The sequence below is a fragment of the Spermophilus citellus genome (assembly GCF_964194105.1).
Source record: "Spermophilus citellus genome assembly, chromosome: 2".
Taxonomy (NCBI): Eukaryota; Metazoa; Chordata; class Mammalia; order Rodentia; family Sciuridae; genus Spermophilus; species Spermophilus citellus.
This window is the reverse complement of record NC_138183.1, coordinates 252789740-253072250: the sequence shown is the minus strand read 5'-3', so window position 1 is coordinate 253072250 and position 282511 is coordinate 252789740. Positions and strand designations below refer to the sequence as shown.

At 50.3% G+C, this 282511-nt stretch overlaps 3 protein-coding genes and 1 long non-coding RNA gene across 32 annotated transcripts; all 4 read right to left on the bottom strand.

Annotated features, from left to right (window-relative positions):
* Nucleotides 1-1745: 1745 nt before the first annotated feature.
* GAL (galanin and GMAP prepropeptide) lies at nucleotides 1746-5804 on the bottom strand. 3 transcript variants are annotated; one of them, XM_081278968.1, is made up of 6 exons: nucleotides 5397-5804; nucleotides 5238-5318; nucleotides 4764-4818; nucleotides 3783-3935; nucleotides 3477-3554; nucleotides 1746-1941 (listed from the first exon to the last, which is right to left on the bottom strand). In XM_081278968.1, exons 2-6 carry the CDS (start codon nucleotides 5316-5318, stop codon nucleotides 1871-1873), a joined length of 438 nt encoding a protein of 145 aa, XP_081135094.1. In that variant the 5' UTR covers nucleotides 5397-5804; the 3' UTR covers nucleotides 1746-1870. The 3 variants fall into 3 exon arrangements, with proteins under 3 accessions (XP_081135094.1, XP_081135095.1, XP_081135096.1); XM_081278969.1 differs by having other exon boundaries at nucleotides 3783-3872; XM_081278970.1 differs by having other exon boundaries at nucleotides 3783-3869.
* A 35498-nt stretch (nucleotides 5805-41302) lies between these two features.
* PPP6R3 (protein phosphatase 6 regulatory subunit 3) lies at nucleotides 41303-175805 on the bottom strand. 27 transcript variants are annotated; one of them, XM_081280759.1, is made up of 27 exons: nucleotides 162715-162801; nucleotides 153473-153526; nucleotides 152265-152349; nucleotides 147118-147214; nucleotides 135473-135625; nucleotides 116298-116530; nucleotides 110824-111010; nucleotides 106955-107092; nucleotides 104297-104362; nucleotides 102034-102146; nucleotides 98406-98519; nucleotides 87730-87859; nucleotides 85265-85417; nucleotides 83648-83797; nucleotides 82050-82114; nucleotides 78606-78721; nucleotides 77364-77449; nucleotides 71145-71231; nucleotides 66291-66388; nucleotides 64624-64678; nucleotides 63482-63612; nucleotides 58454-58575; nucleotides 55117-55270; nucleotides 53690-53796; nucleotides 51535-51685; nucleotides 45822-45941; nucleotides 42958-45250 (listed from the first exon to the last, which is right to left on the bottom strand). In XM_081280759.1, the coding sequence occupies exons 6-27, from the start codon at nucleotides 116522-116524 to the stop codon at nucleotides 45097-45099; spliced, it is 2724 nt and encodes a 907-aa protein (XP_081136885.1). In that variant the 5' UTR covers nucleotides 116525-116530; nucleotides 135473-135625; nucleotides 147118-147214; nucleotides 152265-152349; nucleotides 153473-153526; nucleotides 162715-162801; the 3' UTR covers nucleotides 42958-45096. The 27 variants fall into 27 exon arrangements, with proteins under 27 accessions (XP_081136892.1, XP_081136895.1, XP_081136890.1 ...); XM_081280762.1 differs by lacking the exon at nucleotides 135473-135625 and having other exon boundaries at nucleotides 162715-162802; XM_081280757.1 differs by lacking the exon at nucleotides 147118-147214.
* LOC308642157 lies at nucleotides 92894-98392 on the bottom strand. Its single transcript, XR_014020488.1, has 2 exons — nucleotides 94426-98392; nucleotides 92894-94218 (listed from the first exon to the last, which is right to left on the bottom strand). It is a non-coding gene; the product is annotated as an uncharacterized lncRNA (long non-coding RNA).
* A 6804-nt stretch (nucleotides 175806-182609) lies between the features above and the next one.
* On the bottom strand, nucleotides 182610-279225 carry LRP5 (LDL receptor related protein 5). Its single transcript, XM_081263152.1, has 23 exons — nucleotides 279094-279225; nucleotides 248643-249039; nucleotides 244256-244453; nucleotides 242727-242923; nucleotides 241400-241531; nucleotides 227717-228113; nucleotides 226248-226419; nucleotides 219231-219447; nucleotides 217065-217354; nucleotides 215302-215528; nucleotides 214304-214488; nucleotides 210259-210582; nucleotides 208245-208444; nucleotides 203732-203946; nucleotides 202102-202292; nucleotides 201265-201474; nucleotides 197999-198124; nucleotides 194184-194420; nucleotides 192387-192497; nucleotides 190804-191040; nucleotides 189715-189854; nucleotides 184817-184914; nucleotides 182610-182977 (listed from the first exon to the last, which is right to left on the bottom strand). The coding sequence occupies exons 1-23, from the start codon at nucleotides 279170-279172 to the stop codon at nucleotides 182716-182718; spliced, it is 4842 nt and encodes a 1613-aa protein (XP_081119278.1). The 5' UTR covers nucleotides 279173-279225; the 3' UTR covers nucleotides 182610-182715.
* Nucleotides 279226-282511: the final 3286 nt, after the last annotated feature.

The following is a 282511-nucleotide window of genomic DNA, read 5'->3' as shown; positions in this document are numbered from 1 at the left end:
TCACACACAACCTGCACCTCAGTCCTCTAGGTCACTCCTAGCACAAGATGCAGCTTTGTCAACAGTTGTTGGTAGAGTGTAGTTTTTATTTGCATTTTTAATTTTTTAGACTATGTTCAGTGTGCGTTGGTTGGGTCTGAGGTGCAGAAACAGAGTTCAGCACAGGGGACTGTCCCAAGGGCTGCAGCTGGCTCTCGGGTGTTTTCCCCAGGAAGTAAAGAAGTCACCTTCTGTGGCTCCTTTGAGAACTGTCACCTCACCCATCTCTTTGCCACCACGCCCCCACCAACCCTGGCCCCCCTCCCCTTGGCTCCCTCGTTCTGATTCCTAAAAGGAAGGAAGGGTCTGGAAGGGGAGAGGGAGGCCTCTGGACAGTGGGCACTACCAGTCCACCGCCCACCATCTGCCAGAGGCCTGCGCTGGGGCTGGCAGGAGCAGGGCTGTGCAGGAACCCAGGCTGGGTACCGTCGGGCCAGTGGCTGACTCCCCAGGGAGCCAATGTGGTGAGGCAACAACCAGCCAACAGAGGTGGGTGACACCTACTGGGGACCTGGAGCAGGAAGGGTGTCCTTAACAAGGGGACTCTGGCTCAGAATCCTGGGGGTCCTCAAGGAGTTGGCCAGGCATCGAGGGCTGTGGGCACTGGCCTCCAGCAGGTGAGGCGGGGTAGCAGCTGCAGTGGGTCCTGGCCTGAGGGCTGAGCCAGGAGGCTGGGGGCAGCTCTGGGGTGACAGGCCCCTGCATGGGCGTGGCAAGATACCAGACAGCACAGGCTCCAGCTCGGTGCTGAGAGGGCCAGCCCATGCTGTCCTGGACCAGCAGGGCAACAGTGGCAGGCGTCCCCAGTAGCTGCTCAAGTTGGAGAGAATGAAATGTGAAGGAGAAGAAATGAGGCCCCACGTCCCTGTCCAGGCCTGGGTGTTGGGAGTGGACACCTGGTTGAAGTGCAGGAGCCTGGAGGTCGAAGGGTGGAGAGGTCCAGGAGCACAGAGCAAGTGGGGGTGGGGAGCAGCTGGGGTGGGATGAGCGGGGGGAGGGAGCGGGGGAGGGCGAGGGCAGGTCTGGAGCCCACAGGCTCGCTCCTGAGCCCACAGCAGCACGCTGAGCGGCCCTCCACGCAGGTCAGGTAGAGTCCACCCTCACATGTGGCCGCCCAAGGCCATCACGTTGGGGAGTCCCCAGGATGAATGCAGCGGTGGTGAGCCACCAGGCCCTGGGGCTCCTCAGTCCCCTCCCACCCACAGGGCTACTAGGGCCTGCGTCCAGGGAAAGGCCCCTCCCAGTCCCCCAGCCTGCACGTTTGTCCTCCGAGGGTTCCTGGCCCTTTCTCTAGGCCTGTTTCCTTCCAGGACCTTCTGACAGGCTCCAGCTCTCCCCAGAGGCCCATCCCGCCTCCCACATGACAATGAGCCAGGCAGGGCAGAGCTGACACCCCTCACCCCTGCTGGCCGGCTGTCACCACACAGCACTGACAGCCACCCTGTCACCCTCATCCAACCTGGCCTGTCCCTAAATAGCAGCTCTTCAGGACGGAGGTTTGTGGGCTTGTGTTTGGTTCACCTCAGTAACAGACTTGCCTCCATCATCACGTCTGACTCAGTCCTAGGACATGCAATAGGGGGTGACGCAGAGATGTCTCCACACGGTGTCTGGGCTCTGGGGTTGTATCTGCTGCGCAGTGTGGGTAAAACAGAGACCAAAGCCCGCAAGAACCAGACGAGTGCAGTTGCTGTTTTTTATTTTGTCGCTCAGAACAATTACCTAAACCAAATCATCTTAAATGATAGCAGCACAGCACAGAAGCGGAGCACAGAGTGGGTCACTCTGCACAAAAGGGCAGAGTTTCCTCATCTTCCAGGGTGACGGCGCCTCAGGACTGCTCTGTGTCTTCTGAGGAGACCTCCGGTGGGAGGCCGGCCAGGCTGTGGAGGGCTCCGGCCTCTGGAAAGGGAAGAAACACGCTCAGGCAGCGGGCAAGAGAGAACCGGCCTTGGCACACGGCAGGAAGGGCAGGAAGCCCTCTGTCTCCCACTCTTAACGCCCGTGCTCAGAATGCATCTGAAACTGTCCGGCTCTTAATTCAGGCTATAAAGAAGTATAATTCCTATCGGGTAATGGAAATCGATATCTCCTAACAAAGGACTTTCCATGTTACAAAATTAAAAGCAAAACACACCAGAACAACAACATGCAGACCCCGCCTGCTCCCCAAGTCCCCTGGGCCCTACAGCGGAGCCGGCTGATGGCTTGGAGCCTGCAAACACCACACACCACCGAGTCCTCCTCCGCACCCTCCCTGTGCCTGGATGGTGCTAGGGAATGAGCAGCAGCCTAAATCCCCCAGCCCCAACTTCTCCCTCTCCCCAGGCCTGCTGGAAGTCCTTCAGCCAAACAGGGCGCAGAGAGAGCCCCCCGCACTGCATCCACAGCAGAACAACTGCAGAAGTCAGCCACCAAACGTCTCTGTTGGAGAGACAAAGTGGTCCATCCTCGTCCCCCACCAGGTCCCATGCTGGCCTCCCTGTGTTGGTGCTCAGAGCCTCGGGCCTCTTCCTGGGCTCCTCCCACCACTGCAGTGTGTTCTGACCAGTGATTGTCCCATTAAGGCCAGACAGGGTCAAGAGCCTTTTCTCTGAGATCTGAATATGACCCTAGACGGCCTCTAGAGCACCTGGCTTGAGGCTTGCTGTTGCTCTAAGGACAGGTCAGTTGTCACCATGTCAAAGACTATGATGGATCCAGTGGAGCAAACTAAACCCAAAGGCCCCTCTCTTCCAGGTAGCAATGTTGGTCTGGTGACGCTTTGAGGGGCAGTGTTGTGACTGTGCTGCAGTCCTAGCATCAGTGTCTTGTCCCTGTAACCCTAATACACACCAGGAAAGGGCTTTGCATAAATGCACGAGACCCTTTCTCTTTTTCCTTTTTGTTTTCCTTTCTTTTTTTTTTTTTTTTTGTGGTGCTGGGGCTGAACCCCGGGCCTTGTGAATGCTAGGCAGGCACTCTACCAACAGAGCTACAACCCAGCCCTCCTTTTTCTTTTTAAAATGGTCTCCCTGTGTTGCCCAGGCTGACTTCAAGCTCCTGGGTTCAAGTGATTCTCTGCCTCAGCTCCCAGTAGCAGGGATACCACAACACCTGGCGGGTGGAGCCCTTTCTTGATCAACTTTGTGTGTTGGGTGCTCTAAGAGAGAGCATGTGTGTGCGTGGCTGGAGATGGAACCCGGAGCCTTGCGCATGCCAGGAAGGTGCTCCACCACCGAGCCACACCCCCAGCCAAAAATGGCGTTTTAAAATTGTGACATTTCTAGGCTGGGGATGTGGCTCAAGTGGTAGCGTGCTCGCCTGGCATGTGTGGGGCGCTGGGTTCCATCCTCAGCACCACATAAAAATAAAATAAAGATGTTGTGTCCACCGAAAACTAAAAAATAAATATTAAAAAATTCTCTTTCTAAAAAAAATTGTGATATTTCACATACCTTTGAGATGCAAGAAAGTCAGAAACTCAATTAGTGTGCGCACTATATTGCTCTCAGGCAGCGACCTGTCAAGGCTTCCTAGAAAACAGAAAGGGTCACCTGTACCCTCTGTCACCCATTGTTAGGGATCTGGGCACCGAAAGGGCAGTGAGCAACCCAGGGCTAGAGGGCACCCCTGTGCTTTCTCTGGAGCCATGGAAGGGCTGGGCCTAGAAGACCCCTCGGCCCAGCCCCCTGGTCCCTGCAGCTGCTCCTGACCACACTCTGCGCCCCTGGGAGGGTGGGCGTGGGGGTCGCTCCTCTCACCTGGCTTTGCTTCCTCCTCGGGCTGGAGCTCCCGCTTCCCAGCCAGGCCGTGCTTGTCACTAAGGGATCTGTGGGTGTCGATGGCATCTGCTTGCAGAGGAGAGAGCACTGACCGATCACCGATCATGCCCTCCCCCCAAAGGGACAGCCAGACTGAAAGTAAGGCAAAGTGTGGAAACGCAGAAGAGGGAGGCCTGGTGACAGGGGCCATCTGCCCACTCTCATACAGGTGCTACCCAAAAGAAGGGGACATGCAACGAGCCGGCCACGCAGGACAGCCTGGTGTACAGCCGGTACCTTCCATGAAGACAACAAAAGACCTCTCTGGCAGCGTGTGGAGATGAGTGGAGCCAGAGAGAGGAAGGCGGCAGGGAGGGAGACTGGGTGTTGGGGCTGACATGGGGGACTGTGATGGCAAGAAGAGTGCTTCCGATGCTGTCACAGGAGTCCAGGAGAGAAGCTCCCTGGAGCTGAGCCAGTGGGAGGGGCTGGGTGTGGCTGTTCAGGAGGGGACGAGGTCCTGGCTACACAACCAGGTGGGCTGTGCGTCTGCAGGGCGCGTTGAGGGGAGACTGATTCACTGTCCTGGAGGCAGGGTTCCTGGCACGAGCTACAGAGGCCTGACCCTGGAGGTGTCCTCGCAGCAGTCCGACCCCGCCGAGGCCCTGAGCTCTGACAGAGGGCTTGCCAGGCTGCCTCTCCTAAGCTGGCCTTAGCACGAGTGAGCCCCAGAGGTCATGGGGTGCCCGGGAAACAGCTCAGGTCTGGGGCTGCCTTCCTGGGAGTGGGAGAGGGTATCCGTGGAACTAAGGAGCTGGCTAAGCTGATGGGGGGCTCAGTCCCCTCACAGTGTCCTGTAAATGTCCTCCTTGTATGTGGCCCAAACTGGACATCCATGTATTAAAATGATCACCGGCTAGCAGGTTCCAGGGAGCGGGATTAACCGACCACCCCATAGCCCGAGGGCTGTCCCTCACTTACGCGGGCCCAGGAGGTAGCCGGCGCTGTTCAGGGTCCAGCCTCTCTTCTCCTTTGCCTTAACCGGGAGAAAGGAGGGTCAGGGGGGCTGGACCACGGAGCTAAGGTGACCGGGGCGCAGCGGGGCGCTCCAGGCCAATGGAACAAAAGGCTGGGAGCCCTTTGTCTGACGCTGACCCAGGGCGACTCAGCCTCCTGGCCTCCCAGCCGGCGCCGGCTGTGGCGCTCATCTCAGCTGAGCCGGACGAACCCTCTTCTAAGCCCGCGCTGTCCGGGAAGCGGGGCCGCCGGGCGCCCACCCAGAGCTCGCACCGGGCGCCCACCCAGCGCGCTCCGCTCACCTGCGCAGCTGCGGGTCCCTTCCGCTGGGACGCGCACCTCCAGGCGGGCGGGCAGGGGACGCACCAGCCTCCACCCCGGGCTGGAGCTGATGCGGTTGCCCCTTCCCGCCCGGGGGGCCCTGTCCCCTACACTTACCGGCGGCCCGAGCCCCAGCGTGGCCGGCAGCGCGGCGGCGAGCAGGAGCGCGGCGAGCAGCAGGGCGCTGCCTCTGGCCATCTGCAGCGGGGCGAAGCGGGGCGGATTGGCGCACGTCGGGGCGGGGACGCGGGGCCCGAGCGGACCGAGCGCGGGTACCTTGAGCGGCGGAGGGTCGGGAAGGGCGGCGGGGCGGTCCGGCAGCGCTCCCAGGCGGCGGGGTCGGTCCGGGCGTCGCGTGTCCGGGACTGGGCGCGGGCTGGCGCTCACCGCATGGCGAGTCCGGCTCCCCGACGTGATGCAGTCCGAGCCCCGCCGCTATTTATGCCGCGCGAGCGGGAGCCGCAGCCACCACGTCACCGCCCAGCGCCGCCCCCGCCCCCGGGGAGCCGCGGGGACCGCAGTGACCGCAACTCCGCTGCTCTCAGTGCTGTGAGCCCGCACCACAAGAGGGGGCGGAAGAGCCCCTTTGTCCGCAGGAACGAACCCCCGAATCCGTGGGAGACACCCCCAGACACGCGGCCCGACGGGTGGCTGAGCCCGCCCCTGTCGTCCCACCTCGGCCCGCTGCCCCTGCCCCACATCCTAGGACCCCGGACTCTGGCTGCAGCCTCCCAGCCTCCCTTGGGAGAGACCTCCAGAGGCCTGGGGACTGCTGGGGCGACCCCTCTGCCCAAGCTTGGCCCATCTGCACTGTACTTGGGGTGCTGTGAAGCACGCAGGGCCTGTTCCCGCTCTGTCCCCACCCGGATGGCGGGGAGCGCAAGCTCTGTCCCCCTAAATGCAAGCCCACTGTTCTGCTAACAGTGCTGCCTGGACACCTGGAGCTGCGGTAGGCCCTTCCTGGGGCAGGGCACAACCGGCCTGGACAGCCCATCGCCCTGTAGAGCAGCCACTGCTGGTTCTGGGTCCATTTGAAAGATCCGAGGGTTTAGTGGTGCTTGAGAACCTGTGGAGCCAAGAGCCGGGGCTCACACTTCCAGACCCCTGGTGGGTGTGGGCCTAGCAGCCGGAAGAAGCCTCAGGAACAAGCCCTGCCTCTTACCCACAAAAACTTCCTGAGTGGGGGCTCAGGGGACCACGGTGCCACAGGGAAGCCCAGCCGCCCTCCCCATTCAGACACCAGGAGAGTCAGGTGCCACCTCAGGTGTCTAGAGACGGGGGACACGCTACAAACACGCCCCACACTCCCCTTGGCTGGCTGGATACCCCCCCACCACTGGGGGCAAGGGGACGCCCTCTCCCACACCAGGCCAAATTTCAGAGTGGTCATCTGGAAACCCACGGTCACTGGGTTACAAGACAAATGGTAATGGTGACGAGGCCGTTCATCAGTGCCTCCCACTTTCTGGTCTCAAGAACCTTGTGCCCACGGCTGGGGCACCCCCTGGCGAGACCCGCCGGCCTCCACATGGGCAAAAAAGGACGTTGTGTGCCCCAGGATCTGGTCAAGGCACAGGGCTCAAAGGCACAGGGCTCTGGCCTGGGGTGCCAAGTGCCCACTCTGGGCCATGCTGGTTGGCGAGGGTCTCGGGTTGGGGCAGGATGACCTCGAGGTGTGCGGTGACTCCCAGTCCTCTTCCCACAGCCTGGGGCGGCAGGGGAGGGGCCAGGCCTTGGCCTCCACCCACAGGCTGGGTCTGAAGCCATAGTTAACCCCACGGTGGCTTCCTGCCAGGGAGGGAAGAGGAAGTGAGGGTGTGGCCCTGGCAGTGGAGGGCAGAGGGGCAGCTGAGATGTGGACGGACGACAGGGTGGCTCCCTGTGACCTGCAGAGAGGTGGCCCTGTGTGTCCCTGATTGAAGGGGTATTGGGAGCTGGCAGGGGCTCGGGCCACAGGTATCCCCCTCTACCTGACGGTGAGTCCTGCTGTCCCTCTGTCCTGGTGTCCCAGAGCTCAGGACACCGTCCTTCTGTCAGGTCCCTCTTCCAGGCTGCCAGATCTTGAGGACACATTTTTATCAGCTTCCCTTGAACAGGAGGCTCTGAGCTGTCTGGAAAGGCCGAGGTTCTAAGCCTGTCCTCGGGGTGGACCCTGTCCAGCTCTCCTCGGCTTCCCTGGCTTTTCTCCCAGGGCCGAGGTCGGAGCTCAGGGCCTTGCGTGCGGGGCAGGTGCCGTCCCTGGGCTGAGTCCCGGCCCTCCGCTGCCTTCCTTCAGGAGTTGGACTCTTTTTGTTTCCTTTTCGCTTTAAAAGAAACCCCGGGGTCTGTCTGGTGAGTGCCTTCCTGTTAGTAAGATGCGTGGCTCTTGAGCCAACGTCGCTAAGAAGAGAGGGAGAGCATTTATAAGAAGAACCAAAGCGGGGTGCAGTGGTGGCACAGCCTGCAGCCCCAGCTTCTCAGAGGCTGAGTCAGGAAGGTCGCATGAGCCCCGAATTGGGGGCTGGCTTTGTATAGAGAGAACCTGTCTTAAGAATAAGTAAGTGACTGACCAGTAAGGACCACCCTCAGCCACCTGTCCCCCGTTTCTCATGGAAAGTCCTATGCGGTCCTAGGCAGATCCTCTCTCGTCCCCAGAAGCCACTTCAAGGCCCGTGCTGTGCCGCCAGGCAGCATGATCAGGACAGACTGCCCAGGCCACCACCTCCTGCATGCCGGCCTCTCCCACGGCCTGGGGTGGCAGCTCGGTCCCCAGGCCTCCCTGGGTGGTGGGGGATTCTGGGCAGATCTGGAAGGTGGCCGGGAGCTGGGCTGCAAGGCCCGAGCGCAGTGGGCACAGACACGAGGCGGAGCTGGGAGGCGAGCTGGGACCCCGCGGAGGGCAGATCTGCTTGGGTGAGCGAGGACAGCACTTCTGGGATGACAGCTCCCGGCGCAGTGTTCTAATGGGCTCCTCGCTCCGCAGTGACCCAATGGGAGTCATTGTCAACCTGTCATCTTCAAGACAGCCCAGTGTGTGGCAGACAAAATGGGTCACCATTAGCGTAATAGGATTCGAGCAGAAAGCATGGGCCCCCACCTTGTGAGCTGGATCAGCCTCCCCCAGACGCCTGCTCACCACCACTAGGAAAAACAGTCTGCCTCTGACGGCCAGAAAGAGCACAGGCCGCAAGGGTGCCTGGCTGTGTCCCCACATGGGAGGGCACCCTCGCATGACCCTAGCCCTGGGTGAAAGCAGCCGCAGAAACCCCAATATGCACCAATTATATGAACGTCCACCTGGTTATCATCAGAAGGTGGTACATGGGGTCAGGAAGCTGGGCCTGACAGGGGAGCAGCAGCGGCCAGTTGAAGAGTAGAGCCCCACACATTCCAAGTTGAGGGGGTCACGTGGTGGGTCTCTTTTTGGTCCTTCTCCTTTCCTGCTTCCTGCTTCCTGGAATGTGGATATGAGGGCTGGAGTCAAGCAACTGTTTTGGACCTCAAAGTGATGGCTTCAGATGACAGACAGCAAGACCAAGAAAGCCAGGTCTTAGGTAACCCTGAGCCCAGGTCCCTGGGCTGCTGACCTCCAGGCTTATTTCCTGACAGAGGAACGCTCTTCCCTTTTAGGTAAGCCAGTGTCAGCTGGGCTTTCCCCCATACACATAATAATAGATATGCTGACCAGCGCCTCACACAAATCCCTCCACAAATCTTCTCTGAACCAGTGAGTGACACAGGCCAACACTGGTGTCACCCCCAGTGCTGGTAAGGAGCTGGCCTGGGGAAGATGGGCTCATCAAGGGTGAGGCCTGCAGGGGACGTGACAAATGTGCACCACCTGCCGGTTGCACTGATGTCATCACTACTGGGAAAGGGAGGGTGGCTGGCTGAGCCAATCCCGCTCCCCCGGGACCCCGGCCTTCCCTTCCCATAGTCTCCAGCTCACCCCACTGCACCCAGCCTCACTCCGGGAACACAGTGGTCACAGATAAAAGCCCCCGGAACTACCCCTAGAGACTGGCACTTGTGACTGAAGTTCAAGTCACGTAACTGTCCGTCCGTGTGTTTCTGCGTGTGTATTCCACGGTTCACTGTGACCTGGGTAGATGGGTTCACAGAAATGCCTGCCTCGATAAGTTGCTTAGGGCCTCACTGAGTTACTGAGGCTGGCTTTGAACTCGCCATCCTCCTGTCTCAGCCTCCTGAGCCGCTGGGATTACAGGCTGCACCACCGCACCTGGCTGGATTGGGTACTTTTATGGAGGGGCTAAGGTTGTAGGAACTGGGGTTTGGGATGCAAGCTGAGAAGAGGGGGGTGGGGACCGCGAGGTCCAGAGGGTTGGGGATGGTTGGCAAGAGAACCCCACCTTTCCTGCAAGCCGCTTTGGGGAAGAAGTCCCCTCACTTAGCTCTGCATAGTCTTGCTGTCCGGGGACAGCCGCGGCCACACAGGAGGCTCTGAAATGGGGTCTTCCACTGTGGACTGCGATGTGCTCAGCTGGGCTGTGAGGCTGGAGAGGAGGGCAGATGGGAGGCCCAGGTGGGCTCTACCTCAGGGAGGCCCTAGAGGCCACCTGCTTCATGGTGGCCAGTCTTTGTAAAATCTGAAAGCAGGGCCATGACCAGGATCAGCTGACCTCTCTCTTCCACACCTCCCCGGGTCTCCCTGGCAAAGAGGCTGTGGGTACTGGCCTTCAAGGGAAAGCCCAGCTGGGCCTTGGTTTAGGTCAGCGGGTGTACTCTATGGGTACATGTCTCATGTGTATAGGTGAGTGGCCACAGCCATCCCAGCATACACCCAGTCTCGATCCTGACCCTGAAATAGGCCACAGGCCACAGAGCTGGGGTACAGAGCCTCTCCCCGAAGCCGTAGCCTCCCAGGGAGATGGGCTCAGGCACGATGAAGGCAGAGTCCCCATCACCCAAAGGTGCTTGGTCTGTTTTGGGCTAGCAGACACTCCCCACCACGCTTTAGGCCCCTCCTGGACACAGCTGCAGGGTGCTCAGCTCTTCTCCTGAGCAAGGTGGGAGCTCAGGAGGCAGCCCCTTGCAAGTCCTGGGCTCCCTGGCTCGAGCCATCCTTGCCTTACAGGGCAATGCCCCCCTCCCCAGCCCCAGCCCCCTCCGCCCCCCTCAGCAAGCCACCCCAGCCCAGCGCCTGCTGCCCTTGGGCTCTGGGGCAGGGAAACCACTACTCCCAGGGCCGCCCCACATGCTCCGCCCACCAGGCCCGGCCCAAGCAGACACGTTGCTGCCCCTCCCCCCCAGGCCATGGGACTGCTGTGGCCTGCTCCAGGGGTGGGCTCATGGCAATGAGCTTCCCCAGGACTGTCCCTGATGGCCAGGAGTCTGGGACTCCACTGCACCCTCGGGTGGCTCACCCAGCAGGGTGTTCTCTGGCCCCAAGGGAAGGGGCGACGCTGGCAGCTCTGCCCGGCCCATTGCCTGTGGTGGGGGCAGGGGCCATCAGTGAGTCATGCCGGCCCTGGGCAGCTACACCTGTTTCCTGGCCCAGAGTCGGGCCCTGGGCAGCTCCCCAGGCCATATGTGAGTCCATCTGGCTGATGGGATGTGGGCGCCTCCAGAGAGGGCCAGTGGCCAGCGGTCCAAGGCTGGAGGGGCAGTGTTAGAGGCCCTGGGGGCATTTCCACCCAGGGGCCTGAGCCCTGCAGAGAGGCTGGCCAGTCCCTCCTGCCATTCCCTGGGACCTGATACATTTTAGGGACCACAAAAAGTATCAGCACTTAAAAATCCTTTGTTGAAATATAATCTACACATAGACGGCACAGGAGCTGAGCTCCCTCCATGCGTGGAACCACGACTCTGTCAATACCAGCACCTCCACCCATCACTCAGTCGGTCAATGTGAAAGAACTATCTGCCTGTCCCCCAGCCTCACCTCTCTCTGTGTCCCTCCGACACGCTGTGGGCCCCATTTCACCCTGGACAGCCTCCCAGCTGACTGAGGTGCAGGCAGACAGATGCAAACAGAACTCGGGGGAAGCTGAATTTTACGCAAACAAGGAGCAGTTTCTGAGTCCGAGAATGTCCTGAGCCATGCTGGTGCTCTTTTTGTTTATCTGCAACTCAAATTAAGCCCAGAGCCCTGCACTGCTGGGCAGCCCTCGGTGCTGGGGCAGGTGGAAGTGGGAGGCCCATGCTCTAGGACCAAGGCACTCAGCTGTGCGGGCCACAGGAAATGGAGAAGCCTGTGTGGTCCGTATATATTTTTAAAGATGTAGATCTGATATAAAAATGGAAGTAAACACTAATTAAGAAAAAATCCCATCAACAGGTCCTTAGTGGCAAGAGATCTCTCCTCTGCCCCTCTCCCTGGGATACGCGCACAACAGAACGAATCGTGACCCTGGGGGAAAAAATTAAATTCTCAAACCCTGTTATTATATTTGGACAGTGAGGCTAACTTCCTGAAGGAAGGACATTGCCAATTACGGTCGCCAGGGACAGTCTTTTCCGGGAGCTCAGCTACCCTGCAAGCAGCCCAGACGGCAGCCCCCTACCGACAGCTGGCCCCCTAAACTCAGCTGCGTCACCAGGGAAACTGCAAAGTGCAGGCTGTGGGGTGGAGTGGCCAGGAGATCCCTGGGATTTGTGCAGGGAACAAGCCTTGGGAACAGCTATCAAACCTGGTTCCCCTGGCCACCGCCCTGGCCCCCACTCAGGCCCACCAGGGCTCTCCCCCATGATGAGAGCAGCAGTGTTTATTTGCTCATGATCTCGAGTTTGGTCAGGGATGGCTTGTCTGCTCCGTGCAGTGTCACCTGGGAAGCTCAACTTGGGTTGCCAGATCCCCGTTGGAGGAAGTCGACTGGATGGCCGGCAAGGTGGTGCTGGCTGGAGGCCACTGCAAGCCGTGGCCAGGGCCCTTCTCCTTCCTGTGGCTGCTTGGGCTTCCTCACTACATGGCTACTGAGCTCCAAGCAGAAGGAAAGGGACAGTCTCTTAAAGGACAAGCCAGGAAACGGGTGTCACCTCTGCCATGTTCTACTGATCAAAGCAGCGGCAGGCTCAGCCTGGACGTGACGGTATTAAGAAACATACCCACCCCTCAGTGGGCAGAGCCCCAGTCCAGGCAGGCGCGGCCAAGTTGAGCTTTCCAAACACAGACCTGACTATGAAAGGCAGCCTCTCTGGCTCCATTATTCTCCAAGGATCACATTCAAAGGTTTTATCCTGGTCTTCAGGTTTTCCAAGGCTGACTGGCCCCCATCTTTCCGTCTCTCCTCGGCCCTCTCACAGATGGTCCATGGTTGGGTCATTGGGTTGAACTGAGTCACGTGCCCCTTTCTGAGTCAGTCAGAGTGAGAAGATGTGGACTGGCCAGGCCCAGGGTAGGGGCCCTCAGTCCTGACCAAACCTCGTGAGGACAGCTCAGGAGGGACAGAACCGTAAGATGTCCCCTGGAAGGGTCCAGGTGGTCACTCCAGCCTCCAGGTGTGAGGACAGAAGAGGACATGGGCAGAGACGAGGCCTTTTCCTCTCCTACATCGGGAACCTGCCGAGTCAGGGGGGGGCTGGGGAACATGCTGTGGGCACACAGAAAGGGGTCCCCACGGGCTGGGTCCCCGAGGCCCCTGGGAGGGGTTTCACCGGAAGGGGCAGAGCCTGGTGGCACCCATGCCCCAGCTGACACATCTCAGGTGGCCAAGGCCTGGTGGAGAGAGGCCGTCAGGGGGCGTGGTGCCACTCAGAGCCCCAGACGAGCTGATTCTGCCCAGATGAAAGGAAAGAGAAGGAGGCTGCAGACTCGGCCAGACTCAAAGGACAGTGGCTTCCACGTTCCCCGCGGAGCCGTGACGCTGGCAGATGCAGGTCTCCAGCCAGCGTCTCTGCTTCAGCTGGGGGTCGGAATTGCGCCAGGAAGTGGGTGCAGGGGCAAGTTCCACCCGCGCTGACCTCAGGCCCTGGACCTGGGAGGCCCTGCTGTCCTCTCTGACCTTGGCCCTTCCTGAGCCCCATTCGCAGAAGGGTCTGCAGGGTTTCTAGTCCACCCTTCAGTGCCCCTCGACACATGGAAAACTTTGAGCACCACCTCACCCTCCAGGCGCACGGAGCCTGGGCAGGAAGGTGGTTCCTGGCTGGTCAGGCCAACCCACACCCAGGTGGCTCTCCTCCTGCCGAGGAGGAGGACAGCCTGGCCTCCCGTCGACAATACCCTGGAGGCCACACCAGCCACTCTCCCCAGCTGAGGTGTCTCTTTGCAAGTGAGACCCTGGGGTGCCAGCTGTCTGGGGGCCCCATTTGGGAAAGAGGGTCAGCTGGAAGTGGGAGCAGGAAGGCGTCTGGTGTGGAGGAGGAGGGGAGGAGGGGAGGAGGGCCCCAAGATCCAGAGAGACCCGGGCCTGGCCTCTCCGTGCCTGGCCCTTGGCCCCTTGTGTCCTTCAGCCTGCATCAAAGGTGAGTCAGAGGAAGACTGGTGTCGCTTTGCATGAGCTCTGGGGAAGGGGGAGGGTCCAGCACTCTCTTCATGGTGCAGGGGACTGAGTTCCAGGCAAGAAGCCAGAGCGGGGCCAGCTGTGGGCATCTCAGGAGGGAATCACAAGCCAGGCTCCAGGGCGGCCCTCCCAGGCCCTAGGAAGCTCCACTGTCCCCCCACAGCAGTGTCAGAGCAGGCTGGGCCAGTCCCCAACCAGAGGGACCCCGCCTGGGGGCATCTCCCCTCTCTGCTTCGAGGGGTTCGTAACTGTCAGCCCTGTCACGCAGGCCCACGCGGCCCAGGGGGACATGGAAACAGGCTCTTGGGAAGGGCCTGAAAGCCAGCCAGATCCACGTTCTGGGACCATCACGATGAGGGTGGTCTCCTGTGTCTCTGAGCTCATATCATCCCGACGGGGATTTTCATGCAATTTGGGGTATTTACGCTCAATTTACAATTTCAGTTTGATAAACGAGCTCGTCAGAACCGCAGTGAGTTTCACAATGAAGAAGATCACAAAGTCTTTGCTGTGACAAGGGAAAAAGCAGATATGTTTATGTTCTCCTGGTGGAAATAACTCATCTACAGGGCTGGCTGTTCGCATCGCTGCCTGTTCCCCGAGAGACTTCAAAATCACCTTCGAATGTTCCCTTCCCAAGAAACGATGTGTGGCAATGAAGACATGTTTTCAGCAAGAAGAAAATGTCCAGAAAGAAAGTTCTTGAAGATAGAGGGGTGGGGGGTTCCCCAGAGCAGAAGAAGGCAGTGAGCCGGGCTGCCTTGGGCTCTGAGGGCCAGGCCCCCTAGGTCCAGGCAGCCCCGAGACCTCAGCACCTGAAGAACATGGCTTCACGGCCTTATTCTGGAAGGCGGGATGAGGACAGGCTGGTGGACGAGGGAGCGGACCTCGCAGCGGGCAACAGGCCAGCGGCTGTCCAGGCCGCTCCCCCAGGCCCGACAGCACCATGGTCAGGGGAGAAGGCCAGGGGTCAGCGTTGTCTGCAGGGCACTCATCACGGAAGGCAGCTCAGCCTCCTAACGCAGCGAGTTCAGAGCCTGGAGGCCATGCTGTCACCACAGTGGCAGGAAATGGCTGGTGCTAGAGGACCCGCCATGCTCCCGTCTTGACTGCAGGGGCGGCCAAGTGAGCAGGGGCCTCGTGCCTGCCGGCAATTGCCCAGCAGGTGGGAGCTGCTGGCACAAGCACCCCAGGGCCACAGCACAAGGACCCACAGGGCCACAGGCCACTGCCACCCTCTGGGGAGAAGTGTCCCTCTGGCTTGGCCTCCTTGCTACCTTTATCCATCCATAAAGAAGAAAGTGACATCAGGTTTCCTTTAACGAGCATTAGGTGATAGAAAGGACATTTTGTTTCGACAGAAGAGCTGCATCCTCACGGGATGTGTGACATCCTCGCTGCCTCAGAGGCTTGGAGGGTGGGATTTGTGTTCTGGGCAGTTTTAACCCTTTTGGGGTTTTGTGATATTTTGAGAACTGAACCCAAGGCCTGGTACATTTTAGGCAAATATGCTACCACAGAGCTACAAACCCCTTTTTAAATTTTTATTTGAGACAGAGTTTCACTAATTATTGAGGCTGACCTTGAACTTGTGATCCTCCTGCCTCAGCCTCCTAAGTGGCTGCAATTACAGGCATCCACCTCTGGGCCTGGCTTGTTTGATATTGTTTTTTAAATACCACTGAGAGACCTGGTCAGGCTTTGAGGCCAGTTTCCTGACTTATAGCTAGTCAGGGATTCATTTTATAAGGAAGTGAGAGAGGGAGGGAGGGAGGGAGGGACTGAGGCAGATATCAGAATGGCGAAGTGGCCATGCTCCCTTGTCCGAGTGGGCTGTCCCCTGGATGTGGTGGGTGGATCCGGCCCCGACTCTGCTCCTATGTGCTGGCCTCCAAGGTGCCTGCATTGGGAGTTCAAACGTGTTTCTTCCCTTCAGCGTCCGGTGACCGGGCCTCCGAGTCTTTGTGTGGCCTGTCACCCCCAGGGTCCTCAGCACAGAGTCCTGCTTCAGGCAAATGTGGTTCAATGTCAGAGACGGTTTAGGTTTAGCAGGAGTGTCGGGCTTTTGTTGCACACTGCTTTTGTTTTGGTCTGGTTCCTGCAGTGCTGGGGCCTCCTGTGTGCCAGGCAGCCGCTGCATCCTGAGCCTCAGCCTGACCCACTGGTTCCGGTGATACAAAGCCATTTGGAGAAAGTACTCTAGAGCAGATAGGACCCAGGAACTGTGATCTAATCCAGGCTCTGGACAGCCTCTGAATGACAGGCTGTTCTCCTTAGAAATGCAGAACCTGTGAGGTATACAGCAAGTGCTTTATGTGGGATTTAATGTGCCCTGGGAGCAGTTTCACTGTTCTTCAGGGTAATTTGGATCTCAAAAGTTTTGGTTTAGATCCAAACAGAAAAGCGTTCTGTTTCACACGATGCCGCCCACAGGCGCCTGGCGGGCTGTCATAGCAGTGCCCAGCCATGAAGAGTGGTTTTTCCAGTGTGCATCTCCCCAGAGGTGAGCCAGGGCGGTTGGTGTGCACACTGCCAGAACTTCCAACTACCTGAAAACAGGTGCAGAGGTGTGTAAACTCCTCCTGATTTTTGTAAAACTCAACAACTTCAGAAAATAAATGGCTCACGACGGCCGGCCCCAGGCCACCTGTCTTAGGTGCGGTTCTCGGCTCCTCCAGTCAGCTTGGGTGGGTTTCCCTTTGTCCACCTTCCCACAGGTGTGCCCTGGTCCACTGCTGGGACTCCTGTCTGTCCTCTCTTTCTGAGGCCCAGCCCGGCCCTGGGTGCATGCTGTGCTCCAGTCGGTGGGTCCTGGGGGAGGGAGGGCAGTGAGCCGTGTGAACCACCAGGCCGTTCCGGGCGGCTCAGGAGCTGCTGGTGGGCACCTGCTTCCCAGGTGCCTGCTGAATCAGACTCCGCCGTGGACTGGAGTTCATCCCGCTGCAGAAACTTCCTGCCAGGTGGAGGGTTTGGTTTTGTTTTAAGAAACTACTTTTGGGTGACAAAGTGGGTATAGGTGGGAGGCTGGGGACTGTCACCAGTCTCTTACTGGACCTTGTTGCCCAGTGGTGGGGGCCTTAGGGGATGGACGGGGTGCTGCAGGGACCACTTGGGGGAGGCCTCTGGTCCTCGTGGAACCCCAGGGAGGAAGTCACAGGTGCAGTTGCGAGGCAGCCCCCCGAGGAGTTGGGGGCACAAACCCAGACCAGGGGGGGGGCTCGGGGAGGCCCCTCACCCTCCCCAGCCCTGCGGCAGCTCTCACCTGCCCCTCCTCCTGAGGCTGCGGGAAGCACTCTTCTCCTAGGCGGAGAGTTCCAGCAACTTGCTTTAATTCTGAGTGTTTTCAGTGTTTTTGGTTCATGAACAGCTGTGTGGTCTCAAGAGCACTTGGGGAGCGACCCGACTCACACCCCAACGTGCCTGTGCAGAAGGAATGCTGTTCCCCGGGTCAGCCGCACCTGAGGACGCATCTCGGTCCCCAAGCCTTTGCCTCTGAGGGTCGGCAGCCAAGTTCACCCACAAGCCAACGGCCGGCAGGTCAGCGGGGGAGGCCTGCGGTACTGTCGCGCGCAGAGTCACGGGAGCCATGTGCGAGTGGAACTCAAGGAAGAGCCCAAGAGGGGAGGCCCAAACCCCCCCTCCAAGGGGACAGCTGTGCTGGGGCCGTGGGGCCGGTTGCCAAGAAACCAAAGACCGCCCTGGAGATGGGATGTGAGATAGTGGTGGTCAGGCAGCGCCTGCAAGGCAGCCCCCCGGCCCTCCCGGCGCCCTCTCCAGTGGCCTCTGGCTGGACCAGCCTGAGCTTCTCCGTGGTGCTCTGCTCCGCACCAGTCACACCTGGAGAGAAGTCTCCCAGACTAGGTCACAGAAGCAGTGACGTCACCAGCTCAGCTTGCTTTGTCCCAGTGTCTGACCAGCATGCCAAGGAACTTGGCAGCTTCCTAAGACAGCGTGACCTGCCCTAAGTCCCAGCACCCTGAGAGAAACCGTGTCCTTCATCCTTGGAGATACTTATCTGGACATTCTGGCCCGGACTTGCTCTCATTGTCCCTTAACTTGGCAGGTTTCTTGGAGCCGAAAGTGGGCATTTCAGGCACTTGTGGCTTGTGCCCTCCTCTTCTCCAGTGACCACACGACACTTTAGGGGACCAGTGAGTGGTTTCAGGGGAGGTGAAGGGGCTGGGGCGACAGAGTTAGCTTGTAAAAGACTCCCTTGGGGATTTGAATGAACCAGAGACAGACGATGTCTTGTGACAAAGTCCATCCCCGTGTGGCTACAGTCCCCCTACAGTCCTCCCTCAGGGGGACAGAAGGTGGTCAGTTCTCCTCAGTGGGGTGGTCTTAAGCTCAGAAGGGACACCAGAGTCTGCTGGTCTCCAAGGGCCTTTAAAACAATCAGACACCAGGTGCCATCTTTTTGGGGTCCTTCACCTCTGGTTCTTGCTGTATAAACTCCCAACAGTGGAAGTGTTGCTCAAAGACCATGAACATCTTGAAGACTCTCAAAATCGTGGCTCAATGTCTTCATCCAACCGGTCCTGAGACAAGCCTGCCCTGCTGCGGGCTGCCGCCGTCCCCTGAAGCCCAGCCCTGCAGAGCGGAGCCTCAGCCCCCGGGGAACCTGGGACTTCCAACTTCTGAGTCCAGCACCTTGCATCACCACAAACGCCTGGAGGTGCCCCACCATGTCCTCAAAGCACTGTTGATGACACCCGAGAGGTGGCGTCGACCCTAGTGTCCATGGACAGGGTGTAGGCACAGGATGGAATATTATTCTGCCTTGACCAGGAAGGACGCTCTGACACCTGTGACCTGGAGGCGTCCTGAGGACATGGTGCTAAGTGAGAGAGTCACAGATCTTTCATGATTCCACCTAAACGAGGAGTCTCACAGGCAGACCCACAGAGGCAGACAGAGCAGCTGCCAGGAGAGGGAGGGAGAGTGGGAGTTAGGGATTAACGGGGAGCCGTGTTTTGGGAACAATGAGAGAGTTCTGGGAACGACTGGTGGTGCTGTTTGCACCGCACTGTGAGTGTGTTCAGTGCACTTAAAAACGTAGAAAGCAATATATTTTATGTTATGTAGTTTGTTTTCCTATTTTGAAGTGCAAATAGCCAGAAAGAATGATTATCCAGAATATTATGATTCTTTAGAGTCCACAAAGAAAAATAATTTCCCCCAAAAAATATCTTTTGATAAATTTCAAAATCCAGCTTCTAAATTCTCTTGTTTTCCAGGCGAGCTGGGAACACTGATGACAGGGACCGCGGGCTGCGCCGCGACGGGCGTGAGTAACGCCAGCGTCACCCGCAATGACCTCGGCAGGCTGCCGGGCCACTTAATATCAAAAATGCTTTCTGATTATTATACATATTTGTGCCTGTCAAGAGAAGCATGAGGGCATCGCGACCCTGTTGATGACATTATCCGGCTCTTTTGAGTCGCATTTCTAGGTCACTATGATGGACGGGTTCTTAAATGAACAGTGTAGTTTAGATTTGAAAATCCCAGTGCAGATGCCTGCTTAGTGTCGCTGAGAGGCCCGAGTGCGGCGGGTCCTGCGCTCGCACGGGGCCACAGCCTGGTTCCTGGGTCTTTATCTTTTGGGGGTGTTTTTTCTTGAGGCTGGTTAGGTTTGATTTTATTTTTCAATGTCCCCTGTCCTTAAGGACGCAGGGACCATGTTGAGCTGGGGGGACACGGACGTGGACACGGGAAGGACAACCCCAAGCCTGGGTGACCGCCTGGTCCCATCTCCTCCTCCTTTCCAGTTGGGAGGGATCCATCTGAGGAGCCCAGAGTGATGGCAGTGGGCGTCCTCGTACCCGCTCAGTCACCTTCCCAGGTCCGTGTGCCCAGCACCCAGCTGCTCCCTGCCCGCATTTCTGCAGAGTTGTCTTGGCTCAGGACCCCCAGGGCCACACCTCCTTCTGCACAGCCCCCAGGGACTCCCTCCTCAGGACGGTCCTCCTGCGAGGCCCCTGGGCTCCTCGCTTCTTCTCCTGCCCAGCCAGCCTCCCTTGCTACTCCTCAGGCCTTTCCGTCCCTCTCCACCTGTCCCTCCCTGCCTGACGGTATCCACCTGTCCCTCCCTGCCTGTCCCTCCCGCCTGTCCCTCTCCGCCTGTCCTTCGCTGCAGCCTCCACCGCTGGGCGGGTCCCTGAGAGGCGCCAGCAGGGCCCAGACGCCCCTGTGCGGCTGTGCAGGGACGCGTGTTCAAGACCGTGTGTGAGCGTGCGTGGGTTGTGTGTGCCCGGGAAGTGTGCCAGCGTGTCTGCTGTCGGTGCACAGGCACACCTCAGTGCGCACACCTGCGAGTGCGCAGTGATGCGTGCCATGGGAGTGCGTGGGGGTGTCAGCCGTGAGCGCGAGCGAGAGCCTGTGGAGTCGTGGGTGTGCATGCGAGTGTGCGGTGGTGCGTGCCCCTGAGGGGCCTCTGCTGTGCTTCCTCAGGGCTCCCTCTGCTCCTGGGGTGGACCCGCCTCCTGCCCACCCTGCCAGGCCGCTGAGTGTCCTCAGAAGGGCGAGCTCTGGGGCCAGGGAGCTCAGAGCCTGAGCTCTGCTGCATGGAGATGTGAGGACGTGGGGACGTGGTGACGTGGGGACATGGAGACGTGGGGACGTGGGTCAGAGGTGGCTCGCTCTTCTCCCCAAGGGTGGGCACCGTCCAGCACTGCCCTGGGGCACCTCCTGCCCAGCCCAGTCTGACCCTGAAGCCTCCGTCCTGTCCTGGCCCCTGGTGACCCTCCGTGGACACCCCTCCTCCCTGGCTCAGCCACGTCAGCCCTTCAACACAGACTCCAGCGACCAAATCAAATTTGACTTATTAGGTTATTTCTGCCCTTTTAAAAAAGCGTCACCACGCCTGGCAGATTTCCTGATTGAATGATCTATCACAAATGAACTTTCCTAAAACAAACAGAAAAGCCCCGTCCCCTCCGCGTGGCTTCTGTCCGTCCCCTCCTTTTCTTAGTGAAGTCCTTCTCAACAGAAGAATTACCTGCGGCACATCCAAGCCAAGGCCACCACCTCCTCCTCACAGTGGGGGGCCCCCACCAGGGCTCATGGCTCTTTGCAGGGTGGTGGGGGGCCCTGAGGTCCCCGGCAGGAGCAGCCCTGGGTCTCAGGACTGGGCCACATGCAAGGTCCTCTCTCTGGACCGCCAGCTGGAAGGCAGGCGTTGTCCCTCTGCCCCCAGCCTGCCCAGGTCCCCAAGCCCCCCAGCTGCAGGACACTGGGGGGCTGCTCACCTGGAACCCCCAGCTTTCCAAAGGGGGCCCTTCTTGGATTGGGGTCACGAATAGGCTTGGGAGACTGGACCATCCCACAGTGCCCGGGCCTGTTCCCACCCCAACCATCGTCACCTGTGTCCACGTGCTGGGTGGGGAACCCAGGCCTGGGGGTTCATCAGATCCCTGCACCTCGGCCCTCAGGGTGGTCCCAGGCCCCCCCCCCCGGGGCTCTCTTCCCTCCTCTGCTCCCTCCCCCCACTCCCGCCCCCTGTCCTCTCCCTGGTGCCTTCCAGACCCTGGCCTTGGCCTGGAGGCCCCAGGACCTTGGTCCCCAGTGTTTTAACCCCTGGCTGCTATGACAAAATACCAACGACCCAGCGGCCTGGGTGGGCCTGCCTGGGCCTGCCTCGCACTTTTGGAAGCTGGAAGTTCAAGGTCAAAGTGCTGCAGGTGGGTTTTACTCTGAAGCCTCTTCTGTTGGCTTATGGGGTCACATCTCACTGCAGGCTCCTGTGGGGAGAGGGAGGCACAGAGGGAGGGGACAGCTCTGGCATTTCTCTTGTAAGGACACTAATCCCACCTGACCAGAGTCCCTCCCTCATGACCTCATGCAACCTACTTGCTCCCAAAGTCCCCTCCCAACCCACCCCACAGTGGAGTTGGTGGGGACCCTCATCTGTCCCTTGTGCTCAGCTAAGCCTCCTGCCCCGGTCCCTGTACTTCTGCCTCCCACCCTGGTCACACAAGGCTAAGACTGGGGGCTGGTCACCCCTGCCCCAGGGAACCCCCAGGCAGTGCTGGGCCCTCTGTGAGCTGGAGCCTCAGGGTGGCCTCCAGTGCTCCGAGGCTGAGCAGGGACCCCTCCTCTAGGAGCTGCCTGGGGAAGCAGCCCCTGGAACAGCCCATCCCCCCAGGAGTGGGCCAGGCTCGGCAGGAGGCCCCCCTTGGCCTCCTTGGTCTGCAGGAGACAATGGGACTCCGCTTGCTTTGTGGCCACCGCACACAGTGGCCTAATTTGAGCTGAAATTATCAGTAATTTGGGTCATTGGAACTTGGGCTGGTGGCTTGTTTTCCTGGGCTCAAGAGGAAGGAGCCTGGTTGAGCAGCTGCTGTGGGCGACCGGCTACTGCTGCGTCTCCCTCTCCCCAGGTGTCTGCACCTGGGGCAGGCTCCTTCCCCTGACCATGAGCTCATCCCTCTGCCCAGCGCTGTCAGGGTGGCCGTCCCAGCAAGGGGTCCCCACTGCCCACGGCCTGAGGCGTCTCTACCCAGCTCAGCTGGACTCTTATTGACTTCGTGGGTGACTTTGGTATTTGGAAACGCTGAAGGGCTGGAGCAGAGATTTACATGTGGACGTGCCCTGGCGTCACCTAATAGGATCTGTGCTCCGCTCGAAGCCATCAAAAACACATTTCATGATGATTTGCTGGAATTAGGACCTCAAGTGGGAACATGCTAGAGAATTGACCTCTGAGTGACGGCTCACAAAGCCCACAAAAGGCTTCATAGCTTTATTACTATACACAGATGGCGCTCAGGGTGCTGAGGGGGCTCAGGCCACCAAGGTCAGCCCACAGGGGACCCTCAGGCACCCGCCTCCCATCCTTTGGCGGGATCTAGTGAAGGACAGAGTCTCAGGTGCCTGGTGAGGCCTCGGGATGAGCAGTCCTCTAAATCAGCGGTTCCCCAGGGCTTCCTGCAAAGGGCTGGAGCGCGGACATTCTGGAGTCTGGGCCACACCATGTCCAGCATTGCCATGCAGCTCTCCTGTGGTGGCGGGAACCCAGCCACAGGTGGCATGGAAATGCGTGAGCAGAACCGTATACCAATAAAACTTTTTCTAGGAGAGCAAGCCGGGGGCCCCCAGGCCCCTCGGCAGCTGCACTCGCTGGTGGATCTCAGCTCAGGATGGACATCAGGGCTCTTCCCCAGGTCCCCTTAGGGCAGCCTCCGTCTCTGCCCCCCCCCCAGCTTCCTGCCCTTGCCTTCCACAGGGGGCTCCCTCCTCTGGCTCTTCCTCCTCGTCCCTCCTCCCTCCGTCCCCCGCCCTCCCAGCCACACACCCACAGCTTCTGCCCCTGGCTCTTCTGCTGCGGCTCTGACTCCAACTGTCCGTCCAGGGTGCGCCTCGCTGTATTTCCAGGATCTACTTGAAGATCTCTGGCTCTTTCTTCTGCTCGGGCCCTGCCCACCTGGTGCCTCCAGCTGGGTGGAGCTGTGGCCAGAGGCCAGCCAGACACTGGGGGCCTCTGATGGTCCCTGAGGTGTGGTGTGGTCTGGCTCAGGGCTGCTCTGGCCCAGAAGCCAGCCTGGCAGGGGTGCCTGCGCTGTGTCCACTCTGTGCTGAGGGCCCCTGTGGCCCTTCCTCCTGGAAACCCCACCTCTCGGGGGAGGGTTTCCATGCACAGTCCTCCCCTGGCTCAGGCTTCCTGGGGCCTGCCAGGAGAGTCTGGAGACCCTGCCTGGACGTTGTGGGGGAGGGAGCGTGTCTGTGTCTGAGGCTGCCCGTGTCCTACCATGACCACCGCCGGCCGGGTGCTGCATCATCAGGAAGCCAGGGGAAGCCCGGCTGCAGGCTGGGGAGGCTGGGGAGACGTGCAGCAGCTCCAAGAGGGACCTGGAGGGCTGGGCCGGGCACCCTGGGGAGGGGCCCAGCCCCAAAGCCAGGTAGCTCAGCACAAGTCACCGGCCCTCGGGAGTGTAGCAGTGTGTTCACACAGTCACTTGAAGTTGGCAAAAATCAGACATCTCCAGTGTAATCAGTGAGGACGAGGGCTCAAGCCACCCGCATGGCTGTCCCCATCCCTGTGACACTGCTGGGGGCTGCAGGCATGGGGGCTCTGGCTGCTGTGACAGATGGCCACAAGCCATGTGGCTTAAAGCAACAGACGTGGTTCTGGCCTCCCACAGTCGGAGGCCAGAAGCTGAAACTCAGTTGTCCCCTGCAGGCCCCAGGGTCCCCTCCCTGCCTCCTCCAGCTTCTGGGGCAGCTGGCCACCCTCTTCTGGCCTGGGCTGTGGCCGTCACTCCCAGCCACCTGTCTGTGAGTGTCTGTCCCTGTTTACAATCGAAACTCCCCCACGTGACCTAGGGCCCATCTAACCCAATGTGACCTCATCTGAACTAACGACACGGTCAGGACCGTCTTCCAATTAATGTCCCGTTCGCAGGTTCAGAGGGTACTCGGTCAGGGGCCCAGTCCAGGCCCGAGATGTCGTTGGACTCGGACCTATCACTGTGGGGCCTACCTCCGAGCCACCCTGACCCAGGTCTGTTTACAGGCTCAAGTCACTTCTGGAGTAGGCTGCAGCTGGCTGTCCCCCATGGAGATGCCCCTGTCCGGGGACAACGTGCCGCCCGCTGGCTTGGTGCAGGGAGACGGGACAGGAAGTGGAGCCAGGAGGACCTGGGGGAACATCTCCCAGGGCCAGGGGAGGGGAGCCTCGGGCAGAGCTTCCCGCCCCCTCAGAGCCGAGCCAGAAGTTCTTCCCCCGCCAGGAGGGGGGGCAGCGCAGGAGCCTGGGGCAGACCGAGTTCTTTTCTTTTTGATGGGAATTGAGTCACATAAAATGAGTCAGGATCCCTGGTGGCTCCTGCCACAAACTTGAGTCTTTGTCCTGTGGTGAGAGCTCACAGGAGGGAGACCGGGAGGGTTTCCCCCAAGGACCTCAGGCCTGAGGATGTCCCTCTCCACACCTGTCACGACGCAGGCCTTCCCAGGTCACAGGGAAGGAAAGAGCTCCCTCCCTCTGTCCCCCGCAGAGAGGCTGACACATAGCTTGTGACAGGAGACAGGAGTGGCCAGGGCGCGTCAGGAAGTGTGAGTCGGGCACCGACTCACATTTTGACGACTCACATTTCTCTTCGTTTTGACGAGCTGGTAGTCATGACCGATTCTAAAACTTTGCAGTTTGCCCTTTCATTTCTCATTCTAAGTGGTACCCAATTCCAGGTCAGGGTGTCTTGCAGCTGGTCACCCTTTGCTGTGGGGACTGTCCTGGGTGTGGTAGGATGTTCACCCTGGTCTCCACCCACTTGATAAACCATCACCCTCTGGCTCCCCAAGGGTCACCCAAAAATGTCTCCAGACATTGCCGCAGGTCCCCCCTGGATAGATTCTTACTCCAGCCCAAGTCATGAGGGGACAGACGACGTGGATCTAAGAGTCCTCACGAAGCCCTGCCTCAGCCTCTCACTCCACAAGGGCCAGGATGTCCCTCGGGGACTGGTGCAGAGGACACCTTGGCTCTCTCTCTCCCACCTGTGGACGCCAGGGGCAGGAGCATCCTCACAGTGACCAGCTCCCAGGGACCAGCAGGCCTCAGACTCTCACCATCCTTCTCTGGGGAGATGAGAGAGAGACCATCTGCCTTCAGAGCCAGGCCCGGGGGATGTCCCCCTGAGGGTCAGCTTCACTGCCCCTCTCTGGGGAGACACACCTTAGGCCAGTTAGTGCTGGCAGAGGCCCCTGAGGACATGGCTGTGATGGGGTCCTGAGCTTCTCTCCCAAGGTGACCCTGGCTGGCAGGGCTCCTGTCCAGCACAGCGTCCCTCTCCTGGGCAGTGCCTCATGCAGAGACACCCTCCTGCCATCACCAGCCCCTCCAAGGACTCCGAGCAGCCTGTTTTCTGCACGTTCCCCCAGAGATGTTGGGCGAGGCGAGAACCCAGAGGGAACAGCGCTAATTGTTCTGGGACTGGGTGTCCCCAGCAGGAGCAGCAGCAGGACCGTGAGGCCCCCACCGAGCACTTTGGTTATTGCAGGGCAAAGCAGGGACTCCACAGTGAGGAGGGGTCAGTCTGCCCAGAGACCACCTCCACCTCCAGGACCCTGCCTGCCAGGTCAGGCCGATGGGGCTTCATGGCCTCCCAGAAGACCCGGAGGCCAGGGAGGGAGGGCACTTGGGGCAGCCCCAGCCTGGCTTGGAGAGGCCAGGGAGGGAAGGCACTTGGGGCAGGAGGGTCCTCCCTTGTGCTTCTGGAGCAGAATTCAGCCCAATCCTGTCCTCAGGGACGCCCACCTGGCCAGCATGGGGCCAGCCCAGGGGAAGCAGCACAGCTGCCTCAGGCTGGAGGGGACTTGAGCGGGGACCGGGAGGTGAGGCTCCACTCTACTGCCCCTGAGGGGTCAGCCCTGGGCAGCTGCTGGACGGCAGCAGCGGTGTCCCCAGGACGTCCACTGGACACGTGTAGCCATTTGATCTGTGGGAGGCAGGAGGTGACACGTAGACCTGAGCCCACACTGACCTGAGCCCTCGCTGGGATGTCCCAAAGTCCCCCCTGCCCTCCGAGCACACAGCCCTGGCCCTTGAGCAGCCTCCAGGGCCAGGAGGGACAGAGAGGGAGGCAGGGGGGCAGGCAGGAGCAGGCGAGAGCCCACCCAGCCCAGGTGAGGGCGGGGCTGCAGGCTGTGACTGGGGGCTGCCATCAGTGAAACCGTCACATCAGGCTGGAGTGCCCAGGAGCCACCTAAGTGAGCCACGTGGACGGAAATACAGTTTTTTCCCTGCAATTCACATATCCACGCCCACCTCGATGGCAAAGTCACTGTGGCCATGTGTGTTCTGTGGAACTCTGTGAAGACCAGCAGAAACAGGCCACTGTAGCCCCAGGCTGTTAGAGATGGGGTGCTGCTGGCACCCACCCGTGCTGGGGGGTTGCTCGCAAGGCAGACTTGACTTCTGCAGGGGCAGCCGCTCCAGAACCCCGAGAAGCACAGCTGCCTGTGCACCCTGATGAGGCACCGCCCCCTGCGGGCAGGAGCAGCTCGGTCACGATCCACACAACTGGCTGAGTTTAAAACTGGGGTGTGCCGAGGGAAGGGCGGTGGTAGAATGGCCACAGTGGGGTCTCACACCCCGGTAGGGCGAAAGGCTGCGTTCTGAAAGTTGACCATCGCAGGGAGCCGCCTCAGAACGCACTCTGCGTCCCAATTCACCAAAGAGCTGCATTTACCTGGCCAGGGACTGTCACCCACTCCTAGAGACTGAAACTCCATGGAGAACAGCAGCCCCTGGCCTGTGTCTTGGGAATATAGGGACGAAACCACGACTCAGTGGCTTGCTTACGTCGTGTGAGCAAGCCGGTCACAGAAGCAAAACAGGACTGGCATTTCCCAGGGAGCAAGCAAGCTACAGACGCTGAGAAAAGCAGTTAGCTTAGCAGCATCTCCATCCCAACAAGTGGCATCCGCGGGGGCGACAATCTACTTTAAAGTCATGTAGACCCATGAACACTCTCAAGCTCACCGGGGACCGCCATGTCCTGGGTTGGGTACATTCTGTGGGGTGCAATAACAGAAAAATAAACAAGAAAACAGCTTTCATTTCAGTTTCTCAGAAACAGCTCTTGTAACAGTTTTTTTTTTTTTAATAGAAGGCAGCAAAATGCAGTCCTAGGCCTGTCTATGGCCCGTATTGCTTTATAATTGTCTTATCTCACTTATCAAAATCTTATATTTATAACCTGTATTTATACTAATCTATAACTTACACTCTTACTGATTTTACTGATGAGTTCACACCACAACATTGGCCACGGAACTTTCTCACCAGGTGCCCCTCACAGGCGGGACCCCAGCAGAGCCCAGGGTGCTCCCCTCCAGGGAACCCAGGAGAGCCGGGCAGCATCTGAACTGGGTCAGTCCACACTCCGGACAGTGTTGGCCGGAAGGGAATGGATGGGGTGGGGGCTCCAGGGACCCCAGATGTTCCGTGTGTGCCCCCAGGAAACTCACTGAGAGACCCTTAGGAAACGCACCCTGGGGTCCAGGTCAGGCTGTAGTCGTGGTTCTGGGCTGCTGACAAGCACACGTGTCTTTGCCACGTGGAGTGGGGGACGCCAGGTAGGGTCTTGTCTTGAAAATTCAGAGAATGAGATCCCTGGACGCAGGTGAGAGCAAAGTAACAGGATTGGTTAGAATGTGGAGGGGAGGCGCGGCTCCTGCCCAGGAAGGGGCCTGCTTTCCGGGGTTGAGCGGAGCTGTGCCCTTGCGTGCCTGGCGGGGTGATTTCTGATCTTAATTGGAACAGGAGTGGGGGTGAGGGTCTGTGGTGTCAGAGGAAGTCCCTGTGGGTGCTTGTGTCTAGGGGCTGTTCATCAGCTGTCCTTGTGGCCAGGTCAGAAGTTTGGTTTCCCGATTCCCTTCCTCCTCTGCTCCTCTGAGCCCTTTTCCTGGATGCCGACGGGAGGTCCATCTCTTTGTCTCGCCCTTATTTTCCCTGTGTGTGTTTAGTGTCCGCTGCCCGCTCTGGAACATCAGCTCTGTGGAGTCATGGTCCATGATGTCCCCAGGGCCGTCCTGGAGCAGGAGCCAGCTGCAGTTTGGGGATGTGAGGTCAAGGTTGTGCCCATCACACTGGCCCCTGTGTGTGGGCCAGTCACCTCCACAAGGAGAGGCACCGGCAGAAATGAGGGACTGTTTGGCAGGAATCTGACAGGGGCGGGAGGTACTGCCAGGAGCAGGCCACCACCCAAGGCCCTGGAGTGGCCAGAGCGGCGGGGAGGTGCCTCGCCCCCCTCGGGGCCCTGTTGCAGCCCTGAGCTGCCGTCTGGACCGGCAGTGCGCACTGGACCCCTGTGAGCCTCAGCCGGGAGGACACAACTTTGCCACCTGGGTTGGGGACCCAGGGGATGTGGAATGGGGCAGCAGCATGCAGCAACCTGCTCTCTGGAAGGAGCACCCTGGCTAGAGCATGGTGCCAAGGGACTGGGGGGACCTTGGAGCTGGGGGCCTGGTGGAGAGGCAGCTGCCCGCTGTGCTAAGGCTGCTCCTCCAGAGCCCCGGGAAGAACAAAAGCTGAGCTGAGGGCCGCCTCTGCGCGCCGCCCTAATGGACCTAATGTCTCGGCTGAGCTCTAATGTGGGTAATTTCGCCTCCTCTGCATGGATTTCAGAAAAAGCGCACAATGGCCCTGGTCCAGCTCAGCAGAGAAAATAAAATAGTGGAGAGATAATAGTAGAGCCCACCAGCCACTTCCTCACCTCTGTTTTTTTGTGTGCCGTCCCCATCTTTCCCGAGATGGCTGACGAGGCAGGAGGTCAGGATTAATTTCTGGGCCACGTAGCCCTTCAGAAAGCAGCCCTTCCACATGGGGAGTCATTAACGTAATGCCGTCCTGGGCCCCGTCGCCAGTGCTAATGAGGCTAATTGGCAGAGCACACATTAGTCGCGATTAGTCAGAGCATGTACTAGCCTGGCGGCTGGCGCTCGTGGGTGGCCCGGGGTCACATCTGTTTGCAGCCACTGTTGCTCTCAGGATCCCACCTGGGCTGGGCTTTTCTCACAAAAGGATCCCTGTTTTCTGGCACTCGGTAACCGGGTTCTTTTCTCAAAGTGAGAACAGGGAATGAAGAATGACGACCCAGGCCAGTGGTGTGCACGAGGGGTTGGCATCTGTCAGCACCGGATGAGCCCTGGGGGACCAGGCTTAAGATTTGGAGGAAGGATTCACACACACACACACACACACACACACAATCACAGTAAAGAAAGAAAGGGCCTGACAGCCAATATGATGTTTAAATCAGCAACACAGTCACAGGTGTGCATTTCTGACACCCCGGGAAAGCCTGCGGAAATGAAGTTTAGATAATAGTTTAGATAAAGCCCTTTGTCAGGGACCTGGCCCTGGGGTGGTCTCTGCCTTTCCTCTCCCCCCAGAGCTCAGGACACCCTGGGGACGGGTGAGGTCCGGCTGGATCCTGTGAAACTGAAGGTGGGCACTGCCTTCTGGTCCTGCAAACGGAGTTCAGGGCCATTGGAGGCTGGAGTCAGATCCCTGGGGGTGGTTTCCTGGGGTGCGGCCAGCAGCCCCAGGGACCGAGAAGCGCCTTCGAGGCTCCTCGGAGAGAAAGAGGGGCTTCCCTTTCCTCCGGTTGGAGGGAGACAGGCAGGGAGGAGGGGCAGGGCAGGCTGGCCCCTGTCCGGGGTGCCTTCGGAATGGGCCCTTTCTCGCCCCGGGGGGGGGGGGTGCCGCTGGTGCTGCCCTGATCTGCTCTCCAGGCTGGGCCTGCCGTCCCTGGCCACTGGGGACACTGGCTGGTTCCTCTCACCACTACCCCTCCTGGAGACAGGCCCTCCACCAATGACCGACCGGGGTGACAGCCCCCTTCCCTGAGTCCTTCATTGGCCACTTCCCACCAAGAGAAGCTAAAAAGGAAGGCCTGGGGCTGAGATGAAGGGCCGCAGGCAGGTCCGCAGCAGCCATGAGGAGTGTGGGAGGCAGAAGGCCCGTGCTGTCCTGCTCTGCCTGGTGCCCCCCCCCCCCCCCGTTTCTTCACGCTTGCCGTGGCCTTGCTCACAACAGCTACGCGGTGAGGAAACAACCCACGTGTCCACACAAATGGAGTCACCAGGAGGACGTCCTTGCAGTGGAGCCCGGCTCAGCTGGAGAAAGGAACGTGGCACCGATGGCCACACACTGCAGCGGGGGGGGGGGGGGGGGGGCAGGTGTGCCCGACTCCTGGGCATAGCAAATCCTCAGGAAGCAAATGGGGGGGGGCGCGGCCAGGGAGGAAGGGCAGGGAGCCCACGATGGTCAATGGTCATTGTGAGGATGGCCTGAGGCTGAGCCTAAGCAACTCCATTTTGAAGCCCCAGTGTGAACTGCAGTGTCCCCTGGCACCGACGGAGCCTCCCGTGTGGCCCTCAGGCACAGCCTGACAGACAAGTCACTTCTCCCCACCTGACGGCTCAGAGTGGAGTCTTGTCATGTGCAGAGGGAACGTCTGTCAGGAGCCTGTCCGCAGTGCTCAGAATCAACCTAGAACTGTGGGCTGCAGATTGATCATGTCCACTGCAGTGCCCAGCACAAGGACTGTCATTCTCTTGATGTAGAGTGGATCGAGGTGAGGGACCTGGTGAATAGAGCGTGGAGATGGGCAGACAGCGTGGGCCTTCTGTATTCTCCCCGTGGGTGCCTACCCCGCACCTCTGCCCACGGCCAGGCATCTCCTCTGGGGTCGTGGAAATGGGGAAGCAGACGGTGGTGACAGGACACCACAGACCCAAGCACGCGCTGCCACTGAGCTGCGTCTCTTAGTGGTTGCCTTCGTATGATGCGTTTTCCCCCCAATGAAAAATAAATAAAATGAAATAAATGACCTCTGCCTCCCCTTGAGAAGAGATAGGTGACTTTTAAGGCAAAAGGGATTCCCGCTTGGTCAGGTTTGTGACATACACAGCCCTTGTGACATCGATGACAACAGGAGAGGATGGCGGCGGAACTGGGCCCTCGCGGGGTGCATGCGGCCCACCTGGGGGTTCACTTTCTGATTTGGTAAGTTGAAGATTCATATCGTAGTCTCAGGGAAGTCACCAAAGGTCACTTAACGGCCAATACAAGTTCTAAAATGGAAACGAAAACATACTCTGCTCACACCAAAGAGCAAGCGAGTCGGGTGAGCAGTGAAATCCAAACGAGGCCACAGCCCCAGGACCTAGAATCAGTGTGACAGTAGCTATCTCCCAGGTAAAGGGATTACCCCGAAGCTCACTGGTCCCCTCCGGGCCACCTCCACCTGCTGCGGCTTTCCTGTTCAGTGGTGGGATTGAGTAATCGTGGCAGAAAAGCTGAAAATACTGACCATCCTGCCTTTTGCAGAAAAATGAGACCAGAAACCCAGCCCACTCCCGGGCAGGTGCCCAATCCAGGGCAGACGCATCAGCCAGACAGAAGGGACAAGTGGGCGCCACCCTGCACACCAGGGAGCGACTCGGAGCTGGACACACGGGGCAAGCAAGACGATGGGAAAGGACTTGTCATGTCATCAGAAAAGCTACGTGGAGCCCTGACCCCGGGGGTCTCTTCCGTGAAGCAGGTCCCCAGCCCTGGGACAGGGGGTTCATCCTGAGCTTTGGGGCCAGCAGGTGGACAGCCATCAGTGAGGACCTCCGAGGACCGGCCTGAGGACATGTCATGGTAACAGAGAGCTACTGCCGGGACCTACGCTGATGGACCAGGAGAGGGGAAGCCAGGCACCGTGGAGCTGGACAGCGCCGTCCACACCAGCCCTGGTGAACACAGCCCCTCCCGCAGGGCTGGTGGCCAGTCGCCCGCTGCCTTGTTTTGCAGAGCAGGCCGTCACCTGGTGTTCCCATCAGGGTCAGGGAAGCACTGGGACCAGTGACTGCAGGTCCGGTCTTATGTCCCAGGGGCATTCTGGGGTCTGTTTCAGGGGACTTCAGTCCCGGGGATGGTCAGGCCAGAGGGCACACACCATGCGGAGCAGAACCCAGCAGGCTGGCCCGGGCTTGGCAGCTACGTCCAGAATATCCCCAGACCACACAGGCGGGCGGCCGCTGGGGGGAACGTGAACATGGACATGAATGTGACGGCGTGGGGGCCGGGGAAACAGGGCCACTTGGAAGAGCTGGAGGAGTGAATCCCCAAACCACCCCACCCCGGCTCTGCAGGTAGACTCTGGAGCAGCAGAACCCACATCAGAGGAGAGGGATCTTGTGGGCGGATGGGCTCTAAATCAGGCGCTCGGAGGCGGAGGAAAGAGGAAGACACCCTGAACGAAGAGACCCCTTCCTGGGGGCCACCCTCTTAAAGCCGTGAAACACCTGTATCTTGCTCTGGAAATCCTGCCCTTGAATTTGCTTGGCCCTAGAGCAGTGTGGCTGCGGGAGCTGCCTGCGGCTCTGTTTGCACAGGGCTCCCTCGAATTTGCTGGTCTCCTGTAACAACCTGTGATTGCACGTGGCATTTTATTTAGTCTCACCATGTTTTTAGTGGCAGGACTTAGTCCACGTATATTTAACTAATTAGACATGTGGGTTCAAATCTACCACCCACTGCTGAGCCCTGGCTGTGTCCTTCTTTAATATGACATCCCAGTTCCCGAGAGTGCGCCAGGAATGCGAAAAGGTTCAAGGAGCAAGACTGTGAGAGGACGGGGAGGACACTGCCCCCTGAGAACCTCCCTCCAGACGGAGCGTCTCCCCAGTGCGGCCAGGAGCAGCGCACAGTGCCAAGGGCAGCCACCTGGCCAGGCCAGCCTGGTCCACGTGCTCCGCCCAGCTCATCTCAGGGCTGGGTGCACCCCGACAAGAGTGGCCTGGGCTCTACTGCCTTGCCTGACCCCGGGCTGCACAGAGAAGCTGGAGGTGGCCTGAGCGGCCAAGGACGGGAAGCTTTCCCCTGGCCACACTTCTCTTGGCTCTTGGGGGCAGTCTGAGTCACAGGTGTCGGTCACTGTTCGTCCCATGCAGCTAGATCCTCCTTCCAGACAGATGCAGCAGGCAGCTGCTCCAGGCCCCACAGAGATGCCCAGGACCAGCCAGAGCCCCTGCCACACAGCAGTGTGGGAACACAGGTCCCTCTCACCTCCCCTGCACTGGCCAGTTTCCGTGTCCCCACCTCTCAGCTGTCATCTGCTGGCACTGGGCTCACCTCGTGGCTTGACACAAACCCTCATCCCTGAGGACGAGGACTCCAGTGACCACACTCTTCTTGGGCCCAGGGTGCTGCCCAGCTCTGCTCCTAGGTGTGATTGGACACAGGCTGCGGCTGGTGGTCCAGAGAAAACTTTGTCCTGCCCCTGGCAGGCAACCCCTGTCTGGGGACTGAAAACCCTGGCTGGCAGGGCCTGGAGTGGGCATCTCTGATTTGCATTTCCCTGGGGACAAGTCGCAGGAGCATCTTTCGGGTGCTCGCTGGCTGCTTGGGTATCTTCCTAGGAAGAGTCTGTGCAGAGCCTTTGCTTGCTTTGGAACCGGGCAGTGCTCCTGTTGTTGGGCTGGGAGGTCTCGGCACCGGCTGGCTTCAGTCCCTGGTTTGACAGATGACTGGTGAGTGTTTTCCGCCATTCTAAGTTGCCTTCTTCCACTGCTGATCCGTGTCTCTCTGACGCCGCCATTTAAAAATGCTCCCAAAGTCCAACTTGTCTGTATCTGCCCTGGCCACCTGTGCCTCTGGTGTCAAGTGCAGGAAGTCAGTGCTGCAAGGCTGTCGCCCCCGTTTCCTCCTGAGGAGCTTCATTGCTTTAGATTTTACATTTAGGACTCTGATCCATTCAGATTTTTGTAGGAAAGGGCGCAGCTTTATTCTTTGGCATGTGGATATCTAGTCTTCCCCGCACAGTTTGTTGAAGACAACCCGTCTTAGCACCCTTGTTAAAAATCATTTCTCCATGGCCAGGGTCTCAAAAACCGATAGGCTGTCCTCATCCAGAACCGTGCAGTGTGGATTAAAGTAGCTTTGTGGTGGGTTTTGGTGTCAGGACATCTGATCTCACCACTTTTTGCTCTTCTTTTCCCAAGACTGTCCTGGCTCTCCAGGGTCCCTGGGAGAGTCCATACAACTTTAGGATGGGTTTTCCTGTTTCTGCAAACAACATCATTGGGGTTGTGTTCAGTAGTATTGACATTTTACTGTTATTGTTGTCCAATCCATGAACATAGGATGCATTATCATTTGTCTTTCTTTGACTTTTTGGTTAAGTAGTTCCTCAGTATTTTATAAAAGGTGTTATTATAATTTCTGTTCAGATTATTCATTTTTAGCATAAGGAAATTCCACCGATTTTGTGTGTGTGTTGAGTTTGTATCTTACTAATTTGCTGAATTCATTTATTAGTTCTGATAGATTAAGGAGGGAATCTTAAGGGTTTTCTATATATGAACCATATTGTCTGGAAACAGATGATGTTACTTACTTACTTCCCAAACTGGGCGCTTCCTATTTCTTTCTCTTGCCTAAACTCCTCTGGCTAGAACTTTCAGCGCTCTGGTGAATAGAAGCAGTGGAAAAGGGAATTCTTGACTTGTTCCTAATCTTTGAGGAAAATCTTTTCATCTTTCACCACTAAATGTGATATTTTTATATGTGGCTTTTATTATAGACATGTAGTTTCCTTCTATTCTGTTTATCAAGTGTCTCTAACATGAAACTGTGTCGACTTTTGTAAAATGCCTTTTCTGTATCAATTGAGATGCCTGTCACCCTCCCTTCTATTAATATTATTAATATGGTGCATTATTGTTAGGGTCTGTAAACAAGTCAAGATGGCGCCTGGCAAAATGCCAGAGGGAGTGGTTTGTGAAGTAACGCCAGCGAACCATTAAGTGTGGAGATTCCTAATTGGTTGACTGCTGTATCTAGTTTATGTTAATTAAGATAAGCTGTGTGGAATGTATATATACCCCTCCTGTCCTACAATAAACGGCTCCCACTCCTGCTGTATCAAGGTACACAAGTTCCTCGTCATGCCCCCGGTTATTTTGCTGCAGCCGGACTGCGGCACATGATATTTGATCAATCTTCATACATTTTCATTTTTCATACATTTGATATCATACATTGAATATGATACACTTATTCCAGGGATAAATCCCATTTCGTGGTATAGAATCCTTTTCATATGCTGTCAAATTCTGTTTGCCAGTATTTTGTTGAGTTTTTTGGCATTGATGCTCATGAGGAAATGTTGGCCTGTGGCTTTCTATTCTTATCATGTCTTGCCTGGCTTCAATGCCTGGGTATTGTTGACCTCATAGAATGAGTTAGAAAATGTTCCCTTCTTCTAAGATTTTTTTAAAAGTTTGAGAAAGATTGGCATTATTTTTTCTTTAAATGTTGGCAGAATTCATCCATGATGCCACCAGGTCCAGGGTTTGTATCTGTTGGGAGGCCATTTTTTTAAATTACTGATTTTATTTCCTTGCTAGTTATTGATCTACTCGGATTTTCCTCTTTGTGCTTTGGTTTTGTCTTGTTTCTAGGAATTTGTAACAATCCCTCCCACCTTTGGTTTCTCTGGGCATTCCATTTCCCTCTCATTTTTTTGAAGGACAGTTCTGCTGCATACAGAACTCTTGGTTAAATTTTTCTTTCAGCACTTTTAATATTTTGGCACACTGCCTTGTGACCTTCAATGTTTCTGATAAGAAATATGCTAGCGATCTCATTGAGGATCTTGCGCGGGACAGATGGCTTTTCTCTTCGGGCTTTTGACCATTCCCACAGCCCCTTCCTGTCACTGTGAGTCATTGTGACTTTTCAGTTGTTATGGTAATTTCGATTCCTTGGCTCCTGAGGGCTGGCGTGGCCGCTCAGCCCCCACTACTCTGGGGCTCCCAGGCCCCGTTAGTATCACCCAGCCAAGTTCTAAGCTAGCCATCTTACAGTCATCCCAGGCCTGCAGAGGAGGTCCTCACTAGATTTCTTAGTCTTTGAATCTGCAGGTTCTTTGGTATTCAGTATGTTCACATAACCAGACAGTTCCAGGGGCTGGCGGGAGGTTTTACTCCATGGCCTGTGAGTGGAGAAGGGGCTCACTGCTCCCTGAGCAGGGCAGGGTTCTGCTCTCCCAGGGTTGGGGCTGAGGGTGTGGTGTTTATCCTTAAAATGAGATTACAATAGCCCAGAATCATCTGGAGGGTCACAGGGCTCTGGACCAGACTCAGCTGGTCTGCAGCCCCCCTGGCAGTTGGGAGCCTGTGGTGACTCAGTGCTGGGAAGCACGTGGTCCAGGCTTCAATTTCTGCAAGCCAGTGGCATGGCTGACAGGGCAACAGGCTACCAGAGATTTGGGGTTTCTGATGGTGACAATGCTGATGAGCTCCTCACCAGAGCACTCCTGACAGCCCTCTGGACCTTCCGGAACACAGTGCTCAGGTGGGTGCTCCGGTCTCACATACTGTGTGACGGGCCTGTGGCCATGAGCCATCTCTGCCCCGCCTGTGGCCATGCAGGACTTTCTCAGCATTGACTACTGCTTTCCAGAGCTTTTCTGAGAGCAAGTTGGAACCATCCCCTGGAGTTCTTAACAGGGCATCAAGTGCCCCACGCCATTCTCAGGTTCTGAGCAGCCCCCTGACGGAGCACCCTCAGCATCCAGTCCCTGGGATATTTCCCAGCGCTTGTCAATCATCCTCGCAGGCCCAAGAGGTCCTCACAGAGTCACGCTGCGACCTAACCTAATTTCACACTTCAAAGCCAAGAAAAGGAGTTGGGGGAGATATGTCCCTGAGCAGGGCAACTGTGGTCTTATGGGAGAGACTTCTAGTTGTCTTCTCATGCATAGGAGAGGCAGACCCCTTATACAGACACAGAGAAGTCCAAGAAGTCACAATTTTCCCCAGGAAGTCGGGAGGCAATGACCTCCCAAGTCATTGGGTTACAGGTAGGACAACACTCCTGACTTAGGTAGTGTCCTTTAAACCCTAGCATATGGTGGCTCCATCCCGGCCAGGCAATGAGTGGGCCAGTCCCTAAACTCATCTCGCCACCTGCTCTCCTGGATCATCTCTCCGCCAGCTGAGCCAGCGGGCACTGGACAGAGTTAGAAATACAAAAGATTGATTGGGGAGCAAGTTCTATGATTGAAAGGGAAAAAAATATGAGGGTTGGAGCTAGAGATGATGATGTGGACCTGGTGCGTCTTCCGGCACCACAGACGGCTGGAGCTCTGGGACAAACACGGGTGCTCAGAGAAGTCCCATATTTGGCAGAAATGGCTGTGTCCTTAAATCACTTCTTGCTGTCATTGGCTCAGGGCCAGTAGAGCATGACTAAGGCTAGAAAGGGGGCAGACCTTGAAGGAGGTGCTAGCTGGGGCCCGCCAACTACACCGAGTCCTTTCTTCAAAGGCAGTATGCGCAGCCCACCTCTGCATCTGCCACAGCCAGGCGTGATTCTGTCCCACTCTCCATCAACCTGCCAGCCACACGTTCTCCCAGGGGTTACCCCAGAGAGTCCCGCATGTCCCCCACCAGGTTGTCTGACTACTGGATGATGCCGGGACCTGCAGGGGCAAAGGGCTCACCCCTTTCTGCCCCTCGTGCCCTTGTCTTAATTCAACCCTATTTTCACCCCCACCACACACTGTTTGGCCCGGTCCTCACTGACTTCTTTTACCTCGGTGCTTGCTGGTTCCGGTTGACAGGATTTCCTTTGGCTGGGAAACTCTCTTTAATGGAGGTCTGCTGGTGTTGGAGTCAGTTCTCACTTTTCTGAAAGCATTTTTGTTTTGAAAGCTCGTCTGCTGAATACATTGTCGAGTACTCCAGGTCTACTGCAAACTACTCGTTCTCTGGTCATCCTGTGAAGGGAACGTGTTCATCTTAACAATATTTTTGTTTTAATTTTTAGTTATAGATGGACATGATATTTTTATTTTGCTTATTTACTTTTATGTGGTGCTGAGGATGGAACCCAGCGCCGCACACGTACGAGGCAAGCGCTCTGCCTCTGAGCACAGCCCCAGACCCCGTATTTGTTTTTCTCTTGGCCACATCTGCCTCCTAAAGAAATTAAGGTGTAAATCTCATCTAGTAAAGCACATGCATTTTAGGTATAGAGCAAGACATGCAGACTTCCTCCTCCACTTCCCACGGCCCTCACCGACCCCACCTGTGGTGTGAACAGGGTGCTGACCCCCAGAGCGAGGAGGAGGAGGGCAGGATGAACCCATGGCGGTGGGAGGTGACTCAGGGTGACTAAAATCAGATTAGGTCACCAGGGTTGATCCACCACAATGGAATCCAATGGTCTCTGGAGAGACCGGAAAACAAACACACACACACACACACACACACGCACACGCGCTCCTGGCCTCTGCCCACGTGATGCACCGAGCGGTGGAGGCGTGGCCAGGGCACAGTGCTCGTGGTCTACCGCAAACTACTCTCCAAGTGGCTGAGAAAGCAAAGGTGTAAAAACTCAGCAGAAGCAAAGGAGCTAATGAGAAACACGTCAAGAGAAGGACTCGCAGGACCAACTTGCAACACTGCGGGTGACATGGAGCTAGGGATGACGGCTGTAGTGTCTCCACTTGTCTAGGAGGAAAGGGTCCTTCAGTAGCACAGGGGCTCTAAGGTCACTCTGTTGACCCCAGTGCCCACATTAGCATGGGATTGACTTATAGATGAAGCCCCCCTAAATAGGATGGCACCATGACAGTTCCAGAGGGGACCAGCTAGGGTCAAAACTCCTCCTCCCAACATGAAGGAGTTGAACACCTGATGGGCAGAGTACACAAGGTGGTCCCAGCTCTCCAGCTAAGCATCGAACGGTCACCAAGTTGGACACAGCGTCGTCTCCTCTGTCCTTCTATGAGTGGAGACGGCCCACCCTGCAAGAAGTCTCACTTTTCTTTTACTTTACTTTCACTCATAATAAAGTTTTTCTTGCATGGCTTTTGGTGTCTGACTTTAGGTTTTCTTTCACTGGAACAAGAACAGAGGTTTCAGCTCCCCACTTTCCCGTGTGTGACATTGGGACTCTGCCAGCAAGACCATCCTGGTCAGATGTGGCCCTCCACATCTTGGATCTGAACTGGGAGCCCAAATAAACCTGTTCTTTGTAACTCGGTCAGTAACAATGTTATTCACAACAGAAAACCAAGAAGTCACCTCCTTCTTCCCCTCCAGAAGACACTTCTCATTTCTGCCCTGAGATTCCCCCGGCCATCCCAAAGCCCTTTGTACAGACAGAGGTGTCCTATGTGTCCTTCGTCTCTCACAAACACTGAGATGTACAAACCAGACATGTGCGCACACTGCTGCCTCCGTCAGTTCATTCCCACTTACTCCCTAGTACAATTCCAGCATGTGCCTAACCTGTGATCCATTTTCTAGCTGAATAGTTTATTTTTTTAATGAATAAAGCAAATATAAATACACTTGTACAAAGGGTATCAGTGGAGCTACTTTATTATGTGAATGTCCAGAGTTGCCGAGTTACAATGCAGCAACACGCCTAATTCAAGAGGCCAGAAAACCAACAGGAAACTGACTTGCTCAACAGCTCCCCCAGGTGGCAGGCCACATCACAGGGGGTGAGGTACATCCTGATGGCTGCAGGTTCTCATCAGTGTTGGTGTCAGTGCTTTAGGCAGAGCCACTTAGCCAGAGGGGGTGGCACCTGCATAGGCTTCTAAGTGGCACTGTCTAGGGACGGGCTGAAAGCCCTGATGTTCTTACTGGCCACTCAGGTTGCCTGCTCTTCATGGACCGTGTGCCCTGTCTCTCGCAATGTGAGGTGGGGTTCTGCTTTCTCTATACTCAGAACGAGTCCTCTGTCAGGAACACGCGCTTCTACCTGCATAGCCTGCCTGTTTTGAAGGCCAGAGTCCTCACTTCAGTGGAGGCCAAACGCCTCCCTTCTGAGGCTTGTTATCCGTGTCCTGAGAAAGCTTTGCCCTTCCAAAGGGTAGGTGTTTTCCTCTTGAAGCTTGTCCCAGGTGCTTGTTTGGATTAACTTTTGTAGGTGGCATGCAGTAAGAGCCAGATTCATCTTTCCACCCCAGGTGGAGGGCCAGATACGGCACGTGGGATACAGGTGACCCCAAAGCAAGACAGCCATCAAATCCTTGACCGGAGTGAAAGCACCCGATTTTTCTGGAGGTGGAGGTTTGAAATAAAACGACAGGATCAACGTGGGTATTCAGAACAACAGGTGACGTTTGGGGGCTGGGGCGTTAACAGTGAACTTCTATTGTACATTCCCTCTTAGAACTACTCTGAGTCCATGGCACAGAAAGCAACAGCTAACCTGCCCAGGTCCCTGCCTGAGGCAGGCTGCAGTGTCCAGGTGTGCAGGGCAATGTGCCCAGGGGGTGGCAGTGCAGGGGACCGGCCAAGGCCAACGCCAGCCAGGGGAGACACTTTCCTCTGCACATGGGGAAGGATGAGGAACAAGGAGCTCCAACAGCACAGCATTTCAAACCAGGATGGGACGTGAGCCCAGAGTCACCACAGCGCTCTTCATGGGCCTGAGAGCGCCCTGAGCACCTGTGGGTCACAGCTGCAGCAGTACCGCTCCTCCCCCATGGGAGCTTAGGAGCATGGGGAGGGTGGTGGCAACCCACTGAAGCCCAGCAGGGTTCTCTCCCTGCAGCCCACACCGTCTGGTCATAAAGCCCACACAAGGCACAAGAGCTCTAGAAAAAGAATCAGGCTTTATTTTTGTCATTTTTAACACAGGTAATGTAGACACGTTAGTCTCGCAGTCCCTATGGCCAACACACAGAACCCAGGGAAAAACTGAAGGAGCGGGAGCTCGCTGCCGCCCTGGGCTGGCTGCCAGGACCCCACAGGCCCGGCTCCTCTGGCCTACCCCTTCCCTGCACCTAAGATGAGCAGACCCGACCACCATCCCGTGCTCCTTCCCTAGCAGGAAGTGGAATGGAACTGACACTGTGTGACCTCGGGAGGCATGGAGAAGCCAACTAAACCCAGCTGTGGGGCCAAAGTCTGGCTGGGACAATCCCGAGGTCCTGGGCTACATCAGCAAGGCATCCCTGAGGTAAGCGGAAGGAGCCCCGTCCGCTGCTGGTGCCGGGCTCCAGAGAACACAGGAGGGCAGTCTCCCCCAAGAGCAGCTCCCAGAGAAAGAGGGTCCTGGGGTGGAGAGCCCGGGCCACGCCAGCCGCCCCTACACCCCCATGACCAGCCCAGGGCTTCCTGCTGACCCCGTCCTTGGTGTGCTAGGCATGCCTTGGAAACCTCAGGAGGAGTTTCCACACTATTGAAAATGAAAAGCAAATAAGGAATAAGGCATCAGACATTTGATTCTTTTATTTCCATATGCAATGTAATGTTTAGGCACGCTGCTTGGGATGCTGTTTCTAAAAAATCTGTTGGCCATTTTTCAGAATATCCTTTTGGTTTTAAATACTGGTCAGGAAAAACAAATGATGTAAAAATACGTGAATAATTTTCTATTACAGAAATGAAAAACTGATTTGCATCTAAAAGTGCAAGAGGTGAAGTGATTTAACCCTTTCACCAGACGATATGGCAATATACAGTATATTGCTTCAGCTGTTGGAGAAGGCTGTGACGTATTTTTATATTGACATAGAAAATTATAAATTACATTGAATTAGTATCCATAATCACTATATATATACACAAACCAGTTCTAAAAAAATACACTGGTTTAGAATTTTACGAGTGAAAACCTCACAAGGTACAGTAAAACAGGTAACATGCGCAGGTGCCAGATTGAGTTCTACTTTTAAAACACTAGCCTGTGAAATGACGCACTCGAACTCCATTAGCAGCACGAGCATTTTCAACGGACTCGCCTAATATGACTTAAGTGTGTTAAATATGCAGATTGCTCTGAAATGGTCATTGGTGATGCTTGTTAACAAGGTCAATTTTGGTGAATGGGTTAAAAGGCAGATGAACTACCAAACAAAACAAAAACAAACAAACAAAAAAAAAACCCCTCCCCCCCAAAAAAAACCAAACCACAGCCATGTACACTCCAAGGACTCTAGTGCTTTTCCTGTAGGAGATCATCTCAAGCAACAAGACTTCAACAGAACATATGGCTTCACAAGAACATCGGTTTATCAACTAAGTCGCGGCAATAAATACTTAATCTCTACCAATAGACTTACATTTTTGATCCATTTTAAACAATACAGAAAACAATTACCAATCAAAAACTGGTTATAAAAAGAACACCAAATATTTCTTATTCAAAATCACTTTTGTAAGTTAGAACAACCAAAATAACACCTAGAGGGATTTCAATTCCATAGCTCCTTGCCAACCTGGAAGAAAAGGAATCAGAATTTTGTACAAGGTGAAAAATGTATGAAAACTGCCTAATACTTTGGTCACACTAATAATTGTCAAATAGTTATGTTTCAAATACAATAGATCTGTGTATTCACTTTTATAAAACTATTCTTACAGCCATTTAACTAGAGTAGTACTGCTATCACCACAGGGCAGCAAGGTCTCATCTCACAGGCTACCCATTATTTAGAACAATACAATATAAACATACGCAGACATTCTTGGTATTTGTCAATGTGCAATATTTTTACACTTCTGAATTTCTCTGTACAATGTCTTAGAATCTAGAATATAAAGGTTGCTGGTCCTGATCCCTTGCAGAGTGAGTGCAGCAGTGACGGCTTGGTGGCTCCAGAGGACCCCTCCAGAGCCCCTGGGTGGTGGCAGTCTGCAGTCCTCAGTCAGCAGCAGCAGACGCTACCCATCATACAGGGCCATTGACTGACGTGTCACCTGGCACACTTGGCTGGTCACTCCTGCAGAGTAAGAGACAGGCATCTGAGGCACGTGAAGCAGAAATGGGAGGAAGTAAGCCTGGTTTAGTTCTGAGGGTGGGGAGTGCATCTAAGCAGGGCCTCAAGAGCCCTCCTCCACTTCTCAGGACCGCTGCCCCCAGAGCCCACAGGAGCTCTCTGTTCATTCCTCCTCCAAAAAAGCATTTATCTGTCCCACAGAGTGGAACTCCACAGGGTTCGCAATGGCAAAGAAAAGTAAAAGGAGAGAGGGAAAAAAGTTTGTAAACAGAACAATCTGTTACAACACACGGACAACACATTCCCACAGAGCAAATGTCAGCTTCAAAACTGGGAGGCAAGAGTGGAGGGACAGTGTGTGAAAGTGGTGGCTGAAGATCCGAGTTTGCAAAATCACAAAATGGAGGGGCAGGCTCTCTAGGGCTCTTCCCATGTTAAGGAAATAGACTTGGGAAGGATGCTGAGAGCGGCAAAACTGGTGCGCAGGCACTTCCAGCCAGCCCTGAGGTCTCAGCTGGCAGACTCCAGCCCTGCGGCCTGTGGGCACAGCAGGGAGCTCGGGGCCAGTTCCACACACAGCAACAAATCTACTTACAGCCGTGTCATTGCAGAGCTGTCTCATCGACTTACACGTCGTCTCACTGCACCAGACACTGGGTACGTATCCCTGCCTTCACCACCCACAAGCCACGTGTTCGTAAGTTTATTTCTTAAACTCTCTCAGTTTTGCTTTCTCCCCTGTAAAATGGGACAACAACCCCTACCCCACAGGGCTTCACAGGTAGGGAAGTGTGTGAAGCAGCTGGCACACAGCTGGCACAGACACAGCAGACCTGACAAACAGCAGCCAAGCCAGGTCTGTGGCAACACACCCCCCAGATCCACAGGACCCCAGGACCAGGCTGGGGCAGGGCCCTTCACACATGGGAGGCATCGCCGCACTTACCCTCCACCTGTCCTAACGCTGGTGCCAGTGCCATCTGCTCAGACAGCCCTCTCACCTAGCTGCACTCCTGTCCCCATTCCTGCAGCCAGTGTCCTCCCAGGCACCTGCCCTCTGCCCCAGGCTACTGGTGTCTGTCTGCTCCAGCTTCCCTCCAGCCACCACCATTCCATCTTGTGGTGGATGAAGGATGGATGAATGGACAAACCCAGGGACGCCAGTGTGTCCCCTCCTTCACTAGCTCACCCCAACATTCTCTGCCACCACCTCAGTCCTGTAATTGGAGAGGAGGACTCTTCATACCTGATGTTTCTAGCCAGAGAGAAAAGCAAGCAGGCTGCACTGAAGCCAACATTTCTGTGCACCGTACAGCCAGGAAACGACCCCATAGCCTCCTGGGCCACTCATATCAGAGAACCAGGAACAAACTGTCAGGGCCGACCCTAACTATTCTACCTCCCAGGAATTCCTCAATGTAAAGTAAGTTGACAGGTAGAAATTAGAGAGGTGACCAACCGACTGAGAATTAGACTCATAAAAGACCATAAAGCAGAACAGAACAAAACGAGAAAAAACAAACAAACAAAAAACCAAAAACCCCACTGAACTCTGGGTTTGGTGTCACATGCCAGTAATCCCAGCAGTTTGGGAGGCTGAGGCACGAGGCTTCAAGTTCCAAGCCAGCCTCAGCAAACACCCACTCTCCAAAGAAAAATGAAAAGGTCCGGGGATGTAGCTCAGTGGCAAAGTACCTCCTGGATTCAACCCATAGAACGAAAAAGCGGTGGTGGTGGTGGTGGGGAAGCGAAGGAAGCGAAGGAAGGGAAGGAAGGGAAGGGAAGGAAGGGAAGGAAGGAAAGCAAAGCAAACAAAATCTCCCATAGTCAAAACCCCAGGAAAAAGACTGACGTTCTCTGAACCCTAGAAGAACCTGGGACTGAACCACCCCTAGGGTTGGAGTGTGACCCTGCCTTTTCTTCCCAAAGCCCTCATTAAAGCCATCCTGCTCCAGCAGCTCATGTAATTACCTTTGTATGTAAAAACTTCAGAGGCACAAAAACAAACTTCATTTGGGCTAAAATTTATCCGCGTAGAATAGTAAGAGGGCTTGCCCTGCCCTAAATGCAGAACCGAGGGCGCCCCCTGCTGGCTCCCGCTGGTGTGGTCTTAGAATGCCTAGAAAATTTAGGGGCAGCAGGGCCAGGGGGAAAGTATGACTCCTTAGAAATTGCTTTAAAGGTCACTTTATTCCTTCTGAAAGGAGGAATATACAATCTTAGATATATGAAATCAAAAGGTTAACTCTGGGACGTGCTAGACACAGCTCCTCGTGGTCCAGGGGATCCTCACTCATCTTCTGGCGCGAGCTCCGGTGCGATCCCAGGCCACCTGGCTCTACCTGTGAGGCCGTGCGAATGGGCCGGACGCTGGCCCTTGGTGGCAGATGCTTTGGCTTGGCCTATTCCTTCAGGCCACTGGCTCAGTCTAAGCAAAAGGTGACTAGAAAGAAAGCATCACATTCCAAATCACAAGGCTCTGGCAGTGGGATTTCACACTTAATCAAGATAAGATCACTACTTTGAAAAAGCGAGACCACACAGGGATTCACTTAGGGGTGGAGAATAGTAAGGGAAGTCCCCTGCATGTCACATGGGCACAAATGTGGGAAACAGTCACCCAGAGCTGTTTGCGCCTGGCGGTTCAGTGACTTTACAGGGGCTACTAAAGCTCCCAGAGGGGCCTGTTATTATTCTCAACTTGGTGCCTCGTGAGAAAGCTGTGTAGCCGGAGCAAGCCTTCCATTCCCAGGAGGTGCCCAAGAGCCAGCTACACTGCCAATCTCCGCGCCCAGGCAGCTCTCGGCCTCGGGTGAGGAGACCAAGTATCGTTCCCAGGTTCTCTGCTGGGTCACCTGACTAATGAAGGGATTAGTGCCAAGTACACTGCTGAAGGCCTGGGCCTGGCTGTGATGGCCCTACAGTCCACACCTAGGTGCCAACCCCTTCCCGACTCCCACAGGACAAGAGCAAGGCCAGGGGGCTTGGGAAGAACACAAGGGTGCAGGCAGTACCTCTGCTCTGGGCTACTGCTGGGGGGCCGGGGGGCCGCGCACTTGGCCTCCGCTGGCTCAGGGCTCTCCTCCACTTCTTTACAAGCAGCATCTTGAGAGGTAGACAGTTTTCCTTCCTCACTGCAGGAGAGGAGACACAGGCACATTACACACCTCAGGGACAGCGTCTAGGTGCCAGAGGATGGGGTCACATGCAAATGGCTCTGAAGTCATGACTGCCATGGCGGCAACCCTGGGGCTGAGCATGCTCAGGGTGGGAGGGTCACAGGGACACAGACAGGGGAAGCACAAAAGGAAAGGGCACACAAAGGTGGGAACCAAGAGAGGGACGATGTAATGTGGCTGGTTCTGACAGAGCGGCCCCGCATCACCGTACATACCGGTAGGATTTCAACACTCTGAAGCCCAGTGTGCAAAACAGAAAAAGAAATGTACAAGAGTTTCAGAATACTCCTAGAAATCAGGGACGGGGGACTACGTCCACGCCTGCACTTAACCAAAACCGCAGAGTTGGTGAAGGCTGTCAAGAGAACCTGTTTGAAGGAACGAGTCTTTATTTCAACCTGTGCTCCTGGGCTGAGCCCATCAGTAACAAGCCGCCAGAGGGCGGACCTCCATCTGCTCACTGGCTGGAAACCTTGGTCAGGAGAGGAGGGCACCCTGCTGCCTGAGCCACATTTAAAGACTTCTCAAAGCCTGGCGCAGAGATGCACGCCTGGAATCCCAGCGACACAGGATGCTGAGGCAGGAGGATGGCAAGTTTGAGGCTTGTCTCAGCTACTTAGTGAGACCCTGTCTCAAAATAAAAAATAAAAAAGGTTGGGGGTGTAGCTCAGTGTTATAAAGAGCACCCCTGGTTTCAACCTCCAGTATTGGGGGGGGAGTTGGGAGTTTCCCTCTAACAAAGGTGAAATGTATGAAAACTACGAACGAAAAGCGGGACCCTGAGGAGCTGCTAGTGCAGCTGAAAGCAGACTCCAGGTCCCAGGCTGAGGGGAGTGGGCGGGAGGATAAGGGTCCCCCCTCAGGGTGGAAAATATGCAGCGGGGTGCTCTGTCGGGGATTCCCATTTTGTACACAATTAAAGTGGCAATAGCTAGAGGTCCCCTTAAGGAAGGGCTGTCATTCTTAACAGCCATGATTTGGATTTGCTTCTAAGACACCTAATATTTTAGGATGATTTCTCAGGTAGTTTTCAGATGGTTCCACGTAATTTATAAGTAGAAAAATTAGCTGAAATCTAATGATTTGTAACAATCTGAATTACACGGGTCATCACCTCTCTTTTTCCGTGGTGCTGGGGATGGAACCCAGGCCTCACCCATGTTAAACACCTGCTCTACCACGAGTCCCACCCCCAACCCCTGGTTTCTTCTTCTCAAACCTCCTTCTCCACTCCCCTTTGCCCCTTCCTTCTCTATTCCCTGTCCCAGAAGCAGGATTCTAATGTGATTGTAAAATGCCTCTTCATTACATGTGTGCAGGAGCATATAACCTGCACTGAATCCAACATCTTTTTGTACTTTTCTCTAGACTAAACATGTCTGTAAGTTCCACCTGCTCCTGCCAGGTACAGCCCGGTGCCCACAGTGAGCACCAATCAAAGGGACTGGCTTCCCAGAATAATGAGCCCAAAGTGTCCTCTACCTCCAGGCCTCTGAGCCCAGTGCTGCAGTGCTGTCACTGTCCCTGGCCCCTAGCAGGCCTGCTAGGCATTTCTCAGGACTCTATACCTGGGAATGGAAAACTCTAGTGGAAAAAAAAAAAAAGCCCTTCTATCTAGAGTGGCCCCCAATTTGCTTTCCCATTCAGCTCCTCTAGTAGGAAGTGCCACGAGCTGGGCTCTTCTCACGCACATTCTCTGATAATATGTGGTTTTGAGCATCTCTTCATTTTTTTGTCAGTCTTTTTGTTTACTCATTGTAAACCGACATCTTTTACCCATTTTCTGATTTAAGTTTTTTTTTTTCCTTTTCTTTATTGGCTTGTGGGAATTCCTTGAACACCTAATGTCAGTATCTTGTTGATTCAGGTATACGCCCCTTTCTTCAATTTGCTGTAGCCTCACCATCTAGAGTACTTCATCAACAGAATTCCTTAAGTACTTTGTTAGAGTTTCTTTTCTTCCACTAACTACCAGGCAACTTTGGCCACATTGGCAAGAGGCCCAACCCGGGAGGATCTGGCCCCTCTCCTACCACACTGACCCTTGTCCATGTGCATGATGACATCACACTGTCTGAACAGCTGGCTGCAGCACAACTCAATGTCTGGAAGGGCAGGTCTCCTACTCAACTACTACTCCTGTATCTAAGCAACTCTGGGATGTTATTTTTCCATGAGGTTTTAGAGTATATTTAACAAGTTTCTTCCCCAAACCCCAGAGATATTTTTACTGAGATTCCATTAAACCTTAAGGCTAATCTGGTTGTGGCAGATGACTCTGCGGCCCTACACTTGTCCCACTGCAGTGTGTACACTACTGCCCCCACTTGTCCAAGGAAGCTTCAAGTTTTCTCTACAGAGATCTGGATGAAAATAACTCTTTAAATTATAGATCAATATATTTTGTGGTTATTCTGCTTTTTATTATCCATTCTGGTTGCTTATTACTGATTTAGAAAAAAACAACTGATTTTTAAAACTGACCTTGTAACTAACAGTTCTGCTGAATTAGTAATTACAAAGGTCTGTACTGACTTGGTTGTGGCTCACCATTACGCCTGTAAATAACCACAGTTTACTACTCCTCTCCTAACCCTCATCTATACCTCTGCCTCCTTCCTTTTCCAGGACTGTTTACACCCTGGCAATGATAAGGGACAGCTTATCATTGGTCTTTATCTCAAAGGGAATGCACCTAAAATCTCTTCATTAAATATAGTTGCTGCTGTGACATTTTGGTATTTAATTTTTACACAGGAAATTCACTGCTGTGACTGGATTGCTCAGAGTTTTAATCATGTATAAATATGAAATCTGAGCAAAAAAGTAATATTTTTTTTAAAGTCTAATGAAAGAAGGTTGCAAGGACAGGTTTTTCAGACATGTGATCTTGAACTATCCTTGCCTTCTAGGATAAGCTGCAGCCAATCATTATGAATTATTTGGGATTCAGTCAGTATATCACAACTTTTTTTGCACGGGGGTGATGATGGTGGTGGTACTGGGAACTGAAACCTGGAGTACTTAATTATTGAGTTACACAGCCATATATATCCCCAGCCCTTTTTATTTTTTTTGAGATAGGATCTCACTAAGTTGCTGAGGTTGACCTCAAACTTGTGATTTTCCTTCCTCAGCCTCCTGAGCCACTGGGATTCCAGGTCTGCACCACTGCACCCAGCAATATCTTATACATAATTTCTGCATTTAGTTTGCTTTTAAGTGACATGAGCTGATCATTTTCTGCAATTATCCTTAATTTGGAATGAAGATTTCAATTCTTTGGGCAGGACTCTCACTTCTTCTTTCTGGGGCAACTTGAGAGAGAAACTAAATTCTGGGGCAACTTGAGAGAGAAACTAATGGCCTTGAGTGCCTAACTGGCACTACCTACACTACTACTGTTACTGACTGGCCCCATGTGTTTAGGCATCACACTGGGCTTGCTCTGCCCCTAGTTTTCCTCCAGACAGGTGCTTGTTTGCATCCTCTGTTCATCTTTAAAATCAGTATTTCATTCTTATTGATATGGGTTCTCTTATATCTCGGCTGATTCTTTGTTGGCTGTGACTCATCTCTTCATTTTAGTGTGTCTTTTGTGATATTAGGAATTAAATTTATCACTATTTTCCTTTATGATTTGGCCTTTTATGTTTAAAAACCACCCCATCCCCCAAACTCTTTTATGCTGTCTTCCTCAAGTTTTGCAGTTCCACCTTTCATACTCATGTGGAGAAAGAAACCCAATTCCACTTTTCTCCAGAATCGATAGTCCCTTTCATTTGTGCACTCCAAGGTGCACCACGTCTCTGCAGTGGAGCCTCTGCATGACTGCCAGACTGCGTCATCTCCGTGAGGACAGCCTTTACTAGGAAGCCCTGGAGTCCAACGTGGGGATGCCTTCACCTTTTTCCTTCAGAGTAACCTTGGCTCTTCTCTGCAGGCTTTGTCTTTATGATCACAATTTTCGTGCAACTTTGGGCTGGGATCTTGACACAAATTTTATTAATTCATAATTTGTTGAGAAACGCCAAAGATATTTCCATTAGTGAACATGGCAAATCTCTGTATTGATATTTAGGTCTTCCAATAAACTTTCATTAATTTCTTTTCTCATTACAGTCTTTTTAGTTGTAGATGGACACAAGACCACTATTTTATTTATTTATTTTTATGTGTGCTAAGGATTGACCCCAGTGCCCCACACATGGTAGGCAAGTGCTCTACCACTGAACTACAAGCCCAGCTCTAAGGTCACATTCTTACATATAAGATTTGACATTTTACTAAGGACAAATAGGCAAACCTAGAATACCCCATATTGTTTATAGGACAGAGTGATTCTTCTTTGTAACCAGTAAACGCACTAAACTTCCCTATTAATTCTAATACATGTCTATAGATTCATCTTCTAGGTAGAAAATCATATTCTATAAACAATGATCATTTTGCCTGTTTATGTCCACCCTCACTCCCTCACTCCTTTTGCTTTTTGATGCTGTGTTTGCCAAGACCCCCGGGGCAGCACCGACAAAAGCAGTAACTGTCTGCAAACAGATCACCTCTAATATCCTTCTGTCCAAACAACCCCCCGTGTCACACCCTGGTGGCACAGCCATGGTCAGGTCCTCAGAACACACTTCTGGATTACTGCAGTTCCTCCCTGGGAGCCCCGACCACACGTGCAAATGTGATATCAGGTCAGGACTGAGTCTCCTCCCTCATACGGTTTTGTTTTGCAGCCATGGCAAGCACCAGGAAGCATCCTCTGCAACCTCTCAGCATTGTCGCAGAAAAAGGGCACTCAAGTTCTAGGCACCGGTTTGGCTGCAGTCCATAAAACTTGAAAGACTTTTTTTTTTTTTTTTTTTTTGTGGTACTGGGGATTGAACACAGGGATGCCCTACCACTGAGCTACATCCCCAATCCTTATTTTTTTATTTTGAGACAGGGCCTTACTAAGTTGCTGAGGCTGGCTCCAAACTTGTCATCCTCCTGCCTCTGCCTCCCAAGTAGCCGGTATTACAGGTGTGCTCCACCATGCGTGACTGAAGTTTTTTCATTACTCAGCTTTAAAATTCCATTCTGATTCTTTTTTGGATCCATAAGTTTGAAAGTAAGGTTGCTAATTTCCAATTATAATTTTTTTAAAAAGTTACAATTTTGCTACTGAATTAGAATGACTGCATTACATCTGGAGACAGTGTCCCATGTGTATGACACTGAGCCTTTGGGCCTGAGCTCCACAGCTTCCATACAAGTCAACTTCTACCAGGAGTCAAAATGTGCTAATTTCCGTAACTGCCAATCTGCTAGACTCAAAATACAGTCTTCTGAACGCAAACACACACAGGGAGAAGGGCATTTTAGGAGCCTAAACTTTCCATCTCTTCATTAAGATGAATGAATTTAATGAAGATGTTAGGACGACTTCAAGTCAATGTCTCAACACTCATTTCAATCAAATGAACATTTCCATGTCTGGGGCTTCTCCCCAACCATTTTCCAACCAACTGACGCCGCAGGACGGACCATCTAGCCCAGTTACCTTTTGAAGACTGCGGTCTCCGTCTTGGCATCCACGGTGAGGCTGAGTGTTTCCTTCATGCCGCCATTCATCACCGTCTCAGTTACCTTGTCTGCACTCTCGGCATCCTCCTCTCCATCGGAGCTGGCTTCCATGGCCACACTGCTTGGCGCTGAAAAGAGTACACAGCTGATGGTCACACATACCAAACCCCACCTGGAACATCATCCCTCTGTTAGAGGGCCCCGCCCGTGTCACATCTACTGCTTGCCGATGATGACAGAATGTCTGTCTGGTGCTGCTTGGCTGAATTCTTACAGGCCACTGGGGTCACGAGCCACGGTTTCTTCATTGGAGAACTGGTAAGAAACCTACAGCCTTCACAGCTGTGTCCCCCTCTGACCTGGCTTTCACACAGCAACCCTGGTGCTCCCGATGGTCCCACTCTACAGAATGGGGCAGAGGACACAGTCACCAGTCCTAGCCTTTTCTTGCCTTTTTTACTGTCATTTTCTCGTGCTGTTCTGGTCATCCCTTTGTAAGTTGTAGTGGTAATAAACTTGAGTGAATGGCAGACTGCCCTGGATTCCAACCCTAGTACTGCCACTTCCTGGATGTGAAACCCTTGGGCAAGGAACCTTACCAGTGCCTCAATATCCTCACACATAAAGTGGAACCAGTGAGGCGACTTACAACAGCTGAAGGACTGTGGCTACCTATTCAAATGTTTAGGAGCTTGATAAATAAAACCACACTAGCCCCTGGCTTTAGTCCTCCCCAGGATCCTGCTTCTAGGGGCCTCTTCTTGCATCATCTTTCTTTTCCAAGGACTCATGCTCTGTTCCCTCTACATACTCCCACACTCCTAACTCCCCATCATACCCCCACCTCCCCAAACCCAAGTCATTGGTGGAAAGGTTCAGAAGCTGGCACGATGGCCACACCTGTAATCTCAGCTACTGGAGAGGCTGAGAAAAGGAGATGGCAAGTTCTAGGCCAGCCTGGGCAACTTAGTGAGGCCCTGTCTTGTAATAAAATAAAAATTTTTAAAAAGGGCTGGGGTGTAGCTCAGGGGTAAAATACATGTCTAGCATGTATGAGGCCCTGGGTTCTGTCCCCAGTACTTGGGGGGAAGCCCAAATGGTTCACACCTGCTGCAAGGAACATCTGTGAACATTCTGAGCAGTAAGGCAAACCATGGTGCTGAGGTGGAGCTCAGTGGTAGAACACTTGCTTAGTATGTGTAGGCTGGATCCTCAGCAGCACGTATAAGTAAATGTAATAAAGGTCTATTGACAACTAAAAAAATATTAAAAAAAAAAATAAGGCAAACCATGGGAACTGCAGACACTATGACCATTTTATTTGCTCATAAAGGTGAAAGCAAAATAAACAGTCCTACAGCCTCAAACAGGTCCAGAGATGACTGGGGCCAGGCCTGACGTGTCTGCATCAGTTTCTGGTTTTGTTCGTCCTAGGTGCTGGAGGTCAAGGCAGTCCTGCGCTCTGGGCCTCAGGGGCCTCACCTGTACACTGTCCTCACCTGCACACGGACAGGTCTGACAATCTATAGGCCTCTTACTGCTAGAATCAACAGGCTACGGTTCTGGAACAACATGTTAGGTCGGTGGCGGCGACTTGGTGTCGACTTAGTGGCAACTTAGAACAAAGTAGCCCACGCCGAAGAAGAACATCAATCAGATGCTGGCGGAAACGCCTGTCAATCAGCCAGATCTCCTGACTAACGCCTGTCAATCACCAGGACCCCCTGGCCAATCCTGGAGTTCAGCCAACTCCAAGGGGGCAAGGGACCCCAGAAAAACCTTTTCCTGTCCCAAGCCCTTCCCTTCCTGCTGTAAGCCCCATAAAAGTCCAGTCCAGTAGAGCTTCCACGTGGTTTCTCCTCAGACCCTTCTCCTGTCCCCTCTGTGGGTCTGATCGAGTTCCGCCCGGGAGTGATATCTCAATAAAGCCTGTTCAGCGGTCCTTTTAAATCTGCCTCCTTTGGCCATTGCCTGCCCCGACTGATCTGACAACATACACAATTTCTTTTCCTTGGGTGCCCTGTGGACATCAGGGCCACTCTCTTATTTTCCTGGTCCTGTGAGGTCCAACTCTGAGTCAGGTCTGGGTTGCAAAGCCTGCTATATGCGTGCAGGCCCCGCTGTGCACTCACCCTCTGGCTGTGCTGCCAAGGCAGTGACACTGGGAGTCAGGGGATCCATGGCTTCAGTGCTGGTTTCCATTTCCACTGGAGAATTACTCCTTAAAGAATCTTTAGTGCTTTCAGAAAAGAGAAAATTCAGATGTTAACAGTGGGAACAGTCCTCAGCCACTTCATTATTCACAAAAACCCTCTGAGAACAAGTGTGGAATAAAGTCAAGTCAGCCTCTGTAGGAGGAGCAGGGCTGCACACTCCAGGGACACACAGGTGGCTATCTGGAGGAGCACGAGGGTAGGAGGGCAAAGCTATAGAAGGCCAGGCCCTCGGGGAATTGGAAACAGGCTCAACAGGCCCTAAGGCCTGGGTGATAGATAAATTCTGTGTCTACTGGATCCAGCGTTTTCACAAAACTCCTAACTAAACTCCAGGCAAACTGCCTGGAGGCATGGGCTATCTTAATGCTACTCATTGTTGGAACTATAAAAGCACAGGAAGAAACACCAGGGGACCAAGCCATGGGGCAGAAGGCTAGTGACTCTGCTTCCAATAATCCCAGAGATTGCTGTGCAGGGTTCAAGAGAAGCATTCCTAAGTAACCACAGGCTTTTTCCCCCCAGGCAGGAAGAATTTGGTCCTATGCTGGAGCAGGGCTGATGAAAGAACTCCTACTTTGGAGACATTATCACTTGGAATCTTACTTGGAGCTTGGAAGAGCTCAGTGCTACTACTAGAGGTGCTACGAAACACTGCAGGCTGTCCTTTGCTTTTAGGATGGTGACTGAGTTTGCCTTCCTATCTTCTGCATTATCAGCAAGTGCTTAGGATAGGAAAAGCAATAAAGTCTTTCAAGTGGGGTGATGGAGATTATTCTTTGTTTTTTTCCTAGTAGACGAAGAAAACATTTAGCAAGTCTAATGGGACTTGAAATCCATGGTTGATACTCAAAGGCTGACAATGCTATTCAGGAAAATTATACAATCAGAGGCTTCTGTCTTGCAGAATAATACAAATAACAAGGCTAACACAGGATATAAGTCCCTATTAACTACTGAATTCAAGATACACTTTGCATTTTTATGTAGCAACATTCCACACAAAGGTGCCATCAGGAGCTCATTCTTATTCTCAACCTTGTCAACTGCTCCTTGGAGCTGAAAAAGCCAACAGGGCTGTCATCCCTGGCCATGTCCTGCCAAGGCTCAGAACAAACCTTCCCAGGCCACTTGTTCAAGAGCTCCCCCTTTCCCAATTGGTCCTAGAGTAAAGGAAGATGGTGACTGCTTTGCCTGTGATGGAGCTGTCAGTACCTCCCCCATGTTGGCTTCCAATCTAGCTGATGGCACTATTCAACTCAGAGGTCAGTAAAGGTAAGGAACATAGGTTAGGAGTTAACACTATTATTCCTGTGGAAATGGTCAGACAGCACACACACACTCACCTCAGAGATGACGTAAACTCTGAAAAAGAAGCCCAGCCTGTCTCCTTAGTTGGCATTGGCTCCTCTGTGCTCCAGACATCAGAGCCCACTGAGTCTAACGGAGTGCCATGGGTGGTCTCCATTGGGACATCAAAGTTGGCCGACCAGCTGGGTGCTGAAACCAGGCAAAAAATTTTGTTTGGAGACTATTTCAGTAGGTTGGTGTAACACAAAGTACTTCTTGAGCAGTATCCGTGCCTACGGTCCAGACTACTCTGGAAGTTAGGGAGGAAGACGGCTCAAGCCAAGAAGCCAAGGAGCTCAAGCCTGGACAAAGAGAGATCCCATCTCAAAGAAACAAGAGCAAAGAGGAGGCGAAACAAGAAAGAAAAAGACAAAGATACTTTCCTAACAGATTAGCAATGACAAAGAAAGACGGAGGCCATAGAGAAAGGGAATTCTAGCTGACCACTAAAGGCCTGGGAAGGGCAGTCACCTGGAGGGCACCATGACAACACCGCCTCATTACGGATTCTCCTTTCAGCCAGCAGGTTCATTCCTAAGAGGTTTTTCCAACAGAAATATTACACAAGGATACAAAGCCACACATAAAAGATGTGTTCATGCTAACTTCTGAGTTCTGACAAACGTTCCAAGAATCTATTAATACTGGGAAAAGCAGCTGAAGGGTCTCTGGAACCTTCTGGACTATCTTTGCAACTTTTCTGTAAATAACTTCCAAAGCGATAAGCCTATTTTTAAAAAAGAACATATTAGTTATGCAATTGTAGTAAGTTGGACACACCCAGGATGCTTCCCAGTGCAGGTCCGGCTGCACCTCCCAGGCTCCATGGCTTCGCTGCAGTCCCCTGTGGATAAGCTCACACAGTGGGAAAGCTACCGGCCTGAAGGCTTGGGGTTGCTCTCCAAGACTGGAGCCACAGGGCTACTCAGCTGTGCTCCCTGTGCCTGCTACCCGAGTCTGGGCCTAACCAGAGGTCTGTTCAGTGTCCCTTCAATGAAGTCAGGTAAAGTCAGGTCTCTGCTTGCTCTGCCTGTGCCCAGTGCTTTTCTTCACAGTCTAGAGACCCTCAAACCCTGTGGGAAGCCCTGCTCTCCACCAGGGTGTTTTCTACCACAGTCAGAAGCCTCCAGGCTGTCGGGAAGAAATGCTAGGGGACCTGCTGGCCATCTGGGATGCTTGTCCCAGAAACAGATGATTGAGATGTACCTGTGCCAAATAGAAACATTCCAATTTTAGAGAGAGCCCTTTCTGGGACTTTGTGCAAATGAAAGCTTTCCAAGTTCCTTCCTCACTGTTCAATTCAGACAAAGACTGTCTATACCGCAGAAACTGAGTTGGGGTTTGTTTGGTTATGTCATGTCCTTGAATCTGTGTGAGTATGGCAGAGCTCCGCGACAGCCATGAAGGATAATACCTGAATGTTTCAAAGTCTCACCTCAAATCTCAAAAAAGCAAATCTGACAGGTATTTCTGCCTGCTTAACCTCAGGCCGAGTCAGGAATCCCTCCATTAGAACCAGAGCTCCACTCACGTGCAGCTCACTTGACAGGACTTCTCCACTGTCACCTGGGGGACAGTGCTTCCCAGGTAGCCCAGAGCCAGTCTAACGTGAGAAACTGTTCTCCACAGTTCACAAGCCCCAAAGACATCAGAGGTCAGCCCTCCTTATGCACTCAGAGATCTGATGAAAAGAAGCCTTGCCCAAGCAACAGGGACGCCGGATGGCTGGGGTCCTGTTGTGCTCGCCCAGGGAGTTAGCCCAGGTATTCTCCTCTCTCCCCATCCCCACCCAGTTCTAGAGTCACAGTGCAATAGTGCGTGGTCTCCTCCAAGTCCTTTATCACACTCCAGTCCCTCAAAGCACCAGTTCTGAAATGTTCTTCCTCATCTTACAAGGAAATTCTACACATGCTAGGACATGATGAAGCTTGATACTGCAATGAGTGTAATAAGCCACCCACAAGGGAGAATGTCTGGAGCAGTCGAGTTCACAGCTTCAGAAAGCAGGATGGGGTGCCGGGGTGAGGCAGCGGACAATGGGTTGAGTGCTCTGTGGGCATCAGTTTTCAGTTTGGTCAGACGAAACAGTTCTAGGGATCTGCCACACAGCCCGTGAGTGTACATTAGCAGCCTTCCACTAAACCGACCTTTCTGGACCAGAAGACAAGGGTGTATCTGCCCTGTCACCTCCTTCTGCACCCCTACCAGCTCTCCTATTTCTCACATATATCAGCAGCTCAATGGTGTTCCTGTCCCCAGCATGGATTTTCTAGTCTAGCTCTTACAGTCTGCCACAAATGCCTGTTTAATCCTCAGGGTCCCTAGAACTTTCAAGACAGGATTCTGGACCTGGCTCTTGGCCTTACTGTCTCTCTCCTTCTCATCCTGTTCTTGAAGTACATTAAGCAGCTTGGGTCTCAGTGCCTTCTTGTTAGTTGTTCTGTCTTTCAAACTGGCTAATTCCTAGTTGTTCTTGAGCACCACACCCTCAGGGAGGTCTGTGCAGATGCTGGGCAGCGCTGAGCTTCCCTCTTCCAGCACTCTGCTCTCCCAGCAGGCCCTGCATGTTGGGGGTACAGCCAGAGAGAGGCTGCACCTGGGGCACAGGAAGTCCTGGATAAAGGCAAGCTGACCTGAACTGGGAAAGATGTAGGGGCTGGTGAGCAACCCTCCTCTCTTCCCTGGCTCGAAAGCAGATGTGCTGGATGACAGCTCTGAGGTCCCATAATGGACCAAGGAAATGAAGGCCTTCCTAGCAACAGGAAGGTGGTCAGGCTTGGGGAAAGCCCACTGTCAACCTGAGTGACTCCTTCCCATGAAGGTTTTCCCAAATTTTATAAGTTAGCAGTGTTTGTAAGTCAACTCTTCTTGGTAAGTAGAAGGGTGCAGACTGACTCTTAGTTGAACAAGTTTTATGGCGTAAGTTTCATAAATAACTGTGAAGAACCCATTTAAAGATGCTTAAGCATTATATTGCTTTCTCTGGTCTATTCCATTTATGATTCCACAAAACATGTTTCCTCATCTCTGCCAGCCTGTGGTTTTCCCCTTTTGCTACAGCACAGGTCTGTGGAGGCTGAGGGGGGACTTCCCAAGGTACAAAGTCCTCTGGCCAGACTCACCTGGACAATAACACCCATGGCCAAAGCCTAACCTGTTCGTTCTGGGAGGCCGGGTGCCAGAACTTAAATCTACAAGGGATTCATACCACCAGGTGTGCTTCAACTTGACTATTTATTCAGAAGCCACTTCAGACAACGGACTGATTTTGCCTATTTTTCAAAATACAAATTTAACACATCACAACTAACACATAAGAACTAGGTGACTTACGTTCATTCAGGTCTACCTCCATTTTATCCTCTGTATTGGCGCTACTGGACTCAAACAAGTCCTGCTTTGCTCCATCTTCTTCTTCAGAATCTGTACTTTCTTCGCTGTCTGTACTCCCCGAGCTGCGAAGAAAGAAAAAGGACTGAAATATTTAATGCTGCTTATCAGCCACCAGCTAAATCCAGAACAAGCAAAAGGTCACCTAACAAAATAAGATCAACAGTGCTTCCACCTTGTCACTGCCTACAGGCAGCCTCGCTGGGACATGGGTTGTGCGGGTGGAACTTCACACGTAAGCCAGCAACCGCTCCCCAGCTGGGGTCCCCGAAGGTGCAGACCACCATCTAGATGGCTGCTCCAACAGGCAGGCAGTGTGTCCCACCATGGGGTAAGCTGCACTTTCCTAGTGACCATGGATGATGACCATCCTTCCATATGTGTTATCTTGTCATTTTGTCCTTTCTTAACTTTTTTCACATTTTTTGAGCGTTTAAAAATTTGACATGTATTTTTTTTTAATTGGGTGAAGAGTCTTAACTCTGCGTGCAAATTCTTTATCCAATTCATGACTTGAATTTTCAGTGTGCAGTGTTTTCCTTGAGTGTCTTGTGAAGATTTTGTAAAGCTTTAAAATTTGACATTCAACTTACTAAATCTTTTTCATGTACTATGCTTTAGAGACATATCGAAGATGAACTCAGATCATGTGATTTTCTACATTTTCCTTAGCAGCTTTGATTTCTTGCCTTACGTTGGGGCATAAGATCCACTGTGTTACTGTGAGTCTGTAGTTAAGAAATGGTTTCAACATGGATGTCCAAGTGTCCTAGCACTGCTTGCTGAGACTGCTGCTTCCACAGCAATGCCTCAGCACACCCATCCACAGCCGAACTGGCCTGTTTTCAGGCTCTTCATTCTGTCCACAGACCCACTCCCTATCTCCTTATAAATATCACAATGTCTCCATTACTGCCTCTTGAAATCAAGTGCTAGTGCTCCAATTTTGCTGCTCTTTATGAAAGTCACCTGGCTGTCCTATTCTATATTCTAGGTTCTTTGTACTTCCACAACAATTTAAGAAGGATGTTGCTAGTGATCATGCTTAGATCATGCCGGACCTGGGAGAACCGGCACCTGCACAATACTGAGTCTTCCATTCATCAATATTTGTCTTTGATTTGTTTCAGCTACATTTAATGGATCTCAGTGCACGCTTTACACATGTTGTTAGATTTATCCCAACGTATTTAATATTTTTGATGCCATTATGGAAAGCACTGTTTGGTAATTTCAATTTCAACTGTTACTTTCAGTCATACAATACACAATTATATTGACCTTGTACAACACAACCTTGCTACATGCATTTGAATTATTCCAGTAGTCTTTTCTGCATCAATGGTCATATTGTCTGTGAGCAGTTTATTTCTTGCCTTACAATCTGGATGCCTCTCTTCTTTCCCACTTGGGGCATTAGCTAGCAGTGAAGGATAATACTGAAGCAAAGCTGCACGAGAAGACATTCTTGTCTCATTCCTGCTATTAGGGGAAGTTACTTGGTCTTTACTGCTAGGTGTAATGCCAACAGCAGCTTTCTACATACTTCAATCAGGATGAAGAAATTTCCTTTTGCTTCTAATTGCTGAGTTTCTACCACGAATGGACACTGATCATTTTGTAACACATCCTCGCTGACAGACTTTAATATTCTGGCTGGGGATATAACTCAGTTGGTAGAGTGCTTACCTAGCATGCACAAGGCCCTGGGTTCAATTTCCACCCCCCCCCCCCCACACACACAAAAATTTAAGATGTCGAAGCAATTCCACATTCTGGGAGTTAACCTCAGTCACGACACGTTATTGCATCTGATTTCCTTATGCTCTTAATTTATGTATTTTCAGGAGAACTACTAGCTACTTTCCTCTTCTTATACAAGAATGCCAAATTTTGGTAATCTGCTACACTAATGGGGCTTCAAAGAATTAGATGGGCAAAAATTTCTGTGTAGAACTGGTTTAGCATCTTTCTAAAATGTCTGGTAGAATTCGACAGCAACATCACCTGGAACTGGAATTTCTACTTTCTGGTGGTAAGTTTTAAAACAAACTTTGACACCTTTAATAGACAGGATCATTAAGGTGTTTTTGCTTCAGTTTTAGTACTTTGCATCTTTAAAAGATCACTTGGGTTTTTTGGCAGAGTTGTTCATAATTTCCTTATTATCTTTTACATCTCCCAGGTCTACAGAATGTAGACTAATGTCACCTCTCTCATTCTTGATACTAACATCATCTTTTTTTTCCTGATCATTCTGGCTAGAAGTTTATCAATTTTATTGATTTTCATGAAGAACAACTTTTGGTTTTACTAAGTTTTTCTACTGCTTTTCTGTTTTGTACTTCACTGAACTCCACTCTAATCTCTGTATCAGTTATTTCTGCTTACAAGGGTTTAATTTGCTCTTTTCCTAGTTTCTTTATGTAGAAGCTGAGGCTATTCTTTCTTCATTTCTAATACACCAGTTAGTGCTAAGAATAATTTTCTGTGTAAAGTTTTAGCTTCATCCCCAAATTAAGCACAGTACTGTGGAAATTTTCCCTTTGATTTCTTTTCACCCATGTGTTACTCAGTTTCTAAATATTTGCAGATTTCCCAGGGATCTTTCTGATGCTGATTTCTAATTTGATTCCATGTTGATCAAAAAATGACATGATCTCTTTAGACTTTATTGGGATTTGCTTTATTCTCTGAACATGGTCAATTGTTGCTAAATATTCCACCAACTTGCAGGACTGAGTATTCTGCTGTTGGGCAGACTTCTTTAGAAATGTGCAAGTGGAACATTTCAGGGGACAGTGCTGTGCAACTGTTCCACAGTCTATGGCTTCTGCGTGTTCAACTCTATGTCTGCTCCGTCTTCTTCATGAATTGACCACTTTGTTATTGTATTTTCCCTTTGAAATAATCTTGGAGATTTCCTAGCTTTTTGTTTTACTGGTATTGGTGTGGTTTACCTTTTTCCCTTTGACCTGTTTCTGTCTGCATGTCTGACTATTTCAAAGGCATATGAACTTAGGCTTTGTTTTCTAGTCTAATCTGACGTGTTTACCTTTCATTTATTTTTATTTCCTGGTGCTGGGGGCTGAACCCATGGTCTTGTACCAGCACTCTGCCACAAAGCTAATCCCCAAACCCTTGCTCTCTAGTGGGGGCCTCTGGATTGCTTAGTTAACATGATGAGTACCATCATCTTACTGTTAGTTTGTCTAGCCGCCCTTTGCTCTCTTTTGCTGCCTTCATTTGGAATTTTTTATGATCTTATTTCCTATTTGGCTTGTTAACATTACTCCTGCTCTGTTTTGGTGACTGCTCTAGGGTTTGTAGTATATTCGTCTTGAACTTATTGCAGCCCATCTTAAAGTGACAGAATCCAAAACTAAAACCAAAGCAAATGTCCATCAACAGGAAAAGATACACACTAGTACATCTAATTAATAAATACTACTCATCAATAAAAAATAAAAAGGTATTGATGCATTACTTGGCACAATGGCCCTCCAAATAATTATTCTGAGGGGAAAAAAAGCTAGATAAAAAGTGTGAAATGTATTACTTCATTTATATAGCTCTTGAAAGTGCAAGTTATAATCTAAAGGAAAAGAAAGCAGACAAGGCTCAGAAACAGGAGGGCTACAAAGGGCCTAAGAACATTTGGGGGGCTGGGGCTCAGCGGTTGTGCACTTGCCTGGCATGTGTGAGACACTGGGTTTGATTCTCAGCACCATATAAAATAAATAAAGGACTATCAACAACTAAAAAAAAAAAAAAAAAAGAAAGAAAGAAAAAGAAAAGAAACAAAAAAGAACAGAAACAAAAAAGAAAAGAAAAAAAGAACATTTGTGGATGAAGGACAAGCCTGTGGTCCTAACTGGGGTGATGGTTTCAACAAGGGTCACACTCACAGTTCTTTAGCATGCAGCCTAGTGTGTATCAATTTCACCTCCACAGAGTTGCTGTGTAGACAACCCTGCCCTCTCAGCCTGTGCTCCTCCTGGGGGCCAAGGGCTTTCCCCCAGGCATGTCTCCCACCACATGTCCTTCTGCCCTTTCCACACCTGGTGCTCTTGCAAGGCCACTCAGAGATACCTCTCCACATGAGGACCAAAACCTCATAGTAAATGGCAACGAACAAATCTGACTGAAACTTTGTCTTTAAAAAAAGGTCACCCAAAAAAACACCTGCCTTTTACTGTCTGGCTCTAAAGCTACAGCAGCTATCTTGTGATCAGGGGATAAACCAACATGCGGAAGATAATAGAGCAGAAATAAATGAGACTCCAGGTCAACTCTAGATTATAAGAACAACATACCCTTCCCTGCTTAAGCTATTATAGAATCCTCCATGATCTGTGGCAGTCACTGAGAGATGCAACCTAAGTGCCAGCACACACAGGGACCAGGCACCTCCAACGACACCTGGCAGATGGGGTGGGAGCTTTACTTTCCTTCTATACCCCTTCTGTTCCCTTTGAATTTTAGCCCATGTGAAAAACATTACTTATGAAAAAATAAGTAAATTTTAAAAAGTTCAGCTACTGCTCTTCATCCCCGTCTCAGCTCTATGAAGACCCTGATGATGAGCACTCATATAACTAGAACTGCCAGCACACAGAAGCAGTATCTCTTCAGACTTTTGTGACAAGAGTGATGAAAAAAAGACCCGATGGACCTAGATGGTAACCACTGCCAAGACCCTGTCTTTCAAGATAAACTTTTGGAAATGACTTGAGACAATAATAACTCAGCTGCTGCCATCACTGGGGGAACACTACTTAGTCAAAGGAAGGAAGTGACACACCGATCGGACACTTGCAGCATTTTCCAGTGTGTAGCTGTGACTGCGGCACTACAGAGAGGAGAACCAGCACCAGCTCCCCTGGGTTCACAGGGGCTTCCTCCTCACCATGGCCGCTCGTCTGCTACACGAGCTGCATGCAATCAGGGCTACAGCAAACCCTCCTTCACCTGGATCGCCTCTGGGACTCTGGCGTACATGCAATGTGCTTTTCCTCCCAGATGTCCTCCTCGTCAGAGCCACCATCATCAAACTGTTGTATTCTCTCCTTACAACACGCTTCAAACAGAGCAATATTACCCTAAATAAAACCAAGAGTGAGAAAAAGAAGAAAAATTTAAAATCTTATCGTTTTCTCCCCAAGTAACCAACATGAATTGCGTTTTTTCAATTTGCTTTAAAATACAGTGTCTAGGGGCTGGGGCTATGGATCAGCGGTACAGCGCTTGCCCAGCACAGGCAAGGCCCTGGGTTTGATCCTCAGCACGACATAAAAATAAATAAGTAAAATAAAGGTACTGTGTCCAACTACAAAAAAAAAATAAATAAATAAATTTAAATGTTTTTTAAAAAATACAGTGTCTATCACACCAAAATAAAATGTAAGCATCTAATTTCAACTTCTGTGTAAGTAACAAGAAGCCCTAGAAAGATGTGCAGAGCCTGCTTGCAAGTGGCTTGGCCACACACTTCTCTCAAACCCATTTTCACCTAGTCGAAGCCCCATAGCGGTTAACCTTCCCTCCTGCCCCAGAGAGGCAGTCCCAGATCTTTCCAAAAAGGAAAAATGATTCATGCTCCCTCTGCAGCTCCCAGTCCAGTTCACAGTGATGAGTGGCATGGTCCCAATCAGCTGCTGTTTCTAGCTCATCGCACCAGCAAGGAAACCAGTGGTCTCTCATGCTAATCACCCTAAAATCAAAGCTTTGCTCATTCCAATGGCAGCTGCACCTGGGTTTTCCAAGAAGCCTGGTGATGAGAGGTGAGCCCTGGTCCAACCCAAGTTTCTCTCCTGGTAATATAAAAGAGACAAACTGCAGCCTTCCCTTTGAAGCCAAATGTCTATGCTGCCATCACAAGTGACCCTGGTTTCATGAGCGCAGTCACAACTTAAACCAGGGTTGCAACCTCATACCCGCAGGGCTAGGTAGCCCTCTAGAGTAGGTGACACGTGTGAGACGTCAATCTGACCTGTGAGCTCCAGGAGTATAGAGGGTACTAGTGCAAGTGGCAACCACACCCGGACTCCAACAAAACCCAATTCCACCCTTCATGTGCCCTGTTACTCGCAACAGTAAATTTTTATACTTACACTTTCATTTGTATTGAGAGTAAAGTTGATGTCTGACACCCGATCAAAAGAAACACTGTAAAAAGAATATAAGTATAAAAACTTGTTAATTATCTATAGGCTCCCAGAATCAGTATTCATGAAATTTCCTAAATTCAAAGCATTCACATTACCATCAAACTGAACAAAACAATCTTCTTGTATAAATTATGCACCCCTCTTGGCATTAAGGATGCCAGGGGTGGGATGGAAATCTGAGACATAGCCTCTAGGAAACCTAAAAGCCTTCTGACAAAGAATTTGACATCATGGTAACAACCACAGTTCCATGAACCATACTAATACAATCAAGAAAAAAGATACTCGCAAAGAAAAACTACATTAAAACCTGAAAAAGTAGAGAAATGTTGTCAGGCATCAGGCTTTCTCCAGTTACAGCTAAATCCATACCAATCACAGGCAATCCCCAAAAGCATAGCCAGGAAAAGAGGAGGCAGGAAAACATTCACAGTGAATAAAACTGTAAATGCAATTCTTGAATAGGTGAAGCTTTTAATTCTTAAGAGATCTGTTCTAATCAATTGTTATTCCAAGCAACAAGTTTTAAAGAGATCTGGATTCCTACTAAGTAACACTCCTGGAGTTCAGACAGGTCAAGTAGGGGTCTGAAGGCTCTCAGGTGAGGTGGGGGATACAAGCCTGGGTAAAAGTTCCTGGACTAAACATGTAACTCTCCAGGAGAGTTCTCGCTCTTTATGGATTAAGATAAGCCAATCCTTAAGGCAGCCGACAGCCCTCAAACCCTGCTGTTTACAGTGGAACCTCTGCTCCACTGTGTCAATACTGTGTGTTTATGGCACATAAGAAGCTATAAAAATATTTTAGCTTCTCATATACTGTAAACTGCAATTTGTAACAAACAACAGCCTCCACTGGCTGCAGTTCAACAAATGACTGAGAACCGACTGCCGCCAAGGCCACACAGCAGGCACTGTGTGCTCATGGCACAATCAACACCCCCCAGGATTCAAATCCTACATGCTTCAATTCTGTTCAGTGAGCTCTAAAACATATCTCCAAAATGCTGTTTACAAAGAGCTGTCCTTTCCCAAGGTCAGAGGCTAGAGCACTGATTTGCACCTGTGAGTCACTTATACATGTTCTATTGTCTCATTCTTTCCCATACCTATAATTCTCACTCTCTCTCATCCTGATTACAGAATGAGTGGTGCAACTGTCTGGCTCTTGCCAGGAAGAATCCAAAAGTGCCTTACGATGAGACCCTGAGAGCAGAGAAAACACGCAGGGCAGAGTTGCCCCTGCGAATCCAGCCTTACTGGGAATGTCATACCACCTTGCTCAGCCTGTTCATGAGTACGCCTCCAGATAGGAAATGAGGCACAGGGACTACTTACTTGGGGAATTCTACTTAACACCACCTAGAAGAACAGAATAAGGACATGGGTTCCCAGAAAAATGATAATCTAGCAAAAAAACAAACTTTGTGATAGAGCTCAAGCCCTTGGGATGGTGCATCTTTCCTGGGGTGATATGTTATGCCCTGGGTGTCTGAAGCTTAAAGCTGGATATGCTGGAACTAAAGGGCCACCAGGGAGAGTACCCATCATAATCATAAAAAGGTCTCACAGAGAAAGGCAGTGAACGTGACAAAAGGAAGACATACTCACTTGCCAATGTCATCTTGATCTGCAAACTTCTCATCGTTGAAGCCAAACTGGTCAATAAAATTGGACGTCATTTGTTGCATCTGATAATCAGAAAAGGCCTGGCAACCCCAGGACCAGTGACAGTGATATAATGATTCTAATGACATTCTACATATTATCTGCCCATTTGTGTTTTAGAAATCATTTTATTTACACAGCCATATGGCTTTAAAAGTTGGTGTGTTTTTTTTAATCAAATAATTTCAGACACATTTTGCCAAACATGTAAACATATTTGAAATTTGGTTCACAATTAGTTCTATTGCACAAGTCACTGTGAGAAATGCTGAGTGACCACACTGTCCTCTGTTGTCAATCATCTTTAGGGAGAGGTCTGAAAAGTGATCTGGTGGCTAGTCTGAAATTATAAGGTGCATCAGCCATCTCATGGCACACCAACTTTACCCTAAGACCCAACAGGCACCGACCACCCACCCATCCTCCCTGCCATCCCTGGGGTACCCAATCCACCACAGCAAAAACGACTGAAGAAAAATATCATGATCCTATAAACAAAATGTTCAGGGTCAGTTCATTTTCTAAAAAAACAGACTGAAGTCTCAGAAGCTGGGCAGAGTGTGAGACAGAATTGACTTCTACACTACCTACCTTATGTAGAGGACAGAAAGTTCTCAAGCTCATCTGAAAGCACTCGAGAAAGCCTAAGACGTCAGAGGCCTGTGGAGAAGCGAGTTCTGCCTCCTCACGTCACTACCTAGTGGGTGCCAGGCTCACGTGTGCTTTCTTAATTGAACAATGAGGGAATGCTCTAATGGGCTCCATGGAAAGTGCCTACGCTCTTCACGCACGCCGGAGGAAGCAGACAGAAACAGCGAGTCAGGAACGACGACACACCAAGAAAAGTGCCACCTCCTCATTCTAACCCAGATGACCAACAGGACACATATCAACCAATGTGTGTGCTGCCCAGTGGACAGAGGTGCCGTCCCCCACAGGCCAGCCCCGGGAGGGGTGGCTGGCTGACCTGAGCTTCACCTCTGTGGCCACTTGCTGGAAGGAGGCAGCCATGACTGAGTCAAACTGACTTGTAGGGTCCACAGCTGAGTACAGCCCTGAGTCCACCCTGCAGATGCATCCTACAGAAATGCCCTGACAATTAACTCCAGATGGCTCATTCTGGTGGCAGGGAATTATGGCAGAGATAATCCAGATGGAAGGTAATTAAAAAACAAACCTTATATTTGGCTTTGGAAAGTATCTTTTGCTTAGATCTGAGAAAAAGCTGCATCTTGGGACTGGGGTCGTGGCTCAGTAGTAGAGCGCTTGCCTTGCACATGTGAGGCACTGGGTTCAATCCTCAGTACCACATAAAAAAATAACAAAATAAAGATACTGTGTCCATGTATAACTAAAAAAGTATTTTAAAAAAAGAAAGAAAGAAAGCGCTGCATCTTATTGGCTAGATACAGAGAACCCCAAACCTCACTTGCCTCTCACACAAGACCATCACCCTGTTCACACACACCTCCACACTGTCCCCTTTCTGGCCTATGGAAATGACATTATGTGAGCACATGGGGGCATGGGGCTAGTGGATAGCTGGCTACAGGACAGTCAATCATGGTATATTTGCAGAGGTGGCTTTGTAGCATGGGGTAAAGCATGGAGTGCAAACGAAAACTGAGTCTTGGGAATTTGGTTGAAAGCAGAAGAGGGGGGACAAGTTCTGGATGACAAGCTGAACTTTGGGTATATGAAAGGTAAACATGATAGGCAACATTCACATCCATTAAATCAAAAAGAAAGAAACCAACTCCTCTGAATTATAGCCATTATTTCTTACGCTTGGTACTTTTAAGACATGCTAAAGAACCAGAATGTCATTCTACCAGGAAGGCAGCATTTGGTCATAGAAGGGTGAGGTTCTCTCCCAGTTGTCTTTTTACTCCATCATCAGAATGTAGACAGTAAGTGCATTAAGTGCATAGCAAATGCACTTGCACCTGCACAAAGACGCCCATGTGCACTCTGTAGGTGTGAGTCTGCACTACTCCACCTATGCATCTCAGAGGGCATCTCCATAAGTTCTGGGTCTACTGTGGCTTCTAGGAAGAATCAACCAGCAAAGCACTCCACACTTCAAACCTGATTTTACTGATAAAGCCATCAAAGCTGCAAAATCCACTAAGTGAAAACTGCTACTGTATTCTACTTAAGGGTGTACTGAAAGTACATCGAACTTGGAGAATTCCAAATCTGGAATGCACCACACAGCGGTGCAATTAGTACACTTTCTAGAACTGTCAACCTGGCCAAAGTTGGAACTATCCAAAGACACTAAGAAGTGAGCCATCCATTTCATTACACAAACCTCCTACCAGTAATGCCATCCAGCCACAAAACCAGCTTGTGATCTCACTTGAGCTGACTGCCTACATAGCCCATGATGCAGTGTGAGGTGGAAGAAGTGTCAGACCTTCACCAGAGCCCTTCTGTGGCGTGGGCCTGAATTATCCAAACACTGCAGGGGAAGAGGCCTCACCCTTCACACCTCTGAGAGACAGAACCAGGAGAATGGGCATCAGTTGACATTAGGAAACCCAAAAGGGCTGGGGACAGAACAGTATAGGCAGCAGCATGGACACTGTGAGGCATTCACAAGGTGACATGTGAACATCACCTGTAGGGCAAAACTGCAATCCCCAGGGATTACTAATGAACCACTAAAAAGGTGCAGTTTAAATATAATAACCATTTCACTTGCAAAATGACTTTCATTGGGCTCTCTACACCTGGGGGCTCTGGCTACAAAAGGCTCAACTTCACATGTGAATGAAAATTTTAAGCTGCTACACATGCTAATATTCTGTTTAAAATGATGATGATGATGAAATATCAAATTAACCTAGACTTACACTCTCCCCAACACAAATGACTATATAAATAATGCTTTTGATCCTACTTCTTATTTTCAAATGACCCACAGCTGCCTTATACAAAGAAAAGCTTATGGAAGCCTGTCAGTCTGAAAAGAATGATAATCTTTCTACTTCTAGAGGTTTATGAGGTGTGAATAAAATTCACAAGACTGGGCAGGAACTAGGTGAGGGTTGTTTCAGTCAGTTTTATGATCGGATTATTTTATATACAAGTCAGCATCAGTAAAAACAAAAGTTAGAAAACTCTTCAGAACTGATTATGACTCTGGAATCACATATCATGAGAAATAAGCAAACTCACTTTCTAGTTGCCTAAAATTAATCAATTCTACATTTAATTAGTACCTGGAATTCCAGGGCTGGGGGCATAGCTCAGGGGTAGAATGCATGCTCAGCATGTGCTGGGACCTGGGGGTTTGATCTCCCAGCACCATTAAAACAACAACAGTAGTTCAGGGCATCCTTTTTCTTAATTCTGGAATTTGGGAGTTCCAAATGTACTAGCATATTTTAAAACAGATGTTTCGGGCATCCGACCAAGACAATTTACATTTAGTACCACCAAGCTTCAGTCCAGAGGTACAGCAATGTACAGCACTCATGACTGGTTGACTTATTTTGGTACTCTGCAGGTGCTTCAGTAGAAAGACCACTATCAAAGAGCTTCCTGGGGTAAATACCAGAGAATTCTGGGGACAAGACAGGACTGCTTATAGGCATGAGGCCTCACAACCAGCCACAGTGGGTTAACCTGGCTGATCAGTGCTTCATGAAAGCAAGGTGATACTTTTTGAGAAGGCATGCACTGATGCTCTACAGTGCTCCCTGTAGGCCTGCTGCTCTCTGGCTCTAACTTCAGAAGACAGGCTACCAAAGGGCAGCCGTGTCAAGCAACAGGGAGGCCAACCAAGTGTGGACATGCCACTTGAGATCTATTTGGAAAGGTGAATGCTAAACTACCTTTGTATCAAAATCAAACGATTGCTTAGCCTCAGAAACACTGGAACATGAAAGGCATGCCAAAAGACAAGGGAACTCTCCCCTCATGCTTTTCCAGGCCCTGGTAAGAGACGAAGCCTAGAGACCGAGAAAAAAAGAAGCCAAGCAACATTCAGTGCAGAATGGGGAAGGTGTCTCCTTAACTCTGCTGTCATACCAAAGCAATTTACAGGCCAAGACCATCTAGTCTTAGTTCAGGACAATTTCCCCATAAAACAGTTCATCACTTGCTAACCAGCTTCTTTTTTAGTTCCCAAACTTGATAACCAGCAGGAAAGTAAAATCATTTGTTGCTTTATTAGTTACATCCTGCTTTTCCTCCCAAATTAAAAGCAGCTGATAAATGGAGTCGATTGGGGGGCAGAAGGATAGAGGTGGCAAGGAATTACTTCAAGTAAAACTTAATTTGTATGTTACTATAATATCGCACTTAAAGAAACATACCATTAACAGGGAATTGTTTTAATGAGTCAACTGGTGCAGGGATGTTGGTGAAAGTTCACTCTTACTTAAATTTTTCAAGTCTTATTTCTATTATTCTTATCGACAAGTCTCTACTACATGAATCTATTTAAGCAACAACTCGCTTATTGTGAGGTCTGTGTAATACGCATATGTGATATGACTTGCTAACTATTCAGTTAATGAGAAGGCATGCACTGCTGCTCTACGGTGCATTATTCAACTTTCCTGAAAATTCACTCACTGTTATCAGGTTAAGAAACATTCCCTGGAAATAAATCAGTATAAACCTACCTTTCACGTACCCAACCCCTCACTATTGTAAATGCTTTTGCCTAACTAATAACCCAAATCACATTCTAATACATAATCTGACTCCAAGGTGATTTGCAAATGGCAACTAAACTAAGCATTTAAAATAAAAATAAAGAGCAAAGCTTTAGGCATGACTCACTTGCTGCAAAGAGGAATCCTGTGAGAAACCCGTTTCTTTAAAGTCAATTTCATCATCACTGGATGAATGAATATGGCAGGTTGTAACCTATATGCATAAAAATGTAAAAAACTATTTAACATAGGAAAGTTTTGGACATTTGTATCAGCATTTTTACGGAAAAAAAATCACATTTAGTTTTTCTCTCAATGTGTAACAGAAAAAAAAGTAACAGTTAAGTTGTCAAACCCACCCAACCAGCAAGGGCACGATACGCGGTTTGGCTTCCTGGCTTGCTGTGGCCCACTTCTGGTTCCTTCACTTCTCATCACCAGCATCACCAGGAATTAGATACAAAAAGGAGCCGAGTCACTCCATTTAAGTGGTTACTTTAATAATTATTGCCAATTAAATGTTAATAAGAAAGGCTGAAGTAATGGTGCAGATGAAATACGAAAATAGTTGATGATGTGATAGGCCTATAAGGCAAAACTGCAATCCTCAGGGATTACTAATAAACCACTAAAAAGGTGGGGTTTAAATATAATAACTATTTCACTTAAATTTGAATTTCCTGCCCACACTAAGAAAAGCACTGTCCATAAACACTAACTTTGATTTTGAGTCAACAGTTCCTTGCTCATAAAGACCCCAGAATGCACAATCAACTCTCAGAAATTAAGGAAAAACAAATGTGCTCACCAACTCATGGATAAGTGATTTTTATTAATTCATAAAAGTCATACAAAATTAGGGGAAAATGTATTAACAATTAGAAATAAGATATACAAATGACTAAGTACAGAATTAATAATAATAACTGCTATACAGCAAGTGGTAAATATGAACAGTCTATAAAATTCTAGAAATGATGAGCTATCTCTCCTGTATTTTTTGTAGAAGTGTTTTGGGCAGAGAATGACACTATGCTTAGCAGTAGACACCTGCCAACTCTTAAGACTATGCCTAACAGCCTGGAGTTACAGAGACTGGCCTGGTCTGCTTTCAAAGTTGCTCTCACACTGGTTCAAGAAGCCCAGTATACACTCCCACATAGGTCTGTAGGAAGTAGGGCTTTTGAAATTCTCAGTAAATCAATGCCTAAAGATTACATTATTCTTTTGCTTTGTCTGACCATCTTTGGTAAAAAGACACTAAGCCCAAGTGAAATACAGCTGCAATAAGCTGATATCTGCAGTGACCTGGTCCCCTTCTCCCCAACCCTCTCAAAGGTATAAAACCCTCGCATTCCAACTGTTAGTCTGGCTTGATGAAATGAGAGGCAGAGTTTGCTGTCAATGAAGGGTGCCTGCCTGAGTCCACAGCAACTTTAGTGAACAGCTGGGGAAACAGGACTGGGATGGCCAGGAAAACCCAGCCCATGGTATGGGATGCTGCTTGGTCCAGGCAGCTGTCACCTTACGGGACAATTGCAGTCAAGCAGACTCAGAGGCGCCTTGGGCGCATATCATGCTCAGCCAACGTGCAGTGAGCACAGAAACAGAACAACTCATAGAACAAGCCAGACGCACTGAAGGAGGAAGAACAAGACCACTGGCTGCTCCTAACTGGGTCTTGTCTCAATGCAAGCAGGATGCAATACATCTTCATACTTGTATTTTTTTTTTTAACCAGAAAACCAGAGTTCATCAGCTCACCAATTTAGATGAGGAAAGTTTTGCAGAACAACTACTAAGTGCCAGATCCAGTGACACCCTCACAGTTCTATTCACAAGATCTTCCCCAAGAGCAAACTAGTTTTCCTCAGCAAGTTACAGCAACACTATGAACACACCTTTCTGTCATGTTGAGGGAGGGTGTGAGTCTACCTGAGCCATTCCAGTTTGAATGCACTAACAGAATGACTGGAAAGACCACAGCTTACCTGGGGGAAAGCTTGCTATGCAGAATCCTAAACAGTTCCCCCACTCAGCTGCCACATGACAGAGGTACTCAGCTGCACTGTGGGACCACACCTTCTGAGAAATCTCCATCTTAGCAAGTGCCACCTTTACTCCTCTTTTTGGCTAAAATCTTTGGTCATGGTGTGTCCTGCAGCCACCCACATCTGCCCCCCACCTTCATGACATCTCTCACAATCCCTTCGCTCCTCAGCAAGCCCATTACCGTGAGTGCAAGTCCATTACAGTGAGTCCATTATCAGTGAACCACCATACCCATCCCTTGGATTAATGCTAACAAGCCAGTTGGCCAGTCTCCTGCTCCTAACTCTGTTTTCAACCAGCAATCACAGTGGTCTTTCAAAAATGTACATCAAATTATATCACTTTTTAGTTCAAAACCTAATGGGATTCTCATTTCATTAAGATAGAAAACCCAGGGCTGGGGTTGTGGCTCAAGTGGTAGAGCGATTGCCTAGCACACGTGAGGTGCTGGTTTCAATCCTCAGCCCCACATGAAAAAACTAAACAAAACAAAGGTATTGTAAAAAACTAAATAAACAAAGCAAAGGTATTGTGTCCATCTACAACTAAAATTTTTTTGAAAAGATAAAATCTCAGGTGTTTACTGTGGACAACAGGGTACACACATTCTGGCTATTCAGTGCCTCTCTGGCCTCCTGTCTTCTATCTTCTCCCTTGGTGCTCTGATACCAGCGCATGGGCACTGGGAACCAGCAGTCTCTTGACCATCTATTTTCAACTGCACATCTGTCTAAATGTTCTCTAACTCCCTCCCTGTGTTTGCTCCTGAGCATTTGTCATCTGGAATATGCAGATGACACTGTGCACCTCACTCATTTCTTATCTATGTCTTTCAAAGCAGGGCCCTTGCCAATCTTCTTAGTACTGTTACCCTCCATGCCTGGCATGCAGAAGGCACTCAAACATTTTCTGAAGAACAGATACCAACAACCACTAATGAAAAAAAAAAAAAAAAAAAAAAACCCTAATGAGTGCCCAACACTCAGGCCACACTGATATACTACTGGAAGTGAAGTACCCACTTGCTGCTGCCATGCAAAGAGAGCTTCTGAGGTGTTGCCATCTTTCATGATAAAAATTTTAGCTTTATTAACTGTTAGAAGAAAAATTAAATAGGTGCCTTTCATGGGGACTGCCAAGGAAAACCCCAGCACGATGTGACAATGAAGCTCTGAGACCCATCAGTGAGCAGTGGGAGCTCAGACTCCTCTCCTCACCACTCGAGTAGCCCCACTGCAGGCCCAGCATCTGCCCACCCCAAGGCTGGTGACACCAGCTCCAGTTTCCACTTGAACCTCCTGCCAGGCAAGTCACAGTGTGTGCTCCAATCTGTCTACATCACCTCCACACACTGTCAATGATGGCAAAAAAAGGACTAATACTTTCCCCATTGGAGAGAAGCAGAGTGTGAAACTCAACTTTCTGAAGTTAGTACAAAACTTCCTTCATTATCTATCTAAATCCTTGCCGATTTTTATAGTTTGGGGGCTTAGTAAAAACACTGAAGTCCTTGCATATAATTAAAACACAAAATTTACAGAAACCCCCCAACATAAAAACATAACGACAGTGTACGAATCTACCATGCACACATTTTGGCATGATGGGGTTGAAAGACTAAAGCACTTCAATTATCTCAGGGTTTAATTAAAATATTACAGTCAATCAACCATAGCTGGGGGCTGATACAGCTATATAAGTGAAAAGGTCCTTGGGCCAGGACCCTGCATGACAGATAAGTACGCAGTATATAAATGAGTGCATCCTTTTTGTGAACAGAAAAATAAGAACCAGCCAGGGCAACATACCAATATATGAACTCAAGCTGAAATAAATGCCAGGCAGGTTGGTGAGCCATCCTAAAATCAACTAAGCAAAGGCAGTAGATGTGATCTATCTACTTGGAAAGAGACAGGGATAAGCAATCCACTACCCAACTGCCAAGTCCATGATGAACATGTTAGAAGGGCAAGTGCTTTTTTCACTACTTTCATGTGTGGGCATTCTCCTTGTTATTTTTCCTTGGGCAAGTAAAGCCTCCTGAATTTATCAAGTTGTATTTACAGTCTAATTCACAATACCTTATTTTCCCACAGTGCCCAACCCCACAGAGATAACAGCTGGAAAGCATTTTGAGCAAAAAACATAGTCTGGAGAGGGCAATTACAATGTCCTTAGTGACCTAGGATTAACACCTAGTTATCTTCAAACACTTGGAAGATCAGCAGCCTTGAACAATACAAAGCAAAATTCCCTCCAGGAAGGACTTATGCTCTGGGACCAAAGAATTGAAGAGGTCTGGAGACCAACCTGTCTCAACAGACAGCAAGATAGGAGAGTGGGGCTAACTCATTACAGTGTCAGCAATGTAGCAGGGCTCCACAAATGTGACCCATCTGTTATACAGGCAACTTCTCCCTACTTCATTTTATGTTGAATATCTACATGTAGGCCAAGTATGATGCGCAAAGGAGAACTGCGCTCCAGTTTGAGTGGTGGATGGAGCTCACGGTGACCTGCCATCCTACACAGGTGTAAATCCCTGTGACTGACTGACTCAGAAGGGGCTGAACCTGTCCTGGGTGCTGTGGGTCTGTGCCCTCCATAGGGACATGCACGCATCTATATACTCACACGGCAGATTCACTGGCGACATGAGGGGTCGGAGTGTTGTCTGGACTACAATGAAGTCCTCCTTTACTACAGAACTGCTCACCAGAGGAATCTGCTGAGTCACCCAAGATGGAAGTCTTTTTAAAAAGCCTGATAACAAGTTAACTGGACACTTTTGACTTCTTCTTCTGAAGTAATTCAAAGGATACTTTTAAAAGAAAGAGTTTCCCAAACAAAATCAGAACATTTCTAAATATTCCTTTATCATAAGATAACAAGGAAAAAAAAATCCCCTTAAAGGAGACTCCATTTAGCCTGCATTGTTAATAAGGAATTAATATGGGAACCTCTAAAATTAAATGGTTAATTTCACAGAACTGGAGGATGATTTTAATGTACAAAAAAAAAAAAAAAAAAAACCTGATTACCTAGAATACTCAGGTGATATTTTGATAACTAGTCCAGCTTAAATTATTTGAATCAATTTGATTAGTGAAAGGAACCCAAAACTAAAATGGTAATACAATTACAAAAATGCCTTAACCCTTTCTTGACAACCCACAGAGTATCAGCATGAACGTTCAGTTTCTCTGATGGGATGCAGCTCCCATAGAAACACTAAGCCTTGGGCTCATTTTAATTACATGGTCCCACAAAGCTCTCTTTCTATAGTAAGGTCTACTTCATAACTCTTACAACTTTTCATACTTCCTAATTCTACCACTATATCCACCTTAAAAAGCAATTACCCTACCACTGTCAAGACTGGAAAAGGCTAACCAGATCTGTCAGGCAGTCCACCGAGTCAGAGGCACAGACCCCTGAGGGAGTGTGGCCCCAGATGGGTCAGCTCGTGGCTGCTCAGCTACTTTAAGAGTTGCTTCCCTCTTGTCTTTCAGTTATGTTCTCAACAGACAAGGCTACCAGATACTTGAAAAGCTAACAGTTCAGGTGTTATTATATTCTAGAAATTTAAGAATACACCTGAATTTCAAATGACAAATTAAATGCTGGACAGCACTACTCCTAGGTCAAAGCTGCCACCTCATCAGTTGGCAGACGCTTACAAAAGAAAATGCTTTAGTTATCTTTAAAAGCAAAAACAAAGCAATACTTACCTTAAAAATTAATGCATTAAAAAAACAAAAATACATTCCAAAGTCCAATATAATTTTTAAGAAATTATCAGTGCCATTATTCCCTGGCTATAAAGTACCAATTCTGTTAAGGGTTTTAGTCCTAGAGTTTCAAAGTCATGTACAAAATTTTCCCCCACTGGGAATTAACCAAAAATGAGAGTAAACTCAGTAACGTTAGAAAACACCCACAGGAATATTTAGGATTTCTAAGCACCAAGGTTACCTGAAACAAGACACAAACCCCACAGAATAAAAGGCAGAGGCTGCTATTGAGGTGCCTAGGGAGCAGGGTATGGAAAGAAATGATGAGAAGTAGAAATTGGTGGCTTTTTAGAGCCTTTTTTGTCATCCAAAGCAGGTAATTAGGAGCCAACTAGACAATGAGCAAGAAATACTGACTTCTGTTCCAAAGAAAGAGATATATACTCATCCGTGGCCTGTGCTTACTGGGCCAAATGGAAGATCTTTTACATTTTTCTGAATAAATGGGAAAGACTTAAGAGCACTAAGAACAAATAGAAATGCAACCTTGTAAAACGTACTAGATCTACCGTGTTCCTCTTGTTTGTTTCTCCTAAGGAGCTTGTGCAGAATGTTTCCCATCGCTCCCTGACATCGTCGGGAAGATCTTTGGAGTGAGAAAAGAAGAAAAGCATTATCAGTACAATGACCCATAGGATGGGAGAGGACAGTCATGCCGACTTACCAACCCTGGGACCCGACTAGCTTCTCAAACTGTGCCTAGATAATGTTTCCTAAGACAATGTGTGCCTCTGAGCTAACATGTGAATGCATTTACAATGGAGAAATTCAACCTTCTAGAGAAGTTTTAGAGAAAAGGATATACAACTACTTTTCAGATAAAACAAAACCATGGCTATGATTTGGAGGTCTAACTACACTAAGTGGGTTATCTGACAATTCTGGCTTACCCACCCACCCACAGATGCATACTCACACAGGCACAAGACATATCACTCAGCCACAACTTCCCTGAAAATAATCTAGAACACTTAACTGCATGACATTTCTCCTTGGTGAGGACATAAACTATGAGAAGGAACGGATTCATCACTGGGTGACAACTTTTAGTGCACATGCAATAGGCAACAGCCTCTTGAACAAATATTTGTAAGAGAAAAATAGGATACACTGGGAGGCACAATTTTGCAGCTCACTCTGAAGTAACTGTTTCAGAGACATCACATATCACATATTCAGTGAAGTCTCAAGAGTACTGCTCCTGGGACCGAAGCCCAGAGTCCACAGAGAACTGAGGTTCCCTTTCTGAAGAGGATTCAGGGCCCGGGTTCCCATTAAAAGGCATTTGCAGTTAATTTCAAGTTAATTGCAAGCTGATTAAATTTACATGGTAAGGGGGGGGGGGGAGTGTCCTTTAGGAGCCAAGACCCCTCATTTTAAAGATGGAGATATGGAAGAAATGCTGACAAATGCCTTAGTATCCCAGTTAAAGGAATTTAAGGCATAGGTGAGACAGAGGTCTTCAAAATAAGTTGGGGGGACCTCAAAATACTCTAAAGTTTAAACAATTTAGTGAGCAATGTTTAACCACAACAATGGGTACACTTCCAGCATGCTGAAGCCAGCCAGCACCTACTAGAAGGACGGCAGAAATCTGAACAGAAGAACAGTGAAGACCCACATTCAAATCTCCCAATCTGTAAAACATGAAGAAACTCCACAAACAGCTATTAAAAATGCTACCAAGTACTTCTATTTACCCTTGATCCCATAAAGATGTAACCCAAATTGCGAGAACTCACCTTTGATGAGCTGCTGCACGGCAGCACTATTGGGACCCTTGTCAGCACTGTGCACGATACAGTTGGCTATCCTCGTGAGGTGTCCCATATAACCGTGCCGTCTTCCTCCCTCGGCCCTGACAAGGGGAAGGACAAATGTTCATATTCCACACGTAACAGACACTTGGTGAATACTGTGAATAGGGCACCAAAGAGAATGACAATGGATAGAAAAAGGAGGAGAAACCAAGGAGTGGAGAGTGCAAGAGTGTCCCTGAGCAGCAAGGCCAGGAGGCCTGAACCACTCTCTGGAAGAACAGACGCAACCTCAAGACAGCACAGTCTCCTCAAAATATATAAAACAATCACTAATTATAGTCTCTTAAACGTACTCTCACTGATGTCTAATGTAAGAGTAAAGAATGGAGGGAAGAATTTTGCTGGTTTGTTTTCCTAAAAGACATCAAATTTTAGTCTATCAATTGACATAAATAATTATCTACCAGTAGCACTCCTCAAGGTAAGACCTGGAGATCTGAAGGGTTGGCCAAGACAGGCAGTGAACCTGCACTTGCCAATAAACCACTTTGAACATGGGCATATAAACCTAGTCCTCCTTCCTTTTTATTCCCGGGGGTTCTAATCTTCCCAACCTTGATCCATCTTTACATTTAGACAAACTTTTCACATCACTATAACTTTTCTGCCTCTTTACAAAGTATCAAGACTTTAAACTCTATGAAAGACTTTATTTTTCTTTTTTATTACAAATAGTGGGGTACAAACTGAAGTGATTTTTCTTAAGGGAGAAAAACCTTTTAGAAGCCACTAAAATTCATCCTATGCTTGGAGGCTGGCCTAGGAAAAAAATGTATCTGCTGGAAAATCTTAAATGGCCTGGGGTAACCTAATGCTCACAACCCCTAAGGCTGATCTCAATATGCTAAGAGTTTCTTTTAGTTCCACAATAAGAATCAGACACTCCAACAGGAGCAACTTAGCAAAACCCTGGCTCAAAACAAAAAGGGCTGGGCATGTGGTACAGCACACAGTACAGGGAAAAGAAGATCCAGAAACCCAAGTGCTCTTATGGACAGCCCACAGGTGAGAACAAAGGCCCATCTCTGCAAGGCTTTAGACTGGGGCTTCCAAAGTGTTCCAAGCCTCTGGTGTAAGGCACATCAGGAAATCTGCTTCAGGACACCTTTAAGTGGGGGCAACACTTTCAGATGGTCTTCAGAGGATGGGCTTACAGGGAGAGCGGAGTACACAGGATACTTAGGTGCTTGCAGTGAAGAGGTGAAGAGAGAATGGAAGGTTAGGAAGGGCACGGAGGAGCCAAGATGGGCTCCGAGATGGGGTTGGATGTCAAATGGGCCACACACAGGACTCCCAAAAGGAGCTCTGTTTGGAATAATGTGTCAGACGTTTACCCATACTAGCCCCTTGCCACACAAACTAAATGCCAATCTCCCACACAGAGTCAAATCAAAACCCTGTTAGTGCTTACGAATTCTTAAGTTAATCTTCAAAAATTAAACCTCACAAAGTAAAGCTGACATGTCATGAGGCACCTAGCTCTCCTGGGGATACAGACAAATCTAAGTAGAGATTACGCAGCAAGAAAACTCCCTAGAGAGAATCAACTTTAAAGGGCTACAAGACAGCTTTCTGGGGAGATGGGAACATTCTGTCTTGACCATGGTGGTTGTTACATGACTTCATGCCTCAGTCACAATTTCTAGGACTGTACACCTAAAAAGGATGAAATCTTGCCACATGAAAATTTTACCTAAATAAACCTGACTGAAAAACAAGCACAATCTCTTCAAAAAGTGATGCTGGGAAAACTGGTGATTCACATGCAGAAGAATGAAAGTAGACGCCTCTTAAAATCAACTAAAAATATACCCAAGACCTAAATGCAAGACCTGAAACTAAAACTGCTAGAAAAAAATATAAGGGAAACACTTTGAGACATTGGGCTGGACAAAAGTTTGCGCGCGCGGGGGGATGATCTCAACAGACATCTCTTAATACACACACAAATGGCCAACAGACACAGGGAAAAAACCTCAACATTGCCAGTCATCAGGAAAATGCAAATCAAAACCAGTAGGAGATACTACTATCTCACCCCAGTGAGGGAGTTACCATCAAAAACACACAAATAAACGCCAGCAATCATGAGGAAAAAGGCAAAATGTATTTCTGCAGTTGGTGGGAACATAAAGTAGTGGAACCACTAGCAAAATAGTAGAGAAGGTCCTTGAAAAATGACAAGTAGAAATACCATAGGATTCTGTAATCCCATTACTGGGACTCTACCAAAAACAGATGAAATGAGGCTGTGGAAGAGATGCCTCCACTTCCATATTTCTTGGAGCTCAGTTCACACAGCCAAGATGTCATTCAGCAGATAAATGAATAAAGAAAAGATGATATATACACACACAATGAGAAGATACACACACAATGAGAAGAATCAAATCCTGTCATCTGTGGCAATGTGGATGAAATTGGAGCCATGATCTTAAAAGTGAAATAAGTCAGGCACAGAAAGACAAATACTGTATGTTCTCACACATGTGGGAGCTAAAAAAAAGACGATCTCAAACAAGAGTCAAACAGTGGCCACAAGAGGCCAGGAAAGGGAATAGGAAGAGGGCAGAGAGAGTGAACCCTGGTATGCTACAGCACACAGCAGAGTGACTATAACATACCACGTTTCTCAAAATAACCAGAAGAAATGGAGTTTGAGATTCCCAGCATAAATAAATGCTGATCACCCCTAATTTGATCTCCACACATACATGCAAATTATCACATAGTAATCCATACAACTATTTTAAAACACACACACACACACACACACACACACACACACACACACACACGAAGTGCATCTAAAGAGTGTTTCACAAACCTGCCCTATGCTAGCTGCTTCAGAGGTCCCAGGGCATCAGAGGAATGCCTACTACAGACACGGCTACTATGACAGAGCTGCGTACACATATCAACTAACATTTCACATAGCCTTGTAATTAGCAAAAAATTTTCTAGAAAAAAAGTATTAAGCAATTTCCCCTCTTTAGTTCCATGTACCCAGGAACTGAACTCTACACTGAGAATGGGAACCTGATGTACTCTGAGTTGGTGTAAGACAAACATGCTAAGCTAACCACCATCAACAAGGACTTGACTTCATGACTCTTCATCATTCAATTCCACGTTATTCTAAAAAAAAAAATTAGACTTCCAAAAAGGCCTAGGGGTTCCAAAGGCAACACAAACATTTCTACTAAGGAGGAGGAGAAGGGGGCAGGAGTGGGGGAATAAAAAAATATGTTATCTGTTACAAATGTAAGTTATTTCATGTTTCTTTAAGGAGGGCAGGGTGTGTGTTTATGGCGGGGGTCTTCAAATTCTAAATCAAACAATCCTTTTTGAAAAAAATTTACTTACTGTTTCTTCTCATTCATTTCCCAGGCTTCAAGTATTCGTTCTATTAATTGGCATTTTTGGAAGAGCTAAAAAAAAAAGAAAGAAAAAGAATATTCTAGTTAGCATTTACTTAAATGTCAAAACATAGAAACTTTACAGTAAAATAGATAACTAGTTGGACAGAACAGGGGTGTGTGCATGGGCAGCAAGTTTTACAGGTAACTGGCCAACGCACATACAACCAGGGGACAAGTTTGCCTCAGACCCTCAGAATACTGCAGGAATCAACAGGACCCATGCCCCCAAGAGTGTGTAATGGGAATCACACTGCCACGGGGCTGTCCCAAGTGAGCAAACCCTGTGACCTAAGGCAAAGACAAGATATGGTAGCTGGGAAAATTCGGTCAAAAATACAGAGCCTGACCAAAATTAAAATGAAATTAGAAGTATGGCTTTTAACTCAGAATCTAAACCAATATGTGTACTTTTAAAATTTGAGCTACACTAACTCCATGTGTACAGAAGTTATCGTACTGATATTAAAAACAGGCATGTCTTATCAAAACCTTGCACATCAACGTCAGCTACTGTGAGCTCATCAGTGGATGTGCAAGGCCAGCTTCATTCAGATGGTGCTCCAGCTGCCCAGTACTTGGCTATTTCCAGCTAGTCTTTCCTATCTTCCAGGTTTGAGAGTAACCCAAGGATGAGCTAGAAACCTTCATGAAACCACAGAACTTCAGAAGAAATTTGAGACTAACCAGTAAAATCACCATATATTTTACAGAGCAGAAACCTCAAGAAAAGTCTCACTCAACATCACAGAACTTGCCTTGCCAAACTTTCAGGCCTGTGTTCAGCATCAGAAACCAAACTCTTTTTTTAAAAAAAAGTATATATATATTTTTTTAGTTGTTGACAGACCTTCATCTTATTTATTTATATGTGGTTCTGAGAATCAAACCCATTGCCTCACACATGCCAGGCAAGTGCACTACGGCTGAGCCACAGTCCCAGCCCCAGAAACCAAACTCTTAATGCCAAGAATTTAGAAGTTCTCTGAAGTATTTACATTTCTGTTTTTTTTTTTAATCTCCAAAGGATGGACAATGGATGGATGAAGGGATATAAAACACACACACACACACTTATGTTAAATATTAAAATATAATTAAATATATAATATTTTATTTATTGATTGATTATGGCATCAGGGATTGAATCCGGGGGCATTTAACCACTGAGCCATATCACTAACCCTTTTCTTAATAATATTTTGAGATAGGGTCTCATTAAGTTGCTGAAGCTGGCTTTGAACTCATGATCCTCCTGCTTCAGCCTCTTAAGCCACTGGGATTACAGGTGTGCACCACTGCACCCAGCATCCAAAAGATATATTTTAAAAACTCAATTTTACCAAAAAAAAAAAACAGGCCAACTTAGATATTTTTTCTTTTAAAGTTCATCTAATGACTTTTTATCATTTTTAGAAGTGAATGAACACATGACAATGAAATCTAAATAAAATCTGTTCTTAAATCTCAATATGTTACATACTAAAGTGCTATACTGCAATAAAGAGAAAACAGTGGAAGTTAAAGAAAACCAAATAAGCTCACGTGTTTCAATAACAAACTGTCACCAGTGGAGTCCTGATCAGTAATTGTGCCATCTTCTGTGTTTTCAAAAGGACTGGCAAGAATCAGTGCAATACAAATTTCCACTTGTGTATGCAAGAAGTTATTCCAAGTATATTTGAAGAACATGTCCTACAAAAGAAAAAACAGTGTTTTCTTTAGTTACCGCAATGTTTAAACAACCTCTTTGATATCTTTACAGAATAGTGATTTATTAAAGGAAAAATGGTTTTCAAATGGTTTGAGATAGCATAAACAATAGCATAAACAACGTATTTGTTCATGCCAAAATTTGCATGGAATCTAACACAATTCAACAATAAGCATATGAAGAAAAGATAATAATAAATTTCTCAGAGAATTAAGTACTTTGTATTCAAAGCAACTAATGCAGACATAAGTTCAGAAAATTTTCAAAGAGATTTATAAGAATTTCATTTTGATCCAACAAGTATTTATTGGTGCTTTTGTGCATGACACCATGTCAAGTGCAATAACTCCCAGAACTGTAGCAAAACTATGAGAGGTGGCAGCATGTGATCTTCCCAAAAGCATAAGGGTTTTCCAAATTACCCTTGAATTAGTATTGGAAAAGGCAAAAACATCACAGAAGAAAAGACCATTTCTATAAGCACAAAATGTATTTACAATATAGTTGAATTTAACTATTTCAATATGAAAACATAGGCTTAGTGACACATCCAGAAGACTTTATGTTCTACAGTAATATGTCACTTAATCAGTTTCAAAAACATCTCAGTGGCCCTAGGAAGTACAGTGGCATGGTTGATGGTATGTATTGGCTTGCCACTGGGTGACTTCAGCCTTGGCCTTACCACTCAGTACCCACGGTAGGTATGCCCTCTCTGGGTATGATCTGAAAAACAGATAACTCCCTCATATTCAGGAGCTTTATACCTGGTAGCATATGAAAGTATAAGGTACATGTTATAACGCCAATCTTGTAGTGAGCAAATACCTCATTTGGAACATGCCCCCAAATCTGCTAAATGTATGCTATGACCAGATACCTTGTGAAACCTGCTAAGTGTTAACCCTCATGACTCCTGTGCTGTGTGTGGGTGGCAGAATGGACAGAACAAACACAGGCTCTGGAGCTGGGCTGTGCATTCTAAGCTCAAACCATGGCCTGGGGAAATGCAGAGGCCTGGGAAGCCCAGATCACTCCTGAGGTTTTCCTCCTCCTTTCCACTGATGAGCAGATTAACAGTTGTCTCAGAGGAGATTAACAATTATCTCAAGCTAAAAGACCTTATGGCCTTGGATCCATGAGATATACCCCAATGTAAAGGAGATGAAGGCTCATCCTTTTGCAAATTTTGAACAGAAACCAGTGCTACAATTGGCAGGCATGATTTGTATGAGACCAGGCTGCTGGGGAGGGCCTAGTCATCTTTGGAAGGCTGTATCATACAGTTCTTCACACAGCAACAATAAGTGACTCTTCAACAATCAGCAGCATCCAAAATTTTTTATAAGACTTAGAAAGTCATTGATATATACTATCAATTTGTAATGCTGAGTTACAGATTCATGAACATCAAGGGCAATTCAAATCTCTGTGAGGAAGAATCTTACCAATATGACTCCAATGCTGTTCAATTCCATAAGGTCCCCATTTATACTGCTGGTATTGGTTTGCAGCAGGCTAGATATCAACCTAATCACATTCAGCCGAGTGTTCCCCACGGGAGGATCCAGTACACCCCAGGTAGTCTTCATCACACTTTTCTGAGGAAGAAAAGGTTTCCAATCAAATTCAGTTAAAGAAAAAAACAAAACAAGCAAAAGGTCTACATGCTGAGACACACACAGTTAACCCCACAAACAATTTAAACTAAATTCTATGCTTAGGAGAAAATAAGCCACTGTTCATAGCTTTAACAGATGATGAAATAATCAAGCAATTTCCCTATAAATTTCTAAGAAATCAAGTGTATCCCTACCAATATTCCAATCTGTCATGAGCAGAAAACATAGAACAAAAAAAAACAAAACTAGAATATTTCAAATTCAGACCAGAAATCGAAGAAACTAAAAAGAGTTTACAAGTGCTTTTGGAACATAGTCCTTAGACTATATCAAATCCATGATAAAAATACATGCCTCTGTGTCATAAACCTGAAACATGACTAACCTAAACTTGTCCTTGTCCATCAAGGATATTTCTATAGTTTGAAATTACTAAAGACAGAAGCAATGGGGGCTGGAGCTGTAGATCAGTGGCAGAGTGCTTGCCTAGCATGCATGAGGCCTTGGATTTGATCCTTAGCACCACACAAAAATAAACAAATAAAATAAAGGCATGCTTTCCCCACCTACCACTCCAAAAAAAAAAAAAAAAAAGACAGAAGCAGAATGTTAGAAGTCTGATGGGAAGAGTGACAAATGGCACTCTTGGCAGCCACAATGCCCCTTCTGAAGGTCCATCAACAAGACCAGTAGATGTCTCACTCCCTTCTCCAGAGGGAATTGTAAGGTTAACTAACAAAGCTTCACTGTGGCTGAGTGCAAGTCAGTGGTGGAGCCTTTGCCTAACATGTGTGAGATAGTGGGCGGAGCCATTGCCTAGCACTGTGTGCTCACAGCAATGATGAAAGCAAAACCTCCAAGGCCTGCTCACACTCCTCATGGTTTAACAAAATCAGGTCAGCTGCTCAGTCCTGAAGTAAAAGAGAAGCTGCAACACAATGCACCTCAGTCTTGAATTTGATGGCCAAGAACCATCAAATACCTAGGGAGAAGCTAGGGGCCACCTAGGAAACAGGCCAGGTCCTTCACCACATACCTCTTCTCTCTGCTCCTTCCCCTGCCTCCATCTTCCCTTTGTACGTTCTCCTCTCCTAAACCCTCTTCTTTCTTTACCCTCCTTTTCTTGTTCCTAGGACTGACTTGAGGGATGCCGCTGACTATTAAGCACCAATAGAAGCTCTTTCCACAAGACTGAGTGAGTGCCCACACTATGGTCTACACCCAACACAGGCTGAATGCCTGTGTGTGGCGGTGGCTGCAATGGCTGCAATGGCTGAAACGGCCCAGCAGGATTCCACAAAGTCTAAGTGCCAAGCGGAAACTCCTAATTTTCAATGACGGCACTAGAGAACACCTGAAGAGACAATCCAGATGCTGGACTAGAGAGTATGAACACACCTATTCTGTGCTTCCCCTTTCCCCAAATAGTTAAACCGAAATCATCTTATATAGAACCGAGAAACCAGTATCCTAAAATTGCAATAACCCACATAAAAGACAGCCATGGAGATACACACGGTACAATACAGTGGATCGAAACATACAGGGCAAAAGGAAGGAGGAATGTGGGAGAACTAGTGCAGAAGCAGGACTCTCACAAGACAGAACACTTTATCTGACTTCAGAAGTAAATGCTTCTTACCCTAATCTAAATCTGAGGCACGGTGTGGACAGGAGGAACATCACTTGGCCTGCTGATACCCTACCACAGTTCTCCACTGGGTATTTTAGAAGGCCACATACATACGGCTGATGTCCTCCTTTGCAGGTTTCCACTTGTCCACACTCTTAGACTCGCACACACATGGTCCCTCCTGAAAACTTCACACCCAGGTCCCATGCTTTCCATGCCGCGCACTGAAACTTCAACCCACTATTTCTTAAACAAGTTCATTTGTTCCCAACTGTCTCCACTATTCACAAGAAAATGCAATTTCAAAGATCAGAGCCTGAAAATTTAACTTTACCTCAGGATGTGAAAAGAACACGCTATAAGAAGAAAATTGCTTATTTTATTGGAACATAAGGATCCAAGAATTTATAGACAAAACAAAAATCTTAGTTTCCTAAGCAGACAAGTATTCAGTTCAATTTCTATTTCAATCACCAATTTAGACAATCTATAGAGTAAAAGCCAATTAAAAATGAGTGTGGGAGCAGAAGGACTGGCAACACATCTTTGAACCTATCTTGCACGTGCTGATCACAGCCCGTCCCGGGACTCCCAGGGAGCACACTCTGCAATGACCCAACTGCTGGCTAGCCAGCCAAGCTTCGGACGGATCACCTACCTTGGGTGGCTCAAGCAGGAGTTCATGAAAAGATCTGAGTCTTCCTCTGATGGCTTCTAGAACACTCTTGTTGACTGAACAAGCTGAATGACTCACGCCTGGTGGGCAGATCTCTATATGGCCTTCAAATCTTGAAACAAAGCAAGGTTTCTTTAGTTATTACAATTTCAGGATAGATCCTTTAAGGTGCTCCCCATACCCATATAGGCAAACACTTAATGACTACATAATTACATGATAATGATGACATCAATAGTAAGCTAGAAAGTACAATAAAATGAAAGAGGGTGTATTAAAACTTTGTCGAGGATCAGCCAATGTAACCTGAAACACAAAAAGGGCTACTGATCTAGTGAGAGATGTGATTTCTCCACATTCTCCTAAACCTTGTAACTCCTATGACTTACACTGATAGCATTGTCATTAACTGACAAGAAAATCTGGAAAGCAAACAGCAATCAGATCCCTGAAATATCGAGGACATCATATTGCCCACCAGTTTGAGATGTTTGTTAACAAACAGACCTGTACTTGCTTGGGTAATCAACACTGTGAACTACTTAAAAGATTAAAATTGCTCTTTTACGTGAAAAAAAATCAATTGACAGTCATTATGACCCTCTGGAATTAACTCCAAAATCCCAACTAGTTTAACTAACTTGCCAGAAGTCAAGATTGGGTTGAGCAGGGATGCACCCCCTGGTGGTCCAAGGACAGAGTTCCAGGAGAGGAGGGAAGACAGCAGGAGTAAATGAAAATGGGAGTGTGAAGTTCAAACGAAAAAGTAGACCTGAACTACTGCTGCTCCAGTGTTACCATAACAGTGAAAACAGCAGGTGAACAATGCCACCGCTGCTGCAAGGCGGCCTGTGGCCAAGTTCACCTCTTCACTTACCAGTTATTTTGTGTAATGTGGACAATGGGATCACACTAGAACATCTCTCCCAGGACTGCTATGAGAAGCATGAGAACCCAAGGGCTGAGAGCACTGCCTAGTATAGAGCCAGCACCCCATGTGGATCTGCTATTGCTACTGATGTGGGAAAAGAGTCCGGGGACAGCAATTCTCAGCCAGAGAGCCACATAGAACAGTTTCTGAACTTGAACTACTAGGAAAGGGGGAACAGAGACGCCCTCTGATTTTTATTATAGCTATTTTTTAACATGTCAGAGTCTTAGTAATTTATATAACCAAATATGGCCTTCATTATAGTTTCTACCTAGGGTGATGTCCAAAAGTCCTTTATAACCCCATGATTCTGTGAATAATTTTTTCTTCTAAATTCACTTTTGTATAAAATAATAGGAACAGGTATGTTTGCTTTCCTTCCATTTTCTTAGCCGTATTTCTAGAACAACTGTCCTCTCCTTATTTATGTAAAAGAAATATTAAGCTACACACTATTCCTTAATCATTCATATAAGTTTTATTCATCCAATTAGTAAATATTGAGCATCAATTTATGTACCAGCCCTGACCTGCATGCTATTATAGTCAGTGTCTACGGTGCTCTTACAACACTTAGGCTAGTCTCCTACGGACTTTCCATTGCAACAATGGTTCATTTTTAATGTGGAGTAGGTACTTGGGTGACGTACTGCAATATATCTGTCTATAGGAAATGGGAAATATTTTTACAAACTGGCTGTATCACTCTCTGCAGGCCCAACAATGAGATGTGATACTTCAGCTGCTCCAGTGTTACCAGCATCGAGCACTGTCCACTTCCTTCCAATGGCTACTTTAGCCGCAAAGGGCTGCAAGGTGGCTCCCGAAGTGGAATATCCACATTTTAGTTGTCAGAGCCTGTGAACACCACCTTAGTAGGAAAAGGGCCTTTGAAGAGGTGACCAATGGAGGCTGTTGAGAAGAGAGTACTAGATTATGCAGGGGGGTTAAATATCATCCCAAGCGTCCTTCTAGAGGAGAAGGCAATACTAAGGTAGGTAGTGACCAGAGGCCAAGCAGTGCCAAGAGTCACTAGAAGATGGGAGAGTCAAGGAATGGTCTCTCTCAGCACCACCAGGTGATGCATCCCTGCTCAACCCAATCTTGACTTCTGGCAATCAGAACTGTGACAGAATAAATTATTGTTGTTAAAAGCCACAAAGTGTGAGGGCATTTGTTTACAGCCACAGGAAACATACCTTCTTCAAAGGGTATGCAGTGGTATCTCAATGTGTTTTAACTTGGATCTCATAAATGACAAAGGATGTTGGTCAATTTTCATGTATTTATTTACGTGCATGCATGTGTGTGTGTGTATACAAAGACACAGACCCACACCCACATATATATATATGTATATATGTCTTTTTTTTTCTTCCAATTTTTAGTTGTCAATGGATCTTTTGTTTGTTTATATGTGGTGCTGAGGATTGAACCCAGGGCCTCACACATGCCAGGCAAACAATCTACCACAGGCCATGACTCCAGCGATGCCTTTTATTCTTTAGCTCTCTATTCACGTCTTTTTTATCTTTTGGTGGGGGAACTGGGGATTAAATCCAGGGATGTTCTACCACTGAGTTACATTCTCAGTCCTTTTCTTTGGGGAGAGGATTTTCCTAAATTGCTAGGGCTGGTCTTGAACTTGTGATCCTCCTGCCTTAGTCTCCTGAATCTCTGGATTACATAGGCATAGGCACCACAGAAACTGGCTCTGCTCAATCCTTCTGACCTTAAAATTTGGTTGTTTCCTTGTTATTAAAGACACACACACTGTATATGGTTTTTTATTGTTCTAGATGTAAGTTCTTCCTCACACATCTGCTCTGTAAATATTTTCTGGCAAACTGTCTTACTTTCCAAAGAGCAGAATTACTTTTTTTTTTTTTTTAAAGTAGACTGTTAGAATGAATCAGACATTATCACCCTATCATTCTTATTCCCAGGGCCCCTCCCCTCCCTTTTATTCTGGAACTTTTATAGCTTTAGTATTAATGCTTAGTTCCAGAATCCACTTTAAGTTCATTCTTCATAATCCATAAGGAACCTACAGAGGTCCAACCTTTTTGCACATGGACATCCAATAGTTCTATGAACATCGCTTGAAGATGCTACCTTTTCTTCATTGAACTACCTCCACACCTGTCACAAATCCCACCTGTGCAGGTCTCCCTCTGCACTCTAGGTTCTGTTTCAGTAGTCTGTATGTCTATTCTTTTACCACCAGATCCTAGCTTCATGATAATCCCTGAAGCCACAGAGCATAAGCCTTCCAATGTTGTCTTTCTCATGCAACATTGTTTTGTGTCTATTGTATTTGCTTTGGATCTCCATATAAATTTTAAAATCAGCTTGATTTTAAAAAATCCTCACTTAGATTTGGATTGAAATGGCAACAAATCTACAAATGTATTTGGGGAGAACTGGCACCTTAACAAACACTGAATGCTTTAATACATGAACATAGTATTTCTATTTATGTCAGCTTTGATTTCATCAATGTTGCCATTTTCAGCATTAAACTATATGTACATTTTGTCTGGGTCTATTTTTTGAAATTTCACATTCCAATTATTCATTGCTAGTAACCAGAAATAAAAGTACATTTTTAATATTTACTTTTGTATTCTGCAATATACTTGTTAGATCTAAGAGGATTTTGGGGGCTGGGGTTGTGGCTCAGCGGAAGACAGCTCTCCTAGCATGTGCGGGGCACTGGGATCCTCAGCACCACATAAAAATAAATAAATAAAATAAAGGTATTGTGTCCAACTGTAATAAAAAACAAATATGAAAAATAAAAAAAGATCTAAGAGGATTGTTTGGCTTTGGGACATTCTTCAGGATTTTTACAAAGACAACAGCTGTGACAGTTTTACATTGTCTTTTCCAATCTGGATGAGTTTCCTCTCTGGCCTTCCTCACTGGCTAGAGTCTCCTGTAAGCAGCTGAGCAGACATCCCAGCAGTGAGTATCCTGGCTCTGGCTCCCAATTTGGAGGAAAAGCTTTTCAGTCTCTGACCATTAAGCCAGGCGCAGTGGCACATGCCTGTAATCACAGTGGCCCAGGATATGGATTATGACTTCTCATAATCCATATTATGACAGGAGGACCTCGAGTTCAATACGAGCCTCAGCAACAGCAAGGTGCTAATAAACAAATCAGTGAGACTCTATCTCTAATACAAAATAGAGCTGGGGAAGTGGCTCAGTGGTCAAGTGCCCCTGAGTTCAATCCCCAGTCGCCCCCCCCCCCACCACCACCAAAGGCTACCAATGGAGTTCTCATAGAAGGGCTTTATCAGTTTTATTAGTTTGTTGATGTTTGAAGGACACAAGAACCGTGCATTCCCAAGATACACTGATCTTGAGTATCATACTTCCAGTACATTGTTAGACTGTTAGATTTGACTTGCTGGTATTTCTTGAGGAATTCTGCATCTAAGCTCTTGTGGAATCTTGTTGTACACTTTTCTTTCCTATATTGTTTTTGTTGAGCTTCAGAGTGGGGTGCTGTCTTTATAACCTGAGTTGGAAAGTGTTCCCTCTTCTACTTTCTGTTGAAATCCTTACATCTTTGGTAGAACTCATCAATGGAGCCTTTCTAGTTGAGTAGGAAATTTTCTGTTGAAAGTTTGAACAATGAATTCAGTTTCTAACGGATATGGGACTATTAATACCACCTACTTCTTTTTTGGTGATACATGTAAGAAAAGTCTGACTGTAGGGATTTCCTTCTGTTTCCTCATGGAACTTTTATAATTTTAGGATCATTGTTTAGTTCTACCATCCATTTTGAGTTAATTCTTACATAATGTGCAACACAAAAATGATCTTTTGCATTTGTTTAAGGAAGTTAAATTACTTCTTTCCCTAAATTGTTTGTCATTTATTTGTTATTATTCTTTTAATGTCCATAGGAACAGTCGGCAGCCCTCTTTTGTACTGTTGTGGTTTTTTGTTTTTCTTTTTAATTTGTATCTTTTTTATTTTTTCTTACTCAAGCTAAAGGTTTATCATTGATCTTTTCAAAGAACCAGCTTTTGGTTTCATGGATTTTTCTCTTCTTACTTCTAGAATTACCCACCCCCACTCTCTCTCCAGCCCACAGAGCTGGGGATCAAATCCAGGGATGCTCTATCACTAAAAGCTACATCTCTAGCCCTTTTACTTTTTATCTGAAGACAGGGTCTCACTAAGTTACAAGTTCACTGATTTTTACTCTTAAATTTATTATTTCTTTGTTCTGTGTTTAATTTGTTCTTTAGGGGTTTGTTTTTTGAAGGGGGTACTAAGGATTGAATCCAGGGGCTCTATACCACTGAGATACATTCCCAGTACTTTTCTAAAGGCAGTGTCTCCAAGTTGCTGAGGCTGGCCTCAAACGTGCATTATTCCTGCCTCAACCTCCTGAGTTGCAGGGATTTAGAAGTGTGCACCACTACATCCAGCTTATCATTTAGTGTCTTCAAGGAGAGAGCTTAATTACTGACATATTCTTCCTTTTTATCTAATACAATCACTTAATGTTGTAAAGTTCCCTCTATTGCTTTTACTGTATACTACAAACTCTGGTATGTTTTGTTTCCATATCAAGTATATGATAATATTTTCTTCTCCTTTCTTCTATGACATTGGTTATTTAGCAGTGTGTTCTTTAATTTATAATATTTGACGCTAATTCAGAAATCAGTTTTATATTGATTCATACTTTAAGTGCATTATGATCTAGAGGGTATATATTGCATGATTTTTATTATTTGAAATTTGTCTCATAGCTGAAAACTGGCCTATATCCACAGTATCAACTGAATGCTTGTCTCCTCAAAATTCTTATGTTAAAATTCTAACTTCCAGGATGAAGGTATGAGGAAGGGGCTTTAGGGAGGTAATCAGTTCATAAAGGTGGGTCCCTCATGAAGAGAAACAAGAGTGGGCTGCCCTTCAAAAAAAAAAAAAAACCCAAAGAACAAAAAAGAACAAATTAAACACAAATCAAAGAAATAATAAATTTAAGAGTTAAAAATCAGTGTCTTGATCTTGAACTTCTCAGCCTCCAGACCGGAGAAAGGTCTGGTAAACCCTCCAGGCTATGGTAATTTGTTACAGCAGCCCAAGCTGACTAAGACACTTGGTGAAAGTTCCATATGACTTGAAAAGAATGTGCACTCTGCTCTTGCAGAAAGATTATTCTAGGTGTCAATCAGCCTGAGTTGATTGCTAGTGTCTTCCAAGTCTTCTGTACTCTTAAGATCTTTCTGTCTAAATGTTCCATCAACTTCTATTAGAATAATTTTACCTATACATAAAAAGTATGAACAGTACAGTTCCCACACAACCCACACCCAATTTTCCATATTAACACCTTACATTAGTACTGTATATTTATCACAATTCACAAATCAATATTGATATATAAAACCCATACTTTATCCAGATTTTCTTAAGTTTTCCCTAATGTCTTTTCTCTATTCCAGAATCCCACCAAGGATACCATCTTAAGTTATATGTCTCCTTCACCTCTTCTTGCCTCTGACAGCCTCTTGCTTTTTTTTTTTTTAATTTTTTTTTTTTTTTAAAGAGAGAGTGAGAGAGGGGGAGAGAGAGAGAGAGAGAGAGAGAGATATTTATTTTTTAGTTCTCGGCGGACACAACATCTTTGTTGGTATGTGGTGCTGAGGATCGAACCCGGGCCGCACGCATGCCAGTCGAGCGCGCTACCGCTTGAGCCACATCCCCAGCCCAGCCTCTTGCTTTTTGATTACTTTCACAGCTGTGTACTGGTCAGGTAGTCTGCAGAATGTCTCCACATTAGGATGTTCTGGTAGTTTCTGATGGTTGAGGTCTTTGAGAGGGAGACCACAAGGTAAAGTGCCATCTTCAGCGCACACTACCCGGGACACACACTGCCAACATGACATAACGTGCAGTCGACTGATTATCTGGCTCAGGCAGTCTGTCAGGTTTCTCTAATGAGAAAGTACTTTTTATTCTTCTTTTCCATATTGCATTCTCTTTAAAGAAGTTCCTATATGCAACCCACACTTTACAGAGTTGGAAGTTACATTCTAACTCCTGAGGATGGAGTACCTATAAAACCTATTTGGAAATCTTCTATGAGAGAGAGATTTATCTCCTCTTCTCATTTATTTTATTCAAACATTTATATCATTATGAATTTATGGATAGGTTATTTTATAATTTTGGCTATAATACAATACTATTTTATTTCACAAATTTTTTCAGCTTTGGCTATGAGGAGCTCTTTCTACCCACTCCCTTAGATAGCTGTCGTGTGTGTGTGTGTGTGTGTGTGTGTGTGTGTCTCTCTCAGTACTTCCTTATCTTCTGTGGCTATAGGATGTTCCAGACTCATCTTGTATGTTTCCTGCCCTAGTCACAGCCATTTCTCCAAGGAATCCTGGTTCATCAGAAAATATTAGAACTTGCTGTATTTTGTATTTGTTCCTGACGCCACGTCATTACTTTTGGGCTTGCTCGGGTCACTGTCTTTTTCGTCTCTTTGTATTTCATTATGGATCGTTTCTGGTATCCCGTGCTGATTTTCTCCTCAGTTACATCGAAGTTTATCAGAAAGCTCAGGGCGTTCTTCATTTGTGCTACTCTTCCATTTCCAGCATGTCTGTAGATCCCCGTCTCTTTGCACACTGCCCCTTTACCCACATGCCTTCAATATGCTGATCATGTTTATATGAAATTCTCTTTCTGGCAGTTCTAGCATTTTTGAGTTGAGGTACATTAATACTTTCTCTCAAGACTTTGTTAGGAGTCTTCTCATCTTATAACTTTTCGTTGACAGATGGACATCCAAGTAGGAGAGTGGAAATTGGTGGACACAGCATTTACACAAGAATGGATCCACCTTTTTTCCTAGGAGTCCAGATGAATCAATCTAGTCAGCAGCTGAGCTAGGTTTGGGTTTTATTGTTACTATGATTTCCTTCAGTGCACTAAAGACTTTAATTTTTGTCTCAAATTACTTTGCATTTATGATTAGGGCCAATGTGCCAAGTTTTTCCTCAACGTCTGCTCCACCCTTAGCTTAAGATCTTCCCTTTAAGCTGGCTCCTCCCCACACTAGCCTTTCCTATGGTCTCAAACTATTGTTACTTGTTCCTTAATACTTGGAGGCCTGGAGGAGAAGGACAGGGTAGGGGTGATGCTCTACTGTGTTTTTCTGGTTTGGCCTCAGTCTGAGGGTCCCTAGGCTGTGGAGGTAGGGAATCTCTAATGGTCTAGACCATGTGTTCTACCTCTATGGTCTAGACCAAAATGTGTTCTAGCCTCTCCCACAAGATAGAACCCTCCCCCTACCCCCACCCCAGGTCTCTTCCTTCGATTACAAATGGTCTTCATTGTGTCTTCAGGGTTAAAGGGGCTGTTTCCCTTTCCTCAGGGGCTTAGGAGTCTGGGACAAGAACAGAGAAGGATCCTAGAGAAAAACTGCCTTTCTCCCAAGGCTGCTGTTCCACTGCTGAAGGTGGCCTGTGGTGGCGGCTCTCACTCTCTAGCATTCCCCCCCCCCCCCCAGTACTCTCTGAAGGGATTGCGGGTATATGCGAATCACCTGGGTATCCATACCTCCCAGGGTTTCTTCACTCTGCTGACCCTCAGATACACTCAGATACTCCAGGAATTAAATAAAGTATTACTCCAATGTTTATTTAAAAAAATCTCTCTGAACTATAATTTTATCAAGATGAAGAAATTATGTATGAAAACATACCTCAGCTGCTACAGTTAAAGATCTGAACCATAATATGCACTTACCCCTTCTTATTGAGTTTTATTCAAATAACCTGGAATCATTTCATTTTTTTTCAACATTTGACTTCCTGTTTCAATTATTCTTTTTTTTCAATTGTTTATTCTTAACATTTAAATTTATGATATTAACTTACATACCTCTACTTATTTCTTTTTTCTTTTCTGGTACTTAGGATTGAACCCAGGAGCACTTTAGCACTGAGCTACAGCCCTAGTCCTTTTCTGTTTTGCTAAGTTGCCGAGGCTGATCTAGAACTTGTGATCCTCCTCCTTCGCCTCCCGAGTGGCTAGTCATGCAACTCTGCACTTGGCTCTACCTGTTCTTGACCATAACTTTCCAGTATAATTTCCCTATCTTAAGCTCATTATTCTTATTTTTCTGTTTGGTTCTGGTGAAGTCCTCATTAAGTAACTGTACCCCAGGAACTGAGTTCCCACAGGGGTGAACATGCCTCTTCTGCTTTTGTACATCCAGAGTGCCTTGGGCTCACAGCCGTGCCCTGAAATGCCAATATTTATTCAGCTTACAAATGAGAAGCCTGGCAATTGACTGGATTTACAAGTAGCCTATTTTCCTTATCCAGACATTTGTAAGACTTCTTTTCACCTAGGATTCAGAAATTTTATGGGGATAAAGCTAAGATCTGAGTCTTATTTTAAAACTTGATCTTGCTTGGAATTTTGTAAATCGTTCTCATGTGAGGACCAAGTTCCTTTTGGTCAGAAATTTTCCTCTACTTTTTATTTTATTCTTGTCTTCTGTGCTCTGTTTAAGTGATACAATTATGCGTCTTTTTTCACTTTCCTATGCAAAACTTTAGGCTTTTTCTTGGATTTATTTCAAGTCACAGTAGTCTGTATAAGCTTCATAGTACAACCTGATATGTTTTTAATCCACTGATGGAAAGAGATGGTATGATGGCCTTAAAGAATGAGCAGCAAGGCAGTCTTGCACCATTTGATTAATGAAACTTAAGTTCTTGATTATATGACTTAAATTGTGCTTTACCGGGGCTAGGGTTGTGGCTCGGTGGTGGCGCGCTTGCCTAGCATGTGTGAGGCTCTGGGTTCGATTCTCAGCACCACATACAAATAAATAAAAAATCTAGATGGCTAAAGATTCCACATGCCAAGGGCAGACTCTCCATCTCTTCATGTCCCCTGGTTCACTGGAGGTATGCAGTGAGGTAGGGAAAATTCCAATCTGTAAACCATATATTCCCAAACAGTTATATACACGTCTCTTCAAGTTCTCTTGCTTCAAGAGCAGTTAGAAAACTGTGACAAAAAGTAAGTGCAGTAGCACTGGAGAAAACTGTCAAGAGTAACAAAACACATACCTAAAGAATGGTCCAGGGACAGGAAGCTACACATAGGGAAAACATTCTATACTCCTGATTGTGAAATACTTAGCAGCAGAAATCTTTTCTTAAAACCTTAGCCACCTGTCCATCTGTCTTAACCAGCCTCCGAAACTGCAGCACCCTCACAGGTAAAACCCAGAGCAAACAACCCAAAGTTAGGATCTGCAGAAAGAATCAGGAAATGCAAACAGTCCCTGAATCAACACTTGTAGGAGAGCGGCCCACCATCCAGGAACACCCACTTATAATTTTCATGAACAAGAAACAAGCTACTTAGTGTTTGAGCCACTATCCATGGTTTTGATTTGCCTACTATAGCTTTTATTTCAGTAATATTTCTAAGTACTATAAAACCCAAGTAACTAGAGTCTAAATAATGCTAGTAAATAATATTTATCAAACCACATTTTCAATTGCACCCCCATGATACACAGCAATCCTATAACTATTATCATTCACACAGAAGATTCAGCACCTGACACTCAAGGGCATGCTACTGTGGCTTATCTACCAAGACCTTAACTTAGATTCTAAAAACAACATGGATCACTTCATATGATAAAAGGACAGCTTACGTCGGTCGCCGTGTCTCAAGCAAAGTCAGCAGAATCTGGATCGCACTGACTATGGCTGATTCATTTTTCTCCTTATGGAAAATATTTGATAGAAGCTGCTCGATGGTTTCTTGCCTAGGGAAACAAATCAACAGTAATGTACTGACTGCAACATCATGTCACACAATAGCTCAAGAAGGGCTTACTGCACATGGGCATCTCTGTTTCACATAATTTACTTTGATATACTTATTAAGGGAGGCAAGTGTTTGTGATTATAAATACCACTCTTATAGCTACTGATTCTTACCCAATCCCCCCAGCAAAATAATCTGGGCCCTGTGTCACTTTGGTAATCTTGTTGAGACCAACAAGTATTGTAAGGCTGGATGTCACCTCTGGCTCAGATGAAGGTGGTGGTGATAGCTGAGGGAGATAAAAAGACTTAGAACGCCTCACCTCCACATAAGGAGGAACACTTTTCAAAACAGCAAATTAGAAACCATAAATGTTTTCCCACAAAAGTATGAATGCAGAATTAAGAAAGCTCTAAAATGGGTAAAAGAGAACATCAATCACTACCTTTTACTCTATAGTTAAAATTTGGTAACCTATTGCCCCAAAAGCATTCTCTGCAGGCTCTTCCCATTCCACTTCTCTCTCACATATGCAAGATCACAACCAATGGAAGACATAAAGGTAATTGGTACTTCCAATTTATAATGGATACCCTCCAAGAAAACTTAATATATTTCAGTAATTTTCCAAATCTATGTGAATTAAGAAAAGGATCTCCCTTATAAATGTGACACATAGCTAGATTGTCCCTGGCTACTCATCTGGAAAGTTGCCAGACATCCCAAGGTATAGCTGTACTCACTGCACTGCACATCAGTTTCACTAACCATCTCTTTCCAGACTCAAGCTGCAAGTAAGAAAGAATCTCTATTAGGGAGAAGCAAATAAAACTGGTATCTAATGTTAACTTCAGAGGGTCCCCTTGCAGGAAGTCAGTTTCAGACCCACACTCCCAGAGCAGCACCAAAATGGATTGGAAGACCAATAGCCAAGAGTACTGTAAATGTCACACAAGACACTGAAGTCTATAGAATCTATACAGGTCAGGAACTGTGCACTGGAAAACAGATTGCCTTCTACAGTATATATGTACATTCTTCAAAAGGTGGCTCACTCCAGGTGGAGGGTACTAGAGCACACACCTGTACCTGTTCTCCTCATCCAACAGCAAGAGCATTCTTTCTATTAGACAGCAATGTCACACTTCCACACCTGCTAAGACCTAAAGTTAAAGGCTAAAAGGCCTGAGTATTTCACGGCTACATCAAATTGGAAGTCTGCCTTATTAATGAAAGAATTGGTGATGGAAAAAAACAACACAGCAAAACCTTGATCATCAATAGTCAACAATACAGTGGATATGCCATACTTGGAGTCTTACCTAAACACAAATATCCTCAAATACAGAGAAAAATCATAAACCTAAAGGACTAAGCTTATCAAACAAGGTAAAAGGAAATGCCTTCACATTCTTTAGATAAAAAGGCATTTATTTACACGAGAGAATATATTCACTTTTCTGCTTTAAAAGACAGGAGTTACTGGATAAACACCAATAATTTATGCATGAAGCCACCTAGGTTCTTTACCCTATCTATGGGGTAATGGCTCCTCCCTCCTAGCTTCTGTTTTTACATAGGTGGCCACAGAAAAGACCCACTTAAAAAAAAAAATTGGTTCAAATGGGATAAAGACACATATAGTCCAATCCAAAAATAACTGTTCACTCACATAAAGAATATTTGAACTCCAAAATTTTCCAGAGCTACTAAATGGAATGCACTCATTTAAACCCAGACTGCCTCCCAGGCTGGATTACTAAACACTTTAGCCCACTCAACCACATTCTGTACCATTCTCTTTATCCTCAGCTCATTTCAAACTCAACCCTGAGTACAAACTTATATTCATCCACATGATAGTATCCCATCTGTGGGCTCCTGGCCATTGTAATACAGAATTAGGCAATTCATTTGTGTATTATGAACTACCAGAAGATTGGTTTAAAAATCATCTACACTGTTATGAAATAATTACATTTAATTAGATACTTTACATTATTATATAATGTATTTACCAAATATATACAGATGTCATGATGATTAACAAGGGTTTCTTAAACTCACAGAAGTCTTCTGTCACTGTGTTTTTCATAATCAATGGACAATAAAAGAACCATCACAATGTGGGAACACAACAGGAGATGGAAGGTTTGATTCCCATTCCCTATGAGACTGTGGGAAGCACAATGAGAGATGGTCTCTCCACTGCCAAATGCAGTGGAGATTTTATTTGGTGACATCACAGGGCCACTGACTCATCAGGTCCTTGTATTTGAGAAAATTTACTTTAATATTTCATGATACAAATAATGAGCATATACTTATCTTCATTCAAGAACTTACCATTGACTGAGTTTTAATTACAAAAGCAAGCAGAAACATGAACCCCAATGGCTCTCTGGCTCATACATTTGGCTCAAATAAAGCTATGTAGATGGAGGACTGTGGTGGCCTGAGGAACTCAGATCACTATTAAGCTGTCCAATGTTTGGGTTGATTCTGCACAGGCCACTCACTACATGTGGCTATCAACTGACACTCAAAATGGAACTCATCTGATTTGACATGTGCTAAGTGTAAAATATATGCTGGATTTCAAGACTTTTATATAAAAGCATTGAAACTGTATGTGGCTTTTATGATTACTGGACAGCAACGTAGTATACAATATGAAATTGCTAATATTCAATATTTTTAACCAACCTAAATGGGACTTTTAGAAGGTTCAATCTAAAGAATAATATTAAAGATTTGAATTGAATGTAGAAGGTGTTGTATGTTTAAAAGGAGTACGTATGGCCAAGCACAATAGTGGACATATGTAATCCTGGCTACTTGGGAGGATGAGGCAGGAAAATCCCAAGTTTGAAGCCAGCCAGGGCAACTTACTGAGACCCAGCCTCAAAATAAATTAAGTAATTAAATCCACTTTGGATGAATAACTGGAATAGGTATTATTAATATTAACACTCTATTAATATAACTATTAGCTGTTTGGATGCAGGTCAAATGTCTACACATGTTGACAGTAAACATTCTTCCAGAAAAAAGAAAATACGAAATAATATCATCCCAATCTGGAAAGAGTTCAGGTTGCCCCTAGTCAGCCCAAGGACAGTAAACCCTAGGAAGATCTTCTTGAGAAACTGCCAATTAAAACGGGTCAAATTCATATGTACCCAAGACTATTCTTCATCAAAAGCTCCTGAAGGTGTTGACCACAGCTTTGATATGACTATCATATCTTAGGGTGGCTCTGTAGACTTCTATGTTACACATGTGACAAGTTCAAAGTCTACACATAAAGGTCACTCGTTCACCTTCATCCCCTGTGGGTTTCTACTGTGTGCCACAAAGGCTGTATGAGAAGCAGGCTTCCTGCCTCTTACCACCACAGGTGTTTTCAGGACACAATTCCAACAGCAGGAACACTTCACTTACCAGTCACTCTTGAGGTAACACATCAAACAGCACCAATAAGAAAAATGAGAACAAAGTTTTAAACATACTTTTCTAGAGTGGCAAGCAGGGGGTCTGGTTCCGTACTGTTCTGAACTTGTAACATCTGGTCTCTGCTCAGGCGAACGATTTCACAAAGTGACTGTGAAGCATTTGAATGCCGCTAAAGAAAGAAAGTACAATTTTAGTTATGAACCTATTGGAAGTTAACCTTATAGCAAAAAGCGGGGGGGGGGGGGGGGATTTCGTAAGAAATAACACAAATTAACACTGTCCATAAGCTTCCGTGAGCAAGAAGTCAATCTGGAAAGGAGCTCAATGTAAGCACTTGCTATTCAGGCTGAGGGGTTTTCCTTTACAGTGCTGGACACTGCTGTCTTGCTAGGTGCAGCACATGTGATTCAAGTTCTGACCAGGAGAAGCTCCATAATTAAACACTTGGAAAGAACACCTTTCCCAAACACACTTTCATCAGCACCAACACATGGACATGCTAGCTTTAAAAAAAAACAAAAACAAACTCCTCAAACAACAGGAAATACAACTTTGAGTAAGACACCAATGGGTAAGAGCACTAAACCGTATCTCGCAGTGCAGAGTGGGCTTGCCTGCCTTCCAGGGAAGTTCTGAAATCTCAGGATCCACATGCGTTACACTCTGGCATGTGAAACAGCCTAGCTCACAGTGAGCGCTGTTCCACTTTAGCAGAGAGGGTGAGGCACCAGGATCGCGAAACCTTCCCACTGGAATCAGGAGCCTAACACTCCTTGATGAATAGTAACTGGTCAGTGCAGCTTCAACCTGCAATCTATCACTTAACACAAAACATGAATATCAGCAAGTCTGTCCAAAGGCAAAACCAACTTTCTTCAGAGTAAGGCAGGGAGGTGCTGAAGTCGGTAGTGCTTTGTCTTTCTCAAAGACTTGCTGCAGAACTGGTATTTTCCTGTATCAATTTCTCCTGTACCCCGCCAACATGTTAAGCAATCAGGTTGTGCCATAGACCTTGTTTGTAGAAATTACTCCTAGAGTGGAATAGGCCCTGCTCTTCACTGCTCACCATTCTCTGCAGTGGCCACACTTCCAACATGTGAGAACAGTGTTCCTGCAACAACAGGCCCACAGCAGGAGAGCTCAGCACCCCTGTTAGCCCCCACGCAGGAGTTCTACTAGCCCAGGGGTATTCCCTTAGCACACAGCACAGGTCTATGCAGGGATGCGGTTAGAATGCCAACTCTGGCAATAGCAACAGATTTTATAAAAGAGCATGTACTGAACAGCCCAAGAGGAAATTAGGAGGTGACGACATTCCTTTTCAAAGCTTGGTTAGGATAAACTCCAGGTACCAAAAGGTTTTAAATGGACCAGAGTAGAAGCAGTTAGATCCATTTAAATTCCACAGAAAATTCACCTCTGGGAAGTGAATACCCTCTGGCTATGCACTTCTTCCTTTGCCCTGCTCCAATCTGCAACCTAGAGGCTTCTCCACACAGCCTGCATCACCCTATGGGGAAATTATGATGGGACAGAAGGAACTCTGTAGGTGGAAGGGTCAACCACGGGCAGTCTTACATGGCTGGGCCTGATAAGTGAGGTGACAACCTTACAGACCTCAGAGAGACACACCAACTGTGTCATGACAGGTGACTCCTCAGCAGAGGGCTCGGTCTGTAAGCTCCAATGCCAAGACAATCTTTAGCATCCAGGGCAAAGGCCAAATCCATTGGAACATTAAGTCCAGGATCAGGAAGAAAACAACAAAGTTACCAAAGGGTATGATGGTGACCAAGATACTGCTAAGTGCAAAACTTTAGCCAGACTGGATGAAATGAATACATTGTTTGCATTAAAAACAGGTATACAAGAAAAGGAAGTGTGGACAGAAGAGGTTTGTAACCAAGGGAGCAGGTTCAGCATGAAACCCGGAGGCCTGCTGTATCATATTTCTGGAAATTTTCTGGCTTCAAGCAAAATGTAAAATTATTTATAAAATAGTCAACTCAAGAATGACAGATTATCCCAGCAGCTCTGGGGGCTGAGGCAGGAGGATGGCAAGTTCAAAGCCAGCCTCAGTAAAAGCAAGGTGCTAAGCAACTGAGTGAGACCCTGTCTCTAAACAAAATACAAAATAGGGCTCAGTGGTTAGTGCTCCTGAGTTCAATTCCTGGTATTAAAAAAAAAAAAAAAAAAGGAATGCCTGTTCTGCCCCCTTCTCTGTTATCTTCATGGCTACACAAGTATGTTCTATGCTCAAATAAATATTGCCTGTATTTTTTTTTTAAATCAAATTTATAGACACATAAGAGAACTTACATCTTCTTCTTGCGATGGGTGAACTATTTCCACAAGCCTCTGGATGATTTTCTCCTCATTTAACCACTGCAAAACACATTGTAGAAGCAATCATAGCAATGAGCGACTCCTGTTCAAGCCCCAAGGAAGATTAACACACTTGGAAATATCCATCACATTTTAAGTAGAATGTTACGGGTTTCTCTGGACTTTGAACACTACAGAAAATTAAAAGTCCCCCAAGGAAAATGCCAGTGAATATATTATTTTAACAGTAACCAAGAACACCAGCAACACCCCAAGTTACAGTACCTACATAATCTACACATAATCTACAGTACCCACATAGTCTCCAGCCATGGGGTAGCACCTAGACACTCAATTCAAAGGGTCTTACTTTGGCAGGGGTTGGGTTGAGGGGGTTAAGAAAGTTGGAATGTGCATACTTTGTGTAAGAGAGATGTGTTCTTAGCTTCAGAAAAATTGATAAGAGCCATACTTAATATCAAGCTTCTGGGTCAAGAAAAAACAGAATGAACAAAATGGGCCCTTTAGATTCCAAAACCAAACCCACTTCAAGAAATACAGGGGCTAGGCAGTGAAGCCACCATGGAATCAGAGTTCATCTGCCCTATCATGTTGGCAAAGAATCACCAGCACAATCCTAACAATCTCTTCTTAGTCGCTACATGAAATGCAATGAATAAAACTATGAAGAGTGTTAGAATAAGAAAAAAAAGAGAGCTCATGTAATGGCAAAAAAAAAAAAAAAAAGAAAGAAACAAACAAACAAAAAAACCCAGCTGGCTTAGTATTAGTTCCACAAGGAACTGAAACAGCATATATAAAGGCAGCTCACCATCTAGAAACTCCACTAAAAAAATCCCACTGATTAAAGGGAAATAGACTGGGTGGGAGGCATGGAGCAAGAAACCAAATACAATTTGCCCACAGAAGAAACCCTGATAGCATCTCTGGTTTCTCAGGAAGGATATGTCAAAAGAAAATGTAAACAAAAGCTATTAGGCAGGCAGCACAAAGGGAAAGGCCCAACTTTGTACTTCAGGGGCTGGGGTTGTGGCTCAGTGGTAGAGTGCTTGCCTAGCACACGTGAGGTACTGGGTTCAAACCTCAGCATAAAAATGAAATAAAGATATTATGTCCACCAAAAGGAGTGCATAAAAAAAAACTATTTAAAATGTGCACATGAGTCACCTAGAAATCTTGCTCAAATGCAGACTCTGATTTGGCTGACAGGGGAAGACCCAAGATTATGGATTTCTACAAGCCTCACAGGTGATATCCTAAAACAGAGGACACCAAATACCTGTGTGGGAGGGGCACTTCTGACTACCTTGGAGAAGCTAGGAGCCCTGATGGAGAACCATCAGACCTGGAGCCTACCCCCATATAACTACCCATAAGCACCTACATTCCAAGCCCACTTTTAGACTAACCACCCCCCACCGCCACACACACATACACTCAGGATCCAAAATCAAAGTAAGACATTCAGAAGTTTCTAATTAACCTTCCCCCAACTTGTGCTTTTATTAGCCACTTGACCCCCCCCCACACACACCCACTTCGAGAAGAGCCCATTTATTCTTTTGGAAATGGACTCTAAAATTCAACCCAGAAGTGACCAAAGGAATAAATCTAATTTCCCTATAATGATCTAACATGAAGAAGACCCTCCTCTCCCTTCCTCTATAGTCTTTCCCAAAATTCTGAACCTCTTTTTGAGAAAAGACGCCTAAATTAGGTTTCCCAATTTAAGGCCCCTGCCCGCAGGCAAGTCCCAAGACCCCCACAAAGTGCACTCAGCTGGTTTCCCCACCGTGACTGCAGGAGTGGGTCACCTCAATAGATCTAGCCCTGATCCCATCACTACAAACGCATGCCCACCCACCTCAGCAGAGATTGCTCCACACTGGACAATGCCTGACAGACCTTCCTCTCACAGATCCTACTGTGTCTTTAAAACAGCATTTTCAATAAATCTCATTTCTAGTGAAATGAGCGAGTTTTAAGGTTCCAGGGTAAGTATTAAGAGATGAAATGGATTAGGAAATGGTTCCAGGAGGCAGAAAAAGGGGAGGGGGATAAAAGAATAAAGAACAGTCAGATGAGATGGGACAGAGGAACATCCAAGAGAAGCCTGTTTTCAGTATGAGTGACCCCATCCCACCTAAGACATTCACCTGTTCAGGAGACACACATCTTAAAGTCACTATCTGTCTACATTTTAACATATGTCCATGTGATCTCTGACTTCCTTAGGCCACGCTCCTAAGTACACCTCTATGTTCCAACTTTCAGAAGTAGGCCTGTCTATCCTCTCAGGAAAGCCATAGAGCACACACTGCTGACACTTCTACTCCTACCACCAGACCCCGCTTTGTCAGTCTCAATCCATTCTACTTCATCACCCTCACAAAATACAGACCTGCAAAGGGGAAAAAACTGCTCACACACCATGTCCCAGACAAGGAAAGGGCATCTCTTAAATTCTAGTCCTGCAAAATGTCAACCTCTTTCTTTCTTGGAAAATTCCTTCCCTGTCCCCAAGTGCCCCAGACAACCTTCTGTGACCAATCCCCTGGGACCCCCAGCATTCACAGCCCGGGCCCACACCATCACCCAACCAGGTCAGCAGCAGCTCAGAACTCTACTCACATTCAGCACATCTTGCCTGGGCTGTGGAGGCTCAATACATGTCAGGAGCCGGAGCAACAAATCCATGATGGCAGAAGTTCCTATATGCTTTATAATAAGGTCTACAAAATCCCGTTTCTTCTTTAGGAAATCCACAATCTAGAGGGAGAACACGTAAAATATGGAACGACATGTAATGTGGGAATTACAAACCTGAGAATGTTTTAAGTACTGATCAACACTCCCTCTAAACTTCTGCCACTACTTTAGGCTAAGGAAAGTAAGTGCTGGGTCAGAAATTAGGTGTCAAACTGGAAACCTTGGCTAATGTTCCAAACCCTTAGGAGAAAGCTCCTTAACTAGTACTCATCCCTTAGTGCAAATACAATAACAGAATCTTATTTCTATTTATTTTCATTGTTAATTCTCAAACAATAGGGATAAAAAACTTAACAGTTCTTAACAAATTTTTTTTAAAAAGTACTAAAAAAACCAGTCCTATAAAGAGAGAAAAAAAATTAACCATTTTATAGTTTATGGATATAAATCAATTTTATTAGACTTAACACTAAACTACAGAATATTCAAAATCCTAAATATACTCCAGTAAATAAAACAATTCAAAATATAAGGATTTCTACTTCAAAGTAACTAACTCACCTGCTATTAAGACTGGATTTCACTTCAGCAATTCACCTGATTAACACAAGAAGGGTGCTGATAGGAGGCTGAGAGTAGCTATGCCGAGGCAAGTTGAAACAGTAATGGAAATGAGGGCTCTGTCCTGCCCTGTAGAGCTCTCTGTGCCCTCTGATTCCTGTCTGTGTGCATCCACCACCTTCCAAAACCCTACCATGTGTCCCAGGAGCAGCGTGGCCCAGTGTGGCAGCTACTGCCAGAGAATCTCACTAAGCTCAGTGACTGGAGATTGAATAAGATTCACAGATAAGAAAACCAACATTCAAGCAGGTTAAGTATCTTCTAGAGCAAAAAGGCTGTCCTGCAATTCAATCTCAGCCTGTAAAAGCCACAGGCTTTCCAGAATCCTGCATGAGGAGTATAGTAATCAGAAATGACAACAACAACTTTACAAAATTAAGCACAAATACAGGATTCATTATCACATTCTGCTTCCCAAACAATATTGTGACATAAACCTTCAAGAAGTGACTTACTTACACCACTCAGTAGTTATTTGAAAGAACAGTGAAGGAGAAAGAAAGAAAAAGTCATGTGACCAAAACCTTCCATGATTCAATGGCAAAAGCACTGAACCTGAAGCCTAAAGGCATGCCAACCACCACTATGGGCAGCACAGTGAGGACAAAGATGTACCACAGATGGTGCCAGGAGGTGTTATACCATGCAACACTGAAGTCCTACAGCTGGGCCCTGCTCTATAGGCTGGACAATGTCTTTAGTGACCATGCCACTGAATGTCTGTCATTACCTATGCTGCAAGACCTGACTAATATTGTCATGCCTTTATCTACACTTGTAATTCTCAAAAGGACAGAGGATCCCCATTTGACCTTTCTGTGAAGCTAAAAGACCAAGGGCTGTCAAATTCTCTCATTATCATTCAAGGGATTCTGCACAGAACTACAATGAGCAACAGGGTGACAGGGTTCTCTCCCCACCGGCACATGCCGTCACTGCCACACAAAGGGCATGTCTAACTTGGAAGGCCAATACAAACACTCAGAGCTCCAAAACATCTTGTGGGTTGTCACCCTACAATTTATGCACACTGAAAATCATGGGTCATGATTTGGGTCCCAATGGTACAGAAATGAGGAGAAGTGAAGCAGTAGAGTGACAAGATGGTTCGCATTCTCCTAAAATAGCCACCATTACTTTTATGTCTCAACAGAAGGCAAAAATGGAAGACAATCGGTATGAGCAAACCTCAGTTTGGAATTATTATCTAGGACAAAAGAACAGTATTTCCGAAATACTTAGGAAGGTTATCCTATGGAGAAATGACACCATCTTTCTAAAATAAAACATGTGTCCACTTTGCCTTGGCATAGGACAGAACATGCTGGGCCCAAAATAGTTCCAATCCTTCCATGTGTGCTGATAGCAAGAACAAGTCACCAGAGCCTGTTTTCTACCATGAAGGTCACCAGGCTCGACTACTTTCGCCCCACGTCATCACACCCCTACTCTGCTGCAACTCTGACACAAATATCATAGTCTGTAATTGAGCATCTGGGGCTCTGATTGTTCTTGTGCATCTATTCCCATAAATGAACTGGTAAACAAATCCTTTTTCACACCAAGGTCCACTAGAGAAATAGTACTCAAATTTTAGCATGCATCAGAGCTGAGTTGGAAGGTCAGCTAAAAACCCAAACTGATAACTAGGTGTGGTGGTGCACATCTGAAATCCCACTTGACTTGGGAGGCTGAGGCAGGAGGACTCCAAGTTCAAGGCCAGCTGGGCAACTTAGCGAGACCCTGTCTCAAAATAAAAAATAAAAAGGGCTGGGAATGTGGCTCAGTGGTAGAGCACTCCTGGGTTCACTCCCCCAGTACTGCAAAAACAAAACAAATAAACAAAAAGACCCAAACATCTGGGTTGCTGGCCACCTCCCCACCACCACCCAGAGTTTCTGATTCAGAAACTCGAGAACTTGCATTGCTGATAAATTCCCAGGTGACACTGAGGATTCAGGGATGACACTTGCACAACCACTGCATATATGAGATACATGGAATCAAAGTCCTAAATACATATGAATTAAGGAGGGAGGGGGAGGGGGGAGAGAAGGAGAGAGGGGGAGAGAAGGAGAGAGGGAGAGAGAGAGAAGAACGAGGAGAGGATTCCTTTTATAATATCAATGATAGAGCTCTTCTCTATACTTTGATGATTTTACAGAAACACTTTGGCCTTATTTCTGCACTGGAACTGACTCAAACCTCCTAAAATCTGTACAGTAACAGATTCTGATTGGTGATATATTCGAAGATTTCTTTTTCTTTCAGTCATGGATATAACTAAGCCAGTGAATCTTGTTGATAGTTGCTTTTTTAAAAAATGTTTTTACTATAAAAAACAATGACTATTATTTCAATAAAATTTTAAGCAAGTTCATAGAAATGTAGTTCCTGCTTTATAGGCATATTATGGGGTCTAATTACGAAATGCTTTAGAAATTCTTAGATAAAATATCTGGGGGAAAAAATAAGGTCTACAAAATGTATTACTTTGGAAAGTATTACTTCAATGATTGTTAATAAAAGTGAATTCGATTTTTTTTTCTGGTATTTGCCTACATATTTTCCCTATAAGAAAAATAAAGCCTTTATTAAATGAAAAAACAAAGGAGGAGGAGGAGCGGAGGTGACAGCACTACTAGACAAAAGCTGCAGAGCTGCATGTCCATCTGCATTCAGATGTCTCAAGCTGAATGTTTAAGATTCTTAGAATCAAAGTGAATCACTATTTAGTACAAAGCCAATCACCAATCACATTTGTGGGAAAGCTTTTAAAATTTCATTTGTGATAAAATTGTTGGGGGTTGGGATGGGGGACAAACCAAACAAAGCAACCAGGGCTACTGCTTGATTACAAGCCACAGGGCTATATACACAAATGGGTACCAGTATTCTCAGGCTTCCAAGTACTTGTCAAAAGAGAAAATCATTGTGTGTTAACAAATTAAGAGAGATCTGAGGTACTTAGAATATATCACATGAGAAACATTCATTAATATATAAATCAGTGTTAAGTCAGTGAGTGCTCACAATGCTTAAGGCTTAAAAATATTCTCATGTAGAACCTGGACTTAAGGCAAACTCGGGACACTACAGCAATAACACTACTGGGGAGCATCTAGAGAATGAGTGGCCCTAATACTTACCTTTTAAAAAACAGTATTTACCTGTTCTGGTTTTCTGCTGATAAGGATACTTAGCACCTTGCTGAAGAAACTAGCGAGTAGTGGGTTCAGAGGGGAATCATTCAGGAGGAAGCTGTACAATTTCATTAGCAAGGATTCATCCTCTCCCAATCGATCATTCATCTGGGAGACATCAGAAGTGAGCAACTCACAAGATATATTTGGATACCTAGAAGAATAGGACATCATACCATGTTAACAGTTTACTTACATTAATATTTGGATACCTAGAAGAATAGGACATCATACCATGTTAACAGTTTACTTACATTAAATAAAACACAAAGCAGGAAGGCTTCCCAACAGTTTGCAAAGACAACAAAATCATCTACTGGGAATTAGAAAATCATTTTGATAAGTTCTATCCAAACTCTAGATTATAATAAATTTTCTACTTTGTCTAAAATTTGTTTTTAAAACAAATTTTAATAAGAACACATTTTGCCCTATAAAACTAGAGCATCGTTAGGACTCAAGAACCAAGGGAAATCACACTGCAGGGGTGGATCTTCTCAATTATCACTGAGGGCAGAGGCTAGAGGTACAGCTTTCAGCAGCTTGCTCTGACACAGAAGCAGCACAGTCCACAAGGGGCTGTGGGGGCCACTGGATTCTGGGAAACTGTGCTGAACACAGCACCTAGTAAAATGACAAGGCACACTGCAGGTACCTGGACTGGCCATCTCCATTTTTAGATGGGGTGCAAATGGTATTACAAAGTTGTTGTTAGGCTGCCAAGTGCTAAGCTTGTATTACATCTCAAGAGAATACATTGAGCAGGACAATAGGAAACCTCTGTTACAAGGTGAGACGCATGCAGATGCCATGCTCTCCACCCGAGCCTTGCTCCATCTTTAGGAATTAGTACAGACACCAAACCAGCTCACTGTCACTTCTTGCTATTCTCTTACTCAGCAGGACACAGGCCCCCCCAAAGCACCAGGACATCTGCTCTGCAACAACTTCTGACTCTTCCAGAGACCTCAAAGCTTTAGAAATGCCTGTAGCACCTCCATGCCTCTCACCACCAGACCACTCACTCTGAAAAACAGACAAGAGAGCCATGGTTTCCACTCACTCCTTCCATCACCACTATTTCTCCTTTGCTGTCAAAAGTCACAGTGGAAACTCTTCCAGACAGTGCTCTATCTGATCTCTACTCCAATGTTCCTCCTTATCAGGAGACAAGAGCCATAGCCTCAACTACTCACCAGGGGTGGCAAGCTCAAACAATGACCAGGACAGGGAGGTGACAAAACAGCCAAAAATGGCTGCATGATGAGAGCAAGTAAGGACCATTCGCCAGAAAGTGTGTGACACACCTGAGGCATCCAAGGCAAGCTGACAGTTGCCTGATGTGAGGTGCCTGACTCAGAAGCAACCAGCAGCACACCACCAGCCACAGCACCCCCGAGGGTCTCCAGTCAGGCCAGACTAACTAAACAGGATGAGAACGTCCACAAATGAACTCTTGGAGGAGGACGAAAACATCCCTGGCAGATGTGTGGGCATGAGGATCATATTTCCAAATAACAAACTTCTGTAGGGAATGGTTCGATTAAAGTCTCCCTCACTTTATGGCACAGGCACCAAAGGGGCCATTTCACAAACTCCTTCCCAGGTAGGATAATTCAGTGGTTAAGAGTTATAGCTTTTGAGTCACACTATCTAGTTCAAATTCTATCTCCACACTCACAAGCTTATACCTTAAGCAAGTTAACCTCTCTGTGCCTCAGTTTCTATGTTCATCATAGTATGGCAATGATCCTTATCCTGTGGAGGAGTATAATATATTCAAACAGGCCAGAGGGCCTGGCATAAAGTAATTTAAATGTTTAATGAATAACTGCAGAAATGCTCCTATGAGGGGCTGTGAGGGATATACCATCTCAACTGTCCCAAAGTGAAACTTACTGGCAAATAAAAGATTAATAAAAGGTAGCAGACTCAAGCTGACAGCAAACCGTACACCTGAATGTGCTCAGATTCTGAGCAGAAGCTCCACAGCCAGGCAAGGCACCTTGGAGCTATTCATGTTCCATAGGTGACACGGAGGTGTGAGCTACTCAAGAAGAGTATATTGTGGAGTGGGCATTACATGGAAGCCCAAGTTCTGGTTCCAGATAGGCTGGAGCTACTGTCTTTCCCTCCCTCCATAACATTCAATAAATCTCTAAGGCACCCAAAGGTGCCCTCCACTCCAACCCTGGGCAAGTGCCCCCAACCTCTCTTCCTTGTAATGAAAACAGAGAAGCAGCTAGAGGACCAGCTCTACCCACCTGACCTACATCTGCACCCCTCCTCCCCCTTGCATGGGGGCGGTCCCTGCTCCTGGAGTCACCCTCCACTTGTCCTCCCACCTGCTCCATAATCCTTCCTTCTCTTCAGGACACCCACACACCATCATCTCCATTCATCATCTCCATGTCACCTATGGAACAAAGCTACCCTGCACCTCTCCTGACTCTCGTCTGCCTCAGCCACCATTTGTTCTCCCCATCCCCACCAGAGAAGCCTGCCTGGAGGATTGGTCTCTGCTTCTCCTCAGTCACATCAAAGGGCATGCACCAAGGCCCATATTTCCACACTGTTAACTCCAGTGAGTCTTGGGAGCAACAGCACCTAGCCACTGTCCCTCCCATCTCTCTGAAGTCCACTGTCTGTGGCTTTCAGGGTGGAAGCCCCTCCTGGTTTTCCTCTTGCATCTGGTGACTCCTCAGTCCCTGTGTGGAACTCTGGTCCAGCCACTGGCCTTCATCTCCATTCTCTGAGCCTTCCCTCTGCCTCAGTTCTGCAGGTGATCTCTTCAACTACCTGGTGCTACCCCTTGTCTCCACCTGATACTGACCAGGCATTTCAAACCTGACAGGGTCAAAGCCATATGCCTAACCTTTCTCTGGCATCTAGCCTCAATACTCTTGGCCCTTCCCCTGCCACCCTATTCTGGGAAGAGGCCCTTTCAGTTCTAACTTCATAGAGTCCATCAGGAATCTGAACATCCTCCCCAGTTGAGCCACTAAGATCTTTTTCTGTTAATCACTGTAGCCTCTTAACAGGCTGCCCCCAACTCCTGTTTTCCATGGTCTAGGGTCCTAGAACAGGCAGAAGGACCCTGGCAATACTACTTCCTGCTTAAAACTCTCCGATCCTGAGGCTACGGTTATAGCTCAGCAGTAGTAGAGCACTTGCCTTGAATTTTTAAGGTACTGGGTTCAATCCTCAGCACCACATAAAAAATAAATAAAATAATGCGTCCATCTTTAAACAAAACAAACAAAAAAACCCTCTGATCCTTCCTGTCTCATCCTGGATAAAGTAAAGGTCTGACTGAGCCCAGTAGTTCCATGAGGCCTATTTCTGGGACCACTATGAACACATCCCTATCCCTCTCTCTCCTCCTGTTCTCCTCCATTAGTGAGATTGCCCCTTCTCTGGCTGCCATGTGGTTCCTGGGGTAAACTAAGGGTTTCTGCACTTGCTACTCCCTCTGCTTGGATGTTCCTTGCCAAGCTCCCACATGGCAACCCCTCATTTCCGAATGGCTCTGACCAACTGGCACCTTCCTAATGAGGACTTTCCTGAACGCCCTCCTCCCACACTGCACCTTTGGCAGGCCTATCTTATCCTGTTTATTTTTCTCCAAGGACTTATCCAGCAAAAACTGTGCTGGTGTGGGTCATTCCAATACAATATTCACTCCATCATCCCAACACCATAAAATCCTAAACTTTCTTAGATGACTGTAATCAATTTTAATCCTAAAAATGTTTTCCATCCCACCTGAAAAACCGCTCTATGCTAATCTAGGTGTCTGAGTCATCCAAGGCACATACATGCTGCTGGTGGCTCTGCCTAGGCCGATGCACAGCAGTGTACTCTTCTGCCCAACTCCTCATGTCCCTTCCAAACGGGACTACCCAGAACATCCAGGGTCCATGTGTTCAGGGAGGCACATCTGATCTCCTAGCCTCAAAGACACGTGAAAAAATAGAACTGTCAAGGTTCAGGGTCCCATCATGTGTCATAACTGGCAGGGGGAAGGGAGTACTGATTCCTTTTGCTAAACTAAGAACTTTACATACTGTATGCCTACTCTTTTTGCATTCAGCTCATGAGGAAATAGACCGAGACCCAAGATAGGAAAGCCACTTGCCAGAGTTCTCAAAGCTTGTACCAAGGGAGGGTTATATTCCTTCCAGGTGGCCCAATCACAGGCCTGTGCTCTAGGATCCACAGCATCCCAGCAAGGACAAGCCGCAAGGCAGGCAGTGCTCACCCATGTGCTAATTCACCGTGGAAGGAATTCCAAAGAAGCAAAGTGTCTATCTTTTGAGGGATGACAGTGTGTTAGTATGTCTAGTATTAGATTTCTTTCTTCTTTATTAAGGCATTGATTTCTGATTAGAGGCCTTCAGTAAATGCTATGTATCAATCTAAATGGCTGGCAGAGAACATGACATCCCTGAAATACAAGCCACAGGCAATCTGAAGGCATTTACAGTACTATTTTCCTGACGCCATAATCTTCCCAAGAAGAAAATAAACAGATGCTTGAAAAGCAGGGCAGAGTGGGGGCCATGACTCTTCCTGTTCCATTAAATTTACTTAATATATGTCAATGTTTTGTTCCTGAAGGTTCTCTGTTTTCTGGGGGCAGGGAGCAAATGTTTCACTAACACTGGATATGGAGAAATAACCAAAACACCAATACTAACATGCCTATGGAGTACTCACAAAGGGTTTCCAGGGATATATAGAAAAGTGTTATAAGCAATGGGGATAAAGGATTCTTGCTCTAATGTGTTCTTTTTTCTGTTTGTAAGCAGATTATACCAGTAATGAGTAGATAAATCCACTAGAGTTATCTGAAGTGTCACTTGTTTAAATATAGCTTTGCTAAGGTTCACCAAGACCCATGCCCTAATCTTCAGGTAACAGAAGGTCAGCCTTTACTGTATCAGCAATGCTCAACACAACCCAAGCTCCAACTCAGACCTGCTGTGTGATCTTGGGCAGTCACGTAACCTCTGGCTTCCTATCAAAGACACTGGTGAAGAAACAGAACTGTCAAGGTTCAGGGTCCCATCATGTGTCATAACTAACAAGGGGAAGGGAGCACCATTTCCTTTTGCTAAACTAAGAACTAAGTAGGGAAAATACTTACTTGAATTGTCTTACTATTTTAAGAAACTGGTCATCACTGTTTAAAAAGCACATTGCTCTTCCACAAAACCTTCTGGGTAAAATTCAGAACAATCATCGTTAGACTTCTGTGATGCGCTGAACTTAGTTGTAGAATGAATTATACGTGTCCCACTATGCCTGTCATTGTTGACCACCATAACCTTCTGTCAATGGCTACAATGGCTCTAGGGGATTCTTGGACAGCAAGAACTATAATCTTCTATCCCCATTTCACTTAATCCCACCCTAAAGAGAAGTTTGAATTTTCTTACTTGTATCTGATCTTTTCATCCATGTCTTGAGGTGGTTCTTCTATAATGAATGAGACTAAATCTTCGAGACATTCTGCTTTTAACAGAAACTCTATAAGTTTGCGGTTCTGAGCTTTACATTCCTGTAAAACATCTTCCTCATCCATTAACTCCTTCAGTGTTACATCTTCTCTTTCTAGAAGTGTGTCTATGTGGGATGATGAGTGAAGATCAAATTTCCAAAACATGCTGGTCTAAACAAAATGCAGAGAGTAGTTCATAAAATTTCAACTTTGCATATTAACTTTCCATACTTCAAATTTCAGTTCAGTTTTACAATCTAAAATGCCAACTTGGCTCACATCTAAAATAAATTTTAAACTGAACCTATAAAATGCTTTTATAATGAATAACACTGGCAGGATTTTTCCCCCCCTCTCAAAAAAAATTTTTTTTTCATGGTTAAAAAAAAAAAAAAGTTGATTTGAAAATGCTCTAAGCTAAAAAAAACCTGGGGTGTTCTTAACCTGTAAAAGTAACTCATCCACACTTTGCCAGAAATTTAATGATGGGAAAGGCAGAAAGTAAGCCATTCCTGAAGGGCAAAGAACACATTCTCACACAGAAGTACTGTCTTCAGGAACCAATGACAAGTGATGGGGCCTAACTAGGACACTGGAGTATGAAGAAATTAAATCACCACTGTAAACCCACACTTTTAGCCTCTGACAGCTCATGAAAGAACCTGAAATCATAAAATGATAAAACCTGTGCAATTGTTAATATAGAAACTAAAAACTGGAACCTAACTCCGGAAGAACCAGGTTACTAGGAAAAACACTTTTGACAATCAAATTTAAAATAATCACTCCACAATGCCACATGTATACTCCTTCCTCCAGTTCATCTCCTCCACCCCCCACCCCCCACCCCACACACAAGGAAAACATGTTTCTTTTCTTCAAGTTACAAAGAATAAAAAAAAAAAAAAAAAAAAAAGGCACTCAGTTGTTACAAACGGAAACATGAACAGGGGGCCCACAACTCAATCTAATGGCTACTAGGATGAGGTGACCTCAAAGGCTACTTCTGGCCCATAGGTAAGAAGATGATAGCAAGAATCAAAGTCTTCAATAGGAACAGGACCATTTCAAAGCCACTACTATCTGTCAAAGATGCTCACTGCAGAATTCCTAAACCTGAGTTCTGTAAGACATACTTATGCCACATAACCCCAATCAATACCCTGACATCTTCTGGTGCTTCCCTTCCTACCCCGTCAGTGTCCCCATTATCATCATCACCAAAAAAGCATGCCCATATTCACAGGGGACTAACAAGAGTCCTCGGTAAAGGAAAGGAAGGTCATAACCTATGAAAAAAAGCACACGTATTTTTCTAAATATATATTTTACTAAATCTACTCATATTAGCTCAGGTAGGAACTTATCCTGATTTGATGCTCATGAACATCTGCCCCCAAATAATTTTTTAAACAATAGAGATCATAGAGAGCAAAACTTAATTACACTGCTGGTCAATCTGATCAATCCAGAATTAAAAAAGAAAAACTACACCAACGCATGTTACTCCAGATCTGCAAAGGCATATCCACTTCACACGATGGGCTGCTGAACACTGGACTTCACTGGTAAGTATATGATCATAATATTCAAAATATGACGGTTTAAAGGAAGCACAAAAAAGCTCTGTAACAAACAAGTTTTAGATGAAAATACCATGAAATATAAAGAGCATTATAAATCATCTCTGTTTAAAAAATCTTTACGTACTTTCATGGAGTCATGGCAATATGCTCAATCAATTAGCAGCAACAGCACTGATACTGTTTTCAGATGAGCAGTCGCCACACTGGTGCACCCAGCTGAGACTCTCAACACCTCACTCAAGAAGAATCCACACCGGGGCTGCCATTCGACATGAAGCTCCATGGAATAACACAAAGCAGGGGCTACAGTGTGAGGCACAGCCATCTCTTTCCTCCTAGCAATTAGGCTGGTAATTATGTGCAGACAACATCACAGAACATGCTAGAGAAGCACAATTCCCATAGAGGTTATATATACTCACATGCTACCAAGCAACCTTCAGGATGGGAGCAGGAGGGCACCCTATAAGGCTAATTGCTAGTGAAGGAAACATAACCTGCTTCTACAATTATTGAAGAAGTGGAGCAAAGATGACATACAAGTAACAGGAAAGGAATTTTGGGGAAAAGGTCAGTGGACATAAACCTCGGGCATAAATTTCTTTTTGTTTTCAGATTTGTGGGAAATGGCAAGGAAAAAAAAAGTTTTCATGCCATCTTATCCTAGTAAAACTGACAAACAGAAAAAAGAAAGACAAAAGGATACCAAAAGGTAAATACAATTGAGGCAAGGGGTGAGCCCTGTTTTACATTCCTATGAAAAGGAAAGAAGTTGTCCCTTTTTGGAGGACACAAAATAATACCATCTACAATGCTTCTGCCAAAGTAACGCAACTCATTTATCTGGGAATTCTTAAAAATCAAACTCTTTTTTAATAAGTATATTTTTAATCATTCTTCCCCATACCTAGTATTAGAACTTGCAATGACTAAATGAGCCCTGAGCGGCACAATGTCCTGAAACAGGAGCATGTGTGTCCCTGGCTGGCTGACAGACTCTAAGCATGAACTAACCTGCGCCATCTTGTAAGGATAGAAGTGAGAGGAAGGCTCTAGTTTAGCTAAGTAGCAAAATCACCTTGAAGAATTCCCTCCAAAAAACTAATCATTTATATCAGGTCACCTTGTCTCATCATGAAAACTCATCATGAATATTTTGGTCCTAGGATGTCTGCAGATCAACTACTTCATTTGACTTATTTTAAATACTTCAGCAAAACAAAGGTCCTCATATAAAGGTATAATGATAGCACATACATTGAAACACTTTCATACACATGTCCAGTGTTATCAGGTCAGAGTATAACTCAAGTCTGAAAGTCAAATTTCTAGTAATCTGATACATTCTACACATGAAGTCAGAAAAAAGCCATAGTTAAAAATTTGACCTGAAGACTTTAAAAATAAGTTGATCTCATTTAAAATGCAGTAAGTCTTTTTTTTTTTTTTTTTTTTTTTGTGATCCTATACATTGTTAGAGTCTGTAAACAAGTCAGGATGGCGCCTGGCATTTTGCCAGAGGGAGTGGTTTGTGAGGTGGCGCCAGCGAGCCATTAAGTGTGGAGATTCCTTATTGGTTGACTGATCTATCTAGTTTATGTTAATTAAGATAAGCTGTGTGGAATGTATATATACCCCTCCTGTCCTACAATAAACAGCTTCCACTCCTGCTGTATCAATCTACACAAGTTGCTCGTCACCCCCCCCCCCCCGTTATTTTGCTGCAGCCAGACTGCGACAATACATAAAGGCAAAGAATTATGAAAAGTACTAAGAAAAACATAAAAAAAAAAGCAAATTCAATAAAATACTACTAGCTACCTAAAACAAGATACATTAATCAAATAAGAACTAAAAATGTCTATAAACCAGATAGTTATAATATGAATTAACATGATTTATCTACATCCAGTAAAAACTTGATTTCTAAAATCTTAACTGTATAAAGGAAACTCAATAAATACTGGATAATTAATCAATCATAATAAACTAAGGAGTTGGCAAACCCAGACCCAACCCAACCCACAACCTTCCAGTTAAGAATAGTTTTAACGTTTTTAAAGAGTTGTTTTAGAGAAAAAAGATTATGTGACAGAAACCATCTGTGGATTGCAAAGTCTAAAATATTTACTACTGGATCCTTTACAGAAAAATGTGATGTCCACGTTTGCTCCAAAGGGAGAAGCCCCCACTAACACCTGCTTTCTGCCCTTTCCTGAATCCACCCACAGCTCTCACCTCTGCACCTCCATGCAGACAGCAAGCACTCTCTACTCTTCCCCTGGAGCACTCGCCTAGGCAGTTCCCAACTGCCTACAACAGGAGGACAGGTTTCCTCCAAGGTACCATGAACCATAAAACCTCCACACTCTTTCCATCTAGCTGGATAACAGTGACCAAAAGGGCCCTTAAGAACGAAATTGGTCCCAAATTGCCACTTGGTAGAAAATTGCCTGCCAATCTGAGCACTGTGCCCAGGCTGTTGGAATGAGCTGGAGCAACATTCCCGGCAGCAGAGCCATCCTTACATGGCCCTGTGCTCCAGCTGATTGACCCACATGATGACCCAGGCCCTCCAATCACCCACCCGTGACTCTGTGTTTTACTACACTTATTTTGAGCACAAGATTTAAACACCAGGAAACTTTTTTTTTTCCTTAAGCAATTATTAAATGACTAATTCCCTTTTTTTCCTCAATTATCCTAAGCTAAAATAGCATTTTTTTTCAAATCCCAACACTCTGAAAATGACATTTCCACAGTGAGTTCTTTATATTGGCATACCACTAACTCAAAATCAAAATGTAAACCACAGTAGACTCTATAAACAGTATGTATTTTACCTTTTAGCCAAACAGCAAGTGACTGGAAACAAATGACATTGGTAAATTAGTTACTGCTGACTTGGCCCTTGCTTCTATTTGTGCCCTTTGAAGTAGAAAGAAGCAACTACAAAGTTCAACTGCCTGCACTGAGGTCAAATGAAGTCCTTTAAAAAATATTACTCTGGGATGGGGCTGTGCCTCAAGCAGTAGCGCGCTCGCCTGGCATGCGTGCGGCCTGGGTTCGATCTCAGCACCACATACAAACAAAGATGTTGTGTCCGCCAAATAAAAAATGAATATTAAAAAGACAAAAAATAAAAAATAATACTCTAAGATTTGTAAGTCTAAGAGAGTAGGAACATAAAACAAGTGTGCTTTGGTAAAAATGAATATACTTTAAATGCATGCCCTAAACTACAGTTATCTAGGATTTAGGGATATTTAATTCCATAAAATAAACCAATCAACAAGTTTGGTGAAACCAAATCATCCTCCATCTTTCTTCAAAATCCTAGAATTGTCTTATTAAGTTAGATGGCAAAGTTTGAAAATGAGATTTTTTTCAAAGGGGCTGGAAGTTTAAGGGAGCAGATCGCTAGGCATCACCTATTACTTGATGCCACAGAGGATGACCTCTGATGTTTAGAAATCATCAGACTAGTGAAAAATGACATCTTACACAAAATAGGACAAAATAAAATGACATCCTACACAAAGTAGGACAAAATAAAATTCACCTCAGATCAAGCATGTTTATGAAAGACCCTCTGAAACTATTAAAATACTTTTATGATACCAAAACCTTCCCTAGAGTGAAAACTGGGGCAAAGTCCCTTTATTTTCAAGCAGTATGTGTCCCTGGGAGAAAAAGTGTTCCCCTGCCTCTGACACAGAAACTAGATGGAGAGTGGGTAAATTACCTGCAAGAGGTATAACAAAACATCAGTACTGCCACAGAACTCACTAGAAGACTGCTAACAGAGAGCAGGGGCGCTACTAGTTTATGCAAACAACCTCTAATCACTTGTTTTCATCAAATAAACACTTACCCCCAAATCTTTTCAGGCCTCCTGTCATCTAAACAGACCTGGATTCCATTACCAGGTCAACCACTGGCTAACTCAGAGGCCCTGGGAAAGCCATCAACCTCAGTACCTCACCAAATCATCTGGTGATGGCAATGAGCAGCTGGGACCTATAAGCACTTGGCATGGACATGGACAACAGTGCCATCAGGGGGCTTTAAGGCAAAGCTTTCCAAGTCTTCACAGGCACAGGAACCAGCCCAGGGTTTTGAAATAGTGTTCAAATTCTTCCTCAGTACAGCAGGGCTCCAGACTGAGATTCTGTCTCTCAGATGCTACTGATGTCATCTCATTAAACCACTGCTGAGCAACTTAACTCACACAGAAATGACCAAGGATCATTTTAGTCTTCACCTTCAAAAACTGCAGTAAGCATATTCAAATATTTACATAACCATGAAAAATATACTAAGCAACTGTGTTATTTATTTCAGCAACTCCCTCTGGATAAGCTTATGTTAGTGGGTTTTCCCCCAAAAGACAGAGGCCCAAAAACATTCTAAAGTTATGTACCATGAGAACGTATTAGTTTCCCTGGAAATAGAACTGCTTGTGGTCCTACCAACAAATGAGCAGCAAATATGGGAATGACAAGGAAGAAGTCTAATGAATTTCAAATTCAAAAATCTCACTGCCATACGAAGTTGCTGTGCTTAAATTTAATAAATTTCTATCCAACTAAGGAGCAAATATATTCTGCTAAGCCTCCAGTTTCCAGTCTACCTGAAATACCTGTAATCCAGGACTGGCTAGACCAGAACAAAATATTCCAAAATTCCAAAAAAGACTGAAAGATTATGATGAATTTTGAGATATCAATAGCAAAGCATTAAAGCAAGCACTTTTAAATGTGGGGCCCTGTGAGACTACACAGGTCATACACCCATGATGCTAAATCAGTCTATAACATTGCAGGACTGGTCCCACCAGAATCTTTAAGATTCCAAATTCAAAGTGAATATCTGATATCATTTGCCAGATTTGCAATACAGTGCGTATTTCCAGTTTAAAGAGCTGCAGTTACCTAAACATATGGAGAACAAATAAACAGCACAAAAATAGGAGAAGCAGCTGCTTCTGCCCAAATAACACATGGGAAAGACCAAGACTTCAAAATGTATCAGAAACTTTTAATACTATTTCTTAAAATGTTCTATGAAGGGAATATTTTGAAATACACATCTTACATGATTTTATGTAAACAAAAGCATGTGAGCACATGTTATTCATACTAAAATTCCTATATATCCCAATCCCTTTTCAGTCCTCCTCAGAGGCCCTTTCTCTCAGAATGACACTCCTTGTATCACCCAAGCAAGGCCTACCTAGTAGAAATAGCAGGTGAGAGCTGCGTGGTTGCTGCGTGCCTGTAACCTCAGTTCCAAGGGAGGCCAAAGTGGGAGGATCACTACAGCTCACCAATAGCAAGACCTTGTCCTAACAAAAACTAACCCTCAAATAGAAACAAAAACCAAGGTTAAAAAAAGAAAAAGAAAAATGAAAGAAAACTGGTGAAACTCCAGTGTGTATTTTACCCTTAAGCAATGCAATTTAAAATGTTGAAACAGAGTCTCAACAAGTTGCTTAGGGACTCACTTAGTTGCTGAGGCTGGCTTTGAACCTGCAGTCTTCTGCCTTAGCCTTCTGAGCAGCGGGGATTATAGATAGGCGTGTGCCTCTGTACCTAGCTAGCAAGTTGCAATTTGGACTGCTCACATTTCAAATGCTCAAGATTAAAACATGGGTAGTGGCTACAGCTTTACACAGAGCAGCTTTAATTTTATTCTACAATCATGGTTCATTTTAATATCATTTTGATATTAAAATGATCCCCCCATCTATTCCCACAGTCTGGGTTAATCATTAACAACATTTTCACAGAAGGGCCAATATGGCCTAGATAGGGAAATGTTATAAGCTACATTTTCCCTTTCCTTTAAATTAACGATATATATGAGAAATCATGTATATTCATAAAATACAACAACCCGGGCTGACAATTTTTTCAATGGAAAAAAAAAATCATAAGAAAACAAAAAACTAGCTGGGTACAGTGGTTCATGCATATAATCCTAGCAGCACAGGAGGATCATAAGTTTGAGGCCAGTCTCACCAATTTACCAAGACCTTGTCTCAAAACAAAACAAAAAGGGCTAGGGATGTAGCTCAGTGGTAAAATACATCTGGGATTCAATCCTGAGAACCAAACAAACCAATCACCGGATAGTATAGCAATAAAAGGAAGTTTTCATTCTTTATCTTGAAATAATGGAGAAGGCTAGATCTTGAATAAGGAGGGGTACAGCTGGGTCATTGCTGGTTTAAATTAAACTAGTCAAATTTAAAAATAAATACATGGGGGCTAGGGATGTGGCTCAAGCGGTAGCGCGCTCGCCTTGCATGCGTGCGGCCCGGGTTCGATCCTCAGCACCACATACCAAAGATGTTGTGTCCTCCGGGAACTAAAAAATAAATATTAAAAATTCTCTCCCTCTCTCCCCCCCTCTCTCCTCTCTCACTCTCTCTTTAAAAAAATAAATAAATAAAATAAAAATAAATACATGTCTTGGTTTGGGGATGTGGCTCAAGCGGTAGCGTGCTCGCCTGGCATGCGTGCAGCCCAGGTTCGATCCTCAGCACCACATACAAACAAAGATGTTGTGTCCGCTGAGAACTGAAAAATAAATATTAAAAAATTATCTCTCTCTCTCCTCTCTCTAGAAAAAAATAAAAATAAATACATGTCTCTGAGAATTTATTCTATTTTATAAGCTAACTCAAAAACAAAGAGGAGGGGCTGGGGTTGTGACTCAGAGGCGGAGTGCTCATCCAGGTTCAATCCTCAGCACCACATAAAAATAAAGATATTGTGTCCAATTATAACTAAAATATTAAAAAAAAAAAAACAAAGAGGAACAAAAAATGCTCAGGCCTTTCAAACATGTTGGGAAATAATGACATCTGATCAACAGGGTGGGGGGGGGGCGTGGTAGTGGATCTAGAATCCTTACTCATCCTGGGAAAACCAAGTCCTCATGGCCTCCCTTAGGATCCAAAACAACTTGCTTACTCCACAAGCAGCAGACACAGTTACACCAGACCTCTGGCTGAGTTTACAAGCAGGCTGGGAACAGCATGTATTGAACAAACCAAGCTACTGCAGGGTTGTTCTTGCTGGCTCCTCCACTCAGGCAGTGTTCAGACAACTGAGTCTCAGCACTCTCCTAGGATCTGATTCACACATGCAGGGAAAGGGAACTTTGTGAAGAGTGTGACAAGATCCAAATGAAAAGTTGAACTCAAGAAGGGTGTGGTGATTGCTACTGCTGTGCTGAAAGCAGCCTGTAGCTAACAGGACAGGGAGGAAAGTATCTATAAATAGAAGAATGCAGAGTCACTATGATGGCAGGCTACCTCTCGGTGTTGTAAGTTAATGATAAACTCTTCCCCCTGACAGCAAAGTTTCATGCCAGGGAAATGTCATTTTCACAAGAGGCAAAAACAAGTAAAAAGAGCCTGCCTTTGAAAGTAGTTATCACAAAGTAAGCAAGGAAAAGACCATAAGACAACTAGAAAGACCATGTTTAGTAAAGGTGTCAATATTATAAAACTAACCAAGCTCACACCTCCCCCCACTAATTAAAACCAAACACCAGAGTATCTGCTAGAAACAATTAATTTCTTTAGAGGGCAAAACAACTTAGAGCCAGTTTCATTTTATTTGCTCTGCCACTATTTCCAAAGAACATGTCAAAAGCAATCAGCTTTGTACCACCCAAGTATCTTTCCCAGTTTTCATTTGTTACTTCTTTGACACTTGATATTTTGGCTGAGAACAGTAGGAATCAGCCCCACTTAATATGTGCTTTGTTAAACAATAGGTGCTTTTTAAGTAGCAGTGTTCACTCAACTGGTCCCTCCCCACCTTGAAAAACACAGTAAAATTGAAAACAGAAAAGACAGACAAAGGAAGCACAAACTCCAAGCTCATTCCTCAGCAAGCTCCTCTATGGAGTAGAGCCCAGCCAAAAGAGTTCATCAGTCATGAAGTCTAAGTGCAGACTCAACATGTAGACATGATTTGGTGGGTGACAGAGAAGCATCAAGTATTCCAGGACTTGCCTGAAAGCAAAGAGGACAGAAGACCCAGAAGCCTTAAGAAATTCACAGCAGGGAGATGGTCCAAGGCCCAGGTGACAAGGAGAAGTGACCAGATGACAGGAATAAGTTGGCAATGCCAGACCAAGTCTCAGAGAGCTGTGCATGAACGCATAGCACACACACCAAAGGACTGCTGCAGAAGCAGAGACAGAACCGGAGTTCTAATTAAGAGAGATGGACAGTACACCATCTATGGCAGAGACCAAATGAAGGGTCTTAACCACACAAAAACAACTGAGAACAGGAGCAGACAGCAGATTCCACAGCAGCTGTGCCAAGTGCTCTCCTCAGATGTGTTCCTACAAAGGAGAAGAGACAGAGAAATGGGTATGTGACTGCCACGTGGGATTCGAAGGCAGCAGCTAATGGAAAGACTACTGAGGGAGTGCTGGGGGCACTGTCTGCCGCACTAAGCCACCTACACGGAGGGCACAGGCCAGAGTCCAACCATGTGACTGACACCTAGAGGGACCATCAAGAGAAGTCGGCAAGATACTGCAATGGCCTTTACTTTGAAAAGCAAGGTCATCATTTGAAATTTCATACTAATGGCCATTCTTCCTCCAGTGTCAACCATGATTCCTCTTCCTCAAAGGCTAGTTTTTGCTTTTTCTTCATTCCTAAACAGCACCTTGGTATCAAATGAGATAAGTTTATGGCTTCCCTTTGGAATTCTAAGTCTCCTGGAAAATATATAAAGCTCAGAAAGCAAATACTTGGTCAAATACACTGCTGAGATGCTAAGAGCAAGGAAAAAGGGATAATCTTATCCACTTCACTTTAGTGACATACACACAATGCAGTCCAGGTACTTCAGTGGGTGAGGCAGGAGAAATCGCTGGAACTCAGGAGTTCTAGGCCAGCAAAAACAAAAGAGAGACCTCTTCTCTTTTTAGAAAGGAGGGAGGGAAGGAGGGAGAAAGGCCAACTGGCAACCTAGAAAAATCCAGACTTACTTTTGTCAAGCAGTTCACATTAAATTAAGCACAACAATATGTTCCTCTACAAATTCTCGTTATGAAAGCTTGAATGTATACTCATGCACCCTACCACAGGGTCACGTTATGAGAAACACCATTAGGCAATTCTGTCACTGTGCAAACATGGTGGACTATGCCTTTACAAACTAAGGAAAAAGAGAGGGAGGAAGGGGAGGGGGGGGAGAGGAGGGGGAGAGGTGGGGAAGAGGGAGGGGGAGAGAGGGAGAGGGGGAGAGGGGGAGAGAGGGAGAGAGGGAGAGAGGGAGGGAGAGAGAACACTAGCACATTAATTTTGGAATTATAACCAATACCACAAGAAGACAGAACTGGCATATTGGTCTCAAAAACATTTTTTTTATTTTAATTTTAATTTTAGATGGACACAATATCTTTATTTTATTTTTATGTGGTGCTGAGGATCGAACCCTGGGCCTCATGTATGCCAGGCGAGTGCACTACCACTTGAGCCACATCCCCAGCCCTCAAAAATATTTTAAATAGCTAGGTGTGGTAGTATACATGTGTACATGAGACCCATCCCCCACATAGCAAAAAATTAAAAAAGAAAAACCAAAAAATGAGCTAACAATCAAGTTTATTTTGGAATAACCAATTTTATATGAGAAAACAGAAAGGGCATATGCCTATAATCCCAGCTACTTGGGAGGCTGAGACAAGAGGATCACAAGTTTGAGACCAGCCTTAACAAGACTGTCTAAAATTTTTTTTTTAAAAAGAACTGGGATGTAACTCAATGGTATAGCACTTGCCTAGCATGTATGAGGCCCTGGGTTTGAGCCTCAGTACAAAAAAATATATAAGGCACTGTTTTTAGCTTTAGCTATTATGATCAAAATTCCTTGTCTGGCCAAATGGATCAGCTTATACATAATTAAGTATTTCGGCTGTCTCAACAGTCCCTAGACTAGCATCAACAAACCATCAACCTCACCAGGCACAGTGGTGCACGCCTGTAATCCCAGCAGGCTCGAGAAACTGAAGCAGGAGGATTGCAAGTTCAAAGCCAGCCTCAACAACTTAGCGAGGTCCTAAGCAACTTAGTGAGACCTGGTCTCAAAATAAAATACAAAAAGGATTCGGAATGTGGCTCAGAGGTTATCTTTCTTTTGTGATTACTGTACAGTCTGCAACCTAACAGGCATGAAAATTATAGTCCAATCATGAACTGTTGAGACTGCACAGGAATAAAAGTTCAGAGCAAAAAATATGAGAACTGAATATTTCCTATGGTCTTTAAAGTTTTTTATGAAAAACCATCTTCAGTCTACTCTTAACTATTCCACAATAACATTATCTGTCTTAACATTGTGACTTTCTACTGAAGATGGAAACATGATTAATGATTAATCGTGGCTACCAATTTTTAAGTACCTACAATGCTGCCAAACTCCAGGCATCCTGGTTTCACATACACTTAGATACTTCACAACCCTTGTAAGATGGCCAGCCATGGTGGCGCATGCCTGTAATCCAGTGGCTCAGGAGGCTGAGGCAAGAAGATTGCAAGTTCAAAGCCAGCCTCAGTAATTTAGTGAGGCCCTAAGCAACTCAGTGAGACCTGTCTCTAAATGAAATATTAAAAAGGGGCTGGGTAAGGGCTGGGGCTGTAGCTCAGTGGCAGAGCGCTTGCCCAGTTTGTGTGAGACACCGAGTTCAATCCCTAGCATTACATAAAAATAAACAAATAAAATAAAGGCATTCTATCCATCTACAACTACAAAAAAATAAAAATTTTAAAAAAGGCTGGGTGAGATGACCTAACCAAAGACCACAGGTAATAGATATGGGACCAGAATGGGATCTCAAACCCAGGACTAACCAGCTCTAAAGAATATGCTCCTCTCATCACACCACACTGCCTCCATCAGACCAGGGTGAGAACAGCTGTTGGGTAATCCACCAAAATAGCAACCAAGAACATGCCCTCCCTTGTCTACGGCAGGCCAGCCTGCATGTGCACTCAGCCTACACAATTGGAAAACTGGTCACAAAAATGTGACTGCAATGGCAGAAATCATCTTATAATCCAGTGGCTCTGGGGACAAGATCATGAACAGAACCACATGTCTGACTACATGGGGTAGAGAACCCCTTCACAGACAAGATGGCTGGGCAGCTTAGCCTGAAGAGCCTGGGCAGTGGCTCAGGAGGAACTCAACCCTTGTGGCCAGCTGCTCCATTAGTACTGAACTACAGAAAGGTTAAAATACATAGAAAAAACAAAGCCAGGTCGGGTAGTTAATGTTCAATAACAGATTCAACATTCAAAATACTGTTTGGCATGATGAAACTAAGAAAAATGTTTTTAACATGGATAAATGTAACATCCTTTTTTTCTTTTCTTTTTCACTTTTGTTACCAGGGACTGAACCCAGAGGCACTTAACCACTGAGCCACATCCCTAGCCCTATTTTGTATTTTATTTAGAGACAGGGACTCACTGAGTTGCTTAGTGCCTCACTTTTATTGAGACTGGCTTTGAACTTGCGATCCTCCTGCCACAGCCTCCCAAGCCACTGGGATTATAGGCATGCACCACTATACCCATCATAAAGTCCTTTTGAGATTAAAAAAGAAAGAAAGAAAAAAAAACTTAAAAACAAGATGGGCAAGAAAACAGGCATAAGAAAACTGATAAAGTAAAAGAAAAAATCTTCAGATTTTAGTTGGTTGTAAGCTCAACGAAGTTGTATTATGATATGACTAATAAAGTAACTTCAGAATATAGCAATAAATGGGCTGGGGTTGTGGCTCAGTGATACAGCGCTTGCCTAGCATGTATGAGGCACTGGGTTCAATCCCCAGCACCACAAAAAAACATTAACAGATAAAATAAAGGTATTGTGTCCATGTATAACTAAAACAATATTAGAAAAAAATACATAGCAATAAATGAACCATATCCAGGACCACAGGAGATATTAATCCCATTCTAGCCTATTCTGGGCAGACTGTACCATGCTGGCAGTACTACATCAAGTCAGGTAATACCTTATCCTGTTCCAAAGGAAAATGCAGAGACCACCAAACTAAAAGAGACAATGGCAACCAAAGATTATCTGACTGCTGAGAAGAATTTTGCCAATAAGTCAGAGATTTAGGGAATAATTAACCAAAGTATGCATCCCCTCAACACTTACCTTATCCAAAAGTTATGATTAACATCCGGGGTGGTAGAAAGACTCACCACTACAGGATAAAGTAACTAGTTTTGAATATATTAGAGTTCCTTTATACCATCATGTGTAAAAGAAGAGCTACCATGTCCAGAACCCAAGGACAAAATGAGAGCCACGAGTGAAAGGAGGAGGATCGTTGGTGAGTAGAAGCAGAAACTTGTTGAAGACAGGGCTCCCACTGCTTGCAAGGCCACTCTGCTGGAGGTGCTCTACTTGGATGACTCTCTAGGGCAGGAGGAAAGCTGTACTAAATGATCACCATGCGCTTCTCAGGTCCACTTGATACCAAAGGTACAACATGAACACATCTAGATTAAATTAAAAAAACAGAAAGGAAACTTCCATACAATCCACCACTCCTACAACTCTAGTAATAAACAATAAAGGATGAGGTAAAGAAAATGACGGTGAAAAACAATGCCAGAAAACTTACGAAAAGACAAAGATAACAGAGAAACCACCGAGAAGTCTAATATTCAAATGAAATGAATTATAAAGAACATGTTAAAATCTACTACCCCTTTAGAGCCAAAGAAAGAAGGGAGGGAGGGAGAGAGGTGAGTGGCAGGCAAAAAGCAAAAGCAAATAGAAAATTTCCAGAGTTGAACAAATGCGGCTTTCCTTAGGACCTGCAAAGGCCACCAACAATGCATGGTGGGAAAGATCCTCTCAGGCACAGGGTGGAATTTCATGACAGCAAAAACAAAGTATCTAAACATTTCTAGCGAGGGGAATAACCCCACAAAACACAGTGAAAGGACAGAAAATCAGAACACTAGCTTCTTCCAATGACAACTCTACAGAGAATATTTCCAGACAGGAAAGGTCTGAAAATCTCTTCACCCTTTCTCAGCATGTGCTTCACCAAAACGAGGCCAAAACACTTGAAATCAGGGATCTAAGACACATAGAAACAAAACAACTTCCAGAAGAAAGGTGAGAGGAAACACGAGAAGCTACAGAAAAGATCAAGAGCAACCAGTGAAGAATAAGGCAAGAGACAAGGGGTTCTGGAAAGGATGTGTCCTGGGGGGAGATGGATTGACAGTGTTGGATTATCTGACTGCTGAGAAGAATTTTGCCAATAAGTCAGAGATTTAGGGAATAATTAACCAAAGTACGCATACTCTCAACACTTACCTTATCCAAAAGTTGTGATTAGATAAAGATGCAGGAAGAAGAAACTATGCATTTAAAAGCTAAATCCTCCTTCTCTTCACAGCTGGAAGTGGAATCCATTAGAAATAGCTACTTAGAGCTGTAGAGCTGGGCACAATGGCGCACACCTGTAATCTCATGTGGCCTTGGAGGCTAAAGCAGGAGGATCCCTGATTCAGAGCCAGCCTCAGCAACTTAGGAGATCCTGACTCTAAATAAAGTTATAGATGGACATAATACCTTTGTTTTATTTTATTATTTTTTTAATGTGGTGCTGAGGATCAAACCCAGTGCCTCACACAGGGTAGGCAGGTGCTCTGTAGACCACTGAGCCACAATCCCAGCCCACTGCTTGAAATTTTAGCCCACAAATAGTCCTTGTGAAGCCACAAGCAAAATACTTTCAAAGCTGAGAACAGACAACTTAAAGCAGAATGTGCTACAGCTGAATGTGGGAAAATTACATATAAAGGGGAAAAAAGCTGTGGCAAATTCATGTAGAGAGCTAAAAAATGCTTAGCTGAGCAAATTTATAAACCCTAAACATGCTAGGTTTTCAAAGCCCATGGCTACTCTTATCAATGTTAAGTGGGTACGGGAGAGTTCTAATCCATCGCATGTTGCTGAATCAGTAGTGTCAATGATGCATGTCACCTTGGTGGACTCGACTACCACTAGTTCTGACTTAGCTCTATCATACACCATACAGCTGCTTAATGGCTTATCTGTGGTAAGGTTTATTGTGGATTTGTCCAAGTTCAAAGCCAGGATTGAAATTTTTCTGACTTAGAAGAACAGCCTTCAACCACAAGTACTAAACATTGAATGGCTACGGAAATTCAGCTTTGCTGAATTTATGGCATTTGTGTTTTCTACTGCAAGTTACAAAGTAAAACAGTGCTAACACAAAAACCTTATTCTTCAGAAATACCATCAGTTCATAAGGAGAGTTAAGCTGCTCCATGTAGTACCTATGCCATCAGAAGTTAAAGTAAGAAATGATTCCTTTGGGCTGGGGTTGTGGCTCAGTGGTAGAGCGCTCACCTAGAATGTGCGAGGCTGGGTTTGATCCTCAGCACCATATAAAAACAAATAAATAAAAAATAAAGGTATTGTGTTCAACTACAACTAAAACAAAATATTTTAAAAGGAAAAAAAGAAATGATTCTTAAGTCCCTCACAAATTTGTAGCAGACATAATTTCTAAGCTCAAACTACTCTAAGTGGCATTTATCAGACCCTAGTGTAAGGGGGAAAAAATTGCATATTTTAAAATTCATTTAGTTGTTCAACTGAGGAGCCTTCAGTTAACCTCCAATCAGAAGTGACTGATTCACAAAGCAATGCTGTGCTAAAAAGCAAAACTCAAAAGAATCTAACGTTTGAAATAATGAGCACACTCTCCTGAAGGAATATGCTTGGAGACTAATAACCAAATGTGACAGTACTTATCTGTAAAAAGGCATTTTCAAAGATAAAGTATATAAAATCTTTTCACCCATCATAGTAATAGAAGAGATACAGATTTGCAATAGATTTTGATGAGAGAGCAACTCTGTGAATACCAAGTAAATACCAGGTAAAATGTTACCCCCCACCCTTAAAAAAAAAAAAAGAATTCCAAATTCCAAAAGAGCAACTCTGTGAATACCAAGTAAATACCAGGTAAAATGTTATCCCCCTATAAAAAAAGAATTCCAATTTCCCTATTAATAGATCTATATTATAGAAAATTGAACAATTATATTTTGAATCTCATCATTTAAAAAGCCTATGAACATTTCCCCTCCTGTTATATAAATACCTTCATAATATTACCTCCCTCCCCTTTTTGGTCCTGCAAACCCTATAATACTTACCATTTAGCCCTCTACAACATGTTGGTCCACACCTCTAATGCTGTTCTACTTTAGGAATCCTTCTTAACCACTTGGCACTGACTCTAGCACTTTTGGAAACAGCTAGGTGATTCTCTAAAAGTGTCCTCATCCTAGGAGGGGAAAAATTGCTGATGCACAGAGATGAGTGAAAGGAGAAAAAGGAAGAATATTAAAAGTAAGGAATTGTTCTAAAAGCTGCCAAAGCTAAGGACCTCTGTCAGCAAAGAAAATCAAAATTAAAAACGAGGGAGACAGGGAGTAAAAAATTCTCAAAAGTATTATCCTGAGAAACGTCTTTGAAATTTTAGATCTTACTATCAAATTGTCAGTGATTCCTATTATGTAAAAAGTACCAGAGACATAAAGTAGAATTTAAAACTCCTTGCTGTCAAAGTACTTAAAATCTAGTTAAAACCAATCTTAAAATAATTTAAGATGCTCTAAGAGTTCACAAAGGAGCATCATAAAGGACCTGGAACAATTCAGAAAGACTTGAACAAAAACAAGGGGGGGGGAGAAAGTTGAGACCTCAAAGATGTGGAATCAAATACAAAAAAAAAAAAAAAAAAACAAGAAAACTCTTTGAGAGAACATGGCAAGAGGTGGATAAATACATAAACAGAATTCTCCACACAGCATTCATACAGGAGAATAATGTGGAGATAAGCTGGAAAACTGATCTGAGGGCCAGGTGTCAGAGTGTCACTATATGAACACATCAGAGCTTGCCAAGGTTGAGCAGGACCTTTTGTTTTGTTTTTCTAAAATATTTATTTTGTAGTTGTAGTTGGACACAATACCTTTATCTTATTTATTTTTATGTGGTGCTGAGGATCGAACCCAGGGCCTCGCACTTGCTAGGCGAGCACTCTACCTCTGAGTTGCAATCCCAGCCCTGAGCAGGACCATTTTGTGAGGGGCAGGGAGGTCATACACAAAGTGGCATTCTTCATGCCTAGGAAAAACAACTCACCTAGGGATTAGAAGCAGAGACCTCTTACAGCAAAAAAAAAAAAAAAAAAAAAAACTACAGATCTCCTAAGGTAATAAAAATAAAGCCTGACGTAGCTTCAGAGTAGTGGAAATCGACAGAAAGAACAGTTGCAAGAGTCCCCACTAGGGGCTGGGGATGTGGCTCAAGCGGTAGCACGTTCGCCTGGCATGCACGCAGCCCTGGGTTCGATCCTCAGCACCACATACAAATAAAATAAAGATGTCTGTCCAGCGAAAACTAAAAAGTAAATATTAAAAAAAATTCTCTTGGGGCTGGGGATGTGGCTCAAGCGGTGGCGCGCTCGCCTGGCATGCGTGCGACCCGGGTTCGATCCTCAGCACTACATACCAACAAGGATGTTGTGTCCGCCGAGAACTAAAAAATAAATATTAAAAAAATTCTCTCTCTCTCTCTCTCTCTCCCCTCTCTCACTCTCTCTTAAAAAAAAAAAAAAATTCTCTCTCTTTAAAAAAAAAAAAAAAGGAGTGCCCAGTAGGGCAGAACTATCAGGGCTTGCTAAGTAACTGATCATCAGGAAGAAAAAGAAGCAGTAAGAAATGACTAAAACTTGCAAAGCTTGGAACTAGCAGTTCTGAAAGGCGGGGGCTTCAATGTTTGTGTCCATCTCCTTGAGATGCAACAGTCCTGATGAAGCTGGATTAAGTATGTTTGCATGACCCCACAAAGGGCTCTCTACTGTATGACTTCCTGTTAAATGCCAACTGAGCCAAATGTCAAATATGCAAAGATCATCTCTAACAAAAAGTTAAGTTCCAATAAAAAGTTTCAAAGTGGCAGCAATTAGGATCCAAATGGAGACAGGTACTGGCTAGAAATCAAAAGTCCTTTGGCTGGTATACAAGAAAACACACACACACACACACACACACACACACACACACACACACACCCTGAGTGAGATGACCTGGCAGCAGTGGCCTGGGTCTCAGATCTCTACCAGCACTCTCTTCACATGCTTCTTCAGCTTGTCAGACCTGGTTGCTCCTAACTTCATACTCAGCTCAAACCCTCCTGGCATCCGGAATCCCTTGAATTCTGTAGATTCCTAGATTTATCAAAGCAAACCACAGAGGCTTCTAAAACACCATAGAACTATAATGTACACAGCTTTCAAACAGACTGCCCTAGACCTGGTTCACCTAGGTTCCAGGGTCTCCTGGAGAATATTGCTTTCCTTGTTATAATTTATGAAAGAAAACTCCTAATGATCTTAATGGTCTTACCTTTTCAAACCAAGGTTAAAAATTAAAAGAAACGTTTTCTCTTCTGTGGCTCCTTGCCCATTACAGGTTTTCCTGGCGACAGCTGTCTTCCAATTTACCGCATTAGCAGGGTAGCAGGAATAAAGTGGGATATGGTATGAAACAGAAGCGCTCCTATTAAAAAAAAAAAAAAGAAGAAGAAGAGGAAGCAGCAGCAGCAGCAGCAGCAATAACCACATATGTTCTCTTTTGGTCTCATGATAACTGCCAATAAAAGACACTGGCTCAGGGTTTTGATTCCCATAGAACTATACTTCAGAGAATTAAAAGGTTGTACTTAATTGAAATTTTTCTATGTGAACAAAAGAAAAAGGTTCTGTCATCTTCCTACCCAGGCTTTCAGCCCACACTGAGCAATAACCCAGAACTAAGTACAGATACTATGGCAGCACTATCAATAAGTGAAGAAGAAAACACATACCCTTATCTTTATTTTATGAAAACGTTAGTGACATTCTTATCCCACATAAGGTTGGCTATGAAGTCACCATACTTTAAAACAACAAAACAGAGTTTAAAAGAATTTTCCTTTACATGCCCCGAAACTAATATAACAATTACATCTTTTATCAGGAGTAGAACATTAAGGTCATTGTTCAGCTGTAGACAAATCCACTCTCAATCAACCAAATATTACAGAGAGAGGGAATATAAATTATTTTACAAGGCATTTCATATACAACTTAACATTACAGAAAGATTCAAACTGTGAAAACTATATTCATTAGAAGTCCTCTAAGATGAAGTCTATAAGGCAACTTGAAAAATGCTGTTCATCTAATGCCTTTTCTTCCATAAAACTTACACTACATTCTCATCTCAACTCCAAACTTCCTCTCAAGATAAGCAGAAACAATGCTAAATACTTGTTAAGACAAACAAAATGAACTAACAAAACCAAAAACAAACATAGGTGAAAACGAAAAGAAGTATATTTAATTCTAAAAATAAAACATTTTAGCCAGATGTGATAGCTTCAACTCAGGAAGCTGAACCAGGAGTATCTCAAGTTTAAGGCCAACCTCAGTAACTTAGCGAGACCCTGTCTCAAAAAAGCACTGGGGATATAGCTCAGTGGTAAAGCACCCTTGGGTTCAACCCCCCCAATACCAACAACCAACCAACCAATCAACCAAACCAACCATTTTACCAGTTATGTGATTTTTACATTTGGAAAAGCAAAGTTGAATTTCTGGAAAGTAGAATTTCTGTTTAAAATTCTAAGAAAATATCTATGATGCACTGATGGAGCCCTCAGACAACAAATTTACAGTAGGATAAACATGTACTATTGCGTGGTATAACTCTATGGAAGAGTGCCACCCTAGCAAGTGAAAGATCCTGGGTTCTGATCCCAGTCTCACCATCCCAAAACAAACAAAACCATTACTGTCATAGGTAATTCATGATAGTCTTTCTGTGTTAGGGTTCTAGATCCCTTTAAGAATCTGGTAAAGTTATGTACTTCCCAAAATGCCCACATGCACAAAATTTGGTGTTTAAATTTGCATGGTTCCAGGACCTTCAAAGAGCCAATTTGCAATCATTTCTTACACTGCTCACAACCATCCACATTGCCCACTTGCAGGCTGATCCAATCACAGGCTCCTAGCAGAGTGCTATCAGCACTGTGGTCCACACTCCCAGAGATGGCAAAAGAAAACCCAGCTATCAAACTCTTCTCCTCCATTGTGAATACAGGGCTGACCTATGCTAAGACATAATCTACTCTTCTGGAAAAGGGGTCTGTAAATTGCTCATAGTTTATTCACTTAGACTAATAAAGGAAACACTAGGTCTACATCATTCATGCTAAGAAACTGCTCATTCTAAAATGTAAAAGTATGCAAATGCATAATAGGGACCCCTGGGTAAAGAATGAATAAAGAGCTTATATAAGGTCTAAACTCTAGCAAAGGACTGTTTCTGTCATTTGGTTGTTTGCTTGTTTTCTTTTCTTAAAGGCATAATCCATAAAGACTAGGAGAAGACAACAAAATTGGAGGGGACCTAGAAAGTAAGAGAAGTAGTACTGACGAAAGTTATTTAGTGGTTTCTTAAATCTCACCCTCTCCTGACTTCCCACACCAGCAGAGGAACACAGGCTGAAAGACCATTCTCCAAACTGGGAGATCCCTGCCCAGCTGGGAGTGGGCTTGCCACGTGTGAACCACAGAGCAAAGGCTTAGACATGGTCCCGTGGCACCAAACCCAAGGTGTCAATGCTGTCACGGTCAAGCCAGTGAGCCTTACCCAAGAATGGAGCTTCCAATCAGCCACTCAAAAAGCCTCTTGACTTAGATGTGTCACTGAAGTCACTGCCTTAACTCCTGTACCTCCCGTCCCCACCCCCAGACATCTGAGGGTGACTGCAGCCATTGCAGCCCCTTGCTTTCACTCACTCACACACACTCCTTCATCTCAGCTGTGGGCTGAACCCAGACTCTGCATCCCCAGCAGGTGCTTTGTCACTGAGCTATGCCGTCCAATGCCCTTTTCCCTCACAGCCTCCAAAGTCTATTTCCCAAGAGCAGGGTATTCTCTCACATAGCTACTGAGGCCACAAAATCAGGAATTTAATGGGATTTAACATGTAGACTGGACTGACATAGTCCTCTGGCCTATACTGATGCCACAGCTCTTTCCTTCCTCATCTCACACAGTTCTTCAGCAATTCTCTCCTTCATTTCACTAGCATCTGTAAAGAATAAAGGTTATGCATTTCTCACAGGAAATGCTACAGAAACCAAGCTTTGTTTCCATACCACCCATTACAAGTAGTAATTTTGACCACTTGGTAAGATATTTGCCAGATTTCTTCACTTTAAAGTAAGCATTTTTCCTTAGTTAAGTGTTCTGTAGGAAGACACTTACAGACTGTGTTCTTAGAACATTCATCCAGAAGTTTTATTCCTTCTGGCAACAAACACCACAACAACACGAAGGGGCACTTGCAGTCTACTGCTCCTTCTGCATGTACTGGGTGTCATTTGAACTTCAGAAAGATGCTTTCCTAACTCCCCACTTTCTTTCTTTCCTGACTTCAGTATCAGTATGCATTCAAAGATTCTTATTTATTAGCATCGTTATTTATTCTTATGTTCAAGTTGCCCCAGATTTGGCTTGTGGGAGCCCTTTCAAGCAGGCTCATGTGTGCTATTCATACTTCTCTAGCACTTTCTTATTTCCTCTCATAACAACATGTTCTGGATTCCTTCTGTACGTTCTCTGCCACAGCTTTGAAATCAGCCATTTCTCCAAGGAGTTCCAGTTCCTTTAATAGAGGATGTTACACAGAAATGAAGAACTAACAGCTAAGTATGCCCACAAAAGCAAGAACTGTCAACTTTTTCAACCCAGGTGTTGTCACTTTTTCTGCCATTTTTATAGCAGATAACACCGAGAAAGAATGTCAATACCACATAATTCAACTCTCTCTGTTGTGTATCCTTAACTTTCAAACATGAACAAAAACCAAGGATTACATACACCTCCAGAAAGCTTCTATCATGAAAAGCAACAAAACAAACAGGAAATTGGAAGAAAAAAGTAATTCATGAGAGAACAAAAAAATAATATTTGATACCCTTAGATAGATATAGAGGATACTATTTAAAAGGGTAAAAAGACGAAAGAGCCCTAGAAATTTTAAAAATTTCACAGAAAAAATTAAGAACTGAATCAAAAGATTGGAAGATAAAAAAGAGAACAGAAATACAGATCAGAGGAAAATTGAAGAAACAATTCCCCCAAAGTTGCTGAAACAGACTCACACCAAGAAACATCCCCCATGAAATTTCTGACCCAAGGCATAAAGAAGAGACCGGGTCTTCCCAAAAGAAGAAGAAAAAAATCTGAATAGTTTCAGATTTCTCAAAAACAAAATAGAACAAAGATAATGAAGGTACAGGGGTGAAGCTAAGAGGTGGTGCTTGCCTAAGGCCTTGGGGTTCCATCCTCAACACCAAAAAAATGAAAAAGAAAAATAATAAGTGTCTGCAAGGATGTGCAAAAAAAAAATCAGAAACCTTGTGTGCTGTTGGTAGAAAAGTAAAATAAAAATGAAACACCTACTGTGGAAAGCAGTATGTTGATTGCTTAAAGAATTAAAGATAGAATTACCAAACAAAAATTTTGCTATATGACCTAGCAATTCCATTTCTGATTCTATACTCAAAAAGAACTGAAAGCAGGATCTCAGAGATATTTGTGCACCTATGTTCACACTGCATTATTCACAATAGCTAAACATGGGAGCAACCCAAGCATGTGTTAGCACTGGACAAGTGTTTTCAATTCTAGTATTAGTTACTATCCTTACTCAGTTTAGGAAAAAAGGCAGTAATGATCTGCTCTCTATGCTATTTTGTAAGTTTTAATATAAATCCCCAAATATCTGGCTAGTACAAATTCAAAGAAAGCCACAGCTGCCATATATGAGAACACATTTTCTCCTTATGTCATGTCACACATGACTACAAATGAACACTCAGTTAAAGACAGGCGATGGACCAAAGCAAGGAACCCTACTTCTTACTAGCATCAGGAATCCCTACGCCAGACCATCCTGATCAGTGTCATCTTAATGTGGATCCCAACCATCCCATGCTACAAGTGTCCTCATACAAGTTCTTGAAAACACTCAAGTCTTAAAAGATCAAAGATAACAGGGAGGGAAGCTAATCCATCTTTATGAAGGCCTGGTCACCATTTTGTCTTCAATGCCTAGCACACTGTTAATTTTAAAAAAAATAAAACAAAATAAATTTAAACATTTTTAATTGTAGATGGACATAAGTACAGAAATATTTTAAAAAATGAAGGTGTTATCAGTGGACCTTTATTTTTCTATTTATTTATATGTGGTGCTGAAAATTGATCCTAGAGCCTTACATGCCAGGCAAGTACTCTGCCGCGGAGCTAGAAACCCAGCCCCAATACCTTTATTTATTTATTTATTTTTACACGATTCTGAGGATCCAACCCAGTGCTGCACACATACTAGGTAAGTGTCCTAGCACTGAGCTACAACCCCAGCCCTCATCCACAAAATTTTGAATACAAAAATCATCAAAAATGATTTGCACAGCTGGGCATATTGGTGAACCCCTGTAATATCAGCACTTGAGAGCTGAGGCCGGATGATTACAAGTTTGAGGCCAGCCTAGACAACTTAGTGAGACTGTCATAAAACAAATTTTAAAAGGGCTGGGGGTGTGGTTCACTGCTTGCTTAGCATGTGAGACCCTGGATTCAATCCCCAATACTGCAAAACTAAAATTTTTAAAAAATGTAATTGTACAAACATCCATATTTGGGAGATACAACCTAGACAAATTAAACTTCCATGTCTTCAGCAGAATCTTCCAACAAAATAAAATTGGTAACACTATCAGCCAATTTTGGAAACACCAACAAAAAGCCCAGTAGAACATGGCGGCACATGTCTGTGATCCCAGCTATTCCCAAAACAACAGGATGGAAAATTCAAAGTCATTCTCTGCAATTTAGCAAGACTCCATTTCAAAATAAAAGTAAAAAAGGGCTGGATATATAGCTCAGTGGTAACAAGCCCCTGGATTCAATACCTAGTACTACCAAAAATAAAAATAAAAAGTGGGGACTTGGGGGAAGAAACATCAAGACAAGAATGCCAAGGTTTCTAAACCATTCATCAAAAATCACCATATCAAATCAGTGGGAGGGAAGACGAAAGTAAAGGGGAAGAGAATGGAGAATAAAATTGATCAAATTATGCTATGTGCATATATAAATTTGGCATAATGAATCACACTATATAATTATAATGCACCATAAATTTTTTAAATCATCAGACCAAGAATGTAAAAATACTTCTGTATAAAGTTCAGAACATCCAAGGTAAATCCATACTGCCACATTCTGAAGGTAATGTCCTATATGTAAAGTACTCTAAGGACGGACTTTGACACCTGGTTTGTTGTTCAATTTTATTTTATTGGACTGTCTGGCTATGCAACCTAATGGACACTCCAATTACTGCAGGCATACTTGAAGATCTAAACTGGTATTAAAATAGAGCCAAGTTGGGGCTCAGCAGTAAAGCGCTCGCCTAGTACATGTGAAGCCCTGGATTTGATCCTAAGCACCACATAAAAATAAATAAAATAAAGGTATTGTGTCCAACTAAACTAAAATATGTTTTTAAAAAAATGGAGCCAAGTCATAAACAGAAAAATTAGCATCCAAAGTAAAAGCCCAGAGAACCACCTGTGCCTGCTGTAACAACAATGGGCAAGGGTGTACAGCATGATACAAATGACAACACACCCTCAATCACCAAGCTATATATGTTGGTTCAGCTGAGGTACACACTCAAATTTTATTTGAGGTGAAAGCTGAAACTTTTATAATCCAGAGAATAATAGTCAAGAAAGACACCAAAACTTCATATACGGCATCTTGGCAACCAAATGATCAGAGATAAAAGTAGACTGTTGGGAGTGGGGTGGTGACAGAGGGTATAAAGCCTCAATTAGACAGGGGGGACACATTTCCTCCTTTGAGATAGCATATGCCATAGTGAACACAATAAACGGTAACTTACATTTAAAAATCACTGTTTCAAATATTCTCAAACACAAAAAGTACTAAGTGTTGAGAAGATGAATATATTAGTTAATGTGCTTAATTACTCCACAGCATATTACTAAATCATAACATCACTTTGTATCCATAAACATATACAATTATAATTTATCAGTGGACCTTTATTTGTCAATTGATAGCTAAATAACATTAAAATTTTCATATGTCCTTAAAAAAAAATGGGTGAAACATTGACAAAGAGAGACCCAAGTCAAACCAGCTATATTAACATCACAAACTCAAGAGTTCAGTATTTGCTCCTGGTTTTGATCATGATCTTTGACAATTTAGCCACAATCATATGCTTTGGTATGCACATTAACATTCTAAAATTCTCAGAGATACACACACACACACACACACACACATAAATAATTACTCTAGACTTGAGCTGTCTAATTCAGTACCTACTCACCACGCCACACATAGTAAATGAGCACCTCAAAGGTGAGGTGAAGTAAGGCTAAGGAACTGAATTTTAAAACTGGTTTATTTTTAACTATTCACATTAAATAGCCACACTGATAGCTCATCTAAAATACATAATCATATAAAGTCTACTATTTATCACTGCTCTGACTCATATAAAAACTAAACACCGGGTGGGGTACAATGGCCTGTAATCCCAGTGGCTTGGGAGGCTGAGGCAGAAGGATCGCAAGTTCAAAGCCAGCCTCAGTAAAAGTGAGGCACTAAGCAACTTAGTGAGACCCTGTCTCTTAAAAAATATATATACACTAGGGCTGGGGATGTGACTCAGTGATTGAGTGTCCTGAAGTTCAATCCCTAGTAAACCATCCCCCCCCAAAAAAAAAAAAAAAAACTAAGCACAAAATAAATGTTTATGTTCTATAATCCCAGACAAGGAAGTTCACATCTCTAGAGGTCTCAATTTTTCTCAAAAAAAAAAAAATTAATAATAATAAAGTTCAACTATACCTCCACAATTCTGAATGAACTAGTGTATTATATAAAATAATAATCTTCACTGTAAGAGTGGCAGTGTAATTAAAACCACATTTTCCTTAAAATGATTGTAGGTACCTTAACCTGACAATATAAAGATATCATCCCTCCACATATCACCCAACTTAATGGTGAGTAGATACTGAATTAGATAGTTCAGTCAATATGTGTGTGGCAAGTCATCTCTCTCTGAACTTGTTTTCTTACCTGTAAAATGGGAGATTTAAACCAAATGATTACTTAACACATGCAAATCTTAAAATTATTCATTCTTACAGATCTAAGAATTAAAAAACTACAAAGGAAACCAGAATAATCAAAGAAATAAAGAAAAAAATTAATCCATCAACACTATAGCCTCAAATTCTTAAGTTAATCAAAATCTGAACAGTGGAAAGTTCCAATGATAGAGAATTTAAAGTTGTAGAATATCAATGTACTCTGTTGGGAAACTGGTTTGGTCTATTTGGATGTGCCTAGTTTTTCTTTCTTCTTCCTTTTTTTTTTTTTTTTTTTTTGCTTTAGTCCACACATAAATACACTGCTATCTTTAAAGAAAACCAAACTGCACAAAGGTCAGCAGAGCCAGAATCCTGTGCTCACAGAGGCCTGAGTTGTTCCTTTCCCCCCCACCAGTGAGCTGACACATAAAGTCTGCCCCTGACACTGGGTGCAGGATAATCCCCATTGCAACATCCAGGTTCTCAAATAGCATCAGACACTTGCTTACTTCATCACTGAGTCAAACCAAGCAAAACCTGATGCTCTCTTGATGTGGCTATAGATTCAGTAAGATAAAGCCCGTAGCTATTCCACATCTCCCTTTCCTGTACTGTGTAACTGATACAGATATACAACAGCAGAATCCCCTGAAAACCATCTTAACAAGTACCTGAGAAAGGAATGTGGACCAATGATTTATGTACAAAATGCTAAAAGGTAGAAGGGTCAAGCAAAAACGACTAACAAGCTTAACACACCTCATTTCAAAGACACACTGCTACAGAGCTTCTGTGGCCTATATCAGACCCACCAGTATGCTTCTCAATCTCTAAAACAGGGGAGGGGAATCACCCTCAAAAAACATGATAGAAAAGACTCCAAAAATCATTTTGCAAAAAAGATATGTTTTACATTGGATGTACTTTCCTTTGTTTTACTGCTGGCTAAACCAGGCCACCACTGACAACCAATCACTTTTTAATTTTCACTATTATAAAAAATGCCAGAGTTCCCAGAAGCGGAATCACTGGATAAGAGGATATGCACTTCTGATGAGTTGCATGAGGCCAATCGGCTCTTCATGGAGGGCACACAAGCCACATTCCCATCAGCAATATGCAAACACCTGGTCCCACACCCACAGCAATGACATCTTGCTTTACTCCTATGGGTGAGGCCAGGCATTGTCCATGTGTTTGAGGGCCACTTCACTTTTCTGCCAACTGTGCTTATGCCCTTTGTCCACTTTTCTACTAGACTGGTCTTCTCAATGATTTGTAGTGGTTACTTAAAAATAAGAAAATGAGCTCTTTGTCTGACAGTATTCCCACTTCAGCTCACTACAATATGGACCTTTCTATACCATCAACTCAAACAGCCCTTTCAAGTCACTAATGACCTTCAGATGGGCTAAATCCAAAGGAAACTCTTCTGTCTTCATCTTAACCTCACTCACAGCAAGATTCAATGCAGTCCTCTCTAGATTCTCCTTATTAAACATCACCCTGGCTGGCTCCTCTGAACAGCCACTCTCTTGGTTTCTCTCTGACCACTTCTCAGTCTCCTTGCCTGGAGGGTCCCTCTTCTCCTCTCCACAACTGATAATGTAGGGACTGTGAATATTTCCTGCAGACTCCCTAAAGCTGACCAGGATATGGCCAATCCCTAGGATACTCTTCCAAGTTGGCTGGGAGTAAATTCACATCATTTACTCACAGTTTCCCCAGCAATAAAACAAACTCTGGGGAGACTAAAAACATGTTTTGTTTTTTTTTTTTAAGTAAATGAAGCCATTTCTATGATACACACACACACACACACACACACACACACACACAAACACACACACCTCTATGAACACAACTGAGATCCAAATTTATCAAGCTAGTAGTTTGAAGTCTCTGCACTTCACTCACAGGTACCCAATTACTAGAGACTTTCCCCTTCAATGTCACACAAGCATATCATATTTAATATCACCAAAGAGAACCTAGGCTCTTATCACACATTGTCCACCCAACTAAACCTTTCCTTCAACAAGTTTTCCCCATTTCAGGAAAAGGCACACCCCAAGTATGAAAGACAGTTTGGAGAGCAGCCCTGGTTCCTCTTTGCCCTACCAGTCCAACGCATCAAAACTTCACCTTTCTCTTATCTCTGTTCTCCTTTCATTCCCTCCAAGCCATTTTCTACTTGGGTGCTTAATCAGACAGCAATAATGATGATGACAACATTCTGATCTACTGTGGCAGTCACATAAGGCTTCTGAGCACTTGAAACCTGACTAATTTGAATTGAGATGTGCTATGAATATAAAACATGCAGTGTATTTCAAAGACTAAGAAAGATAGTGAAAATGTCTCATTAATTTCTTCATATTGATTACATGCTGAAATGATATTTTGGGTATACTGGAATAAACAATATATATAAAATTAAAATTAATTTTTACCCTCTATTTTTTTCATGTGACAACTAGAAAATTTAAGATTATGTATGCAACTTGTATTGTATCTCTACTGACACTGCCCTGAGCATTTCACTGCATCCTTCACCAGCATCTTGTCCACCTTCGTTAACCAGGTATGACCAAAGCACAGAAAGCACTGCGCCTGGCAATGGGTGGGCACCTAGATGTTTGCCAACTGAAGTAAAGGCCAAAAGTTGATGTCATTTATATATAATCACATAAAAGCAAAACACTAAAAATTTAATTAAGTTGCATAATACTTTTAATACAAAACTGGAATTAAGAAAACATTTGGATATACATACCCTTAAAGAAATAACATCTGCTTCTTTAATGTTCATGCTAAACACCCTGTCATTAATTTTTCTAAATTTTCATCACAGAAGTTTCCTTTGGATAGACAGACATTGAGAACACCTAGAAATCTAAGATGGCCGGAAAAGAACTTAAGAACATTGAATCATCAATCCTTAAAACACTGATCATCAACTCTAAACAGCAGTAAGAGGTCACCAACTCTAAACAGATGGCAAACAAGCAAAGTTTATTGTTTAGCTGACAAGACTTGGACCATACCAGGTCCAGGCAGGAAGATCCCTTGAGTCCAGGAATGTGACACCAGTCTGGACAACACAGTAAGTCTTCATCTTAAAAGAAAAAGGAAGAAGAGACCCTGCTGACTAGGCCTTGCACCACTTTAAACAACCAAAGAGGGCATACCTCACTCAAAATGACAAGTTTAGTGTTCTCCCTACAGAAAATGCACTGACACGTGGCCTTGAAAAGGGACCAGAAACAATGTGGAAACTGCATTCCAAAATAAAGAGCTGGCATCTTAAGTATAGACCAACTCAAATCTAAATGAATTTCAATGTGATTTAGATTGGAAGCCCTTAAAAATTTTCAGTTTGGCTACACATTCCATCTCTGGAGCAAGATCACAACCAAAGAAGCAACATCAGTTAAGAAATCTCCTCAAGTAGTGGCCAGTGGCACACACCTGCAATACCAGCTGCTCAGAAGGCTGAGGCAAGAGGATCACAAGCTGGAGGCCAGCCTGGGCAACTTAGTGAGAACCTGTCTCAATAAAAAAGGGCTAAGGTGTAGCTTAGTGGTTCTGGTCTCAGTACGGGAGGGAGGGAGGAAGAAAGGACTTGACTTTCTCAAGACCCAACTATTAGTATACAAGAAACAGAGGTCAGAGAACACTGTGGAAACACCACAGAACAGTCAAGGTTTCCATAAACAGATAGTAAGGAGCAGCGCAAGAATGGGGAAACTCCAGATTTTTAAAAAATGGGTCGGATGTGATGGTGCATACCTGTAATCCCAGCAGCTGGGGAGGCTGAGACAGGAGGATCACAAATTCAAAGCCAGCCTCAGCAATGGCAAGGTGCTAAGCAACTCAGATCCTGTCTCTAAATAAAAACAAAATAGGGTTGGGAATGTGGCTCACTAGTCGAGTACCCCTACCCCCCAAATTCAATCCCTGGTACCACCCCCCCAAAAAAAACTTTTCAAATAAAAAGTGGGTAGACCTTATTTGGATGCTAATTTGCCTAAATTAGAAATCTGATGTTTGAGACTACTGTGAATTTCAACTCTTACTAGGTACTGAACAATATAAAACTGTATAAAACAATATAAAACTTAAACTGGCTGAAACAGCTACTAAAAGTAAAACTGGAGTAATTTTTCCCATCATAGATATCAAAAGGTGTTAAAATCTATACAACCTTTTTTCTTTCTTTCTTGTTTTTCTTTTTTTGTACCAGGGACTGAACCCGGGTGCTCTTAACCACCAAGACACATCCCCAGACCTTTTTATTTTTTGTTTTGAGATAGGGTCTTGCTAAGTTGCTAAGGCTGGCTCTGAACTTGTGGTCCTTCTTCCTCAGCCTCCTGTGGCTCTATACAACCTTTGACACATTAATTCTACTCTGAGTCCATATTAAAGTGCTTACCTTGAGTATAAAGTCACATATAACAACGTCCAGAGTTTATAACAGAAAATCAGAGAAAAGTCTATGGAGAACACAGAATACTACGGGGAGCGTAACAGAGCAAACAATCCAGGTCACTCATGAACACCTGCACCTCAGTATCTCATAATAAGTAACAATAACAATGACTGTATCTGAAGTTATTTATGCAAAGAAACAAAGCCACTTGAAAATGACCTCAAAACTCTTAGAAGAAGGTCTGGGATTGTGTCTCAGTAGTAGTGTGCTTGCCTAGCATGTGTGAGGCACTGGGTTCAATCCTCAACACTGCGTATAAATAAATGTTAAAATAAAGTTCCATCAACATCTAAAAAATATATTTAAAAAAAAAAACTCCTAGAAGAAAACATGAACTAAAATTGCAGCTTTGGATTTGGCAAAGCCTTCTTAAATATGACACCAAAACACAAGAGACAAAAGAAAAATAATGCATAAATGTGTACTTTATTAAGTTATATTGTTTTTTGCTTCAATGACATCACCAAGAATTGAAAAATGCCCGGAACAGTGGTACATGCCTGTAATCCCAGCAACTCAGTAGACTGAGGCAGGAGGATTCTAAGTTTGAGGCCAACCTCAGCAACTTAGGAAGGTCCTAAGCAACTTAGTGAGATCCTACCTCAAAATAAAAAATTAAAAAGACTGGAGATGTACCTTAGTGGTAAGCACCCCTCCAGTAACAAAAAAAAAAGGGGGGGGGGACAACTCAGGGTGGAGAAAATACTTACAAATCACAACTGATAAAAATTAGTGCACAAAGTATTAAAAGAAACTCTTGCAACCCAACAATAAATACAACCCAGTTTTTCAAATGGGCAAATAATTTAAGTAGACATTCCTCCAAAGACAGAAAAACAGTCAATAAGTATAACAAAAAAAAGATCCTCAATCACTAGCCTTCAGGGAAATACAAATCAAAAACCACAATGACAACACTTCAGACACTATTATCAAAAGACACACAATAACAAGTGTTGGTACTTTATGGAGAGAATGAATCCTCATTCTCTGGTGGGAATGTAAAATGGTGCAGCTACTCCAGAGAACAATCTGGTATTTTCACAAAAGGTTAAATAGAGCTACCATGACTGAACAATTCCAATCACTCATATATGTATATACTCAAGAGAAATGAAGACATATGATGACAGGAACTTTGTACACGAATGTTCACACCAGCACTATTCATACATAAAAGCTAAAAAATCACAAATATCCACCAACTGATGAATGAATAAACAAAAGGCAAGGCTTCCATACAATGGGTATTATTTGGCACCAAAAAAAAGAAAGAGGGAAATAGAAGATGTACTAATACATGCTACCACACAGATAAATCTTAAAAATATTGATAGTGTTAATAGGCTAGTCACAAACGACCACATACTACATGATTCCATTATATGAAATGTCCAGAACAAATATGTAAAACACAAAGTAGCCGGGTGCAATGGCTCACACCTGTAATCCCAGCGGCTTAGAAGATAGCGAGTTCAAAGCCAGCCTCACCAAAATCGAGGCACAAAGCAACACAGTGAGACCCTGTGAGCTGGGAATATGGCTCAGTGGTCAAGTGCCCTTGAGTCCAATCCCCCTTGCTCAAAACCAAAAAAAAAAAAAAAAGTATATTAGTGGTTACCTCTAGGGCTGGGGAGACAGAGAGAAATAGGAGTGTAAAGAGTACAAGGTTTCTTTTCAGAGTAATGAAAACATTTTAGGATAGGGGCTGGAGTTGTAGCTCAGCTGTAAGGCACCAGTGAGGTGCTGGGTTCAATCCTCAACAATCCTCAATTAGGAGACTGGACTAGATTCAGCTGAAGAAGGAATTTAACACTGAAGATATGACTACTAATTTTCAAAACTGCAAAGCAAAGAGGAAAAATGGCTGGGGGTGAGGACCAAACAAAATACTCAAGAACTGAGGAATGACTACAAAATCTGTTAACACATCCATGAGGTGGTGCCTGGACAGAAAGGGTGGGGGGAGAGAAAAAGAAGCAATATTTGAACCAAAAATGACTTAGAAAATTCCCCAAATTAATGTCAAGACACCAAATCTTAGGTCCAGGGAACTCAAGAGAACAAATTATGCCAAAAATTAGACCTAGGCATATCATAGTCAAGAGTCAGAAAATTACAAGAAAAACTCTTGAAGGAAGCCCAAAAAAGGGTGCTGGGGGTCAGGCAGCACACCTTATCAATAGAGGAACATAGTAAGAATTATATACTTCTTAGAAACCATGCAAGCAAGAGAATGGAGAAAAATGTTTAAAGGGTTGTGAGAAAACCAACAACAAAACCACCAACTTATACACTGCAAAATTATTGTTCAAATTGTAAGAGGAATAAAGACTTCCTAGACAGAAAAAGAAATTCAAGAAAATATATTGAAAAAAGTACTTCAGAGAAGGAAATTATACAGGTCATAAACCTGATTCTACATATTAAAAAAAGAAGAGCACTGGACAATGAACGAGGTTTAAAAAAATTTTTTTCAGGGGCTGCGGGTGTGGCTCAGTGGTAGAATGCTCACCTAGAAGGTGTGATCCTCAGCACCATATAAAAAGTAAATAAATAAGATAAAGGTATTGTGTCCAACAACAACTAAAAGAAACAAACAAAAAATAAAACAAAATCTTTTCATTTCTTATTCTTAATTGATAGCAGGTAAATTTGTCCAAAGTAACAACAATATCCTCAATTATGTGTGCTTTGGTATTAATGTTTATTTATGAAATGAGCAACAAAGATGGTTAAAGAAAGAGGAAGAACCAGGAATATTATATATTTGTACTACCATTACAAAAAGAAAAAAAGCTTAATTTATATGCTAGGAAAGCAGAGAAAATGGAATCAAAATGATTGAATCACAAAAGACAGAAAAATTGTGAACAAAAACAGGAACAAAAAACAAGGGCATGGGATTACAAATTGGTGCAATCATTTTGGAAAAGCAGTATGGAGATTCCTCAGAAAACTTGGAATGGAATCACCATCTGACCCAGCTATTCCACTCCCTGGTTTATACCCAAAGGACTTAAAATCAGCAAACTACAATCACATGGTCACATCAATGTTTATAGCAGCTCAATTCACAATAGCTAAACTATGGAACCAATCTAGGTTCCCTTCAACAGATGAATGGATAAAGAATATGTAGTACATATACACAATGGAATATTACTCAGCCTTAAAGAAAAAATGAAATTATGGCATTTGCAGGTAAATCAATGGAACTAGAGAACATCATACTAAGTGAAATAAGCCAAACCCCCAAAAAACCAAAGGCCAAATGTTTTTGAATAAGTGGATGCTGATCCATGGGGGATGGGGGTGGGGGGTGGTGAAGGAACTTTGGATTGTGCAGAGGGGAGTGAGGGGAGGGCAGGGCTGTGGGATGGGAAGGACGGCAGAATGAGACAGACCTTATTACTCATATTTATGATTACACTCCTGATGTGACTCTGCACCATGTTCAGCCAGAGGAAGGAGAAGTTGTGCTCCATTTGTGTAAAATGTGTCAAAATGCATTCTACTGTCATGTATAACTGATTAGAACAAATTTTTAAAAAACCAAAAACATATGCTTAAAGTGGTTAAAACAGCAAATTTGTGCACATTTCACCAAAATAAAAATGCATTAATGAAAATAAAAATTAATAAAAACAAGGGCAAAAAAACAAAAACATAAATTGATATGGTAGATGTTTCCTAATTATATTAAAAACTATATTAAATGTCAGTGGTCTAAGTACACTATGTAAGAGAGAGAGAGTAGATTTAAAAAAAAAAAAAAGCTACAAGAAATCCACTCCAAATATAAAGATGCACACAGATTAAAAGTAAAGTGATAGAGGGCTAGGTTGTGGCTCAGTGATGAACGCTCGCCTGGCATGTACAAGGCCCTGGGTTCAATCCTTAGCACCACATAATAAATAAAATAAAGTATTGTGTCTAACTACAACTAAAAAATAATTTAAAAAAAAAGTAAAAGTAAAGTGATAGAGAAAAATAAGCCATGCTAACACTAGTCAAAAGAGCAGAGCAGCTAATAGAGCAGATTTCAGAGCAGGAAAAGTTTTCTGAGCTAAAAAAAAGAAAAAAAAAGTACTACATAATAATAAAGGGATGAATACTTAAAGAAAACAACAATCCTTAATATGCATGTAACTATCAAAATACATGAGGAAGGCCAGTCAGGATGGCACAGGCCTGTTTTAATCCCACCTACTCAGGAGGCCATGGTAGAAGGATCACAAATTCAAGGCCAGTCTAGACAACTCAGTGGGACCCTATCTCAAAAGGGACACAGGGTAGCTCAGTGGTAAGTGCTTGAATTTTCTATTAGAGTTAGAGACTTCAACATCCCTCTATCAGAAATGGGCAAATCCTGCAGGTAAAAAAAATCAGTAAGGCTAATTAAACTCAACACCATTAATTAACTGGATACAATGGTCTCACCCACCACCAACAGGTAGATCAGCATATTCTTCTCAAACTCTCATGGAATGTTCACCAAGATAGATGTCATTCTGGGCCATAAAACGTACCTTGACAAATTTAAAATAGAAATCATACAATGTTCTCTCAGACCACAATTAAACCAAACTAGAAACCAAAAACAGATAAATGGGGAAATCCCTAAATGCATGAAGATTAAGTAATAACATACTCTATATAACGTGGTTCAAAAAAAAAGAGAAAAAAACATTTTGAACTAAATGATAATAAAAAATACAACTTTTCAAAACCCATGTGATGCAACCAAAGCTTAGCTAGAAATTTACAGCATTGAATGCACATATTAGAAAATAAAAATCTAAAATCAATATTCTATGATTCTACCTTAAGAAACTAGAAAAAGTCCATCAAATTAATTCCAAAGTAAAAACAAGGAAAGAAATAATAATTAGGGCAGAAGTCAATAAAATTAAAAATAGGAAATTAATGGAGGAAAAAGAAAATCAACAAAACCAAAGGTTTTTTTTTTTTTTTTTAAAGACAATAAAACTGATAGGTTTCTAGCCAGGCTAACCAAGGGAAAAAATTACTAACATCAGAAATGAAAGACAGGATAATCACTACATTTCCCATGGACATTAAAGGAACAGTAAGAGGCTGAGCATGTAACGCAGTGCTACATGTAAATCTCTGGGTTGGATCCCCAGCACCATTAAAAAAAAAAAAAAGAAGAAGAAAGAAAGAAAATTGAAAGGAAAATAAAGAAATAACTACTCTATGCTCAAAATTTTAATAACCTAGATGAAATAAAATAATTCCTTAAAAGAGACAATCTGCCAAAACTTAAATAAATAAGACACAATAGCCTACATTTATTTTTGAAAATTGAGTCAGTAATTAATGAACTTCAAAACAACAAAAAGCACCTGGCCCAAATGGGTTTACCAGTGAATCCAACAAAATTTTTAAGGAAAAAAATTATACCAATTCTCTATAGTCTCTTTCAGAAGATGGAAAGAAGCATAGAGAATACTCTGTAACTCATTCTATGAAACCAGCATTATCACAATACCAAAATCAGAGAAAGATATTACAAGAAAAGTACAAATCAATCTCTCTCATGAACATAGATGCAAAAATCCTCAACAAAATATTAGGAAATCAAATTCAACAATGTATAAAAAGAATTACATACCACAACCAATTACTTACCTCAGCTCTCTTTAACATCTGAAAATCAATTAATTTAATCCATCCATCAACAGGCTAGAGAAGGAAAAAAAAATCACATGATCCTATCAATAGATGCAGAAAAAGCATATGACAAAATCCACTAAACATTTACAATAAAAAACTCAGAAAACTAAGAATAGAGGGGCTGAGAATATAGCTTAGTAGCAGAATGCTAGCATGCAGGAGGCCCTTGCTGTGATCCCCAGCAACAAGAACAGCAAATGGACAAGGAAGAAGAGAAATAATTAAGAAAACTAGGAATAGAAGGGAGCTTCCTCAACCTGATAAATAATACCTACAAAAATCTATAGGTAACATCACAATTAATGGTCAGAAACTTGAAGCTTTTCCATTAGGATCAGTAATGGGGCAAAGGAAATACCTTCTTAACATTCCTTTTCAACACTGTACTCTTAAGTCCTAACTAATGCAATAGGACAAGAAAAGAAAATTAAAACTATACAGCTTGGGAAGAAAGAAATAAAACTTTGTTCACAGGTAAGATGATCATCTACGTACAAAATCCAAAAGAAAGAAATAAAACTTTGTTCACAGGTAAGATGATAATCTACATAAAAAATCCAAAAGAATGTAGACACACAACATCCTGCACTAAAAAGGGATTATACCAAGTTTGCAGGATACAAAGTTAACATACAAAGGTCCTATATACAACAATTAAGATGGAACTTGAAATTTAAAAAACACATTACAGCCAAGTACCATGGCACATGCCTACAGTCCTAGCTAAATGGGAGCTGAGGCATGAGAATTATCTGAGCCCAGGAGTTCCAAGCAGGTAAGGAATTTCTGGGCAACACAAGGACACCCTGTTTCAATAAAACAACAAAATTATTATTTACATTAGCATACCCCCAAATGAAACACTTAAGTATAAAACTAACAAAATAGCCAGGAGCGGTGGCGGAATTACACACCTGTAATTCCAGAGGCTTGGAAGGCTAAGGCAGGAGGATCGTGAGTTCAAAGACAGCCTCAGCAACTTAGCAAGACACTTAGCAACTCAGTGAGACCTTGTCTCTAAATAAAATATAAAATAGAGATGGGATGTAGCTCAGTGGCCGCGTGCCCAAGTTCAATCCCTGGTACCCAAAAGTAAAATAAAATAATAAATAAGTATAAATAAAACTAAAATAAATAGCAAAACATGTACAAGATAAATATAAGGAAAACTATAAAACTCTGATAAAAGATATCAAAGGAACTAAACAACTGGAGAGACATAACATTCATGGATAGGAAGGTTTATCTCTATATAATTCAATGCAATCCTGATAAAAAATATGATGCATTTCATGAACAGTTAAATACAAAGAATTCTGAAAACAAAACAGTAAGAAAATGAGTAACCCAACTGAAAACTGGCAAAAGACACAGATACTTTCACCAAAGGAGATACACTGATGGAAATAAGCATACAAAAACATGTTCAACACATTATTAGGAAACTGAAAACTAAAATACTAAGATACTGCTACACATCTATTAAAACTGTCAAAATAAACTACCAAGTGCTGACAACAATGTGAAGCAACAAGAATTCTCACTCAGCACTGGTGGGAATTCAAAATGGTACAGACTTTTTAGAAACTTGCACACTGATTATTTAAAGCATCTTTATCCACCAACATGGAAGCAACCAAGATGTCCTTCAGTTAACTAAGTGAAAAAATTTTAGCACACCCAGATAATGTATTATTATTCAATGCTAAAAAGAAAGAAATTATGCCAGGCACAGTGGCACGCACCAGTAATCCAAGCAGCTCAGGAGGCTAAGACAGGAATATCTTGAGTTCAAAGCCAGCCTCAGCAACGGTGAGGTGAGGCGCTAAGAAACTCAGTGAAACCCTGTCTCTAAATAAAATATAAAATAGGGCTGGGGATGTGGTTCAGTGGTTGAGTGCCCCTGAGTTCAATCCCGAGTATCTGCCCCCTGCCCCCCTCCAAAAAAGGGAAATAAGAAACAGAAATAATTATCAAGCCATGAAAAGGCGGCATAGACCTATAATCTCAGCTCCTGGGGAGGCTGAGGCATGAAAATCACAAGTTCTAGAACAGCAAGACCCTCCCTCAAAATAAAATAAAAATGCCTAGGGATGCAGTTCAGTGGTAGAATGCCCCTGGGTTCAAGTCCCAGTACCACCAAAAAAAAAAAAAAAAAAAAAAAAGAAAGAAAAGAAAATCTAAATGCATATTACTAAATGAAAAAAGCCAACCTGAAAAAAATTCCTACATGACATTATGGAAAAGGCAAAATATAAAGATGGTACAAAGGTCAATAAATGCTAGAGGTTGGAAGGAAGGATGAACTTATTGGAGCAGAGGATTTCTAGGGCAGAGAAACTATACTGTGTGATACTACAATGTACTACAATGGTGAATACATGTCATTACATATTTGTAAAAATCCACTCTTGAGTGACCCTGTAATACCAGCAACTCTGGACGTTGAGGCAGGAGTATTGAAAGTCTGAGGTCAGGCTGGGCAGACCCTATTTTAAAATAAAAAAGACTGGGGCCAGGCACAGTGGTGCACACCTGTAGACCTAGCAGCTCAGGAGACTTGAGACAGGAGAATCTTGAGTTCAAAGCCAGCCTCAGCAATTCAGTGAGGCCCTCAGCAACTCAGCAAGACCCTATCTCTAAATAAAATACCAAAAAAAAGGGGGGTGGGGGCTGAGGAAGCCAGGCGCAGAAGTAATCCCAGCGGCTCGGGAGGCTGAGGCAGGAAAATCATGAGTTCAAAGCCAACCTCAGCAAAAGCAAGATGCTAGGCAGCCTCAGTGAGACCCTGTCTCTAAATAAAACAAAAAATAGGGCTGGGGGTATTACCCAAGTTCAATCCCGGGTACCACCCACCACCAAAAAGAAGGGCTGAGAATGTAGCTCAGTGGTAAAGCACCCCTGTGTGCAATCCCCAGGAGGAAGGAAGAAAAGAAGGGAAAAGGAAAGGAAGGAAGGAAAGAAATAAAGAGTAACCCTAAAGTAAACTATGGACAATAATGTTATCAACGTAGGTTCATCAATTGGAAGAAATGTACCATTCTCATGAAGGATGTTGATATGAGGAGATGTTATAAGAATATGTATGGCAACTCTCTGCACTTCCTGTACAGTTTTACTGTAAACCTAAAATTGGTCTAAGAAACAGTTTATTTTAAAATGGTTTAAAATGTAAATTTTGTTATATATTTAATGACAATTTTTAAAAAAGACTTGCTAAAGACTGACCATTTATAATGGCACTTAAAATCGATGTCAATCTCATTTCAGGAGGGAGAAAGAAAAGCTTTCTGAGAAAAGTTTTCTCCCCACTGCTTCAACAGTTGTATTTTAAATGCAAGGACAAAAAACCAAAAGAACTCAGCTAATAACAGTATTTTACTTCTACATTAAACAGTGTAGTTTTAAAGGATTCTAAAAACAAATAATTTTTTATATCAAACTAAAAGCAAGTAAAATTGCTGGTGATAACAACAAAAATCTAAAGCCCACTAATATGGGAAAGGCTATATGTACACTCAGTTATCAAAAAACTTAAAAGAATGAAGTAGATCAATATATAACATATTGGACATGGTTATTTTTATAAAACACATATAACCAGCACTACATTTTTCCTATAAGCAGATATACCTATAAGCATGCAAAAATATGTTTTTAAAAAATCAAGAAAGTGGACATTAAATTAGTATCAGCAAAAGATGGGAAATGAACCAGGAAAAGGTGATCAGAAGAGATTTTAACATTCTCTATGTTTTTTCCCCAAAAATAAATTTATCACCTAGTACTTGAGTAAGTTTCTTAAAAGCTACAACTTTCTGTCCCAAACAGAAAAAGGACAATGAAATAAAAAATAAAATTTCACAGTATCCTACAACTCAAGATTTCACAGCCAAAGCCATAAAAAGCTATATTCATTACTTATTATACAGTCAGTTTGGCCTTTACCAGCAATTCTGTGACAATTTATGACTGAGGCTGCTGCTCTATCTTTTAGGATGAAGATGAAGGAGGGAGATGGAGGAGGAGGGAGAGGAGAAGAGGGAAGGGAGGAAACAAAAAAGAGGAATATCCTACACACATCTTAAAGGAATAAAGAGTTAAAAAAAATAACATGTAAAGAATCAAGCACAAACAACAGCTTACTAGCAGGCATTCCCAAGCAAAACAGAAGTAACATTTACAGATCTGAAGGGTAGGTTAAGTGAGCACTGGCAGGCTGCAGGTTTACACCAAACATAAGACACTTAACTAGTGTTCCAATATGGATATGAGGTACTCTCCAAAAGCTCCTGTTAGTGCACAGGTGAAATGATTGGATTATGAGAGCAGTAACCTATCAATCCATTCCAGTCTGAATGGACTGACTGGATGGTCATTGTAGGCAGGTGGGGAATGGGTGGAGGAGGTCCGTCATTAGGGGTATAACCCGTCACATACACCCCCATGTCTGCTTCCTTGCTGCCATGAGCTAATAAGAAGCCTACTTCCTCAGAGCCCTGTCCCCATGATGCTCTGCCTCAGCTTGATTCCAGAGCAATGGAGGTGGCATCTATGGACAGGACCTCTGAAATCTTGAGCCCCTAAACCCTTTCCCTCCTCTAAGTTGCTCTTGTCAGATATTTTGGTCACAGTGACACAAAAGCTAACTAAAACTAGTAAATAATGTCAAGAAGGGAAAAACTATTCCTGATAGCATGGTAAGCGCAGGAATGGCCCTCTCTGATTTTATCAGGGGGTAGACACAAACATGCCCAGCAATGTTTGTTTTTAATCCTCCCTCTCTAACCCATATCTTCTATAATCCATTCTCATTTTTTCCTCTTCCACCCTGGAAGATTATTAAACTCTGTTTTTCAAAGTCTGGTAAAGTCTGGTGAAAAAAAGTTATGCCGCCTATGTATTTCAAAATCCTTGGCTCCACTGGAAGATACTAAGTCAGGATCAAAGCAGCTCATACCAGCACCAACCCTCAGCCCTCCTCAAGGAAAGTTATGGCAGAAGCAAGGTGGCACCAGAACTTACAGGGCCTGCTGCCAACTGTCACCAAATGAGTTCTACCACTAGCCCCAATCTGCACACCTTTAGGTCCCTCAATGGAGCTTTTGTTCCTGATTTGCCTCCTTTTAACTTACTAGTCAAAGTTAAGACTGTTTTTTTTAATTTCTTAATTGTCAATGGATTTTATTTATTTACATTCAGTGCTGAGAATCGAACCCAGTGCCCACACATGCTAGACAAGTGCTCTACTACTGAGCCACAAGCCCAGCCCTAAAAAAAAGACTTTCTTATAAGACAGTCCCCTCCACCCCCTTCACACTCTTCTTTTCTGAATTTCCTCAAAATCGATTGGACTCAATCTATGTTGACATGCATCCCCTTTCCACATTGTTTTTGGTATTCTGTACTTGGCTGGGGTCGCGTAAAAGTCATATTAATGTTTTCCAGCAATCAAAAGATCCCATTTCAAAACAGTAATTATCCTTGAAATTTTTCCTATTTTTGGAAATAAAAATGAGCTAACTAATGTAAAAGAGTAGAAAATTGAAGAAAGGGTTTCAGTGGTAGAGCATTTGCCTAGCAAATGTGAGGCACTGAGTTTAATCCTTAGCACCACATAAAAATAAAATCTAAGAAATTCTTCATCAACACAGGAACAATTCATATTAAAGGAAACATTCATATTTGCTAGCTTTTTAACAAAATGAAAATCCTCTATTATTGTTTTTAAAGTTTCTTAAATACTGATACTTATTTAAAACATCTACCTGGTACTTGGTAACTCAGAGATAGCGTGACTCCAAAAGAGTAATCCAAACTGACAGATAACACTAGCAACCTAAAAATAATAAACATATCTGCTAGCCTGGCCAGCATGAGAAGCACTCTGGGCAGACATCTTAAAACCCTGGATAAGGCCAGATACAGTGGTGCATGCCTGTAATCCAAGGACCTCAAAAGGCTGAGGCAGGAGGATCACAAGCTCAAGGTCAGCCTGGGCAATTTACCAAGGTCCTGTCTCAAAATAAAAAGGGCTAGGGATGTAACTCAGTGATGGAGCAACCCTGGGTTCAATCCTCATATCTCTCTCTCTCTCTCACCACACACACACACACAAAATAAGATATTAAAGTGTTTCTTGAAATGCAAACCTGGACTGAGGGGCTGGAGTTTGTGGCTCAGTGTAGAGCACTTGCTAGCATGTGTGAGGCACTAGGTTCGATCCTTAACACCACATATAAATAAACGTATAAAATAAAGGCCCATCAACATCTTTAAAAAAATATTAAAAAGAAAAAACTGGAATGATAAAAACAAGGAGAAAATTCGTAGTCACCTCCATCCTTATCCCAGAAGGTTCACTAGAAGCAAAGCTTCATGAAGGCATGGAGTACTGTCCATTTTATTCTTTGATAAATATTAAATATCCAGACAGTATTTTGTCCACAACAGGAGCTCAATAAATACTTGTTGAACACTGATAAAACTGTAGCTAGGATGTTTCTGTTGAACTGGAACATGATAAACTGTGACCACAATCTCAAAAATAAAAGAGGAAATAAGCTTCCAGAAACAAACAAAAACCAGACCAGAAAGTACGAAAACACTAGTATTACCTGTAGAATATATGGTCTATATTGTTGAAACAACACATTTTAAGAAGTATACTTACAGAATAAGAGATCACCAATAAAGAACAAGCAGACTTGGTGAAGAACTAGAATTTATCAATAATTTAAAAATACGATGGAGCCAGGCACGGTGGTATATGCCTGTAATCCCAGCACCTTGGGAAGCTGAGGCAGAAGGATTCTAAGTTCAGCCTCAGCAACTTAGTGAAGCCTTAAGCAACTTAGCAAGACCCTGTCTCAAAATAATACATAAAAACAGCTGGGAATATAGCTCAGGGTAAAATTCCCCTGGATTCCATCCATAGTACCAAAAAAAGGTGTAATGAATGAAATTAAACTTGGTCAATTGATAAAATACAAACTGGACACAGCTGAAAAGAGAATTGTTAAAACCAAAGATGGAGTTGGAAAAAAATGCCCTTGAAGATAACATGGAAAGATGAAACAATGAAAAACATTAAAAACAGCACAGAGTGCTCACTTCAGCAGCACATATACTAAAATTGGAATGATACAGAGAAGATTAGCATGCGTAAGGATGACATGGAAATTTGTGAAGCATTCCATATAAAAAAATTTAATTTTTTTAAATAAAGCATAGAAGATGAAGTGAGAAGGTACAAGAAAGTTCTAAACAGTACCAGGAAAAGGTAACTGAAAAAGCTGGAGAGACAACATCAAAACAATATACAGTAAATTTTTTTTTAATTGAAGAAATGTACCAATCCTCAGGCAGAGGAAGTGTAAGAAATAAAAATCTTTTTGTAAATAATTCTTAGTGAAATTCAGGAAGAGAGGGCAAAGTTTTAAAACGGGAAACCACTTAGAAAGTAGGTATTACCTACAGAGGAACAACTGACAATTAACTTCTAAATGATCTCAACAGCAACAATGGAAAAAGAAACACCAGCAAAGTGCGAAGGGAAACACTCCTCCATCAGAAATCAGACATCAGGCAACACTGACTTTCAAGAATGATAATGTAAAAATGCCTAATTTGTGGGATTTTAAGTGCACCAATGAAAACAAGCCAATAATAGAAAACAAATTGGGAACTGGTGTAAGTGTAAAGTATGCCAAGATTCTTACAATGGTAAAGATATTAGATAACTCTAGGTTCTAAATCTAAAATATCTAAGGTTACCATCAAATGTAGTATATAATTTAAGGGGGGAAAAAATCCCACAATACATAAAATAAGAAAAACAGAAAAAAAAAAAAGTCATGTTGGTACAATATAAGAAAGTACAACATAAGAAAGTAGAAATAAATCAAATATTTCAATCCCAAATAATGTAAATGCAGTAACTCACCAATTTAGAAACAACTTACAAACCACAATCCAGTTACTTTCAAGGGCACATCTTAAAAGTTAAAGTCACAAAACAAACACTTGAAAACAAAAGGTCAGAAAAAGATATTTTAAGCAAACACTAACCAATCAAGTCACTTGGTATAGCAATGTGGTATCTGACAAAATTCACCCTAAGGAAAAAAACATGCTTAGAGACCAAGATTTACAGAATGACCAACTGTAAGTCAAAAATTCTAAACTTATAGAAGCAACGCAAAAACTGAGAACTACAGGAATCTGACAAATCTTCCACCATACCAAGTAATTTAACAACCCCTCCAGCTCATAACTAATAGAACAAGCAGACAAAACTAGTTAAGGATATTATTGTCAATGTGAAGTCAATGAATGTGTTTCATCTGGTAGACATGAAAAATCGTCACCTTAAAACCTGAAACATTCTTTTAAACACAGGTGGAATATTGAAGAAAATCTGTCACAAACCAAGTACTGAAACAAACCTCAACTAACTTCAAAGAATCAAAATCACATTAGACACATCTTAACACAAAGTAAGTTAGCAATCAATAACAAAGAGTAAGGGGCCAGGGTTGTGGCTCAGTGGTAGAGCACTTGCCTAGCACATGTGAGGTGAGGCACTGGGTTTGATCCCAGCACCACATAAAAATAAAAACAAGGTATAAAAAAATTACAAGGATTAAAAAAAGACAAAGAAGAACTCATAAGAGAAATCATGAACACATTCCCACCTAAAAGATAAAATTCTACATAGCAAAACTGATGAACCACAGCTAAAAGTGGTACTCAAAAGGAAATCACTACTTTATTCAAATATGGGTGACATGTAAGTATATAAAAGCACATACAAAGGCTAAAAATTAATGATCTAAACATTATTTTTAAGTTAAATAGTACAGGGCATGGTGGAGCAAGCCTGGGGAGGATAAGGCAGGAGGATGACAAGGTTGAGACCAGCCTAGGCAACTTAGCCAGACACAATCTCAAAGTTTTTAAAATAAAATAAAAAGAACGGAGGATATAGCTCAGTGGTAGAGCATCTGAGTTCAAATCCTAGTTCAAAAAAAAAAAAAAAATCTTGTTTTGTGACAAAGTTTCCCTAAATTGCTAAGACAAACCTTGATCTTATTGATCCCCCTGTCTCAGCCTCCCAAATTGCTGGGATTACAGGCATGCACCACTACCATGACTAACTTTTATCATTCTTAACTTGTTAAAGAAAAAGTACCCACACATTTAATTGTGAAAAATGAAACCATTTTCTTTGAAACTGCTGACAATGGTGCCTGCCATTACCATGTATGTTCTCCACTGTGATGGCTGTCCCAAGCAGCGAAGCAGGCCTAGAATGCAAGATCATTTACAGTTAAGGATTACTGAGAAAGAAAAAAAAAAAACTGTTATTATTCAAAAATGAGATGAGTATCTACATAAAAACCCCAAAAGAGCCCACAGGCCATTTATTACATTGAAGAAGTTACTGCATGTAGAAGAAAATATAAGTCAACTATACTTTCATTTCCCAGCAAACAGAAAATTTAACTTTTAAAAACATCATTTACAATAGCACAAAAGCTATAACATACCCAAAGAATAAATCTAACAAAAGATGTGTAAGGGTTAGGCATGGTGACAGAGAGACCTATAATCCCGGCTGAGGCAGGATTGTAATTTGAGGCCAATTTAGGCAATTTAACAAGACTCTGTTTCAAAATAAAAAAATAAAAAGAGATGGGGATTGAGCTCACTGACAGAGCACCCCTGAGTTCAATCCCCAGTACCCCCCTCCCAAACATACACAAAAGCATTAAGAAAAAAAGATGTGCAAGACTTGGAGGGGGACAAAAACATAAAGCTTTTAAAAAATAACTAGATAACCAGGTGTGGTGGTACACGCCTGTAATCCCAACTGCTCTGGAGGCTGAGATAGGAGGATTTCGAGTTCAAAACCAGCCTCAGCAACAGCAAGGCGCTAAACAATTCAGTGAGACCCTGTCTCTAAATAAAATACAAAATAGGGCTGGGGATGTGGCTCAGTGATTGACTGCCCCTGAGTTCAATCCCCGGTACCACCCCCCACCAAAAAATAAAAAATAATAAAAAACAACAAGCTATAAATAAAAAATCTGTTTACTCATCTATCTCAGTTGAAGGAAGGTTAGAAAGAGGACTAAAAGGACCCAATTCCTTTTGTACTTTTATATTCTACGCTTTTAATAAACATCATCTTTTAAAATTCTATAAATACAGTAAAAATAAGCCTCAAAATGGGAAAAGGTATTTGTTGCACAAATAATTAATAAAAATCAATCAGAATACATAAGAATTATTACAATTAAGAAAAGCTACACAAACAATAGCGTGAGAGGGCAGACATTTCACAAAAATAAAAACACAAATAGCCAGGGCTGGGGTTGTGGCTCATCAGTAGAGTGCTCACCTAGCAGTAGAGTGCTCACCAGCACCTGTGAGGTGCTGGATTCAATCTTCAGCACCACATAAAAATAAATAAATAAAAGGTATTGTGTCCAGCTACAATTTAAAAAAAACTAAAAATATATTTTTAGAAATTCAAATAGCCAAGAAAAATACAAAATGCTGCTCAACTTTATTAATAATCAGAGAAAAGATAAAAATAAAACGTGCAAAGTATATGGGCAGATTTTTCTCCAAGGATATGAAATTAACCTATATATAAACTTTTTAGATACCTATAATCCCAGCACATACCTATAATCCCAGAGATTTGGGAGGCTCAGCAGGAGGAACCCAAGTTCGAGGCCAGCCTTGGCAACTTAACAAGACTGTCTCAAAACGAAATTAAAAAGGCTGGAAAAGTAGCTCCGAGTACTTTCCCAGCATGCAGAAACCCTTGGATTCAATTCCCAGTACCACAAAAAATACAACCAAATTGTCAAGTATGAAAGAGTCTGTATGAAACAATCCTCAGCACCTTATAAAAAACAAGTAAATAAAACAAAGGTATTATGTCCATCTACAACTTAAAAAAAGTCTGACAATCCAAGAGCTGGTGGAACTGTACATGAGCACTGTCGGCAGTGGAATCCCACGCCATTGCTTAGAGCTGCATCATCTCCTTAACAAAATGGAAGGGGCAGATACCCCACTACTCTGCAATTCTCTCCAAAGCCTACAACCTGGAGAGGTACTTCAGCAATTGTTGACAGCAGCCTTCTCTCTCACTGGAAACAATCCTATTTGCCAATGACAAGATGGCAAATAAAATGAGACCCTGTCAGCCTCAAATATAACACAAAAGTAGAAAGGAATAAACTGCAGTTCTATTTGTCACTGTGGACAAACCTCACGTCTAAGGCCCTCTCTTCCCACCCTTCCTAGTCTCTCCCTTGCTTTGCCATTCTTGCTTGGAAAACCACAACCCCATAAATGAAGAACCACATGCTGGGCTTCCAGGGAAACAACAGAGCTGTGCTGTCTTGCTTTTCAACTCGGGGCCACTCTGCTCAGGCAGGCCACCTACCCACCTTACCTGCTAACCCATTCCTGCTACTGTTGTTTTGGTACTGGGGACGGAACCCAGAGGTGCTTTACCACTGAGCCACATCATCAGATTTTTGGGGTTTGTTTTGTTTTATTTTTTAAATTTGAGACAGGGTCTTGCTACATTGCTGAGGTTGGCCTCCAACTTATGACCTCATGCCTCAGCCTCCTAAACTGTTGGGATAACAGAGGTGCACCACCAGGCCTGGTTCCCATTCACATCTTTTCTTTCCCCATTCTCCTCATTCTCAGGCTCACTCCAACTCCCCCACATCCTCACTGAGGGCCGAGAATTTTTTCCAGACTTTCACTGAGAGGAAAAAAACAAAACAGGAAAGAAAATGTCCCTTCACTCCACTACTCCACCGCCCCGCATCTGCTTTCCCTCCTCTCACCTAGAAACCCATGGACACCAACTCTCTACATGGGCCGGCAGCCTAGTCCCTGATGTCTTCTCAAGACCCAGACTCCAGCAAGTGTCACCTTTCCTACTTCATTTCCCACCAAAATGACAAAACCCTGTGGTTTCTCCCATCACAACAAAACCTAGTCTCCCCTCATCCCTGTGGCAAACCCCCTTGACAGAACAGTGTCTGCAGTCCTCCTCTCTCCATCCCCGACTTCAGGCCTTCTTGCACTGCCTGGGAAGACTCTCATGGTCATCTTTAACTTCCCTGCCACCAATACCAGGGTGAAGCCAGATTTAAAATTAGGCAGTCAGTGTAGTTAGGTAAATCAGGTCTAATATCGAGTGAAATCTAAAATGGAGGCCATGTTGAAAATGAATTTCAGGAAAAGTTGAGCAACTCTTGGAATATTAATGAAGTCCAGGAAACAGCCCCCAACAGATTTGAAGATAGCCCATCCCAAAGAAATGTTAATGACTCGGAAGTGCCCAGATTACTTCTTTGGCCCACGTGTGTCCCAACCCTTTGGGCTTTCCCACCTAGATTCCAACACCAAAAACTATAAAAAGGGGAAGACATTCGCCCTTCAATGGATTCCACCTCTTGGGTCCCCTTCTTCCTCTGGGAGAAGTCTTTTCTGCTGTCCTTTAATAAACTTCTAATTTTCCACTCTGACCTTGCCTCGGCGTGCTTCTCTGGTGTTATTCTTCAACATTGGGGAAGCAGCGGTAACAAGGGGACAAATCTTAGCCCTCACCACACTAGACCTTAGGGCAGTAGCATCTAGCAAAGGTTCCCCAGGCTTCACTACTGCCACACTTGCCTGGTTCCTCCTACTTCCAAGGTTGCTCTTTCTGGGTACTCCTTTCCTCGGTACCCTGGCTCAGCCTCAAGACTGCAGCGTCATCTAAACATGGAAGATTCATGTTGCTATCAGCAGCCCAGAACCCTCCCCTGAACTCCAGAGACCTTCATCCTACACATCTCCAGCCTGCTCTCTAAAAGCTTTACAAACTATACAGGTCCAAAACTCAACTCCTGGGGTTGGGATTATGGCTCAATAGTAAAGCGCTTGCCTAGCACGTGTGAGGCACTGGGTTTGATTCTCAGCACCACATATAAATAAATAAAGATCCATCAACAACTAATAAAATATTTAAATAAAAGAAAAAAAAACCCAACTCCTGATCTTACTTCCAAAACCTGCTCTTCCAAAAGTCTTCTTCACAAATGGCAACTCCCACTGTGAGCAAAAATTCCTGGTATCATCCTTCAATTCTCTCTCACACCCACACCCAATCTGCCAGCAAATCCTGTCTGCTCTCCCTTCAAGAAGAATCCAAAATCCAACCACTTCACACTACCACCTTCCCCTTCAGTCCAAGCTGCCATGAATGCTCTGCTGGATCAGTGCCACAGCCTCTAGCCTCCTTCCAGCAGCACAGGGACAGCTATTCTTAACACAGCTACAGGGGGACCTTTAAGAAACCATACCATGTCACACTTCTGCTCAAAACACTGACTTCCCCTCTCAAAGAAAATAACAAAATCTTTACAAAGGCCTAGGCCTGGAGACCCACCCTACCGCCCTGTCAGCACTTGCCTTCAGGCACACTGGCCTCCTAGAGCCCCTCCAACAAATTATCCTCTGCCTGTAAAGCTGCCTCCACCAGTGGGCCCAGGGCTTGACCCCTCACCTCTACACAGGACCTCTTCTCAGCAAGGCCTGCCTGATCACTGCATTTCATGTGCAAACAGCCCACTCACCCACTTCTCTTGCTTTACTTCTTTTCCCTACTTCTATCACCAGATAGCAACTGAACCTTCCACTCACCTGTTAACTGTCTTTCTCCCACTAAAATGAAAGCTCCAGGAGGGCAGGGACTTCTGTCTGCTTTTCTCACTGCTAACATACCCAGCACTGGAACAGTACCCAAGACACAGTACTCAAACAACTGAATGCATGGATCCCAAAAACAATGTTGAAAAGGAAAAAAGTCACAGAACAAAGTGACTCACTTTGTATAGTTTAAAAGGAGGCAAAACTTATTAAACAAAGGTACACTCATAGATGACACCACCATAAGAGTAAAGCCTTAAAAATAAAATGCCTTAAGGAGCTCAGAAAGAGGAAGGCAAACAAGAAAGTGGCACAGGGAACCAAAGGCAGTGACAACATTCTATTTCTTAATCTAGTCAGTGGGTACACAATTGTCAGTTTTAATTTTTAAGAATATCTGCATACAATATATACTCTTTGAATATATTATCTCACTAAATATTCAAATTTTTAAAAAAAGTTAGAATGAATACTGGAAAACTATGGGCCACAGACAAATCCAGCCCACCACCTATTTAGATTGTGAGGTTCCACAGGAAAACGGCTACCTTCCTCAGTTTACACACTGGCTGTCTGCTTTCACACACACAGCCCACCCAGGAGCTGCACAGACTATTTGGCCTGCAAAGCCTCAAATATTTACCAACTGGCCCTTTGCAGAAAAAATCTGCAGATCTCCAGTAGAACTATTTGGTCACAGTATGGAATGTGTAAGGATACTAAGAACAAAATCAGAAGGGCTCAATCATCTGCTAACATACTGACTGATTTTTCAAGGCACATATGACCATGGCATGCTGAAAAAACATTCTATATAACATGTGACTTCACAGCAAAGAGTTATTTGTACAATATCCAAGGTGCCAGAAATATATACATACATGTGAAATAAAACATGTATATAACATAATCATTTGAAGGAAAAAAAAATTGCATATAAACGTTCACTCCAAAACCTCCCTCCACCAAAATCGCCATTACCCCCTGTACTTTCCCAGAGCAACTAGTTAGCCCTCAAAGTTTCTCTATGATCCATGATATTCCATGTCTCTCCTTCAGAACTTAGAGCTACATTCCCAAGCATTTTGCTTTTTTGAGACAGGGAATTGCTGAATTGCTAAGGCTGGCCTAATCTTGCGATCCTCCTGCCTCAGCTTCCCAATTTGCTGGGATTACAGGCCATGTGCCACCACAGTGGCTGGAACCTGGGCACTCCTGACTACCAAAATATATTTGGAATTAAGAACAGAGACGTGGTAGTACCTTAGCAGCAAAATATTATGCCTCTGATAGATGCCAAATGCATAGCTGTTGAATCCACCTACAGTTATACAATGAAGCAAGGATAAGAAATCCACAATGGGAAAAGGGATCATTCCAGAGTGAAGGGGCAGGAGTCTCACAGACGACAGGCAAATGAGACCTGCTCATGGTCCAAAGTCAGTAGAAACCCTTGGTATCTCTATGTCAACAAAAGAAAACCAGGAGTCACTGTCCCCTCATCCACCACATAAAGACAACTGACAAGAACTACCACCAAAAGAAAAGCAATTAGGAATTAACCATGTGTTCTTAACTCTCAGTGATACACAGCTGTGACATCACTCTTGCAACACAAACTGTGCGGCAGTACACACCTAAGGGATCACCTAAATACTGTGATTTCTGCTGTCTCCAAGTCCATTCTTCAGCATGACATAAATTTTCCAAGTATCCATGATCTTTTAAGTTCTGTTCCAATCCCAAACCATGATTCTCATGAAAGGAAGCCACAAGTGCCAATCAAGTCGATACTTAGCAACATTCCTCCTACCACTGCCCTCATCTAGGGACTGAAGGCCTAGCCAAAGCCATCAGGCAAGGTCCACCTGCTAGGCCACAGTAGAGCGTGCTTTAGTGTTACCTGTCCTGATTAGTCTCAGATGCCATGCGTTCTTAGGCAAGCTCTCCTTTCCCCCTCTTCTCAGAGTATGTCTCTGCTACCAGTACTCTTGCTAAGATTTACCTCCAGGTACAGAGAACCCAAAGCTCCAACTAGCAATGCACTCAGCTTTCTCCAAGTCTGACTCAGCATTCAGTCACACTCTTATTTATGCAGCCTTTTAATTCTGCCAACATTCTAAAACCAAATCTTTCACTCATCTTTCCTGTGAGGACAAATTTCATGGCAGTTGACTTCTAAGGTACAAGAACCACTGAGAAGTACAACATCAGCGCCTCCTTACATCGGATATTCAGAACCTATCAAACTTTATTTGTATAAATTCAGTCAAATGTATTATCTTCACTGATACTTCTAAAACAGGTCAATACTAGCCAACTATGACAAGCAAGGCTGGACACAGTGGCACAAGCCTATAAGCCCAGCAGCTGGGGAGGCTTAGGGAGGAGGACCCCAGCCTCAGCAACTTAGCTCTAGGCAATTCAGCAGACTCTGTCTCTCAATAAAATATAAAAAGGGATGGGGACTTGGCTCAGGGGTTGAGCGCCCATAGGTTCAATCGCAGACACACACACACACACACACACACACACACACACACACGCAGTCAACAGCCTCTATTCTTTGCCAATTCCTTAACATAAAATGTCCCAGTTAGGCATAATGGTAAGAAGTCTTCACCATCTAACCAACCTAACTGTAATCCAGATGTCAGTCTGTAATCCTTCAAACCCTGCATTAAACTGGTTATCAATCTATCTAGTAGCTATCTCTCCCCCAATGAAGAAAAATAAAGGAGAGGGAATGAGAGTAAAAGAAAAGGACTTCCAATACAATAGAATCTAAGGCAAAGTCAAAGGGCACAAAAACAATTGCCAGTCAGCCCAGATCCACACTGCAACAGGGAAAAAACCCATCCCCACACCCAGCACCATGCATTGCAGGATGTTCAAGATGTTCAGCAAGAACCTTGAAACCTTCTGATGGCTCCAGAATCACACAGTCACCACTGTTTCAAATCTGATCTCTGGACAACTTGTATGGAGCAAGTTGTCCAGAGATCAGATTTTTTTTTCATTACCAAGCAGCTTCACCAGCATGGAAGGAACAGCATTTTTTTTTTAAATCTATTCTTCTATCATTTTTTATAACTTTCTTTTATTTATTTATATTTGTATGTGGTGCTGAAGATCAAACCCAGCGCCTCACACATGCTAGACAAGCGCTCTACCACTGAGCCACAACTCCAGCCCTGGAATGGCATTTTTTAAGACACCAAAACCAAGTCAAAGTTACCACTTAGTACAAATGAAAGGAGGGGGGGGCAGGTATTTTATTATTTTGCCAGATTTCTAGCAATCTCAACTACCCAAAGTTTAATGAAATTAGCCAACCAATCAATAAACAGAATCTCTTTTCCATGTGGCCCTAGAGTTTCTCACTGAGAGCAATTAACACTCAGTGTTAGGGAAGACTTGTTCCAGCAACTCCCACTCTCGGAGCCAATAAATAAGAGACTGAGGATGCTCCAGTCCCTTATGTAAAATGCCAGTGTTGGGGGCTGGGGATGTGGCTCAAGCAGTAGCGCGCTCGCCTGGCATGCGTGCGGCCCGGGTTCAATCCTCAGCACCACATACCAACAAAGATGTTGTGTCCGCCAACTAAAAAATAAATATTAAAAATTCTCTCTCTCTCTCTCTCTCTCTCTCTCTCTCCCCCTCCCCTCTCTCACTCTCTCTTTAAAAAAAATAAAATAAATAAATAAATAAGTAAAAAAAAATGCCAGTGTTTACATATAACCTCATACCTTCCTGAATGCTTTTAAGTCATCTCTAGGTTATTTATAACTAATACAAAAGAAATGCTATATGAATAGTTGTCATACTATATTGCTTAGGGAATAACAAGAATTAAGAGTCCATACATGTTCAGCTCAGATGCAACCATCCTAGGCCTAACCCTAGAGGAAACAAGAGACACCCAAAACCAATGCTCAAACAAGTGTTGGAGAAAAACTGAAGATGAGCAAAGTGACTAGTGGCTACACTTCATTCACATGGATTCAGTGAAGTTTCATGCCTGTGGCAAATTTAAGATTGGTTTTTGGGGACTGGAGATGTGGCTCAAGTGGTAGCACGCTCTCCTGGAATGTGCGGGGCACTGGGTTCAATCCTCAGCACCACATAAAAATAAAATAAAGATATTGTGTCCACCTAAAAACAAAAAATAAAGAGATTTGGTTTTTTTGAACTCTCTGGAATTTATTTTAAGTGTTTTCAATCCACAGCTGGTTGAGCCCACACATGTGGACCTGAGGATGCAGAACTCGGAGATACTGAGATACTCAGTGCCAACTACATAATCCTAAAAAACTTTGCAAATGGTCTACTTTGTAATTGTGTGCCTCTCCTGCAAGACTGCAAGTCCTTAAGGGCTTGTTTATCAGTGAACCCCTCTGGCAGAGTAAGGGCTCAATTTACTGGATGATCAAAAAGATGAAGATTAGAAGTATATGAGGTCAACATATACTTGTAGTTCAACACAGACACAGGCCAAACTTCACAATGAAAAATCAGAAAGTGCCTCCATGGGTTGGGGGTGTGGCTCAGCTGGTGATGCGCTTTCCTAGCAATGCTTAAGGCCAAGCTCCATCCCCAGCACCGCAAAAGAAAAAAAGGTGGGGTGGACTCCATGACCTTGTCTTTTATATATCCAAATTATATGTCCAAATATTAACATTTAGCATAGCTTGTATAGTTTTCATCCTAAATTCTTCCTTTCAGCAAGTTAGTAAATCTAAATTTTAAGTATGGCAAGAAAATAATCTCTGCTCCTCTCTCTACTACTGCACTTCATCTCCCCAGGAGGGAAAAAAAAAAAATCCTCCTTCTGGGTCAGAGTCCAGTCTCTTTATTAACCAGCACAGTCACTGTGTTAAAGGTTAAGCTTACTTATTGTATATCCCTCTCTCCCTCAAAGGGCAGAACTGGTAAACTGATCCAGGGATAACTCTCTGGGGAAAGGTATTTAAAAAAAATAATAATAATAAAGTTGAATTTGGGATCTAGAAACAGACCTGACAGCTAGGTGACAAGATGAGGACAACAGATACAAAAATCATGGGGCTGGAATTGTGGCTCAGTGGCAGAGCAATTGTCTAGCATGTGTAAGGCACTGGGTTCGATCCTTAGCACACCATATAAATAAATAAATAAATAAAGGTACATCAACAACTAAAAAATATGAAAAAAAGATAAAAAACTCAAAAATTTTAGTAGCATAAAGCTATCCAGAACAGGAGCAAGCCCTAACCTGACAGTTCTGCTAAATTCAGCATAATATGGTAATATATTTTCAAGAGTAAAGAAAGAAAAAGTTTCAAAATTATTTTAAAATCAATTCATCTAACATTTAATTTAAAATTCATTCTTCAGGCACCTCAAAAAGTATGTATGTACACCATCTCTCTCCACAACTAAACAACCTCCAACGTAGGATCTAGGTACTCCAAAGACAGAGCTCACAGATCACCCAAAGGATCAGGTATCTCACAGTACCTCAACTCTATGGTATAGAACAGTGGTTGTAAAACCCATCAGCAGTTCCGTATTGTCTAGGAAGCTTTTTAAAACTAGGTTCTCAGGCAGGGGCTGGGGCTCAGTGATAGAGTGCTCGCCTAGCATGCATGAGGCACTGAGTTCGACTCTCAACACCACAATAAAATAAAGATATTGTGTCCACTTACAACTAAAAAATAAATATTTTAAATAAATAAATAAATAATAAGACTGAGTTTTCAATCCTTCCACAAATTTCCAGAGGTGGAGTCCAGTATCCATGGTCATAAAACATCCCAAATGATTCTATCCCAGACAAGTCCATCATCTTTCTAGGGTTTCTCAATCTCAACACTACCAAGGTTGGGACTGGATAATTCTGTTGGAGAGAGGGTGTCCTATGCACTGTAGGATGTTTAATAGTAGCCATGGCCTCTACCCTCTAGAAGCACACCAGAGGAGTAACTAAAAATGTCTCCAGGCATTCCCAAATGTTTCCTGGGAGGCAAAAATCACCTGTCCAACTACAGGCCAGTTCTCAATTCTTCAATTACTTAACTGAGGCTAATTAACTGGTTTGGTTTGCTATACTTTACATAAAAGCTTATCTTCTAAACTCAAAAATTTTCTTCCTGTTCTTGCATAAATTACACCAGCAAGATGCTCATCTCTACTTAAGACCCACTCTATCAAAATACACTTTCCCAGTGCAACTAAGCAAATCATATCACAATCAACTACCGCTAAGGGAAGAGCAAGTACAGTTTCAAGTACCAAGAGCACAGGGCAGGCACTAAAATCCTGAGTTTAGATGACTAAACAAGCAGACCTCTTCGTTAAATATTCTAGACTCCCTGACCAGACAGAGATGCAGAATAGCCTCTAGAGCATACACTCAGAACAACAGTTATTTCCTGAACTACAAACCAAATATCCCTCTCCAAAGTGCTCGGGACCAGAAAAGTTTCGGATTTTTTTGTTTTTCTGGATTTTGGAGTATTTGCCCAGATTTTATGGGTTAAGCATCCCTATTCCAAAAACTGAAACTCCAAAACTTTTTAAGCACCAATAACCAAAAATTGAACAATCAAAAATGCTCTGAAATCCAAAATTTTGAGCCTCAAATCAGTTTCTCAAAGTTTCAGATTTCAGGGCATTTTGGGCTTTCACATTAGGGAATATTCAACCTGTATCTTAGTTGAAATATACATCTCAATACATAGCAGCTTTCAATTGTCAACAACAACCAGGAAAATACTATGAAACCCCAAAGTTACTGATATGGGGGCCACTCACACTCAGAAGTACATGAAAAATAGTCCAGTTCTTGATGGCTTGTGTTTAACCACCTCTATAGAAAACATTCTTAAGTGCCACCACTTATTACCCCAGTAAATAAAATTTAATGATTTTTCAACAAGCTGTCTTGTCAAAAAATGGTAACAACTTCTAGTTCATTCCTGCAGTCCAAGTGACCCTTAAACTGCACAGAGCTTTTATTGATTGATTGATTTTGGTGCTGGGGACTGAACCCAGGGCCTTATGCATGCACTCTACCAACTGAGCTATATCCACAGCCTCTACCCAGAGCTTTACAAAGACAGCCATCAAGAATCAGTTATTAAACACTTAAACATTTAAAAACCAAATTTAAATTAGTAATAAAAACCACTAATTACTGAATTGATTCTACGGCCAGGTACAGTTCTACTTGCTTCACATGTACTAACTCATTTACATATATATCCAGACACATGTGTAACATGTGCATTTGTTGGAACACACTTATGAAATGGACACATTTTTATTCCCATATTACAGAGGAAGCAGAAAGGTTGAGAAACTTGCCCAAGGTCAGAGAGCTACAAAGTGGTTAGGCCAAGATTTGAACCAGGCGCTGGAACTCCAGATTGAAAAAGCTCCAAGGCACCACTGACAGCGCATATTGGGCTTGCTACTTCAGGCACATTACTGTGGCTGAAACTCTGGAGTCCCTTTCCCACTCGCTGCCAATCGGCAACATGACCTTGAGGGAAAATCGAAGTAAACTTCACTAAACAAAGTGGGGCAACATCAACAGGGGTGCCGCGAGGACGAAAGGAACTCCCAAGTGCCCCCTCGCGTAAAAGCAAAACAAACAAAGCTGCACGCGTGCCCGCAAAGAACACGTCGAGCACCAGACCTGACAGCGAGCCCTGAGGGAGGCCGTCGGGGCCGGGTACACCCGGGGACTCCTTCAGTCCACCACAGCTCAAAGACCAAGTTGGAGCGAGCGGCGGGCTCCAAGTTTGAATGGGCTTCTTTAAGAGGGAGGTCCTCGGGGCCTCGAGGAGGACCCTGCCACGGGCTCCAACTCGCCGGGGCGGCCCGGGGCGGGCACACCGCGAGCTGCACGTCGGGGCCGGAGCCGCGAGGAGGCCACCCAGACCCCGCGCCAGGCTGCGTGCCCCGCGCTCCCAACCCACGGAAACCCACAAAACTTGTTTCCCGGAGTGTAACAATGGCCCCGGCGACTCGCCGCCTCGCCCGGACGCGCTCCCCCGGCCGCCGGAGCGGCGGCCCGGAGCCGGCTGGTAGGAGGCCGGGCGCAGCGGGCCGGGCGGCGGTCGACGCCGCAGGCACGGGCCGGAGTCGGTTCCCGGCGCGCCTTGCCCGGCCGGCGCCCAAGGCCGCGCACGTCACCTCGGCGCGAAGTTCGCCGCCCGGCGTCCCGCCCGGGATCCGGCTGACAGGAGCGGCCGAGGCCGTGGGGAAGGGCTCGGCGCCGCGCCTCCCGGGCCCGCGGAGCCGCGAATTCCGGGGGGGAGGGGAAAGGGGCCGGGACGCTCCCTCCCGCGCCGCCCGGGCCCGGCCGAGGACCCCCCGCCCGCCCGCGCGGCTCGCGCACCCCGCGCCACGGTCCCCTCCGCCGCCCCCACCCCCATTACCTGGAGGTGCCCACGACCCGCCGCTAGTTGCGCTCAGGCGGGAAAAGCGCTCACCGACACCATCAGCGCAGCGCCCAAAATGGCGGACGTATCAAGCAGGCCTGGAGTTCCCCCCGCCTTCCCTCGGCCGCCTCACAGCCAATCGCGGACCTGACCCCGCCCCCGGGCCCACGCTCATTGGCCTTCTTCTCCCGCCCCCCACAACCTATTGGGTCGCCCAGCGGCTCCCTTGCCTCCACTTTGATTGGGTGAGAGTCCCCGTCAGTCAAGCGCAAGAGTCGCATTCTTTTCCCATGGACTTGACGGATCCGGAACCTCGAGGACCCAGGAGTCTGAGAAACAAATCAGAAATCGGGAGAAGCCTGTCTGAGTACCCCAACCAACGCCGTAGCAACAGCGGGGTCTCTGCTTGAAGGACGCTTCGGACCACCAATCCGAGTGGCCACTGTCTTTTAAAACTAAATTGAGCCAAACCAATCGTGGCCGTGGAACTCGGAGCGCAGTGGAACCAATGGGGTGACGAGGTGGCAGCAGGCAGGCGGGGCTAGGAGCGCCAGGAGACCGGTGGTGACGTGAGCGACAGTGCGCGCCGGGGCGAAAAGCTCCCGAACTGGGGAATTAGCTCTAGAGGCCGAGCGCTCGCTTAGCGTGTTAGAGGGGGTGGGATCAATGCCCGCATTCTCCGCGACCGCATTTTACTAGGGGGTCACCTCCCGCGGTCACTGTATCCGAGCAGGTGGCAACCCCGGAAGTGGGCTCTAGATGTGGAGTTGCTGAATGCCTCTAGCTGGGCCCCCCACCTTCATGAGGGAGGGGAGACACACAGAACGGGGCGGGGGGGTCCCTTTTATTTGGAGGAAGGATTGACACACGAGTCATCATCCAGATTGATGATTTGGCCCGTTTTTCCGCCAGGTTCCCTTTTCAGGTGAGGACCAAGTCCAGGACCTCAGGATCCCTGCCCCCGAACTGCCTGGGGCAAGGAGGATTGCTCACTTCGGACCATTGCAAGTAACCTGCCCTGTTCCTGTGGACTCTCCGCATCCCCCGAAACCCAACCGGCAAAAGCTGGAAGAACCTGGGCAATTGAGTTAGGTGCGCTGGAGCTGCCTGCCAGGGACAGCACCGTCACTCACACCAGAGAGCCCTAGAGGGCGGCTCCCAGGTCCCATGAAACTGCGCCCCCCCACCGCCTAAGAAACAGCAGGTGACAATAAGGTGAACAATCTGGGGGCCTGGCAGAGAGACCCCCGTAGTGGGACTTTGAAGCACTGGGGAGGCATGTGTGTGCAGGAAGTGGGAGATGGAGTGGCAGAAGTGACTGCTGAGTCTTACAGGGCCTGGAAGGACCATGCCACAATGCCAGTCCTCAAGGCTCACACCTCAGACAGAGGTTCGTTGGTGTGGGGTTGGTCAGGGACGACCATTCCCGAACTAGAGGGCTGCCTGAGGCAATCCATGACCCTGGGTAATGTGGCAGAGCTTGGCTGCTGGGGGAGGGGAAGGGCAGAACCTCCAGGAGTTGAGCACCTGCTGCCTTTACCAAGTTCAGCATCTCTCTGCACCCTCGCCCCTGTCCACAAGCCCCAGCTGGCCTGGGCTCCTTCCACTTCACTGACTCAGGCTTTCTGAGCTCTAACATCAAATGGCAGGGGAACTGCCCAGCTTGGGTTGAATCAATCCCAGGGCCTAGGGACTGCTGACATGCCCCACCCTCACCAATCTACTCTTCAGCGGAGCCTGTGGCTGGAGGCAGACTATCTAGAAAGAGTTCATTTGGGGAGCTCCAAACAGTATTATCCCCATTTTACAATTCAGTTTAATCGAGGCCCATAAAGCATTCAGACACCAGGTGCAGCCGTGTTGGCCAGGTGACCTTGGCTAGGTGATATAACCTCTCTGATTCTCCTGGTCTTCTCTGTGAAGTGCAGGTGATAATACCTACTGGGGTCCATGCCCTGAGTGATACTGGGTATCTAGGGAGGCAGCAAACAAGGACAGATATTGTTCACATCAATGCTACTGCTCAGAGAGGCTAGAGGCTTTATTCAAGATCACACAGCTAGTAAGAAACAGTCAAAACTGAGGCAAGTTGATGCAGTTAGGGAGGGGGACATACAGGCAGATGACCTGGGTGGGAGTGGGCATGCCAGGGAAAGCAGGTGGTACAGTGCATTTGGTGGAGGACAAGGTCAGGGTGACCACAGGTCTGGGGAAAGAGAACAGGAAGCAGGTCAGGAGGGATTTACAGAGGTCTTGCAAGTCAAACAAAGAAACCTTGGGGTTAGGCCCAGGCAGTGGGAGCCAGGGAGGGCCCCTGGGCAGAAGTAGTTCTGCCTATACTTTAGAAACGATAGAGTCAAGCAAGAATAGCAGATATCACCTGTGATCCCAGTGACTCAGGAGGCTGAGGAGGATCCCAAGTTTTTCAAAGCCAGCCTCAGCAACTTAGTAAAGCCTTAAGCAAGTTAGGGAGACCTTGTCTCAAATATTATAAAGGCTGGGGATGTAACTCAATGGTTAAGTGCCCCTGGATTCAATCCCCAGTACCAAAAAATTAAAACATCAGACAAGGTTGAGGGTGTAGTTCAGTGGTAGTGTTTTCCTAGCATGCACGAGGCCCTAGGTTTGAACCCCAACACTGCACATACACAAAAGAGTTGAGACAGGCTACAGGGAGCCCCAGGCCACAGTTGGTCCCTAAGAGGATGGCTGGCCCCAGGGTAGGAGGGGCAGCTGGGCTGGAATCTGCTATCTGTGCTGTCCGTTGAGGGACTCCTGCGTCCATTTCACTCATTCCATCAGCAGAGGATCTGCCAGTGTCTGCTTCAAGCTCCTCCATTCCAGACTCAGCTGGGTCACAAAGATGTGTGCCCTGTAATTAAATGAGATGACACACCTCACTCATGGTAAGTGACCCCGTACTCACCAATTATGGAGCATTCCTAACCTAGCTGGAAGGACTGCAGTCAGGGAGGGCTTCTTGGGGGAGTATCTGATGTCAGCCCTTCTCCTGTGGCTAATGGGGAGCCACAGACAGGCCTGGAGCAAGAGAATGCTTTGCATTCACACAGATCAACCTGTACACCCTAAAAGTTGTGGAGTATATGGGTCACCACCCTCTCCCTTTCCCTCCCGATCCTTTTTTAGCTTAATTTTTAATGTTTAACTTTTCAGTCCATCCACACTTTTTAAAAAGTACACGTTTTTGATATTTTCAAACATACTCAGAAGTAGAGAGAAGAGTGTGATACCCTTGTACCCGGTAGATGAAATTACCTCTAAAACTCTGTGGAGGGACACAGAACTGCCCTATTTTAATTCTATCAGGTAATAATTTTCTTAAATGGTGGTGTTCTGTCATTTATTTATTTTTATGTGGTGCTGAGGATTGAATCCAGTGCCTCACACATGCTAGGCAAGCGCTCTACCACAGAAGTACCGCCCCAGCCCCTACCAAGTAATAATTTTAAAACAAACCAAAAAATCCCATGATTTCATAAAAGGACATTTTAACTCAGACATACATACACTCAGGAAAGATGAGCTCTGAATAAAGACTTTAAATTGAGGAAGTTTAATTTGAAGAAAAAGATACTACCTTGTCTTCCCTTTTGTTCTGTTGCCAGGGCACAGTCGCCCCTGGACTGGCACAGATCCGCTGGCTGGAGTGGGGCCTCCTAGCAGAGGACATGCTCCGGAAGGGCTTGGGCAGTGTCCAGGAGCTGCCGTCCAGCCTGGTGCTGGGTTAGGTCAAGGGCTGCTGAGGCTGGAGGGGAGCCAAGCCCGCTGAGGGGTGGACCCACTTTGGCATGGGAATTGAAGCCCTCTGTTTCTCTTTGTTTTTTGTCAGTGCAACAAGTTCAGCCTGGGCTAGGGGGAGGCACCTTCCTCCCCACAAAGGATCGCTGAGAGCCCAGTGTTGGGAGCAAGGGGAATTCTGGGTGTCTTCCTGGCTGCCAGCAGCATGCTTCTGCAGGAAGAAAGAGAAGAGGACATTGGGTGGAGAGAGGCAGAGGCTTGGGACTTGGGAGAGCACCAGAGAGGAGCCCGCAGGGGGCTTCAGGGTGGGTCTCTGAGGTGTGGTTCAGTCCAAGGCTGAGGAGCCGACTGAGTACCCCTGAGGAGGAGCCTGAGTGGTACCCAAGTCCGACTCCCAGACAGGTGACCTGCTTGGCCGTTGAAGTGCCCAAGCCCTGGCCGTGAGGATTCTATCCCCTGCCTCCTTGTGGCCCAGGGGCAGAAGCAGGGCGGGCAGGGAGCCCCCACCGCTCCTGGGGAGAGGGCTGGAGGGGGCTGAGCTGAGCAGATGGTCCACTCTGACAGGTTGACTGGAAAGGAGCTGATGACACAAGGGAGATCCCACAGGGCCAGGGAGGGGTGATGGGGACTTGGGGAGCGGTGGCTGTCACTGCAGGGGTGAGTGGAGGGAGGGAGGGAGGAGGCCAGATGGCCACATTGAGTAGCAGTTAGTAATGTTTACTGGATAAAGGAACAATTCAGAGAATGAATGAGAATAATCCTAGCTTTGCTTCTGATTTCCCAAGCCTGTGTTCCCTCAACTATGAATAGGGGACACCATCTAGCTTGCTAGCTGCCTTGAAGGTAAATAAGCCCGGTTAACTTCACCCCTCATTTAAGACACATCTCAGGAAGCCCTGTCGGCCATCCTCTGACCACCACGTCCCCGGGGCTCCAGGGTGTCTTTCTCTGTGCTGTCCTGACAGCTTTGCAGACTGCCCTGTCACTGGGGCTGAGGGCTGTCAAGGAGGGACCTCACCTGCTAAACTAGGCCTCCCAGCAGGTCAGAGCTCAGGTGCAGGACTCTGCCTGCAGGAAGTGCCTGCCGAAGGCTGACAGATTGACATGGCAGGCAGTGAGCGGACAGTTCCTTCCCTCCCCCAGCTGACTACACGGGTAGGAAAGGCATGGACAGCCTCTGGCCACAGAAGACACCCCTAGCCATGCAGCGGGTCTGTTGGGGGTACTGGGTAACAACCGAGTGCCAGGGGAGGGCAGAGAGGGCTGCAGCGTGACTCAACCTTCAGTCCATGCAGGTGGCCAGGAGTCGGCAGCTCGGACTGCTCCTCCCTGGCAGGCTTTCAGCCTAGCTGGCTGGCAGAATAAACCCAGAGTGCTTCTAGGAGACCCCATGAAGCAGTCCCCTGCTGCTGAGTCAGCAGACACCTCTGCTGGGCTGTTCAGGTTGGAACTTAGGCCTCAATGAGCACCTCAGGGCACCTGGCCCACCCTAGAAGACCAGCAGTCCTGATGTTTAGGGGCCTGAATCCTGCAGGCCACTGGCATGTGGCAGGAGATTGGACTTAGACCTAGGAACTCTGGTACCCCTTTGGCTCTGCCAGTCCATCAGCTGAGTTTTAACAGGTCACAGCCTGGCTTTACCAAGGAGCTGCTACCAGCCTCAACTGGGGAGGGAGGGGCAGGCTGTCTCAGGAACCCCTCCTAGAGGAGGAAGCCAGGCAGAGGTGCAGCAGACCCCCAGGCAGATCCAACCTCTCCAATCTGCAAAGGGACCTTGGGTGTGGGTCCCCACCCTCCAGGCCCAGCTCTGACTCAGAGGCTGCACCATCAGGTCACCCTGCCTATTACTGCAGGATAACCATCGCCTCAGGGGACTCCTGGTAATTGGGGGCGGGGAACAACTCACCAAAGGTCTGTCCCAGGAAGTCAGGAGCTGGCAGGCTCGTTGCTCTACTGTTGCCCAGCCTCTCCCCTGGAGGGGCAGCCACCCCACACCCGCAGTGTGCCTAGGAGTCCTCATCATGGAAGCCAAGCTGCAGCTGGTCCTGCTCACACCTCCCCTCACTTGGCAGTGTCGCTTCATCTGCACATCGAGCCCCCTGGATATAGGCTGAGAGTTCAAGTTCAGGGTCCTGTTGGAGAACTAGGGGACTCACTGGGCCCCTCTCCCAGATCCTGGTAACTGGGTTTTTCAGTGGAGCTGTACCCAGCACTAAGTATGGTCCTTTCCTGACCTCCTGGGTGTTCTGGTTGGGGTCACTCCCTCCCTCATCTCCAGAGTAGGTTGTTCCTGCTGGCCCTTGAGCACCGGAACAGCCTCCTCGCCTCACTCAGTGGAACTAGATTACTTCTCCACCTCCCTCTATAGACTGGGGACTTCCCAGGGGCAGGGACTGAACCTCACCCCGTTTCCTCTAGCACCAGCCAGATGGGCACACACAGACCTCAGACTTTCTTTGCTGACTGCCTCTGGGAACAGGGGCTCCCACCTCATACAGGGTAAAGCTGGAAGTTCCCGTCTAGTGGGATCCACAGGGGTGGGGGGTCAGTAGGGGCACCCGATCACAGTGAGCAGCCCTGGGCCAGCTCACAAGAAGTCAGAGGGTAGCTAGCATGGGAAGGATACAGCCCAAAGTCCCTGTGCAAAATGGAAATGTAGCCCTGGCACAGTGGCATACACCTATAATCAAGGTACTCAGAGGCTGAGGCGAGAGGAGTTCAAGGCCAGCCTGGGCAACCCAGTAAAACCCTGTCTCAAAATAAAAATGGCAAGGTATGTAGCTCAGGGCACTAGGCTAGCGCGTGTGGAGTCCTGGGTTCCAACCCCAGCACCGCAGGAAAGAAAACCGAGGACAGCAAAAGCAGAGCAGATCAGGCTTCCGGACCACAGACCAGTCCACGGAGCCAGCTCCGCCTGTGGCCAGGCGCCTCCAGTCTTTGCCTAAGGCCTCCAACCTTCCCTTGGGGACCTGACAGTGGGACACCCATACACAGGAAGGCAAGCACAACGGCCGTCCACAGGTCAGGGTTTGCTCCAGGGAGACACAACTCAAAACACACAGGGCACAAAAGAATGGCAGTTACATTTAAAAAAAGTTAAGTTTATAAATATTTTCTCCACTGTACAAAGTTTCCCCAGCCCTGCCCACCCCCATCACTGTTCACATTTCTCATGTTTTAAAATCCCAATTATATTTATTTTTTAAATCATAAAATATATTTTTTCTTTGTTCATATTTAAAAATATTTACAGGGGCACAGAGAGGCCAGCCGAGGTCAGGATGAGTCCGTGCAGGGGGACGGAGGGGGCGGGAAGAGGTGGCAGTAACTCCGCTCGGTGACGGGCGAGGGCGGGCAGCTGTCCTCCGCTGACAGGTACTGGCTATGGGGCGTGGGTGGGGGCGGGTAGGGGTCTGAGTCCGAGTTCAAATCCAGGTAGTACTTGCTGGCCTTCCAGCGGCTGGTGCTGTAGTCGCTGTCACACACATCCGTGCTGCAGGGTGTCGCTGGGGGCGCCATGCCTCGAATGATGTAGGGCCTAAAGCAGACAGAGAGGAGGAGGTTCGTGCACAGGGCCCTGGCGTTGCTTATCTGTTCGCAAGTGTTGGAAGAGGCAGGCCTGACTCAGGATCCAGCCCAGCTGTGTGGCCTGGGCACGTCTCCCACCCTCTCCAACCTACCCACAGTGCTGCGAGTCCAGCCCAGGGAAGGAACCAGGCCCAGGCGGGGCTGCCTTAACAGGGAAGGCAGGCAGGCCACAGAGCCCGCCAGGCTGAGCTTGGGCAGGAACTCGACCTCTCTTCAGTTTCTCACTGATAAACAGAGAGTGTGTGTGTGTGTGTGTATGAGAGAGAGAGAGGAGAGAGAGACAGCCCTTATTTCTTAAGCAGCTTGTGAGGATTAAGTGAGATTGCATGGAAAATGCTAGAGGCAGTGCCCAACAAGCACAAGCACTTCACCACTGCTGGCCATGACCTCACTGTGGTCACTGGTAGAGACCAGTGGCCTGGAACGGTGCATCTTGGGTTAAAGCAGTCCAACCCTGGAGATGTCCCCTGGCCTTCTAGAGGCTGCCTGCATCCAACCGAGGCCCAGGAACCCTGCATCAGGCCACCTGGCCTGAGTGCAGGGCAGGGTCATGGCTGTTTGAGAGCCCAGTCCGGCTGAGGCTCCCAGTGGCTGGATCACAGAACCAGGGCAGCAGGACCACACACCTCACGGGACCCAGATGCTGCCAAGTCAGACAGTGGCAGATGTCTTAGAGGTGAGGTCCAGAGCAAAGGCACAGGGGGGGACAGGAGACTGGGGGACTGGCTTGTCTGGTGTAGTATGACTTCTCTGGGCACAGTAACAGGGGCTGCTGTGACAGTGACATCTGAGGCCGGCAGTGGAGGCTGGATGCTCAGCACCAGGGGGCGCTGCAGGTTCTTGAGGACAGAGATGACCCAGTAGAGAGCAGGCAGAAATGGAAGGGGGCCTTTGCCAAGGCTGCCGTTCCTGGGCCTCCTAGCCCTGCCAGGAAGCCTTTCCAGTCCCTGAGTTCCCAGAAATGGCCACTAGATGGCAGGCAGTGGAACCTCAGAAGGCCCTGCTGTTCCAGGACCAGGACATTGAGGACACAGGGCCAGAGGTGTGCCAGAGCCCTGGTCTCTACACTGGCCTGGGCCCATCCCACCTGCCCTAATAGGTGGCTCCTCTGGGGGTGAGGCCGGGTGTCCAGGAGGATGGGCCCTGTTGGCCGTAACCACAGGGTTAAAGGTCAGGGCTTACCCCTTTCTACACAGGCTCTGACTGGACTCTGCAGACAGCAGCTGAGACCCACATCCTCTTGCCACTCTCAGTGGCTCCTCTGCACCCAGAGGGGTGGCCTACAACCTTCAGTAGGCAGCTTGGGGGTCAGGGTCCACCTGAGCCTGTCCCAGGTGAACAGGCATAAGGAGCAAGGGTCGTTCTAACAGAGGTCCATGCTACAGGCCCCTGCCAGGGACACGCTACCTGCTTGCACACATGTATTTGTCCTTCAAAGGATGGGGACACCAGGAGGTGGCATCATGGTCAGGATCCCACAACCAGGTTCAGTCAGACCCCAGAATCCAAATCCTGGCCCCCTGTGCATTGGCCACCCTGCAGTAACAGCAGGTGGGGTGGAACACCCCTGGTGGCACCCTCGAGCCCACCGCTCCTGGACCCTGTCCTGGCCTACTGAGTTCCCCCTGGAGTGCTCGGAACCCGTCCAGGGCCACTGGTTTCTGAACTTAACAGGCAGGCCGCAGGGCTCATGTTGGGAGGCAGCCTGCGATAGCCAGGAAAGCCAGGGCAGCTGGGCTGGGCCCAACATGACTCTTGCTATGAGACGGGGCTGGCAGAGGACGCCCACCTGTATGGCCTGGCAGTGGCCGGAATGTTTGAGGAGTAGAACATGTCCATGTTGCACAGCGAGGGGTCCGTGGCAGGCGACGGAGGCGGGTTCAGGATCTGAGGAGAACCAATAGGTTACCCCTGGCCTTGCCAGAGTGGGTCCTTGCTTCATGGCGAAGGGCTCTGTCCTGGGCCCTGTTTCCTGGGATCCCCTGTTCTCTTGGGCTCTGGTCAGAGCTGGGGGGACTTAAAAAGCAGAGGGGAGACAACAGCCACTGCCCTGAGGTCGTAGCAGGCGAGGCATGGAGAGCGGGTGTGTCTCCAGCCCGGGACCCTCCCCCTTCCCGCTAGCCCTGCTGACCACCAGGCGCCCGGGCCCAGGCCCAGACACTCAGCTGCGAACACACACACGAGACCTGAACGAGGAACCCCAGTTCCCGAGCTGGTCACTCTTTGGCCCTGACCCCAATAGCAGCAGATGTCTCTGCCAGCACATCCAACCACCCATCTCCAGAGCTGCATGACCAGCAATGCCCTCCATCAGACAATGCAACAATCCCGTCACCACTTCCCAGCCTCAGATGCCACCTGGCCGGGGCCACGCCTCTCCACCTCAGTTCCCCATCTCTAAAAGGGGCCCAGACCTGCTTCACAGGCTGTTCCAGTGGTGGTGAGTCCCTGCAGGGAGCACTCAGGCCCTTCCTCTGCCCTTCAGAAGTGGCACAGGCCCTGCTCCCTATGTAGGGTGGGTCTTCTTCAGCCCAAACAGCCGGCCTGGGGATTCCCTGGAAATCGCCCTAAAGTGGGGAGGGCACGACACTGGGGGATGGGGTCAGGTGGGGACTTCCCTGCAGAAGCCAGGAGGGGAGCAGCAGAAGGACCTCCTGCAGCTGTCCAGGCTCCAGGCCCGAGGGTCCGTTTCCAGGCACACCTGCCTCCCAGGCACACCGAGTTTCTACCCAACGTCCTCCTGGGCTGGGTTTAAGTGCTGCTTGCCCCAGGAACCAGGTCTAGGTGAGGAGTTGTTGAGATGGCTTTCCAGCGCTGAGGTGGCCCTCCCGACAGGCTCTTCCCAGGGGACCCCCAGCCCATCTGTGTGACTCCCACCTGCCTGTTCCCTGTGTCCATCCCCACTCACAAGGCCGCACACAGAACTCTCTCAAGTTATCACGTGGCTTCTGTCTCCTGGTTAGACCCCGACACCACAGTCCACCTGATGCCAGCAGCAAAGGGAAAACACAGGACCCGCCTCCCTGGGCCCGGCTAGTGTGCCCGAAGGACAGAAGACCACATCAGGAGGACAGGAGGCAGAGAGCAGGGCAGAGCCCCGGGCCCCTGGAGACCTCTCCAACCTACACCTACGGACACCCACGGCCCATTATCAAGACACGAACAGACTCTGCCGAGGGAATAAAACTGCAGCTTCTTAAAACACGAAAGATGTCAGAAGTCATTTCTGAGGAAAGAAATTCAAGACTTCCCTGCACTCAGGGAGCCCGGACCCGTTTGCTTCCCCTCCCAGCCCCAGGCTCTTGCCTTCTGCAGACATTTTTAGTTCCACACATGGTGACAACATTTTATTTTGTTTATTCATTTTTATGTGGTGCTGATGATCGAGCCCAGGGCCTCACATGTATGGCAAGGCAAGCGCTCTGCCCTAAGCCACGACCCCAGCCCTGCGGACTCTCTTTAATCATGTTCCTTATTGCTGCCACAACCTGCAGGACTGCGTGGAGTTCCACAGACAGCCCATCCCCAGGGTGTGATTAAAGCAGAATGTGCATAGGGACGTCATAACTTTGTTAATAATAAACACAAAATTTACAAGTTTGGACCCCCCCCCCCCGAAAAAAAAGAAATACAAGATTTCAACAAGACACCACTGTACCCTACAACAGACTGCAGGACGGTGAGTTTGCAAAGGCCAATCTGGCTGGTGTGGCCCTCTGCTGGCAGGAAGAGGGACTGTCCCATGGAGGCTGCTTAGCAAGAATGTTCAATTGGTCTCTATGGGAGGGGCTTGCCACCTGTCAGGATTTGGGCCCAGAGAACAAGACAGTCCTGCCTGTGACAGCAGCTTCGGGTGCAGGAGAGCAGAGTCGGGGGTGACAGGGAATCAGGCAGGCTGGCAGATTCCCCCTGCCAAGTGCTCACCGGGCTAGAGTCACTGAGCTCCTCAGCCTCCTCACATGAGGATTCCAACAGCATTCCGGGGGTTAAGGGGATAACATGGAGCCAAGCTCAGTGGACACTGCTGGTAGCAACAGGCAGGCTCAGAGCACAACCTGTTGGGTTTTCCAAAGTGCATACGGAACACTGGCGAAAGCCGAGTAAGGTCAGAGGATGGTGTTGGGGTCCTGTTTAGAACACTATCCTGTGGTTACACAAGACATCACTGCTGGGGAAGCTGGGCAGAGGGGAGGCGGCTCGCTGGATTACTTCCTGCAACTGCACGTAAATCTTCAAGGATCACAAAATAAAAAGTAAAAAAAAACAACAACCCACCCACCCACTTTGCAGGGGAAATAAAGTCTGGGCCTTGCCTACATACAGATTACCTCAAGAGGACACCAAAAGGACCCACCACAGGATGCACCTCCAGGGGCCATGCCTGGCTTGGGGCAGCCCTGTGTCTCACACTCTCCTTTACCGTTTTTTGTTTTGTTTTGTTTTGTTTTGTTGTTTTTGTTTTTTGGTACAGGGGACTGAACTTCACCACTGAGCCATAATCCTGGCCCTATTTTGTATTTTATTTAGAGACAAGGTCTCACTGGGTTGCTAAGGACTTCACTAAGTTGCTGAGTCTGGCTTTGAATTCACAGATCCTCCTGCCTCAGCCTCCTGAGCCACTGGGATTATAGGCATGCGCCATTACACCTAGCTTTCTGTACCTTTTGAATTGTGTACCATGGACACACGATTACTGATGCAAAATAAGCTGTTAATTTGAAAATAGTTGGCTCCACACAGAGTTTCTTTGGGGGTGATGAAAATGTTCTAAACTCAACCATAGCGACGATTGCGTGTAGCTGTGAAAGAGCCAGCTGCAGCCTCCCAAGCACCATGATGCATGTGGGGTAAGGGAGCTGCTTCCGGCAGTTGGCCTGGCCTCAGGCAGGATCCTGGAGCCTTTAGATGGTAACATGGGTCCCCGAGAGGTGGCAGCAACAAGAGCGCAAGAGGAATGGGCTATTCTAAACTTCAGGCTGCTCTTGGCCTTCCCTTGTCCCTAAAAATAGCCAGGCCTTGGAGCTTCAGAAGATAGTTCCCGCCCTGAGATACCACTCTTCTCCGCCCTCTCCTCCCAAGGCCTGTCACTCTTATCACAGTTGATAAGAACTGGACAACACCCAGTGGGAGAGACACCCAGAAGCACGGGACACCAGAAGCAGGGGGTGCCAGTCCTGGCAAAGTAGGGCTCACTGGGGGGACCCAGATGGGACTGTCTTTACCTTAGAAAAGAGCACAGCGGCAGAAGAGCTGGCTTTGGGAGGAATCGAGAGCCTGCAAAGCCAGAGCCCTGGTGTGCCAGGAGGCCCGCCCCCTACTATGGATCTGCCTCCTGTGGTTCCAGAAGCCCGGGGTCGGTCAATGGAAATATTAATATTTTTCTTGATTTTCTCAAAGGAGAGGCCACATTCACATAGCTTATTACAGTCTGCTGATGTAATTGTTGCAGTTTATTATTTGCTACTGTTAATCTCTTACTGTGTCTAATGTATAATTACGCCTGTAATCCCAGCTATTCTGGAGGCTGAGGCAAAAGGATCACAAATTCAAGGCCAGCCTGGACACTTTAGTGAAACCCTGTCTCAAAATAAAAAGGGCTGGGGACATATCTCAGTGGTAGAGTGACCCTGAGTTCAATCCCCCATGCCAAAAAATAAGTAAATGAAATTTCACCTCTGTCTGAGACTCACAACGGAGTGCACGTGGGAATGGCACTCTCCGTGGTCCCAGGTGTGGGCCAGGGGACCTTGGGATGCAGCCCACACATAGGTTGGGGCTGACTGTGCACAGATTCACACCCATGTAGCAAGCTCACCTGGGCACCAGGCTGTGCTCTCAGGAGCAGGGCTCCTGCAGTTAGCCCCCCGCGGAGGGTCCCTCGCAGAAAGCAGCAGAGTTAGCCCTTCACGTTTTTTTTTTTTTCTGTACTGAGGATTGAATCCAGGGGTTCTCAACCACTAAGCCACATCCCCAGCCCTTTTTATTTTAAGACAAGGTCTTACTAAGTTGCTTAGAGCCTCACTAAGTTCCTGAGGCTGGCTTTGAACTTGTGATCCTTCTGCCTCAGCCTCCCAAGCCACTGGGGTGACAGGTGTGGCCACGTGCCCAGCTAGTGCTTCACTCTTCACAGTCATTCCCTGGAGGCTGCTACTGGCTGGGGCTGGACCCTCAACCTGCTGGGACTGCCAAAAGCTCCAGGGAATACGATAGCCACAAAAATCACCCCATACATTTGTCTGTTCTTCAGGAAACAACCCAGCAAGGTGCAGGGTGTGAATCTAAGGTGTCCTTGCAGGACACAGGTCTGGAGGACCTGCTGCAGAGAGGCACAGTTCCTCAGAGCAAGACCACCACAAGGACACCAGGACCCCAAAAGGACGTAAGGACACCAGGACCCCAAAAGGACGTGAGTACCCCAGGAGGTGGGAGTAGGGCCGGGACTTGGCTCTGTAGTTCCACGCAGTTTCCAGTCTATCCACAAAAAACAAGGACTTCGCTTCTCCAAACAGAAAACAATGTTATTCAAGAAAAACCCAAAAGGGGTAGCAGGGGAAACCACGCCCTCGGCTGTCTGAGACATGGGCTCTGGAGTCGCCCAGGTCCCAGCAAGCCTGGGCCAGCGCTGAAGGTGGAGGCCCCAGCTGGCCAGCTGCCCACCACCCTCCTTGGCCCCGCTTGCCCTCTCACCGGTGGGTACAGAGTGGCCTTCGTGCTGGACGAGCTGCTGGACGAGGCGCCAGTGACATGGTTCCGGTCATAGAGGGGAGGGCCGCTCCGGCCCCCCATCAGGCTCACTGAGCTCATCATGGACTTGCTGCACGATATGCCTATGGGCAGGGGACAAGAGGGGCAGGGTGGGGAGCTGGCCGGGCACACCCCAGACACAGGCCCTGCCTGCTACTAGGAGACTCAGATTCACGCGGGAAGTCCTGGCACACAAACTTCTCCGGCTCCCAGCAGCGCCCGCTGTCCAAACCTCCTCTGTGAATGGGGAGGGGCCTGCAGAAGGGAACCCCCCCAGGGCTGAGCTTACAGCACTCCAGGCACAGACAACAGGCCTCTCTGCGGATTGCTGAAGAAGCAGGGTTTCCCCCACCTCAGCCTCCAGGAGTGCTCGAGAAGCCCCGGCAACCTCACCCCCAGGAAGAATCAGGCACACCTGCACCGGGACATCAGCGTCCAATGAAGCTGGCTTGGGGGTGGAACAGGACAAGAGAGAGGGACCCCAGGCTGGGCAGGCCCTGAGCAACCCTACGGTGGTCCTAGAGCTACAGGTTAGCCCTCTTGGGTACCCCAAAGTGCACTGCATGACTGACCCCTCGTTCTGGGACACACAACCCCCCAATATGATGGGAACCAGCAGGCTTTAGCCCAGTAATCTGGGCATCTACAGCAGGAGGGTGCCCATCACAACTGCTCGGCCACCATCCCATCTGTGCCCAGAACAGAGCCACTCGGGGGAGAGAATCCTCAGGCTCTAGAGAGCCCTGCTGCCGCCATGTCCATTTCTAGGGGATGTAAGGGCTCAGGGACAACTCAGGAAACATCCCATAGTAATGCTACAGGTGAAGCCCAAGGAGCCTCCCCACACAACCAAGGCCAAGGATAGGCTGCCGCCACACGGGCTCCGTGCCAAGAGGTGCCAGTCCAAGCACAGGCGAGGCAGCCTGGCACGCCCAGGAGGCGCTGCAGGAGCCGCGGCCTCGTCCACCCCCCGCGAGCAGCCCAGATAGCACACCCTCCTCTGCGGGGCCCTTGCCTGCCTTGGTTCCTTACCCGTGAAGGGACCATGCTGCGAGCCACCAGGAGCTATGAAATTGAGAGGCACGTGGGGGGTCCCGCTGACATACTCATGCGGAAAGGGCCCACTGGCCCCTGCATAGCGCTGGCAAACCACGCGCTGGCAAACAAAATAGACCCCGCCCATGACGAAGAGGGACAGGATGATGCCGATGACAGGCCCGATGGCGCTGCTGTGGGCTGGGGTGTCATCTGAGGGTGGCTTGGTGATTTCTGCCAGAGGACAGACAGAAAAATATGGTCAACATTAATCCCAAAGAGATGGCTCTCCTGCAGGATGCCCAGGCTGCAGGACCCACAGACAAATGGGAGAAGTGAGGCTGGATCATTCTTACCCAGGACCCCTGCCCACAGGTCCTTGGCCCGCCTGGTGACCCTGCCCTCCCCCAGCCCCTTAACTACTGACACGCCTTTGCTCAGGAGCCTTGGTGGCAGCTGGAAGTGAGTGCTCCTGGGTGCCCATGTGTCACATGGGACAGACTGGCCTGGAGGCCTCCAGAGCTGGCTGTGAGGGGCGGCCCCTGCGGCTGTGGCAGGGAACATGGACGGCAAGTCCAGCCCCCAGACTCAGCTGGCAAGAGCACATACACCTTCCCGCAGGCTGACCCGGAGGTCTCCAGGCAGTCAGCTGCAGGAGAGCAACCCAAAGCCCCGGAGGCCAGGACTTCCCATGGGTGTCACTCTCAACCCAAGGGCCCACAGTGTGCTGGAGGCCCAGGCACAGGCTCCCCAGACCAGACACCTGCCCTGCAGAGGGAGAGGACAGCCCCCAACTCTGCCACCGGCCCAGGCCACTCTCTCAAGATGATGTTCAAGAGCTGGGCTATGGCTCAGTGGCAGAGCACTGGCCTAGCATGTGTGAGGCCCTGGGTTCCATCCTCAGCACCACATAAAAATAAATAAATAAAGGTGTCGTATCTATCTACAACTTAAAAAAAAAAAAGATGTTGTCCGAGATGCCTGAAGGGGGTGGGCATGAAGGCGCCGGAGAGCTCAGCGAGTCCTTGGGGAACCCTCCTGCGCCCCTCGCCCCTAGCTCTCAGCCCAGCTCTGCTGCAGAGGAGTGGTCATGTGACACATCCCACTTCCTGTCTGGAATGCCAGCTCCTTCCCGTCTGAATCAGGCAGTCATTTGAGAGCCACTGCCTCTGGGAAGCCTTCCCTGACTGTGCTGGCCACCCACACTCTAGTCCGTCTCCCCGACTACACAAGCCAGGTCCCTGGAGGGGCACGTGTGACGTGCATGTGGGCACGTGATGTGTGCACAGAGGCACACAGCACATGGAGGCTGGCAGCCTCAGGCGATCCTGCAGCAGGAGAGACGCTGCCCATCAAGTTCCCCACGGCAGGAGCTCGATGGGGCTGAGCCTTCAGGTACGCACCCTGTGGTGGGCCCTACCTCCGTGCCTCTGCCCCGCTAGAACTCGGTCCCCACCACAGGAAGCTGTGTGTCCCCACCGGGCCAAGCACACCCAGCCTCCCAGGCACCTTGGGCCCTGTCACACCCTGAGTGTGCCCTGAAGGCACAGCCCCCTGCCCACTTGCAGGAGCCAGCTCACCACACATGAGCTCATCGGAGCCGTCCATGCAGTCGGGGAAGGAGTCACACTGCTGCTTAATGAGGACACACTGGCCGCTGGCACACCGGAACTGGTTGGGCAGGCAGATGGCTGCAAAGAGGGTCCTTGTGCTCAGAGAGGCAGGAGGGAACCAGAGCCCAGTCCTCTGCCCAGGCCACCCACAGCAGCCTGGGTTCCAGGCACGGAGCCCTCCAACAGAACCCTCTCCAGCACCAGACCTGCCCAAGGCCTGTGTGATGCCAATGGGGAGACGGGCAGGAAAGGGCCCCAATATACCCTCCACCCGCAGGAGGTATCTGCCCGCATCTACGTGGGTCAGGCCTGCACAGAGTAAGGACCACCAGCCCTGTCCACGGTCCCCCTGAGAAGTGGCAGCCAGAGGGACCACAGGAGGAGCCTCACCCCCAGAGAGGTGAGGGGGTCTGGGTGCCCACAGCACTGGGCAGCACTCCAGGAAGGCAGAGCAGCCCCACGGCTGCCCTCCCCCACCAGCGCTCCGGAGACTCAGGCCACAGCCCTTCACCTTCCCCAAATGCTGACCTGGAGGGTCCATGGCACCCTAAAGAAGGCAGTTTCTGGGCTCTGACTACCCCAGCAAACCTCCTGAGCTCCCCACCGGCCCTGCACCCTGAGAACCAAAGGCGAGGGAGCCCTGTGCTGCCCCTGGACGGATGGCATGCTGGTAACTGGGCAGGGAGGAAGCCTGGGAAGCCGCAGAGCCAGGGCCTGCAGGAGGAGGCAAGGGGCGGGGGCTTCCCCAGCAGGGCTTCTGCAGCCTCTGAAGTCTCAGCCACACTACTGACAGGCTAGGGGGGCAGCAGGGCTGGCACGCGGCTTCTGTGGTGGATGATGGTGAAACTCATGCCAGGCACCACAGGCTCCATCACCAAATCTTGGCTCTCCGTTTCAGCGCAAGAGCCGCCAACACGGACACAGACCTGTGGGCAGGGCTGGTGCCAAAGACACTGGACTTGCAGCTGAATTTGCCCAGGGTGCTAACCCCGATCTATAGCTGCCCCCCAACTCTCAAGAATCAATGAGCTGCAATGAATTAGTTGTGGCTTTACAGAAACACCTGTGGAGATTGGTCTGGAACCTCATCTTCTACAAAACACCTGCTCATCCCGCATGAGGGTGGAGATCAAGGCCAGTGTGTGAGTTGTTAAGAACAGAACCCAGTGGTCTGTGGGGGAGAGGGAACATCCAAAGACCATATTAACAGCCCATGGCAGCCCTGGGACCAAGGCTGGACAGGTATGCCAGGCGACCAAACAAGCAAGAGTCTTATCAGAGGGAAACTTATCAGAGCAGGTAGAAAAGAGGTCTGTTTCACCATTGAGATCTAAAGGAAAGGAAGGCCCTGATGGTCAGAGTGGGCCCAGGAGGCCTCAGCACCTCTCTGGTGCTAAACTCCATCGCAGTGGTTGAGTGTGGTCCCTTGCGCTGATGGGTGGAGCACAGCCCTGCCTCTCAGGGTAGGGCATCCCGGGTCGTGAGGCATGGACGTCTCCAGTCAGCTACTAGGTTCACATTGGGTTTCTGCAAAACTCTTGACCGAATGCAGGAGTCGAGATGGAGTCCTATCTGCCTTCAAGTCAACTGCTCGGTGGGACAGGATGGGGTCCCACCACAGCATTTCCCACCTCAGCCCTGAAACTAACTCATCCCTCCCAAGCCCTGCGGCTTCCCTCCAGGGAAAGGTCTGACAGAGTGTCATTCAGGGGAGGCCAGGCAGAGCCCCCGCCACGTCGAAGAGGGCTGGGCGGTGGGCCTCACCGTCACAGTGGGCCTCGTCGGAGCGGTCCTGGCAGTCAGCCTCGCCGTCACACCGCAGACGCAGGTCCACACACTGGCCCCGTGCACAGGGGAACTGGGCAGCAGAGCACACGGGGCAGCCCAGCTCGTCACTCTGGTCGTCACACTCGGGGAAGCCGTCACAGCGCCAGGCCCCGGGGATGCAGTCGATCTCCCCAGTGGCACACGCAAACTGGTCGGGGGAGCAGGTGGGAGGCTCTGGGGGGAGAAGGGACGACCATCACACAGGGTCCGCCCGGGAGACCAGGAGACAGCTCAGGTCGGCGCCAGCCGTGTCCCCAAGGTCCTGGGGGTGCCCCATGCCCTCCAGTCAGCATCTCCTGCCTGCTGCCCCAGCCCAGACCAAAGGCCAGGGAGGACACAGTGCTGTCAGAGCCATCCCTTCCCTGTGGAGGGGGAAGGACCATGACCCAAGCAGCTACCAAGCCCCGCACTGCAGGAAACAGGCAGGAAGGCAACCCTGTCTGCTGGGCCGGGCCATCTCCCATCCTCAGTGGTCTCCCCACAGGGCCCCTGAGGGCCTTCACTGGAGTGCACATCAGCTTGGTAGCACCTGAGTGTCCATCAGCAGGCAGGGGGCAAAGTGGGTGGACAGCGCCCACACCAGAGAAGCCTGTTGAGGGCTCTTCAGGGCCAGCGCATCCACAGCACGGTGGGGGCTGACAGAGGGCCCGATCACTACGCCCCAGGCATGTAGCTACATGTGGGCTAAGGCAGAGGGCCCAGGATGCTCACAGAGCACAGCGGGGGCTCCCCAGGAGAGGGTCCATGGGAGGGAGGTGGGCTGGGAGGCCAAGGACTACCTCCCACTGGTGACCGTGGAAGCCCTTCCCGCCCTCAGGGTTCACCAGGGCAGACACTTGCCATTCTCTGCAGCCTGTGTCCACGTTTAAAAGCAGTTGGACTTCCCACTAGAAGCAGGGTTCAGTCCCCCTGACCAGACTTCCGGCTCTGCCTCCTCCTCTTCCTCCCTATTCCTCAGCTTGGAGAGCCAGATGCCACTGCCCTCTCCGACAGCTCCCTGGTGGCCACCTCCCTCTGGGACAGCAATATGCAGCCACTTGGCTGGCCCTACTGACCTCCCACCCCACATGGACGGTTCAGGTGCCAGTCACGGCCTGACAACCCGGTGCTTGTACCCGCCCATGCAAACTTACCCACAAGACTCCCCAGGGAAAGCCACTAGGGTATCACAAGCCCATGGTCCTGCCCCTGCTGCCCTCGCCCACGGATCTCCAGGGTGGCCAGGCCCCTTGACATCTGTGTCTGCCTTGCTCTGGATTCTTCCTGCATGCTGGCGAGAACCCAGCCCGCACACCAGGCGAGCGCTCTACCCGAGCCGCTCCAGGCCCTGTCTCACCACCCCCTGTCTCTCCTGGGCATCACGGTGATGTCCAGCTTAAACATCCTAATTTAAAACAAGATCTCCAGCTCATGTCAAGCCCAGGGCAGTGCCCCATCCCACGGGGACATCCCTCGGCTCTGAGTGGGCCTTGAGTCCAGGGTGGTGGGCCAAGGGCAGCGCCCCATCCCAAGGTCAGGTGTACAGCAGAGCCCAGTCAGTGGCACTGTGCTGGGCCCGTGCAGATGAGGCAGCCACCTCACAGGAGGCCAGGGAGCTCCGCAGCTTTAGGGACACCCATTTTCTAGAACTCCTCTATTTATGCAGAAAATGGCAGAGAACTAAGGGGCTGGCCTGGTGTGGGGTGTGAGGACGCCCCAACACGCCTGAAATCCAACCCAGGAAAGGCGCCTATCTTCAAGCCCCAGAATGCCTGCAGGCTTTGTACGCCAAACCCTGGAGCCCAGGGGTGTGAGAGGGAGGCTCAGATTCCAGCTAAGACCCCAGCCCTCGGGAACCGAGAAGCCCGGCTCCCGCCACTCGGCTGGGCCAAGGAAGGACATGCCGGGGTGCAGGGGCCCGGCACCCATGGTGTCTGAAAGTAGCCCAGGTCGGGTGTCTGCAGGCTGAGCTGCCACAAAGCCTGTCCCACCAGGGTGGTTTCAACTGGCCCTGGGGAAGAAGAGGCCCAACCTCCACGGCCAACAGTCCAGGCAGCCATGGCCGGAGGGTGAGGGCAGAACGGGCAGGGTCCAGGCGGGCCAAGGCCATCCCAGCTTCCCTGGGCAGCTGAGAGACCTGAGGACACGGAGGCCTCCGCCTCCTCCTCTCTCAAACAAAGCAGCTGTGAGATGCCACGGGTGCCACAGGACTGACCGAGTGGGCAGACAGGCAGTGGTGACACTGCTGGGACACTGAAGTGCCGGAGGCCACGTCACAAGGTCCACACTGAGAGCCCTGGGAGCCCTATCCTGTGACATGGCCACGGAAGGCTGAGAGGCTTCTGCACAGTGAGCACCGACCCTCGGCTCTGACCAGGCGATGGGCCCAGGGCCGTGCCCCATCCCACGGGGACATCCCTCGGCTCTGAGTGGGCCTTGAGTCCTGGACGGTGGGCCAAGGGCAGCGCCCCATCCCACAGAGTGACCCCTGCAGGCTACAAATCCACGTGAGCCCCGGGCTGGAGCTTGAAGAAAAGCTGCCTGGCTTCTTGGGAGGGGAGCAGCCAGCATCCCCCCTGCTCCTGGTCACGGCCTTGGGACCCTGAGGTGCGAGGTGAAGCAGGAGGATGCTCCCAGGCCAAGGTGTGGTCCCGCACAGCAAGAGGAGAAGAGTGGTGTCTGTGTACTGAGCCGGGGCTGCGGAGCCAGGTGGGTTGAAGCAGAACAGAAATGGCACAATCCAAGGCCACACGGGGTGGGGGGTGGGGTAGGGACACCAGGGGCAGCTGGAGAGGAAGCCCTGGGGTCAGGGCTCATCATGCTGACAATGAAGACTGTCACTTTTATGACTGCAGTCACCCCACAACACAGCACCTGGCATTCCCTGTGCCATGTGCCAGGGACCATGGAAAGTCTCTGTTATTTAAAGCCTATGACAATCTGCCAAGTGAGTGGCCTCAGTTTCACAGAGGAGGAAGTAGAGTTCAGAGAAGGCAAGTGACCAGCCTGGGGGCACCCAGCAGGCAATCTTCAGAGCCAGGATTTGAACACAGGTCTAATTCTAAAGCCCCCACCACCATCACTACCACGGGGCCCCAGGGGAGCAAGAGTACAGAAGGTAGCAGGAGGGACAGACAGAACAACAAGAAGAAATGGAGAGATCCCCGTCGGAGCTGGAGCCCAACACCCCTGCAGCAGCTGACAGCTTGAGCAGGCAGAAAGGAAGGGGCAGAGGCCTCATCGGCACTGTCAGTCAACAGCTCCAACTGATGTTCTGGAACTTTCCACCCACCCACAGCAGAATCCACCTTTTTCTCAAGAGCATATGGAACATTCACTACAATAAACCACATGCTGAGCCACAAAGCCACCTGGATAAACCTGGAAGAACAGAAATCACACAGAGCTCTCAGACCGCAGTGGAGTTAACCAAAATCAGAAACAGAGAGACAGCTGGAAGGTCTCAACTCTGGAGATTTAAATAGCACACAGGATGAAGAAACTGTCTCAGGAGAAATTTCAGAATAGTTGAATTACCTGATGAAAAATGAAAACACAACCTATCAAGATCTGCCGACGCAGGAAAAGCAGTGCTCAGGGAAACTCACAGCAGAGAACGCACAGCCTTAGGAAGAGGGGGCGTAAGTGAAGATGAGCTCTACTTTACAGAATGGGAGCCGCTGCGGTTCATAAGAACGCAGGCCTGTGATCTGGCAGTAAAGATTCAGAGCCCTGTCCCAAGTTCCAACAGAGCGCGCCGAGGTCACACCTACCGCCACAGGTCAGCAGGTTCTGCAGGAGGACGAGGTGGACGGGGCAGGAGCACCGCGGGGTCCCGTCACCCTTGGCGATGCAGATGTGGGAGCAGCCGCCGTTGTCTCGGGCACAGGGGTGAGCCGCTGTAGGGACAAACAAGACGGGGCGCTGGGGTTGGGCTCCTCCTCTCACCTCAGGACACGGCATTGAGGAGGGGGCCTGAGGGACGGGCCCACCCAGGGCACCCTTCCACTCACTCCCCAGCAGTCCTGAGTTTCCTTCTACTGATGTGGAAATTGACATAAACCTGGAGCCTGAAGAGCAGCACAGGACTGATGGGCATCCCAGCCCCCACCGCACCCACAGCCACCACCCTCCGCTGCCTGTCTTCACTGTTACAGTGGGTGTGCCCCCAAAAGCTATGCCACGCCTAACCCCCCGAATCTATGGCTGTAACGTAAGTTGGAAAAGGGGTCTTTGCAGATGTGGCGGAGGTGAGCAATCCCAAGATGAGGTCATCCTGGACTACCTGGGTGGGTCCTAAATCCAATGACGAGCATCCTTATAAGAGGTGAGGTCACTGACACACAGAGATGGCCATGTGGAGTCAGAGGTAGAGGCTGCAGTGATGCAGCCACAAACCACGGTACCTCTACCACCATTACTGCAAGAGGCGAGGGACAGACCCTCTACTACAGCCTCCGAGGGAGTGTGCCCCTGCCAACACTTTGATCTTGGATTTCTGCCCTCTCATTCTAGGAGAACAATTTAAGTTGCTCGGTTCACGGTCATTTGTTATAGCAGCCAAGGGGGCGCTGACACAGTAAAATGGCAAAGGCACCAGGACTCCGGGGAGCTCAGTCCTCTCTTCCATGAACAGGACGCCTAACAACAGGGTAACGAGGCGGCCAGGAGGCTGGGCTGGCCACCTCCAGTGAGAAAAAGGAAGGGAACGCCCCTCTCCCCCAGCCCCAGAGGACAGGAACGTGGTGTTTCTCTTCCATCTCAGGGATCAGGTGTTCTTAAAAATGAAGAGAGTCATGGTTTACAGCAGAGGTCCGCAAACTTTTTCTGTAAAGAGTTATACAGCAAATAATGTCCACTTCCCAGGCCAGTGTGACCTTCACAACACTCAATCCTGACAGCCACAGTGCACAGGCAGCCACAGGGGGCACATGTGAATGGGCATGGCTGTGTGTCCGGGCCTGACTCAGAGTTCAGCTGTGGGCTCAGCCTTCCCCATCTGCCATCTCCCATCCTGAAGGCTCAGGACACACAGTGATCTGACCTGGATGGAGTTCGAGGCTGGGGGACGGAGACGTCCGAACCCACACTCATGGGACGCCTTGATTTACGCAGGGACTTCACTTGAGAACACACAAGGACAGAACACCAGCTGCCCACAGTCAGCACGGAGGTGACAAAGTCACTGCCTCAGAGCTCATACCAAGCTCTGAGCAGGGGCCCACACGTCACTGCCACCAAAAGGTCTATCTCACACACAATTCACTGACCGACCCACAAGAGCTCGGCAACAGAAGAGCCCGGTGGCTGGGCCTCCCCTGCCCCCAGCTGCACGTGCTCATCAGCTGCGCGTGGCTGTGCTGGTGCCTGTTGGATGAGATGTCTGATGCGTGGACATCACAACTGAGAGGAAGCGGTGGGGCTGGGAGGACGGCTGGAACACCAGGACCAGGGGAGGGCAGTGAGCAGATTTCTGCTGGATCTGGGAGTCAGAAGCTGCCACATCCGTGAGGACTGAGACCAGGAGAGAAAGCAGGAAAGTGCAAAGGATGGTGCTACCCCCATACCTGGCGAGGGGCTGTGCTGCTGTGTGGCCGGGGGCACCACAAGACAGGAGCAGCAATGGCCCCACCCACTGCTCTCTGCTGGGCCAAGCACCTAATTGGCAGCTCACCAAAGAGAGAGAAAAGCAAGGAACCAGAGACCTACGTTCACGCACAGACCCCCCCACACACCTAGGCATACAGCCGTGTGGGGGTGGGGAGGAGCCAACGGTCCAGCTGGGGACCAAGCCCTTGGACACAATGAGCTGGTGGTGGTAGGACCCTCAATTGCCCCCAACCTTCCCACCTCAACCCCCTGGCACCGTGGACTTGATGAACTATAAGGCCCAGGGTTTCACAATGGGTGTGGTTGAGGTCATCAATCAGTTGACTCGGAGTTCATCAGATGGGAGACTAACCTACAGCTGCATCGAGACTGACCACAGAGCCCTTTAGCCCAGAGTGGGTTTCTGACTGGCAGGAGAAGGTGTCAGGATTCAAGGTGTGAGAGGGCCTGATGGGGAGGCTCTCTGCTGACATGAAGGGTGCTGCAGTCAGCCTAAGTGGCCCCCAAAGGCCTTCTGTGGAAGGCTCCGGGTAGCACCACTGGGAGACCATGCAACCTTAAGAGATGGGGCCCAGGAAGTCTCCAGGTCACCGGGAGTGAGCCCTGGCAGAGCAGGGGACCAACCTGACCCCATCCTCTTCCTTTGTCTTAATTCCTGACCAAGAGGTAAACAGCTCTTCTATGCCACCTGCTCCCACCATGATATGCTGGCTCGACACAGGCTCAAAAGGGCCCACCGACCATGGACCATGAACTAAGAAAACCTTTTCTCTTCCTAAGCTGATTATCTCAGGTATGTGTTATAGTACTGGAAGGCTGAGTAACGCAAGGGGCCACAGGACAAGGAGGTGGCAGTGGCTGACCCTGGTAGACAGCCAGAGGGAATAGGACCTGGTTGTATGACTGTGAACGCTCTGACGAGTGCGGGAATGGATTCTTCTACAGAGCCTCTCACTTGCGAGCCCTCCTGTGCTGTGGTACACCAGACCTCGGTTCCACAGAAGTCAGACAGGAGGTGGGCCAGGAGGTGGGCGTTGGCTTGTTTTCTTTTGCAGAACTGGGGAGTGAACCCAGGTGCGCTCCACCACCCAGCTACATCTCAGCCCTTTTTACACTGAGACAGGGTCACTAAGTCACTGAGACTGGCCATGAACTTGCAATGCTCCTGCCTCAGCCTCCCGAGTCCCAGGGATTACCGATGTGTGCCACTGCACCCAGCTTTGGGTGCTGTTTTTAAACTCTAGGTTTGTGGCCAATTGTTTTGTGGCAAATGAAAAAGACCCAGAGAGGCCTTGGGACATCTGGACACTTGCTGGCCTTTGGTGCTGGGCCACCACCTTGCTGGGGTCACATGGGCCCTGAAGCTGGCCTCCTGCCTGGTTCCACCCTTCCTGCTGGACCCCGCTGCACCCCGGCCCGCCCCACATACAGAACTCTTCCAGGCTGACTTCCTCCACAGCGTGGATGCCCGTGAGGTGCGCAACACGGCCCTGGACTCGAGTGCGCTTGTCCCCGGAGGTCTTCTCCACGCGCTCAATCATCTGCTGCTGGCGGTCGATCCAGTAGAGGTGCCTGCCAAGCACAGCCAGGCCCACGGGCTGCACAATGTTCGCATCCTCCAGGGTCAGGCGGTTGGCCCCTGTAGGCGGGACACGGGCTCCTAAGTGACAGCCTGACTCAAGAGCCCTGCCACACTCAGCTCAGAAATGAGGTCCAAAGAGATGGCTGCCAGGGTGCCTGGGGGTCCTGTGCTACGGTCAGGGCTGGCCTTGGTATCAGGGCCATAGGCCCCAACTGTGGACCCTCGTCTGGCTGGTGCAAGCACGGCACTTCCCCTCCTACCCCCAGCCCCTGGCTCTAGGAGCTGTGGGGCCCAGCCCTCCCTCTAGAAGCTCTGGGGGCCCAGCCCCAGCCTGTAGGAGCTGTGGGGGCCCAGCCCCAGCCTGTAGGAGCTGTGGGGGCCCAGCCCCTCCCTCTGGGACTCTGGGGGCCCAGCCCCTCCCTCTGGGACTCTGGAGGCCCAGCCCCTCCCTCTGGGAGCTGTGAGGGCCAAGCCCCATGAAGCACCAACCCTCACTTCCCTCCAGCCCTGGGCTCCTCTGGGACCCCGCCCTGCAGCTCAGGGGGTGGGATACACAGGATGTGCCAAGGGCCCCAGCACAGTGCCAGGCAGCAACTGCTGCTGCTAACAAGATGCCGTGGCTTCCCGGAGGGACACCTGTGGACTGCCAAGGTGCCGATGACCAGGGAGGCCTCGGGCACATACCTGACAGGTCGCAGCTCTCGATGCGCTTCAGGTCTGCGTCCACCCAGAAGAGCCTGCCCAGCGTGTTGTCCACCACGAGGGCCACGGGGCGGATCAGGCCCGTGGTGAACAGGACTTCACGCTCCGTGCCGTCCAGGGCTGCACGCTCGATCTTGGCTGCTCGGTCCTGCATGTTGGTGAAGTACAGGTACCTGCGGGAGGGCAGCGGGACGCACAGGTCGGGAGCTTCCCCGGCCACTGCAGCTCCGCAGCCGACCAGGCCTCTCTGACCCTGCAGGCACCCAGTCAGAGCCCTGCCTCCCGGGGCTGGCCCGGAACCTGACAGATTATGCCCTACGCTAGAAGGAAGGGTGTCCCCCAAAGTCCACGTCCACCCCAGAACCCCAGAACATGAGCTTATTTGGAAGCAGGGTCTTCTAAAATGTAACTAAGGATCAAGATGAGGTTATGCTGGGTCAGGGTGGACCGTATGTCCAGTGGGAAGACAGAAGGCCACGGAGAGAAGAGGCCAGCGTGCCCTGAGAGCAGGGCTTGGAGTGACGAGACCAAAGTCACAGAACGCCAGGAGAGCCCTGAAGCGGGACGACCCCCACCCCACTCCCCACCCCCGTGCTGAGGGGCTGTGGCCCTGCCAAAAACTTGCTTCCAGACCTCTGGGACTATGAGAGGATAAACGTCTGTCTGTCTGTCGTCCTAAGTCACCTCCAAACCCTGGGGCTTCGTAGGGCAGCCACAGGACAGTATCTCTGCACAGCTCAGGAGCCCTTGCCTCCTGGAGGCCGGCTCCCTCAGTCCCTGGGCAGCCTCCTCAAATACCAGCACTCTGCTCCAAGCCCTCTGTGTACGCAGAGTCCCCACGGGCGCTCCTGCGCCCACTCTGACAGACAGGGAAACTGAGGGGCTGAGAGGTTAAAGCCACCTGCCCAAGGTCACCTGAGCAGGAAGTGCAGGGGTCCAGGCTCACACTGGGGTGTGCCTAGCCTGGGGCCTGTGCCTGCTCCAGTCAACACTGGCACAGGCCCCACCAGGCAGTCCCTCAACAAGTCTAACTCCTGGCTTGCACGTCAGATCTGAGGGACTTGAAGAAGGCCCCATGCTCCTGACACAGCCCTCTGCACACCCTTTGTTGTTTCTGAGCCTTGTGCCATGGGGCTTTAGGACCCCCTCCTGCCCTGGTTTCCACTCCAGGCCTGTCGACCTGTCCTGGGCACCTCCCATCAAACTCTGAGGGCCTTCTGGGAAGGGAGCAGCTGCAGGAGCCCCTGGAACCCACGGGAGTGAAGACCCCGCTTCCAGCCGGGACCCCAGGGAAGGGGCTTGCACAGGGCTCGGGTCTGACGGATCGACCAGACCCATGATCAGAAGGCCGTCTTTCGGACCCTGCCTTCCTAAGTCTTCCTGGGCCCACTTCCCGTCTCCCCTCCCCTGCTAAGCCTGTCCCTGGGGTCTGCTGCCTGCCATTCTGCGTGACTCTGTCGTCCTGAGGCCTGTGCCCGCTCCAGCTGGGGAGCCTGGGGAGTTGCAGACTGGAAGTGGGATGGCAGACCCCCCCCAGCCCCAGCGGCTGCCCGGTGTGCACTGCAGGAGGCCTGAGCCAGGTGCAGCACCACCCGCCCCGTCGGCCTCCTACCCTCGCTCAGCGTTGACTGCAATGGCCCTTGGCCTGTCGCGTTCCCCCCGGAGCACCACACCCATGGCATCCCCATCGAGACGGTGGACGTTGATGGTGTTGGTGGCCTCGCACGTCCAGAAGAGCATCCTGCTGTAGATGTCGATGCTAAGGTCGTGCGGCTGTCTGTCTGGGCTCAGGTTTTGGCTTTGACCCGGAGAGGTCAAAACAAAGGGCTACAAGACAGAAGGAACAGAAGTCACCCATCAGAGACCCTGTGACCACCAGCTAGAGACGTGTTGAGGGAGCACAGAGGCCACGTTCCTGAGCTTAGCCTGAAAGTCAAACTTTTCCACAGCCGTCTGGGGATGTTTGCTCTCAAATCAGCCATTCACCAGGTGCTCACTCAAGAAAGCAAAGGAAAGCTGGACCAGATCCAACACCAGCCTCCAGCCTGGGGAAGCCCCCGGTGTGACCTTGGGTTCCAGGCCCTCGAGCCAGTCAGCCATCGGCACCAGGCGGTCCCGCGGCTCGGCTCGGCCCTCTCCCAGGGGCACAGACCCGGGCGTTCCCGGGGCATCTCAGCCCTTCTTTGCATTCCTAGGATGTGTGCTTTTGGCTTAGACCCTCGAACCCTATTCTTTTAATTCAGAGTGCTAGGATGGCAGGCGTGAAGGCCAGAGGCCCACTCTCCCTGCTCCCTGGGCAGGTGCTGGCAGGTGAGGGTTGGTGGGAGGGCAAGGTGCAGAGCAGGGGAAGGTGCTAGCCATGCAGGATGACCCACAGCTCCTCCTGAGAGCGCAAGGCCAGCCTGCGTCCCAGCAGCTCTAGATGTCACCCTGCCTCTACACTCCTGGTGTCTCCACCCAGAGCAGCCCCCAAGAGTGCCACCTGCTGTGCCTGTGCATCAGGGGCAAGCCCTGGCTTCTGGAGCCCCCAACAGAGAAACCTTCCAAAGGAGCTTTGTTGAACCAACCAAGGAGGAAGGGAGGGTCGCCCTTGGCCTGATGCCCTGGTTGCTCTGGTCTCCTTGGGTCACCTCCAAAGCCACCGCTTTGGGGCTCTTAGTGACCTGGCACAGGCAAAGTGGGCCTGGAGCACCAGCCAGTGGTGTGGAAGAAAGCTCCTTCCTCTAGCTGGGGATGGGCCAGCATCTCGGCTCCTGCCCCCTCAGGGGGCGCCCAAGGCTGGCGCTCTGAGCTTGGGGTATTCTAGGTGTTTTTTATCAACTGCTTCCAGCAGGTAATAAAACTAGAAGCCTCCAGGTAGCAAAGGGGCCTGAAGCTAAAAAGAAGCCCCTACCCCAGGCCTAGGCTCCAGGAGTCCACTGAAAATGACAGCCAACGCCCCCATACACAAACACACACACACACACACACACACACACACACACACACGTGCGCACGCACACACACACACACACACACACACACAGACACACTCCAGCTCTGGCCCAGTCTTGCTGGCCAGATCTCATCGCAGGACGGTACATCTTTACAGGTAGCAGCATCACATTTCCACCAAGCTGAGGGTCTGGGAGAGCCAAGTGTTCCTCTGCTGGGCACAGTCCTTCCCTAGAGCCAGAGCTGTCCAGCTGGGGACCAGAAGAGAAGCAAGATTCCAGCTAGTCCTGGTCAGAATCAAGTGCACAGAACCAGACTTTAGGACCCACTCAGAACCACATGCAAAAGGCATACAGGGAGCAGCACAACGCCTGTCCCCCAGGCAGGCAAAGCCAGGGGGCAGCGGCCGCAGCTGGATGGCTTCACAGACAATGTCAGTGAAGCGACACTCGCGACACGTTGTCTCCCCAGCATCCGAGTCAACCGTACTTAGCTCTTCACCTCACTGCTACAAAATCTTGGCCAAGTACCCTCCATGCAGCGCCAATCCACAGAGCCACAAGGCAGGAGTCGCCCGTGCCCCTCCATGGAGAGCAGACGTGGCCCAGCCACGGGGCAGAATATCATTCAGCCTCCCACAAAAGAAGGAGGGGCCCTGAGGACTCGCGCTGGGGTGAGAAGCCAGGCAGCAAGACGAACGTGACCCCACTCACCTGAGGTCCCTAGAGGCCTTGGACCTCAGACAGCAAATGGGATGGGGAACCTGGGCTGGGGAAGGGGATGGCACTCAGTGTTTAATGGGGACAGTCAGTCTGCACAGACGAGAAAGTGCTGGAGGTAAATGTTCACAGTAACGTGACCTGCTTAGCACCAAAGGAGGTGGCCCTGACGGTGGAGAAATGGCAAAACTGATGCTAGGCACACTAACCACGATGAAGAGCAGAGAGAGCAAGCAAACACAAGCGCCTGAGCTGAGCGAAGGTGGGAGGGGAGCCCCCAGAGGATGGAGCCTGCTAGAGGGAGCTGGATAGAGGCCCAGGAAGGGAGGAACCTGGGCACAGGAAGGAAGGGAGGATCCAGGAGCACAGGAAGGAAGGGAGGGCAGAGCCAGGGGCATAGGAAGAAAAGGAGGGAGGAACCAGGGGCACAGGAAGGAAAGGAGGGAAGAACCAGGGGCACAGGAAGGAAAGGAAAAACCAGGGGCACAGGAAGGAAGGGAGGGAAGAGTCAGGGGCACAGGAAGGAAGGGAGGGAAGAGCCAGGGGCACAGGAAGGGAGGGAAGAACCAGAGAAAGGGAGGGAAGAGTCAGGGGCACAGGAAGGAAGGGAAAAACCAGGGATGAAGGAAGGGAAAAACCAGGGGCACAGGAAGGAAGGGAGGAAAGAGCCAGGGGCACAGGAAGGAAGAGAAGAACCAGGGAACAGGAAGGGAGGGAAGAACCAGGGGCACAGGAAGGAAGAGAAGAACCAGGGAACAGGAAGGGAGGGAAGAATCAGGGGCACAGGAAGGAAGAGAAGATCCAGGGGCACAGGAAGGAAGGGAGGGAAGAACCAGGGGCACAGGAAGGAAGAGTCGGGGCACAGGAAGGAAGGGAAGAACCAAGGGTACAGGAAGGAAGGGAAGGTAGAGCCAGGAGCACAGGAAGGAAGGGAAGAAATAGGGGTAGAGGAAGGAAGGATGGGAAGAGCTGGGGCAGAGGAAAAATGGGAAGAGCCAGGGGTACAGGAGGGAAGGGAGGGACGAGCCAGAGGCACAGGAAGGGAATAGCATTTGCAAATGAGGTAGCCCCAGAAGCTGTTCCTCAGCAGCTTCCCCTTGGAGGCCTGTCACTGGTCCTGTCACCCTGGACACCATGAAAGACTTGTCTTTAGGGGGACTTAAAGGCAATTTGCACCCAGGAGCTTTCTCAGCAGGGAAGCCACAGTTTGTCAATTAACACTTCCCTTTTCCCAAAGGGCTCATGCTGACTGCCCCCTGCACCAGGGAGATGAAAGGAATCATCTTCTCATCAGGCTGCGGAGCCACTGATCCCAGCCGCTCTGCTGCCACCCATCCTGCTGGCTTCTACCATCTCCAAGGATGTGGGCCCCCTGCCCTGACTAGGTACTATGCCAGGGAAGCATTTTGACAAAAGAGATGTCCAGCCTGAGCAGATGGCAGTGGCCTCCAAATCAGTGTGCAGGACAAAAAAGATTGACCACACAAGAATCATCTGGACCTCCCCCGAGCACCCTTCTCACCCTGTGACAAAGCCATGGAGATTTCCTTACAACGTCATTAGCTCCTCACTGACAGCTGGATGGGGACAGGGATTGTGGTTCTAAAGCTTTTATAAAATGTGTCTTTGGAAACATGAGCGGGTTATCTGCATGAGAGTGAGGACATCATTCCCGGAACTGGCCCCCCACTGGACAGTTCTGCAGGAAGGCTCCTTTTGAAAATGCAAATTGGTTCCACGGCCACCAGTGACACCTCAGGAGACAGGACGTTGGCTCTTGCCCAGTTTCATTAGTGAGAAGCACAAGGTACGTGTGGAAACCCACACCCAGCGCTGTGGCAGTGAACCCTCCACTCACTCCCACCTGGGTCAGGACTCTAGCCACTCGCACCAGCCTCTCTCCGCCATTGCAAAACCACAGCTGCTAACAACGTTCGTGCCTATGAGTAGCCCCAGGCCTTCCTGCGCTGGCCGGGAGTCTTAGAAACGGAGCTGCTGTAGAATCACATGCATGACCTGTTTTGTATATGTCACTGAGGGTCATGCCCTGCCCCCTTTGCCCATAGCCTGGCCTTTCTGCTGTGCCATCTGCAGTGTGGTGACTTCCAGGAGTGCGGGCAGCATTACAGAACCAACTGCACCTTTCCTGTGAAGCAAAGGTACAGCTAGAGTTGCTATCACCAAGCACCACACAGCACGAGGCCTCCTTGGAGAGGAAGAGCTCCCGGGGCCTGACCTCACATGCCCACCTCAACAATGGGACACTCTGTTTCCACACCTCGCTATGCCCGGGTCCCTCACACCCAGGGTCCATCCTGCAACCACAGTCAGAGCCCCAAACACTGACTACTCCGGATTGTTCTTGGCAGCCTCCTCCCACACCCACCTCCATTCAAGAAAGAGGGCACAGCCTAGGTGCTACCAGGACAGGCTCCTGGGGAAGTGCCCGCCCTGTGCCCCAGGGGCACCTGCCTGCGTCCCATCATCCTTGGCTCGCTTGATGTTCTGGCGCCCATCCACCCAGTAGATGAACTTGTCCAGCGGGTCATAGTCGATGGCCTTGACGTTCCTCAGACCGTGGAGGGGAAGGATGAGGTCCGGGCTGCGCTGGTCGTCGGGGATCATGCGGCTGATCGCACATTTCTGGCTGAACAGCAAGAAGGCGGAAGGTGCTGGAGGAGGGCAAAGAGACAGGGCTGGGGGTCAGTACTGCAGGCTGAGGGTGGCAGGTGCACAGCGCTCCCTGGATCACAAAGCCACCCAGCCTCTGCATCCAGCAGACGGCGCGTGGAGAAGACCAAGCAGACACAGGCTGCTCCCCGAGGTGCGTGATGGGGGTTCTACTCTCCAAGTTACGTGTCTCTGTCACTCCAAAGTGTGTGCGTTAGTGGCGTACACACTTATTGTGCGTCATCAAGCTGGGTGGGGCTCAAAAGTAGAGAGGGCTTACTTAGCATGCTCGAGGGCCTGGGCTCGATCCCCAGCACTGCCAAAAAAGGAGACCAAATGTCTTCAAAACTAAAGACAAAGCTGGGAATGGTGGTGCACATCTGTAATCCCAGCAGCCCTGGAAGCTGAGAGACGGGGTTCAAAGCCAGCCTCAGCCACAGTGAGGCCCTAAGCAACTCAGTGAGACCCTGTCTCTAAATAAAATACAAAATAGGGCTGGGGATGTGGCTCAGTGGGCAAGTGCCCCCGAGTTCAATCCCCAGTACCCCCCCCCCAAAAAAAAATCTGGAAACAGAAGGAAGGTAATGTCAGCGAGTATCAGACTCCCCACAGGAGTAGGCGATGTTGGGATGACCCCGTGGTTTCCTCTATGCCTGCGTGTGCTCAAGTGATGTGCCATAAACTGTAGAGAACGGTGACAGCAGGAAGGACACTCCCTGGAGAGTCAGGGAGCAGCAGGTAACAGGAGGATGTGGAGCCAGGAGTCAGGCTGGCTCGGGGCCACTCCTGGGCTGGTGAGGCACAGTCTCCAGCAGCCCAGTTTCCAAGGGAGCCCGGGGTTGGGAAGGACCCGGATGTCCCTAACCTCCTCTCAGTTCACTGCACGAGGTCCCCGAGACACTGCTTTCAGAGGGACCAGAAAATAGGATGGTCTCTCCTTCCCCCATGGCCGAGAATTAATGTCCAGAGGGCAGAGACCAGGCTGAGGTTCCGAGGCACCAGCACCTGTGAGAGGCCACAGCTACAGCCGCCGTTCAAGGGCTCCTCTGGGTGGCTTGAAATCCAAGTTGCGCCCAGGTCGGCAGGGACTCTGAGTCAATGACCGTCCTGCCCTGCCCCTGCCCCTCAAGGTCATGGCCAGGAGGGCATGAGAACTACAGGACCAAGGCCCTGGGCAGTGCAGCTCTGGCCCCAGGCCCACAAGCTGGACAAGAAGGGGCTTTGTGAATGGTCAGGCGCTGAGCAGAGGCCAAGGTACCAACGCCTGCGGCAGGCACCCCTGGGGCTGCGGGAAGGTCTGGGCTCTCGAACCTCACTCTTCTCATCGTCACTCACGTGAGAACAACAAGGCCCGCCTACACCAGAGGTCAGCAGGGCCAGGTGAGGCCCAGGGACTGTGAAGACAGCCTGTGTGCAGTCAAGCCTGGCTTCCGTTTTCCCAGCTGTGCCGCCTTAGGAGGGTCCCTACACATCTCTGTGCTTTAGGTTCTTTGTCTGAGAAATGGGGAGGGGCCGCTACCTGCCCTGTAGCTCAGGGATGGCACTGCAGAAAGCCGTGAGAGCAGCACAGGTGAGCGCTGTCCAGAGACCTGTACAAACTCAGGGCTCCCTGCGAGGACTCTGCCAGCCAAGGGCGCGGCCCGGTCAGTCGTGACTCACTAAAGCAATCGATCCTTCTCCCAGCCTGCACCGCCAGAACACACCCGAAGCTCGTATAGTGCACGGCCTGCACAACCACCACGTACACCAGGGGAGCCCCCGATGGGAAGCGCCTCTCCCCTAGGCCCAGGACCAGCTCCGGGAAACAGGTACTTACGGCTACAGTTGCGGCTGCTGGGGTCCAGGGTGTAGTGTGAGGCACAGCCACAGCGGTGGCCGCCAGGGATGGCGAGACACAGCTGTCCACACTGGCCGTTGTTGTGCATGCAGTCGTTGAGGCCATCCTGGCGGGAGGAGTGAAACACCAGGATGTCCATCACGAAGTCCAGGTGGCCCTGGATGAGGGTGCGGTTCCGGCCGCTGGTCTTGTCGGCCCTCTCGATGCTGTGCAGGTTCCAGTCCGTCCAGTAGATGTAGTCGCTGTACTGCGTCAGGCCGAAGGGGTGCGGGAGGTCGTCGGCAATCACCACGCGGTCCTGACCTGCGTGCAGACACGGCCCGAGGTCAGCATGCTAGGGCCAGTGGGGCCCACGCCGCAGCCCGGTAGCTACCTCTGCGCCTTGGAACCTGAGCGGCTCTGGATAAGGACAGACCTAGCTCGCCGAGCGCACACCCACCCGCAATCCCACCCCAAGGGAAAAACGCAAGACAGACAGACGCAACGTCTACCCAACACACGAGATGGTCTGCAGTGTGGTGTCTGCACCCCACAAACCACAGGGCGCCGAGATGGCAAGAACAAGGACAACAAGGACAAGCTGTAGAAAGTTCTAGAACAGCAAACAAAAAGAAAAAAAAAACACAAAGATAGAAGTCAGGGCAGCAGTTACCCTGAGGAAGGACGGACTGGGAGGAGCACGAGGGAGACCAGTTACCCTGCTCCAGGTGGAAGCCACGCAGATCACGTTTGTGCACACGCGTAAGTATGTGAAAATTCCTCACCCGGACCACTTCAGGTTTCTGTGCTTGACCACACATAGGTTACACTTCACTAAAAGTTTCAAAATCTACCTTTTAAAAAAATAAGCCCTGCGGTGACCCAGCCTGGGACACCTGTTCCTCTGCTGGTCAGCGTGTGACCTGGGAATCCACATTAACTCCCTGACCTCAGCCTCCCTGTTTGTAAAATGGGTATTTTTAAGGTGTTGGGGATCAAACATGCTTCGCGGGCACTCTGCCACTGAGCTGCAACCCCGCCCAACAGGAGTGTCCCCATGGGTGCCCACATGACTTAAATGTTACAAACTGTGACACACAGCGAGATTCGCGATGACCATTCTGACACACATTCCATAGCACCACTCGGGGAAACCGCCATCCAGTCCTGCCAAGGAGCCCACACCCTCATCTCCAGAGCGTATGAAGACCTCGCCTACAGGGCAAAAGGGACTTCACGGTGTGACCAGAAACGCTGAGACGGGAAGAGGACCCTGGAGCACCGGGGCAGCCCTGGGTCAATGCAACAGTGTCTAGAGGGAAGGTCAGATCCGCCGAGCCGGGGAGCCCGAGGGGCGGCCGAGGGCTGGACCGAGTCAGAGGAAGGACACGGTGGCGGCCTCATGTGGATGAGAACGAGCACTTAATGCGCCTTAGAGCCAAGACAGTGAGGAAAACTTAGCTTTGGGTCTAAGAGCAGAGAAGGCACGTGGGGCACCCGAGAGCCGGGTCTGCTTGTTTCTGTCGGTGCTGGGGTCAAACCAGGCATCAGGCACGAAGTCTGCTCTGCAAGTCCCCGTAGAGACTGAGCAGGACAGATGCAGCCAGGCCCCACTGTCCACAGGCAGCTGCAGAGAGGATGGGGCTGACCGGCCTCTCCGTATCGCCCACCAGCAGGAGGACACAGTGGTCAGGGGCTGAGGACGCTGACACACACCCACCTAAGCCAGCCACGGGCTGGGCCAGGTGCAGCTCCGCGGCCTTCATCTGTGCGACCCTTGAGCGGTGAGAGCACTTTTCACCTGCCCCCCTTCACAGGCGACCACACCAACAGACACGCTAACAACGCGAGAGCGCGTATGAACGGGCACGACATGTCCAGGAGGCAAGTGCAGAACGAAAGTTGAACATGGTATGGTTTGGAAGAAAGTTTTCCGAATTATTTTTAAAAAGCAAATAAGTGAAACAAATCTTCAGATTTTAAAAATAATATCTATCTTAAAGTTATTTTTTAAATATCCGACGCTGGAAAGAGAGTTGCCAAACTGAGACCATCAGGTATCACAGGTGAGATGATGGATAACTTTCCTTCATATTTTTCCTTTTTAAAATTTTTCCAGAAATTTGGGAGTTGCTTATCTAATCATTGGGAAAATGACCACCTCCACCACACACACTCGGGCAGCTTCCTGACCCGTCACCTTCACCAGGCACAGGGAGGGCATGGCGAGTGCCGGGGTCAAACCAGGAGGCGCCTTTGTGCCTCACACCACGACTCTGCGAGAAAGGTCTCACTACAGGAAACGTGGCTAAGTCCCCACAGCAGGCAGGGTGACAGCGCAGGCAGCCAGGCGCTCGGCCACCACTGGCCAGGCCTCGTCACTCCGTCTGCTCCCAGCTGACCCAGGCCTCCTGCACTATTAATCAGGTGCTCCACCAGCATCCGGGGCACTCAGTGGAGAGTGGGCACGGTGACCACCAGGCACACGCCCACCTCGACCAGCAGGGTCGCCCCTCCGCGGAAACAGACCCCGAGGCAGGCGAGTCATGCTCTCGGTCACCTTGGGCCACTGTGCCGCACTGCGACTGGACACTATCAGGCTCCAGGTTTGGGTAAAGACACAAACACGCGGGGCTGTGATTCTCCTGGGAACCCAGGCTCAGACCCCAGGACAGTCAGCACCCACAGGGTGTGCAACTCGCCCCGCCCCAGCAGACACCAGGACTGTCTGCCTCCAGCCGCCTGCAGAGTGCCTGGGCCTCAGCTTCCTCATCTGTAAGACGGGCACGGCCACCTCACCTGCACATGGTAGTGGCCGTGGTTAGGAAGCAAGCCACGTCCTCTGGTCCTCTCTGCAGGGTTCCACGGGACTGGTGACTCAGAAGCCCAGCTCAGAGTCTGCCAGTCAGGGCCACTGAAGGCCCCTCTGCCAGGTCCGTCCAGGTGGCCGGCCCACTGCAGCTCGACCCCACGCTCCTCCTGTCTGCCCCAAAGCTGCGGGTCACCTGGGAACCAGACGTGGCCCTCCAGGCTGCTGCTCCCGTCCTTCACTCTCACTTTGCTTTTCGCCTGGCTTATCACCTGGAGGCTCACACAACCACCTGCCACGGTATGGAGGCAAGGTGTCCCCCAGAAGCTCCTGTGTCAATGCAGGGTTGCTCAGGGGTAAAGGGACTGGATATGAGAGCGTCTGGGGGAACCAGCTGGGTGTCACTGGAGGTGGGGGCGTGGCTGGGGGAGGCAGTCACCGGCATGCCCTGGAAGGGAGCATCTTCCTGCCAGGCTTCCTGGCTGCCAAGAGGGAGCAGCACCCCTCCGCCCCGCCCTGGGTTCAGGGCAGTGGGGTCGGCCAGTCAGGGACTGAACCTCTGAAACCAGGGGCCAAAATACCCCTTCCCTCCTTTAAGTAGCTCTTGTCAGGTATCTTGGTCACAGCGATGCAAGGTGACTGGCCCAGGAGCCCACCATGAGTGGAGTCCAGAGTCCCTTGTCCTGGGTTCAGATCCTGCCCCTAGAGCTGGCTGACCGGATACCCTTTAAACTCCCCAGGCTTCATTTCTACCATCTGTGAAAAGGAGGTGCCATCACCCACCCAGTGCCGGGAGCCTGAGAACGGCCCTGCACGTCTCCCAGCTCAGGGCAGGTGCTCAGGGCTGGGCAGAGTCCGAGTGCTGGTCTTGGGGGCAGAGTCCGAGCAATGGCCCTGAGGTCTAAGTGGCTCCCTAGCTCTGCGACCTCTGGCAAGTCATGTACCCTCCCTGCGCCTCAGTTTCCCCATCAATGAAAACCTCTGTCGTGAGGTGGACAGTCCTGGTACATGGCAGGGCTTGGACCTGGCACCCACCAGATGCACAGGAAAGAGATGTCCCCAGGGCCTATCGCAACAGACCCATAGGAAAGGCAGTAGGGGCTGGACAGGGACAGCCCCCCAGCAGAAGGTGAGGTAGCTGAGATCTCATGGCTGCTCGGGCCACTGTGGAGGGTCCGAGAGGAGGTCTACGCCCTGCTGCCCTGCCCCGATCCCCCCGAGCCCACCGGCCCTCACCCAGCATGTTGGACGACTCAATCATGTTGGTGTCCAGGTCTGTCCAGTAGAGACGCTGGTCTGCGTAGTCGATGGTGAGGTCGTTGGCCCGGCCCACCTTGTCCACCAGCGTCATGCCATTGGTCCCGTCCATGAAGGCCCGCACAATCCTGGGCTTGCCGCCCCACTCGGTCCAGTAGATATAGCTGGAAGGCAGTGGCGGGCGGGAAGTGAGTCCACACTCAGCCCATGGTAGATGGCGACAGGGGACCCTACCACCACCATTCCTCAGCTGGGTCCCCCTTCCTGGGAGAAAGCCACATCAGGAATGTGAAGGACACAGGAAGGGGCAAGACCCTGGCCACGCTGCAGCCCTGACCCCCAACAGGCTCCACAGGGCTCCCTCCCCGAGTCCCCAACACAGCCCACCCGTCAGCCAGCTAACGCCCGTCCACGGCCACAGAAACAGGTGGCAGCAAAAGCAAATATATAATGGGCCCCAAGCTGGGGTCCAGGGGCGGGGTCCAATACTAAGCTGGCCAGGACATTGTGTGAACCAGGACGGACATAGTGAAGCAGGTGGACAGCCTCTCCTCAGACAGGAGGAGAGGTGCCAGCCCCACCTGCAGAGGGGCCTGGCGGCAGGCCCTCCCCTCCTCTCCTCTCCAGAGCATCGGGAAAAGCAAGCTCATGCCCCCATCCAGAATTCTGGAAGTTCCAGCTGCCTGCTGGCCAAAATCTGAACTTCTTTCTCTTTGTCCCGAACTTCCCTGCCTCCCTGGACACTCTGAGAGGACCCAGGTGAAAGCAGGCGTCACAGTGCCCCATAGCAGCTTCCGTCACTCCCTTCCCCTCTGGGAATAAACTAGACAACCTCCAAGGGCGCTGCCCGCCCTGGCACCTTCGAGGTGGCCAGTGCAACTCCAGTCGCAGAGCCCCAGGTGGCAGCCAGAACTTCAGCCCTGCCGGCATGGCCACGAGGGAACAGGACACGCACGAGGGAAGAGAGCAGCCCTTACCCCTTGGTGGGATCCAGGGCCAGAGACCTAGGGTTGTCCAAGTCCCTCCACACGAGGACCTGCCGGAACTGCCCGTCCAGCCGGGCGACTTCAATCCGGTTGGTCCCAGTGTCAGCCCAATAGAGGTTCTTGCCCATCCAGTCGACAGCCATGCCTTCCGGGTAGTCGAGGCCAAACTCGATCACATGCTCCACGGAGCTGCCATTCATGAAGGCTCGGCTGATGGTCTGGGCAGGCGGGACGAAAAGAGCCGCAATTTAAGAACCACGTCTTTTTTTTTGGGGGGGGGGAGGCACCAGGGGTTGAACCCAGGGGCACACAACCACTGAGCCACATCCCAGCCCAATTTTGTCTTTTATTAGAGGAGGGGTCTCACTGAGTTGCTTAGGGCCTCCCCATTGCTGAGGCTGGCTTTGAACTCCCCTTCCTCCTGTCTCAGGTTCCCGAGCTGCTGGGATTAAAGGCGAGTGCCACCGCACCCAGCTTTTCCTTTTTCCTCTAGAGACAGGGACTCAGTAATTTGCAAGACTGACCTCAAACTTGCAATTCTCCTGCCTCAGCCTCCCAAGCAGCTCAGCCACAGTACCTGACTTGGGACCAGCATCTCTCTCTTTTTTTTTTTAAAGAGAGAGAATTTTTTTTAATATTTATTTTTCAGTTTTCGGCGGACACAACATCTTTTGTTTGTATGTGGTGTTGAGGATTGAACCCAGGCCGCACGCATGCCAGGTGAGCGCGCTACCGCTTGAGCCACATCCCCAGCCCCACCAGCATCTCTTATAGACATCTAACTAGGAGCTACTTGACTGCCTGGAATAAATATTGAACCAAAATCTGAGATCATAATACCAATATTCTAGACTTTCAAAATTAAACATTTTGAAATTCAGCAAAATTAAACTTATATGTATATGTATGTATACATATATATATATGTATATGTTTTTTTCAAGTAGCCCACCTCAAATGTATACCGTAGACTTACAACCACTTGCACACTTTTACCTAGTAATCTTCCTCCTAAAACTTTATTCCAAGGAACTATTAAAACACAAGACAGGGCTCGGGTTGTGGCTCAGAGGTAGAGCACTCGCTTAGCATGTGCGAGGCCCTGGGTTCGATCCTCAGCACCACATTAAATAAATAAGTAAAATAAAGATCCATCAATTTCTAAAAAAAAATTAAAAAATAAAAAAGGCCTCACCATGGGACCATTTAGAGTGAGAAAAAGGGCATTAGGAACTTTCATGAAAGAGAAAATCTTGTTATGTCTAAGTGTCTGCCTAGAAAAATACTTTAAATGCTTTAAAAAAAAATCACATTAAAGAGCTCCCATCCTTTATTAAGCACCTGTTATAATGCTAAGTAAAAAAGCCAGGACCCCACTGCAGGCAGCACCAGCTGTGAGAGAGGGGGGCCAGTGTGCCACACCTGCTTTGGGGATCGAGAAGGCCTTTCCCTCTAGTGACCCAGGACGCTGACACCTGCCCTGTGAGTGAGGAGTCTGCGTGCAGACAGGGTCGGGTCAGGAGCAGGCAGGGCTGAGGTTGACGTACACACCCTCATACACAAACGCGCTCCAGAGCCCGCATGCAAGGCTCCGGGACACGCTGGTGCCGGCTCCAGCAGGTGCCCTGCGTTTCATTAGCCTGTGGAATGTGAGCATCACGGCTCTCTAAAATAAACGACCCCCGGGGGAGGCGAAGGTCGTGGGCAAAAGCCCAGCCGCAAGCTGCTGCAGGCGCGTGTCTGGCACTCAGTACCTTCAGACTGACGTCCGTCCAGTAGATGTGGTTGTTGGACACGTCAAAGTCCAGCGCGGAGGCCTCCTTGACGCCCGCGAGCGGGATGGCCACGTCGTTGTTGTTGGTCTCCAGGGAGATCCTGTGGATGGCGGCTCTGCTGGTGAACACCAGGAAGGCCTCGGGGACAATGCAGGTCCTCATGTCACTCAGGAGCTCCAGGCCGATGGGGCAGCCGCACTTGGTGGCATGGGGTGTGAAGAAGCACAGGTGGCTGCACCCACCGTTGCCCTCAGCACACGGGTTGGTTCCTGGAGGGAAGCACAGGCTCTAGACGTCTGTGGCCCGGCACAGAGAGGGACACGCTCCCTGCACGGCCGCGCCAGGCTCGGTTCCCACCACACGCCCCGTGCGACAGTGGGAGAGGGTGGAGGAAAGCCCTGGAGAGTGGCAGTCAGAGTTCTCTCCCACATGGGCACACAGAGGGGAAAAGTAACAACAGGGCCCGGCCCAGGGCAGCACCTGCTTTGACTCACTCCATCAACCGTAGAACAGGAGGCCTTCCCACCCTGTCCTTCAGCGGAGGAGACTGAGGTAGAGAGGCCTTGAGGGCAGCGTGCCAGGAAGTCAGGGAGCAGCTCAGTGAGCCCCGTTGAGCCCAGCCAGCAGGGGACACTTGATTCCACCAGCCAGTGCGGGACCAAGCTGCCCTCCCCAGGCCTTGACCCCTGGCCGGCTACCAGGACAGGCTTGGAGAGTCTCCCAGACAGCGCCCCTGGCCCGTTGACACCCCGGTGAACTCCAAAGCTCAGACTCACCAGGATAGCCAAGGTGCCTGGACTTCACTAAGCAGACACATTCATTAAGTGGCCGCTCATGTGCTCTGGGCCAGCCAGTTAGGAGCCAGCCTCGGAAGGGCTCTTAAAGTTGGTTTTAATTTTGTGCTCAGTATTGAAGCTAAAAAAAGAACCGCTCTCGCCTGCCTCTGGGGAAGTCACAAGATTCAAGAGAGAGAGGGGAGGCCAAAGCCCAGCTCCACAGGCAGCCCCGGGGGCCTTCTGGTCTCCAGGGTTCCAGGTTTTGTTTTTGAACTGTCACCTGCTGGCGGGCCCCCCCCTCCACAGTGGGTAAGGCCCTTTTTAAAGGTGGCGGGTAAAACTCAACCTGTCCACTGCAGGTCTTTGCCTCAGGACCTCAGGTGTGACAAAGGCTAGTCCCCAGTGAGAGGAAGCAGGCTGCCACTGAGGTCCCTAGGCACCTACCCACCAGGTCTCTGCCCGCTGTCCTTCTGCCCAGAACCCTGCCTGACTCCTGCCCCCCGCCAAGCTCAGTCACCTCCCTGGTTTGCTTTCTGTTTGTTGGTAGTGCCGGGGGTGGGACCCGGGCCCCACCCAGGCTGGGCAAGTGCTCGGCCACTGAGCCACACCCCCAGGCCCCCTTCCTATTGTAAAGCCAGACACCCCTCATACCACAGCTGCAGCCTCCCCATGGCGAGCAGGGCTGGCCGGGGGCGCCTGGCACCAGGCTATAGGAGACTCCACCTGGCACTGGGCTCTGGCTCTTCTCTCACTGGTCCAGCTGATAAAGGTTTCCCGAGTGCAGCCGACACCCAGCCACGGCACAGGCACCAGCCAGGAGCCCAGCCTGTGCCCGAGGAGCCTACAGCCCCCACCCACCACCTGGACTCTCTTCTCCAAGGTGACTCGCCCACCTGTACTTGAAATCCTTTTGGAAGGAGATAAATCCTGACTGAGCTCTCTGCTGGCCCTGGCTTTCAGGTAGGGTCAGGTGTCTGTGGTCCAGCCTGGTCACAGTGACAATGGTCACCATTCAGCCCCACAACAGACCAGGTGAGTTCTGGGCTTGGCCACCATGGCTGTGTGGCCTTGCCAGCCTCTCCCCAGTCACCATGACAAGCATCCAGGCTGCCGGGGGTACCAAGGACCTCGGCCCCGGGGCACACGCTGTGCTTCATGATGTCAGCCCCACTGGCTGCCAACACTCCTGGTCCTTCACCACTCCCCAGCCATCTCCCTGGAAAGACACATCCACGCCCTCTGTCCTGAACCAGACGCTTGCTAGTTCGGCTCCCAAGTGGAGTGCTCCCCTCCCGCCGGGTACTTCCCTTCTGGACCTACTCGTGCCGTCCAGCCCAGCAGAGCAGTGGCTGGGGCCTCCCAGACTCACCAATGACCTTGGCCACGTTCACGGCTTTGAGTCCCATCAGGTCGGGCAGCTGGTCGATGATGACATCGCGGCTGGCCTTGACCTTGTGCACCCGCTCAATGCTGCGCCGCTGCCAGTCGGTCCAGTAGATGAAGTCCCCCAGCAGCGTGAACCCGAAGATGTGTGGGAGCTTGTCTTCCAGGAGGGTCCGCCTCTCGGTCCCGTCCACATTGATCACCTATGGGACCAGGGGTCAGGGTCTGAGGCCGCACCCCGGGGAGCAGGGCCTGAGCAGCCCAAAGGAGGCAGGTCCAACTCCAGAAGCTATGGCTCCCCTGCCCCCTACCAGGTACCACAGAACGCCGGGTGCTACGGCACAGGGGGTGCTGGACAAACGGCGTTTTCATCCCGAAGCCACATCCCCAGCAGGTGGAGCAGCGACAGGGCCAGCTCTGGGCCCCCACAGCCTCCCAGACTTGGGTAGATACTGCACTAGGCCAGGCCTCGTCCCCGTCACTGCTGTCAACAGGCAGGGCTGCCTGGATGGCATGGGGTGGACCCAGACCAGGTGGACTCTGCAGGAAGGAGCCCTGGGCTCCGTTAGCAACACCTGCCGCAGGTGCAACGGGCCCCGGGGCCACCGTCAACACACAGAACTCTGACAGGCTGGGCGACTGCAGGCCTGGGCCAGCCCCTTTGCACTGGGAGCCCACCTCCCCTCAGCAAGGGCCTCTGGGTTCTTGGTCCGGCCTGTGGCCCAGGATGCTTCCTCCCTGTGCACTGAGATGGGGACACTAAGCTTTTCCTTGGAGAATTGACACTTGGTACAAGCAGCTGTGATGAAAGCCACAGGGGCCACTGGCCAGTGCGAGACACCTTAAGGGACTGAAGCAACAGATGGGTGGGCAGGATGGGCACTGCAGAGCTGGCAGCAGCCACGCGCCCAGGACAGGATGGACGAAGCAGAGCGAGCCCGTGTCGGGAGGGCCTCAGCAGGCTGCAGAACGGTCACGCCTCCTGCTCATGGCAAAGCTAAGGTGACGTTTGCAGGGCAGAAGCACAAGGCAGACTGCAAATGACCCGCAGAAAAGACGGGTTTTCTGCGGCTGGACAGCAAAGATAAAACTGCTGGGCTAATGAGTGACCCTCCAGCCCTGCCCATGGCACTCAGTGTCCTTGGGCAAGTCCTCGCACCCTGTGGACCTTGGTTTCTCCACATGTAACTGAGTCACCAGGCAACAAAGAGGCGTGACCGGCCCAGACCTGCAGCCATCTACTCCACAGGGGCTGGGCCAGCCTCCAGGTGCCCAGGTAGGCCTCACCCGGAGGGCGGAGCTAAGGCTGCACCAGCCCCTGCCCTGAACTCTCTGAGCTGCTCAGGAGCAGGAAAGGGTAGGTGGGGTGGCCTTGGTCTACAGTCTGGGTCCTTGCTTCTGTTTTGCTCCCACAGGAAGGATCGCAGAGGCAACCCCAACACTGTGCAGAGGCCAGCTGGGAGGCTAGGGCCAAAACCGACAGCTGAGGAACCCGCCAAGGACCTCAGAGGAAGAGGGTGATGGCCAGGCTGGCACTGCTCCCTCACTCCCCACCCTTCCTCCCTACTCTCAAGTTGCCCAAAAAGTGGGAGGAGGCAGAGCTCTCCTGGGGTGGCTCAGGCCGCACCCCAGCACCCCAGCCAGGGAGGCGGGGCTCTGGGAGGGCTTCCCTAGGAAACGCCCTGTGATTGGTGGGAAGCTGCACCCACCACCGCACCCTCTGCACAAGGACACAGAGAGAGCCCTTGGCATGAGGCCCACAGGCCGCTCCAACACACTGGGGAGGAGAAAGGACCCCTCCTGCATTTTTTTTTCTGGTGCTGGAGTTGGAACCCAAGCCCCGTGTTAAGCATGTGCCCCACTGGGCCACACCCAGCCCCCCTCCCCCCCCACCCCCGCTGGCCTTCTGATGACAGTTTTCAGTAGCTCTTGACCAGCTGCAGCACATCTGCACAAACACTCGGGTCAGGACTCCCCAGATCCCTCAGCAGGAGGAGGGAAGCCCTCGATCAGGGTCCCCGTGCCCAAGCCAGCAGCCTCTCTCCCCCTGGGGCCAGTCCTTCCTGGGAATCCAAACCTCTCACTGAGCAGGACACAGAGAATAGGCGCACTGCCTTTGGGAGGTGGCGGGTCACGAAGAACTCAGAAATACCAGCTGCGACTGGACACCTGTGGACGCAGGTGTCAGGAGAGAACCCGGGAGCCAGGTTTTCTAGAACAGGTTGGCAAACTTTTTCTGTATAAGACAGAAAATACTTCCAGCTTTGAGGCCACAACAGTCACCAGAGCCAAAAGCAACCAGAGGGAACTCACAGACGAACAGCTGTGGCTGAGGGCCAACCAAACTTAGTTCGTGAAAAAACAAAAACAAAGTGGATTTGTGGACACTGAAATTTGAATTTCATGTAATTTTCACAGGTTATGAGAGATTCTTCCCCCAATCATTAAAAAAAAATGTCAAAGCCACTCTTAGCTCGAGCATCGTTTAAAAACGGGTAGCACACGGGGTCTAGTCTGTGGGGCACGCTTTCCACCCCCGGCCTCTCCGGGGCCTGGTTTTTCAGGAAAGGAAATTAGACCCCAGAGGCTCTGAAGGCAATGAGAGGGTCCAGCCAGAGGCCAGCCGGGCTGCCCCGGAGCTCTCTACTTCTGCTCTCGTCCCCAGGCCTCCCTGTGAGGCCGTCACAGAACTGGCAGGACAGCAGGTGCAGGATGGGAGGAGGCCGGGTGGCTCCCAAGAGCCCAGCCTCCACTGTTTGCAGGCTGGCCCATAAGACGGTGGACACCAGAAAGTCACCAGACATGCCAGTTCCTGATGACGAGTCCTGTTTCTACCAACCTGGCAGTGCACCCAGCTGTGTGCCCAGGACCAAGCCACTGACAGCACAGGTGAAGGGGCACATCATGATGCCATCATGAGCCCACTGCCAGGTGCAGACCCCAGTCACACCCGCCACGGTGACTATTTTACCCAAGGACAGGGACCTTGAGCTCACAGCTCTGTCCTTGGTGCCTGGTGCTCCAATTTCACCCAGGACTCATGGACTAGACCACATAGCCAACTGGACTCCAGTCACCGTCAACCCGCCCTGTGAGTTTATTATGGACATGTCCCTTGTCACTTCCCCCTGCTTAGTAAAGGTCCAGGCAGGAGACACAGGTCTGATGAGTGGCAGGTGGGGTCACTGAGGGGGGCATAGGTCATTCCTGACACAGCAGTGCGCTGTATGTCTGACTGGGGTCAGCACGGAGACCCCAATCCAGCTGGGCCTCAGAGGGCTCCCGTGTACATCAGAAGGGAAAACAGCCCACAGGTGGTGAGATGCCGGCTGACCTATGGCCAAGAGGGCATGAGCACTGGACAGGTGTGGACAGGTGACATATAGCCTGGAGCCAGGAACCCACCATGTGGCTGTGGGGGACCACGGCACGTGGCTTAGGGTGACCCAGGTTTCCAGGGGTCTAAGTCTCGATAAGGGACCTAGATGAAAGGAAGAGCCTGGGGGGGCCAGGCTCAGCTGTCACAGGGCTGGCGACTGCACCACCAGAGGGAAAGAAAGCAGGACCCAAGCGCCAGCCCCTGAGACGCTCGGGAGACAGTGGAACCGGCCATGCCTGCAGACGAAGGTGCCCTGGGCAAGGGAAGGAAGGCTTCCAGGTCAGAGGAGCCGCACGTGGAACTTCCGATCCCAGGGGACCTAGACAGACTCGGGCAGAGGGGCGAGAAGGATTCCTGGGCAAACCAGCGTCATGCTGGATTCCAGGCCCAGGAGGCTGGAAAACCTGAGAGCAGGGGCAGCGGGGGCGCACAGGGAGGCTGGGGCAGAGGGCAGTGGGGGCAGAGGGCAGTGGGGGCAGAGGGCAGGGGGGAAGAGGGAGGCGGGGGGGGGCAGAGGGAGGCGGGGGGGGCAGAGGGAGGCGGGGGGGCACAGGGTGACAGGGGCAGAGGGCAGTGGGAGAAGAGGGAGGGGGGCAGAGGGAGGCGGGGGCAGAGGGAGGAGGGGGCAGAGGGAGGCAGGGACAGAGGGCAGTGGGGGCAGGGGGGAAGAGGGAGGAGGGGGGGGCAGAGGGAGGAGGGGGCAGAGGGAGGAGGGGGGAGACAGGGGGCAGTGGGGGCAGGGGGGAAGAGGGAGGAGGGGGGCAGAGGGGGGGGCCAAGGGAGGGGGGGGCACAGGGTGGCAGGGGCAGAGGGCAGTGGGGCAGAGGGAGGTGGGGGGGCAGAGGGAGGTGGTGGGGGGCACAGGGCGGCGGGGGCAGAGGGCAGTGGGGGCAGAGGGAGGTGGGGGGGCAGAGGGAGGTGGTGGGGGGCACAGGGTGACAGGGGCAGAGGGCAGTGGGGGCAGGGGGAGAAGAGGGAGGGGGGCAGAGGGAGGCGGGGGCAGAGGGCAGTGGGGGCAGGGGGGAAGAGGGAGGAGGGGGGGCAGAGGGGGGGGCTGAGGGAAGGGGGGCACAGGGTGGCAGGGGCAGAGGGCAGTGGGGGCAGGGGGGCAGAGGGAGGTGGGGGGGCAGAGGGAGGTGGGGGGGCAGAGGGAGGTGGTGGGGGGCACAGGGCGGCGGGGGCAGAGGGCAGTGGGGGCAGAGGGAGGCGTGGGGGCAGAGGGAGGCGGGGGCAGGGGAGGCGGAGGCCGACCAGCCCACGTGAGGCAGGTCCCCAAACAAAAAACCTGCTTGTGTCAGGACCAGCCTGGATGCAGCCCAGCATGTGGGGGGGCCCAGGACCATCACCCACAGTGAGGCAATGAGGGTGACTGTGACAGCAACTGGCTGGTCACCGGGAAGACAATGCTCCATATGTTATCAGGCTGCTGGGGGCTGGTCTCCAGCCTGATGTCCAGGACAGCTGTCACTGGGAGGCCAGCAGGAGACCCCACCTGGAGGAGCCTCTTGAGCCACCGAGCCCTCTGCTCAGAGTCCTAGGTGTGTGCCACTCAGGCCAATCAGAAGAACGCTGTCTGTCAGCTCGAGCATGCCACACCTGCGTTCTCCTCCCAGCTCATCAGGGGACGAGCCATAGCTGCCCACAGAGCCCTCCCCATGTGGGGACAGGTAACCTGGCTGCCTCTTTAAAGGGACAGCATGTGCGGAGCCCTTCCGTCCAGCGCTGAGCCAGGCCGCAGAGCCACACTGGAGGAGACCTTCCCCCCTCGAAGGAGAGCCGCACGACCCACCCACGCCTGCTCGGTGTCTGGGCACCCGGCTTGGTACCTCCCGCCCTCACCTCCCAGAACGTCACCGTGGTTCAAAGCACGTCCTGCTCCTTCCTGACCCAGTTGGCACCTTCCCTCTCCATCTCTCCCACTTCTGCTCCCCCAGGAAGGTCAACGTGGCTCCCCGAACCTCAGCTGCTCCCCAGGGTGCAGCCAAGACGCCCAGCATCAGCCAGTGTGCCTGAGCTGGGAGCCTAATGGGACAGTCCACCTCAGAGGCACCAAGAGCAGCTGGACGGCTGGGGGCAGCGTCACGACAGCCTTGGGCTAGGAGACCTGAGCACCCACAGAAGCAGGGTGGGGCCTCTGCGACGGCGGAGGGGCTCCCAGGGCTCGGTGGCTTGCTCTCTGGGGCCCCAGGAAGGCAGGTCGATCCTGGGGTGGCAGTGGGGCACAGCTACCGAAGAAGCCACATGTCAAAGCCACACACTGCGGGACTGTCATCACGGGGAATGTCCAGAAAGGCAAATCCGCAGGGACAGGAAAAAGGCAGCAGCTCCCAGAGGCTGAGAGAGTCGGGGACACTGCCAACCGGCACTGGGCCTCCTTTTAGGGTGACAAAAGCGTTCCACGAGGAGACAGTGGGGACAGGTGCAGGACACTGACAATTACTAAATGCCATGTTGCTGTGGCGACAGACGCAGTGATGCCTGGGCTGGGTCCCGGCGGCGTCCCTGGTCGTCACATCCCTAACCAGCTCCTGTGGACAGGACCGAAGGTATCCCAGGAAGAAGGCCCTCGCCTCGCCTGCTGCCCACAGGCCCAAGGGTGGGTCCTTAAATTCCTGTCAGCAACAAAGACCACAGATGCAAAAACGCACCAGGGAGGATCTCCAGCTGCTGCTCCCTGGGTTTTCGTGGGAAGGGCCACCCAGGCGTCCCAGCCCCAGCTCCTCCCATGGAGAAGCAGGTCTGAAGACCCACGACCCAGGCACACTCCCGCCCTCCTGCAGGGGCCCCGACGGAGGATGGTGACCCCATGGCCATGTCAACCAAGTGTGAACACACCAGCACCTTTCAGAAGGAATGGGACACAGAGGGAGGGGTGCACCCTGAGGGGGCCACCAACGTCAGTGGCTGTCCTGTGATGGACGCACAACTGACAGGTCGTGTGCATCAGAAGCACCCGGTGCAGGCTCTGGGGTGGGCACAAAGCAAGCCCCCAAGAGCAGATGGTTCTACTTAAATCAAACCACACACAGCATGCAGAACAGGACCCCGGGTGCCGGGAGACACCACGCACCCCGAAAACCAAGACGGGGCTGGGGGAGCAGCCAACAGGAGGGTACTTCCCAGCACCCGCTGGGCCCTGGGTCCCACGCCCAGCACTGCGTGTGCACAGACACACACACACACACACACACACACGTATGTAAAAATAAAAAGTTTAAGACCCCACTTGGGAGTAAATCACCAACTCTGGACAGCATGGCCTCTGGCCTCAACCACATCATCAATCACATCTGAAGCTGCACAGTGGACAGCTGAGGATCTGTCACCCATTTTAGGTTACAACTTTGTGTTTTGAAAAAGTGAAGGGGTCAAAGTAGCAGAGAGGCCCTTCCCCACCCAAGGCCGCATTCACCAGCACCGCGCAACGCTTTTAACAGCGCTCGGCCGCCGGGTGTCGGAAACATCCCCTGGCACGATCCTTCCAAGGATTCCAGCCAGGTGGCAGAGCACAGGTGCTCGTCAATGCCCACGACGGAGACACGTGACCCGCAGACAGCACCTGGCCGCAGGCTTCCAGAAGCGATGCCTTCCCCGTCCATCCCTCTCCCCGAGAACATGACTCACCTCGATTTTGTCCGTCTTGGCATCTCCCCAGTACAGCTTGCCCTCCTGCAGGTCCAGGGCCAGGCCGTTGGGCCACCCAAGGGAGGTGTTCACCAGGACACGCCGCTCCCGCCCATCCAGGTGGGCACACTCGATTTTGGGGCTCTCCCCCCAGTCTGTCCAGTACATGAGGCTGGGGGAGAAGCAAGTGCTCAGATGGCACCGTCTCTCTGGGCTCTGCCATGTTCCCAGCTCCAAGTACCATCGCCCCCATCCCACCCCATCCACGGGAGAGCTAGGCCCATGGTGAGCCACAGGCCCAGCGGGCAGACCCTGGCCACCACCAGACCACGGTGCCCCAAGGGTGGCTTCGTGGCACAGGCCCTGAGACTCAGGCTGCGGGCTCATCTGCCATCACCCAGGTCAGCTGATGGAGCCAGGGGCAGCGTCATGACAGCCCCTGGGCTAGAGGAACTGACAGGAAGGGACAGAGCGGAGCCTTCTGCAAACAGCGGAGGGCTTCTCAGGGCTCAGGACAGGTGGCTTGTTCTCTGTGGCCCCAGGAGGGCCCGGAGCCTGGCGTGGCAGCTGGGGCCCGGCTCTCAGTGCAAGGAAAACCAGCCGAGCCGTGCCCCAGCCCCAGCCGCTCCTCTGCGCCATTGGCCGTGGCGCCTCCCCACCCAGCACCTCACACCTGGCTTCTAGACCGTCCGCTGGCACCCTCTGCTCAAAGGCACAGGCTGCGGGGCACCCTCACCCCATTCCACAGGAGCCCACTGAGGCCCATGGACTTGTTCGGTCCTCCTGCTGCTGCAGGGCACTGGAGGACACTGCCCACACCCCTGCTGAGGAGAGGCAGCAGCCCCCAACCCCGCCCGGGGCACACGGTGCCTCCCTCCTCAGAGCCTGCCCCTTCTGGGTCGGGAGCCCCCAGGGACGCCCTGGACCTCCACCCTCTGGCCGCTGGAGTCTGAGGGGCCCTCACGGCTGACCAGCTCTCCACCCGCACAGAACCCTGAAACGGACAGCTGGAGCCAGAGCGCGGGCCAGTCTATGTGCCGTGTGACCTTGGGTGTGTCCCTCAATCTCTGTGGGCTTCAGAGCCCTCCACTCTCCACCCATACCCCCTGGACAGGGGGAGGGTGAAAGCTACCGGAGAAGAAGCATTAGGAGAGGCAGCCATCCATGTCACTATGTCACCCTCAAGTCACTCTGCTGGGGACTCCACTCTACAGGGAACTGACTCAGGAGCACTGGCCTGCGGGCCCTCCAGCACCTCCACAGGGACCACAAGGGCCTGCGTCGGTGGCTCACAAGGTCTGGCCAAGGACAGGCAGTAGCGGCAGTGCCTGGATCTAGTTTGAGAACCGAGTCCCCGGGCAGACGACCCCCGTCAGCCCCTGGGCGGCCGCCCTCTGCTCCAGCCCCACTCCAGCGCCGGGATGCCAGGGAGGCTGGGAGCCCGAGTGTGCAGCCCCCACCCGCCTTACCCCATCACGGGGTGCAGCACAATGGCCCGCGGCTCATCCAGGTCCTCAGACACCAGGATCTTGCGGGAGGTGCCATTGAGGCGTGTCACCTCGATGCGGTCGGTGCCTGTGTCTGTCCAGTAGAGGTTGCGGGCCACCCAGTCCACTGCGATGCCGTCGGGGTCGTTGATCTCAGTGCTGACCAGTGTCTGCGCCCCAGACCCGTCTAGGTAGGCCCGGCGGATGGCCCGCACCTCGTCGTCTGTCCAGTAGACGTGGCCCTCTAGTGGGTCATAGTCGATGGCGATGGCGTGCCGGATGTCGTCCACCTGCAGCACGATGTCCGTGAAATCCGGAGTGTCCAGAGAGATCCTCCGCAGGTCCGTGCGCCGGGCCAGCAGCAGCACCTCCTCGGCCCCTGTGGAGACATGGGTGGTGGGGTCAGCAGGTGCGAGAGGCTGGGACCGAGTGGACAAGCAGGCGAGGGTTTCAGCCAGGTCCCCAGACTTTCCCTTGGCAAGCAGGCGCCAAGCTCTTCCTGTGGTCACTAGCAGGTCCTCAAGGAACTCTGGGAGTTTGGCACTATTTGTTTCCCTATTTTTCAGAAGAGAAAACTGAGGCACAGAGACACTAAACAACAGGTGAAAGCCACACAGCCAGGCCATCTGGCTTCAGTGTGTGAGTGCTGACCTCCCTACTGACCCTCACACACTCCCGAGTGCTGAGGCACAGCAAACCCAGGGGACCCAAGGCCCAGAGACCCGTGGGGCACCTTCAGGTGTGCCAAGCACTAGCACAGAGCTTAGCTGCCATTGGGCATCCCAGATGACCGAGGCAGGGAAGAAACGTCTCTGGGGTCACGAGTATTCTGACCCGAGCCATGGCTACACTGGGGGCTCTGGGTCCTGGGACCCAGCAAGGCCACCGTGGGCTGTCAAAACAGTTGACAACCCCAGGAACTGGGACCTGGTTTCTCTCCACACACTTCCAATATATCTGAAGACATTGTGAAGTCCACCCCAGAGTCACCTGGGCCTCCCGTACCCTAGGGCGGAGCCTGGGGACCAGGCAGCTTTGAGGCAAGCCCTTCACGGTGTGGGTGGCTGGGGTTCAGAGTGATGCTCCCCACCTGTTCACCTGGCCCTGTGCTCTGGCTGAGGGCCACCTCTGCTCTGGGCACCTGGGGCAGCCTGAGTCCCCAGCGGCTGAGAGCACACAGTCAGCTGGGGGAAGCAGAGGGGGACTCAGAGGCCTGGGCCTTCACACAGGGAGCGGGGGGCAATCAGAGACACCCCATGAGGGATGTCCCAAGTCTCTCTGGCCCAGTCACTGGCAAATTCAGGCCCCAGCAACTCAGGACACCCTTGGGACCCACATCCCCACTCACTTGGGCTCAGATCCACAGCTCATTTTGGGGGTCTGGGGCTACAAGAGCCTCTTCTGAAACCGCAGCCTGCCCCCTGCAGGCTCCCAACCGGGCCTGAGCTGACAACCACACCTGAAGATGCAGCTCACGCGGCCACACGCAGGGCTTGTCCGTTCCCAGCATGTCCAGGGTCTTCCCTGCTGGCACGGATCAGAGCTTGAGCACAGTAGGCTGGAAGCCTACTTGGCCCTAACAGCAAGGGCTCCAGAGCTGCTGGGGCAGGATGTGGCCCCCCTCCTGCAGAGCTGGGCCAGTGTCCACTCATTTGTTCCTGCCCTCTCTGGTCTCAAGGACCCGTAGAACCAAGAATGGGACCAAGGCCATTTCCAGTGTTCCGGGGCCACCTTCCTGCAGATAGCAGCTCAGGGGTGAGAGAAGACCAGAGCCTCCCTCCCACCCTGGCCCCAAGGCCAACTGCCCCTTCTGTGGTGTCCGGCCAAGCTGTGGCCTTCAAACAACAGAGAAGTGCTCTGCGCCCAGTGTCACTTCCCGACTGGGAAGGATCTGAAGACGGGTTCCTCAGCTGGAGCCCCCGGAGGTCACAGTGCAATCCCTCCACTAGAGGGCGCCCACAAGACAGCAGCAGCTTCCTGAGCCCCGGCTGGGGAAACTGAGGCAGGCGGGTGGGCCAAGTGAGGCACAGGCAGGAAGCACCCTATTGCTGGCTGCCTGGGAGGCTCCGTCATCCCACCAGCATCTGTGTGAGTGGCTCCTTCAGGCCAGACCCCAGACCAGCTTGAGGGGTTAGGAGAGGGCAAACCAGACCCAGGATCCACCCCGCAACACCCCCAGGGTCACAGGACAGAGACTGTACATAAATGAGACCATCAAAGGACACATGGCCACAAACTGTGGCTGGTGCTCTGAGGGACAGCTGGGGGACAGGTGCACAATGGGGTAGGGGCCTGCCCCGGCTCCAGGGACTCTGTCACCCCGAGCAGATCCCAGAGTCATCAGGGCTGAGCATGGCAGCCGAGTCCCCACCACCAGGTCAACACGGAGCCCCTGGCACAGCCCACATCAGGTCCCCTTCTCGGCACCTCGAGGAGGACAGAGCATTCAGCCTCTGGGGCTGAGGGAGCTCACGCAGGTGCTAACCAGGTCCAGAGGGTCCTCTGACATCTCAGGCCCAAGCCTTTGAGGGTTTGGAGTTTGGCCAAGAAAAGTTCAGAGACCTGAACCAGGATACCCAGGGGACAGCCAGGGGACAGCCCGCTCGCCTGAAGGTCTGAAGGCTGCTTTGACATAGAGGCTTCCCTGGTCCAGTGTCCAGGCCCAGGCCAATGGCAGCAGCCCCCGAGAGTGTGCCTCAGGCCTAGGGTCCGTCAGCCACTTGCCCAGCTGTGCCCACAGCCAGCCTTCTAGAAGGTTCTTTTATAGCAAGGTCCAGGCAGCATCCCTGGACACTGGCAACAGTGTTGGCCATGACGAGGCGAGGCTGACCCCTTCCTAGGACCAGCCATACAGCCTGCAGAGGAGCCTGTTTAAAACGGGGACATAAAATGCTTGGAGACCGACAGTTGGGCCAAGTGGTTTTCCTTGGGGTTGTTTCAACAAACAGCCTGCCCCGGCAGAAAAGAGGGCAGCATGCCCCTGGGGAGCACGGCTGGGGGGCACAGCCTCCGGGGAGGCACATTCTCTCCAACATACAAGCGCTGTTCTGAGGGAGGCCCAAGGTCACGGACATGTCCAGCTTGATGTCCTCCCTCTGCCACCATCTGTCCCAGTCAGCTGCCCCCAACCCCAATCATGTGGACTCAGCAGAGCCCTGAGGAGGCTGTCACAGCTTGTCACCCAAACTGAGGGGCTTGGACAAGTTGGCGGTTCTGGAGCCAGGAGGTCAGAGGCCACGGTGCGGCAGGGACGCACTCCCCGGGAAGGCTACAGGGAGGCCCTTCCTTCCGCTTCCAGCTCCTGGCACCAGTGGCAATATTGGCACTCCTGGCTTCTGGCCACTTGGCTCCGATCTCTGACTCTGGCTTCCCATAGCCGTCACCCTGGGTCACTGTGTCTCCTCTTACAAGGACACCCGTGGCGTGATTCAGGGCCACCGTGTACCAGCATGCTCCGTCTTCCCTTGATTACAGCTGCAAAGACCTTCCGTCCAACTTAGGTCCCATGCACATGCTCTGGAGTTGGGGTGCAGACTCCTTCGGGGGCAGAGTTCGCCCTTCAGCCTGCGGGTGGCAGAGGGCATGGGGAGGCAGGTGCAGGGTGGGAACCCCCTGGGCGACAGCAGATGGCCAGTGACAGAGCCGCTCCGTAGCTGGGGCAGCAGGAACAGGGCTGAGCTATGGGGCCACTGGCTGCTGTGAGCTGGGAGTTGTCCCACAGGCCACAACTCTGCTATGTGCCCAAGGCCAGGGCAGCTCTGAGCCCCTCTTCGTGGGAGCCTCCTGCAAAGGCCATGCCCCGAGTAGGGCTGAACCACAGAAGTGGCCGGCCACCCTGACGGAGGGCCGAGGCCAGGAGGATGCTGGAGCCCACAGCGTTCTCTGCTGGCTGCTCATCCCGCCCTCGGTGCTGGAATGCGGGGTTGGCAAGCGTCTCCGTGAAGGGCCAAACTGTTCTCAGCACAGCGGCCGTGACCATCGCGACTCTGCCTGTGGACGACATGCAGACACGTGCACATGGCTGTGCTGGCAAAACCTGACTCGTGGACACCGGTGTCTTCCCACGTCCCCAGTCTGAGCTGCCGGCTCTACAGCAGCCCGATGCAAGCACGACCCCAGTAAGAAGCCCAGGTGACTTGTCCATCAGAAAGCACATCCCAACCCCGGGGAAGCGGGCAGGGAGGACAGCGGGGGAACTGCCCACACCAACCCCTCGCTTCTCCTATAAACCTAAAAATCAAACAGGAAATTAAAAGGCATGTAACAAGCCCGGTTAAAAAAACACCCCCCCCCCAGAAACAAATGGGCAAACACATGAACAAACTAACAGAGGAACAAACAGTCAATAAACGCGGAACTCGGGCAAGTCCTCAGGGATCCACAAACAGGGCGATGGCCCGGGTCCCGCAGCTCAAAGGTGGCTCAATTCCTGGTCGGTGCAGCTCCACTTCCTGGACAGCAGACCCTCTGATCATTTCCTGAGGACACGGTCATCAGGAAGGGGTGGGACACGCCACAGATTCAGGCCCCGGGACATCACCAGGGCTTCACGACCACAGGGAGAACCTCAAGCAAAGATCAGCCTCCACGCCCCCCCACGTACCGAAAAAGAGACAGAAATGCACTCAAACAAGTGAGGGCACCCAGGATCACAGGCTCCCGAGGAGAGTCACCAACACCAAGTGCCCGTGCATGGAGAGGACGTGGAGAAACAGACGCAGCGCTGGACACGCCGTGAAGGATCTGTGAAAGCAGATCTGAGCAGGAAGAGGGGGCCAGGGACCCCCACTGAATGCAGGACAAACTATGGTCATTTTAATTTTCTTCATTATTTTTATGACACTTTCTGTTCGACAGTGACATGAATCTGACTTTCTAACAGAAAATAACAAGGCTCCGTGGTGGACGCAGGAGTCGTCTGGATGAGGTAGCGTGGCCCTCCTGGGTTGCTGGGGAGCATCTGGGAGCTTCCTGCGCTCCACCCGCCCCTGGGGCACGGGGACGGGGCTTGTTCAGCTTCCAGGGTCTGAGGGTAGGATGGGGCACATCCCGTCGGCAGCCCCAGAACTGGGCCCAGCGGCCTCCTGGCCTCTGCCCAAGTCCGGGAACAGACCCACGGGCAGGCCGCCAGGGTGCGGCGCTGTAAGGCCGTCCTGGTTAATCCCCTCCACACCCTGCACGGCAGCCAGACTGCAGCCCTCCCAGGGCCTGGCCTGACTTCCACACGGGAGAGGGGGCAGCTGCCAGCCTCCTGCACTCCCAGCGGCCAGAGGGGCCACTGCAACCCCCCACAGGAAGCCCACTGCCGCTCCAAGGTCACGGGCTGCCCTAAGAATGCCTGGACCCCCACCAGGGGGCTCCTGCGGTGAGGGCACCACCCCAGACCACTCTGGTCTCCTGGCTTCTTGTCACGCTGCCTACAGTGAGATCCGGGCAGGAGGCAAGCAGCCCCCCTTGGCCTCCCTGACGCCCGCTCAGCTGCCCCAACAGGACGCACAGCAACGTGGGCCCCCTCCAGGCCTGGGGGCTGCGTGGGCAGAGCCAGGCCACGCTGCAGGCCACCGCCTACTGTGCAGTTCCTAGGGCTGTAAACAGCCTGGCTGTGCGGCTTCCCCTCTGGCAGCTGGCCACATTATTTTTGTTTTTTAGTCATTGATGAAGTTTCTCCACTGCCCCCGAGGGGTAAGTGGTTGGACAAACACTGAGACCGCAGCCCTGCACCTTGGCCCAGGAAACCGCACCAAGTGACCACAGGGTCACGAGGCGCAAGGAAGTGGCTGGGCCCACCACTGACTCTGCCTGCAACCCAAGGCCCGAGCAGCTGTCCACCATGAGGCCGGCCCCAGCTGCCCAGCAAGCAGGCATGGGAAGGCTTCAGCCCACCGGAGTGGCCAGCAGACGCCCTGCCTGCGGCCTGGGCTCCGTCTCCTCAGCTCCTAAATGAAGGGGTCTCTCCTCTGCAGAGGGCCTGGGGCAGCCAGAGGGGGCAGATGTGGTCCCCTCTGCCGGCCCCTGCCCCACACACCCGCAGGCTGAGCTGCTTACACACAGATAGTGCCACCAAGGGTCACTGCACCAGCTCCTGCACAGACAGACACACGGTCAGCTCCCAGCTCACTGGGCATCCAGGAACAGTCTGACCTGCTTCCCAGTGATACTTGGACCTGGGAACTCCAGGGGACCAGGGGATCCCGTGACAAAGCCAATGATCTGGATCCCAGCACTTGCCCCCTCACTGTGGCATTAAATAGGCCCCAGGGACCCCTTCAGAGAGAGAAGACCAGTGAAGAAGAGTGTTGTCAGGCAGGTGTGCTGGCTACCCCCTGGAATTCCAGCTACTCAGGAGGCTGAGGCAGGAGGATCCTAAGTTTGAGGCCAGCCTCAGCAAACTAGTGAGACAGTATTTCAAAATAAATAAAGTCTGGGGATGTAGCTCAGTGGTAAGCACCCCTTGGGCTCAACTCCCAGTGCAAAAAAAAAAAAAAAGGTTTTGCTGGGCAAATTAAAGGTGGGACACCTGGATGTCTGAAGAATAGGGAATGGGGTGAGGGACTATAAAACAGTGGGTGACTTGAACGCAAGAGGAGAAGGCTGTGTCCCACCCCTTCAGGCACAGGCTCAATTCTTCAAAAATCCAGCATGGGGGCACCTTTCCGAGCCCAGATATATAGGAAGGGGTCAATAGGCAGCAGCGATATTTTGCTGCTGGTTTAAGCGCAGTCCTGTGGCTCCTGAAGCTGGCGATGGCTTGCCAGGCAGGTGGCCCTGCTGCTCTGTACCACAGCCTGGGGCATCTGCAAGAGCAAGTCCCCAGGCAGTGTGGGTGGGGCTCCGCTGGGCAGCCCTGGGGCCAGGATGCCCAGGCCCATTTCCTGCCTGTGGCTGTGAGCACACTGTGGTGTCAGGTCACAGCTGGTGACGCAGCGCCCACCCCCACGTTCCCCATGCAGCTTCAGGGCTCAGGGCTGTGCCCAGCAAGGCAGCCCCCAGTAGATCTGATGGCTGCCACCCCCCACCCTGCATCTGTGATGGGCAGTGACCTGGAGGACAGGTCAGGTGCACTGTGTGAATATGCCACTTCTATGGGTCACAGTTGGTCACTGTCAGTTGCTCAGACGGCACCACCTAAGTCTGGTGCAAAGCTTTACAGTTTACAGGGTCCCTTGGAGGCAGGAACCCAGGCAGGAACAGGTGGACGCCACAGGAGAGTGGACGCCACAGAGGACCTGCACTTCACAGCCTTGTGGAAGGGAGGAGGCCAGAACCAGATGTCAGGATGTCAACACCCACCTGGTGCCAGGGCAGCTGGGTGGACCCTGGGAGGGGTCCTCCTGACTCCAGCTCTTACCACCAACTGTCCACTGCCCCTGGACCTTTTCCGGGGCCTGAGGGAAGCAGGAAGATGGGGGAGCCAGAGTCCGCCTCCCTGAGAAGCTTGGGAGCCAAGAGGCCTGGAGCATGGCTAGGGTCTGGGGGAGCCTGGGCGGTGGGCTGGCAGGAGCAAACCACTGTGTCCATGAGCAGGTAAAGGGCAAATAGGAGGCTGGACCTTTCCAGGTCCCCTCAGAAGACAAGCCCCGGCCCAGAGGGTCCCCCAGCACATCTGGAGCCCCCTGGGCATACGGAACTGAACAGGAGGACAGAGTCACAGGCCTGGTCAGTGGAACCAAGACAGGGTGTCCCAGGCAAGAGCGGCTGGCAGCCGGTGGGCAGCCCAGGGGCACCTGTCCCACAACCCTAGAGCCATCCAAGCCCCCGAGAAGCCTAGGGCCAGACTGGAGCTGGGCTTGGGACCCCAGTGGACAGATGGTGGGAACAAGACCCCCGCAGGGTCTGCTCCGAGGAAGGTGACGTCTGCAGGGCCTGCTGCCCACCAAGGCTCCGTCCCACCTGTGCCCAGGTGCCGACGGGTCTTCCCCATACTCCACCGGCCCAGGAGCCAGGCTGGCACCAAGACAGAAGAGCAAGCCCTGTGCCCTGGGGTTCCACTCCCATGATGTTCCGGAACAGGCAACGCTGACCCCGTGACAGAAGTTAGTACGGGGCTGTCCCGGAGGGGGGCGCCAAGTGACACCAGGGAACTTTCCGGGAGATAGAAGTTCTGTCTGGTTTGGGGGAGGTGGTCATGCAGATGAATGTGACCGTCAACGCTCAGCAAAACGAACACTTAACACACGAGCATTTTATCGTCTGCAAGCTGGACCTCGGTTACAAGGGACCGAGGGGGCGCCCAGACTGCTCCTCGTTTCCTGGACCGTGCAGTCCGCCTCCTTGCTATTAAAAGTTCACGGTCTGTGGCTGAGCGCAGCAGCAGCCTTCTGTTGGCAGTCACTGCCAGTCGGGGCCGGCGCACCCCAGGGCCTCCCTCCCCTTCCCTTTGACCTACTTCCCTGACCAGCGAGGAGACAGCCAGACTCCGGGAACAAGCACGCCCGTCATCCTGGCCCTGAGCCGGGCTGCGTGCTACCCAGCTAATCCACCAGGACGGACGGACAGACGTGAAGGGCCTGCCCATCACACCCAATCGTGGAGCCCTCTGTTCCCCCTGCTGGTTTGGGGGAGGTGGTCATGCAGATGAATGTGACTGGCCACACTTTTAGTTTCCTGTCCCTGACGGACAGACGGACATCTGCTAAAGCTACAGCCTGGCCTGGGGAGGACCAGCAGGGTGCAGGGTGCCTGGTCTGGCAGCCAGCTCCTCACGGTCACATTCTGGACATGGCTTGGGGCTCAGGGACCCCATAAATCACCTGGTCTGGTCATTGTGGCCATGAACAGCAGGACACACGTCACGAAGCCCTCTGCCCAAAGCCCCCAACAGCAAGGAAGGCAAGGGTGACAGAAGTCAGAGCCACAGGGTGGGGTGCTGGAGGCGGGTGGCAAGGGGCAGCCGGCTTCGGAGGGCAGCGGCCACTCCCAAGTGAGGCCCCGCTACTGCTGTTTTTAGCCCGATCCACATAATTGGAAAAACATGGGGAAAAGCAAAGCCGCCTGTGGAGGCCGCCACAGAGGGGCGGGAGGGAGGCCAGCCCAGCAGGCCTCCCGGCACAGACCGGTCTCAATGCTGCTGAGACCCCACGCCATCAGTCACAGCTCCCCATGGGGCCTCAGGACCCTAGAAGCCCCGAGTGGGCTGGGGGGCGTCCACGCAGGGAGGGATGGGTCTAGTGTCCATGCTCGCTGAGCCCACGGGCCCCGTGGGAAGTTCTTTCTACAAGCTTCTCGTCCGATCACCAACCACATGCGGGGAAGGCCTTCTGCTGACCCCGCGTCACAGCTCAGGGGGTGTGGGCACCAGGACCCACCGCCTCCCCTGGGGGACACCGGTGCACCCCTGGGGCTCCCATCATCCACCCACTGGGGTCCTGGCATGGCCTCCATCTCAGTCCCTTCCTTGGGGAAAGCGGTGGACCCCTAGCACTGAGCTGGCTTCAATTTGGCTCAAAATCAGGAACAAACAGGGTTCGGGCATCACAAACCTCCTTCCTCTCCAACACCACGAGCAGGGAATCCACTTTAAACCCAGCGTGTCTGGCTGTGCCAGCGGCCCCCAGCACCCCCACCTGCTACACCCCAGCCTCCCCCCGGGCCCAGGACAACAGGGTCCATGGGACAGGGAGCCACACAGGCTCAGAGCCCTGGGGACAAACTCGCCCTCCTGGGTCGCCCGCCTGCCTACCAGCCCATGTGGGAACACTCCCCAGCCCCATCACCCACACCCAGCTCCTCTTGGCACCACCCAGCCTTGGCCTCCAGATCCAAGTGCAAACACTCAGGGAAGAATTGCTTTCTTGGCATCAATTGGACGCCTTCCTGGCTCCCGGTTCAAGTTCAAATCCAAGGGAAGGTCGTGTTTGCTGAGCAGCCAGGCCTCCTCCAGACACTCCATGGAGCGCTGCCATGATGAAGCACACAAAGGCCAAGGCCTTTCACAGTATCCAAAGGACGACATTTTCACGCGACCCAACATCAGGCGCCGTTTATCCTGGGCGTGTCCGACCCCGCAGTCTCTCCCCGCCAGCATCTGCGGCCAGCTCCCAGCTCTGGAGCAAGCCATGCCACGGGCCCCAGTCCTCCGGGTACACGTCCCTCATTTCCAGCGCTCCCTCTGGATTATGTGGAAGTCCCACGGGCACAGCCCCTTCCTCCCTTCCTCCATTCCGTTTCCCCCAGGCCTTTCCTGTAGCCCAGCCCCCCCCCCCCCAGCCCTGGCCTTGTGACCTTGGTTCTTCGTGTCCTGGAACCCAGACCTTATGGATTCCACAGCCAAGAGGAGATCCCCACGGGACCTCTGGCGTCCTCTGCCTGCTCCCGAACTCCATCCTCCAACTGGACACCTCGGAAGGCTCCGGGCACTGGCGGCCCGCCACAGGCACCACTCCCTTCCGGCGGGCTCTGACCTGCCTGACTTCCCTGCTGGCCCGGCGCCCCGCACGAGGCCTCTGCCCACGAGACCTCAAAGCCAGGCCGTCAGCAGCAACAGAAAACAGAATCCAGTGACCTCTTCAGCTTCTCGTGTATAACCAGCTACGAACTCCAGGGGCTTCACGGTCACGGAGCTACATGGCCAGCAGCCACAGCCCACGGTCCACATTCCAACCCGTCCCCACACCCCTCTAGCTGAGGAGCCACAACAACACAGGAGCAGCAGGAGTCAGCAGAAGGTCCTTTGGTGGTCAACCCCGGATTCTAGGGCTCTTCTCAGTTCTGTAGATTCTTTCCCACACCAGACATCCAGGAAACCTCAGGTGAGCCCGGGCAGGGAGACAGAAGCCACCAACCAGCTAACAGGTGAGAAACCCGTGGTGCGGCCCTGCTCGGGGCCACCGACAGGAAGCAGTGAGCCCTACAGTCCACTCTGCTGCAAAACGAGGCCTGGTGCGGGCCCTGTGGGCATCTCGGAGCCTCTCCTTCCGCTCGACCTAACGCCCCAGACAGGGATCTGCAGCCAAAGCGGAGACTCCAGCTCAGCAAACCCAAGTCCCCACTAGGACGCCCCAGCCTGACACAGGGCCTCCGATGGTGACACAAACCCTGTCCTCCAGGGGAGACTGTCAAGTGCCCTGCCAGCTGGGGGAGTCGGTTCTCCTGAGAGCAGGGAAGGGCCCTGCACAGCTGCATCCGGGGGATCTGGACGCTGCTGTCCCTGCTGCAGGAGGCCAGGAGCTGGGAAGTCGCCGGGCCTGGAGGAGCGCCAGCAGGAAGAGCGAGGCTCGCTGCTAACCCACCGCCGCACCCACAGGTGTCGGTGTCAGCACCGCGCTGAGCCCAGGGCCCCGGCAGCCTGCAGTGCCGGCTCCTCCAGGAAGCCCTCCCGCCTCAGCTGCGACCCAGGGCCTCCTCTCTCTTCACCTGGCTCCCGTGGTCACCCAGGGGCTGCCCTGGGCTGGACATGGAAAGGAGTTAACATCCACAGAAGAACTTGATGCCCTCGGAGGCCTCCGCTACAGGCGGCCCGTCCCCAGGGCACAGGGGCTCCAGCTAGGGGACCAATGGGAACCAGAGAAGAGCGAGACCACCACAGCCCAGACCCTCTGCCTCGTGGGGCTGGGAAAAAAAAGCACCTGCCCATGGCCCCCCATGACAGCCCACCCCGAGGACCCCTGGACGGTGCAGGCAAATCCAGGCCTCAGCAAACCCACCCCCACTCTCGCAGGCCTGCTGTCGGCCACAGGATCTGAGTCGTGGGGACAACTTGATGCGGGTTGTGGGTGGTGGACACGGTGCCACAGACTGTGCCAGCCACCCTGCCCAGTGCTTCGGATCACTCACTAGCTGGGTCCTCTGTGGGGCCCCCGATGAGGACAGGGGGCACAGCAAGGCCCCGGCCACTCTCTGCTCCTGGACCAGCAGGCCTCTGTAAGCCAGGTGGCCTGGGCAAGCCCTGGGGAACACCAGGCTCCTAGAGCTACCTGCCACTTACTGTGGGGCCCCCAGGGTGGTGACCAGCCCTAAGTCTTCTCATCTTAAAACACGAGGGTTAACCCTACCCAGTCAAGCTGCTCCCGCAGCCACCTCAAGTACCTGCAATCTACCCTGAACCTGCTCAGTCCAGACCCCTGGGGTGGCTGAGACGCTCAGGGTTAACCTGCCGGGACCTCCTCATGTGGACCAGCTACCCGCTCAGCTTCACCGTCCCAGAGGGCCTCAGGATAGACAAGGAGCCGGTCTTCCCAGAGGCTCCCCCAAGAAGCCAAATCACTCACTGACCCAGGAAGTCCATCACTCCCCACCTCCCACCCTGGTCCACCAGCATAAGCTCCAGAGGCCAGAAATTTTGTTTGCACGGCTCTCTCCAGGGTACCAAGTGCCTAGAATCGTGCAGCACACAGCAAGTGCTCATTAAATGCTCTAAATGAGCAAAAGGATGAACAAGTGAATGGATGGGTGGGCAGGTGGGTAGATGGCAGGTGGGCAGGCGGGTGGACAGCAGGTGGGCAGGCGGGTGGATGGATGCACACAGCAGTCACGGAGCTTCTTAGGCAGCCCCCAGCTCTGAGCAGCTGGAGTCCCACTGGAAGAGAACCAGAGGGTGGGTCCCCACCTCTCTACAAAGGTGGTGCCCCTCTTTCCCCCAACTCAGGAAAGCAAGGCCTTAACTGGGGACAACAGCCCAACTGTGCCCTGGGGCAGCAGAACAGCTGACGGCCCTGAGGTGGAACAGCAGAGTCACCTCCACCTAAGACGCGCCGTTCTAGGAAAGAGAAGCCGCCCACCGAGACCCCCGAGAGTCCTCCCCGAAGCCAGAGTCCTGCCAGGGGCAGAGGGGAGACCCCACCCCACCAGACCACGGCCCCCACCCACCACCGCACACGGAGGCAGACCCCCCAGGGGCCTGGGCAGCAGCTGGCCCCAGGGGCGCAGTCCCTCCCCCACAGGCTCCAGCACAGGGAGACCCGGCCCGGGCGGTCTGCTGGGAGCCAGCCGCCGTGAGAAGCCCCTGCCTTCCTTCCTTCGAGTGGAAGAAGGTGCAGAAGCAGGACCCTTCCCCAACCCCCACCAGCTGGGCCCTGTCACCTCCACAAAATGGGGCTGATCCTACGGATGCCACTTTCCTGACTTCTGCTACTGACCCCCTCAGCCGACAGGCCCCGACCTCGGCCCCACAAGCCAGACCAGCTGAGCCGAGCCTGAAGCAGCCCTGTGACGGGACGACTCCCCAAAAGCCCACCCTGAGCCTGACACCCGGAAACTCAGCAGGCGCCACAGAGGGGGACACTGGCTCACTGCAGGACAATCGCAACAGGAGCCCCACGGCGGCCAGGGCCCAGGACGGCGAGCACAGGGTGGGGGCAAGGCCTCTGAAGCAAAGTCACCCGTGCACACGGGATAGAGGGAACCATGTCCAGGCAGCCGGAGGACAGTCCCCAGGAAGGACGCTGGGCCTGGATCTCCACAACGGACAGCAGCAGCCGAGACGCCGTGAAATCAGACGCAGGGACAAAGACGAACCGCAAGTCCCTGTCCCCACGGAGGCACGTGAAGGAGCAGAGAGCAGGAGACGGAGCCCCGCGGTGGCTGGCAGGTCCCAGCAGTCTGTATCCAGGGGACGCCCGCCTGGATACAGACTTGGCCACGCTGACCCGTGTCTCCTTTGGGGCACCTGGCTGGCCACAGCACCTCCTGCCAGGCCAGCCCAGCCCAGCCCAGGCCGCGCGGCCTCACCTGCCTTGCACGTCCGGCCGTCCTCCTGCAGCTGCACGCCCGTGGGACAGGCACAGGTGTAGAAGGGTTCCCTCGGGGACAGAAGGCACAGGTGGGAGCAGCCGCCGTTGTCCTCCTCGCACTGCGTGTGGACTGGGGAAAACAGAGAAAGTTCCAGAACAGGGTCGGTGGCCCTCATGACCACCCAGACCCCACCCCTGCCCTGCCCTTTGATGCCAAGCAAGACAGTATCCGGCCTCCTCGTCCACCCCTCAGACAGGGTGTGCCCCTCTGCCCTGGTGCCACCCTCCAGTGACATTAGGACCCTTCCTCCTGGGGACTAGTCCATTCCACCTCACCACTGACCACCCGCCAAGTCAGCCTTCGGCCTCATCAGCTGCCCTGTGGTTTCTCCAAAACTGGCCACGACTTTCCCAGCCCCGTTTCTGCCCCTGGAGTGGACACTCTCCCCACCCTGGGCTCCTCCAGCAAGAAAACCTTCCCCCCGCCAGGCCCCCAAGAGAGCTGTCCTCCTCACACCAAGAGCAGAAGCCCAGGACCTGCCCGAGTGGCAACAGTGGGGGACCCCCAAGAGGAGAGCTCTGTCCCCTTCACGTGCCAGGACCCTGCGGGCTCCATGGTGGTAACCGTGCTCAGGCCTGGAGGAGCCTCTCGGGGGGCCAAGCTCAGCCTCTCCCCAAGCCCTTCTGCAACCAGGAGCAAATGAAACTCAACAAATGCTCCTAGGAGCCCTGCTGCCCGGGGTAGGGTGGACTCCGCGCCCTGAAACACAGTTAACGGAACAGCCTGGCTGCAGGGACGCCACCTGCCCACGCTGGCTGGGGAGTGAGGGCTGTTCTCAGGGAACCAACTCCAGGGAGCCCCGCCCTCGCCCTAGCCCCTACGGAGGACGGTTGTTCCCTCTGCACCCCTGCTTTGGAGTTCCAAGTTCAAGCCTTCTACGATGGCTTGGCTAGAAATCCCCATTCTGGGTCCCTGCTGGCCCCTCAGGTCACCCGTCTCAGCATCAGGCTGAGCGCCACCAACTCAGAGCAGACTCTTCACACAAATCCCACTTTGGGCCTCTGGAAATCCCACGGCCACCTCGGAGCCTGGAAGTAGCCCCACGTGAGCTCTCCAGAGGGCCCCTGTCCACCGGCCCAGATTGCCCAGCTCCACGCACACCCCCTCCAGCCCAGCAACTGCCCTTGGAAGACACTTCCCCCGCCCCCAACGTGGCTTCTGCAGGGGAAGAGGCTCTGACCTGCTGCAGGAGGGCCACACAGCGTCTCCCCAGGGGAGGGCGGACTCCACCTGGCCACCCCACCTGGGCCCACCAGGCACTCACAGGAAGGCTGCCGCTCCTGGCTGAGCACCTGGATGTCCATGGGGGAGTAGAGGGCGCTGAGGATCTCCTTCCTCTTCTCCCCGGTCCTCTTGTTACAGGCGTGGATGGAGCGGGTCTGCCAGTCCGTCCAGTACAGAGTGTCCCCAGAGAGCGTCAGGGCAAAGGGGTGTGTCAGGCTGCCCTCCACCACCTTCTGCCTGCAGAGGGGAGGCAGAGGGTGAAGGCAGCAGCCAGGAGAAGCCCCGCTGAGAGGCGAGGCCAGCGAGGCCAGGGGAGGCCGATGAGGCCTCGCAGCCCAGTGCAGAGGCAGCAGAGGCACCGGCTCATCCCCGAGAGCCCGCGGACAACGGTCCCAGGGGAAACTGAACTTGGCCTCAGCACGAGAAGAAGGTCTTCTTCTCCAAGTGCTTAGAAGGCCCAGCAAAGAGGCCACATGCAATGACCCTTGACCCGGGCACCCCCAGCCGGCAGCGTTTCTAAGAGCAGGACCTCTGGCTCCCAAGAACCATGGTCCCCCTGTGTAGCTGACCTGTGCTCTCGGGGGTGAGGGGACAATGTGTCAAAACAGCCAAGATGCAGGCTGCAGGAGACCCAGGAGGCACGGAGGCCTCCAGTCCCCAAAGTGAGCCTGAAACGGGGCCTTGCAGGTCAGTCACGCCTTTAGATGAAGAAGCCCTGGCTGACCTCTAACCTGAGCCAGAACTGCCTGGCGAAGCTGCTCCTGACTGCCAACCCCTCCCTGCAAAGACACGCACGTGCTGGTTTAGGCTGCGAATTTCAGGGCCTGTGGTTACACAGCAACAGACACTTAGCACGGGAGGCCGGTGTGGTGTGATGTCCACAAGTCTGTGCAAGTGGGCACGCGCCTGTGTTTGCAGAGATTCAGCCAGAGACCTCCCAGGAAGGGTCACCTCCAACCTTGGATCCACTCCTGCCAGGCCAGTGCACACAGGTTCTGCCCTCCCAGGAGGATCCCCCAGACTTGGTGCAGAGTAGGCAGGCAGTGCGTGGCCGAGAGTAAACTGCCTTCACCTGCACACGAGGACACTATCTAAAGAGTAATGAAGCAGCGGGCTGCTAAAGCTGAGTAACCCAGAAAGCCCTAAAAGCAATTACCCAATGCAGGAAAAATCCTCCCTAGTCACTTACTCATTTGACCCATTTTACTGAGCATCTACTATGTGCAAAGCCCTCTGGCAAGACTGGGGTTTACAGAGATACTAAGATTCAGGCCTGCTGCCGCCCTTGGGATGCCTATGGCAGGGCGGGGTGGTATGCACGTGGCCAGGTGAGCCCTTCACAGCCCTATCAGGCCACAAGTCCTTACTGCAATTCTGAAATTCAAAACATTCTGAAAATTGAAAGCTTCTGTCACTCATTTGGCAGCAAAACATGTTCTGAATTCCTCAGGTCCCCAGAGCTTCAGATGACAGCCTCGGCCCTGAGCTAAGAAGGCTCACCTTTGAACACCCTGGGGGCAGCAGGGTGCTGGGTGGGGTGGGGAGTGCCCCTGGCTGGCGGTCACTCACCGGAAGGAACCGTCCAGGTTGGCGCGATGGATGAAGCTGAGCTTGGCATCAGCCCAGTACAGCTTCTGCTCCTCCAGGTCGATGGTCAGCCCGTTAGGCCAGTAAATATCTGAATCCACAATGATCTTCCGGGTGCTGCCGTCCATTCCCGCGCGCTCGATCCGGGGCGTCTCCCCCCAGTCTGTCCAGTACATGTACCTAGTGGGGAGGGGGACGAGAGGAGAGCTCACAGAGCCGTGTACGGGTCTCACCTCTGACGAGCACCCGGACAGCTCTCCCATCAGGGGTGACCAAGGACAGAGTTCAGAGGGCAGTGCTCAGCCGAGGATTTGGACAGTCACATGCTGCTTAAGACACAACAGCTTAAGAGCTCAAAATGGTCCCCAAGAACAGTGAGAAGCATATCGTGACTCAGGGTGACTCACCCGGTCCCAGAGGCCTGGGGACCCACACAGACCAAGACGACGACATCACCCTGTGACCCCCACGTGCGGCCCTGACGGTGCATCTCCAACCTGCTCAGCATGCGGGTCCTGAGCTACTTAGAAAGCTCCATGTTCTGTGTCGGGGCAAACCCGGGGTTTCTGCTCCTGAAGCTCCGAGAATACACCTCTGAAAGGTGGTTCAGAGCGCGCAGGGCGGGACTGGTCAGCGCTCACACAGGAGGAGGCCCCGGGAGCCGAGATGCCCGTATACAAAAGAGCCGAGCGGAGAAGGCCTCACGGCACAGGGTCACACCTGCGTGACCCTGGGAAACGTGAGATACACACGGATCACACCATGGGGGTGACGGGGCGGGGGGGACAGATAGGTGGCGTGCCAGTGGTTTGGGGCAGCGATGCTCTCCTGCAGGCAGGACACTACACGCTGTCCAAACCCACAGACCAGCACCATGGACCTCACCCCCAAAGTCAGCCTTGGACCTCAGGCGAGGATGGAGACCACTTGGGTTCACAGGTGGTAACATGCTGCTCTGCAGCGAGCCCACGGGGAGGTGGCTGGGGGCGGAAGCCCATGGGGAGGTGGCTGGGGGGCGTGCGAAGCACCCCACATTCTGCTTAATTTCTATGTACCCGAAAGTGTTCTGAAAATAGTCTATTAAGAAGAGCAAAGCCCGCGTGTGCGTACAGGATGGCAGCGCGGCCTGGGCGTCCGGAGTGGGCGCTGCTGGTCACCTCTCCAGGCTCCAGCAAGAGGCAGGAACACACATCCCAGAGACACACAGTGACACCAGCGCCAGGGAGCACAGGGCCACCCTGCTGACACCCAGAGACTGCCACCACAGGCTGAGCACAGGTGCCGGGTGTGGCCCCTCAGGGGACCCAGAGGGAGTCGCACCAGCCCAGAGGACATGGGGCTCCTGTCCCAAGAGGCTGAGGACAAGCAGCTAGAGAAGGGCACAGCCCCAGGTCACCCTTCAAGGAGCCGGCCTCCCTCTCCTGGCCCCTGCGAGCAGAGCACAGTGACCGGCTCTACGGCCCCATGGGGCCCGTGACCTCTCTTCTCCTCCCGCCCACCCGCCCCAGTCGCTGACAAGCTGTCCCCCACCTTGGCCTCGTCTCTGCAGAAGTAAAACTTTGTTAGTTTCAGCAAACTGTGAGGGGCCAACGTGGTGGCCGGGACAACAGGAAGCCAGCTCAGCCAGGTCCCTTGGGGGTCTCCAACAGCAGGAGAGGGAAGGTGGTTAGATGCACAGCAGCTGTCCCCACTGCCACTGTGCATCTCTAAAGCCACTGCCACCCCTACCGAATGCCCCCAGCCTCTCAGCAGCGGTCAGTTCTGATCCAGGACCAAGGCCTCCCAAGGGGCTGTGACAGGACCCGTGGGGACAAGGGTGTTGGGGCTTCATAGAAAATGCACCCCTCCTTGCACAGAGGCCAGGAGGCGAGGGCAGCCCTCCCACGGATGCAGCGACTGAGAACTGGACCACACAGGGAAGGCCGGCTGGGCACCCACTCCAGACGAGGACGCCGAGCTCCGCGGGCCAACGGCACCTGTCCTGCGTGCTCAGAGGGGCAGCTCCAGGAGCACAGCATGGCCACCTGGCTACCTGAGCCAGGCCACGGATGACTCACCCGGTCCCCAGCAGGGCCAGCGTGCGGGTGAGCGCTTCCCGGCAGCCTGAGGCCTGAAGGTACTGGTGCCCAGCTGGAGGGTCGGGGACAGACACCCTCCCCTCCCTGAGTCCACCCCCAACAGTCCGGAAAGAGCCCAGGGTCCCCCAGCCACTGAGAAGTCAGTGAGAGCCCCAACCTGGCGTGGCCCACAGGTTGCCCCAGAGGAGGCCCTCTGGCCACACAAACCAGCCGGAAGCTGCCAAGGCTCAGGGACCGTGGAGGGACTCACGTTCCTTCCCCAGTTTCACCATAGAGAAGGCTGCTCTCCTTAAATGGGGACTCTGCACGCCGGATGGTCACCAGACCCACTTGGCACGGACACGCCCACACAGTCTCTGATGCTGGCACAGGCCGCCAGAAGCCAAGAGGGCACTCCACCTCCCAGGAGGCCACAGCGGGGCCCCATGCTTTAAAGAGGGGTGGGTTTCACCAGGCATTAGCTGGACCCCTGCAGCCGCTGCAGCCCAGACGCCCCGAGCTGCATCTCAGGGCCTCCCGGCTGGGGGCCCTCAACTGTGTACGTGCCGAGGTGCATTTCTCCCCTGTCAATTCTAGAGCAGGTGTCCCCTCATCTGAGGAAGGACCCACAGGGGACAGTGGCACAGGAGGGCCTGGGGGGACAGCAGGAGTTCTGACAGCACTGGCCTCCCCTGCACCAACCCCACCTCAGGGTGCTGCCCACTGCGGGACTCCCCAGGCTTCTGTGGGCTGGCTGGAGTCCTCTGTCCTGGTGACTAAGGGTACAGAGGAGGCTCCTGAAAATCCATCAGGTTCCCACATGAATTGGGGGCCACAGTCCCGCGTCCGCACCTCACTCTGATGACTAGGAGACAGCACCCCCCCCCCCGCCGGCTGCCACTCTGGTTGCCCAGACGTGTGACACGACTGGGGAAGGCTGACGAGAGGCTGAGGGCAGCAGGACCCAGGTCAACCTTGCCTGGGGCAGGGACGGAACGGGACAGCTGCAGGTAGGATCCTGGGGAGGGCTTCAAACTCAAAGACTAGGACACAAATGGACCATTCAAAACTTTAATAAGGAAAGTCAGTCCCAGGGACTGTCTGGACCTCAGAGATGGCTCAGGCAAAGCCAGACCAGACGTGAGACGTGAACTCCCAACCAAGCACCCAGCACTCCCAACTGAGCACCTAGCACCAAGCACCTTTAACCTAGTACCAAGATCCTTCCCACCAAGCACCTCCCGATGCAGTAGCACACATCTCCCAACCACCATGGCCAAGAGCCTCAGAGAAGTACGAAGAGACAGCTGCACAGCCGCAGAGACCACAAACTACATTTACTGTAACAGCAGCGAAACCTTCTGAGTTCTGCGGCCGTCCTGTACGTATGACACATTCATGGTCACCCTCTGTACAGCTGGAGACACCCAGGCATGGAGCAGAATCACACCAACCTCACCTCCTTCCCGGCTTCTGAGCAGGTGCGGACAGCACACTAGAGTCACCCCGGGGCAGGGCGGTCACAGCAAGCTAAGGCACCAGGACTGGAGCCAGGGGTCTGCAGAGCTCAGACAGCACCCCTGAGCTGGGGACAGCCCCCAACGGCGCCTGTGCCTGGACAGATCACAGCCACCTCTGGGAGGTCTCACAGGGAGCCCCACGGGAGCTCCAAGCAGCCACCTCAGCTGGTAGGACCCAGGCTGAGCCTCTCACAGGTCTGGTGACCGCCAACTCCACGGCCCGAGGCGAAAGACACAGGCGGGAAAGCTCAGCCTCTGCTCGGGACTTCTGGCCGTCCTGTGGCTGAACCAACACTGCCCGGGCCACGCACACCCCAGTGCCACTTCCCAGGGAGGAGAGGCGAGGGAGGGCTGGGGGGACAGAGGAAACTGTTCCCAAAGAGCTACCCACCACCCGGGCCTGCAACCCCGCGGGCGTCTTAGCCTGGCCACCACCTGGACCACAGTTGCCCAACCTTCCAGGGCCAAGAGGAGCTCACACAGACCAGCACGCCGCACGGGGCCCGCAGGCTCTGCTTCCTGGTGTGACTAGAACCTTCCACTGGTTTCTGCCCAGGCGGCCATGAGACAGCACAAGTGCATCCCCACCTGCTGGGATCCCAGCATCCCCAGCCGCCCAGCCCGGCCCAGCCACGGGGCTACTCAGCATCCAAACCCACAGCGACAGCACAGGTTGCCGCACTGTGAGTTCTGAAAGCTGAGCCTGTGAGCGGCCCTCGTCTCTCACACAGGAGCCAATCCCAGCGGGAGACCAGCCCCTCCCCAGAACCTGGAAGGCCTCAGCAGGTTTACCCGTGTGCGGGGTTCAGGGCGATGGCCCGAGGCTGGTCAAGGTCCTGCCAGAAGAGCACCTTCCGGGACGTCCCGTTGAGGTTGGCCACCTCGATGCGGTTGGTCTCCGAGTCCGTCCAGTACAGCTTCTTACCGACCCAGTCGCAAGCCAGGCCATCGGGCGAGACCAGGCCGGAGATGACCACATTCTGCGTGGCCGCGCCCGTGTGGTTGAGGTACGTCTGCTTGATGGCCTCCTCGCTCACGTCCGTCCAGTACACAGCCCCCTTGGAGAACTGGAAGTCCACGGCGGCTGCGTCCTCCAGGCCGCTGACCACAATGGTGGACTCCAGCTTGACTCCGCCAGCGTCCACCAGCCGCACGTCCCGGCGGTTGGCAAAGAGCAGGAGCGGCGAGGCTGTGGGACAGAAGCAGAGGGTGAGGGCCGTTGCCCACCTGCTCGGTGCACGGCCCCAGACAGGGGGCTGCACAGCCCCATCCTGGCACCACCCGCCTGGACCCACGGCCTTGGCCTGTTCCTCGCCCCCTGAAAAGCCACCCTAGGCCCCGCTAGAAAACGCCCCCTCTCCTCGTGACCGTCAGATGGGGACCCGGCCGGCCCCCTTCCCCTCTCGCTCCAGAAGGGCCCTTTGAAAAGGGAGCTCACGACAGACTGCACTCCCCCGGGACACCTGGGCCAGCAGGGAGGCTTCCCAGGTGCAGGGCCAAGCAGTTGAGCCCGGGGAGCGGCCGTCAGCACTCGGCGGACCTGAGGCCGGGAGCACCCTCCAGCAAGGGCGCCCCCCAGCCCCCCACCATCATCAGGTACCAGGGCTACAGTTCCCAGTGGCAGGAGGCAACAGGGTGAAAATCCGACAGCAGGAGAAACAGGCAACCAAGCCAAAGAGTCGGAGTAACGAAAATTCAGAATTTGGGGGGTCAAAAGACATTGTTATGGTTTGGGTATGAGGTGTCCCCCCAAAAGCTCCTGGGTTAGATAATGAGGGATGTTCAGAGGTGAGATGACCGGGTGATGACAGGCCGGGTGACGAGCCACAACCGCATGGTGGGTCAACCCATTTATCGAGTGGATAATCTGAAAGGACTAGGTGGTAAGTGCAGGCAGACAGGGCGTGGCGAAGGGACGCAGGTCACTGGGGATAAGCCTGGAGGACTACTCTAGTCCCTGGCCCCTTCCCCCTCCCTCCACCACACCTTCCGCCATGCCGTTCTGCCTCACCCCGGGCCCAGAGCCATGGAGTTGGCCCACCACAGGCTGAACCCTGACACTGGGAGCCAAAACATTCTCCTCCTGCTCTACACGGTTCTTGTCGGTTATTGTGGTCACGGCGACACGAAGCTCACTAACAGACACCACCACAGAGTAAAAATCCACCCAGAGAACATCAGAAAACTCTGCAGATTGGTCAACCTCTGACAAGGGCTTACTATCTGGAATAGACAAAGAACTTCTAAAAATCAACAACAAAGAAACAGACAAAATACTCAATCCGAAAATGGGCGAAGGACTTGAACAGACACATCCCTGAATAAGTATAAAGTGGCTGATGAGCACATGAAAAGGTGTGCCAGGTCTCTGATCATCAGAGGAACGTGAACCAAAACTACAAGGAGATGCCACCTCACAACCCCTGGGATGCCTGCTATTAAAAAATTAATAAAAACTCCAAATCACCAGCATGGGCACTGACCTGGAGAAGTGAGAAACATGCACTGGCCCGGTCACTGTGGGAAGAGTATAGTGGTTCCTCGACATTAAAAACCGAATCACCAAAAGACCCAGCAATTCTACTGTGGAATCGATGTCCGTAAGTGTTGGAAGCAGGGTCTCGAAGAGATGTTTTCACACCTGTGTTCAGGCAGGTGGAAGCAAGCCAAGCATCCACTGGTGGCTGGACAGACCAATAAAATGCCTCTGTCCACCCAGTGGAATATTACTCAACCACAAAAAGGGAGGAAGTCCCGACACGTGCTGCTGTACAGACGAGCCCAGAGGACGCTATAGTAAGCGAAACAAGCCAGTCACAGAGGACAATCCTGTGTGGCTCCACTTATAGGGAAGTCCCTGGAGCCGTCAGACTCAAAGTAGGACGGAAGGTACCAGCGGTGGGGACAGGAGGCTAGTCAGTCGACGCTTAACAGGGACAGAGTTTCCCTTTGGGAAGACGAAATGGAGTACTGGAGGCGGGTGGCAGTGACAGCCACGGCCCTGTGCCCTTAACCATGGTAAAGGTTTGCACATTTTACCACAGAGAAGACAGACAGGAAATCCAACAGTGAGATGTGACATTGTCACCTGCACTCCAACCTCACAGAGACGGCCAGGCAGAGAACATGGTCCCCCCGCCCCAGCAGACCCAAGGCGGGCAGCTTCAGTCCACCCTGACCAACCCCCCCCTGCAGGGACCACCTGCTGGGGAGTGGCCCCTCCCCCTGGACGGGGCACAGGGAGAGGCCGAGAGAGGAACCAGCCAGGCCAGGCCAAAGCCCTGGGGCAGCGAGGGCCTGGGGCTCAGGACACCCCACCAGCCCTCCCACGGGTTCCACTTGTATAAGTGCGGCCCCTTTTCTGTGTGTGTACCCTACAATAAGAACTTTCCCTTTCCCTGCTGAGCCCTGTCCCCAAACCAGCTGCTCACAGAAAACTCAGTGTGCCAAGGGGCCCAGGGAGCAAGCCTCCAGGGTGAGCAGGGCAGAGGGCACCCCTGTCCTGGGCTGCCCGCTGGCTGGGGCGTCTGTAGCACTGCCCCCAGCCTGGAGGCACCCCAACTTCAAGATGATGACAAGGAAAGGGGGCTGGGCTGTCCAGAAGGGTCCCGGTCCCTGTCCCCAAGCCCTGAGCACACTAGGAGACCGGGGGGGGGGGGACACAGCAAGACGCCAGCCTTGGGGACAGTGGAGGCGGAATCATGCCCAGGATCGGGGAGGGCAGGGCCCAGTGGTAGAGGGGTGCGTGGGACACCCACCCAAGACTCCCAAGGCACACCCAGGCATCGGCACACCCAGAGCAGTTCCCATTCACCCTCCAGCCACCCAGAGCCACAATCCCCAACAATGTCACAATGCCGGTCCTGGAGGAGGCCGACTTGTCTCACTGGTCTGCGATCTGCCTGGGCATGCGGGAATTCCAAGCTGTGGTTCACCTTCTGGGAGTCACAAAGCCTCCTGAGAAGCAGGTCCTCTCCCTGACAGACAGACAGACAGACACACGTACAGGGCAGCCAGGCCCCCGTGAAGTCCCCCTGCCAGGCCGGCCCCAGCCCCCAGTGGGGAGAAGGACAGGACACAGAGTGTCTGCTCTAACTTGGCTGCCCTGGCAACAAGGGACGGGACTGTCCCTGGTGGGTGGGGGACACCAAGCAAGGGATGGGCTCCTCAGGAATGAGCGTCACAGGGTGTGGTCCATCTCCAAGGACGGAGGACGCTCTGCTCAAGGGGCTCCCCGTGGGCTCTGGACCAGGCAGGAGGGGGAGCGCCAACACCCCAAGACCCGGTGGACAGCCGTCAGGAACCCAGGAAACTCCTCCCCAAAGCCAGTGGTCCCAGGGGAGACCTGGGGACCAGGCCACCCTGGGGAGGGAGGCCCTGGAAACCCCAGCTCTGCCCTCTTCTCCCTCCCCAAACTGGAAAGACCGCCCGTGCCTGGTCTGGGCAGCTGGTGTCTTCCAAGGCGGGGTGGGTGGTGCTGCCCGCCTGCGCCTCTTCCACCCTCAGCTGCCACAGGGAGGCTGCCAGGAGCAGGCCCCGGGAGGGCGGGACAGAGGCCAGGCCTGGCCAGGGGTAGGCTCTCCCCAGGAGAAACCCCACCCACGGGATCCCTTCGTTTTAAGAGGAACCCACAACACGCTCCCGTCACCTGGGGAAGTGGCTTTGCTCGGGGGACCTGGCGGAGGCCCCAGGGCTCACAGCAAACCAGGGCCTCTGTGTGGGTGGCTCCCTGTCGGCACCCGGCGCCCGGGCTGCCCCTCTTCCACCCTCCACCGGTCTGGGGAGCCCCAGCTGCTGTGGGCATGCTGCCACCCAGGGGCCCGGTCCCCTGGCACTGCTGAGGTGGAGTAGTCAGACAGACGCAACAGAGACAGACAGAAGGCCCAGGAGAAGCAGAGACTTCTCAGGAAAGGCAGCACAGGGCCGAGACCGGGCATCCCTGCCACTGAGCGTCCGGGACCTGCAGCAGGAGCCCACCTCTGTGGCCCTGTATTCCAGGGCTGGAAGTAGGAACATCTTAGTGACCTTGGATGGTGAGCTCTGTGCAGTAGCCAACAGCTGGGTGAAGAGGAAGGGGGTGGAGCTGCGTTCCACACAGGAACCAGTGCCAAGGTCCTGGGGCAGAGCGAAAGGGGGTGGGGGTCACGGTGGACACTGGCTCTACAGGATCCTTCCTTGCCAGCAGACTTGTCCATGTACCCAAGACTTCACAGCCTGCCATGAGTCGGGGTCACAGGTTCAAATCCCCCGAGCAACCAGACTGCAGCCTCCAGAAAGACACCTGCCCCAGGCCACACCACCAGCTGCCTCTGGTGCGAGTTCAGGGCAGTGACAGGAAGGAATCCAGGAAAATTCTAGAAGGAAGAGGAGGGAGGGCAGCAGGGCCAGGAGGGGTGCACATGACTCTCAGGACTGCAGCAGACACCTGAGGCTGCACCTTGGAGCCTCGCGCCTGGGAAGGGCGCCAGGCTGGGAGCTGGACCACGGGGACCGGCAGCACCAGGTCCCTGGGCCCACATGAGGCCACCAGGAGAGCCATAGGCGGTCCGGCAGTGGCTGCCCTGGAGCCGGACTCCTGTGCAAGGCTGCGGTGACGTGAGGTTAAGGACCACAAAACGCCGAGGCCCTCCCAGGAGGCACCTCAAGTTCATCCGGGGAGTTTTCCTGTCAAGAGCAGGACGGTCCTAGCTGCAGCATCACCCAGGGCCTGTCCACAGCAGCAAGGAAACCAGCACCGGTCTCCACCCCAGAGGGCGGCCCCGAGGACGGTCCCAGACTGGGGACGGTCAGACGGCGTTAACCCCACACACTCAGGAACCAGGACCCAGTGGCAGGACTGCGGTCATGAGAGAGTGCCGGCTGGGGACAGGGTTGACAAAGTCGCTTGTCAGGAAGCGCCCTGGTGGAGTAGTTTTGACATTTTCACTCCGACTCCATTCACACTGTGTGAAGTTATTGGGAGGTAGGTCTCTCAGGACCCTCTACCACCAGGGCAAAGGACAGGTCAGCCCTGGGGAGTGGGAGTCCTGGAACCAGGTCAGGGTGACCACGCCAAGCGGAGCCCAGGGTCAGCAGCCTGGCAGAGCTGGCCCCCCACCTCGACAGCTTCCCCGTGAGACCGGGTTAACTGGCGCAGCCCACATGGGAGGCAGCGGGCCTCCCCAGCCTCACCGAGAGGACTCAAGACAAAGGCTCGGCCGGGCAGCAACACACTGAAGGATAATAGCCGCCAGGTTTAGTAATGGCCTCCATTAACCAAACGTCCACCCCGCAGCCCAGGACCACTCACCTTCCGCCCACACTCTGGGACCTGGGTTCGAAGCCAGCCCTGGGCTCAGCTGTGAGCTCTGGGGCAAGGCTTCCTCCTCCTCCAGAGCCTGGGTTTAGTCGTTTATAAAACAGAAGATGATGGCTATCACCAAAAGGCACCCCGACTGCGGGGGGACAGGCGGTTCCCTGAAAAGTCACCATCAGCACCGACTGTGTGACCCGGCCGTGCCGGGGGACACCAAGAATCGCAAGCGGCCTCCCCAGCCAGGGCACGGGGGCAGCGCTCGCAGGGCACTCACGGCGTCCAGGAGGTTGCAGCAGCCCAAGTGTCCCCCCCCAGGAACGAGCAGACAGGCATGGCCTCGCCACACAGTGGGATGTCACCCAGCCACGAGGACCTCTGACCTGCGCGGCAGCGTGGATATCCCCTGAGGATGCTCGCGGAGAGAAGCCAGGACACAGACCTCGCCGGACGAGTCCCCCACGGGGATGAGGGTGGCTGGGGGGGGGGGGAGGAAGAACCACCTGATGGGTATGGGGCCTCCCTGGGAGGACAGTGGAAATGTTCTAGAACTAGACAGAGCGGTGGTGACGATACTGCTGAAGTCCTAAATGCTACTGATTTGTGCACTAAAATGGTCAACGACACATGGCGTGAGTTCTTCCTGATGCACACAAGGCTTCAGAAAGGCACCTCTGCACCGTGAGCGGACCTGCTCCCCTCGAGATGGGCTACGTCCAGCACATGTCCCCGCAGTTTAACCTGTGCGGTCCCCCTTGGTGGGCACCTGGGACACCCCACACTTCCCTGCGTGTTCTCAGCACCCTCCAACTAGGGGAGCGCCAGCCAGCCTCCCCCTGGATGCACACACACCTGCCTCCCCCAGCACCCCGACAGAGCAGCATCCCAGGCCCCTCCCACCGCGTGGGAAGCCGAGGTCAGTTTACAGGCCCTGCCCAGCAGCACTGGAGTCTGAAAACTCAAGTCCAGCAATCCCATCTGCACCGCTATAAGCGTATCCGATATTTATATATAGAATCCGAAGCAGATGTGGGGCTTCCAGCCGATGGCCTGTTTTACACTGTTTACACGGACACACCAAACAGGGCCCATTGGAGGTAATCCGTGCTCTGCTGCAGGCCCAAATCAGCAGTATTCTCAGCACAGGCCTTATTTATATCCACCAAGCATCACATCGGGCCCCAGTGAATCACTGGAGGGAGCTACACGTTTGTCAGGAATGATCTTTTATATGGTGCCAACCCTACGGGAGAGACCATGAAATAGAAGAAATCAGAGGTGCACGTGTGGTTGGGTGGGATCCACGCTCAGCAAGGAGCAAAGGTGAGTGCAGTGACAGGGACAGGAGGTGCCTAGGGCTCCGAGGAAGAAGAGCTGGCTGTGGGTGGACCAGGCAGACTTCCTGGAAGAGGGGAGGCTGCAGCCCCGGAGCAGGACCGGAGCAGGACCGTGACCTGGTGAATGCTGAGCACGCCCGGGCGACACCCAAACGTCCCTCCAGCTTGGGACCCTCGCTCTGGGCCCTGGCAGCACCCTCAGCACACCTCCCTGTGCCCCTGTCCTGGGGCCACAACTCCACCAGCGCCAGACTGCTGGGTCCACCTGAGTACACTCTGGACTCCAGCTGCATTCCTTGGTCTGTGTCCGGCACCAGCAGCCCAGGAGGAAAGTGAGGCTCCCCCACGCCCGCCTGGGAGGGCCAGTCCTCCTGCTCGCCCGGCCCAGCACCCCTCCAAGTTCAGAAGTTCCCAAGGACCACAAAAATCAACATTGGAACATTTTATGGGATTTTAGATAAAGGCTTTATCATATGAAAAAAAAAAGTCTCAGCCAGGAGGGCAGAGGCTGCAGGGCCACTCACTGCTCTTGCTGGCGGACCCCGAGGCCTGGTTTTCACGGTTTACGAAATGGGGGGGTGGGGAGGTGGTGGTGTGGCTGCCCAGCAGCGTGGACCCCTTCACTTAGGAGTGCAGCTCGGTGGGGAGCACCTGCTTAGCATGCCTGGGGCTCCGGGTCACATTATTATGGAATGTCATGAGCTACTGAAAGGACAAGTCACGCCGCGGTTACAGCCTCACATGGGACTCTGTCATGCGCCTGGCCATTAAGGCTCCCACGGCCACCCTTTAGTCCTTCGCGTACGCCGTGTGCTCATCTACTCCTCTTTTGTTAAACTGGTCAGAAGCCAGAGTGTCATCTATTTTGATCCAGACCTTCCAGGGGTGGAATGACAAGAGTCCCTGTAAGTGGCCCCTGCGTTCTGGTGGCAGTCCCCACAATTCCTCGAGGACAGCCTCACTTTCTGTCACAGAAAGATTCTGCAGGTTCGTCTTGTACCCGTCCCAGCCCCGCCCTCAGATGGCTGGTCCCTCCTGGTGGGGTCCAGTGGAGGTGCTCATGGCCACATGGGTCACCGCTCCTCAGCCTCCTGGCAGACCCAGGTGGCAGGGACACAGACCAGCTTCCTGACCCAAGTTACCGGCTGGAGAGTTGGACATCTGCCCCACATTCACCTTCAGGGACACAGCCAAGTGCAGAGTGGCCACTGCACGAGCCCAGGGAGGCGGGAGGCGCAGGTGCCCTCAGTCTCCAGTGGCAGCTCCCACACCATCCCCGGGTGGGGGGGTCCTGGCTCCACGGAACTGTTCCACATTTCTCACACCTTTGAGCTTTGCCAGCCACCTCGCTGTTTAGAATGTCCCCTGAGCCAGTGCTGAAGCGCCCTCGGGTCCCCTGAACGCCAGACCCGAGGTTGCAATTGGCGGGTAAGTGCAGGAAGTGCTGGGTAAAAATGTGACTGGAGGCTCACGGGGACCCAGCGGAGCTGGCCCGGGAGCGCAGGGCCGGCCGTGGCAGGCTCTGGGCACACGTGCACATCAAGCCTGGGCATGCACATGCACGCTCACCTGCAGCCACTCTCCATGGCTGTGCACACGCACGTGGTAAACCCACGCGTTCATGGCAGCATCTGCCATTTCAAACATGGCCTGGGATCTTTCCCGACTTTTCCTTTCTGTATTTCTATATTTGTGCCATGTTACTATCAACGGGTTACCTTCTGGCTGGGTCATTTACTTATGTGCACACATAACCGCACCCCCACCCCCCGCCGCCCCACCCCACCTCGCTTCCCAAGCACAATCCCAACCCCGGCCCCCACTCACGCGACACCTCCTCCTTCCTCCCCCCTCTGTTTCAAAAGCCAGACACCAACACGTGTGCCCTAGGAGGGAAGGGGGGAGCACTGCCCAGGATCTGCAGATGGAGTTGGGGACGCTGACATCTCCCAGGTGTCACCTTCCCATCTAGAACTTGGACCCCAGCCCTCCTTGCTCCCCTGTTGTGGAGTTTCGGTATTTGTTTGCGTACAGTTCTTACGTATTAGTTCTCAGATACAGTTCTGTGTCCTTGATTACATACATATTTTAAATAAAAAGTGTTTTAAAAAATGAAACCAGCGTGGCTATGACAGGGAATCTTAAAATCCCCATGAATTTCAGAGCGAAACATGAAAATGCAAAGACACCTAGATGCAGCGGGGACAATGTTCCATCTCCAAGCCAGAAAGTTCCTCTAAGCAGGAATATTTGAAACAATGGAGACTAAAGAGGAATCTGTGCAGTCCTCAAAGGCACAAGTGACACCATGTGTGGTCTCTGCAAATCCAGGTGCAAATGGTCTGCCAAGAATAAAGTTGGGGCTTCTTGAAGTGGCTGAAAGTATTCACTGTTGTGCAACTAGCAACCTTCCCAGCAAAATCAGACCCCAGCTTCCCACAGAACCAACCTGATTAAGGTGGAAGAAAGATAAAACACCCAGGCTCACTGTCATCACACTGTCCTATGAAGCAGGGGGCCTTCCCCACCCGAGTTTCCGTCCCCTGCATCCGGCTCACAGGAGGTGCTCAGTGTCTGGGCCCCTCTCCCTCAAACCCTGGTGTGACCCCAAGACCACAGCCCCAGACACAGGGAAAGCTTCACGCTTTCCCCTGGGCTCTTACCTAAACAAGATACGCTCAGCTGTGACATGATTCTGCAGTTGTCTAAATATTATAAACGAGGGACTCGACGCTTACAATAATAAAATCTTGGGTTTCCTTTAGTGAAGCAGACACTCGGCCTTTTATGGAAAGTGAGCTAGCTCAAGTGGGGGGGATCCTTGATGACATCTCCCAAGCCCTGGAACGGCTCTCCCCCCACCACCTGCACCGTGGCCGAACCGTCTCCAGCCTACCCCACCTCTCCATCCATCACCTCCACCTGCCTCTCTAAGCCCAGCATACCCCAAATTCTTCCCAGGCCCCCAGCTTGGCCTCAGCCCCTGCCCCGCCAGAGGACACCATGTCTCCAACAGACCCTGCCTGGCCATGTCAGTGCCCTCAGGCACTGCCCCTTCTAGAAAACACTCCCTGGTCTGTACACAGGGCTGATGGAGGCCTGGCTAAACTCTGCCTGGCCTCCAGGGCCCTGGGCGCCTCTGTCCTCTGAGGGCCTGCAAGGCTCACCCTGCCTCCCCAGCATGGCCATGTGCACTTTGACCATGTGGAGCCAGCAGGGTGGGCCCACGGCCAGCTGCCCCAACCTGCCCTTCCTGTCCAGGTCTGTCATGATCAAGAGCAATCGATCCATCCAAGGAGCGCGTGAGCTGCTGACATTGGGACTCAAATGAATAACAAGGTCATCGCCTCGAGTCTAGGACAGAGGTAGCCGGGGCTGGTGTGCGACTGTGACCTATTCCAGAGGTCGGCCTGCCTCCTCTCCTACTGAGGCTGCTAGGATGATGGACACTTTTTTTTCCTATGGCCTCAAGAGTCTGGCTGCAGAAGGCGGAAAAGTGGGGCCAGGGAGGTGGCGGGAGGAACCTTCCAGAACACTGAAAGCTCTACCCTTGACCCAGCTAACACAGAGAGCCGGGCACATCCACGGAGCTGCATTCTCAAGGACTGCTGTGCAGGTTCCTGGCTGCAGAACAAAGCCACCTCCTCAGGCTTGGTTCCTACCCGCCCTCTCCAGCCCAGCCACACGAGAACACCCTGCTCCCCATACACACACTTCCCTGCCTCCACAAGCTCCCCCTCAGCACACCCATTCCTGCTGCCCCCAGTGCCCCATCCACTGTCTCCAGTCCCAACACTCCCACACCCCTGCACAGCTCACATTCACACTCAAACTCACACGCCCAAAGGGCGCACACACAGCCCCAGAGGAAGGCCACAATTAACTCTGAGGCCCAGCAAGTTTCCCGAGCAGGCACCACATTTGAAAGGTCAGGGAAGCAGGGGGACAGGAAACGCGCAGGGGGCAGGCCGGGTGGAGCAGGAAGTAAGAAATCACTTGCACAAGATGAAAAGAGAAGGACCCTGCTGCTCCAGACACCTTCCCGCACAGGAGACAGCTCAGGGCTCGGGTCTAGAGGAAGCAGGGATACGGGTGGGAGGGTCCAGGGTGCCCCACCACCCAGCAGGGCCAAGGCAGGGTGGCGGGAGGACAGGCCAGCCCTGTGCTCAGAACAGGGGGCAGCTCTCCTCAGTCCTGGGATCTGGGCAGAGCTTAGATTCAGTCCCACAAAAGAAGTGGCCTGGGGCTCTGCTCGGCCACGCTGGGAAGTCCTGGGAGACAGCAAAGGCCCAGGCCCAGAAACAGGCCCACGGTCTGCCCACCAGGGCGGCCAGGCATCACAGGGGACCGGGCCCTTCCAGGAGTTACTGTATGACCCTCCAGGGGTGACCATCAGATTGTCACGAGGCCCCAGCCTTTGAAGTCCCAGAAGTCAGTTCCCCAGCACCTGCCCCTGGGCCCGAAGCCCACAAGGACTGTCGACCCAGAGGAACAGGCAGAGGAGGGCACAGACTTGCTGCAGGCCTCCGGGGGCTCACCACCACCTGAGCCAGCCTGGCCTCACCAGACCGTCAGGAAGCCGGGCTCCTCCACTCCTGTTAGCGGGTAAGGATCCAGATCCCACGGCCCAGCTCAACACGGCCGTGCCCAGCACCACCAAGAAGGCCGGCTCCAGTCCAGTTCCAGGAGGGGAGTGGGGACGGGCGGGACGGACCCCAGGCCACTGCTCCAGAGGCTGTGGACTTGCAGACTCCACTAGGAGGGACGACCCATGGAGCAGCCACAGAGCACCCCCCAAGAATGCAGAGCTGGACCTCTTAACAGGAGCTAAACGACACTGGGTCACTGCCACTGCCCAGTGACAGCTCCGAGAAGCCATGCCAAAGCTAGGTGGCAGTAAGGAACAGCGGTGGTCAGATCCGGTCAGCCTAGGCACCTGCCCTCTCTCCCCAGCCTGTGGAGGATGCCTGGGCAGAGGGACACAGCCTGGAAGTGATCTTGGAGGCTCTGAGAAGTCCTGCGGTGAGGAAGCCCGGTTCACGTCTTCCCCCCGCTCCCCGGCCCCAGGATTTCCTAAATGTTCCTGACCACGGAAGAGTATTTTTGATTTTAACCCCAGGAGCATATTTTGAAAAACACTGGCCCAGAGTCAGGAGCAAAACACAAAATGATGTGAACCTGAATGGACAAGGGAGAGATGGGCAGCGGTGGGTGGACCCAGAGCAGGTGCGCGCTCCGCCCACTCCCCGCCCCCAGCCTACCACCCCTTTCACACTGATGTGGCCCGGGGTGGAGGGCTTGCCTGGACACATCAGGGCACTCTGCCCCACCTCGTGGGTCACTGTGAGGAGCCGCCTTCTGATCCTGGCCAGGGACGCTCTCCATCTGAACATTCCAGATACAAATGAACACCAGGCCCAGGGCTCTGCACCATGCTCCTCGCGGCTGCCCAGCCAGGCTGCAGAGCTGGCTCCTGAACACCGGCCACGTCCAGCAAAACTCCAGCGGGCAGAGCAAACAGCCAAGTGCCAGGACCAACTGCCTTTTCCAAATCCAGCCCTTCACAGAGCCCTGAGCTGGTGGCCTTGGGGTGGAGCCACAGGACACTGCGTAGTGGACACTCCTGAGAAAGTGCTGCACTGAGCCATCTCCCCACAGCTGGGGTCCACCTGGGCCAGTGTCTCCACCTCAGCACTATGACCAGGCTCCCGCTGACCAGGCCCATGCCGGTCAGGGCTTGGCGGCCCACCCTCTAACACGCCTGCTGGCCAAGCGCACAGCACCCTGAGCACTCTGAGCCCTGATTTAGTGACCCTCTGTGGAATGGCATCAGTGCAGCAGTGCCCGGGGCCGGGGGCGGGGGGCCACGACATCTGATTCACCTCTGCAAATGTGAGCTTTCCCTAATTAGAAGGTTTAGGGCAGAGCAGAGAAAAATATGTATTTCAGAGTCCTAGTTTGACTTGCCAGAAACCAGCCCGTTACTAACGTTCTTATTTTCAACAAAATATAGCATTCTGATTACATACCATCTCCGTTCCGGCCTGCCAGGCTCCCGGAAGTGGCCAGAGACCACGGGAAGAGCAAGAGAAGCCATGCTGGGATGAAGATGCGCTTTGGGACCTCTGGGGGGCTTCCTGCTGGACCCCTCCAGTGGCAGGGAAGTAATTTCTGCTCTCTCCATGGGACGGTAGCTGTTTTCACCCATGGTCATGAGACCCTGTCTACACAGGCACCAGTGGCCTCGGTCTCCCCAGCTGCTAAACAAGAGGGCCAGGTCCGGCCAGCAAGGACAGCTTAGCACCAGGGTGACTTCAAAGCAAACACTATCATCAAACGCCCCTTAAGAGGTGGGTCTGGAGCCACCATCTGCCAACCCCTTGTCCCCACATGAACCCTGCAAGTATCTCCACTCCCCAGGCCTCAGTTTCCTCATCCGTAACATGGGGGCAGCGGGGGCATTAAAGGAATCCACAGACACCTCTTAGAACCTCCGAGGACACCAGAAGCACACCACAAACCTCAGCTCTTTCTATCTATTACATCTTGGGTATCCTACCCAGGATATTTAAACACAAGGATTTCAATTGAACACACACCCTAAAAAAGCAACGCCCCCCCCCACCCCAGGGCCTGCCCTTCATTCAGACCAGCAGTCAGAACCACCCAGGTATGTGCTCTACACGGGACTTTATAGCTGTCCTTTGAAATCAACCAAGGAGGAACTTCTAAGCTGTGCCCACACCTGTGCCCGGCTGGCTTCCCACCCCCGCTGCCCCGCCCTGCTGCCCCACCCCTGCTCTCTCCAGTAAACAAGGGACAGGCTGAGCAGCCAGGATGCCACCTGGCCTGCTGGTCTCTGGTGACACATACCAGGTTCGTCCTGGGCCCCCACCAACTCTGCATCTGCTCTGTCCTCTAGCATCTTGGCTTTGTCCCCCCCCAACCCCCGTGGGCAGGGACCATCAGTAGACACAGAAAGCCAAGCAAAAGGGTCAGTGCCACCGCAGGTAACGAAGACGGCACCCGGTCTCAGGGTCCACGGGGACAATGCAATTCACGTCTGCATCCCCCACCTGCCCATCCTTCCCGAGTCCTGTCACATGCAGAAGAATTCGGTAGAGGGGCTGGGCTGGGCCGAGGGGCAGAGCTCAGGCAGGAGGTCCTGGGTTCCTCAAGGTGAGGGCAGAGGACAAAGGAGGAGGGGGACGAGGGGCAGGAGGAAGAAGCAGCAGCAGAGTCATTATTAGGACTATTATCATCATCTGGTGCCAAGGCCACCAGGCAAGCTCAGAGACCGGAACAGAGGTGCCGACCTGGGTGGCCCTAAGCCACGACCGAGAACTACCACCTGGGGAAAGGAGGCGGCCAGAGCCCAGCAGTCACCAGGCCCCGTGGCCAGAGTGGCTCCGGCTTGTTTCCAGAGGTGGGAGAAGGTGGGATGGCCCCGGCCCTCCCCCACGGCCACTGGAGAGGGAAGCAGATCCCGTGTGGCCACAAAGGTCCCATTGTTCTGCCGCAGAGAGGAAGCTGGGGCGAGCTCAGAGCGTGCCTGGAACCGGCAGAAAGGCCGCCGTGGGGAAGGGAGCACATCCAGGGACAAACACCTTGGTCCAGGCTCTGTTTCCCTGAACTGTTGAAAACAGTCAAAAGAAAGAACTGCTGAAAAGATGACAACGAATCACCCCTCCCCAAAATCTGTCTGTGAGCAAAATCGGAGGCTCTGCCTTCAAACAATCTTCTGTCCTGAAGACAGTGGCAGGCCAAGGCCCAGGGCCACGCCGCCTCGGGCTTCAGTGACACCCACGTCCTGTGCACAGACGACTGGACAGAAGAAACCAGTTAACAGCTCAACCGTGGAGGGCACGGCCTGTCTCCAGCCCCGGCCTCCTGGTCTCGGCAGAAGCTTCTCAGGGCACCAACGTTCTTTGAGGAACTTTTAATTCTAAATATCAAGGATCCGTGCAGGGCACCAGCCCGAAGATCTCAGAACCCAGAGGAGCCACAGGTGTGAGTCCAGGGTGACGGTTCCCAGGCCCCATGTGGGCCTCTCCCCGGGCATCAGCTGCAGGCTCTGCAGACAGGAACACACGGACGACCCGACAGAGGAAACCCGAGAGAAGCTCCCTTCCCGGGCCCGGGCTGGCTTGATGGGCCCCTGCATCCCACACCTGCCCATCCTTCCTGAGCCCTGCCACATGCCAGCAGCATCCAACCTCACTCAGTCCTCACAGGAGGTAGGACAACTATCACGGGTGTCACAGATGAGGAGACTGAGGCTCCCGAGGGCCAAGTCCCCCTGCAAAGCCACTAGGCTAATCAGAGGGCTCCAACCCGCGGGTCTCTCCACAATGCTGCCCCGTGGGACAAAGAAGGCAAAGGGTCCGACACCCAGCAGCCTCCAGACAATGGGGCGATGGGTCTCGAGAGATGCCAAGGTGACCCTCATCCTCCTGGCCAGGACAGCTTAGCGCCAGGGTGATTTCAAAGCAAACACCCGCCTCCTAGGGGGTCAGCAGACAAGATTCTCCTGCCCACGTGTGAGGCGCCTGCTCCAAACCCCACCTGTGGTGGGGGGCAGTGATGAGCAGCAGGACTTGGCCAGTCAGGGAGGATAAGAGGACCCAAGGGCCCCACCACCCCTGCACAACGTTGGCCAAACTCCATGTTCTGCTAGATGTCGGTGTTCACATCTGCAGGATGGGTCAGGGTCAGGCCTAGCACAAGTCCACACTCCCGGGGACACCCCTGCTCAGGGTGACCGCAGGGCTTCTTGGTGCCTCCGGGGCTCTGGTGTGGAGCCCCACGCCTCCTGACTGCACATGATGCTCCTGCAGCTCACTGAGCCCAGGTGCAGGGGTGGATGGAGGGACCCTTCGCAAACCATGTTCCTGCTCTGAGCCTCACGGTGACCTCAGAGACGAGGCCAGCCTCCCTGAGGCAAAAATAACCAGTCAGACAGCAGAGGGCAAATGACAGGGACAGAGGGTGCACACTTCCTCAAGAGGAGGGGACCGACGTAGAGGAAGCCGGGGTCCAGGTTGCACGGGAGCCAGGGCCTGCAGCAGGGGAGAGGAGGTGCCACTCAGCCCTCACCTTCCCTGGGATCACCGCTGACCCAGGGCCAGTGGCGAGGACGGAGCCCCGGCCTGTGTGCGCTCACTCTGCTTCCATGCTGGGCATGCACCAGCGAGGGACTGTATCTCCCCCAGGCTACAGCAAGTTGAGACGGGCCAACGAGGAGGCCGGCCAGTCCCACCCGGGCTTGCAGCTAGAGGGCCAGGGAGGGCCAGGAGCTCAGGGCTTCAGTGGGATCTGCTCTCATCCTGCTGCAGGCCATGGGGAGCCAGAGCAGGCTGCAGGAGAAAGGAGGGTAAGCTCCACCCCCACTGCAGAGACTCAGCCTGGCACAGGAGTGGAGTCGCCTCCCTTGCTAACCGCAGAGTATCTCCCAGGGGAAAGGCCCTGACAGTCTGCATCCCAGGGCGGGGGAAGCCAGGTCAAGCAGGGGTCTTGGGGAAGACCCTGGGAAAACTAGAAAGGGCTGCCGACTGCAGGAAGCCCACCAGAGAGGAGCCAGCCGCCCACCTAGTGCCGGCTCTGGGACTCCACCTGCTGGTTCCACGCAGCTCCGGGGCAGAAGGCAGGAGAAAAGCAGCAGAGAGGACTCAGGGTCTCCTTGGCAGCGTCCCCCGAGGAGAGGGAGCTGGGAGGGGACGCAGTACCTGCTGGAGGATGGCCAAAACCCCCGCACGCCCTGGCAAAGCAGAGGCTCCAGGAGAGCGCGAACCCAGATCCCCAGCCCACCCACCAGGGGTCCCACCCCACCAGGGGTCCCCCCAAGATCAGTACCGGACAGATCAGCTGGAGCCCACACCCATCCTTCTACCTTCGAAACCAATGCACAGAGGTGGCGGAGCAGAGCAGACATGGTTTCCAGGGAGCTACCTTTCACTCCAGGTGCACCTGAGCCTAGAACCCCAAGGACCCACCAGCTCCAGGAACAATATGGACGCCATACTAACCCTGATAGCTAAACACCATCAGGCCTGGGCTCGCGCTGTTCCACTGCCCTCCGCATCCTCCTGACGCACTGGGGGCAGGGTGTGAGGACGAGCCACCATTACAGGAGAGGAAACTGAGGCCCAGAGTGGCGGGCTTGACCAGGACCCGGACGCTGAGCAGGCAGCAGGAATGCGGGTCAGCAGAACGGGTTGGGGGAGGCAGCACGTGCCCCCCAGTCCCAGGCTGGAGGCTGGGCAGCCCAGGACCAGGGCTTGCTGCTGCCCTCTCAGCTGTTCACAGCAAATGTAGGGGTGCAACGCATCCTGGGCCCAGGGGTGCCCAAAATAGCAGCCTCCGCTCAGAGGCCAGCATGGGCCAGGCCGCGGGACAGATGCACACACCCAGCCACCTGTGCCATGGTGGGGTGATCCTGTGGAATGTCCACTGGTGACCAAACTTGCGGTACGTACTATGAGCAGGCGAGAGAGGAACACGGCCCACCTGTCCTCTTTATACCTAACTGCACAGGCTCCCTCTCCCCACAGGACCTCAGAGAACCCACAAGGCAACTATCTCCTCACTGACCTTCTAACCGACCTTCCCGCCCACTCCTGCTCTGCTGTCCAAGCTAGAGAGGCCTGGAACACCCTGAACGCTCTCCCCCGTCTGCAACACCACGCCCAAGATCCCACCACCAGGAGACTGCGGGCCTCTTCGCGGTAGGATCAGGTCACTGCTCGAAGGCCAGAGATCCCTGCAGGTAGGTGGTTCTCTAACAAGATCCCTTAGGTACACTGATGGCCCAGGATTGGGACAGTGGGCATGGTAGGTCCCACCTGGGTCACGTCTCTTCCTGGTGGAAGCCTCTTCAAGTGCACAGGAAGCTCCAGGTGGTCGGCAGATCTAGAACGGGATCACAGGGTGCAGGAGCCTGTCCACCTGGGAACCCCGCACAGGGCTCCTCAGAGAAGAGCAGAAGAAGGACGTCGCCCAGAGCCTGTGCCCGCCCTGGCAGCCAACCCTGCCTGCACCGCAGCAGATCCACCTGGCCCTCCAGGTCAGTCACTCCCAGCCCAGGGCCACGGAGGTACTCCAGCACCAGAGGAAATCCCAACACTGTAAAAGGCAAACGCAAACGGCCCCGCGAGGCAGTGACAGGAGCCCACTGAACCCTGCTCATGCCCGCCAGAGCCTCCCAGGGCATGGCTCTCCACGTCCCCGCCCATCGGGTCCCCGGGGGCCCTGGCATAAGCCCACGTGATGTTCAGACCATTGCCAGAGGTTCCAGCCCCAGCCAGGCGATCACCCGTCTACCAGGAGACATGATGCTGCACACTGGGTGCCCGGCACACCCAGGGCCACTCCATAGGACGAGGGATGCAGCAACTCAACCGTGAGGCAGCAAACACAGGTAATGCCACCAAAGCCAGCACACACCCACGGTGGCACACCTGGCCGTCAGCAGGCCCAGCTCTGCATCCTCAGCAGGTGAGGCCCAGGGCTGCAACAGCCACACAACACAGGTGTCCTGAAGGAACCTCCCAGGGACCAGCCTGCAGCAAAGGCCCCTAGAACAGGCACATGGCCTCCCGGGGCACAACCCAGATGGAGTGATGCCCTTTGTATCTAAATACCTGTATTAAAAATGCCCCCGATCAGGCACCTATCTGTAGTTTTAACTCAAAAGCACCAATTTTTTTTTTTTTTTTTTGAGAGAGAATTTATTTATTTATTTATTTTAGTTCTCAGCGGACACAACATCTTTGTTTGTATGTGGTGCTGAGGATCGAACCCGGGCCGCACGCATGCCAGGCGAGCGCGCTACCGCTTGAGCCACATCCCCAGCCCCAAAAGCACCAATTTTTAAAGACCACTTAGAAGATGGAAAGATCCCCCACGCTCTTGCACAGGCAGAATTAACGCTGTCAAAATGGCCAAAGTGCTCTACAGATTCCATGCAATTCCTATTAAAACCCCAATGACATTCTTCATAGAAACAGAAAAGGCAATCCGGAAATCTGGAAAAATAAGAGACCCAGAATAGCCAAAGCAGTCCTTAGCAAGAAGAGTAAAGCAGGAGGCATCACAATACCAGACCTTAAACTAGACGACAAAGCCACAGTAACAAAAACAGCCTGGTGCTGGCACCAAAACAGATACATAGACCAATGTTGCAGAATAGAAGACAAAAATACCCACATAAATACAGTGATATAAAAATACTAGACAAAGGCACCAAAGACATATATTGGAGGAAAAACAGCCTTTTCGACAAATGGTGCTGAGAAAACTGGAAATCCATATGTAGCAAAATGAAATTAGACCCCTATCTCTCACCCTGCACAAAACTCACTCAAAGTGGATCAAGGACCTAGGAATTAGACCAGAGACCCTGCGCCTAAGAGAGGATAAAGTAGACCCAACTCTCCACCATGTTGACTTAGGAACTGACTTCCTTAACAAGACTCCTAAAGCGCAAGAAGTAAAATCAAGAATTAATAAATGGGGCCTGAGATTGTGGCTCAGTGGTAGAGCACTTGCCTGGCATGTGTGAGACCCTGTGTTCAATCTCAGGAACACATAAAAATAAATAAATAAAATAAAGGTATTGGGTCCATCTACAACTAAAAAAAAAAATTAAAAAAAGAATCAACAAATGGGATGGAATCAAACTAGAAAGGAAACAATCAATAATGTGAAGAGAGAAACTTCAGAATTGGAAAAAAAAATCTCTATACCACATGAACCTCAGATACAGCACTAATCTCCAGGATATATAAGAAACTCAAAAAACTTAACACCCCAAAACCAAACAACCCAACCGATGAATGGGCAAAGGAACTGGACAGACACTTCACAGAAGAAGAGATATAATCTATCTACAAATATATATATATGTATAATACATATATATATTTCAGCATCTCTAGTAATCAGAGAAATGCAAATCAAAACTACACCAAGGTTCCATCTCACTCCAGTCAGAGTAGCAATTATCAAGAATACAAGCAACAATAAGTGTTGTCGAGGATGTGGGGAAAAAGGCACACTCATACATTGCTGGTGGGGCTGCAAATTGGTGCAAGCACTATGGAAAGCAGTCTGGAGATTCCTCAGAAAACTTGGAATGGAACCACCATCTGACCCAGTTATCCCACTCCTCAGTTTATACCCAGAGGACTTAAAATCAGCATACTAGAGGGATACAGCCACATCAATGTTTATAGCAGCTCAATTCACAAAAGCCAAAACTGTGGAACCAACCTAGGTGGTGTTCAACAGATAAACAGATAAGGAAACTGTGGTATATATATACAAAATGGAATATTACTCAGACTTAAAGATAAATGAAATTTCGACATTTGCCAGTAAATGGATGAACCAAGAATATTGTGCTAAGTGAAATAAGCCAATCCCAAAGAATCAAAGGCCAAATGTTCCCTGATATGCAGATGCTAATTCACAGTAAGGAGCGGGGAGGGAAGAACAGAGGTAATTTGGACTAGACAGAGGGGAGTGAAGGGAGGGGAGGGGCCTGGGGGTAGGAGTGATAACAGAATGAATTGGACCTTATTACCCCAGGTGCATATATGATTGCATATCCTGTGTAACTCCACATCATGTACCACCAGGGAAATGAGAAGTTATACTCCATTTATGTAGCTTGTGTCAAAATGCATTCTACTGTCATGTATAACTAATTAGAACAAATAAAATATATATAAAAAACAAAAGCACAAATTTTTTTCAGATTAAAAATTCATCGTTTTATTACTTCATTTTCCCACAATTAAAAATACTCACATAATCATGTACAACCACAAGAATGGGAAGTTATACTCCATGTATACATAATATGTCAAAATATACTCTACTGTCATGTATAGCTAATAAGAACAAAAAAAGATGAATAAAAAATTTAACAAAAATACTCACATAAAAGTCTCACTTTTTTTTTTAATGATTAAAGTGCTGAGTGAAGGACGCAGGTGCTGCGCCCCACCATGACATCTCGGGGTCTGCGCTGTATGATGGCCATCACCCAAACACACGACTTCAGGGTCAAGTCCACTGGGAGTGTGCTGGGCTCCTCACAGTGAGACAGCTGGCCACTGCGGGCCCTGTGAGTCCAGCCCGCTGAAGCACGGCTCTTACCACTGGGAGGGGGTCCCCACGCTGGCCCTGGAGTCTCTGTCGGGGAGCAGGACAGGGGTCTCCCAGTTTGGGGAACACAGCCCAGCGGGACTTGAGGAGGGCGGAGGAGCTCATGAGGCAGCCCAATCTGGGGCCAGGGCAGCAAGGTTGGTAAGATCTGCTCCCAGACAGGCGCGGCCTCAGGCAGCCCTGAGACAGTGACGGAGCACCCACCAGACGCTGTGCAGTGGCAGAAAGTCGGCATGGAGACAGTCGCTGTTCTCTAGGCCCTCCCAGGGCGGAGGACCACAGAGGGTGCTGGACTGGGCAGAGGACCCGGGTGGAGGAGGGGAAAGGCCTGCCTTGCCAAAGCCCCAACTCTGGATGTCAGCGAACTGGCACCGTTTACTGCAAGAGGGAAGAACGCTGGGAAAACTAGTTCTAGAAAAACTATTTTGGCCAGAGTATAAGACAGACAAGGAGAAGGTTCTAGAAAGCAAAGAGGCCCACTAAACCTGATGTCCTCCACCCCAGATCTCATCTTTCACCAAACGAGAAATGTGGGGCCTGTGGTGAAGCTCGGAGCCCAGGGGGTTCAGGCCTGGGGAAGGGGCACAAGCAGGTTCTGAAGCTCCCACCCAAGCAGCAGGCAGTACAGCCATCCCCTCTCCCTCCCCACCCAGTCTCCCTCCAGAAACCAAGCGGGGGCTGGGGAAAGTGGGGAGGATGGCTTCGCCCACAGAAGCAAGCTCCAAAACTATCCTGCTCTAAGGCCACCTGCCACAGAGAGCTCATTAACCCTCAGCCCCATCACAGAGACCGCCTGCCCTTCCCGGTGGATCAAGGTGGCAGCTGCCCGGAGAGTGGACGAAGACTGGAGGGCATCCAGGCTGGCGGCGTTCCGACCGGGGCCACACAGCAGCTATGAATGCCCATGGAGCCATTTCCTGAGAGTGCTGCCAGGCAGGTACCGCCTCCCCATCTGGGCTGACGGGGGTGCAGCCCAGGGAAGGAATTAAAGGAGCTCAGTTGTATTCTGGAGCGAGCTGGGGAGGAGCGCAACCATTTACTCAGTAATTACACCTGCCTTTGGGCTAACGACGAAATTAGTTTGCACTGGGGCCAGTTCCCCAGCAGCCCGGGGAGGGCTGTGGCAGGACATCTCAGCAGCTGGAAAGCGCACCCAACAGAAACCGCCAATATCAAAACCAGCTTGTCTGCAGGCGGCAGAAGAGCTGATGTCCGCAGCCAGGAACTGGCTGATGGGCGGAAACCACTGGAAATCCAGCCCTCTAACACCTAGCGGAGGTCACCACTGACCACCCCCAAGCTAAAGATCAAAGGTTGCAAAAAGTGGCTCTGAAGTTTATCACCAAAGAGAAAATGTGCAAGAAGAATCAACACAGTTTTTGAAAAGAAAAATGAGGAAGAATTTTGCACAACTAAGCTCAAAAATATTCTAGTGGTACAGAGAGCAAAAACTGCAGCACACTAGACCAGAGAAAAACGGGCCACAGGACACGAGGGTCCAGGACCTGGAGCCAGGCACCCGGGGCACCACCCACAAACGATGGCACTTTACCTTTTCTTAAAATTTTTTTTTTTTTTTGGTTGTCGATGGACACAATACCTTTATTTATTTTTCATGTGGTGCTGAAAATCGAACCCAGTGCCTCACACATGCTAGGTGAGCGCTTCACCACTGATCTTCAGCCCCAGCCCCAAAAGACGGCATTTTAAATAAATGGGGACAGGTGGGGCCACTCCCTCAAGGTGTTGGGCAACTCCTTATGCAATGGCTAGATCCCTACCTCATACCACATACAAAAATCAGCCAGAATGAACATGGGAACGTAAAAAACACAAAATAACAGTAGTCATCGTCGTCATCCTCCTGGAAGATAAAGAGAAAAATATTGAAAATCTGGGGATAGAGTAATAATACATGTGACCCAGTCATAAGGGGAAAGAGAGTTTTGATTACATGAAACTTTTTAATGTATTTATAATAACATATTGCCAGGAAAAAAAAAAAACATAAGGACCAGCTAGAGATCAGAAGGAAAACCTGGAACAAAATCAGCAAAGAATTAATGTCCTCTTTTAGTAAAAAGTTCTTACAAATCAATAAGAAAAAGATAAACATCAGAAAAATAGGCCAAGGAGGAGAGTAGGCAATTCACAGAAAATTAAAACAAATGGCCTTGGTAAGGAGGGAAGCGCAAATCAAAACATGTTGTAATTCTAAACCAAACTGATGCTAATTTAAAAAAAAAAATTGTTGAGTGCCAGCATTGGAGAGGACACAGGGAGGCCAGTGTTTTCATAGCTTCTTATGGTATAAATAAAAAAACCAAATGGATATACTTTGACAAAGAATATATCCTACAAAAATGTCTGTACACAAGTGCCCAGAGAGACAGCAAGGGCACTCGCTGCCTTGCCCGGCACAGCAACAAAGCCTGAAGACACCCATCACCCTCCGGGGGGTAATGCAGGGACAGGCACCTGCACCAGGAAAGACCACTTGGCTTCTTAAAAAGAACAGAGACACAAAAGCAAAGATACAGAAAATGTTCATAATATTTAATTTGTGTAAAAGATGAGTGCATGTTTGAAAATGTGTAGCATGCTAAGATACATGTTAAAGGTCTGGCCATCCTTAAGGGGAGAAATAAAATAGGCAATAAGTAACAGACACCTGTCTTCACAGGAAGAGGCACCAGGACGAGCACTAGCTTGCTTGAACATGCAGACAGATATTTACACACGGCTTCTCTATGGAACAATACGTACATATGTTAACATATACATGTTTTCACGTGTTTCTTGCATTTAAAAAATACGAGGTAGGGGCTGGGGTTGCAGCTCAGTAGGCTGGGGTTGCTTGCCAGGCATGGGTGAGGCACTGGGTTTGATTCTCAGCACTGCATATGGATAAATAAATTAAATAAAGGACCCTCAACAACTAAAAAAAATTTCACAAAATATATGAGGCAGGAGGATCTCAGGTCTGAAGCCAGCCTCAGCAACTTCGTGAGGGTCTAAGCAAAAATAAAAAGTAAAAAGGACTGGGGAGGCGGGGTTAAGTGCTCCTGGGTTCAATTCCTCATAACAAAAGGGAATTAAAAAGTATCTGTGAAACAAAGTGGCCAAAAAACACAAGCCAAGCAGGTGAGCATGCAGAAACCCAACCACAGTGCGATGCACCACGCGCTTACTAGAGTGGCCAGGATGTCACCAAAAAAGGCAACTGGCCAGCACAGCCTGAACTAGACAAAGTGCAGCTCCCACCCTGCGGGTTACGGTGTCCAGCAGCTCCCGAACAAGGCAGAAGTCCTGTGGGGTTCAGCAGCCCCCCCTCTGGGCACACCAGAGGAGGAAGCAGCCACTGCCGGGGGGCAGAAGCCACAGAGATGTGCCCCGCAGATGTGCCCCACAACGGAGCATCACTCAGCCTTGAAAAAGGAACCCCCAACACCCACTGCCACTCGATCGAGCCTGGAAGACACTGCACCGAATGTCGGTGCTGAACACTAGCAAAGAAGCCAGGCAGATCCCCCAGAGCGAGGGACCTAGAAGAGCAAATCCCGGGGACAGACAGCAGAACAGAGTGGCCAGGACTGGGGGGGGGGCACGGAGAGCGACTGCCCGGTGGGCACCAGGCTTCTGCTTGGGGTGATGGAAAAATCTGGAAGCAGTGGGGACCACAGGACTTCAGAATGCATGTGCCCCACCGAATCGTACACCTAAAAATGGCCCCAAAGGCCAACTCTGACTGACATTCCTGAGACTAAAAAAGTCGTTCTGAATTAAAAATAAATCAGCTCAGCAGCAGTGAGGGCCTGACCCCACCACCCAGCCCCCAGACGGGGCTCTCACACGCGGGAGGGCAGGCTCCAGGAGAGCAGTGCGTGCAGCCCACTCCCCTGGAAGCCCGAAAACCACTGGCAGTACCCCCTAGAATTCCAGCTGCCTGGCAACATGGGAGAGGCAGGGGCTGGACCTGCTCCTTGCGGGGCACAGGGCAGGCAGGACTGTGCCAGGTCGGGCATGAGAGGGTCACAGGCACAGTGCCAGGCCTCGGCACTAGGGACGATTTCCAATGTGGCGGCACTAGGCGGAGCCCATGTGGCCAGATACCCAGAAACCAAGTATCAGTCCAGCTGCGGGCAGCCAGGCTGCTACGGCCCAGAGCAGCCCCCATTGGCCTGTCCCACTGTGCAGCTGCGGGAGCAGCGGTCAAGAAGGACGGCCACATGCACCCAGGCTAGATGGGCCCTCGGTGCTCACACAGCCACGAGTGACAGGAATGTCATGCTTTACAGGAGCCGGTGTGACATGCTTCAGTCACACGAGCAGCTGGTGGCTGGACCACACCAGGGAGGGCTGCCCAGCCTTGGTCCCCCACTGGACACCTCTGAGAAGACAGTTGCTGACGATCAGCAGGGGCCTGGGGTGGGACGTCAGCTGGCCGGGCCTCCTGCAGCAGGGCACAGTGTGGCCACGCAGGACTCGCGGTGGAGGGACTCGGAGTAGAGTCCAGGCTCAGGCACAAGCTGGGGCGGGGGGGTCCCAGGGAGGGCACAGAGCTCAGGCCCAGGCCAGCTGTGTCGGCTGCCCCTCACCCGGACAGCACCCTGAGGCTGCCCATCTTGATGCCCCCAGACCCAGGAAGAAGACAAGTTCTGTGGGGCAGCCCAGGTGCTGGGGGGATCCCAGGTTCTGGAACTGCAGAGACAAGGCAACAAGACTGGGAGGTCACAGGCCAGACCTGAGACAGGAGGATCTGAGACTGGGACCTGAGACGGGGGAAGCCAGGCAGCCCCGTGGGGAACCCAAGGAACAGAACAGGGAGCAGCGGGCGGAGGGAGCAGCAGAAGAGGCTCCTCCTGTGGGCACCCTGTCCCTCGTGGTCCCTCCTGAGGGAAGAAAACCACAAAGTCTCAGGCCTGAGATGGCCTCACAGTCTGAGGACAACTGTCTTTGTTTTACAAATAAGGAACCTGAGGCACAGAGAGGGGACTGCTCCCCAGAAGAGGGGGGTGCACCAGGCCCCATGGGGTCCGTGATGGCCAGGGTTCCTGCGGTGATGGGCACAGCTGTGTGTGCCACGGCCTTGCTGGGCACCTGCCTGGGACAGGAGCCACCACCGGATTCTTCAGGGGACACCTGGGACACCCAAAAGCTAAAACCTCTCTCCTCCCTGGTGAACCCTGGCTTAAGTTTAACCACAAACCCCTGCACCCTGGCAGGCTGGTAGCCATCGCTCAACAAAGTGCATATTAAATCAAATACCAACGAACAAAGCAAATAAGAAAACACCCAGGAAGTACAGCCCCCCAACCCCCCAAAATGGGGGAGCTCAGAGGCAACTTCCCCACAACCTTCATGGGGGCTGGTGGCAGAGAGACCCCAGGCACAAGGAGCAGGGGACAGGGAACACGTGGTGGGACCTCCATCACAGGGCTCACACCAGGGCCTGCTGCCACCCCCACCTAGGACAAGCTAGACACCAAAGGCTGGACCTGGAGCCACAGGACAAGTACACGGAGCTCAGGAATGGGCAGGAACCACTGTGGACTGGCCATTACACCAGGGTGGCCTCCCCCACACAGGGAAGGGCACGGGACCTCCTGCTCCTCCCCAGAGAGCAGACCCCACTCGCCCAGAGGGCAGCCAGCTCTGCTCCTGGCGTGCAGGGCCAGCCACCCTTGGGGACCAACCCTGACCCAGCACAGACCCCCAAACATCCTTACCCACCTCCCCGTCCCCACCTGGGCCCGGGCACTGGGGACTCCAGCTCTCCATCGGGCTCTCAGGGACCCTCTCAAAGGAAACCCAGCCCAGAACAGGCGCGCTCACATTGCTCCCAGGGTGGCCTGCGGGAAGGGGCTCCACGTCCATCCCCCCAGCACCCACCCTCTGAACCCCAACTCCGCGGAAGTGGGGACGAAGGCCCAGAGCCAGGAGATGGCTTTCCAGGGCTGAAGAGGCGGCAGAGAGCAGACCGCCAGGCGGGCCCAGCCTCCCTGCAGCCCCACAGCTGCCTCTACCCATCACTCTGGGACTTGTGCTGCCCCCGGGATGGCCCTGCAGGGCGGCTGGCTCGGAGCCCACAGGCCACTGAGCAAATGTGCGAAAGGAGCCAGACACCACCAGCCCCCAGGCCGCCCTGCCAAAGTCTCCATTCTGAGTGTGTGTTAAGTGGCCGCCCTGGAGCCTCCTTTACCAACGTCCCCACTGAACACTCACTCCACTCTACCAGCAGCCCTTGGGGCCCAGGTCCTTCTCCCCAGGGGCCAGCACTGGCTCTCCAGCTTGTCCCCAGGGGCCATAACATTTCTGAACCTCAGCAGGAGGATCTAAGATTGAATCCTGCCACTGTCCTACTCCACTAGGGCACCCTGGCCCCCAGCTCATGCTGCTGCAAGAAATACCAAGATCAATTCAACCAAGGTGAAGGGATAAACAAAATGTAGTCTGTCCATACAGTGGAATAGTATTCAGCCATTAAAAGGAATGAAATACCGACCCAGGTCCCAGAACACCATGCTAATTAAAGAATCAGACACAAAACCATGTGAGGCAGGATCCATTTATAGAAAATGCAGCTGGGCTCCGTGGTGCACACCTGTAGTCCCAGTTACTTTGGGAGGCTGAGGCAGTAGGATCACTTAAGGTCCAGACACCCTTGGGGACCAACCCTGACCCAACACAGACCCCCAAACAAGACCAGGAGTTCAAAACCAGCCTGGGACCCCATCTTAAAAAAAAAAAACCTACACACACACACACACACACACGCACACACAACACCCAGACCAGACAGAGGCACAGAGACAGCACACTGGTGGACAGCAGTAGGGGTATAGTAAACCATGGTGTAATGGGCATGGGGTTTTCTTTTGGGGTGATGGAAATGTTTTATAACCTGATAAGAGTGATGATTATAAACACTGGATTTGCCAAATGACTGTGAACTGTACACATTCAAATGGTTAATTTTTTATTACGTAAGTTTCATGTCGGCTTTAAAGCCATCCATTCCACTCCTCACCTAGAGCAGCCCCAGCCCCAGCTGCATCTCCGTCACACCCAGTGCCCGAGCTGGGCTCTTCCAGCAGACACCTCCAGGCCCTGTGTGGTGGGCCCCCCGAAGGACACGGGGGGGGGAGGCCCCCCTCCCATACTGCAGGTCAGCTCCTGTCCCCACCAAGCTCACAAGTCAAACAGCAAGTGAGCACCCAGAACCCTGCCCTGCCCCCAGGCCTGGCAGCCCCTCCACAAGCAGAAAGAGATGGCCAGTCCTCACCTGACTGCACACACCCCCACCCATGAATGAATCCGCTGAATGCCTGGGTGGTGACACACGGTGGCCAGAATTAAACTGGTTCCAAGTAGGTTGGGAACCAAGGTGATCTCCCCAGAGAGGCCAGAAACCAGTGCTGCATCCTTCAGCTTGACCAGGTAATTTCTTGGACCAGAGGGTGCAAGGCGTGGACCCCTGCTTCAGAGGGGCTCCGCACAGCATTTACTTAGCCCAACACCTGCCTGTCCCGCCCTGGGGGAGAGGAACAACAGGGTGCCTCTGCAGAAACCTGAACAAGTGCCGAGCTCCCAGGGGAGGAGGCCTGGGGCTGCGGAGGGGAATGCCGGCCCAGCACCGCGCAAGGCCCACTAGAACAAAGGCATTTCCGTGGGCTCACAGCTTTAAATTGCAACAGGAAGCAATCGGGAAAAATAATTAGGTGGCGACTAGCTGCCTTCATTCCAGGCCTCAAGAAGTACCCATCTGTCAGAAAATCAGGCACAACCCATCTGTCAGAAAATCAGGCACAACCTGGGAGAACCATCAAGATGGTCCCTTCCATTTTAGGACTGATTACCACTTAGCTGGCGTCCCCAGGCCTGGCTTCCTAATGTTAAAACAATCAACTCTATTTTTTTTTTTTTTTTTTGCCTCGTACACAACTGAACTCCACAGATGTAACTCTTTTTCCTTGGGGTGTTGAATCCCACGCCCCTCAGGCATCCGATCCCAGCAACGTCACCCCAAAACGCACAGGAAATCCAAAACTGCAATGAGGTGGAAAGCGATGCAGCCTGCTTAGAAACCCCACCTTTAAAACAAACAGCTTCCCAAAGAACCCCTTCTGCCGCGGTGACCCAGGCATTTCCGGAAAGAGAAGGAGCAGCGCTGGCCTGAACGATCCAGACCGGCATTGTTTTGGCTTCACCTTGTTTTGCTAGCACCAGAGGAGGCCCAAAAATGTAAACACCATTCCCGGGAGGGAGAAACTTGGGGTGCGACTCCCACGGAACTCCAGGCTTGCACTGGGCACCAGGCCGGCTGGAGCAAACAAGTGCCGGGCTCTCCCTGCTCCTGGCCACCCCCCAAACCTCCATCCAGAGGCCCCGGCACAGGGAATGTGAGCACAGATTCAGGGCCAGCCCCTGCAGTGGCCACACTGGAAATATTCAGAGAGACAGCTGTTGGCCTCGATGTGAAGCCCAGACAAAGAGACCTGAGGCTCCCTCAACCCTAAACTGCCACCAACAGAACACCAGGTGTGCACAGGCACTTGCGGGCGGTGTTCACTTGGACAGCCACACTCCAGAAAAACAAAACACACACACGAATTAGAACGACTTAGGTAGCAAGAGGCTTGCTTCAAAAACCACATGGCAATCTCCAAATTAAAAGAACATGTGTAGCCTTTCCAACTGCTTAGGTTTTCCAAGTCCTCCCGACCTCAGCTCCACCCCAAGGGACACACCAAAAAAGTTAGAGACGGTTCCCAGCCTGCCACCAACCCCACCCGCGGGGACAACTGAGGCAGGAGCACAGCTGCCCACACATCCCCACACTCGGGGACCACGTCACCCCACGCAGCCGGCCCTGGGGTTGGGCACTGGTCAGTGACGGCCGGGCGCCAGCCTGTGGGGTCCCAGTGACCAGATGGGTCCTTCGGGTCGTGCGGGCACCTGGCAGGTGTCATTCGGTTTGGAAACCGACAGCCACGCAGTTCAAAGGGGCAGCAGCACGGGCCAGGCCGCTCAGAACTTTCTCGCAGCAACTTAAATCAGCTCTCGGAGCTCGCAGGCCGCGCGGCCAGCTCCCGGCGAGTTCCCGGGACGCTCCCGACAGGCCAGGCCTGCCCCGCTCCGCCCCGGGCCACCGCTCCCCGCTCGGCGCGGCCGCCCCCGTGCCCGCGGGCAGGTGAGGACCCGCCCGCGCCGCACCTGGCGGCCGGCGGGTCGCTGCCCACCGCGCGCCCTGCCCGCCGGCCCGGGACGCCGCGTCCCCGGGGAGGGCCCGAGGTCCAGACAAAGGGCCCGCGCGGCCCCGGGGCCGAGGGGTCCGCGGCGCGCGCCCGACTCCCCAACTTGCGAAGTCGGCTCCCGGCGGCGCGCGCCCGGCACTCGGCCGCCGGGCGCCGGGCCATTGTCCGCGCGGCCCGCGCCCACCTACCCGCGGCGGGGGCCAGGCTGCAGCACAGCGCCAGCAGCAGCAGCGGCGGCGGCGGCGGCCGGGGCGGCGCCGCGTCCATGTTGTCCGGCCGGACGGGCCCGCGCGCTCACTCGGGCTCCATGGCGCGGCGGCGGCGGCTCCTCGCGCGGCTCCCGGCGCCTCCCGCCTCCCCCTCGGGCGCCGCGGACCAGGACGACGGGGGAGGAGGGAGCAGGGCGCGCGGGAGCGGAAGCCGCGCCGGTCTCCGCCCCCCGCCGCCGCCGCCCGCGCCCCCCGCGCCGGCCGCGCCCTCCCGCGGGCGCCCCCCGGAGCCTCCCCGGCCAGGCGCCGCCCGCCCGCCCCGCGCCGCCCCGCAGGCCGCGCGCCCGGCTTCCGCGCGCCAGGCCCGCAGGCCCGGCCAGTCCCGGAAGCAGGTGTGTCACCTGTAGAGCCAGCTGCGGGGACCCGGCCCTTACGGGTGGGGAAACTGAGGCACGGGACCGGCGGGGTCGCCTGGAGCACCCGGCGAGCCTCCTCGGGGCTGGGAGTCCGGGCCCCGCGCCAGGGCTGCGCGCTGCCCGGCGACCTCCACCACCGGAGCCGGGCAGGGTCCCGGGAGCGAGGAGGGTCCGCCACACCTGTCCTCACTTGGGGACGGCGGAGAAAGGCTATGGAGCAGGCCCAGAAGTGGACGTAGTGGTCGGGCTGGGAGTGGGTGAGCTCCACGTTTGACTTTTAAACCGAACGCACGCCATCGACGGTCATATTCGATATCAAAAGACTGAGCGATAGCCACGGTGGCCAACACCTGCTGGGCAGGCCGAGGGGAAGCCCCTGGGCCCCACACTCACCCTTGAGTCCCCTGGTCAGCAGGCAGGGAGCTCGGGGCAAGCCACCCCAGCCTCAGGGCCAGAGGGGCGAGGAGGGGCTGTGGACCAGTGGGCCCAACCACCGGGCCTTTGACAGGCATAGGTGAAACCTCCCGGCCTTCTTCACCGGTGAAAAGCAAGGCTACATGCCTCACATGAACACACCTCTACCCAGGCTGCAGTGTGACAGTGTCACAGAGCCACTGGTCAGGCAGAGAGCCTCGATGCCCTCATGGGCTTTATACACTAGGAGGAAACAAAAATAAATAAATTAAAATAATACAGAAAAAGTAAACAACAGCTTCATTAAGAGCCTGAAGAAAGCCATGGAAAGAAAGGGTGTTCTGTCTGAGGACACCTGGGGACCAGGAGCTTGTGCTTGGAGGAAGCATCAGGCAGAGGAAACCCCAGGTGAAGGCCCCAGGGCAGGAGCTCGGCGGCTGGGCTTGTGGGGGATCCACCAAGGGCCCAGGTTGCAGAAGCTGGAGGCTGGGGTGGAAAGCTAGGCCTATTCCTGTACCTCTCCACTCCATTGCCCCTTCTCCCTCCTCCACTTCACCTGGCTGTGGCCACAATGGCCTCACGGGTCCTCAGCCTAAGACATACTCCTGCCTCAGGGCATTGTCCTTGCTGTTCTCCCTGCTGGAACTCCTTTATCCCACTTACCCACCTGTCTCACTCCCTGACCTCTTCAGGTCTCCAGCCAGGCCTTCCTTGAAGGCCGCCCTTTGAAAACTGCAAACCACATGCCAGGCACAGTGGTGCACCCCTGAAATCCCAGCAGCTCAGGAGGCTGAATCAGGAGGATCCAGAGTTCAAAGCCAGCCTCACCAAAAGCAAGGTGCTAAGCAACTCAGTGAGACCCTGTCTCTAAATAAAATACAAAATTGGGCTGGGGATGTGGCTCAGTGGTCAAGTGTCCCTGAGTTCAATCCCCTGGGCCCCAGGAAAAAAAAATTGCAAAACACAGCCCTCCACCACCCACCCACCTTGCCAGCACTGCCTGCTGGGTCTCTCTGCTTTGCTTTTCTGTTTTGCACCAATCACCATCTGACACGCTGCTATCTATCGTCCCTCCACTAGAGTGGACGTTCCAGGAGAATAAGCTCTGTGTTTGTTTAGTTCCCTGAGTTTCCTGTGCCTAGACCAGGGCCTGGCACATAGTAGGTGCTCGATAAGTATTTGTTGGAAGAACAAATAAAAGTGAAAGATCTAATTTCCATTTCTAAAAGTAGTACTCTGGCAGCTGAGTGGTGATGGGACACTCAGGCGGATGTGGGGACAGGTCAGCAGGGGGGCAGGATGGTAGGAGCCAGGAGAGTGGCATCTGGAGGAGCTGGAGTCAGGCTTCTGCAGGAAGAGCTGATGGGACTTGCTAAGGTCACTGGCTGTTGGGAGGGGAGGGACCCAAGTGGCCCGCCTGCAGTAATGGCTCTGCTGGACACTCAGTACAGCAACTGGTCCAAAGTTCAGGTCCAGATTCTAAATTAGGAAGGGAGAGGAGAAGTGAAGCGCTTACAGCCAGTTGTGCCAAGAATCACAAGGAAAATGTACCAAGAATTTATATATATATATATATATATATCAAGAAGGGGCTACCAGAGACTCCCAGGGAGGGAAGGGACTGGGCCCCAGGTCCCCAGGCACATGAGTGCAAGACCCCAGGTTTCCTCGCTCCAGTAGAACTTCCAGAAAGAAAAACTTTCTGAAGAATTCTCCAGAACGCCTCACTCTTTCTTCCTGTAGGATTCTGACGTTACAAGGACAGTAATTTTTAGACTCTTCAGCGATGTAACGAGCAACCAGAGAACGTGCTAAGCTTCCACTTCCCGAGGAGCTGCCCTCTGGGCTCACAGGCCACCGCACTCCTCCCGGGCCTGGCGCTTGGAAGCACTCTCCGTTCATTCCCCGGGGGTCATGAGGGCCCAGCACCTGTTCCGTCTAATCGTTTCCGGGGACAGGGGCTCAACCGGGTCCAAGTGGGGCCCATCAGAGGCCGTCTATGCCCCGTGACACTTGATGCAAAGCAACTCTTTGGGTTCCCTCCCAAGCTGGAACGTGCTGACTTGGGAGAGCTATTCCGGGCACAGGAGCCCCTCCCGCTGGCAGGCTGACAGGAGTGGACAGAGGTGTGCCCTGGGCCCTCTGAGCCACCGCACCCTCCCCAGGGAGCCCCAGGGAGGCCCCCAGTGGGATGCCCACCGACCGCCCATCCCTCAGAGCCCACAGCGGGCACCACCTCCCCACGACCCTGCGCCAGGAATGGGCAAGAGGAGGCGCCAGCAGTGTGGGGGCGGGGAGGGCCCCCGGAAGGCTTGGTGGAGCTGCAGGGCCGAGGCTGGACTTTGCCCTCTCTGGGCCTCTTCATAAAGTGGTAAAGATGCTCAACTCCTGTCTGTCCCCAGTGTTGATGCGAGCCTCAAGTAAGACTTGTTGAAACACTGTGTCCATGAAAACCGTGGTGAGCGAGTGCCCAAGACGGGCTGGGAGTGGGTGGGCCAGGCACCTGCTGGCAGCCACCCCTCCTCCTCCCTCCAGAAGTCGTCATCTGTCCCTTGTGACTCTGCAGC

Excerpts from the sequence above, each read along its gene's own strand:
- GAL (XM_081278968.1), bottom strand. The coding sequence starts at position 5,318 with ATGGCCAGAGGCAGCGCCCTGCTGCTCGCCGCGCTCCTGCTCGCCGCC. Across the intron at positions 3,936-4,763 it reads CGGCTACCTCCTGGGCCCGC|TCTGGCTGTCCCTTTGGGGG; the intron begins GTAAGTGAGGGA and ends CCTTACTTTCAG. Across the intron at positions 3,555-3,782 it reads CGAGGAGGAAGCAAAGCCAG|GAAGCCTTGACAGGTCGCTG; the intron begins GTGAGAGGAGCG and ends TCTGTTTTCTAG.
- PPP6R3 (XM_081280756.1), bottom strand. The coding sequence starts at position 162,741 with ATGGTTTCATTTTTCACAATTAAATGT. Across the intron at positions 63,613-64,623 it reads CTCTCAATACAAATGAAAGT|GGTAATATTGCTCTGTTTGA; the intron begins GTAAGTATAAAA and ends GGTTTTATTTAG. Across the intron at positions 53,797-55,116 it reads GAGTTTACGTCATCTCTGAG|CACTAAAGATTCTTTAAGGA; the intron begins GTGAGTGTGTGT and ends CTTTTCTGAAAG.
- LRP5 (XM_081263152.1), bottom strand. The coding sequence starts at position 279,172 with ATGGACGCGGCGCCGCCCCGGCCGCCGCCGCCGCCGCTGCTGCTGCTG. Across the intron at positions 241,532-242,726 it reads CCAGGAGCGGCAGCCTTCCT|TCCACACGCAGTGCGAGGAG; the intron begins GTGAGTGCCTGG and ends TGTTTTCCCCAG. Across the intron at positions 184,915-189,714 it reads AGGCCACTCTGTACCCACCG|ATCCTGAACCCGCCTCCGTC; the intron begins GTGAGAGGGCAA and ends GGTTCTCCTCAG.